The sequence below is a fragment of the Thunnus thynnus genome, chromosome 6 (genome assembly GCF_963924715.1).
Source record: "Thunnus thynnus chromosome 6, fThuThy2.1, whole genome shotgun sequence".
Taxonomy (NCBI): Eukaryota; Metazoa; Chordata; class Actinopteri; order Scombriformes; family Scombridae; genus Thunnus; species Thunnus thynnus.
Window position 1 is genome coordinate 15,076,544 of NC_089522.1, and position 215,251 is coordinate 15,291,794.

Sequence of the window (215,251 nt, forward strand, 5' to 3'; positions counted from 1 at the left end):
CAGTGTTTATACCAGAAATGGTCCCAATAAGGATAGAAAAACATGTAGACACACCCGCACTCAGGAAAGTACCAGACATTACACTCTCACTGTGCCCAGCCCTCCTGATAAGTGTGGTATACAACACTGCAGCACAATAAATGATCATTGTGCTATAAATGTGATCCTCTCTTTAGATACCTTTTTGTCTTCAGCTGCACTTGATGTTGTTATACTGTGAAGTAAGTGAGGCACACACAGGGGCAGTGTTGTTGGCTAGCTGGTTGGTATGGGGATGAGAGGTTCACAGACAGAGTGTGACGGGTCTGCTCAGCCAAGTCGGGACAGAGGGTCACGCTTATAGCAGAGCTCGAGACAAGGTCAGCCATGATGAGACTGACAAGCAACACTGGTGGAGATTACACATGATAAGCCTTTGTTCACCCAGAGGCCTCTCGCCTGGTCTCATTTTCCCCCTTCTACTCCTCCACAGGCTGCCTGCTCATATCTCTCTTTCACAATGTCAAGTGATTTTGACCATTTTAGTTTGTTCAACACTGAAAGCTATTTAGTTTGTTTAAACAACTCTGCCTCCCTGCTGTTTAGCAAGTGCAAGGACATTTTTTCCTTTAATGAGGACAAGCAGGCAAGAGACAGATTTTACTACCTAGTTTTATTCATACACACCTACAGACACACACACGGAGCAGCTTCTTTAATTTAGATTTAGATGGTTTATATTGTACTGTTACGAGCACAGACAGTTTGCAAACCTGCCACACTTCACTCCCACACAGTCACTGAGCTGTTTCTGTCAGCAGTGAGTGGGAGAACATGGCACCGCAGCGTGTTTGCTAACAGTTAGGAAACCCAGCGAAAACACACACACACACACATTGCACAAACACGACCTTATCGCTGTTTACACATACTCCCTGTTGAAGCTCATATATGCACAGAGCAACTGTGCAAACTGCAATAAAACTTACATCAGCCTGTGTGTGTGTCCTTAACAGCTGGTAGTGTAGGAGAAACCAGACTGTGTGAGCCAGATTTATGTTTAGAAAAGTTATATGTACAATCTGTAAGGTTGTTCCATGCACAGGAAATACTGTTTGCAGTAACTTACAGAAGAAGAATAATGGGAGTGAACCTTTACTTCTCATTCTGCTCGGCAAAAACAGTATTGAGTCTGTTGGGAGTGTTGAGGATCACATATTTGCTAGAGTTAATTAGTTTTCAGCTAATCATTTGGTCATATTTGCAGGAACCAGTAGAGCACTTTGCCAAATCAAATAAAAAATGCTCTAGGCAGAAAATTACAATGAGTTCATTCCTCATCTGCCTGACAAAAAAAAAAAAAAAATCAGCTTTTTCTTACTCTCGAAAAAGATGAATCAGAGTGAAACTTTCATTTGTCACTTACTTGATTCCCATGTCAGCCAAGGCCAAAGTGTTCCTGCATTTTGCATAAAATAATATATAAAATTTTCCACATAGATCCATTTATGTATGTCTCCGTTATGTCCACTAGAGGACTCACTGCACCACTTTCTATCTAAACAGCATCATGAAGCACATTGAAAGCAGATGTGTTGGAGAGGTTACAGCTCTCCCTGAAGAGGGCGGCCTTGTCAAGTGCCTTTAAAGAACCCTTTGCAACACACCATCCGCTGCTCTCATTTCATAAGTTAACAGCTTACACACCGACTGTGCAACCTTGAACAGCAAAGAGCAAATAAATGCTGCCTGCAGCCAAATATGTAAAAGCCTAGAATGAAACACTCTTAAGATAGTTTTGTAAGCCAAATGATCAAAAACACCAATAACAGCACACAAAACTCAGAACAGCACATTAACAAAAAGTCAATCAAATAAACTGAATGAACACAAGTTGTAAAACAGTTTAATGGTTGACTGCAGCTCCTGTGGCAGCGCTGCGTTCTGCTCAGGCAGTTTGTAGCTCGTGTGGTGTGCTCGCTGCTCTTTGTTCTAACCAGAGCATATGCCACAAGCCCTCACTGTTTTTCCTCAACAGCTGCTAAGCCCATTAAATCTGCAGCCAGCCACCGGAGTGGAGGGCTTACAGGGAGGGAGGAGGGCTCAACTAAACCATGCACTGTTCCACCATAACCCCAGGGGCTGCTCCAGAGAAATGTTCAACATGAACATAGATAAATCAGAGTGAGCAGTGTGCATCCCGCTTAATGTGTCTGCTCTGTTTGCAATAGTAAACAGTGTTTTTGAAAGAAATGTCTGTTCAGATTAAATCTAAATCTGATTCTTATAAAATAGTTTCTGTCTATATGTTTTGATCATATGATGAGATGTTCAATATAGTGATGTAGTCTAGACTGGTCAGTCTATTCAAAAAGGTGCCTTTAAAGGAGAATTTACGGGCAGTGTGGTGATTATACAGCATCCACTCTGCATCATTTAGTGAACTAACACTGGCTGTTTGCTCTGCAGTTCTGCGCCTCAGGCTCTGGAGCTCAATGGCTCCCAGTGCTTCTATTTGCTGTGCTGCAGGATATCACAACACTATTCATTTCCAGGCTTCACATCACCTCATTAAACAGACCTGTCCCTCTGCACAGTATTAAAGCAGAGCTTTATGGAGGCTTTCCTTTCTTTAAAAAAAAAATACAGTATATACCTCTTCTATTTCGTCTCCGTTTGGCTCATTTCGAGGCTCAGTGATTTGCCTGGATTTGCTTCACACCTCAATCTCAAGAGGGCTTCAGTTTGTCCATAACCTCACTTCTCTCAGCTGGTGAAAAGCTCCACAGCCAGGGGATTAACCACAGCCTCTGATTAGCAGCCCACTATTGCACCCGGAGGAGGGTTTTATACTCAAAATCACAAACACTGCCTCCAAACCTCCAGATCACAATGCTCAAAAGATGCCACACTCATTTGTATTATTATAGAGATATCAAATGTTTCCCGTCATTACACTTTATAATACGTATTTACATGTAGTTTTATCGTACAGCTAGAGTGACAGCTGCAGTGTAAATGTGGCATGCTGGTCCACTAGTGCTTACACAGTGTTGTCAGGTCAGATATGAAGCTCTGAATCTCTCTTTTACAGTACTGTAGGTGTAGTACAGGCCTTTAAATGAAAGAATTATTATCTGTGTCTTGTAGGGGTTTTTTTCTTATTATCTTTATTTAATTTCATGCTTTATACCATGAAGTTTTTCTTACACTCTCTTACTAACCAACATATCTTGATATATAAGATAGTATATACTATCCTAGGATAGTGTCAGACTAACATGAAATATTAATACATTTACACCTCACATTAATTCTCTGTTCTCCACCGGAGTAAAGTCCTTTAAGTCTTTAAGTCATCATAAATATTCCTCCATACCTCATTGAATTGTTTTATTGTTATCCTCAGACAATAACTTTTCTATGGTCAAATAATATCTCAACAACTCTTTCCATGTCTGTAAAGAAGGGGCCTCTAGGATTTTTTCCAGTGTTTTAAAATGAGCTTGTTATAAACAAGGGAGGAAAACATAATCTGCCATCCCACAGGATATCTTATTTTTCAGCACTCTGAAAAATACACAGCTCAGCTGAGAACTGAGTTTTTGTTTTACAAGTAATAGATATCCATTCTTGGATTTCATTCCACATTTTGTTCACTTTAGTACAAAACCAGAAGGAATTCATAAGGGAGTCGTGAGAGCAACACTTCACATACAGATCAGAGGAATCTGGATAAAATTTATGAATTTTAACTCTAGTGTAGGATATCCTTGTCATCAGTTTGTATTGTATTAACTGTAGATTTTCATAAGTGGTAATGCTGTTACTGAGATATAAGCATTTCTTCCGTTTTGTGTTGGCTTCTTTAAAATAGAGATCTTTATTCCATTTATCAGACAACTTCTGCAGTGAGTAATGTTTAGATTCTTCATTCAGCAGCATGTTGTATATTCTGCCAATTAAATGTTTATTTTTTTCTTTCTTTAAACAGAACATCCTCAAAGGTTTCTGGCGCCAAGTCAAAGTGGAAATTGAAATTTTCAGTAATCCAGTTTTTTAGCTGTAAATATCTAAAAACTTCTTGATTTATCAATGTGAATTTATTCTGCAGTTCTGATTGAACCCTATTATGCATCGTTATATCTGATAAATGTTTAATCCCTCTTGTACTCCAAGTGCCCCAGTTGAGCTCCACATTTTGGATTTTTATCGATGGATTATTCCAAATCTATGTATTCCTGGGGATACTAAAGTGCACTCCTAGTATTTTTTAAAAAAATTTCCATGATTTTAATGTGCTATTTATAATGAAGTTAGATACTTTTATATTGTGTTTTGTAAACAGAGATGTAAATAGGTTGTGATGCTTTAATTGTTTGCTTTCAATATTTATCCAGGGTTCCTCAGCTGTGTTATTGATAATTAATGAACTAAAAAGTAGCTTTTCAGTTCATTAATTAGAGAAAGGAAATTATATTTGTATAATTGTATTTTTTCAGAACTTATATTGCAACCTAGGTATCTTATCTGTTTTCCATTGAAAATTCTTAAAGTCTTCTGTTATGCTACAAGATCCTTTATTAATTTGCATCAATTCAGTTTTTTCAATCTTCATCTTATAACTCGATATTTTTGGAGAAATCCTCTATGATCTCCATTGTATTTGGAAGATATGTTTTAATAATATTAGTTAAATATAACATCAAATCATCAGCAAATAAACTAAGTTTATGTTTTTCTTTAGCTACATTTATGCCACTCACTTCTACTGTCTGTCTGATTTTCTGAGCCAAAGGTTTAATTGCCAACGTAAATAAGGAGGGAGATAACAGGCAACCTTGTTTAGTGCCTCTTTTCAATCTAAATATCTCAGATAAAGCATAAACAGCATAAACCCTCAAACATTTCTAACATTTTAAAAAGTTAAGCCCATTCTAATTGGTCTGTATCCACCACCATCAGTGTCAAGTCCAGTTGTCTTGTAGGTTTCTATACAAATAATTATGACTTTCAAAGTGTAGCTATCTATTTAATGATGCAGCTTCAGTAGAAAATGACTTTTAGATGTAAAAATTGTCCTTAAGACCTGGACTACTGCTCAGATAGAGCACAACTGACTAGACACATATTAAAGATTTCTCTCTAAAATTATAATAATACTCCAATTCTTAAATATACAGTTTAATTGCATTATTTGGATTATGTTTTAACTGTGCAGCCTTTGTCCATTTGCAGTTTTCATACTGATATATTCAAGCAAATATTAAAAGTAGCAGTGCAGATATATTCATTTTCTTTAAGCTATTTTAGCTCACAGCCTTATTATTTTGTGAAATGGAGCAGAAAACATGGGGTACAGGTGAGGCAAGGTAGAGAGAAACTAGGCCTCAGTATGAAATATGTGATGGCAGTGGTGCTGGAGAGGCTCTATTACTGCTGAATCTTCCGAGAGATGCTATTTTCATCCAAGATAAATTGTACTCCGGAGCGGGAACAAATATTGTGCTTGCCGCCTCTTCTTTTGATAACCAAGGTGAGCGAGGCAGCCTGGAGCAGCATGCATTTAAACATCTTCTTTTGCCATCTCCTCGGTGGTGCTTGTCCTCGGGGCCTTGAATGCTGCCTCTACCTGCCCGCCGGTGAGTTTATCGGTCAGCAGCCCACAGTCGAGGAACACTCTCTTCCATGGACTCGCACTGAAGATTAATTACACAGCAGAGGTGAGGGAAAAAACAAAGGCCAATCCATCTGCGTCAGAGCAAGTGGACAGCCCCACGGTGCGGTGGGTGAATGCTCTGGCAATGCCATCTATCACAGGCACAGCCATTATACAAACACAAGGTCAGGGTGCTCCTTGTGTCTGCTGGCCCCCGTGCCACAGCGTAATGGCCCCAGTTGCACCTTTAAGCCCCTGGTTGGCCCTTGGACCACCTTTCCCTTTGTTGTCCTGTTCCTTAGAACATCAGGAGGTGAGGCTAACCTGTCACCACACTGCAGGGAATGCTGGGTTACATCAAGGTAGCAGGCGACTGACAGCATGCTATCAGTCCTGGCCCACAGACTGATGATAGCTGAGGAAATTGCTGAGGAGTAGAAGCCATTTACTGACTGTGATTTATTTAGCTTTGGTGCTGTTGCTACCCCGTGACAGGCAGGCTTTATAAAGCTACCACAGCAAGTGTGACAGGCCAGGGTCAGACCTGCATTATCTGCATGATGGGAGACTGTGTGAGACTGCTGACCTACAGCCTGATAGGTCAGCCAGTTGATGACATTGGCCTTCTGTTGTGCTCATCAGTGAAATTAAGTTACCAAATTAATTAAATCTAAGAGAAAACAGCGAACACAGTCATTATTATCAGTGAAATGGAATTAAATGGGTTGATTTGCATAAAGCTAATTAAATATTGAAGTAAGGGATTAAAGAATATATTCACTAGGACCTTATATTATTCAAATATTGTTTGAATAATGATTGTTCATAAATAACCTCACTAATTTAGAGAAAAAACTGTGTTACAGCATCTCACTGGGCCAAAACAGAATATTAATTGACAACAATTTTGTTAATCGTTTAAGTCATTTATCAAGAAAAAATGTTTTAATTTCCTAGTTTCCTAGTTCCAGCTTCTCAATCATGAAGATTTGTTGCTTTGCTCTTTATATCACTTTAAATGGAATATCTTTGGGGTTTGGGTTGGTCCAACAAAATAGGCAATGTGAAGACATCAACTTGGGTTCTTATTCTCTCTACTCTTTCGCTAATATTAGACTAAATGATTAATCAATAATAGAAATAATTGTTAGTTAGAGCCCAAATGAGAATAAGGAGTATATATAAAGATAACATTTGCCATCTAGGCTCTGACATCATCACTTCCAGTAAGTCTACACCAACTCAGCTCAGCAGCTCAGACAATGATACACAATAATGACAATAATAAACTTTCTCTCAGGGGAACTTAGACACAGGTGACAGGTCACTATGTTGCCATTCTCCTGTTGGGCCCTTCAGACCAGAAGGGGAATAAACCATCGGGTAAGCACCTTCTGTGTGTGGGACAAGCACCAGCTGTGTGACAGTTCCCCAAATAAGCACCTCCACCTTGCAGAGAACATCCTACAGTGTCTAGTGAATCATGAGAAATCCACCTCATATACAGCAGCAGGTTAGGACACTGACATAATTATGAATGTTAAACTCACCCTCAAGAATCCATAGTATGGAGCCCTCTGTCTCTTTTATGAAATGTTATGTAGCGTTGATAAACAACACATTACCATCAGCACATGTACTGTATATATGTTTAGCTTTGCAAATAGCACAGCTGTAGCATGCAATGTAGAACAGGAGTTCAGATTTTATGTGTAATTATGAAATGCTTTTCTAATATGCAGGGTTGTGGGGTGAAAATGTATATGTAATTTTGTGTCAGGCAAAAGCCATATTAAGTTTTTTGAAACTTGAGATACAATTGGATGGAATTGAATGGATCATTTGCAAAACAAAAGCCAATATACAACATATGAACCCTCTGAGCTGAGTTTGTAGTGTGACAACAGGTAACCGCCAACCCAACTCAGCTCATAACAGTCATATAGAGCTGAAACTAATGATTATTTTCATTATCGATTAATCTGTAGATTATTTTCTCGATAAATCGATTAGTTGTTTGGTATATAAAATGCCAGAAAATGGTGAACACTGTCAGTCACCGTTTCCCAAAGCCAAAGGTGACATCTTCAAATGTCTCCCTTTGTCCTGACCAACAGTCCATATCCCACAGATACTTGGTTTAATACCACAGAGGACTAAATAAACCAAAAAACATTCATGTTTGAGAAGCTGGAATGAGAGACTAAAAAATAACTGAAATGAAATAATTAATCAATTAGCAAAATAGTTGTCAATTAATTTTCTGTCCATTGACTAATCCACTAATCATTGCAACTCTACACAAATGATGTTTATCCATGTTTCATGACTGTGCAAAAGCATATGTTAGCCTTGTCATGCGAAAGCCAAACAGTGCCAAAAACCAACCAAAGAAAAATTAGTTCTGCTAGAACAATAAATTAATTATTTCACACATCAGTACAAGTTGGCAGCCAGCAAACATCAAGACATTGCACACAAATCTGCAGGAGAGCCAGCATTGTCAGCAGCCACAATGTTAATGTTAGCACAAGCAGCAAATACTTAGGTGAGTTTGATGAAGTTAAACAGAACTAAACTGCCAACAGCAGAACAGGAAACGCCATTAGTGATATGACAAATTGAAAACACAGTCACAGTCATTGTAAACATCTGTCTGATGACTGTCTGTGTTAACTGGCTTGCTCATGAAATGCTTTAGCTAGCCTGTCATTAGCAGTGGTGGCAAAGAGTGGGCAGGCTTTTTTTGTAAGTTAAATAACCCGCCTTACTGCAAAGGGTGCGTTGGATATGTATTACAGCAAGTAATGTATGTGTGGTGTGAATACAGCAGCGTCAGCATATCTCCAGTTGCTGCGGTCTATAAATGTCAATTTCAAAACCAGGAAGTTCACGAGACTGTCAGATATGTCTATGTGTTCTGCTCATAAAAACTGGGTCACTAACCAGCTTTTTTATCAGGTTTAACTGACTTTAATTCTCTGGGCTACGTCCGCTCCGGTAGCAGGAAGCTGAACAAAGTCAATAAACCTGATAGAAATTGTTTGTGACCCATGTTTGACCATGCTGTGAGCTTCCTGTTTCTGAAAATGAGATGTCTCCTGGTTTTAAAACTGGAATAGATGAGTAATCTGATGGACAATATTAATGTTCTTTTAGGGCAAACAAATTATTTTTAGTTTCTCTTCTCAACCTGACTTGTGTGTAATTTTAGAGGAAAATTTGTTGTAACACATTTATATGTCTGTATGCAAGGGGTCAGTTTTTTTAATATGTAAAATAATTGTAGAAAAAGTCCCACATTTTTTGTTGAAACTGAAAAATACCCTTAACAATGATCAATTATTGTATTGTGGCTTAACATTTTGATTTGATTTTCACCCTCATTTCTCTCTAAAACCCCAAATCCACTGAAAAGTACATAAGGCGTGACTTTTTTGCCATGAGTAGTCATGGATAATGTTGAGTTGTGGTGACACAGTGGTAACTCAGAGACATGCACTAATACTAGATGCAATAAATGAGAAAGACAGTGCTCTGTTAACTTGCAGCTCAGATTACTTGGTGTTAAGCTAATGGAGAGAAAAGGATAAAATGCCTGAAAACACATGAAAAATAAGAGCAAACTGAATTCAACAAGTGCTGGATTGTGCAGCTACATGCAACAATTTTTTGTAATGATGTTCATAATGTCAAACAGACTCCTGAATTGTACCATTAGTCCCGTTTTAGTGCAAGTTGGTTTGGAATTTATTATAAAGTTTCTGGTTTAAATAGTAATAGAATTTGTTTGTAAATGCTAGGCTAAAACAAATCTGTTTTTGAGTTACAAAGCTTTATGAAACACACATGACTACACATTAAAGGGTTAGGGGTTGGCCACACTGCAGTATGCAGACTGTTTCTTAAATTCATTCTGGGTTTCTTTCCTCTTTAAGCAGAGGAGAAGTAAATCAGACGACAGCCTGAAGCCTTATTTTCATCTGAAAAATAAATTTGAAGGAGTGTGCTGCCAAAAGAACCAATATCCCTCCACTGTCCCAATATTTTGAGATGACAGCAAAGGACATTTTTGTAGACTGTAGCTCCAGCAACCTCCTTACTTTTTCAGCTTTCCACTGGGTGAACGGTGAATTGAAATGCTTCCCTGTGAAGGAGCTGAAATGTCAGGTCTATGCGACTCTGACAGTGCACAGACGCTGTAATAAGAAACATGTTTGGGGACAGTTGGAAGGGCAGTACCCAGGGCTCAGTGTGCTGCAGCAGCTCAAGAGTCCCACTGAACTTTAAGTCTCTGCCAGCTGCATGTTTTATGACAACACATTAAAGAGGAGCCTGGAAGTCTAGCGTGTGAGCCTTGCATTGTCTATCCTCTGCCAGTGAGGAACCGAACCTGGCACGCTTTATTGAACAAAGAGTTCCTAGGACTCTGGCTACAGGCTGTTCCCTTGAAATTTAACTCAAGACAATAGAAACAGAAGGGAGAGGGAGTGTGGGAGAAAGAGAGTGTGTGAGGTTTGCAGTAGGCGTCAGCAAGAGGCCTCTTGAGGGCGCGCGTGTGTGTGTGTGTGTGTTGGGAGTGGATGAGGAATGCACGGGCCGGGCCAGTGGCCGCACTGGGCTGATCCATTGGTGCAGACAAGGGGGAATCCAGATCGGCTATGACAGGAATGTGAGAGCAGGATATCATTAGAAGCATTAGAGCTGCAGCCCAGGCCCCAAACACACAGCAGGCAGCAATGCAAACAGATACACGGAGACAAACTGATACAGACACACACAGGGAAAGTCATTATAACACACATGCAGGGACTGAACATTACAGTGGGTCAAAATGGCCGCCGACTCTTGGATATAAGACATGAAATACATCACGCTGTGGAAAACAGGGCTGCTGTACGCTCCCCTCTCAAAAATCTTTTTATTGCTGTCCAACCAAGATGTAATGTAGGGTGCCATTATGATGATAGTTTCTTGAAAACACACTGAGAAACTACAAGTTCACACTCAACTCCCAAACAAACTGGCAGTGGTGGAGGAAGTATTCAGATCTTTTACTGAAGTACAAAGTAGCAATATCACAAAGATACTCAAGTCAGGCATTAAATGTTTTACTAGTAAATATACTAGCAGCAAGTAAAAATTATCAAACATAAAAGCATCTATCATTTCAGTCTTATATGTTAACCCATATTATATTTGAGTACATAGGACATGATTTTATGATCCCCTGTGCCTGTAGAAGGCCCTCCACACTAAACTAATGAAACTTGCTGTTGTGTACAAACAGTGATAGGGACTGAGTCAGTCTGTCATTGTGGTTTTCAAGTAGGCATCTTCCATCTTAAACATTTTGTCAATATCCCTCCACCAGTGAATGTTATTTGGGACACATCATCAGTTGTGTACCTCAGCATCATCAGGTGTTTTGGCCTTTTTCTCACAATACACCCTGGCTACAGCGTTCTGCAGTCCCTAGTGCTCCTTGATAGTCTGGCACAGGGCTTGGCCACAGATTCCAGCTCCTCCAGCAGCTTAGTAGTGGATATAACTACAAAGCCCCGACAACCGACCTCCACTGCACAGATAAATTGCTCTCCAGCCTTGCTGTTCTGCATCAGCTGCCATCTCAGAATACCACAGCCTCTTACTCTCATTTGCTTCATCAACAGCATCCTTCCAGGATACTGTCAGTTCTACAAAGTAGACAATGAGCAGAAAGTTGGACCAGAGTACCAAGTCGGGTCTCAAGGTGGTAGTGGCTATTTCTGACAGGACTATAAGAAGTTGGCCTATATCAGCCAGCATTTCGCAGCCCTGGGCTGCTTCCAGTGTCCGATCCTGGTTGGTGGAGGGAGCCTTCACTTTTCCCGTTCCCTTTCTCGGAAAAATTATGTTTTCAGAACTGCTGCCAGGCACTTCAGCACTTGGTTGTGTCTCCAAATGTACCTGCCTTTGGAGAGGCTCACTTTGCACCCAGTGAGGCAGCTGGAGCTGAACACAGGGGACATGACGATTCTTCACCCTGCACTGGTTGAGATTCTTAGGTGAAGGAAGGACGTCATATGTTGCTCTAAGCAAGAAGCTGATTCTGCTCACCTCCATCTCCCACAAGTCCTTCCAGCTGAGCCTCCTTTTCTCAACATACTCGCATCTCATCCACTGTCTCTGCTTGGCTTGTGAGACATCTTGCTGCCTCCTCCTGATGGGGGACTTCCAACACTACCAACGTCCGCTATTCATACAAGGTTGCCTTGTTCCACAAAGGTCTGCCCTGACAGAAACCCAAGCCTCCTGTTCCCTGATGAACATGACCCACAGTGTCACCATGCTGGAGGGCTGACTTTGCCTGTTGCACTGCCTCCTTTAGTTTCCATCTCTGTCCTGTTGCCTGGGATCGTCCAACATCTGTTATGGCTGTGTCCGGAGACTCTGAGAGGGTCATCTCCAGCCCTGTCTTGGTGCATTTAACTCCTCCGCAAAACCTGAGAGAGGCAGCTCGAGTACTCCTTGTCCATACAGGCCTTTGTCACTCAGGCACCTTAGAACTCCTAACCATTTCCTCATGTAGGAGCTGATCATTCTCTCGATCTTCTCAACTCTTGTGAGGGGGATGTCATATATAGTTAGTGGCCACATCAAGTAGGGTAGCAGGCCAATCTGCAGACACCACAGCTTCAGCTTGCCAGGGAGCATGGACTGATTGATTTTTTCAAGGCCCTGACATCCTGCTTCAATTCCTGGACCTCTTAACAGTCCTTGAGACTTGTGTCATACCACCTTCGAAGGCTTTTGAGAGGTTTGCCATAGTGAAAGCTAGGCATCCATGGTGCATCCTGCTATAATGCCTATTTCAAGGCGCTGCCACATGGTGTTAAAATCTAATGTGGTGAAGCAGAATTGCAGGTCTTGAAAGTCAGCCTTGACCAAGTTTGTGATGGGACTGAAAAAGTCGAAGGCAGCCCAGAGGAGGCTATGAGGAACTGAGGCGAATGCACTGGCAAGATTGAGGCAAATGACATGGAGGTCTCTCTTCTCTCTTTTGGCCAACTGGATTTGGTGCCAGATCATGATGGTGTGCTCCAGACATCCTCCCAGGAACCCAGGAATACCAGCTTTTTGAACCATTGTGTCCACTGTCTGTTTCTCTCCAGATAGCTAGTCAACCTTCGGGCTATGATGCTGAAGAAAATCTTTCCTTCAACATTGAAGAGGCTGATAGGCCGGAATTAGCTGATACTGGAGGACTCCTCCTCTTTTGGTATCAATACTCCTCCTGCTCCGCGCCAAGCTTTAGGTATGACTTGCTCTCCCATGCCACTATCATTAACTTCCACAGAAAGCATCAAACATCAGGTGCATTCTTATATACCCTGTACAGGCTGGGGGCCTGGGGCTGATAAAGCCCTGGCCCGTCTTACTACATTCTCCACTTCCTTCCATTTCGGAGGGCTCATATCCATCTAGTGCTCCGGCTGCTCAATGGGTGGAATATCGGGTGGAATCACTGTCTGTTCATGCCTCTTTGGTTTTGAGTGTGTTTTTTTCCAGGTGCTCCTCAAGGGCCTGCTTTGAAGTTTTCAGAGTCCCTTCCTTCTTCTTGGTGAAAAGAGGTTTCACAAATTTGAAGGGGTCCTTAAAGAAATGTGTTCTTGCCTGTTCTGTCCTTTTCCGAGCCTTCCATAGGTTCTCTGCTCACCTCAAAGATGTCGACTGGCTTTTGATGTTCTCCTGGATTTCCCCCTTCTGATGTTCCAAAGCCTTCCTCCACTGTCGTATCAGACGTTCTATCTCCAGCTGCCTTCTGGACTTGCTCTCTGTTGTTGGTGCCTTCTGCTCGCTCTCTCTTACTCCATATTTTCCTGCTCTGTGGTCATGGAGGATGTCCCCCATCTTCTCATGCTTTCACTCAACTGCGCCCCACATCCTTTTGAGGGTACTGCTCAAGTCTGTATTGATTGCCTCCCACTCTGCCTTTTCTGAAGCTCCAGGACATTTCACCTTTGGCTTGCTTTCAAAGGTTTTCTTCTCCCTTGCAGGTTTTCTTGGCTGTATGGACTCTATACCTTCCTCAGCTACTACCTCCGTGATTGAGTTTACTGTCTCAGATACAGGGGGGCTGATATTCTGCGAACTTTGGTTTGGCTCCAGTTGCTGGACTTCACTCAACTGACTTGATTGACTTCTTAAAAAGTAATGATCAATGTGAGGCCCCTGTTCTTGTTCCCTCAAGCACCTTTTCTTTCCTTGGTGTATTTCCAGGCCCTTTGCAGATGTTATTTTCCTTCAGCCACAGGAACATACCTGGAGTTTCTTGTCAGATTCTCTTGTGCTAGTTGCTTGAGAATTGCTTGCCTCCAGTGATCCTTTGATTCTGTTCATAGCTATTAGTGGGTATCTCCAAAAAAACACATCATATTGGATCCTGCCTACATGGCTAGCTAAGCCATGCCAGCGCAAAGTGGGGTCTATCCCCTCCAGTCAGCTGTCTCTCCCCGCCGTCAGAAGGTCTTTCCCTTGTTGTCAGCTATCCTGCTAATAGCAGTCACCGGATACATCCAGATAGAATCATTTGAAAACATAGGACGTGATGTTATGTAATGCTTGTGCCTGTAGAAGGCCCTCTGCAATAAACTAATGAAACTTGTTGTGTACAAATGGTGATAGGGACTGAGTCAGTCTGTCATTGGGGTTTTCAAGAAGGCATCTTCCATCATAAACATTTTGTCGATTTGCCCCCCACCAGCGGATGTTATTTGGGAGACATCATTAGTTGTGTACCTCAGCATCATCGGGTGTTTTGGCCTTTTACTCACATTGCACCCTCTGCTGGGGCATGCCCACCGCAGACTGATCAGACCCAGGTGTGCGTCCCAATCCTCTTGGGGCCCAGCTGGGGTCTTTCCTCCTCAGCCATATCCACTGGCTACAGCGTTCTGCAGTCCCTGATGTTTCCTTGATAGTTGGATGCAGGGCTTGGCCCTGGATTCCCAGTTCTTCCAGCAGCCTAGTAGTGGATATTGCCACAAAGCCCTGACAACCAACCTCCACTGGACGGACAATTGCTCTGCAGCCTTGCTGTTCTGTATCAGTTGCCATCTCAGCATACCGCAGCCTCTTCCTCTTATTTGCTTCATCAACAGCGTCCTTCTAGGGTACTGTTAGTTCTACAAAGTAGACAGTGTGCATAGACTTGGACCAGAGTACCAGGTCTGGTCTCAAGGCGGTAATATAATAATATAATGTTGCAGTTGGTCTAAGTGGACATAAAAATGCATTATATGCTTGTTATATGAGGATTGTATGTTTTGGCTAACATAACTACAGTAAAGCTACAAAAGTACCATATTTCACTCTGAAAGTATAAAGAAGTGGTGGAAGAAATATTCAGATCATTTAGTACTCAAGTAAAAGCTGCAATACCACTCTTTAAAAATACTGCAATACAAGTACAAGTTCTGCATTCAAAATTTTACTTCAGTAAAAGTATAGAAGTATTAACAACAAAATGTACTTCAAGTATCAAAAGTAAAAGTACTTGTTATGCAGAATGGTCAGTGTTACATTATTATATTGTTGGATTATGTGGTAGTCGGTCAAGGTGGAACCAGTTTGAATAGTTTTAATTAACTGTAGGGAAGTTTAATCTGAAACAATGCATAATATTTTATAAACAGATCACATGTGTATGTAAAATCTTCATCTGAAAAGTGACTAATAACTATAAATGATAAATAAATGTAGTGGAGTAAAAAGGTACAATATTTCCCTCTGAAATGTAGCAGAGTAGCATGAGACTAATTCGTGTATGAGAAACAAATCGACAGGAACAGAAAAGTTGTTTCTTGCAGAGTCTTGAGTAAATGAATCTTCTCATATGGTATGAAAAATCTAAAAGTATGCCAAAAGAGATCCCCAGACCATGCATGACTTCCTGCCAGATCCCTCCATCTCTTTCCCCAGCATCTTCTCCTGTTTCCTTTTGTTCTTAAAATCACTTCTGAACTTCCAAACCACAGACTTGAGTAACACTCTTCTCACTGCACAGACTTGAAGGAGAAACCTCAGTTTCAGATAAAGCCATGAGCTGTGTTTGGTGAGAGAGAAGTGATTACAGGAACTGCAGGAGGAGGATGGTGACACTGGACACACTCTGGAGTCAATTATCTGGAGATCTGAAGGATGTTTTGTCTTTCATGAAGCAGCAGGTTTATTTCGAAGACTGCTTTGCAACAGATGCAGTGTTTTCTGTCGGGATTTTACTCTGACTTTACAGGGAAAGTGCTCGATAGCAGACTGGAACATGACAATCTAAGTATTTTACCATCTAGCAGCCTCTAAAAGTTTAACCCTCCCAGGTGTAGTTATCATTCCAGTGTTTTGCAGGAAAACCTTGCTTTAACCTTTCCTTGGAAAATGAAGGTTGTTTTATTGATATACATATTCAAATTGCTGAAATGCAGGGACTAACCTTGTTTTAAATAAAATGCATGTTTGCATATTTGCATTTTAGATGTGTTTAATTACCTGTATTTGCATGCATCAAATTCCTACAGCTGTGCTCAATTTATTGAGTGGAGTTTTTACATAAACACATGTTCCTTGTTCTGTAAATGACTGATCCAGATCTGAACGAGACTCTGCTTAAAAGGATGAAATCCAAAAAAATATTATCAAGAGAAAACATAGAGCCAGTGATTTTATTTCTACACCAAACACCTGCTCGGGAGAGTACCAGACATATGAAATATCTAGTAGGATGAATTAGTGTAATGTGGGACACTGCCAAATGTGGGACACTAAACTCAAATGCATCTTTCTCTTTTTCTACCAAATGTTAATGATTAGGACTGCTGTCAAATTAAACCTGGAGTGTAATTGAAATCACATGACTTCACACATGTGATGCCATATATTGGGGCAATGCAATCTTCCAAAAGTAGTACTTGCTGTGAAGTCCAGTTAAAGGTCAGTGACAAAGGACTTTGAGTAATTTAATATTAAGGATTTAAATCTGTCATGAATGAAGCAATGTTGTTATCAGATTGTGTTTATGACTTATTCAAAATATGCTACAATATGGTGACAACATGCTTTATATTTTTTATTTTAGTCCATTTTTCGTTGTCCCACTTTAGAAAATGTGATTTGAAATTTGGGACAGCTGGTTTTACTAATGTGGGACAGTCATATATGTAAAAGTGGTTGTTAAAGTGGTGAAATATGCATTTAAGTACATTAAATGTGTAATATCAATAGTTATTCAGGGGCCTTACATCTTGTAATGCTTAAGTAATTTTAACTTATAGGCAGGTTGCAAATTCTATTATTCCTAATATTAATACATAATACATACTATAATACATTACTATACTATCTGTAACTACAAAAACATTGTAATTACTGAAATGACCAAACATGGACATGCACTTTGACCTTGAGTGTTACTGACCAGAGAAGTTTTTATTGCATGAATTAAGGTGATTTAGACCTTTCAGTCTCCAATTGAGTGTCCCAGATTTCAGCCTGAACTGTCCCACATTAAGAAAGTCATATAATCAGAGACGATTTGGCACAAGGAACACTTTTATATTTGCCATTTCTTCTCCAAGTGTGATATTTGCATTCTCTTTTCTGATATGATTAGAAAACACCTTGGGGATTTCAGAAAGGTATTGGCTTTCGATATAATGTATTGGCTTCATATCGTAATATATTGCTGAAGTGCCAATTGCAGAAATTGTCCCACATTACTCTAATTCACCCTATCATGTCTCTTGTATGTCTAATCCAGACAGTGGATGAGGAAGACTACAACAGCAGATTCGCTCCCTGTGTCAACACAGCTCATTTCTAGATAAACAGGGGCCTGCTCAGCTACATTGCAGCCACAGAGCTGAAGACCCGCTGAAAGAACACAGCTACCTTCCGCCTGAACGCACTAATAGCATGTAGGCTCCTCTCTGCCACTGAGCATCAAACTCTGCAGCAGGCAGGCCCAGTGGAGCGAAAGGAAAGACAGGAGGATGAGGAAGATGAGGAGGCTCTATGTCCGAGACCTGCTGCAACAGACACAATAACACAGCGAGTACAGCACAAATCATATTGCTATTCAGACAGAAAGAGCAGATTTTCTGAGAGTACGTATCCCCGTGTGCCTGCCGGAGGGGTACATACAGTATTATGAGAAGAATTTGAGTTGACACAAGTCACAGTCGCTCCATCGCCGGTGTGGAGGAGGAAGGGGAGGAGGAGGGGAGATGAATTATTCAACCAGCCACCGCTGCTCGGCTCTGACATCTTGTTGTGTCTTATGTGGAGGTGATATGAGGCGAGCCAGCAACAACAAGCAGCACCTCCTCACAAGGCGGCCGTCACATGACAGCCCCAGGATAGAGCATCCAAGGAACCTCGATTTTCCCGAGGACAGGGCATCATTTCAGAGAGCAGCAGTAGAATAATAGCTCCCTCTCAAAATGACAGCCATCGCTGCGGCAAACCATCACAGATTGCTGGTCTACCACTCCCCACACACAGGATGAAATGACAGCCCTGCCCCGCTGATAGCGAGGCATCTCAGCCTGAGTAGGTGTTCCTTCTGGCTTAGCCCGGCTTTGATGTTATTATACCATAGCAGAGCAATATTCAGCTCTGAGATTCACTACCTGCTGCTGGTGTGATCTCTTAAAGCTCAGTATTTGTGAAGCTGAGAAAATGGAAGGCTGGAAAAAATAAGAAAAAGGAATGTTTGATCTATTCTGCAACACATTTCTCCCGTCAAGCAAAAATTCAATTATTCAAGAGCAAATGTAGGACATGAGTATTATCAAAACAGAGCCAGAGACGGTCCCTCTTCTTCTCAGCTGGAGAATTACATTTCACTAATGTAAAGAAACAGAGGGAATTAAGAGTGTTTTCTGCCGTCTTTCTCTGCTGTTTCGAGCAGTGAGTAATCAAAATTGTTTACCCTTAAAATAGGATTATTGTCTCGCGGCTGCTGGGATTTTGCAGCCTGTTCTACCTCGGCGTACAAATAACTGTTTACCAAGAAGGAAATATAATGCATTGATGTATCAGAAGGCATGAAAAAAAAAAAAAGATCAAGTCATGTCTTGTGGTGTAACTTAGTCGTTTATTTTAATTCCACAAATTTTTCAAAAAAATTACAAAATACTCAAATGGAGAGAACACAGGACTCACAATTTTTCTTATTATTTCTACTTTTTGTTTACATTGTGTCATCCCATGGCGACTACTCATATATACAATAAGCTTCAAGATACCAGTATATATATAAATCTTAGCAGTCAGAATTTACATTCTGCTATTGCCGCTTTGAAACAAGAAGCTAAACCATTGACAACACTTAACATCAAAGGTTTTGGAGACACAAAAAGAGGGAGTAAAAGGCAAGGGAATCGTCAGGAAACGAGGCAAAGGATGATGAGGAGTATGTCAGAAGAGAAACAGGAATTGGTGAAGATGGCAAGACAGAGTGACAGGTTCTTGTCAGGGCTTGAAAGACTTTTTGGATTTTTAAAAAGGGGGCATGAGTTTGATGACGTTTGCAAGCATTAAAATGTAAATTATAGTGCTCTGAGGGACGATATGGTCACTTTTAAATGCAAGTACAGTTTCTTCATTTGGTTGAAAGAAAAGAAAAATAATAGCCACAGTTTTCTAAATGTCCATGATGGTCAAACAGTCTTAGTGCATGGAACAAATGCAGAACTTGTGTCATGGCTGCAGCAAAAAAAAAACAAACAAACTTGGGCTCATGTGCACTGGTAAGACAGGTCAACAATACTTGTAACAGTCAGTGGCACACACAGGCACACCACTCCTGAGGCCCAGGAGGACGCGTGTATCCTTAAGGAACCGAGGCATACGCAAAATTGTGAGGAAAACACACAAACATCCACACGCAATCATGGACCCTCCACCTCCTGGTCGTCACGTGTCGGCAGGCCCCCTCTAGTGTCACAGTGAACATTATTACAGCCTAGTTGGAGGATGACTCAGTCGGATATGAGCCCTGCGACAAACACGGATGACTGGACCAGGTGAAGAAAGGGGACACCTCAAATCATCTGACACCGACTCACAACCTTTCACACATTAAAACAATCCTAAAGTCCTGTTAGGTTTCAGTTACAGTGAACAATGTTAAAATTTAGGTCCCAATAATGAGCGTTTAAAAGAACCCGAAGCAAAGATTTTACTCAGTTCAGCCAAATATGCTTCAGGTGTCAATTTTAAAAAAAATCAGAATAAAAACCATTCCCTTTAAAAAACAAAAGTAATAAAGTGTTTGTTACTGCATTTTGTCAACTTAAATACTGATTTTAAGTAAAAGGATAAAACCAATCAATTGGAGCTCAAGGACTCTCTTTCAGTGCAAACTTTTTCTTTTTCTTTTTAATCCATGGCTTCAGTGTGCACTCAACAAAAGCCTCAGTGACTACTGTGTCGCCTCTTCAACATTAACTCAACATGTTGAGTTTACACATTCTGACAACCTGATGCGTGTCAATGGTGTGTGATGAATGGATGTGGGTGTGACAGGTTTATGGTTTACATAGTGTATGTGGGACTAAATCTAACACAGTGATGTCAGAGGAACGTCACAACTGAACCGCAACTCTCTCAGAAACTGCTCATATAATGCCATGGTGCTCCCCTCTGAAACAAGGGATAATGCTTCAAAAACAATTGGAGGTTGAAACGACTTGGTTTGGAGTCCACACCTAGTAATAATAATAATTATAATAATAATTATATGTTTATATATACTATTTACAGACTCAAAAACGCCATGCTGTAGCTTTTCTTAAAATTATGAAAAACCTCCAACAATGTATTAAAATAAATGTTGAATTTAAGATAGCACTTGTTATTTTTCCATAAATGGCCTGACCGGTCTTGTCTTTTTTTTTGTTGTTGTTGATAAGCACAGTGTCTTGTTCTAGCACCTACAAAAAAACGTCAGGGAAGCTTGTCATGCAGGAGTCTTGAGGACGTTGTCACTACTGGCTATATACCAAAGAAAGTCAATGTCTTGAAAAATAATAATAATAATAAAAAAAAGTCCTTGACAGGAAAAAAAACCCCAATATTGAAGAATTCTTCTCAGACGATCCACTTGGCCTTTTCCGTTCTTCAAAACTGAATGTGTTCAGAGGACCCAGGAGAGCCTCTGCAAGATCGCTCTGTAACAACTTCCCATGTCCTGCACCTGTTAGTCACTGCCTCCCTTGGCTGGTTACAGCTGCTTGTCACTCTCTTTCTTCAGCCGGCTGAAACACAAACAACATCATATATTAATATTTGGCAAATCCAAGACAGATGCACTGTGTATCTAATTGATTTTCCTTAGTCTACTTTCTGTTGACTATGGTCTGACCTATAGTAGTCCTCCTGGCCAGGCAGTGGTCCTCCGTGCACGTGATGGTGCCCGTGGAGCCACTGCTGCTCCATGGCCAGCCTCTGGAGCTCAGCTGACTGGGCATGCATGGCCTGCAGCTGGTGGGCTGCGGACATGGGCGGTGGCAGGCCTCCTGGTAGGTCCCGAGGGTATGGAGTACCTGGATGGGGCACAAACCAAAGATTTGATCAGGCACTCTGGTAGAGCTCAGATTGATAGATTGGATGTGATATTACTCTTAATGAGAGTTGACATTGGCCGAGAGCCTACCGAAGACTGGGTGGCGCAGCATCTCGTGTTCATGCGGTGGCTGGCCAAGGAGAGGGTTGGGGATGGCGCCGGGCGGGTAGGGGAAGCGGGCCAGGTGAGGTCCAGCTGCCAGGGGATCTACTGCCAGTGGATGGGCCCCAGACCCTGGAGGACACACAAGACATTCACCACCACCTTCTGGGCGTCAGAGTCTTAGGTTCAGGGTACACTCATTTCAAGATTGTGTATCACAGAAAGTGCATGCTACAGGCATTAGTGGTACATGGTTCAATACAACATCTCAAGGTTGACTAAAAGAGTGCAGGGACTACTTTACTGCATTTATCCTCAGTACAGCATCTGCTAGCTCTATCACAAACTTAATGAGGATAAAACATGCTTTTATCCAAGCTCATATTTCAGTGCTGTAGACTACTGCAGAAAGTGTAGGCTAGGAGGTAGAGTTTCAATCTATGTATGGTAAATAATTTTAATCTAGAAAAGATGGAAGTCATGAATTCAAAGTCTCTTTTTCTCACTCTTCACTGTGATGAAACAAGTATTATAATTGAGTGTAATTACAGATCACTTGATTCTGTACTACCTCTTAAAATGTTAATTTTCATTTGCTTCTGAGTTATTTACTGCTCATTACGTAACTTGCTCAACAAATTATTTGACTGTAATACTTGTTCATGAATGTCTACTTTCCATTCTACTATCCCTGCTTTTCAATGGTTCTTCAAATAAATTTCTCTACAAATAACATTGTTTGAAAACTACATCCTGTAAGTGCAGATACATTGTTTCTGATAGGCAACATTATCTCAACTACCTTCTATTAAAAATGTGGCCCTTGTATTAGTTTTAGTTGTATCCAAAGTCTTTAATACGGTAAATCACAATATTGTTATTAGAAACATTTTAGATCTGGACTTCAGGATGTTCTTATCACTTGCTATCAGTTAAAATTAACAGATCAATTTGTATCCAAAAATTGCTGCATCTTGAATAGGTAACAATTAATCTGGGGAGTGCCCCAGGGTTCTAATCTTGGTCCTCTCCTGTTTTTTAAAAATATTTTAATGATTAAAGCCATGAATTAAATTAAAATCTTCTGTGCTGATGACAGATCTCCCTTTCCATCTCATAATGTATAATTATATAACATTTCACAATAACACCAATAAAACACAATAAAACACTAAGCTAGAATATGCATGCATCTATTTACACATTTTATAAGAATATTTACATACAAAAGATCAATGTACAATTATAAACATGCAGAATATGTCTGTAAAAGTCTATGTAAAATATATAAGTATTGATAAATTTGAGTTAGATTCATCCTTCTTCCCATTTATAAATTAAAAATTAAATAATCACAATATATCACTTATTAGAAATATAGAAAAACTACTCTCATAAAATGAGACACTGGTACATTTTGGTTCATTTAACTGTTTGTCAAATTATGAGTTATTAACAGCATTAAGTTTCCACAAAATTGATATAATTTAATTATGCCAATGCAACCTTTCAAATGTACCATAATGTAAAAGTTTATAATGTGTAATTTGTGACAGTGGTGACAGTAGTGTGAATACGAGCAGGGCTTTCTTTTACCTTGGTGAAGAGGATCTTGCTGGTGGAGGTGGAGATGGGAGTGAATATGTGAGTGCTGGTGGTGGTGCGGCGTAACATTGAACATCTGTAGACGGGCGATGGGGTCATTGGCTACTGTGGCCATCCTCTCGGCATGGAGTCTCTCTGCAGCCAACCGCTCTGGGTAGCTCATTTCTGGCCTCAGCTGGGGCCCAGCAAGTGCCAGCCGCTCGCGCTCTAATGGGTTCAGGCCTGGATGGAAGGAGGCAAAAGGGTGAGGGCCGGCCATGGGGGGCAACGTGATGGCCCCATGCCGGGCAAAGTGCTCCATGGGGTTTGTGGAAGGGTGGAGTGTGTCCATCTCTGGAGGCTTAACCTCAAAACCGGGTTTCATTCTTTCTCTCAGCTCCCTCTCACGAATCTCCCTCTCACGCATCTCCCGCTCTCGCAGCTCGCGCTCCCGTATTGCCGGGTCAGCATTGTACAGGCCGGGCATATGATAGGCCAGCAGCGGGTCTGCAGGATTGAGGGACACAAAGAAGGGGTGGTTTCGATTGGTGGGGGACATGACATGGGGCCGGGCGTACTCGCTGAGGGTGCGCAGGGCAGGGGTGTCGGGCCCGATGTATGGAGGCACAGCTGCAATCGTGGTGGGAGGGCCGTCAAAGGGTGGACGCATGTGAGCGGGACCGGCCATCTGAGGTTCGCCCATTCTGCTCTCGTGAGAGGAACTGGAGGCTTTCTGTGGGGGGGGGGGGGGATACCACATTTAGTACGATTTAAAAGAAAACATTTATTAACTGCAAAACAAAAGGGAGGCAAAACGAAACACTCACCGCAGCTCGCTCTGCTTCCTTTTCTCGTTCCCGCTCTCGTTCTCGCTCTTTTTCCCTCTCCCTCTCTCTCTCCTTCTCTTCCCTCACTTTCTGTTCTGCTTCTCTCTTGGCTTTCTCCACAGCTTCTTCTCGTTTCTTGGCCAGCTTAGACGAAGCCAGAGGCGTGAAGTAGAAATCTGTCCTAGCACATGAGTTGTAACCCCGGTCCAGGTGCTTGTAGAACCTGTGGTCACGGTAGAGAAAAAAAACCCATAACACATTTAGTTAACATATTCCACATTTACACAGAAAAGCTGAATGTTTAATTCATTAATGAACACTTGTTACAGACAGTATAGAATAGAGCCATGATATTCCTTCTTGATATTTCATGTTGAATGGCAAGATAATGTCCCATTAGATGAAAGATGGCTTGTATTAGCTTACACTACTCTATTATTCAAAAGGAAACAAACTCCCTTGGCACTAATTTTTGCTGCTGTGCGTATGAGTATGTATTAAAATCCTCATTGCTATTCATTGGCAGTCTGAGAGCCACTTAAGCACAAGGCAACTACACATACTCATATTCAGATGCCTCAGTTCACTCGCATCTCACTGTAATTAATCTCCCTGCTCTCCATCCACGATAATTCCTAGCCATCAGCCAGTCAGAGCTCAAGGCTAATTGTGGCCTTGGATGCCAGTTTTGCTGAGGACATTTGATTTGTTGCGTACATGAAAGCCTTAAAACCTGAAAGCAGAGACTCTTTGTTGTTGAATGTGTTTGAGAGCTGATCAGCATCCCAACACAAGACAGTAAGCAGCTCAATATACTACTGATAAATAACAGCTTGTGCATGTCTATGTTTATATATGATTTTGTCTTTTACAGATAGTTTTTGGGTAGAAATCATTGTTAGTAGACATACCGTGCTGACTGGCTGGCATGGCTGGGCGTGTTGACGACAGTAGGTTCGGGGGAGGGACTTCTCTGTGGAGGTGGGGGGCTCTCTGGCTCTTCTGTCTCATCCAGAGGCTCCTCTTTGATGTGGACAGGCGGGAGCACCGGGCCCGGGCCGGCACACGTGACTGAGGCAGGGAGTGGCATGGAGATGGAGGAGGATGGAGCGGAGGAAGATGGAGGCTGTAAGCCTGGCATAGAGTTTGATGAAGATGGGGGAGGGCCAGTTGGAGGTAGAACTGTGTTGAAAGGATGAGATGAGAATGGTGGCTGTGGTGGCCCGTTGGGGTGTGATGCTGCTGCCGAAGGTGGCAGAGGTGGAGCTGGAGGAGGCTGGTGGCTGGCTGATGTTGGGAGGCTTTGGGACTGGGTGAGAACTGGAGGCTGGGCTGGGGGAGGCTGAAGCTGCTGCCCTTGAGGCATGAGCTGGAGGGGAGGTGGGTGCGCTGATGGAGGATGGTGGTTTGATAAAGAGCTGAGGGGCTTGAGGGCAGGAGGTGGAGGCAGGTTTGAAGGCATCTGAGGGAATGGAGGTGCTGACACGTGGGGTGGGTGTTTGTGGGACTGTGGGTTCGGTATCTGAAGGATAGGTGTGGTTGGTGGGGGCTTGATGTGAGGCATGGACATCGGGGCTGGGGGCAGGGGCTGCTCTCTGGGAGGTTGGCCTCCACTCTGAGAAGATGACTGAGACTGAGAAGGAGGCGTATGTGGCCTCTGCTGTGATTGGCCAGAGATTGGCGGTGGCGGGACCTGAGACTGACCCACAGGGAAGCCCTGAGGGGGCATGGAGTGAGGATGAGGCATGTGTGAGGGGCCCGGCTGCAGTGGATGTGGCATGGGAGGCATGGGCCCGTGATGTGAGCTGGGTAATGACTGAGGTGGGACTGGAGGACCAGGAGGTGGTGCCTGAGTCAGAGGTGAATGAGGAGAGGGAAGCCTTTGAGGGTGGAGGGCTGCTCCTGACTGGATAAGAGCCATCGGGCTTGCCTGGGGCAGAGGCTGGGGAGGTAGAGAGGTGGAGGCCGCTGTGGGGGAGACCTGTGGGGGCAGTGAGGGGGCTGAGGTTGTAGGCGGAGGAGGTGCTGAGGAGGCGGCTGAGGTGCCTGGCTGACACTGGATGACTGGAGGGTGCTGGCTCTGCAGCAGCTGCTGCTGCTGGGCAGAGGAGTCTGAGTCGCTCTCATTGTCACGGGGGCTGGGGATGCTTGGGGAGGAGCTTCGGTTGTCCTGGTCAATGTCTTTAGGATCGCTACTGAGCTCCTCGTTGATGCTGCGCCCATCAGAGCTCTCGCCCTCTCCCTCCCCTTCGCCTTCGCATTCTGAGGGCGAGTCTGGCCGACTCAGCTCCTGAGGGACAGAAAAGAGAGAAGCATGAGCATCATAAACACCAAGTCTATGCATTCCATTGTAACACATACGGATAAGCAAAACAAAGACCACAGACTCACTTGTGTCTTGGACTTTTTGGCGCTGGCCCTCTCGGGCTCTTCTGTGTCTGAAGCTCCTTTCTCTCGCTGCCGTTTGGCACTCTTCATAGGTGACGGAGCCTCCTCTTTAATCTTCTGTAGAGCCAAAGCAGCAGAGCCATTAGTTTACATTTCACAGAGATACGTGTGTAGAAAAACAACTTTCGAGAAGTTAAAGCTGTATTTACCTTGCTGGGCTTCTTCATGGAGTCCGTCTTGCTGTCAGTGCTGTCAGTACTTGCCGCACTGGGTGAGGTACGTCCGCTGGAGCGCAAATCCTCGTTGGTAGGCGAGGCTCGGCCATCGGGACTGGCTGTCTGCTTCTTACGACCACTACGTAGCGTCGACATCTGTTAACAGCAAACGTCAATATGAATCACGACCAATATCAGGGCTTCATATTATTGGGATGGAGGAAATTCTGAATCTAACTTCTTCAAATACTTTTATAATACGAAATGTATAAAACAATGCATGTGAAAGCTGGCACTGTGCTACTTGTCTAGAGATGATAAGCTTATCGCATTTGTAGTCTGGCTCTGCATTGCTCCAGGGATATCTCTGAGGCTATGGTTCCTGAAGGTGAAAATAGAGGGATAGATAGGGAGACGAGTGTGTACGCACCGAGCCTCGGTTCCGTCGGGTCCTCATGCTATGCTTCCCGCTGAGTCCATCCTCTTCCTCTTTGACAGGTTTGAACATAAATGGCGGTGGGTCCACAGGCTTCTCAATGGGGGGCAGCTCACCGTACTTCTTGAAGTGAATGCGGCAGTCTGTGCACAGCAAGATGTTCTCGCGGCCCCCGTGGTGCCAGTCCTTGGAGGCTGAGGAAAGCCATTTACAGTTGTGAAATAACACACTTTCACAGGTAGTATGAAGTACAAACACAGAAATGATATCACAACTACAGCAATACTGCAGAATATAGAAAACGTCCTTAACTAACTTTGTAGGTCAACATCTAATGGGGATAAATGTTATTCTTTCATGCAGGAGCTGAATCAAAGATAGCATGTCACTCTGTCTTCCTCTACATTCTGTATTAAATTCTCAGTAATGCAGTAATAAGGTCTGTATGGGTTAACACTAAAAGCCAAAGTTATTAGCCACCCTTGTTGTGATGGTGGTAATGTAAGTGTGATCAGATGGTAGGCTGGCACTGGGAGCCAGCTGGGGGGGAAAGAGGGGAAGGATAATGAGGTGGAGAGAGTGAACGAGCTGTGGGCTCATGTCTGATTTGATCAAATTAGTCCTGACATCCTCTGATGCCCATCTGTCACACAGCGCTGTGTTGTGCGGGCTCACACTGATCCCAATCAGGACAGGAATAGCCAAGCAAGTCCATATGACGAGAATGAGTGTCTGTATATGAAACACAGCATCTTACTGGTAGTGAAACAGTGGCGGCAAGCGTAGCCCTTCAACTCCTGTTCGCTGTCTTCACTGTCAAAGTCATCTTCACTGGCTGAGCTGAGGTCCACTGGAAGAGAGGAAGAAAAAAAACAAAACACTTCACATCATCGCTCTAACACCAGAATATATCAGGTTCCCTCTGTCCTCTCCGACTGCCTTTGAAGGGGTCAAATATACGTACAGAACTCGCTGGAGGGGGGACGTGAGGGAGTGTTGACAGGAGTCGAAGCAGTTCGTGTCTTGATGCGGCGGAAGACGGGTTGGCGGCGGTGTCTGCGGTGGGCTCGACAACTGGCTGCCTCGGGGGTCTTCTTCCAATAGTAGTAGAAGGTAATTAACTCTCCCTGAAAGGAAACACAAAATGAATGCTGTTAAAACAAGCAAACATATCACAAGAAGACAAACAATCTATTTGCGATGAGGAGGCGGCGTCACTATCGACTGCAAAGAGGTGACTGAATTAAAAGGAATTAAGGTTTATTTGCAAAAGTTATTGAAAAATTGGGAAAATGGTCAGAGTGAAATATCTGCAGTTAGGCTGAATAAAATACATTAGCAGTGAGCACAGTATTTCACAGTGAAAGGCCATGGAGTGGGTCACTCCATGCCAGGATTTGTAGCTGGCTGGGCATGTTTGTGCTGCGGCCCTGTCTGTCCCAGGATTAGGCGAGGAGGCTGACTGAATGCAGGGATATTAGGATCAGTGCATTGGTGGCTGCCTGGGTGGCAGGAGCTTGAATGGGAACAAAAGAACATGTCAGGCAGAGCTTTGGCGCTACAAATAGGGAGTGAAATGGCTCCTCGCCCCTTCACTGGAAGAGTCAATTGAACTTTAATCAAACATTCGGAGGGGCGTGCTTGCCAGCGACGAGGCGGATAAATCCAGTGTACAAAAGGCCGCCAGGAAATCAATACCCAACTGAAACATTAACACATGCAATCATGGATCAGAAAGCACTTTGCTGAGGCAGCCTGTGCATATTAACTGCAGCTTTCCGGCCACACTCATAATACACAAGCCTTGAAAATTGGCGACAGGAGTCAGGGACAATTATGTAGTTTCCTGTGGAGCTTTGCCTTTTCTCCCTCGCCATGAACACTCACTTGTTAGTGGTCCTCCACCAGCTCTATAAGAAATTCATGAAGGTGTGGTGTGATTGTTGGGTGAGCAGTAAGTCACCTGTAATCTTTAAAGCCCAGAGGGCACCCATCTACTGTCTAAGGTCTGTTAAACTGCTGTTCAACAAAGCTCCCAGAGTTTAATGGCTATTGATTGTTTTTTTTCTCCACTTCAGCTGAGAAACTTGACAATTAGTCAGCGCATTGCTCTCTAAAATGCATTAACAGCTTTTCAGCAACAGCTTAGCATTTTTTTTAATCAAAACGTACCAAAACAAACAATGGCAGGAAGTGATTTGATGAAAATAGCGGACATTTTTAAACGGCTATAAAAAGCTTCTCACTCAACTCTATTTCAGCCTCAAGAGAAACATAACATCTTAGCAAAGCTGGCCATTTCAAAGTATAATAGACTGGTATTAATCAAAACATAAAGGTAACTGCAGCTTTAATTTCTTATTTCTTATCTTATGAAATGCAAGACTACTTGAGGCTAGTTGATTTCTTGTTGTTTGCTGTGAGAAAACGCAGGTCAGGGATAGGGCAGCGGTTGCTCCTTATCGCTTCGAGAAGTTGTGAGAGTATTTGGCATAAAATAACTTTCTCAATCGCTGCTTTGATTGGCAGAAAACGCTCGACTCAGTGGGCTTAGGCTAGTTTAATAAGATCTCCCTTCATGTGGCTCTTAGGGGAAATTCATGTCTACCAATGCCTGTAGGACTCCATCTTATCAGGCAAAGCAGTGCTGGGAACACTTACTGAGAGTGTCTGAGCTCAATGAAACCTTCTCACATTTCAGGGTAAATTAAGGTGCTGTGCTGTGTTATGGCAAAGCCATTGCTGCAGCGTAAAACTGTCCCAAGCTCCAGAGCTTGGGCTAACTTTTTCAGACCTCAATAGTTTTGCAGATGAGCACATCTGGAGTAGTGGAATGGATACCACATGCTGGAGCTCAGCAAGGACAAATCAGTAAGACTCTTTAAAATACAAAAAACAGTTGGGCAAAGAAGGAAAGATTTCACTTTTACTTATGGACCATTTACAATCCTTTAAATAACCCTGAAAACCTTTTTTCTGTCTCTGCTCATGACAAGAACAGAGCAGCCAATGATTTTTATATCATCATATCAGTTAAAAGCTCTGGCATGTTGCCATGTGTTTGTATGTCTACTTCAGGTAACTGAACTTTCTAGTCTTTTCCTGTGCGCCTCCCTCTTCAGTCTGGCCAGCCAGTTGGGAAGGCGAGGGCGCAGGTGCTGACTGAGGGAAGGCAGGCGTCCTGATGTGAAATCTAATTGAAATGTGCAGATCAAAAGTGTCGAGTGGTGCCGAGCGCTGGCTTTGCTCTGTGCTTAATGACTGTTCTCAGCAGTGCCTCTCTGCCTCCTCGCTGCAGGCTGACAACTACACGGCTTCAACAACAGCTTGGCAGACACAGGGAAAGGTCACCCTGCCTCTCCATCACTTACACTGTGTCAAGTACCATTGCATTAGGCAGGGGCTAATGAAAACATTAACTTGGGCTTTTGAATGGGAATTAACAGGTGCACTGATGAGCTGGTGCAGCTGCAACAAAAGAAGAGCAAATTTAGAGTGAATTTATTAAGTTGAAAAGTTATTTCTGATAAAGACTCCAAGAAAAAAAAGTGCTATGAGCCTCCATGAAAAATAAATACTGCAAAAGACAAAATCCTTTTTGTAATGTTTGGTAAAGATTATGCCTTTACAAACACCAATTTTGAATAGTCATGTTGACAAAAGGAAAGATAGATGTCTGTAAGACTTTCAAAGAGGAGAAGAGTTATATATGATGTCTGTGAGAGCAGTGAAGTCGTAGATGAACATGGCATTCCTGTGGTTGAGAGGCGCTTCGTGCTCTGAATTAGCATCAAAGGGAGACTGACAGATTACCTTTCCTGACCCGCCTGCACGTCAAATTTGGTTCCTCTGAAGCCGCATACGTCCGATCTCTCGCACTGACTGTGTACTTTTCTCTATCAAAGTCACTTTGTCATGCTGCCATATACCCACGGCATCGCTTCAACTTCCATTACCTTCTGTTTCTTCTCCACGACTGGATGTTTAGCCAGAAAAATTTGCGTGCACTCATTGAGGCTTCTGAGTAAAGTTGCCATTTCTTCATAAAATGAAGACGCCAGCATTACGGAAATAATTTGCAAAAAACCTGCATCTAAGACAGTTCGCTGGGATATGGGTACTTAAAAAAATGGAAATACTTGAAATAGAATTCTAGATTGGCCCTGGCCTCCGCACCATAATTTTCCCCAGTCCACTAAATCACTGCAGAGCGGTACAGAGTGTGCTGCCGCTCCGCAGAACATGAGATAGTGACAACATAAGCTCGGTATTATGAGGCCTTTTAGAATGCTTCCATCTGCAGGAGCTTTCTGGCCGGTGGATTATCCGACAAGGAAAGGGCTTACCCTCCTATCACGACACTAGGGACTTCCATTTCAGTTATTGCCACTTAAAATGGTCTTCTACATACAAATATATGTGTGAAATGGATGTGGAGCTCAAGATTATGTACAACAACGTTTCCTTTACATTGAACCATGGCTAAGAAGTGAAATTACACTTCTGTGGTGATGAATTTTTGACAGTAAATATATTGTAATTGACATGACTAAGTAAAATAATTTGTATTAAGTTAAGCATTTGGGGTATTTATATCAATTCATTCAAATAACATTTTATTTGCAATGTTATCTTGGTGTTCTTTGAGGTCAAGTACAGTTAACACATTTCCTAAAACTTTGTTTTAAAGTATAAGACAACAAGTGCTAAAAGTGTGCGGTCAATCTCTGAATACTAGAAAATAAAGTATTTAATATCCACAACATAATTTCTGATTTGGTCATGGTGTTAAATAGTTTAATTCCATCTCATGTTCCTGTTTGTAAGTATTAGATTCGATGAGGTTTACCATGAAGCCACAGTACACTACAGTATAACTGCTGTCTGAGAGTGCAGGTTGAGGCTGAGTGGGAGTACAGGATCCTCCACTGGGCTCGGTGGTCCTGTGTGCGCGGGCAGGGCTGAGGGCGAGGGCTAAACTCATGTATTTACACCCTCATCCCCTCTCAGGCCCAGGCCTGAACAGATGGTTTCTGTTTTTCCTGGCAGATTTGTGACAGAGCCACAAAAGGCCCCTGCTTTGACATGAAGCCAAACGGTTAAGGCCGTTACTGGCAAGAGCAGGGGAAGGAGGAGAGAACAGGGGAGAGCTGAGGAGGGGGAGGGCCAAGTGTGGAGGAGAGCTGAGAGGGAGGAATAAAGAGCCAGCAGAGGATAACAATGGACAATCAGTGTTGAATCCAACCACAGCCCTTCCTAAAAAAAAAAAAAAAAAAAAATCTCTTGGTAAATAAAAATCTCTGCTAAAAACTTAAGGCAGTTTAGCCACAGCTGAGAGCGCAGAGAGCGAGTGATTTCTGGGTTCTGGTGGCTGATAGTGAGCTGTGTAAACATCCATTAGTGCAGCCTGAACCTGTGCTCCTCCTGTTTCTACCACAATCTGCAGCCGGAGGAGGGAGGATTGCTTCCTGATTCATTTAGGTGAGGTGAAGGGGGACATATTTCTCTGAGCTAAATCAAACCAGGGTTTAATTATGTATGTGCTTGACCCCTGGACTTCATATTCTTCATTGCCTGTGACAGGTTGTACAGTGTATCCTATCATCCTCACACTGACTCTTAACTGTATGGAGTAACTTTTGTAAAAGCTTATGTGGTTAAAAGCAGGTCAGATGTGTATCTGTGGTGCCTACAGGGCCATTTAATATGTTCTGAGGTTACTATGTTCTAATATTTCAGTTCCCAAGGCATTTGTCAACTAATATGTAGATAAGTTAAGTTTGCTGCAGGAGCTGATTTTGGATTAATAAAATAATTCCTGATAAATTAACATTACTACAATAATATATGAAAATATGCCTGCAATTGACAACCTGCCAAGTGGATACAAGTTAAAATAAATTTTAAAATTTTAAATATTATGGCGGTGTTCTCTTAAGACTGAGTTTTATAAAATTGTTTTAAGGTCTAAAGCTTTTTCTCCTTACTTCTGAAAAGTGGTAGTTTGACATAAAAATGAATTTAGCTTTTTAATTAATCTTGTATTGGAGAAGCTACACAATTCAACCTTGTGAAGTTTTTCTTAAATAAAATCCAGAGGTCAAATATTCAAGGTATCAGCCACATGTACTGCATGTAGTTGATTCCAAAATAGACCTACAGCATTGATGCCTCGAAGCCCAACGGCAGACGACAGCGTCTGAATAGTCAAAGGACCTTGGCTGGTGGAGCAGGGTGCATGTGAAAGGCGGTTAAATAGACAGCCGTTCCCTGCTGCGCAGAGCCTTTCTGCCGGAGAATGACTGAATAAGCTCTGCTTTCACAGGTCAGGGATGCACATGCTGAAGAATCAGCACTTGTGTTTTTCCTGCTGTAAGCGCTTTTGCCAGTGAAAGCAGATAGGATGGCAACAGTGCCTTTTTGCTGGAGGGTCGATCCTGCGTGTTCTGCTGATAAGCTAGTCCCCCCCAAAAACCACAACATGAAGCCTACCAAAGAACTCAATTACACAGGGAGCTCTGGCTCTCTGTGCTCCATCTATTAGGCTGAAAGAAAGATTTTGCCTACACTCAGCCCCGCTAAATTGCCTGTGGTCTGCTAAAAGAACATCAATACATACTGGTTGAGCTTCCATCACCCGACAGCGATTCCACTGCCTAAACAAGTTATATCATTTACCAAACACGGTAGCTGTTCTGTCACACACTGACAGCTGCTGCCAACTGGACCAGGCCTCCGTAGTTTGTAGCTGGTTTAATTAGTGTTTCAACCAAAGTATTTATAATCACTCATCCCCAAGGTTCTGGCTGCTGAGCTAAGGACATGGCAATGAATTCAATTTGACGTTTGTACAGATTGTACCGGGGCAAACATCTGCTGTGAGGTTGTGTTGAGAACACTGTTCTCCTGTTGTAAATGACAGGGCCTGGGGGGGCAGAGTGCTCTCTTTTCTCCGAGAGAACGAGGATGCTGTGAGAACGGCTCAGAATATCACCTCCTGGTTGATCTGAGTGCCGGCAAAAAACAAGACGTACCGCTCAGGTCACCTATGCCCTCATGTTCTGAAAATTATGACATGCTCTGCACTGTAAATGTCACCTGCCACGATCACATGACAACAATGGACACAAAAATATTAGAGGCTGTTCTAGCGAGACAGAAGTATAACTGAGTCTGTAATGTCAACAAACTCACTGACTTCAGTATTAAATTATATTTTTCAAATTATCGCACAGCTATTTGCCATCTGAGGACACTTGTTTGACTTGTAGCTTCACCTGTGTTAGCTTTTCTAACAGAGTGCCACTGCACCTTTCTGTCTTTTTCACCTTCATGCCAAAATAAAAGAGGACACAGCAGCATAAAAACGCCTCAACGAATCAGTTTAACATTTTACTCTTGTTTTTGCTGTCCAGTAAGTTTACACGCCTTGTAGCTCATGTTTTGCTGTGCTGACTGTGTTACTAAAATATAAATAAACTTGCTTTTAAATTTTTTATATCTACATTTTCTCCACGATTTGTTCCAAAGTAACACTAAAATCCAATTAGTCAGCTATGTCACTGATAATGTTAGTTCTGTGCCAATATATGTACTTAAATATTTAAAAGTGGAGCAAAGCAGAGCAGTCACCAGAAAATAAACAACAGGAAGCAGAAATGGAGCCTTAAGGAGGGAAAAACTGATGAACACACACACACACACACACACACACACACACACACACACGGTTTTTGTTCAATGCTTGTAAATTGTTGAACATTGCTTCATTGATTTTATTAGATTATGGCTGCTGAGTCGTATTGTGAAACATTTTTATGATCTATAAATATATAATACGCAGATATGTGAATATAAAGTATATAAATTACTTATGTCTGAGCGTTAAATAAATACATTTCTTGTATTTTCATGCAATTTATAATCGCTCTCATAAAACACAGAGACAGGAATTGTACTGCGTACAGTTTCAGACATGAGTTAATGATGCATATTTTACTTTGTGCTACAGCACAGTGAAAGGAACGAGCCTTCTCCCTAAAACACCAGATGTGTTGATATGTTCTTATTTGCACATTAGTATCTTAGGTTAACTGTTTGGACACAGTTCTGTATGGAAATAAGTCGAAGCTTAAACGTCCTAATTTGATCTAATTTTCAACTGTCAATTTCTCAGTTCAGCTGTACAGCAAACAGAGCTGTAGCTGATCCAAATCTGTTCAGCAAATACTGTCTGTTGATATCCTCTAAAACCAGATTTTTATGAAAACCCCTCCAGAGAAAATATTAGGCGTGGAGTTATCTGTGATCTGCCATTTCAGCATATTTAGTTGTTTAAACATTGGAAGCAGCGAGCTCATGTTCCATGACGTCCTCTCTGGAGTGAAGGAAATGGTGGCAGCAAAGCCAGTTGCAGACGGTCAGACGACACACCCACTTCCCCCTCTGGGCCTTTATGTGACTTTATATAAAGCATTCCTGAGTGCTAGTCAGGCCTGGTGTGTTTACACAGCGCTGGGTGCTTACCCTTGGCACTGGCTGTTCGAGCCGTGCTGGCGCTTCAGGGGCAGCGCTGCTAATAGGGGCTAGCGGGAGGAACAGTGAGAGGCAGACACACTGTACTGGACCTCTAGAGCCCTGGATATCAGCCCAAGGGCTTTATGCTCTGCAGTATGGCTCAGCAACAGTGGTCCGACCAGAGCTCAGGGCAGGACATGTTGCAGGGAACACCCGTAGTTGTGCCACATGTTTCTTTTTTGATGGCAAGGCATGCAAGTGGAATAACAGAAATATATGTAATGCGATTTTGATACGGTGGGAAAATCAGTCGTTTCCCAGACCTAAAATATATCTCCAGATATTGTTGTGCTCATGTTCCAGAGATAGGATTTGGGAATGAGCAGGTAGAAAATAAATAGAGCCTTCCTCGGGGTATTGACTGGCACTCGCTCAGTCTTACAGCACAAAAGCAAGTTCAATCATAAGCAAAGAGTTTTTTTTTCCCATGCGACAACCCAGGCTTTTCAGTGTCTATATTGAGCTAACGCCCCACCTTCTTACCCTTCTCCTCCAGTCGCTGTTAACCCTCCCCTCGAGCTCCCATTCATTTTCTCCTCTTTTCATATGTTTAAAGGGCAGTTTATTTTCCATTTGCAGGGGGAAAATTAATCTTTCTCTGCTCTGTGGTGGCGGCAGGCCTAGATCCTGGAGGAGGTCTATTACCTCTCCTGCCAAGTAGACTCCCCCTCCAGGTTGAACTGCATTAATACCTCCTTTATAGCCAATCAACTGGACCAGTCATATATTTCAAAAACCAGTAAAAATAATTGAAGAAACCTCTGTGAGGAAACTGTATTCATACACTTTAATCTCTTATTCAAGAGGTTCAAATTGGTTTTGAGGACTGAAAAATGTAGCACAAAGGAGGTGACACTCAAGAGTTGTTGAGTAAAAACATTACATGATATGTAGGTGTGTTACAGACGCAGGGCTGACACATCTTCGGCTCACGGCAGACAAGGAAATGAAGCAGCGAGAAGTATGACAAACACCTTTGATTTCCCTTTGATGTCTGTGTCAGCAGGAGCAGCCTCGCAGAAACAGCAAGGTCTGCACTGCTTTATGAATCAAAATGCATATCTAAGAATAATTTAACAGCCAAGTCAAAGGTGTGGAGGACTTTGAAGCAACATGTAAATGTACAACATGTTCCATTTATTGCCAGTTACAGCCACGAAAAAAAAAAATCTACTATTCCTCAAACTCTTAGATTCAGTTGAGGAAGAGACTGTAGTAAAAATGTAAAAGAGGAACAGTGAAAAGTCTGCGTGTTGGCCGTTTTGTTTTCAATATAATGATGACATTTCATAAGTTAACCGTTGTTAATCATTGCTAGGTCTGGATTTGACCCATTTGTACCGTAAAACAGGTCACACAGTTATTCAGTGATGATTAACACATCGAAGCGTGCACACAATCACCCACACCTTCTGCCAGCGCACATAAATAACACAATAACAAGAGTTCCTTAAAGCTCGACAGATGTTGACTCACTTTGTCTCCATCAATCAATCTTTGTCAGGGACTGGAAAACCATTAAACCGTCAAGAAATAACAATTATAACGCAAGAACGACAAAACGCTGAGCTAGTCCTCAAAATACTTAAAAGCTAAATAATCTGTGTTCCAGATGTAAACAAAAAGGGTGTCTGTCATATTCAAAGCACAGGTTTCATCTTTCAATAGAAAGTCTGAAACTTAGAGCAACTAAATCAAAGTTAAATTTATATTTTTGATGCTGTTAATGGTTTGTTTGCATCACTAACGTTTGTCAACATTGGAGTAAAAAAAATGCTTTTATTTTCAGCTATGATCAGTTGAGAAAGAAACATAAAAAAGATGATTTTACATCTTTAACTCCGACTCTTTATTTGTGAATATATCTCTAATTTATATGATCAAAAATTATTGATGGGGCCTTTAAATTAAGTTATTGTGATCTCAGCTGTGCTTCATAACTGTAGGATTCAACTTAAATATGCCTCTATCACATACTTCATACTATTTTGTTTTCCTCTAAAAACACAACTGATTTGATATGTTATTGTGCCTTTTAATCCTTGCAGAAGCTGTTATGCTGCACTTTGGAGTTAACTACTCTGAAAGTTGGTGTAACAAAAAAAAAATACATCTCAAGTGCTGCTATAAAACACAAACATCAGCAGATATCAGCATGCCTGCCTCTCAGACCTGAGATATGCTATAACCACAGTGGCTCACATCACATCTGCACAACTTGTTTACTACTTGCTAACAGTGGGTGCTAATTCATGTTCAGTGTGTCACTTTGAAGGTTTATGTGGCTGCCTGTAAAGTGCATTTAGTCTTTTCTCTTCTCAGGTATAACAAGTGTTTTTTCAGCAAGCCTGAAGGGAGATCTGATAATACTGCAGCACAGTTGTTGGCCGGCAGCACTTACTTCTTATCAATAAGGCCTCTGGTTAAAAACCAGCCATGCTCAAAATATCACACTGAAACCGTACTGCTCGAGCTTTCCGTTAGTTACAAGCAAACCACATGCTCATGATTTTATATACGTTTTGGTACTGCAAAACAAATGACACGCACACACGCACACACACACAGAAAAAAGTTCAACAGTATAGAGAAAAATAAACCATCTTACCGTTTCTTTGTTGGGCAGCAGCTCTTTCCGGATCCTGAAGAAGTTTTTGCCAAACTGTCTCAACCCTTTAATGAAGCGCTTCTGCAATTTTTCACAGAGGAAGAGAGAGAGAGAGAGAAAAAAAAGACCAGTTAGTATCTCAGAAGTCAGCTAAACTGCGACCGCATAAAGTAACTGGCTAGCACCATGACAAAAAACATTGTTTTCATTTCACTAGTCTGTGGTTGGTGAGGTTTGATGTGTATCTAGAACCCAAAACTCCGGAGCAAACACAGCCATGTCAGGGCAAAAAACGAGAGAGGAAATGACAAGTAAGGTACGGAGAGACGCTGAGATTAAGCTGGTCTTTTCATGTGGAGGGAAAACACAGTCAGACAAACAACAAATCTAAAATAATAAAAAAAAAAACAAACACCACAAAGCCACAGATGAACGTCTTATTAATCACACAAGTGGAAAAGTTCAAAGTCAAAACCTAAACTTGAGAGTTGAAAACCAAGAAAATGCCTCACTGTGCACCGCTGACAGTTTCCTTTTTTGTCTGCACAATTTGGCATTTACAAAAGCATACAACGTGTCAAAACGTAAAATCGACAAATACACCCTGACAAGAGTGAAACGAGATCGACAGCACAGTGACAGAAATTGCTACTTCATCGGATTTAATCATGACATGGAAACATCTCACCTCAATGAGCACAGAAACGAATAAATACTAAAAAAAGCTCAACAACCTACATATATTTCTTCTCCTTTAAGAGCCACAGACTGCGAGCCATAAAAAGCTGAGGCTGAAAACATTCATAACCAGCGAAGCAGACAACCAACAGATTTACTTTCTTGTTCCAGAGGCGAGCCCCGTTCCTCAGTGATCTCAGCCAACCGTTTCCACCAAGTAACTCCAGCAAAAAGCAGGGAAAAGTCCTCAGGGAGCACGGCACAAATCTCTAAGTCCAGCCACAGGTAAAGGAAAAATTAGGGGGCAAATCCACAGTGTCTCCAACGGTACATCGCTTTTTTTTTCTTCTTTTTTTTTACAAGCAAGAAATAGCTTGTCACTCTCTGCTCTTCCACTACAAAGGGGAAGGCTTTACATGTGATCTTTCTGCAAGGGAGCCTCTGGTTCGCAGCAGGCTGGAAAACCCGGAGTGGAGTCCTGCGCTTCATGTTTGCTCTCATTTCAGCCTCGATCCGCTACGTGCAGGCTTCATGTCACTACCCCCACACAGGAAAACCCAGGCCACCGCTTGTTATTGAGAACTAAACCAAAGCTGCCTGTTTCCTTCAGAGGAGACTACAGCAATCTCTGCATTCAGAGCTTGTGGGTGAACACGCACACAAGAGGCACAAACTCAACTAGCTGCCAGCTGAGAAGGGAGGCAGGCTGATACAATTTGTGTGGAGAAAGGTCTTGGACATGGTGGAAGGGAGACAAGTGAGAAGGAAAACCAGACATGGAGTCTCTCCTGTGTGTCAGGAGTTCATTTTCCATGCCATGTACAGTGCGTTACGTAACCACAGATTGTTTACATACCCAGCTTTGGTGGGGAACAAAGGCCAAATTTACAAAGTAACACAGCCAGCTGCAAAACACAACTGTCTTTTAGGAGAAAAAATTACAGGCCAGAAAGCGAGACCTATCTCAACAACAGGGACGAATGACTGTGTTTAACTCCATTACGCAAACAAACTCAAAAGTCTCAAGTTTTAGAGTTTAACTGTATAATTGTGAGGAACAAAATGTAAAAGTATAAGTTAAACCAGACTAAATAATCAAACATAAGAGGCCCGATTAAAGGCCAGAAAAAAAAAGTTGTGTTGTGCTGACAGCTGAACAAAAAGGCCTGTTGTAAGAGCGGCAGGAGACAGCAGTTCATTTGCATTAATCAGTGTGAAGGTGTAGCGCTTGATTAGCCAGTAGATGGAGCCGTCTCCAACACAAGTGCTCCCCCACATGTGACACCCATCACCAGCCACTCCAGGGGTTAAGAGCGGATTACCATTTGGACTGTCAGTCAAACTTTCACAGAGCTACATAAAACCAGTGGAACGCCACTGCAGAGATTCAGATGATCAACATTACACGGCTTGTTTGACAGGCGACGACAAAACCGGGTAAATATTCGACTGAAATATGAGGTTAAAAAATGCGTGGTGGGGAGGAAAATGAGCAGAAATGCCTGAAGTTGCACAAATATTTGAATAATCTTGAAGTAGAGTTAGTCTAAAAGGATGAGTTTGGATACATTTCCATGATTATTTAATGTCTGTTTAGCAGTGGTGAGGTGAGAGAGCTGTTTCATTACCTGAGACTGTGAACCTGCTATGACGAAAAATCAATTAGACCTGCCCATGCAGCCTGTGTGTCTGCCCTAATTATGTCACCTTAATTATGTTCCCCCAACTGTACTATTTACACAGTCTGTCCATCCGGCTCCAAAGAGAGCTATGTGCGTGCTCCCTCCCTCCCTCCTCCCTTCCGTTTTCTTTCTCTCGCTGGCTCCCTCCTCCCTCTCGGCATGTCGGCTCCAGTTTAAGGCTCTATTTCAGCTGCCTAGGCTCACTGCTCTCCAGCCCAGCTAATAAATCATCCGCCAATCTGCTCCCTGAATCGCTCTGCCCCTGCTCCGATTGCTCCAGCCCTCCGTTGCTAGGCAACACAGCGGCAGAGGAGGGGCTGAAAGAGCCAGAGAGCGAGCGAGCGAGAGAGGGAGAGGGAGAGGGAGAGGGAGAGAGAGGAGAGGGATGGTGGAGCGCTACCAAATGGCCATCCGCTGTGCAGAAACAACAGGCTTCTCTCTCTGAGTGTGTTCCAGAGAGCTGGCGCTTTTCACCCGCCCCAAGTTTCCCCTCTCCTTCCCTCAGAGCCTAACAGTGCACTATTGTGAGGCTGGAGAGGAGACAAATAAAAGGAGGAGGAGAATGAGAAAAAATGATTCAATAGGCCATTGTTGTGTGTGCGCACTTCCTGCTTGAGAGCTGATTGTTGGAAGTTGTTAAACTGGTTAAGATAATGCGGACATATGCACAAAGATGGTATCACGATGACAAACAGAGCGCAGGCTCCCTACACGGAACATAATTTTTGCTAAATGTCATTCCTTGAGAACACTGACGCAAGTCGAACCTTCAGAGTGTCCAACAGCAAAACAAAGCCACTTTCACTGAATATGGAGTCATTATACTTGACTTGTTGTTAAAAGCTGACCTTTCTGAGCCTGCTGTGTACAAACCCAAAGGGCCCGAGGATAATCAGTCAGCTATCCAAAACCGAAGAGGGGAAAAAACACTGCTGTCGGGTTATGAAATATCAGCTAGTAATAAGATTGGTCATGGTGTGCAGAGAGGAAATCACGACATGGTAGAAGAAGAAGGGGGAGATGGCAGTGACAGACAGTAGAGTACCCACATCCTCTTCACACTGAAACCATACTTAAAGATACAAATCTATGTTTAGATGTGAAGATGTTAGAGGAGTTTTACGTCAAATCCAGAAAAAGCATTTCAGTAGCTAAAAAAAAATTGCTTTGACAAATCTGAAGACCTGTTTTTATATTTTCCCAAAATATACATGACGATATTCTGCCAACCTCAAGCAGGCAAAGTAACATCCTGTGCTTCCTTTGGCTTGTACTGATACAAAAGGTGACAGGAAATTCCAGCACACACCCATCCTGCCTGCTATTTAGTTACTAAACAACCCTAAAAAGCATTGCTGGCACTGTACCATAATGGTACTAAAATAACCTTCATTGTAGCACACAGAGCTCCCTCTGCAGACGGAAAGCGTCTCATCTAACTTTAAAATAATCTACAGCCTCCAGCGGGGGATGCAGAGCAGCATGTTGTGTTTTATCTGCCTGTGGTGTTTTTGGTCGGGCAGCGTGTCTCAGGTCTGTAGGCTTGTGTTCAACCACTGGGGGGCCGCTACTCTCTCCTCTCCCCTCGCCTTCTTCCTCCCTCCCACCTCGGTGCAGTCGGCGGGCCTGCTTCAGTCATCCATCAGCTGAAGACACAGTCGGAGATAAGCCGCGGCACAGTGCAGCTGGCTGAGGAATAGACCTCCCGCCCCACAGCAGTCATAGATCAGCCTCTCTGTCTCTGACATGGCGACACGCAGCGTGACTGCTGCTGCTGCTGCTGTTTCTGATTGTTTATATGGCACCTCCTGTTGGCCGATGCATTATTAGCACCCCTTATCTACAATCAGGCACCACAGCTGCTTCAGGTGAAGAGACTTTCATTATGTCAGGTTTGCAAAGTGCAAGAACCTTGATGACCTTCACCAAGGCCGAAGGCCGGGCAGGTACGAAGGAGTCAGTTTCATGACAAAATTAAAAACTAAAAATAAACTAAAAATAAATAATAAATAACAGTTTTCATAAAAAGCCTTTGACCAACAAAGTACTTTTACATTACTTTCTATTACTGCAGCAATAGCAATGCCTGTATAGCTTCTAGTTGTTTGTAATGCTGTCTAGTTATCTGTCAACCACAAATCATGAATATTAACTACTAAAAAGGGGATTTACCACTTTAAAAATTCCACAATCTTACTAGCCACAACTTTTTTTTTTAATAACTGGGAATGTTTGCAAACGTTTTAATCAAAACCATGTATCTGTACTTGCCCAGAAAGCGTCAGCAGTGGACAGATACAACTCAGGATTCAGTCATCAGAAACTAGTCATTTAGGAACAATCTGTAACAGGATTTTCCCCCCACTGTCAATAATCACATCCTGTAAACTAATTGTGGTTTCATGCTTTACAACAAGTGGTAAATTTATACAAAGGAGTATTCAGTGTTGCAACGTTATTTCTGTTTCGCAATCAAGCACCCATGGAGAAAACTTCCACAGCAACGAAAAGAAACAACATGTGTGCTTCTAACTTGAAGCTCTTTCTGCTCTTAGTTTAAAACAGTTTTTTTTTTAATTTTTTGCCGTCGAGACTGTCGCAGAATCAAAAGGATGAAGAAGAGAGTTCTGTGTCGGCAGTAAGTATTGATTTGGCATCTGATAAAACACGCACATAAAACAGGGGTGTAAGCGGGATTGCCTCTCTCAGTTAAGTTCAGAAAAAGCAGAAGACTGTTCCATGTCTGACTGTCTGCAACAGCTTCACCCTCCCATAATAACAGATCACATTTTTCCCTTTTCTTGGTGGTTTAAATCCACTCCGGTTGCACCACTCTTCTACACTCACCAGCCCGCTGAGTACACAACAGCTACAAGAAGGTTAGACTGCGCTGTGGAGGTTTCTGGTGAAATATTTATAGTTTTATATTATATTTATTTCACAATGTTTGAGATTCTTCTTTGGTGTAATCTATAGTTGACACCTCACTGATGCATGAAACTGAGTGGTGCTCACATCAAGCTGATGGATTTTCAATTTTTGAAAGTTGTACTAATAATCTCGGGGTGAAAGATTGTTCGGGGGTTGAATGAGCGTCAGGCTGTCAAATCTTTCCGGAGTGAAATAATTTTCTGTGCCTGTGAGAGGACAATAAAAATGAAACAACACTCTTGCTTTGCAACGTTGTCACTTCCTCCACAGCTGTAATGAAACTGCTTTCCAATGATCACGGTGGCCGTCTTATCTTTCTGTGGGATGAGTGTGGGGAGAAATTATAAATATTTTTCCAGAGTTGGAGAGTTGAGAGGAGGGTTAGGATTATGTGGCAGCAGCTGCAGGCGGAAAGAGGAGAGGTGGGGTTGGGGTTGAGGGGGGGCAAGTGAAGTCAAAGGGGGGAGGGGAGGGTGACAAGTGACCCTGCAGACAGGCTGATTCTGTCATTTCAGCGGCCCCCGCTGTCACTTTTATTCACATCTTTAAAAGATCGGAGGGGTGGGTGAAAAAAAGAGCAGGCAGGAATAATGAAGCTAGTCCTGGGGGGGGAGGAGGAGGAGATGGGAGAGGAAGGAGAGGAGAAGGAAGAAGGAGAGGCAGAGTAAGAAATAAATGAAGAGCAGCAGGGATGGTGTCTGTGAGCGCGTCAAGGTTGGGGCTACATTTACACCTGTCCCTCAAGGCTGCAGGGCTGAAAAGGCACAAGTGGTGATCAGATCACTGGGAGCTGTGTCCTTGGCCCGGCCGGAGTCAAACTACTGCTTCTCCAGGCTGTGGACACTGTGGGGCAGGTGTAGCACAGACAACCCGCTGACCACCTCCACACACGCAGACAGAAAACACACTCGGCGCTGAGCATAGTTTACACCGTGTACTAGATTCCCTGACAGCTCCTCTCCTTCAGTTACATAATGCTGTCTGAACATGACGAAACAACTCTCCAAATGAACAAGAAGTTGCACTGACCAGGTTAAGGAATGAATTAAATACGGCTTAATATATATATATATATATATATAAAGGGCTCGGCTGCAGTTCAGTTTGAAAGTCTTTCAGTGGAATTGTATATGTATTGTAATAATATTATTGTGCCACGTTAATAGTAATATTTAACAGTGGATGTATTTTTTTTCATACATTTGATATATTGTGGTAAAAAACATCCTCATAATATTGTGATACTTATTTCAGCCATGTCTCAGAAAAAGACAAATAATAAATAGTCTCTTCATTACTTGCACTGTGTCACTGTTATTTTCTTTACAGATAAATAACACTGTAATGCAGATTCTTGTGTTATTCAAAAAAGCAAAAAATGGAATTACTGTAGAGATCATTTTATTGTCTGAATCAGTTTATTTACAGCTTCTACTGTCGAGTCCCCTCTGTGCTTCTTTGACAAGTGTTTTGTGGTAGACCTGCTGTGGTGGAGTATGGCAATAAAGCCTCCCATCAGCATGCCTGTCCCCCGCTCTGATCATCTTCGCGCAGCATTTTAGCCTGGCGCCAGCAAGCATGCATAAATAAAGGGAACTCATAACTAGTCCACAAAAGGATGGCTGCCTTAATTTGTTGTGATTCGCTGTGGTCCTGCCGTGGGCTTTGGCTTTATTCAAATGTGCCCATCATGTTCAATTACAAGACAAATACACCCCTTCACTTCCACTGGATCCGAGCTACTTGGATTCAAAGCGCAACAAAAGCTGCCAAGCTTTAGCAATACTAAACAATATCAAAGTGCAGAAAGGATGATTCACCCAGGAGGAGGAAAAACACACACACAAAAGAGAGTGAGTGGTGGAGCCTTTCTCTAACATCTACATTCAGATCAGTCAGTAGTGTTATCTTTAAAAGGGAGTGGGTATACAAACATGTAGTGCAGTGTGTCATAAAGCATCAAGGCCAAAGCCGCAGCTCTCAGCCGTTTTGACACGGTGTTATCCAGCGCTTTCATTCTCCTCCTACCCGTTCATGATGTAGTGTTTGATCAGGGAGAAGGGCTGCCATTTTCTGATTCCAGCCCTTCAACAGCTGTGGTGAAAATTCACATCTAAATTCAAATGGAGGCTAACATTACCAGCCCTCAATCTTTTCCCTTTCCAGACTTCCTCGCTAAAGATTTATTCTGTGGGTGATAAACAGGATGCAGCTGCTCTTGAGCCTTGGAGGAGCTGGAAACTGACGAGTGTTTTTACTGATGTCTTGTGAGACCAGGCCTGGAGCCCTGTTTTAACTCTCTCTCAACAGCTCCCTCTAAAGACACAAACCAAACCTGACAGACAGCAGGTATCCATACAATACAAACCAAGCAATGTAAAGAATACGCTAGAATAACAACACCAACCGATGTGAATTTATATCCTTTAAATAATTATTTTCAAAGCACAATATCTGCGTTCATGCACTGTTCTCTTACCACTTCATCCTCGGACCAGCACTTCTCTATCAGTTTGGGTACAGGCTTCTTCACCAGGCGCTGGAGAGCTTTGCCTGCATCATAGCTGCTCTCGTGAAGCTAAGGACGACCACACACACATAAAAAAAATAAGCTACACAAATTATAAAACAGATGGATGTATTCAAAGGAACATTTACTGAGGTGCCAGCTGTCTTCACAGTGACACAAAAGAGGCATTTTGAGCTGTATTGACACGTTTTATTGAGCTTTTTATTGATATGTCAATACAGATAGATTACACATCCAGGAGTGACTGAAGCATTTACTGAAAATCTCAGCTTGAGCCGCAGCATCAGTAAGAAAGCAAAGATACAAGAACCAGCCTGGATATAAACTACAAAGTGACAAAGGCAATCGCTGCGCGGCTTTAAACCTGGTGTCACATTCAATTGGGTGAAACAGGCATTGCCGGAGCTCTCCCTCTGAGAATAAACAGGCATTACTCATTGGAATTGCAAATACAGAGGAAGGTCGAGAGACAATGACCTGCCCGCTATGTTAATTTTCCAGTTTATAGAGTCGGAATATAAATGCCCTGTTTATGATGATTCTAATCTCCATCTTGTGCTTGATTCCTCGGTATTCATTGTCAAAGTGACGGACAAATCTCTCATTATGCCTAATGTATTGTAAGCCGAGCCTGGGTTTACTACAGGGGGCTACTCTACTGCCTCAGGAGCCTTATCATTGCCCATCACTGCTGAGCTGCATCACGGCTCAGCTTACAGTACAAATCGCTGTGATTCAATATTTCATGTGAGTGTTTTTCTACGATGTGCACCTGAGTTTCTGTGTTAGACTTGTTGCACGGCTACTTACAGTGTTAAGTGCGTTTAATGTAGTGTCATCTCGAGAGGCTGCTAGACACCCGTCTTCTGTTGAGCCTCCGTCACACATCCCTGCAAAGGCAGCCATGCTCCTGTAGACACAACACGGATATGGTCAACATTAAAAATGTCACTGATATCTAGCTACAGAACTGTTTCGTTATCACTTGATTGACTTTAGTGTGTCTGTGTAGGCTGAGTAGGACTTTGACAATAAAAGCTCCCCTCCAGACATGTTTTAAGATATATAAGAACACTCTGCTTGGAGAAGTAAGTTGTTTCTTATATGTTTTTTTCATCAAAAATGTACAGTTAACTATTAAAAATTCTTAAAATAACATCTTCTACTTCTTTCTCATTAAAAAAAAAAACCATAATCCATAAATAGGCAAATATTTTCAGTGGACTACGATTGGCTTCAAACTAGTTGTGATGTCACAAATCATGCTCGTAGGGGCACGTCTTAAACTCAGGTTTTGGGAGAACACAGAGAAACTTTCCACCTTCAGCAGACTAATTTTAAAAACATCCTTCTAGTGTCAAACTCTACACATATATATATCATTCTGCACAGTGAAGGTTAAACAAATTTGGGAGTGGAGGCAGACTTCAAGCGTGTTTTCATGCACACATATACAAATGCAGCACGATATGTGTCTGTGTAATTCGGGTGAGCATGTAAACAAATATGAGGGATAAAAACAGACCTCTATAACGCTGTCTGTCACATTGACAGATTGTGATTAATTACACTGCGGCCGCTGCCTACAACATACTGGAGAAGCCTGTTAACACGTATCGCTTTCACTGCAACAACATCTCACTGAACTCTGGTGAATGATTTTATCCCATGACACCACACCTGATGAAGTGTCACATTAATAAGTCGCATTAAAATACCACTTTTAAGTGCTGAAATCATGTAGCTATACTAAGAAGTCCAGTGAGGGCAGGGGAATAACTGGAGTTACATATTTATTTATCTATCTTTAACTTGATTGGTGTTAGTTCTCTCCTGCACTAGATGGTTAGACGTCACAGACCTGCCCGGTCATGATTTCTGTATTTCTCTCAGCTCACCTTGCGGCTCTGAGGTACATGAGAAGGTCACAGTCATTGACCCCTGGCATCCAGACCAGCTCCTCATTCTCGGTCACGGCCTGGCCACCAGGAGAGGGGAAAGGCTGCAGCTCTGGGAGCTTGGCCTAATTAGGTCCAGGGAGAAGGAAAGGGACAGATGGTGTCACACTACAAATAGCATGCAAGCTTGAAGAAAATATCAGCTTTCAACCCCCTGTCATGAACTTTTCACTGTGCGGCTGAGTGGTGGCAGCAGGGAATGAGGACACGTTAAAGTCACAATGATTCAATATGTTAACACAACACAGAACTCTGCTCCTCAGATGACTTTCTGTCTTTGCTGCAGGTCAGATGACCAAGATGTTCAGTGTTTTGTTTGGGTGTGTTCTTTTTTTAAGGTAGAGCATGTAGAGAAACAGCACTCCCTACATTTCAAAGAAACATAACTTAAAACATGTTTTAATGTTGGATGTACTGCATTTTAAACAATTATCTGCCTTGTACAAACAGCATCGCAGCCAAAACTATTTATTTTGTGGGAGAAATGATGGTAAAGCTGAATGGCAACTCATTATTATGCTACTACACATCTGGTCTGGGTTTGATTATCTTAAATGACAAGTGATACCATGAGTTGGACTGAACAGCATATTTGAGCTAAGTGAAGAGTAGTCAAATTTTAAGCTAATTATGTGATGACATATCCAAAGCAATTGTGAAAGAAAGAATCTACATCGTGTTTCCAACGAGGAAAAGAACTTTCACCAACTCTGTAGGAATCTTTCAAGTCATCTGCTGGGTGATGTGCGTGTTATACGATGACTTACTTGGTGACTGGGGCCCACTCGGATTTCCCCTTGTGTGCTGTTTAGTCGCCTGAGAAGAGACAAAGAGAGCAGATTGAAACAAAATATTTACTTGGCAGTGTTTCAAAGTTAGCTGAAAGAAATCTGTCTGCGTCGTGCCTGTTGAATCAGCTAAACAACTACAAAGTCACAACTGGGTATCGTAACTGACTGAAGCTTCAAAGCGGGGAAGAAACTAAAAATTCATGACCAGGATAAGATCATATATACACAGAGGGGACTAGGCCTGTGTTTTCTATTGTGAAAAATCTTTACAGGCAAGTCACATGTGAGAAAAGTATGTTATATTCTGAAAAACAAATAAAGATTTCAGGAGAATATTCCTGGTTGACTGCTCCTGCACGGCGAGCTGAGCAGAGCACATTTGCAGGCCTGAAATTGTGGATGCAGCAATAAAACAGAATCCCCTAAAAGGAGGAGGAGGAGGAGGAGGAGGAGGAGGGATGAGGAAGGGGGGGGGGGCTGGCTCTGGATATGCAGGGAGTAGGACGAGAGCCTCTGAAACGGCTGCTGGTACAAATGTTGGTAGCCATAGCAACTGCAATTTAATAATAGTGTTCCGAATCTCCAGCTGCAGTGGATTAAAGAAAATGACAAGATGTTCCTTTTGAAAAGCCTTTCCCCTCTGTTGCCTAGGTAACAGCGCCGATTTTCATACAGCCGAGTGCGGGGCGGCCCAGAATCTGTCAGCGTGATTTGCACCCGGAGAAGCTCACACTCCATCATGGAGACCTGGCGGAAACCTGAGAGGCCACAGCCCTCTGGTCTCTTTACAGTCGTCCAACCACAAAACCCAAGGAAGGGTACATATTTGACCCAACTCCTCTTTCCCCTTCTTAACAGACCTCCCTCGTCCACACAGGACAGACTGATTAGAGCAGTAATCCATACTGTTATGAACTATGGCTGACAGAAGCATTGGCACGGACGATATCAGCACAGGCCAAAAAAACTGGGTTTCAGCTGCAGTAAATGACCCCGAGCCTGCCAGGACAGTCTGCTGCTCCAGTGCATGTTGAAATACTTCATTTCACTTTATTACAAACATTCTCGGCGCACAAGACAAACTAAAAATGTAAAGCAATCACAGTTTGGCAGACAACGAGAACCCAAAGTGATGAATAGTGCTGATAAAAGTAAAATATGGTAAGTTTCCTGCGTCATCAGCACTTCAGATTAGAATTTAAAGGTTTCAGGGCGCCCTGGTGGCCTAATGGTTGAGGCGCATACCACGTTACCGCAACATCCACGGTTCAACTCCTGGCCGGGGGACCTGTGGTGCATGTCATACCCCCGTCTCTCTCTCTCTCCAGTTTCCTGTCTCTACACTGTCTGTCAGATAAATGCAAATAACCTGAAACAAGTAATCTCGAAAAAAAAAAAGGTTTTAAAGGTTTCATAGTGATTTCATAACATTTGAATCCTACTTAAGGCTGCGTTTCTTGAGACGTTGTTTGGCTCAAACTTTTGACATTGTTATTATAAATGAGTAGCGTAGAACTAGCTGTTAACTCTTTGGATTCATTAGAGATGAATGAAAAACATGATCCTGCCTTTTACTAACAGGCATTCACTCACATACAGCTATATATTATCCACTATACATACAGATATACTTCATATAACTACACTGCTGAATGGTTATAACAAACAAATGTCTGCAGGTAGTCTACTAACACACAGAAATGTTGAATATACAGAGTGAGTGAGGATCTGGTCTGTGTTACTGCTGGGAGAAACTTCTACAAACGTGTTCCTGACAATGTGCAGTCGGCCAGGTCAGTGGTACGTTTGGCAGGAGGCTGTAAGGATGACAAATGAGGACCTGTGCACCAGAATGAGAACAGCGTCTGAAGACAGCCGTGTTTTACTCAGGCAAAATCCTGAGAGCAGACGGTCGACATTCAGATGGAATGCTGCACGGGTCCTGAGAGACGAGGCAGCGTACAGATGTATCGCAGCGGGGAGCTCTCAGGAGTTTCCATAAAGACTGCAGGTATAGTTGAACAGAAGCAGCCTTACTGAACAAGCGAAGCACTTACGAGCATATAGTAAAATTAGGCTTATTTATATTGCAACAACACCCATATTCATAGTTTAGTGTTAGTTGCTGTGTACAAATCTGGAGAAATAAATTACTCAGATGACTGTATTTAAATGTTATGACAGTAAATGTAAACAAGAAAGTCATAAATAAGCTTAGATCTATCTTAGCCAATGTGTTAGCCAATAGAATTAGTCATAATATTGACTTCTTGTGGTAAAGTTTCATTATTTCCTCTAATAAGCTGCACAAAGCCTGTTGCCTAGCATTATAAACAACATTAACCACAACAACTTCAGATGTATCTCAGCATTAGCACTCAATCTTCTCAAGTAATTACAGGCTTATTTATTAAACCCAAACAACAACGTGACAGTCTGGTCAACTTTGTGTGTGTCTGTGTGTGTGTGTGTGCGCAATCAAGGATAACCCCGCCCCCCTCCATCAATTTCAGCCAATCACAGCTTGAGTCTGTGGCACACTGACATAATTGCAGCACAGCGAAAACAGACCCCAACTTGGTCGTGTTTAAATACCATGACAGGCAGCGTGTACACATCACAGCTGGAAACAGAGGTGGCAGAGCCGGGCTCGAGCTTTGTGTTGCAAGCCCCAGCACCGCTCCATGCGCCATGTCATCTCGATTGTAAACAGGAGCTGCAAAATGGAGCCAGGGCAAGCCTCTCCGGCTCTTATAGCCGTCATATAACCATGCTGGGGGCGCACATTTGTCAACAGAATACTCACGGATGCATCGCAAACACTGTGCATATATTAGGACTTTAATGGTAGCATGTTATTTAAGCTGTGATGCTGACGGAATTGCAAACGCATAACGGTATGTGGATCTGCAGTGACAGCCTGCATGTTCAACAGCATTCAATTCTCCTGTTACTGCCACAATGTGCACACTCGCTTTTCGTGCTCTCTCCGACACAAACACAAGCTTTTACACACCGTGACAGTGATGCGGACAGCTCGCAAACATCGCACAGTTTTGTCAGACAGCTGTAATGCGACTCATGAAAATAAAGACGAGCCGACACTCGCGCAGCAACTAATAACGGCACGAGAAAGCACGAGAATATGATCGCAGACCTACCTCCGGGGACTGAACAAATCGTCCATTTCTGACATCGAGACCTAAAGGGTTGGTGGTGACACTGTGTGTATAATGCTCGATGGTATTAACTCCCCTCTCCCACCTATGTCTAGGTGCTCAAAATGGAGAACCACGCACTCGCTCCGGAGAGGTATTCACTGAGCTTGTGCTGTGACCTCAGCCTGCACGTACAGCGTCGCAAGCTCGGCTCGCTTTTATATAGACACTACTGAGCATGTGCTGCGACCTCACACAAGCGCACACACGTACAGACACACACGGAGGCAGGCAGACACGCATGCAGGATACGGAATTCATCTCTCCTCGTATGTCTGCGCCATAATAAACAAGAGTGAAATTGCAAGGCTGCAGACACCCCGCTCAGAATACCAAACGAGCGGAGCAGAGGGAGGGGAGGGGAGGGAGCGGAAGACTGAGACTGAGCGGGGCCCTGAAGGAGGGGGTTCCCAACTGGCAACCCCTCAGTGGCAATAACAAGGACAGCTGTCACTGCAACACGTGAGACACACCAAACACCACCAGTGGATAATAACAATCGGGGTTCATCAATTTAGTTAACTTGTGCTTAGTTAATCATGTGCAATAACCAACCAACATGCCCCACGTGCCCATTTTTTGGCATGTGGCAATATTTGGGTCAAAGTCAAAGGACAACTATATACTATATACATAGAACATCAGTGATACAAAGGTAAATATTGACATGCTGGAAAACACGCATGCCCTGATATTTACCATTATAGCACAATAACAACACACTAAAATGTTATCTAGTGCTACTTTGCATTTGCACACAACTAATATGACCTATCTATAAAATATCTGCTGGCATGTACAATCCCTGTCTGTCCAACTATGTGGGGAGTTCATGACACTCATTACAAAGGCTATTCAACTACTTTATAATGCAGTCAGCTGAGCAGGTATAGAAAAGATAACATATTTAAAACAATTTTAAAATCACCCAGTTTTTAAGCACAACACCACCATCATCATCATCATTACAACTGTGTGGAGAAGTTTTTACCAGTGAATGTGGTTTATGTCTTAAAACTAATTAAAACCTATTGGAGAGCTGACAGTATCAAACTAAAACACTGAACTCTAGTACTACGATCAAGATGCAATGCACTTATACTATGCTGATATATTATTATTATAAGTAGTAGTGGCATAACAATTATAATTTTTTACAAAAATGACCAATAATCAATAATCCCACTATACGTGATGAAACAAATACAGTAGTCATTATTGGTATGAAAGAATACCAGTTTTTCACAGCAGATAATATAACTTGTCATAGCAGGAAATGCACAATTGTTACTCATAACATTAATGATGACTCCGTTATATTGAAGTGTCCCAGTAAGTCATGACAGTGTGACAGTGAGCCAGCATGCACAATAATACCAGGACGCCTTATCTTTTTTTTTCAAGGGTCAGAGCCAATCAGAGGCAGAGTGGGGCAGGTCTTTGTATAATGCGGGTGGGAAAAAAATAAGACTTCCGAGACCCTGAAACTAAAACAGCTAAATGGAATTCAACCATCATTAACTTTATTATTTACACCTGTGCTTTTCCTACTGTGACATAACAAACATCATTTCAATCAAACAAGTGACTTAAAATAGAATTAATGAGCTCCTTGTAGATTTTCCATTCTAATCTAAAGTTCAACATGAAAGAACAGTAATTAAAACTTGACGTGTAATTTGACAAACATCAACAAACGTCCTGACAGTTCTAAAGCCACAGGGGTTTCCTGGCTCTTTCCCTATAATTACACCACATTAAGACTGCTCTTTGTAAACTGATAACATTGATAGTATCATCTTCAGTAAGACATACCACTGTGTAACCAACGCCAAAAAAGGGCAAAGCTCATGTGTAATGAAACAGAGAAAAATATTTCCCTCTTATCTCCTGCGCTTAAAAATGTTCAGCATTCATGCTACAGCTAGGTGATACTAAAAAAGCAAAAAAGCAAAAATAATACAAATTTTCTGCCTTTTGGTGTCATCATACACATGTTAATATCACTTGAGATGTATCATATGGTAATTACTGTGAGATTATTCAAAACTCCAACTTATTATGCTACCTCTATTATATCAATATATTACCCACAGCTCTATCCTATGGGTATAATTTTTATTACCATAAATCAAAAGTATGTCAATGTTGTGGAGAGCTGTTCAAATATATATTTCTGGGCTGGGGGGGTGGGGGGGATTGAAAAGGGAAGTTAATTAGTGGAATTGACTGGACAGAAAGCTCCTCACCTGGTCTCTGGGTTATATCCGAGGATGTAGAAAAAGGAGTCAATGCGGGCTTTGAACTCCCTGGCAGCAAAAATGTCGGAGAAATGGGAAATGTTGCATTTCCCCCTGTGTGAGAGAGAAGACAGGTATTATTAGACAAAACAAGAGCATGACAAAGTGAAACCCTAGCAGGAGAGGTAGTAGTCCTAATTAGAAGCTCCTCTATTGGAGGTGACAAATACAACAGCAGGTATCTTGTGCCTGTCAGTGCCTGCTGACTTTGCTAACTCCGGCTAGTGAACCCGTAAACACCAGCTGAACATGTCAACCCTTCCTCATCTGCTGCAGCTGAGTGTTGGGAGACAGACGCTGCAGAGATCTGAACAGAAGTTCAACCTGTGTGTCTCCCTCCCGACACTATTACCACCCCCCATTGAGCTGAGAAGGCAGAGGCTCTGACCACATCTTGATACCATTTCCTGTTTCCAGCACCCTGATGTCTGGCTCTATCAAAATAACAGACATCACAGGCCTGTGAAGCTAGGCTGCCTGAGAAACAGTATCTTCCTCCCCCTGAAAAGATTAAAGGGTGCTAAGGAGGGCTGTTCTTTGGAGAGCTGCGGCATTACAGCATCCCACTGGAATTCCCTCCCGTTTATCTAAAGCCTGGAGAATAAGTCAAATCAAAGGGTGCTCTGTGTAGGAGAAGTTGCAGCTAATTTGCCCTGAAATCAGTGGTTTCTGGGAGACATGGCTTTGACTGCTCGCCGCTGTGCTGCCCACAGATGGTTCTGGTTAAGGGAAAAGGGGAAGCAGGAGAAGAGGGAGGGGTGGTCAGCCAGGAGTGGATGAAGAGACAGTGGCAGGATTGCAGAATGAACACAGAATATCTGATTACTCTAGAGCAGAGTGCCACTTTTAGCAAGAGAGTGAAAAGATGTTACCATGCGACCTCAGTCTGGGATTTACCCTCACAGGGCCAGAGCAACAGCAAAGGCCACAATGTGCTGTTTCCTGGGAAGTTCTGAGCAACGACAGCATGAAGCCATCTCATTTGCTCACAAAACATGCTCACCTGAAGGACCAATCATCTGATTATTTTAAGAGAAAATAAACAAATTACAGTGAAAGATGACCTCACACTATCAGGGAAACACATTGTTTACCCCTAGCAAAGGAGTCTCGTATTGTGTGAGGCGAGAAGGCTAGTAAACCACTTGATCTAGTCCCCCTGTCCAACAAAAAGTATCTTGCAGAGTTTCAGATATGGCAGAAGATGTCGGATGTAGCTTAGTAGAGCGAATCAAAACAAGTAGAGCTTTTCCATCAAGTTAGATGAGACGACAGATGTGGCCCATAGAGCAAACTTATGAGTTTGAGGAAACATCACACAAAGATTTTTTATTCTGTCAGCCCTTACTGACCAGGACAACTAGAGGGAAAAGTTTTCTGCTCTTAAACACATTTATTGAGGAGAATGGCATTGACTGGACCAAAGGTGTAGGAGTTTGTACTGATGGAGTAAGAGCCATAACTGGGCGAAACAGAGGTGTAATGGCCCAGATATAACAGATAAAAGTCAAATGGAGCCATTGCAGCATACATCACGAAGCCTTGGCCGTGAGGAAGATGCCTGAGGAACTTAAGTCTGTGCTAGACGCTGCTGTCAAAGTTGTCAATTACATCAAACCTCGACCTATGAACTCACGTCTGTTCAGTGTGCTCTGCAATGAAATGGGCGTTGAACACGTCCAACTTCTGTTGCATACAGAAGTTAGATGGCTATCGAAAGGAAAAGTGCTCACAAGGCTCTTCGAACTGTATTCTGAAGGGAGGATTTTTTTTTTAACAAGAGCAACAGTCTACTCTGGCTAACCTGTTCTATGACCCACAGTGGCTGGAAAAATTAACCTATCTAGCAGACATATTTTCACGTCTAAATGAGCTTAACATGGGACCACAGGGAGTCTGTCTGACAGTTTTTGACGTGTATGAAAAAGTCACTGCGATGAAGAAAAAGCTGCAGCTGCTCGCCATCAAGGTCAAGGCTGGAGATGTCTCCGCTTTTCCAACTTTGGAGATCTGTCTGGAACTCTGTGCATCTGACACTTCACTTCAATATGCAATAGCTCAGCACCTCTTATCTATGGCAGACCAGTTCACAGAGTACTTCCCAGTCGAGGCCAGGCCCGACTAGATCAGAGACCCCTTTTCTGTTGACGTGGCAGAAATGCCAGATGATCTGACAGGTGCTGAGCAGGAGAAGCTGCTTGAATTATCGTCCGTGTTGGAACTGAAAAAAACATCACTTCTTAACTTTCGGATCCCATGAAAGCATGAGCACCCAGCGCTCTCATTGAAGGCTGTACCGTTTTTGATGCCGTTTGTCACAACCTATCTTTGTGAGAAAGGCTTTTCTGCTCTCATTCATTCATTTTATTTATTTAAAACCTCAGAAAACGCATTGAGGGAGATTTTTCGATGGTGCCGAGGTACAGACATACAATAAATGCAGACACAACTAAGATCAAATGGCAGTAAGAGTGGCTATATCAATTAAAAACAAGGTAAAAATTCACAATGCTAAAAAGTAAGTATAGGAATTGTTGATGAGACAAATAAATAAATAAAAAATAAGAGTAAGAACAAATCAAAACAATAAAAGCAATGACAGTTACAATCAATAAAATTAGCAATTAAACCTTTGAATTGACTCAAAGGTGTTAATGAAGTCAAATTTTTTGAGCATATTCCAAGTATGTGGGGCACAGTAACAGAAAGCAGATCCTCTTAACTCTGTATGAATTTTTGGCACCTGCAGGGTGAGTCGTGTCTGTGAGCGGGTACAACATTTCGAGAAAGCAGGGTTGAGAGATGGGGGGCTTTTGTAAGATAGCTTTATAAATAAATAAAAACAAATGCTGATCCCTCCTTGTTGACAGAGCAGGCACTCCAGTTTTTTGATATAGTAGGCGATGGTGTGTCCCATAACTATCTCTAGTGATGAATCTTAATGTGGAGTGATATACTGCATCTAAAAGGTTTGAGAGCGGAACTGGCTGCCTGCCCATAAATGTATCCACTATGTGTGAATTAGTTTTCCTCTGTTTCTCAATTCTAATGCAAACAATCGGGCAGCGGGCACTAACACCAAGGTCAAAAACAACACAGGCAGAATATTTCTCTGGTCTGTTTGTTAATATTAAGTCAATTAGGCTTGACTTAGAGGAATCCTTCAGTTCGGGGCGAGTGGGACGTGAAATAAGATGTGTAAAATTAAGATTGTAAAAAAGTCCTTATGATTAATAGGTGCCGAGGTAAGCTGGTCTAAATTGAGATCACCAAGTATAATCACCTCATGATCAATCAATAGTGCAATTAATTCATCCCATTTTTCTAAGGCTTCTGAGGTCTGTAGACACCAACTACTATTACTGAATTATTATGTCCCAGATCAATTATCAAGGAAATAAATTCAAAATATTTAGGAATTGAGACTGAAGTCAGCTCAGGTACAGAGGAGGTGGTGTGGCAATATATGTAAAATCATCTCTCCCTGTACTTGACTTGGTCTGCCATGACGACCAAGTACTGCAACCAAATGGATGCAGAGCCAACCCTACAAGTTATGGTATTATTATTATTATTATTATTATTATTATTATTATTATTAGTATTAGTATTAGTATTAGTAGTAGTAGTAGTAGTAGTAGTAGTAGTAGTAGTAGTAGTAGTAGTCAGGGTGGGCTTATAGAAGAGGTGGCTATTTCATTGTTACATTGTTACGTATCTGCAGTGGTAAGTGGTACTTGGGAAATTTGGTTGGGTGGTACATGTTTTGAAAAGTTTGGGAACCTCTGCTCTAGAGGCTCATGCTCTGACAGGTGTGTGTCAATGCGGAGTCATTTTAATCAGTGTGTTAATGTAAGGCAGCGTGAGTCATGTGCCTCATTCATGGCTTTGCATCTTGACACATTCTGCAACGCCTGCTCGCAGCAATAAAGCATTGTACGTCACATTTTAAGCTTTTGAATGTTATATAAATGCCATTAAAAGTTAGTGCAACAAGAGCTGATAGAAACACAGGAGGAATGTACTACAATTATCATGTTGCCACTGTTCAGGAAAACACGGATACATCAGGATAAATGTAATACATTAAAGTCATTCTTCTGTTTCCTGAGTCTGGATTGCAGCAGGAAAGCATTTTATGATAGAAGGGTGTCCATTAAAACACAGGATGTGTTAGTCACTATGTTGAAGCATGAATAGTTGGTTTAATAGCACAAGATTAACAGTAAAAATATGCTTTTAATGAAACAGAATGACATTTTTGTACAACAATTATCCCTATGGATTTCTTTAGCTTCAGGCTAACCTGACAGCAATTTTCCAAACCTCATTACAGGTACAAAGCACCACAAAAACTGCCAAGTACCTGAATCTTTCATATGGTCATAAAAATTAAATAACTGACAAAAATATCCATGGCCAGCCGTGATGTTACTGGACCTTAAAGGGTGGACACTGAGTGAAAAAGAAACTTGCTCTGTCCCTTCAAACTCCAGCTTCTATCTTATCTTACCACTTATCTTTGTGTGTGTGGATGTACAGAGATTTATGAGTGTTTGTTTACCTGAGAGCAGCAGCATGATACGTGTCCACATAGTCAGAGATGAAGAGTTCTCGACTCCTGACCACTGGGTCTGTGATAACCAGCTCCCGGCCAGAGTCTGCAGAAAGAAAAACACAGTTCGACTGAGTAAATATCTACATGATGTATAAGCTGCCAAAGACAACCAAACTCTTGACATGACAAAGAGGGAACAGAGATTAAGTAACTCAGGTATTTGAAGTCACTAATAAAATCATGTGCACGGTTCTGCATACACCCAAACTAACAAGTACATCTGCGGAGGTCAATATTGTGCCACATAATTCAATAAAGCCAATAAAGTGTGGTCCCCTGAGGAAAGGACATAATGTGCAGTTCTCAAGTGAACTGACCCTTGTGGGGGTTAAGACGCATCAGCAGCACCAAGAATGAGCCAGGACCCGTCGTTGACAAATGACTTGAGTTGTTGCGTGCTGTGGCCACTGCAGTCCGGCCTTGTGACATCAATTCTAATAATCCAGAGTCCCTGCTGCAAGGACAGACTGCAGATAGTGAGCGGAGCGCCGCACTGCACTGAATCGGTTTCTGGAATGAACAGCATGTCTGGTGTTTTGTTGATAACCCCGATGACATACCTGAACTAAAGCCACCAACTCTGACACCAAGTGATACTTGGATTATTACAGAAAGGGAAAACAGCCTAACACCCTGTGTGGTTGTAACTGTGACTGCACACGCATTTGTTCTCTGGTTACAAGGCTGATTTTACATAGCATATATTTAGAGTGGACTGTACTCTGTGAGGCCAACTGAGATGAGCTCAGCCATTAGGGACACGTTAGCTAACAAGAAATGCCAACTGCTGGTGAGTGTGTGTAACCTGACGCGCCAGATGGTTTGTCACACAGAACCATCTGAGAAGTCGTCCTTGGAAACTGTTTGGAAAAGGGCAGGCACTTTCAAAAAATACTTGGCAGGTGATTGGATGAACCATCTGTCTATCACCGTCTTACCTTGCGAGGCAGCTGGATTCACCAGATCACATGAGAATCCTCATAGCACGCTGACTGGTGCACAACTTGAAGCCTGACAAGATGGATTCTCATGTGATCTCATGATCTCGTGAATCCAGCTGCCTCACAAAGTATGTTTGTTGTGAGAATGTGGACACACTGCCACTTTCTCTCACAACTGAGTTTGAACAGAAGCATTCTTAAGAGCAACATCCTCCAGAATCTGTACATTTAAAAACTAAAATCAAATGGCAAGTATCTGAACATTCACAAACAAAAGTTACAAAAGGTCAAAACTGTACTTACAGTATTGTATTAAATACTCAAAGATGGGTTAAGTAAATATTGAAGACGGGAACAAGTAGCAAATCAATTAATTACTCGTTGAATGCATGTTTACTCACTTTTCCTTTTCTCACGAGCTTTACAGTATGTGGTGGTTTATGTGATGGCTTCTTTTATCAAGAATTAAAAAAGATATTTGTTCATTTTAATATGAATAAAAACAAAAAAATAATACAGTATGGTGTGGTGGTATGTGGCTCATTATATATAAACTGTTTCGTAAATACTTTTTAATCAGCTGATTATTCAAACTATTACAAGTCAAGGAGAGATGAGTTTCCTCCATGACATTTTCTTTTTGTCATCAGGACTTCAAATTCAGTTGCCAAAAAGCAGTGACTGTGCTTATGTTCCTGTAGATGTGTATGTGTTAGAGAGTGATGAGTCCATTGGCATTAATGGTGTCGAATGTGTGTGCGTGTGTGTGCTCAAGGGCCACATGGCACTGTGGGTTATTAACACTTGACAGTGCTGCTGTCTGGCCTGAAGGAGTGTTACCCGGGGAACAGCACAGAGCCACGGGATTGGCTCGGCTGCCTGGGACACAGTCTTCTGCTTTGTGTTGTAAATGCAATTCTCACAGCTCCGCTCTTATATCCCTCAACAGTCTGGGCAGCAGAGGCAGGTGTGTTTGTGAAGGAGAGATACTGAGTGTTGTATTAGAAAACAAGTGAGTGTATTTTCTTTCTGCGTGTGAAGGTGTGCATTGTGTATACAGTATATGCACATGCGAGGATGCGTTTTAATGCACACGAGGCGGTCTCACCGTTCTCATTGTTGCGATCCTGCACCAGGTGCTGGTAGACGGAGTCGGGCACCTCTGACTGGCGGTAGTACCATTTCACATTCATCAGCAGATGGTCCCGTTTACTCTGCAACACAGAGAGACACAGAGCGAGTGAGCAGGAGACAGACATCATTTTGTTTTATTACGACGTCACAAACCGCCCCCCTGGCAGACAGTGATGCTGCGCATTGTTTATGACTCACGCAGGCTGATGCCAGAAAGCATGCAGAGAGACCAAGTCAATTAAAAAGGGATTACAGAGCATTTAGAGCCTTAATAAAGTAAACAGTGGGATGGCCGCTGCTGGTGGAAGTGTGGAGAGAGAGGCACCATGAGGGGGATGGATGAGTATCCAATCTCTGCCTTGGTTTCTCTTCACTTAATGACAATGCTCAAATAAGCTATTAAATGATTTTAACATATATTAGGCTTTTTAAGTTGCCTCATGCACAGATACAGTATCATTTTACTATGCTTTGAACTTAATACTCTAAGTGCTGCCACCCACTGGCCTCCTGATAGAGTGCAAGTCAGCAAAGGCCTGTAATTCCTTAAATGACCAGCAAGTGGAAGCACTGAGGCGGGAAGAGAGAGCCTTTCCAGGGCCAGTCCATGAAAAAACAGAGTGGGAAGGGGAAAATAGAGGGGTGGGGGGTGGGAAGAAAATGGTAGAAACTGAGGCCAGCGCAGAGGTGAGGGATGAAAAGGGCAAAATACTGTTTTCATTTCATGTTATAAAATATTTATTGTGCCTTCACATAAGCCCAACTGACCGTCACAGTGGTTTGAAAGAACATTAGAGAAGCTGCTGGGCTGGGCGCTGGACTGCAACGCAATCCTTTTGGCCCCAGCCATCTTTATTAAGGACTCGGTTGCACTGCACTGCATTGCACTACACGGCAGAGACACCTGCACCATTACTTACACCACCCAGGGAGTAAAAGAGAGATGAGTGTATGGAAAAAAAATGGAAGGAGGAGGGAAAAAAAAAGTCTATGGTAATCTAAGACAGGCAGTTTAAACATCCAGGCTCTTAACTGTATCTGTGCGTGTGTACAGGAACATGAGGTCAGAGTAAAGATATTTAAAGCCTTTAGAGTACATTGTTCTGTTATGTCACTGGGGAGGAGGTTTAGCACACACAGCCAAGCAAATTACCTCCCTAAAACCCTCAAGCCTACCTCTGGTTTTCCCATTCTCTCCATTCCTTGCTCCCTCCTCCTCATTCCAATCCTCCACTCCACCACCTCTCCATTTTCCTTCCCTCATTCCTCCCTCTCTCCTACCTTGAGCATGGAGGAGTTGTGAGTGAGTAAGTGAGCTTGGACGTGTTAAACAGCAGCTGGCACGCAGTCAGTCAGCTGCATTAACTGCCCTGGATGATTGTGTCAGTATTCACGCACAACCACACACACACACACACATTTTCCTTGTGATTCAACAGAGAGCCACACTGATGGACTAGACACAGACCCCTTGAGCACGTAGACATACTGTGTGTGAAGAAATGTGAGCAATGACGTCATGTCCCTCCCCTCTCCCTCCCAGCAGTTAGCCCACCCATCCCAACCTCTTGTCTATCCAGTGTACAGACAGTGTTGCCTTCTAGACAAACAGGCTGCCTGCAACAGCAGAACAAGTAGTTATCCAGCGCTTATACATAATTAATACTTCAAGGAGACTAAATGCTGCCAGTGTGTTACCTGAACATTTCATTTTCTGCCTGTAAAAACACAAAATCAAAGGGATTCCAGAGAGCTGGAACACAGAGCCTGATGCAAACAGAAAAGCACAAGCAGGCGGAAAGAAGTGCACACACACACAAACAGGTTTTACACCTTATTTCACAAGCCTTCATTATTTTAAACCGATCAAACAGGCCAAAGAAAAGAGTGAATGTCACTTCAGCAATCATCAGTGTCCTCGTCACTACAGAGTAGCTGCCGCTCTCCAGAGCAGATTGCTGTTTAGAAGCTCACAGCGGCATTAAGTCCTCTCAGGCAAAAGAGGGAGGGAGATGGGAGAGAAAGACTGAGAGTGCAACATATGGAGCACGTAGTGGGAGTGAAGCATAGCTTTCAATTATCACAATTCTATAAACATGCGGGGTGGAAAAATGAGTAGATAACGCAAGGAGAAAATGAAGGGGGATGATAGACAGCTCAGACTCGCCACACCAACTACTAGTTGTATTGTCTGGGTTTTTGCTAAGCCTGCCATAGAAAATAACAGAGAGAGAACATATAACAGGGAACCACAATGCTGAATTGATTAGAGACATTCCTCGCTGCCTGTAGAGAGCCGAGCGGAGCTGAGCCCCGCACAATGTCAGCCATCTTTGTCTGTCCTGCCAGAGGCTAAACATGGCCCTGCCCTCCCTCCTCCTGGGCCCTAAACCCTGGGAATGCTGCTCTCTGTGGAGAGGCCAAAAGACTTACTAACCCACTACTGAGAGAAAGAAATGAAATAGGGAGGAAAGAGAACAGAAAGCGCAAGGAAGCAGAGCAAAGCAGATAGAGGGGGAGAGAGAGGGTGGGGGGGGGGGGATTAAGATGGGAGGAGCAAGACCTTCTCATTTCCTCAGACTTAAAATTACAACTATCCTCCTCCTGCTGCTTTACTGAAACCCCCAAGGGTACAAGGCTACCCCTTTATTCATTGAGGAGATATAAATCTGAGAGTCATGCTTTGGGGCTGAACACAATGGCACGCACCTCCCCTCCCTCCATTGGCTCTGGCCTGGCTTGTGGCATTCTGGGGCACACTCGTTAGACATGGACGGGATTATAAGGGGGCAGGCTATATGTTAGGAAATGTACAAGTATATTCCTTGTAGAATGAATCAACATTTTATCTCTATTAATAGAAAACAAATCAATGCATTTGTCACTGCTCTAAAAGTGGCCAAGACAATCCCGGCATTATGCGAGTCGGTTAATTCTCCCTCTGACTCACTAAAAAGGTGGCTGGCCCCTTGGATCCATAATGGCTGTGCAGTTTTCTTTGTGTGGCTGCATGTGTGTGCAGTCAACTCTGGAGCTGGGGCCCCTGTGTACGAACACACCACTACAAAGAGAGGGGAAAGAGGGAAATACAGAGGGCAGACTTTTTTCTTTTTTTTTTTTTTTAAACAAGGAAAGGCTTTAAAATTGAAAGGAAACCAGCTGTGGAAATCTGTAGAGTTAAACTAATAAGATGGACTGACTGTGGGATTAATTCAATGTTTTCAACTAAGAGAGTGTGAAATCAACACACTGTTTTTCAATACAAAACTAATGACAAGGCTAATATCTATTTCTGTAAGTCTTTCGATGGTTACACTGCGGCGGAGGCCTAACTTTCTCCCACATCTGTTCACAGTGGCCTTTATAATATGGTCGTTGCCTTTCAGCTACGCCGAGCTGAGCTGTGACAATAGTAAGGGAACGTTGTTACAACCTGTAACCCTCAAACCTAATGCCCTATCCCTCCTCCTCCCCACACTGTAACACTAGAGCTCTGCTTTAAACAAAACCAGACCCTCCCGCTCCCACACGACAGGCCCCCAGTGCACCTCGTTAACAGGAAACCTCTGTTTATTTTCTCTGCTTTTCAAACACTCTCTTCTTCCTCTGCTAACCCTGTTAGTGACAACCCCCCACCCCCCTCTTCCCTCGCCAGTGACATCAGCATGCAGGATCTATGACTTCCTTCAGGAGGTGGCGGCCAGGAGTAAGGAAGGAAAGACAGATCCCAAACACACAGACAAAGGAGACGGCAGAGAGCGAGGGGAGGGAGGGAGGGGGGCGGTGGGGGGGCGGTGGGGGGGTCAAACAGACAAGAGCAGCAGCAGCAGCAGCAGCTCAGTGTTAGTAGGGAATGTCAAGCAGTTCAGCTAGGCTAGCAGGCTGCTGAGCTAACAGCTTAGTTAGCTAACGCCCCTGGGGCAGGAGAGTCTCGGGTATAGCAGATCAGGGCTGGTAGCGGTGTGACATTGACAGGCGGAGGCTCAAAGTGGCACAGAGGGCGGATTGGGGGAGTGTTCACCTCGCCTGCCGCAAGGGGAGAGTAAGCACAACCAAAGAACAAAAGGCTGATTGTGGCATTTGGAGGCAGAGATGGGATCTGGGAGGACTAATCTGCTACTCCGACATGATAAGATTAGAGAGGGGAGGCAGGAAGAGCTGGCTGGGAAGATCACACATACACTCGCATAAACACACACACAAAGATGATGGATCTGATTGGAAGGGTTTTCCACTCGGCTTTCTGTCTTCCTCATTTTCCTTCTTTCTCTCCCTTATTTTCTCTCACTCTCTGAGACAGAGAGATCTGCCAGCACACCAGCACTCAATAAGCACTTCCATCTGGACGACAGAACACACACACACACACACACTCAAAAACTGTATGTGTGTGTGTGAACGTACACTGGCGAGGTACAAGAGATCTGCTGTGCTCATGCAATCTTCGACATCTCAGTGACTGACAAAGGAGGTTGTTAAAAAGAAAAGCCAGCATGCTGTGTGAGCAAACACACATATACAAGCAAATGCTTTCTCTCTCTCTCTCTCACACACACACACACACACACACACACACACACACACACACACACACAAATAACAGGCTTTCAGGATAAGCACCACTATTCTTCTCCCAACCCTGCAGTAGAGCGGGGCAGGCTGGGACTCTGTGTCAGAGGTAAGAGAAAGCACCTCTAAATCAGGCTGTCAGAGCCAGCAGCAGAAGGATTCGACTCTGCAATCCTCCTCTCCTTATGGGCTTCACATGGTGCACTTGGCTACTTGGAAGGACGGAAGGATAACCGGCCCCTCAAGCCTTCTTCTTAGGCACATATGATAACACGTAAACAAATGCTGATTACAACGTTTGTGAGGAGGAACTGTGCGCAGCCTGCCTCCCCGCCTGGCAACAAGAACAAATGGAGCGAGTGTGGGAGGAGGGGGGGGGGGGGTGAGGGGGGGGTGAGGTGAGTCCCAGCTGTGGTGGCGGTGCTGGCAGGACCTTTGCGCCGTGCCTACACAGGGGTGTCTCTCTCTCTGCCTCTCTTTGGCTTGACCTGTTTGGATATTAAATCGGCGCCCTCTGCTTTGAACACACTGGGCCCATCTGTCAGCCCGGCTCCATATTGGATTGGATGAGCATTAGCCGTTTCAAAGTGGGCAGATTTGCTCTTGTTGCTCTGGTGTGTGTGTGTGTGTGTGTGTGTATGGGTGCCTTTGAACATGAAGTCCCATGCCTGTCTTAAATTTAAAACCCCCTTTCAAGGAATTGGGCAGACACGCATAAATCACTTTCCGACAGACTCACTAGTCGTGTCATTGTACAAATTGACAGCGTACAGCAACACATCTGAGGATGTTAACAGGTCCTCTTGTCATCCAGGCAAAAGTAGGAGGGATGGTGGCAGAGATTGTGAGACGAAAGAAGAAGAAGGAGAGGGGTTGAGTCACGCGGAACTCACAGATGATACTAATTAAGACGCGAGGGCTCAGGGCAACTACTGGCGGATCATACTGCCAACCACAGGCACACTTTACACACTGGAGAGTCACAAGCACCGCACATGACTGCCACATCTGAGCTTGTCCGGCACTTGGCTTCACTCCATGTTGATAACAAACAGGGCTAATTGCACAAGTCTTTGTTTCGTCTCTCCTTTATTTCAAACGTGTCCCCTGTGGGAATAAGCAAATTAAAGGCAGAAATAATAAGCAAATGGATGATGTTGACCACATTGACCTCCTTCTAGACAGAGAGGGGCGGTGAGAATCGAGCACACTAGCCTTGGCTGCTTGCTCCATAAAATAGCCAGCCAGTGTCCAACTTAAATATTTGTCTTTGCCTCCAAAACACTTCTGCTGCACGGTGGTTTTAGCCAAGAAATTTAAGACGAGTTAAGTGATGGTACAGAGTGCAGTGCAGTGAAAAGGCTAAGGAGAGAGGATTTAAAGAATACACTCGCTAATGATGATCATTATCCGCAGAACACAGACACAGAGCACAGAGGACCTGACAACTCGTGCTCAGTGATTTTAGCCTACACACAAATACAGAGAGCACGTCTTCTTTTTTTTTGAGAACACAGGCAAAAAAGATCCTTGCAGCACTAGTAGGCTATAGACTAGAATGCAGATCCAAGTGAGACTTCATACGAGGGCTGTGCGAGGACAGATGGAGGCGTTTAGGAGAGCTCATATGTGGGTGTTCAGATCATAATACTGACTTTATTGCCCAAGCTCTCCCTCTCAGACAGATATACAGTTAGAGCCTGCCAGAAAACATTGTCATTCCTGCCTTCAGCCTTTCATTTAGCAGCTTCAAAGCCACCTCGCTTTGATACCTGGCTTCCTGTGCTTGTTAGTGTGTTTTCCAGTGAGTGTGTGAACATATAGCCCGGGATGTTCTTTTGAGAGCAGAGACTTGTCTGGTCTCAAGGTAAGACCCATGAGTCAGGATTCGGAATGAGACACAGACACACACACACGCACACACACAAAAGACTGAGGAATGCTGACGTTTTTGGACGACGCAGGCTTTCTTTGTGTTGCGCAGAGTGTTTAAATGGCGTGGTGTTTTGTTTGGAAGGCCATTTTTTGCCTTGTTAGCATAGCCTGGAGAGCTAATGAGACGTCTTACTAATACTGACTGGACTACTGCTGAGGAGGGAGAGAGGGGGACTACTCACAGAGAGGGGCGTGCAGAAAGGATATGAATATCAGGCTTTGTGTATGTGTGGACTTGTCATATTGGACGCCTGCCCAGCCGGCTAATCCGGACCCTGTGTGTGTGTGTGTGTGCGCGCGGGCGCGCGTGTGTGTGTGTGTGTATGACTACCAGTGGGCATGGCATAGAAGGAGCTGTGGGCTGAATGAGTGCTATAATGGAAGACAGGAAATGAGAAGGCTTGCTTAAGCCAATGCTAATCGATCTCCCCCTTGGTTTAATTCGTGCACACACACACACACACACACAAAAAAAATTAGGTTTCAGGCTCAAGTGTAGGTGAATGAAGTAGTAATAAAAGTGCAAAGTAAATAAAATTCGGCCAAGGGTAGCATATTTGTGTGTCGGACAGATTGTGTGTGTGTGCGTCTGTGTGGTATATCTCGTCAACAACTTGCTGGGGAGTCATAAAGGTGTGTCTGTGTGTGTTAGTTGTGTCAGTTTAAAGACTGATGGGGTGTCTGCTTTGAGATGGATGATGGAGAGTTGGTAAAAAAGGAATTGAGTGTGTGTATGTAAGAGCAGCTGTCAGGCCATCAGAAGAGTGTCTGCAGGGAGTATGTGTGTGAGAGTGACATAGATACTGAGAGACCGAGAGGTTTCTTGTGTGTGTGTGTGTGTTGCTCTGTATAGTCGGCACACGTCGATACACACAGCTAATAGGAACATTTATGATCTTGCTAATACACTCTGAAGTTCATTTCCGTATGCATACACAAACATACAACCGCTACTGTGTAAGAACACAAACACATACACGCCCATGAAAGAGAGGAGTGGCGATACATAGCTGGTGAGTGAAGGCAAATAAGCAAGAGAGAGGGAAGCAGAGAATAAGAGCACAAGCATGCAAAAACAGATCTTAACACTGTGCATGAAACCGGACAGACAGCATCACAGACTGCCTCCAAGAGCTCATATCACCATGAGCTCATCGATGGGAATCGAGAACTGGTTCTAGTTCAGAACCAGTTCCAAACTGTTTGATCCGTTGGAATCGTATACCTCTGAGTCTTTTATTGAAGTTGGCATGTTTTTCTGACAGTTGCGCATTGCAAAACAATGATGTCAAAATCATGCATCTACACTGCTGGAAACTTATAACCAAAAAGAGTAATAGCCGTAAGACCAAGACAGCAAATAAAGCACACCCAGAATAACCGAGAAGACCCAGTGCTGACCCGGTACTGTGACCGGGCCGGGCTGCAGGGAGAGCCGCTGTTCTATCAGTCTGCTGCTGGAGCTAACAGAGCTAACTAACTGACAGCAGACTGTCAGCTGTAGTGCAGTACAGTAGTACTAAGGGAACTTGGGGGTGAACAATCACTTCTCTGAGTAGAATCACTTGCTCCAGCCTGTGTGCCTTTTTTCTACACTGTGTTCAGACTCAGAGATAATAAAACAGTTCCGTTGATGCTGAAAACCTACGTAGTCTCACTTTTTTTTCCACACAGAAAAATGTTCAGGAATCAATAAGGAACGATAAGCAGAATCAATAATGGCATTAGTATAAATAAAATCTTATCAATTCCCATCCCAAACAGTTGTGATTGTATTGTTTTATCTGGCCACTGCCTCTGAAGATATCTATCGCGCTGTCTCTCTCCCTCTCTATCTCTGCGTCTGAAGGTGACCTTGGCTGTCTGTCACGTCTCCAGTGATGACATTGGCCCTATCAGTAATACATCATGTAAGCGGTGTATCAGCCGGACGCCACACTAGCTGAGCAGTGGGTGGTCTGTCAAACACGCTTGCTTTGTACAATATGCAAATAATCGCATGCAAATTACCTATCCATGTGTGTAACGATATATCGGTGTGGATGCAAATTCAGTAGGCTATCAGATGTGTGTGTGTGTATAATAGCAAAAGTTACAGGCCTTTCACTGAATACAGTTAGACCTCAAAAAATCAAAAGGCTACTTGCAGCAACTGTAGTCTGAATGCTGGGGAAGAATGTGGTTATAACACATGCACGCACACACATATACACACACACACACACACACACACACCAGAAGCTTTGAGCAGTCTCCTGCTGAGCTGCAACAAGAGATGTATTATAGACAACACAGCTGCAATAACAAGGCTGGCCCAGTGCTAGAAGGAGCTGTACTGCATGATTCTCAGTCTAGACTGGCAATAAAAGCCGCCATATTGTAACACCATTATAGATGGAATTTCTGCAAGTGACAGACAGACACATTTTCAGCCCATCTGAAACATGTTTAATTCGACCTGAAAACTAATTTCACAATTCACAATGAAACAGCATTTTTCTTCCATAAATCAAATTTCACATTAAAAACGGGAAACTGGGGGTTGGACATAAAACTGAAAAATCATTACTAAAGGAGTCCAAAGGCATTTGGACTGTAATAATATTGATTGAAATTTTTATGTATTCCTCCTACGCGTTTAACTCACCACAAAGATTTCACATTTTCTAGATCATAAGAAATGACGGGATGTTTCACCTTCTGTTTATCTTAAATCGCCAAAATGGGTGTATGTTATGGGAGACAGAATGAGCTAATGAGGCAAAAAAATGTAAATTAAGAAAATAATTAGAGTTACAATACAAGAAAAATCATAGTGTTTTTAACTGACTAAAAAAAACAGGTGGTGTAAAAGCAAGAAGAAAGGTGTAAATTATTGAAATTAGCATGGCAGAAACAATGAAAACATGCACACACTGATCTGCATTATTGATAAGATGTGTTATATTTTTGTACGTCATTAACTCTATACAAGAGTAAGGCAGTAGAGTGAAGCTGGGAATGTAAAATGTATTTAAGAAAACAGTATATCTTGTTCACAGCATGGAAATGTGGGAAATGGAAAGTTTTGAATCAAAAGGTGACTGTTCTGCAAGGATTACACATGTTTAAAATGCCCCTTTCAATGTCTCTGCTGCTGACTTCCCAAACTGTAACAATAAAATAAACATGGTTAAGCAAACAATTGTTCGCTAATGCAGAACATGAGAAAAAAAAATGGAAGTCATGATGAGCATAGTGTGTCAAACACTGTGGTTATCGTTTCACACAAACACACACGAAAAACAGAGCACCCACCGAGAGAGAGAGTACGAGACAAAGAGGTTGAACAACACACCAACATCTCTACTCTCTGCAACCGAGGCACATCAAAGCCCTCTCCGCCCATTTATCTGTGTGTGTGCCTGTAAATCAAAAGGCATACTTTGAACATGCACACATACACACACACACAGGCTCACACTGCATTTGCTTTGTGCAGCAGAGTCCAGGGCTGGGTAGGGGAGGTAAAGGATTTTTGCTGTAGACGGGGGAATTACTCGCCTCAGCTCACTCTGTGAGGGAGGAGAGGGGGATGACTGTTTACCCGCAGTGAGAGAGAGAAGGAGAGAAAGGAAAGAAAAGACAGAGAGGTCAGTGCTGTGTCTGAGACGGTGCTTTCTTCTCTGCAAGTCGCCCATCGCTTCACTTTCACCCCTCACTTGCCCCTGCCACCATCATTGAAAGGTGACACACAAACACACACATCTTCCTGTGTCTTAAAAAAAAAAAAAAAAAAAGTCTGTAAGGTGTGTTAGATAAGAGGCCGGGTCAATGTAATTAGTTGTGACAGCATGTTGAGGGCAAGATACACAGAGAACAGAAGAGTGAGCAAATGCACAAAAACACGTTCAGAAACCCACAGAGAGGAAAACCAAAGAATGCACGCACACACACACACGCACACACGGATGATCTGTGCATCTCAGTGTGACCATATGGTTTGGCAGGGACTTCCTAACCACCGCAGAGGAAGTGTCCGTTTACAGTGTTCACTTCAGTTGTCCGCCATCACATCCTGTCTCCCAGCTCTAAACGGCCATGCAAAGTCTGCTCAGTTCAGCCTTTGAAGTTAAATCAAGCAGAAAGGAGACACAGTTCACCATACCATGCAATCAGCGTTAGCATGAGATCTGGTAGGGTGCACGCAACCTCCAACGACAAAACACTGTAGCGGCATGAAGAGAGCTTTATGTATTGTCGCCTGTGTGTGAAGCTAGTCCGCTTTCAGCCTGTTTCGTTGGCACATTCTCGCCATTCCCCCCCCTCCCCGTCTATTGTGATAGTGTGATTGACATCCACCTGTCCTTGGGTGGAGGGTGATTAGGTGTTCTTACAGCTGGCTCTCTGTAACAGAGTGGATGCTTGTAATAGATTGTGTGTAGAGGGAGATATGATAGGCTGATGATGGAATGATCCAGCAGACATTGACTAACAGTCTGTGGAATACAACAGGGCGGGGTTATTGATGACTCTCTTAAACAGCGGGTATCATTGCCATGGCAGCCCATACATTATCGCCGTGCAGCCACGCCCCCATCACCGGCCCGGACCAATGGGCAGGCGCTGCCAAGCAAACAATCCCCAGTAGTGTTGGAATGGTAGAGGGAGAGAGGAGAATGCTAAATGTGCCACTTCATCTGGTGATTGACACAAAGCCTCTTGTTTACCAGCGCCACAGAGATTTGCATCTTTTTACCGTTGCCCCTCCCTCTCTTCTCTCTCATTTCTGTTCTTCTCCTCTGCCCCCCCCCCCCCACCCCTCTTCGCTCCTACAATCCTCCCTGCTTGTGGCAGCCCTGCATGAAGTGGATATTACCCCACCCTGCTGCTATGATATTGATCAGCCTCCTCCCTCCCTCTCCTCCTTTCTCTCTCCTCTCTTCATAGCCCACTGCATTGATTCCACCTCTCCCTCTGAGCCCGCCAGCTAGGAGTGATTACACACGCTGCTCACACACAGTGATGCAAGCACACACGCACACACACACACACATTAGAGTCTTTGGTAGGGATGTGGGGATGTGTAGCCTTGCTTTACTTTAAAGGCTATAAAGCTCAGCGGCTGCTGCACCAGCCCTGTGAAAACACTGCTTCTTTTCATTCAAAGGCAACCAATGACTGCAAACTTAGCATGACATATTACCATAATAAATATCAATGTTATAGCATGTTAGCATAGCACATCAACAGGCTGGCGTAAAGCCGGCTGTGCTCTGTTGGTTTTTGTCAGGCTGGTGCTAAAGATTGCTTTGGTAGGGTTTGACAGGTGGGCTCCAGACACCTTGTGATTCTGTGCAGAACCACAGAGAGCTGATACACACTCCTTATATGGGCCTGCAGCGCTGCACTCTCCAGCAGAAGTCTAGCAACTAGCACGCTAAAGTCAAGGCAGTTAAATGAAACAGCAAAGAGTGGGTGTCAGAGATACATAGACAAAAGACTTTATCAAAGAGCCACAATCAGCTGTTTACAATTGAAGAAGATTTAAGGTGGAGAATATAAAAACAAACACTCCTAGCTGAGTGGAAAGCTACACTGCCTCTGTGAATTTCCACACCAAAAGCTCAGCTTGCCTAAACTGTGCCAGCAGCAAGGCCATTGGCTCATCTATACACACTTGCACATTAATTAGTTAAATACCCACCCTCTTCCCGTTTACCAGATAGCATCTCTGCTAACAATAGCTGGTGGAGTGAGAAAGGTTTTGGATGGGGAGTTGTAGCTGATGAGCTAACAAGGGCAGCGTGGGCTGATGCCGCAAGAACAACCACTTATCTCTTTGTAACCTCTCTCTGGCAGCAGCAACAATCCAGCAGAGAGTCTACAGTAACAGGCCAGAGATCCCACATATTATACACACCCTCGCTGCCATTTGGCATTTAAATGGCATTTTAGCATGGCAGCAAACAGTTTGCACCTAATTATGGCCAGTTGCTGCTGTGTCCTGAGCTGAACAGGAGTCTCAAATAGTCATCCACACAAGAGCAGGGCTATTAACTCGTCTCTCTTAAGGATAACCGATACCTTTGCCTTTAGGCTTAATGCTGAGGTGGACTGGATGTGAGTGTTCAAGCTGAAAAGGGGCTTTATAACATAAAATGTTAAGAGGTAAGGACAGTCCAAACAAAGACAAAGGCAAGGGGGGAGAGCAAGGACGGTGTGAGTGTGATCAATAGGAATAATCAATATTCTGCCTGTGTAGCTTTCGCTGTTGAATTAACACTGCACTGCAATATAACCCCTTATGCAGCGTGCAGACTGGATGCGATGACATACGTCAAGTCGACGGATTTTATTCATTTTCTATGGAGAGCAGGAGATCCGGCCACGGGGTGCATGATGGATACAGTGCAGCGAGTTGACGGACCGTACACCATATCTGTTTTTGCATAAACACAACTCAACCTCAACTTTATGCAAATAAATCCGTTCAGCGCAACGCACCTGGCTCACAAAACTCAGATCAGACTGTCAAACCAGGCAGTGCTGATCAAATCAGGATTCTGTTACTACATCTACTATTTCACACCTTAAATGTTTGCAGAAACATATTTTAGTGTACTGTTTAGCTGTAATATGAGAAAGTTTTTAACCAGGCCATTTTTTCCTGCTTGAAAACAGACGAGCCAAAACCAAACACTGTCCAACTCGCAGTACTTTACCCACCAGCCGGAGCGTTTAGTGGTCCGGGGCATCCAGATGCGTCCGCGCACCACATTAGACAGGCAAGTGACTATATTTCAATTGTGTAATCGGATAAACAAAAAACTTACATTCACCTACATGAAACGCTCAATCAACAGCTTCAAAAAAAAAAAAAAAAAGCTACTGCAGGGCTTTAACAAATAAATAACATTATGTCTCATCATCACTCAAAGTGGTGCCAATCTAACAACCCTCTAATGATCCAGGGAAGCATCTTTAGAGACGGCATTTTGGGCCAAAAAAAGTAATCTTAGAGACAGTCAGCCATCTGTTAACAGCAAGCTCCATCAGTCCCCTACAGGTCCTGTCACAAGTCTACAGCTAGAGGAGTGTAAGCACAAGTTCCACTGCGGCGCACACGCTGAAGAAATGAGGTGTGTGTTTTGTGTTAAAGTGTGTATATCTTGGCTCTGCAGGGAGGAGAGGACGAGAGGTCACACTGTCTATACAAGGAGCACACCTAGACAGACGGGGGTCTCAATCACCTCCAACAATAACCCTCTCTCCACACACGCACACACACACACACACACACCCTCTAGTTGCTGATGGAGAGAGCCTCTCACACTCATCCACCAACTCCATTACCCACTCCGACAGGGCCGCACATTAAATCATTCCATTTCACCTGGAGAGGAGGGTGAAGGTAGGAGGAAGAGGTGGGAGGAAGACGGGAGAGTTTTTGAACTGATTCGGACATGCCCACGTGCTAGGCCACGATCAGTAATGTCTCAAATCAGCCCATCCCCCCCCTCCCTGATCCCACAATGCCTTGAGGCACAAGATTCATCACAAGGACCAGACAGTAGAGGAGAGGAAGAAAGGAGAAGTCGGAAGAAATAATGTGGAATAAGGTGAGGAATGGCATAAGATATGAAAATGATGGGAGCCTATAAAGAGTTATTCACCCTCAAATGGGGAGGGTATTATGGCTTTCTATAAATGGGCTGTTAAGCTCAATAGCCCAAGGTTAGCTTGTCATGATGCTGCAGTGAAAGTCTATATAACTGACTGTATTAGTCCAACCATAAACACACAGCCAGCCCCATCTGGATTAAAAATATATATATAAATGCTCTGATTATTTCAATTAGCTGCAGAGCAAGTAAGAGAAGGAATTAAACAGCACCCCTGACACAGTTGCTATGCAGGGTAGCAGTTTGCTTTAACAACTGTATGAGGGTAGAGGAGAAGCCATTGGATAAAAAAAACATGGGGATTTTACCACTGTACAAAGAAGGGACTTAAGGGTGGTCTGTATTTTCTTAATCATTTCATTATGATAGTGCTTAGGCTAATTTAACAGTAGGCTTAATAACACAGACTTTTCTCCCTCTGCTCTGTACACAAGTGTTAACTGCCTGCTGGAACAAAGGTGGCTCTGTTCACAAACACAACACTGCCAAACTGTTAAGTACATTCCTATAAAGAGAAGAACAAAGAGCGCTTGAGCGTGGCGGGAGCAGAAATGAATACAGCTACTGAGGGGATAGCACCGCTCAGCCCTTTGATGCCAGGAAATGTCTTTACCATCGTTGGATGGTGTTTATGCTGCCTCATAGCGTACTGTTAAAGATCGAGGCAACAATAAAATCAACTGGTAGTTGTGTGACATCTCAGTAGAGATGATGTTTGGGAGAGAACGGGGCTGAGAGGGAGGGAGATGGGGGGGGGAAGGGGGGCAGACGAGTGCTAAAGATGGTAGAGAACTTAGAGGTTTGGACTGGATGTTTTTTAGTAAGCACAACAGAGAGCTGAAGGTTATACAACCCAGGAATAATAAAGTGTGCAATGCTTTGTGTACAGGTCTCAAAAAATGCACAAACATCTATGCGCTGAGTAAATGAAGTGTGTGTGCATGTGTGGTGAAGCGTCTCCAAAGCCTCTCGCAGCTGTGGTTCCCTCATTCCATGTGATCCATCGGCGGTGACAGACAGGCAAACACAATTTAGACTCGCCCATCAAAGCACATGCAACACCAGTCCACAACCTCTGTGGGCGGAAATGTGACGCACTGAACGAGAAATACACAATCCTCCTTCTGTATGCGAGGAAGGAACAGGCTAAATTTGTTGAATCCAATAAATGAGTATCATGTTTGCCCTGCTTTTATAATCTCTTTAGCATTTTAAGCCTATAGTTTTTACTGTATACACTATAAAACAAACATCTTTTTGTGTTACAGAAGGCTAGACATTGAGGATATTGGTGCATTTTATGGTTCAGAGGATATTATTGAATCTACTAAAAGTCCTCATTTGACTGTAAAAGCTTGAGCAGTGAGCCCTTGAAGCCTCCTGTTCGTTGGTTATGGAGCAGCTCCAGTTGTCTAAATCTTGATGACATGACTGATAACTCTTGTGGTTCTTTTGTTTCTAAGTTCACATATACCGACTGGACCGTGTTAGGCTAGAGAAACAGCCTATAAAAGAGTTCTTGAACACAATGATATCCCCCCCCTTTCATGATCAAAGCACAAACATGTGTGAGCCAGTTGCGTTGCATTAGATCAACAAGCATTGAGAGATGGAGAATAGATAAAGCTAGAAGTGAGTCAAGCTGTAGCACATGTACAGAATGTCAGAGGGTCTGTACGAGATTGCAGTGCGGCTGCAGGGGAGCCGCCGGAGATGGCAGCCTGTGGTGGTGTTGCTGTTGTTTTAAGGGCCGTGTGAGGCAGCGGGTTCCAAGGTACAAAGTGTAGACATTCCTCAGACCTCACAGCAATCCCTGAAATTTCCTCTTCTCGTGTCTGCTCCTCTCTCTGACCGATGCCCTTGCCCTTCCTCTTTCTTTCCTTCCTCTCTCTGCTCTCTCCACTGGTGAGAGTTAATTTGCACCATGTGTTCTTAAAAGGAGAGAGAGGGAGGACTGGGGGACGGAGGAGTGGGGGGAAATAGGGCCCTAGTGGAAGCGTGTGAACCCGATACCACTGTAAATCTCCACTTCCACAGCGTTACCCTCCTCCTCCTCCTCCTCTTCTATTCTCTCTCATTCTTTTTTTATTGGCATGTCACACATTGGACAAGCTGGAAATTACACTGAGCTGAGCTGAGAACCAGCGGTGAAGCACGCCAGATACCCACTTATGCTGAGAGAGAGAGAGAGAAGGGAGGGAGGGGGGGGGAGTGGAAGGTGGGAAAGAGAAAAACAGAGAACAGGAGGGAAGAGGAAATGTAAAGTGGGAGAGGACGAGGAGGTGGGGTAAAATTAGCCGTCCATTTTCAGAGCAGAGGCCAATCCAATTAAAGCTTGACCAATCCACGCAAATGTGTTTAGTGTCTGGTTACTACACTCAGCACTGGGTGGCCAGTCAAAGACAACAAGAGATTCTCCTTTGAATACAATACTCACTAGAGCTACTAACAGATATTACTGGAGATACTTGCAGCTGAAAAATAGTGAGTACAGCAATAATAAGGGGACTTATTCTATGGTACCTACTGTTAAAACCATCTAGCCCCAGTGATTATGAGACACTATGACCACTAGCCGACTTCAAAGGATTCTTCACCCTCTAATTTAGCGTGCAATCCTCTATAGAGGAGTTGACTGTTCTCATTTTAACAGGAAGACCTGGTCAGGTAATTAAAAAAAGGCCCTGTCATTATTTTCATATACAACGACCGGGTTTGGGAGTCCTGTAGGTATTGAGAGTGTCAAATCTACCTGCCTTTCTTGGCATCTTTGCTACATTTGTTTTCCCACTTTCTCATCAAAAAAGAAGATTGTGCTGTCTGTTTGCTCTTCTGCTTTAAAGATAAAATGTAGTGCTCCACATCGGAGTGCAGTGAATTTGCTTCAGATGTTAGTGAAGACATCAGAGGAGACATTTTCACTTGTGATGTGCCAAGAAAAAGAGAAAAAAAAAAATAAAATAAGAAAGTGTCTGAGGCACTGCTGAATATTTCAACGACTCAGCAACCAGGGGTGAAATTAGCACTTGTATATATATGCTAAGCCCAAATGACATCTGTCAGTGAAAAAAAAATGACATGACAAATTTGCATTCCAGCCTGGCGAAAGTAAACTCAACTAATGAAACTCAAAGGGGGAGAATGGGCAAAAGGCTTCTTTGCTGAATAATTTAGCAGTGGCGGGTCAAAGAGGTGGGTATTGATTGAGCTTAGAGCCTTATGAAAATGCTATGGCTGCTGGCCGGGCCCTTCAGCTCAACCACCCCCAACCCCCCCCAGTGTCCAGAGGCTGTACCCTCTCCATCTGGGAAGGTAATCACCACTCATAAAAACACACACAAAACCCCATTTTGATTTCATTCCGTTTCTACTTCCCTCCTCTCCCCTCCCGTCTTCTATCCAAGAGAAAGAGATAATCCTATTGGCTGCACAACTAGTTTCCATAGCAGCATTTAGCTAATGCACAGGGAGGGCAGTGAGGGTGAGAAAAGAAAGTGTTATCTGTCCAAAAAGATGAAAAGATGGGACTACGAGGGAGAGAAGAAGAGAGTGGCCAAGGAGAGGGTTGGGTAGGTTTTGGTTTTATACTCAAAAGGAGAGCTGAATACAGCCTCCTCCGCTCGCTGGGTCTGAACTGTATTGTTATCACAACCTTGCCGTTTGTGTTGCTTTATTTATTCATCACTGCGCTCATGTGGACAATCAATCTAACCTGCCTCCTCAAAGAGGCAGAGCTCTGTAGCTGTCTGAGAGATGCGTGCCTGTCTCCATCTGATTTGAGAAATGCATCAAGCTTGCAAACTGACACCGGGGTAGAACCAGCGCTCGTCAGTCTAGCTGACTGTGTCTTGCTTAAGAACATGCTTGCGTAGAAACAGCAGCTGCAGCAGCTAGTGACCCCAACACCTCAGCTAAATGACCTAATGTTATTACAAAGAATGGCATTAATGGCTTCACCTCAATGAAATTTCAAGTGTGCAAAGACAAAGAAGGAGGAGGGAGGGAAATGAGAAGGGAAGGCAGGATTGGTGGGGGAAGCTTACCTCACAGAGGAGCATTAATCAAAACGGTCATAATGGGGAAAGTCACCTGATACTGCCTAAGCAGCAGTAAAAAATCCTTTGCTCACAGGGTCTAGTCACAGCCAACTGTGAGGGGAGGAGAGGGAGGGAGCTATTTGTCAAATAAAGGCAAGTCATCTGAGCAGATTAATTTGTTCAAATTGAGAAAAAAAAAAAAAAATTCCACTTCATGTGTTAACCTGCTCCGGCCTACCACAGTTAAGTATAATGTCAGCAACTATTTCTGGGCTGTTTTCCTTTTGTAGGTAAGTGACAATGAATGGCCATTCAGTGTTTAGTAGCTGTTGTGCCGCGGTTCTATTGCTTTAAGGCTGCTACTCAATGGGGAACAATACAGGCAGAATGCTTCAATCAAACGGCTTGCAGCAGGCTCAGCTGGTCGGCCATGTCTATAGACGGCTAGATGCTCTTGTCAAAGCTGCTTGCTCACAGAGAGCACAGAGACAAGCAGACACTTAAGATAGCCCCACACACACACACACACACAATTGCGAAAAGGCTGCACCTCCACATGTTCGTGCCTGTGAAATGTACCAGCTCGCTTACAGCAGGCTGAGTGGACCGTGGAATGAAAGGAAGAGCTGAGCGGCACTCACTCACACACACACACACACACAGAAAATTGCCCCTAATGACTGTAGTGCCCCTCTCTCAAGAGATGGCAGCGGCTGCCGCTCCACTCGATAAATATTAACAAGAAGTGCGACTGATGGCGGTGCTCACTGATCCATAATTGCATTTCAAAATGTTCGATGGGGGTGGGGTGGAGGGTGGTCGAATTGGAAGATAAAAAGAGGGAATAGGGATGCAATGATTATAGATTTTGATGGTGCGATTAGTCTAAAGAAAAAAAAAATCACAGTTTCACAATTATTATGTATTAATTTATTTCACAGTACTAGAGATGGATAAAATCACATGAGCATGTTTTGTTTTGAAGAGGGAGCATAAGACACAAAAGATTCTGCAACAGTACTAGAGGTAGTTTTAGGCTAAAAGTGAATAAGACAAATGAAATAATCCATCCAAGATGAACTCCAAGTGGACATTGCACTAGTCCAGGGGAAAATATTACTAATGTAGGTAATAAACAGAAGTGTTTTAACCTCAACTGTCATCCATGCCTATTTTTTAAATTCATTTTTAATCACCTATTTTAATAATGAATCTAATCTTACATGTAGCCAGAGAAAATCCTGTCTATTATTGTTGTTTTTGTTGCAGTTTTAGAAAAACTGAAATAAATAAGTTGAGAACATCTCTTATGCAGGTGTTATTAATCACTGAAATGCACTTAATTAGATCCCATGGTATAGTGCTGGAAGTTTACAAGTTCCTAATGTTAAGTTAGTCTTTTACACCTGGCATATTTACCTACCGTACCAGCGTTTATTCAACACAGATGGGAGGAAGCAACAGGATGTAAATGATCACACTGAAGCCCTTGAGGGGATTTCATTCCCTACCAACTCAATGTTTCATTAAGTAACTTGCCACTAAAGTTTTTTTAATTCAGTTATTACTTAGTGTATCAACTTCACTTGAGTATATATAACTGGATGGTGATCTCAAAGATGTTGCATTAAGTTCGAGGTGTTGGATCCTTTAGCAGCGTCTTTTGTTTGGCAAGTTTTACAAATTGGGAGATCCGTCTTCTTGAACAACCCCCCCCGGCGAATGAAACGCACAGGTTGTTCATTACTGTCTGATGTTGTGTCTTTCATTGACTTACTGCTGCATGCATCACAGGGCACTTTGACACTCACTGCAGCTTTACATAAAGGAAGAAATCTGCGGAAGGATCAGAGCGATGGCAGGGGACTCCACTCACCAATGCCACATTGTACATCAAGTGATACCTTTGCATGGATTTGAATATGCGTAGACAAGCTAGCTGCAACCTAATTAGCCAGTGGATCTCATTGTTAAGCTAATTCCCAGCACTTTGGATTCCATTAGGGCTGCACTCAGGGTCCGCAGAAAACCTAATAACTGCTCGTGTTAAGCATGCGTATTTATGCACATATATTTGCATCTTTATCAAACATTTTTAATTATGGGCTTTGAATAGGTGGCATTTTCCAAGGCTGTATGATTGGCTAAGACCATCAGGAAACAGTTCTGTCAGATACAATTCGGTGTATGTAACGTTTGTGTGTGTGCAGCAGAGGTGTGTACATGTTATTTACATGACAACTGGGAACGCTATGCTGTTATATCCATCCAATACAAACATGCATCTGAATACACATGTAACCACACACGGACAGTGCATATGGCTGAGAACTACAGATGCTCAAAAATAATCAATGCTTAACATGTTTATTCTATCATTTGAACTGTATCGGATTTAAAATGTGCAACATCCTTTTAAATTTAAATTTTGCTTAAAACACTTTACTGGAGAGTATGTTGCCAGGTAAATTACTGCAGGGAACATTTTCATTTCGCATAAAAATTTTGATGGTATTTTGTGCGTCATTAAATCATAACTGCAGAAGCCACATGTGCAAATTTTGCCTGTAAGATACAAGAACAATGAATAATGAATAAGAGCTGAGGTTTTCCTTTCTGGACACATCCTTTTCTTTCAACAGATCCCATCAATTAGATTGATACACATCAATAACCTCCAAACACCTACATGTGTAATGTGCATGTGTGGACGGTGCTGGAGGTCTGGACAAACATACTGTATCAGTGTGTTTTTCACTGGACGCCCATTTAAACACACCAGTACGTTGCACATCTCACAGCGCAAACAGCACACTCAACCTTGAGATGGCTTTAACCTTACGCTGTGTTTTTAAACTGATGCCAAGACACAAGTACACACGCACATGTCAGTATACTGTTTTTATGACAAAGAAAATCCCTCATCCTTTTAAGCTGATCAGGTCTGAAACATATGAGCTGGACTCCTGGCAAGATAATTGTATTGTACATGGCATCTAATTAAATGTCCATAAGCAGGGAGATCCAGGAGTAGAGATGAATGCGTGTGTATGTGGCTAACAGTGAGAGAGAAAGACTGTGTGTGGGTGTGTGTGTTGACGTACTGGGCTCCTCAATCCCCCGTTCCCGGAGGGAGAAACGCTGCAATCACTCCATTAGTGAAAAAGAGGGAGGGAGACAAGGATGCTGGGAGAGAGCAGAGAGAAAGGGATGTGGGGAAGGAAGGGAGGGAGGACGGAACACAGCTGACTTGGCCAATAACAGCAAATGAGGTTAGATACAAGCAGAGAGGGAGGTAGGGGGTCAATGAGCGTCGAGGACATGGACACAATGACTAGAACATGGGATGGGCGGAGGGAGGGAGGTGAGTGACAGCAGATAAAGAGGAGAGGGGATGAGCGGGGAATGAAGTGTAGAAACAGACGGATGAGAGAGTGAGAAGGAGAGAGAAATGGAGACAGAGGAGACAATCGAGGTGAGAAAGCAGGATGGATTGTTGAAGCCACGGTCAGCGGGCAGTTATGGCTGCAGATTGTTCAGCGCTCAGTCGTCGTTGTCAGGTGGCTTTTTGTCTCAGGTTCTCCTCTCACACCGACAGGCAACTCACGTAGATCTGTTTGTGTGTAGGTGCATTGTTGAAGCAGATAAATACGTACACAAACCGCATGATGTAAATTACATGACCAGAATATAAACATAATGACACACACACAAACACAAAGTCTATAACGGCAGGCTCACTGCGTTACTCTCATCAAATATAGATTGTTAACACATTACAAGGTCACGGCACCAGCTGTAAACTGAAACTAGTCCTTTTGGGAAAATGCATTTGAGGATTGTTGGCCCTTAATTGACCTAATTGATCACATGAGAAGGTAATCAAAGACAGATTTTTTTTAAAGATACATCTTAATACAGAATTTTATAGTCTGTTTTTGCATTTGCAGTTACTGCACATTTTTTTCCTTTAACTCACATTCTTTGTTGATTTGTTCTACTGTTGTTCTATTGCTTTAAATTTTTCATTTTATTATTTTGTAAACTTATGTTCAGAAAATCATAAATAACATTTTCCCTAATTTTTCTCTAATGATCTATACATGGATCTGGCAAACAATTAATAATAAAGGAGCCACGTTCTGATGTCTTGCTTCCGCTGCCAATTTTGTTTAACACTGCTAACGGTTAAAATGGCCTCCTACTGGTCACCTTTGTATCTGGGCAGACATTTTAGGAGGAAAGCAGGAGACTGAAATCTATACGGCTGGATCAATATGTCACAGAGGTTACAGTGGGCACCGCAGCTGCCGCCGTTGAGTAAACAAACTAGGGAAAATGATTGTCCTCTATGTCCAGAATGACCCCAATAATGCTGCAGAATGGATTTACTTTTGCATGCGTTACTGCCGGATGACTGTGCTCTGTGTGTGTGTGTGTGTGTGTGTGTGTGTGTGTGTGTGTGTGTGTGCGCTCACAGAAGCACACAGACATGTAACGAGACTGGTCTCAGAATCATCGCAACGCAGAAAAGACACACAGTGAGAGAAAGATAAAAAGAGACAGAGAGGCGGGTTTCAATCCTTGTTCTTCCCCACGCAGGAGAGATTGATGGCTGCATTCAGGATTTCTACACACCACTAATTGGATTCACAGGTCATTAGATAAAGTACACGAGTGAGACTGTTACAGCCTAAAGACTGAGGGAGGAGAGAGTGACAGGAAAAAGGAGAAGGGTGCGAGAGGGGCAATATTGATGAGGTTGTTTGGTTCAGGACCAATGAAATTTCCTCCCCCTCTGCTGTGCTTCCAAAGCCCTGTTCCCCCCGCACAGAGGGGGGTCGATCGATAATTTGTGCGGCAAGAAAAAGTGGGGGTCGGAGTTGGAGGCACAGAGGGATGAGAAGATGGGAAATCTAGAGAATGAGTTGACGTCTCATGCGTGGTTCACTTACATAGATCTCAAACTGCCTGTTCTCTCTCCTTTTCAATATATTGTGGCAAGAGAAAGAAATGACTAGATGATTATTTTTTTTCTCCCCTCCCAGAGGCACAATTGTGTGCCCCAGTTTTGAGCGCAGGGTGACGGGTAGATTTGAGATTTGCCAGCTAGATGGTAGTTTATACCAGCATGTGCAATTACAACCTAAATCAGCTATCATCAGATATTATCCTAAAAGAGGATTTTGTGTGGTCTAGTAAATAGAGATTATGAGTTTTCAATGTGCCAGCATAGTGCCAACCTTTTGTGATTTGTAGCCTGGCGACAAAGTGAGCTCATTGAAAAACGTTGTACTTGTTTAGAGAGCCAGCGGGGCTTGTTGTTTTAACATAGGAGGACAAGGGTAACACATACAGGCATGCAGATGGCTGTTCATTAATTACAGATGGATGGGGGGAGGGAGTAACAGAGAGCGAGAGAGAGAGACAGACAGAGAGAGAGAGAGAGAGAGAGAGAGAGAGAGAGAGAGAGAGAGAGAGAGAGAGAGAGAGAGAGAGAGAGGGAGGGAGGGAGGGAGGGAGAGAAAGAGAAAGAGAGAGAAAGAGAGAGAGAGAGAAAGAGAGAGTGGGGTCAACTAATGGAGCCAGTATTCTCTCTCTCTCCCTGGACAATTACCTCTGTCTGCCCCAGACCTCTTCTGGCGCTCTTAATCAAGGTGCAGGTGCGTGGGTTTTTGTGCGAGTGTGCGTATGCCCATGTGCATGCATGAGGAGGGGTTCTTGCCGTCCTCAGCACTCTCTAGCAGCAATCCGATTAAAACCCTGCTGCTGCGGGGCCTGGCTGTCCTCCCCTCTGCATGGCCTGCAGCTCACCTTAAAGCCTCGTCTACACACAACAACTGCCCTTCACACCCGAAAGTATTCACACGTGGAACAAAACTGCCAACATGCTTAACTCAAAATGCATACACACACACATATATACATACATTTACACACAAATACACACACACACACACACATTTACACACACACACACACACAGTATTCCACCTTTTCAAAACGTGGTGTTTGTGGCCTCTGAGCTGACCTCCCATCATCACCCTGGCTGTTGGCAGCCATTACTTTGGCCCCCTGGGGCCTGGCCGCCCCTAACCGGGCCCTCTGCGCTCTGCTTAGACAACCAATCTGTTAAAAGACAGCCGAAGCTCGCTTCAGCAGGCTTAGATGCTGCTTCATTTGGCAACACACAGACCCATCGATTATATATTCCAGTAGTCTTCACCCAATAAATGGCAGTCATGTTACCACAAACCTGCACTGAAGTGTGTTCTGCTCTGCGTTCATGGCAGTTGGAAACAATACAAAGGACCAATTAAAAAACAATCACTTTCAGTTACATAATCCATTTCAGGATTCCCCTGTAAGTTCACATTCGGTGAACCTTGGCCAGCAAATTTCCTCAGCCAATAGAAACACTTGTTTTGGTGCAATGACCTCCGACAAAAATCTCAGAGCTGGAGCCAACTATTATTAATGGAAATGTAAAAACAAGAAGTTCAATGCAGCTCTTACAGATTGTATATTAATTAAAAAAAGAGAGAGATTCTGTACAGTTTGCAGGTAGCTGTGAGGCAGCTTGCCAGTGTAGCAAACTATCTCACCACATATCTTAAAACAATGTTACATCTCTTTTCATCAACATGAACAAAGCCAAATCTGTTGGGTGAAATGAAATGTGACTTCCCCTTTAGCAACATAGGCGATGCAGAGTGGGTAAATCAATTTCATGTGTGTGTGTTGTCTGTGATACATTTTAGGTGTCCTACTGCTGAGAAAAACAAGTACTTTAGCTAAACTGACCGAGCCTTGATGAATCAGCTGTTCTCAGTAGCAAATTAAAAACTAATTTCTTCCTTTATTCAGCAAAAGAGGCAATTTGGCAACATTAGCTTGTAAAAGAAAAAAAAAAATCAATTGAAAACTGGTGAAGGTCTCCTTCATTAAATCAATTAAGTGCATCGACAAACATCTTTATTTCCATTACAAGCATTATTACACTGCCACTGGATTGCAAAGGTGGTTAATATTCAAGACAGATTCTCAGAGGGATTTTTATATTTCCCGTGACCCTTTAAAAAGGATATTCACTGCGAGTTGTATTCAAATCTCATCCGACATCTAAAGTGTGACAAAAACACCGCATTTCTATCTCCTAATTGTTTTGCACAGGTGATCATGGCTCTGATTTCTTCTGACATCTTTGCTCTCTAGAACGAGTGTGGTTTGTTTTCCAGCTTGTGACATGGGATTGGCGGGTTGGATGGTGCTGAACCATCAGGGACATAAACAGGACAGAGAGAAGATGGAAAAACTACTCACCAGCTTGAAATCCTGAATGCTACAAATGAAGTAGGGAGTGTTGGGCCGCCGACTCTCAATGTACACACAATCTGCACATAAGAAAAATAAAGAAAAACACTGAGTTAGAAAGAAGATGTTCACAGTTCTCAAAGCTTTCATGTTTTTTTTTTTTTTTTTTTGCAGCCAGACTCAGTAATATATTATTTTGTGTGCTGTTACCTCTGCTGAAAAGACATTTTTCTCCTTGAGTCAAATTCAATTGGAATGCGAGTAATAGGATTAAGGACTTTTGGAGCGCTACAAGGTTGCCTTTCCAAAGCAAACATTACGCCCAAGGGGAATTATGTTATTGTTCCACTCCATTTATACACCAGTGAGCAATACTGGCTTTAACCCCCCCAACACCCTCCCTTGCCATCACTGTAACCCGTTCCGACAAAATACAAGTTTTGTCATTGCACCATATGGCCTGTTAGCTTTGCTTAGCGGTGAAACAAAAAGAAAAAAAATCCACCCTCTCTGCTCTCATTCATGTTTTAAAATGTCGCCAAATTACATAACCCTCATAAGTGTTAAAAGCATTGTGTGAGAGGAGGTGGCCCTGACCGGCTGTGCTGTTAAATTGAATGTGACTGGTGGTATGGCCGGGTCGTGAACCCTCATCTCCTTAACAAAAACATTCACGCTGCAGCGGACAAAAAACACACAGCCACTTCTGTCGAGAAGAAAGGAGGAGTAGGTGGGGGACACGGCTAATGGTTACTGCTAAGCCTGGCACAGTACGTTGCACAAAAAAAAAAAACAGCCATGGGTTGGATTTTTTTTTAATCTAAAAAGAGATTTGAATTTACAAAAGTCATATTAGCATTTGTCTCATTCACTTTTGGCTCTTAAACTGAGCAATAAATAAATAAATTTTGGTTTAAATAATAACCTGTGAAAGAGATTTCTTGCTAGCTCAACAGGCAAAGCAATCAAAAGGCACTGATGCTTAATTGATTAAAAAAATAGATCACACACACTGAAAATTGACCTTCTATTCAAATGGAAGCAATGTAACAGGCTGTTCGACTGATCTGAGGGCTGGTTCTGCCTACCGTTTGGCACATTAACACATCCACGAAGAGGAAAAGTTACGACGCTACAATATCTAGCAGCTGTTTCGGTTAAAAGACGGTTTGGTTAAAAGAAGAAGCCACTGTAGGTAGGATTTGTGAAGGATACACAACACATTCTGCTGGTGCTCGTTTCTACACATGCTGAGCTGTTCAGTGCAGAAGGACTAAGCCACACTTTCCCTCACAAAAGATGTGCGGCTAGCTTTTTTTTTTTTTTTCAGTGAGTGACACTGCCATCATCTGTTATTTATTTGTTTGTGTCAACAGAGTTATCGATCTGGCTGTAGTTTATCTTACCGCTTGCAAAGGAAAAGAGGGGTGGCAAAGATATTAAATGGCTCTGACATCCGAGATACCATTTGTAGAGGGGCTGGTGTGTATGAGTGTGCCTGTGACATCATGGGCTTTGTTTTTTGAGAGGCTGTGTGTGTGTGTGTAACCCCAGGGTGGGCTTGTTATCTGCTGTGGGCTGAATGAGCTGTTCTAAAGGGAGGAGGAGAGAGAGAGGGGAGGGTGGGGGGGTTTATCGCCCTCGCTGGCTGAGTGACGCATTATATCTCTCTCAGTACTGCCCTCTTCTCGCTTTTCCCCTCTCCTTCTTTTTCTCTCTCCTCTACACCATCCCTGGAAGTCATTTACAAGATAACATGAATGAAAATATCCATCAGTGCTATTGTGTGATCTGTGAGCGACACAGTGTGTGTGTGAGTGTGTGTGTGTGTGTGTGTGTGTGTGTGTTGAGAGAGAGACAGAGAGAAGCGGGTAGCAGAGGAGGGAGGGAGGGAGTGGGGGGAGGGCTGAGAACAAAAGAGACTAATCTGAATGAGATGACATGTTTCGGAGGAGTCAAATCGAGGGAATTAGGGTTTAGTGTCCCTTCACCTCGTTGGCACATTCATTTAGAGAGGCCGGATCTCCTTGTCTGCACCCCAGAGCACATCAACAGGCATAAAGAACAGACAGTGAGAGTGAAAAAGATAGGTGGTGAGAAAAAAAAAAGAAAAAAAAAGACAGGGATCTAGTTTAATCATTCACAGACAGCAAGCGAGTCTATTCTTCGAACGTCAAAAGCACATTTTGAATTCATCCTGGCGCTGGAAGACTACTACCTCAAGGGCATTTCTCTGAAAGCGACTATAACACGAATCTCAATGAATGTGAAAGTTAAAACCAAGTTAATGCTTCAGACTCCGCCGTTTGAACGAAAAGGAGGCAACAGAGCTCTGGGAGGCTCTGTGGGGTAGAGGAGGGGGCCACACGGTTCCCTCTAGGGTCTGCCTGGCTTGTTAAACATTCCTGCCATTTTGTGCATTTGGAAATGGGTCTCCTCACTCAAGTGGAGAAGTGGAAAGGGGAGGGACGAAGGGTTTAGCTGTGGTGGGGGTCTGTGTGGGGGGATGGGCAGTTTTTTTTTTTTTTTTTTTTTTTAAGGGATGAAGTGTGTGCTGGTTGGATGGATGAAGCCTGCGCTGTAGGAGGGAGAACCACAGCAGAGCCTTTGTAGTAGAGTGCTCTCACTCCCTCAGCAGCCATAAGTTTAACTTCTTCTCCTACTCGCCTCCACCCTGCAATCCACAGCCGACAGCCACGCCACTCAAGCAGATAGAGAGCGAGAGAAAGCTCGATACTTCGACACAGGGAGATAATCATGAAGCTACTGAGCGCAGCTCCTCAGACCCGAGTACTACACTGAAACCTGATCCTGACGGTCATCGTTTCTCCAATTACATTGTCACTGCTGAGTTCAAGCAATGGAATAGTCATTGTTATTGCCTTGCGACACACACACACACACATATATATATATATATACACACAGCAATTTTCTCAGCTGTAGCTCATTGTTCAGCCAGCCATTCTCTTATGGCTGCCAAGCATGTCTAATCTAAAACACACCTAGCCTCAGCAAAAGAGCCGTGTCCGACTCTCTGTACCAAGCAAATAAGATGCTGTTTAATTTGCTGCAGCATTCCAGCAGAGGGGAGGAGGAGGAGGAGGAGGAGGAGGGGGGGAGTTCTTAGATAATATCTGCTTGGCTTTCTTTTACGAGCCAGCCAGCAACAATGGAAAAGTCACATTGTGAACACAGTCATATATGCCAATGTTTTGTAAACAGTGATGGGGGGGGGTGGGAGCACCTGCATTGTTAAAAGTGGTGCTTGGCTCAAACTGGCAGCGTGCACATGCACGAACGCACAGGAAAACACACACACACACACATAGCAGAGTTGTGCAAGGCTTTAGGAAAGCTACCCCCCTTGAGTGTACTGATCCCAAAATTAAATAGCACAAGGAATGCAATAATGGAACCACAGGGGTGTGAGGGGACTTGAGGGCCAAGAAAGACAGAGAGAGCTCGGGAGAAAGAGGGAAACTGGTGTTATTACTGATCCACCACCGACCACAGAGCCTCTGCGAGGGAGACCAGCTGATGACCAGAGCTGCCTTGTGCCGTTTCCTGCTGGGTCGGTCCCAGTGGGGTGGTGTAACAGGCAATCAAGGCCCCTGGGGCACACGGACTCTTGATTCTTCCTCAACTTTCCTTCCTCTCTCCTCTAACACCAGCCCAACAGCTCTCCCTTCTTCACACTGGAAAAGCAGTGGGAAATACCTGGCAAGCGATACCATCAGCTCTCTACAATAGGGCAGGCCTACAGCTGACTGAGCTCCTAGGGGAGAACAGAGGCTCTTTGACAACACCCCCCTCCTCCTCCTCTCCTATCCCTCTCGGCTAGCCCACGCTTTCTCATTTAGCAGTCGGCAGGTGGTTGGATTTCACTAAAAAGCCCTTTTCCCAGAGTCTCTAGCGTGGGGAGAGATGGGAGAGCAGAGAGGGCTTTTTAAAAATAGATCCGTTCAGTTAGCGACAGGCTACAGATTCACACTGCTATGTTTCAATATGAGATGACTCCCAGGGCTTGTCCCTCATGTTAACTTGACTGGAAACAGCAAACTGATCGACAACTAGACTTTGCAGCAGAGGGGATGTGCTATGCTAATCGAGCTCTAGCCTACGGTGTCTTGGCTCTAGAATAACTATTCCAGCGTTTTACTGAAGCACGTTATACCGGCTTCCCATGGGGATCCACACTGACAGCAGAATACAGATGTGTTGTGTTCTTACCAAGTATGATTTACTTTGCTCTGAATCAAATATCTTGGCGGTGAAAATTTGATAGATGATGGAATTATATGGCAGGTACCTTAGATTTAAACGACTAACTGTTTAATTCAGGAGATACTGAATAAAGTATGGATTATTTTGTTTGACTCCAAATGACAGAACTGAACAATATCTAAAGGTTTGAGAAAAACTGCAAAAGAGTGCTCAGTGAATCAGCTAAACACTTGGTGAAATGCTATTTTATGCAAAATCCACTTGTATTGTTAAGTTAAAATCTTAAAATATAGTGTTTTAATGTGGCTGATGTGGTTGATCGGTGTCAGCATCTGCACCAATACAGATTCTCTACATTTTTAGCAGTGACAACATACATTTCTAACCCTGCCAACATAAGGAAAATTAAAGCTGATATATATTTGACAAAAAAAACTGAAGCCCTTGGAAACAAAAGGAACATAGCAGGTTTGTGCGACTGCCAACAGTTGGTCCAGAGTTTGAAGAAAGGAGGATGGGGGGGGGCTGGTTATCCAATGCTACATGTGTGCATCAGACATACTCCTGCTGCACAACACATACAGTGACACACACACATACACACATGCTCCCCAGGGTTCTGTGGTGGTTGCGGCAAGGAGTGCCAGCTGTCCACATCAACAACTCCCCCAACACTCATACACACAAGGTGTTTTTCTAAGGCGAGCCTGCAATCTCTCTGTATTATACACTGCGCTCGCTACACGAATCTATCGCTCTCTTAAGAGGAAATTCCTAAATTAAAACAAGTCTTGTCTTTATCTGCTGCCACAGCCAACCCACTGAAACTGTGGCGGCCATGTTGTGTGACATACACCGAAGAAGAAGGGCAGAAGGAGTGGGTGGGTGGGGAGGGGGGGGGGGGGCGGTGGTTTCCATTAGCTCTCTCCATTTTAAACAGACCAGCCAGCCAGTCAGTTAGGAAGGAAGGAGACATACTATGGCAGCCAGCCACCTGCAGCGCCAAGCAGAGCTCTACTGCGGTGGAGAGAGGGGATGAGCTATGTGGATGGTGCTGTGTGTGTGTGTGTGTGTTAGACCGAGCTTGTGTGTAGTGTGCAGCGGGAGTGTGCTTGTCAGAGATAGGGACCATGTCTATGACTGTTAAAAACATGCTTTGTATACAGTAAGTGTTAGTGTGTGCATGTATAGGTGTTACAGTAAGCTTGTGAGTGTGCACAAATACAGGTTATCAGTGTAGTGTGTATATGTGTGTGTACTGAAAAGTTTTTTCGTGTGTCTCCGTGCTCCTAGGGTGTCTCCTATTGATCCCCCCCATGGCAGTGTGTATAATCTCCAGAGAGAGGATCTATAATATGGGGTGGTGGTGGTGGGGGGACGAGTGTAGAGAACAGGCTCTGGAGGTGTCTGACTGGGCCTCAGGAAGTGGTGAGAGCTCAGCCACAGGGCACCGATCGATTCGGCATGTCTGCTTGCGCTGCATCGGGCTGTTCACCCCCAGCAGCCGACCATAAAAATGGCCCGGGACACAGTACCCTGGCCACCACCACAGAACCGCTCCTCCATCCTTTTTAAAACAGCGGCAGCAGAGCTAGAGTTAGCTGCGGGCCCACCTATTGGCCGATTGCACTTCTCCTTCCACCCTTCCCCATCCAATCGATGAGCACTAAGCCGCCTGAACCCATCTTCAAGGGATAGAAGGGCTAAGCAGAGAGATTGGAGGGTGGCTGGAGATTGGGAGTGTGCAGACTGTTTCAATACTAGCTTACCTGTTATTTCTCATGTGATGACATGAGTCTGGGTGCTTGTAAAGCTCCCTATGACAAAAGCAATCAAAACAGTATTTCGGTTTCTGTGCTGCTCTCCATCACAGTCTTCTCCCCTCTCCCCATGTCTGCGGCTGTGCAAATCCCTCACCCAGGGTGGTCAGTTTTACATATTGTGTGTCACTAGACGGCTATAAAGGGATTTAACATTTAGTAAAGCATAATCCATGGCAGGCTTTGTGCCTGCCTAAGCTGCACACATCAAATCTGATTGCAAGAAGGCTGCTACCAATGACCAAGCAGGAGGAGGAAAACACACACACACACACACACACACACAGAGGGCTTATCACTTGAACAATAAGCAGAGGAGACAGCAGGAGGTCAGTTGCTGAGGTGGAGGATCTTCCGTGTTGACAATAGGAGGTAAATTACAAACTAGTGTACCGACACCTGGGCCACCACTACCCAATCCTGGCTCATCCCTAATCTAAACCAGTCTAACAGCCACAATCTGCGTGGTAGGAGCACATTGTGACACTCGGGCCGCTCTAGACCTGTCAAACTAATTGAAGGAGAAGACAGGAAACATAAATATTCCCCATCAACCAGACACTGGCTCTGCTGTTCACTCGGATGTGGAAATATAAATATTCGGCAGGGCTAATCCACTGAGACGCTTGACTTTGTTTATATGCCTTTTGAATGTTTCATTGATGTGACTGACTGCTTCCGTTTTTTTTTTTACCCTCCCTCTCCCCCCACTCCCTCTCTCCCCCTCTCTGCATGGTTGACTGTGAGACAAAGCGCCGGTGCTCTCTCTATTAAACATGAAATGCAGAGCAAAAAAGGCTTCAATGGAGTCCGTAGTGGAGTGTTAGAAAAACAGAAATAGAGATTGAGCAACAACAAGGCTTTGGTTCAGTGCGACTGCTTGCCTGAGGACCACCACTGATACCAGAGATAGATGGCCCGGACGGAGAGTGCAAGGTGGGGAGGTCTGGCTTTTTCACTGCACCTACTTGAAGCAGCTGAAGAGGGAAAAAGGGAAGGCTGAGTGTTTGTGTGGGTGTGTGTAGGGGTGGTTTGTTGGAGAAGATTACCTAACACACTGGCTGTAATTTTCTACATCTTCCCATTAAATATCCAAGCAATGTGGGCTGCCTCCCCTCCCCCCCCCACTACTTGACCTTTTGCTAGCTGCTAGATAAATGAAAAGACATGGCGGCAATGATTTAGGTGCAATGGGGATAGCACTGAGCAGTGGCAGAGAGAGAGAAGACTGCACACACACACGCACGACAAGCTAGCCTGGCTTCCTTCCGACAGTGAATGTTGACATTCCCCCCTCTAGTACAACCAATTTATAAACAGTAGGTGAAAAAGAGGCCATGTTTACAGCTGCGGGAAAGGTTGGTTCTCTTTTTAGCCTCATTCATCTGACATAATAAAGACACTGTACCGCAGCTCAAACGTCTCTCCAGGAAACTAGAGTACCTTTTGGCCCCAGAGGAGATAGCATACTTTCAGTGAGTCAGATGGTGTTGGGATGAAATCATTATCATGGCTGTCGTCACTATCACATCATCTAGTCGAGCACCACTTTGCTTTATTGACTTAGCCCAAGACAAAGCACAGAGTGGGTCAACTTGGAATTGATTATGTGATGCATTGGCCTCTAGCCTGAGGGAGTACTTCTGCTGTTGGAGAGTTGCTACTTTGGAAAATCTGCAATCCCTCAGCAGCTTATTGCAACAGAGATAACGGTTTCTTTAACAACCCAGAAATGAATCATTGATTAATTAAAACTTTTCTCTTAATTCCTAAAAAACGAGCCTATTAAGAGCAAAGTAAGATAAAAGTAAATGAGTGAATGTGGTGTTAATGAGGTGGGTTTAAGATTATTTTTAAACTGGAGAAGTTGATGAAAAGAGATAGTTTTTGACTTTTTTTTTTTTTTTTTTTTACTGTATTAAGAGACCGTGCCAGCGTGTGGCCCTCCTGCTGACAGTTAGATTAGCCATGACTGGGACTTACCTCCGGGTCTGTAAACAACATCGTCCTCTGTGATGAAGGAGGTGATTTCTCCGTTCTCTGTGCGCTCGTAGCGTGACTTCTTCTTAGGCGTCTTCTTCTTGCCCTTCTTTCCGGCCTCCTCAGCCGTGCCGCTGCCTCCGCCTGTGCTGCCGTTATCGTTGTCCTCGTCCTCGCTGTGCTCGCTCTCTGCATAGTTCTTGGCCCCGCCCTCCAGCGTGCAGCTGCGCCTGGGCCTGGAGCTCTCACTCTCGCCCCGGTCCCCGTCCTGCCGACGGGACTTACCGGCTTCTCTCTTGTCCCGGTCCCTATCTCTGTCCCTGTCCCGCTCTTTCTCCCTCTCCTTCTCTTTGTCGGCCGTCATGATCCGCCACGTGCCTTCCTCAGTCCTCTCACGGCTGGGCCTCCGTGAAAGGTAGACTGTGAGCCTGGGCTTCAGTCTTCTGAATTTACCAGTCAAATCCAGGGAAAATTTGGCCACACCAACAACCCCAGTGTTTCAGAAAAGCTGTGGACAAGAGGAGAAAAACAATTAGCATAACCCTATGTCAATAATCGTTATCCTTACTGTACAGAAGCTACAATTTCTAAGTTTAACTGGAGGAGATTTTTTGTGGGTGAGAAATACAAAATTGGTTCCTAGAGAACAGGCAGCTGTGCTGACTCTTCTCAGCATCACAGTAATTGTTGGAACTCCCCTCCACAACCATGAGGACTCTGGAGAGCACTGAGCAGCTTTATCAAAAGAACAGAACCTTCTAGTTTCCTGCTCAAACATATTTCCCTTCTTTCAGAGAGGCAGTAAAAGAGAGTTATAAAGGGTAAAAGGGTGGAAAAAAGAAAGTGAGAAAAGTAGAAAGCCATGAATCATGTAGAGAATTTGTAACACAATAAGCTAAAGGGAAGTCATAACTGAATAAGCACAAAAAGGTGGTGCTGCATTTGAGGATGAGGCTTGCAGCCAATAGAATTCCTCAGAGATAATGTGTCCAGGGGTTTTTCAGCACAAGTAGCTGCTTGTCATTTGTAATACCATGCCAATGTTTGTAGGGACACAGCATAAAGCTCAATGACAGAGTTAACTGGCTAGCTTCTCTGCAGACCATCTGCGATGACACCAGGCTCATCTGTGTGTGTGTATGTGTGTTTGTGTGTGTGTGTGTGTGTGTGTGCGTGTGTACTCTGGCTTAGTGGACTCCACCCCACCCCAGCCCTCTGCCCTGGCTGACAGTCACCACTGTGTTAATGTGAAGTGACAGCCCTGGAGGGAAGAACACAGCAATCCACTGGGTAAGGAAAGGGAGAGGAGAGAGGCTGAGCCAGTCATTTGCCGTGCCCAGTCCACTGCCATTTTCAGCTATCGTCATTCACTCAAAAGAGCCCAGCTACCACTTTCTCATGCCATAATGAAATCCTCCATAAACAGTGAAGTGGGCAAAGCTGAAGCAGCACGCTGTGTGCACTACACTGCCCCTACACACTGCGCCTACAAAGGAGGCTTCTCATTTACTGCCAGTGTTTGCCCCCTCCACCCCCACCGCAACAAATTAACTAGAAATAGTTATTACAGCACCCAGAGGGATAAGACCAGGCAATCAGCACCCGCGTTACCATGGTCGTGATAGCAGGGCGGGAGAGTGAAAAAGGAGGGAGGGATGGAGATCGAGCCAGGTAAAGCAAAACTGGCTTCGAGTGAAAATTACACAGAATGTCTGCAAGTGGACCTGCGTTTATTGAGAGAGCTACAAAGAATGTGAGGTGAAGAATAGAAGGAAAGAAGAAAGTAGAAGAAAGACGTTTGGCAGGCACATACACACACACACACAAACACACAAACACACACACACAAAGAAGCGCGTTTGACAACGGCGCTCCTCAGCAGCGGGTGCTGTCATCTCGTGAGCAGACACCAACTGACAGGGCAGCTGCTCTTGTCGTCGGCTTCAACACAAACACCGGGCCTGATTAAACCGCAGCCTCGTCACAGCCCCATTAATCACCTAATGATGAGTTACCACGGCGACCACTGGGTTGCCAGCATATACACACAGGAACACATTAGTGCACACACAAAAACGCGAGGGCTCAGGAGAGTTCTAACGCGCATGTGCGTGCAAGGACACACACCCGCTGTGGATACACACCTCCAAAATACATACTGTGCCCCCCTCTTGTATCCATTAGGGATGCAACGATTATAGATTTTGATGGTACGATTATAGTGTGAGGAAAAATCACAGTTTCACGATTATTATTAATCTATTTCACAATACTGCAGATGGATAAAATCACATGAGCATGTTTTGTTTTGAAGAGGGAGCATAAGACACACTTTGCCAAAGATTCTGCCACAGTATTAGAGGCAGTCTTAGAATAAAGTGAATAATGAAATAATCCATGCCAAGATGAACTTCAAGTGGACATTGCACTAGTCCAGGGGAAAATATTACTAATGTGGGTAATAAACAGAAGTGTTCTTATCATAAACTGTCATCTATGCCTATTTTTGTAAATTGATATCCTGTCTATTGTTGTTTTTGCTGTTGCAGTTTTAGAAGAACTGAAATAAATTGAGAACATCTCTTATGCAGGTGTTATTAATCACTGAAATGCAATTAATTAGATCCCATGGTATAGTGCTGGAAGTCTACAATATCCTTATGTTAAGTTAGTCTTTTACACCTGGCATATTTACCTACCATACCTACCTGTGTTTACTCAACACAGATGGGACGCAGCAACAGATGTAAATGATTGCACTGAATCCCTTGAGGGGATTACATACCATTTATGTGAGCGTTACTTTATAAACGGTGCAATGTTCCTTTTCCTGCTCACAGTTACTTTGTTGATTGTAAGTGACACTTTTATATTTCAATCCCTTCCAACTCAATGTTTTGTTAAGTAACTTACCACTAAAGTAATGGCTTTTTAACTAAGTGTATTACCTTTACTTGAGCATGTATAGCTGAATAAATGGAGATCTCTCTTCTCGAACAACCCCCTGGTCATTCTTTATGTATCCAAAATACTCCCACACTGATGGTTTCAGGCATTTTAGTGAATAAAACGTTTCAATGTTGGGTCCCTCAGTCATTGCCAGAACACTTCTCATCTCCTTTAGCTAATCTTGCCCACCTCAGACATAAATAAGGGGAGTCACTCTTGTGACAGCATGTGCAACTTTGCGTACCTGAACTTGTTACAGCACGGCATTTTAAGCTGGTGCACCAGGTTTGTTTTGGTTCTGCCTGCAGCCTGCCGGTCGCGCTTATGGACATTTTTTTTAAACACAATTGTCTAGTTTTGTTTAATTTTCCTCACAGTACATCCATTGTTCACAGAAAAATAATGTTTCATAATGTCCCTTTTTTTGAGTGAGAACAGAAACAGTGTAGCTGAGCCTTTACAGTTGTGGCGTTTTAAAGCGCGGTTAATAGTGAAATCGGTTAATTGCCGCATCCCTTGTGTCCACATCCAACAGCATGTCTTCGAGGTGTGAGGAAAATGAAAACATTGATGAAGGTAGCATTTGATAGCACCGCCGCTCTAATCCTGGGGGCTGCCAGAATCTGTGTATGAGCTAAGCACCTCTTCTCTCCTCTAATCAGTAACATAAGCCTCTTCCACTGAAACCAACGAGGGCTCTGAACTGTTGCAAATGGAGGGCTGGCCCATTCTCCTTTGATGTTGTGGGCTGCTTTAAGCCCCTATAAGTATCTTTACAATCAAGGTGCTATTAGTTTGCATCTGGATACGCTTTACACAACTGCCTTCCAAATCCTGTATCTCGAATTACCTTGCTGATGTTAACAGAATTGTATGCATTAAGTCCTAGAGCAACAAAAAAAAAAAATCTACATGTGTAATTGTGTTAAAACTCTTAGTAGTCAATTAGCAATATGTTCAAGTGTCTGTGGTTAATGTGTTGCACATCAGTAGCTGTAGTTTGATGCAGATAAAAGAGCAATTTGAAGTTGAACAAATTGAGTGAGTCACAAGAAGTGAGTCAGTGTGAAGTAGTGGCACTGTGGCAATGAAAAGTCATAATGTATTGACGGCTGAGAGGGAAGAGAAGGAGAAAGAGAAAGTGAGACGGAGAGAGAAAGTGAGGGAGAAGGCTCTCCACCCACAACCCGGGAAACAAAGTGCTCAGTAGAAAGCAGCGCTGGTTGCCTGGCCGATGAATAACGCTGTGAGGGGGCAGGTGAGGCTTGGAGCTATTACACATCAATCACTGGGCCAGGACCCTTTGAAAGATACCAGCTGTCTTAATGGAAAAGAGAAGGAGGGGGCAGCGGCTAGAGAGGAGTTGGAGCGGGGGGGTCCCAGCAAACTGCACCTAATCCACCATTTACATTACTGCAATGGAGTCAAGGGCTAGCAGCCAGCGGGGCCCCGCTCAAATACATTTCTCTTTCCCGAGCCTGTTTAAATGAGACCTCTGGCCTGAAAAACCACACAGTTTGTGGCTCGATTAACACATTATCCCCCACAATGGCCACACAGCAGGTTTCTGTTACTAAACACAGCTTTTTTTCCTCTCTCTCTCTCTCTCTCTCGAACAGCCTTTTAAAAAGCCATGTTTTATTCATTCCAATCACTCTCACATTTACCCAAATCCATGCTCATCTCTGTGGTTTTAATCAAAACCTGTCTAAGGATAAACATCCAAATTATCATGCTTTGCTTGAGCACGTATACAGACTGATACAGCTGGGAGGGTTTCTTTTTTTATCCCGCCAAATTTTGGTAATTGATTTTCTTGGATTATGAATTTGCAAAAGCTGGACATTTATTCAAACAGTATTTTATAGAACAAATAATGGAAAAACCAGAAATTTGTACATTTAAATGCAAAATAGAATCTACCAACAATATAACCAGCACAGTGATCCACTCAGTTTTGGGGAAGTGAGACTGAAAAGTCATTCATGGCATATTCAATTGGAGAATTATGAAGTAGCAAAATGTGATTGGCAAGGATTTAGGGCCGGCTTTGCAAAGGGATTGAATGAAATACTCGCATGAATACAGATTAGAGGAGAACAATGTTAGCATGAATATACACAGGGTTATTAACAATGAGGGCAACTCAAATTGATCCGAATAAACCAGCCAGATCCTCAGCAGTGCACGGATGCTAGCTGTGGTGATGTCGAGCTGCAGCAGGTTTTCGTCAGCTCCAATCCATTACTCAGTGCGATCTAATCTAAGCTGCCATCCAAGCCCTCTAGAAACAACAGCACAATGAAAGGCTCAGCTGGAGGCGAGGGGTAGGCCATTTCATAAGGGATTCTCTGTGGTCTCTGCACCCTGCCTGCTTTGTCTTACCTGGTGCAATCATAGTTTGCTTTATTCTCCGAGGCCCTCTGTTTTAGTTCACATTGGCAGGGCAAAGACACTTGTCTGCTCCACTTATTTTTCAATTCACTGATGAGTAACCACATCTTTTTTCCCTCTGCTAAAGCTGCGCTCACAAAGCCTCTATTTTTAGCCGGCATCCGGGGTTAGTTGAGTAGGTAAAAGCCATGCTCGCGAAAAGATAGCTTGGGGCTTTCCAACATCAACATTTAAACCTGCCTTGAGATTCACACGGTAAAAAAGCAAAGTACTGCTGCACAAGAACAGACTCTTATGCACAATGACACTGTGTGCAACAATGAAATATCACTGTCTAAAAAGATTAACCGAGGCAATTTACAAAATCTCCCTGGGCTAACAATGGCATCCGATACTCTTTTTGTAAAATAAACCAATACCAACTGAGTCAAACATATTCGACGTCCAGCGGTCCACAGGTACTTTCATGCACACAGACATGAGGATCAGACTGTGAGCACCACAGGGTTTAAGCCTCTACTCCATCTCTAAAAGAAGGCTAAATCCTCCTCTAGTCCCTGTTTGTGTGCTCTCCATGAGAGCTCCAAATGGCCCTGAGGGGGCCGCTACACAACCCGAGATGTCCATTAACTACAGGGTCTGTGAGCTGGACTTCATTTCACAGCCTAATACCAGCTACTTCAGGATCACAGTACCTCTCAGTCTGCCACGTTTGTCTGGCTGGAGGAAAGCTGAAGGCCATTTGAGCAGCTCTGACGGCTTCACGAGGCATCATGTTTTGACACGGCTCCTGAGGGAAATGCCAAGGTTGTCCATTGTCACCCTTCCCCTTTCCTCTAAATGAGGCACTCTTGAGAAATGTAATCGTGAGCAGGCCAGTAAAGGACCTCTCCCAACGTGTCATTGATAAGGAAGGCAAGAGAATGTGAGGTATGTGGTGGCAGACAGCACTGTCATGAATGTGGCTCTTAATTGAGTTTTCCTGTAGATCTATGGGGGTTTTTTTGCAATGTGAATAAAGTGAACAATTCTAAAGGATTTCTAGTGTTTTTCTCCTCTGAAGAGGCATTGACAATTCAATTTTTTGGTGAATTATGCTGTTGCAAAGGAAATGTATCCAAAGGTAAAACTGGGGTCAAAAGAGGTATAAGTATACACTGGGGACACATTCAAGTCTGATTTGTACAAAAAAAACATCTCTATCATACATGTATCTTCAAATATTTATCTCTATAAAACGGAAGAGAGCTACAGCAGGGGGAGGAGGAAATGAGTTACATGACATTTTCTCAATCAGATGTATGTCATAAAAAGATTTACTGCAAAAGAAAAGAACACAAAGCTTGATTTTGCTGTCTGTTAGAATGAAAGGACTCTTGAGATATTAATATTTGAGCATTCAATCATGTACCACTTCCACTGATATTCTGCAATCAAATATCCCCACTTCTTCCCAGATCTGCCTATCAGCTTAACAATCCTCTCCGTCAGTTCGACTCTGACTGGTAGTCTAAATGAGTGTGGGAGAGGAGGAAATTTATTCATACGGCTGCCCTACATCCTCCAGCTACTCTAATCACTATGCCACACAGAGTGACGTGCCAACACAGAGGAAAAACTAACATAAATAGATTAGAGTGACAGATAAGACAGCTCTGAGGTTTCAGACTGACAGGCACAGGCCAGCGGGGGCACTGAAGGATGTCTTCAAGAACAGCTCCCAAAAAACAAAGCCATTAGGTCACTACACAAAACCATTTTTCCGCCTAAATTATTTAGCTATGTGGTGGCAAATTCGGCTCTATTCTCGAGCAGATGGTCGGGGAGGGGGGGGACAATCCCTCCATTCAACGTCTTATAATGATCCGAGCCAAAAAACACCTCCACCTCTAGATACCACAGGATGGTATTACCTCTAATTAGGAAGGGCTATTATTTCATATGCAAACGCCTCTCGTATAACTGCCAACCAACCAACCAACCATCACGACTGATTGCCTTTTCAAAATAAATAAAACACAAGACTCATCTTCTAAGCATAACATCCTTTTTTGTTTGTTACCCTCTGTGGTAATTTCAGCAGTGTTGCAACCGCAGCTATAACTTACAAGTCAGTGTGTAAGAACTGCAAACAGACAGTCAGCGAACGTTCTCCAGTTGAAGATGTGTTTGTTCAAGGAAAAGGACGGCTTTAGAAAGCAGTCAGCGGGGGAGGTGACTGGGAGAGTGGAATATTCAGTGTAGCATTCAGCCTTGACATCCACCATCTCAGTCGTGTGGGCCAGCGATCCTAGGCAGAAGGGAAAGCACCCTCTGTAATGCGCATGAGGAGAATAAAATGAATCATGAGTGTGAGGCCTCCGTGCTGCTTTCCACGCTTTTTAAACTATAGCCGTTGACAAGGGTGTGTTGTAAATATTGCCTGCTTCTGGATGCGTTTTCTCTCCCTCGTCAAAAAAAAAAAAAGCTAGAAGGAAGTGGCCAGGAGTGATGAAAACACTGCTGGAACAAGCAGGATCTGAGCTCAGAGCTCCCATATCCTCTGTGGACAGCTCATAAAACATGCAGCGCCTGGGACTGGGCCTCTTACAGCAGTGGCATTTTAGTGCACCCTGCCACAAACACAGAGGCCACACACACACACACACACACACACACAGGTAGGCTACAAATACACACAATTAATTTTAAAGAGTTTGAAGGAGTTAGACCTACATGGTTTACTACCAGGACTACCAGGTCTTCACTTAAAAATACACATAAGCTATAAAAGGGCAGCTATTTTCCAAAAACATTAGCAGCAGGGGCCTAGAATAATCGGCTTTTGGGAAAATATAAGAAGAGGCTGGATTCTAACGCAGTGTACAGTAGTGATCCGCAGATTAACTCTGCCTGTTCATGTGTGAAATGGAGACTTGATCCCTAACTGATAGTGTGCTATGCCTCCAGCAAACACAGGCTGCATATTTTTCATCTTCCCAAACACCTAACAACTGCAAAATATTGGATTACACAACACATCCTTCACTGTGCAACAACAACGGCACATTAAAAAATACTCCCTGACACAACACGGCTCAGGCTGACTATAGGCCCTGTTGTCTCTTTTAAACCAAAAGGTGAACAGAGAGGGCTGCGCGCCTGAGTTGCTGTGAATAAGCCTCAGATATTCTTGGAATGTTAATGTTAGGCTTTGACCATGGCCGTCTCACAGACTTCTTCTCCTCTCGTCACTGGGCCATTAATGACAATGAAAATACTACTTAGCCGTGCCTATGCCAAAAACACAAAAATTTTGACAAACCTCACCTTCCTGCTTTCTTAATATTTAGTTATAGTAGGACAAGAAACATATTCATAGCGCTGGAGTAACCCTAGCAATTAGCACAATGTTGTGAAACACGATTGTTAACTAATCCCATGCTCGCATTGAGTTTAAGCACACCATATGCCGTGCTCATGCATAGGAAATCAGCCTCTAGTGCTTCTGCACGTCGCAGTCTCTTAGTGGAAATCTAGGAGGGCAGGTTTGTAGAACTACAGTCTTGTTAAAATAGCTTCCCACTGCATCTGCAAGCTTATAAAAAGCCACTGAGAGCATATTCACTACAGTAGTGCATTCATCTTTGTGTATACACATGTGTCAATCTAAAATGTGTAGGCCATTGACACACACACACACACATTTACGCGCACACACATACATATATAAACCAAAAAAAAAAAAAAAAAGAAAGCTGCTGCTGAGCAACTGTATTTGCTGTGCAGGTCAGACTATGTGCTCAGCCAATAAATGGCTGGAGTGTAATGTGCCTTGACCTTCTATCTTTCTTTCAGCAGCACCTTACATATATTGCTGTCTCTCCTCATATATCACTCGGGCAAATGGCGCCCTTCACCCTGCTCCCTCCTGTCCCCTCTTTAAAAGGCTAAGGGGACATCTTTGCCTCCTGTACTCAATTGACAGCCCTGGCGGCTTCCTCGCTAAGCATGAAGGGAGGGGAGGGATGAGGCTCTTTGTGGGGGGAAATGCTGCAATGAATAATTATGTTTCATAACATGCCCCACCCCCCACCCCCCTTCCTTTATTAGCATCAAACAATAATTAATGGGGAACAAGGGGCACTGAAGAGTCTGCTTTTCGCTTTCCAGAACAAGAGGGTCAATATGCCCTTCAACCCTTCGTTTCTGCTCACCGTCAGAGCAGGAGACACCTCATCCTTCTAAAAACACGCTCTTAGCTTATTTATGATGCCAGTTGCTCTGCTGGAGAAAAGGCAGCATTCTTGCCACAGTCAGCAAAACTGGCCGGATCACTTTACACAGCAGTTCACTACTTCCATCTCCACACCTCTACTCAGCAGGCCAACCCAATTCAATAATGAATATGAAATGCCTCCTAATTGATGTCTATGGGAGTTGGAGCGGCTGAAAATACGGGCTATTGGACATGGGCTTGACTTGATTAAGTTTTTGTTTCACGTCAAAAAAAAAATAATCTCTGATCAGCAGTAGCAAAGCCAGTCCTGATCGAATTAGCTTTGCACTAAGAGCTCCATTGATCTTGGCACTCATCTGCGCAGATGAGGCCCGGAAAGGCAGCTGGTAATCCAATAGCAGGGATGGGAAGTGCTTCAAGGACTCTGCTGTGTTTACCCACCTATTTCCTACACAGAGAGGCAAGATGTTAGTGCACGCCACTCACTGGACTGATCCAGTGAAATGAATAAGAGCCGCAGTGTGACCAAAAGCGAGGTACTTGAAAGCTGAAAGTAACTGCTTTCTCCACAGCTATCTTGTAATGAGTAAACAAGATGAATCAAGCCGAGTCTAGATCGGTGTTTAAATGAGCTGAGTGGTAACATTCAAATCCTGATACAGGCTTCACTTCATAATCGTAGCCAAAAATCTAAAAGCAGGGCTGATATCAATTTTAAGGCTCTATTCACTTGAGTGTGAAAGCGTAAGGTTAGGAGAATCAATGTGGAGAAATCTGTCTTTTACACTGTGATAACTTCATTGCAGCAAGCATTGATGCAAGCCTTCGCAATCAATTTTGCATGACGTGAATGACATCAAACAAGAACCCAGAGGGCAGGGAGCATATGAAATGAAACAGAGCAAAGCTAAGGTAGTAAAGGGAGGAAAAAAAAAACATACAGCTGTTTCGCTTGTGGAAATAGTTCAAGTGAAGTGTGCCTTAATAGTATCGCTGTCGTGCATTAACTATAGCGCTGCCACAACGGTGCTCTTCTTCTTCTTCACACACATACACGCACCCGTGATCCATCAAGGATTCATGAGGGAATGCTAGGTAACAGACTGAGTGCGTTTCTCTCCCTTCATATTACTGCAGCAAGAAAAGAGTGAGAACTCTTCAGCAGCCCACACCGCAAACACACACTACTCTCATGCCACACTAATAACCTTGGGCTGTCTACCAATGCCATGACTTTATGGAGCAGTATGGGCTGTAAATAGAAGGTCCATTTCTCACCAGCAGTCTATAACAGCTCTATTTCAGCCACCCTGTCATTAAATATTTATCTTAGCAGAGTGGCGGATCATACCAAGGTGATAACCATTTCAAAATCCAAATCTCTGGCTTTTCCTTCCCCTCAACACCCCACCTCACTCCACCTCTGCCACAACAAAGACCTTTTTTTAAAAGGATTATCTACAAGTGTTCCTTTAATCAGCGCATGGCAGAACTGTAGAAATCCCTCAACAACGGTCCCAGAGGAATACCTTTCTCTGAAGCCTTATCAGGCAGAGGATCTCCTTCACTGACAGCAGACTGAGTGAGTGTGTTTGAGGATGAAAAGATGTGCTGCTACCTTGCTATGATGTCCTCTCCAACAATCTCAGAACAAAGGCCTCCATTTTGAAGTGGAGTTATGATGGCACAGGGCTCTTAAGGTCCTCTGTTGCTGTGTGTCCTACTGGTTTCTATCCTCTTTGTTAGCCTGTTGTTTGTTATGCTAGCAAGATAAGCCATTGTTGTGGGTGGCTGGGTGTACTACAGCAACCGGTGTACTGCTTGAGTGCCAAAGCCGGCAGTCTGTGGGAGGGATTGTGGGTGTTATAGATCACTAGGAGACAGCTGTCCAGTCTTGCCCTGACGCTGACTCAAACACTAACCCCAAAAACCATGTGTTTGCAAACTGGACTGCTTCCTGGTGGGTCTTAAGTTGATCTTTATCAGACCAATAGAGTCAGCTCACTTCATCACAGCAACCTTCCCTTTTTCCAAGCGCAGGGATGAGCAGCTTTGTTATTTATGAAACATAAGAGGTGGAAATCTACTCTGCTACAGCCCGATAAACATTACAAGCTGTCTCGTGTAGGCAAACCTGATTCAGAGAGTGCTAAAATGACACCAGGCGTGGGCAAACAAAGAAATGTGAGGTTTTGGATATATGCATAAACATTATATGAATATTGCAAACACCTCTGGAGAACAGATGACTGGCAAGACACAGCATCATTGTCTACCATAAATGCGCTGAGATTCTCCGCCGCACTAAATAAGGTTCATGCTCCAATAAGCAGAATCAAACCCTTTGAGCATCTGTTGTCTTTAACTCTCTCTGTCTTTGTTACATAGTGCGCCGTCACAGTTAATGATTTCCTCAAGATCTCCATTTCCCACATATGATTTACATGTTTGAAACTGCTCAGTCGAGCAGACACAGGTTTGTAAAGCAGCCATTACTGCCAAGCTGAATCCAAAGAATGTTTGGGCAGCGCTTAGAAATTTCATTTCAAAAGCTAGGTTGATCAAGAGGAAACAGACAAGGTATCAGCATACTGCCTTTCAGTTTCTTCCTGTTTACATATCTGGATTGTGCAGTCATCCCTTCCAGAGAGAATCACCGCCAGCAAAAACAATTACCCCCCCTCCTCCTACCCCCACCCGTGTACAAGCCTCTCACTGACTGCCTCGACTCAGCTTGACAATCAAGCCCATTAGATCTTTCTGTGAATTAACGCTAGTTAACTTAAAGCACTGACACACATCAAGAATAGTCATTAGCCTGTCTTTTTAGCATAAAAACCAGGAATGATTTGCCGGTTCAGAGAGATCATCTCCCTACATGCAGCCTGGGGCTGCCCTCACTATCTACCTCATTATTTTTGGAAGAACAAGGCCACTGATGAATCCTGTTGGATTAAATGTAAGGTGCTCTCGTTATGACCTGGCTTACACACAGCAGCAAACTGCTTTAAGCCGCTCTTCTTACAGACAAAAGAAAATGGAGCGACTTACCAAACACTGTAAATATACAGATAAATCTCACTCAACTAAGCTGTAAAATCAAAGTGGAACTGTTGAAGTACATCACTCCCACGCAGCTGCACATTCTACAGTGAGGAAAGCTGTCAAATGTTTGCTGTTTGTGGATACTAGCTGAGCTGACAAGTGCCAATGATACACCGTGAGTGACAAAGACATTCACTCCTGCTTAGAGGTTTTCCAGATGTGATAGTTTGCAATGCTCTAGTGCTTCATTACTGGATAGAGAGAGGCTGTTGCTGTGTTTTCCCCATTTACGTTGCCAGGGTGACAAATGAAAAGCAGAATCACTCGCACAAGTAATCAAATGAGTGAGTGACAACAAGTCAATATTTTCTCATTGTGTGGACAAGCAATATATCTGCACAGTAACGGGCTGTGCTTCAAGGCTTAGGCAATGCTACACTCATAGCATTATACGGATAATGTGCCAATAATCTGGCTCGTGCGGCTGTTAAGACCAGTGCCAATAAAGACGTAGCATCAAAAGACAACCTTTACCAAGTATGGGCTAAATTACCAACTCGCCAGACATTGTCTAGACTCTGTACTTCAAACAAACATACTCTGTCGTGTAATGGCTACAAGCCAACAAAGACAAAACTGTAATTGGACATTGATCTGTTGAGGTCTAAGGATAAATAATTCATCCTAAGAGCAGCCAGGAGGAGAACAGTATGTAAACACACCAACCTTACTGAGATCTTAGTAAAAATAGCAGAATTGAGATCTTTAAGTACTTAGTAGTTTTTGCTCAGAGAATTCAGATTGCACCCATTTTGTTTTAATTCCTAAGGGCTCACTTGTCATTTTTAAAAAGACATCTTATTAAAAAAACCCTGTCAATTAGCATGCTTTTGATTATATCCTTGACAAAAAAACATGCTCCCTAAACACAAAATGGAGCAAACATCATCTCTACAAGCCTGGTTAAACACAAGCAAGATCAATGGGTAAATTTATCAGCAAATATTACCGTTCGCTGCCTGGCAAGTAATCATTAAGGAATGGCACTGATGCATTATTCATTGGCTAATGTATAATTCAGACTTAACAGCAGATTCTATGCATAAATAAAGCTGTGATACATTTAAACACATTAAATGTTTACTCGCTAAAATAGGATATGAATGCACAGCATGCCCGCTTCCCCGCTGCTGTCACTCGATTTTTTTTGCTACCATTCGTGAGGTTGCGGGGCTGGAAGGTGGATACAGGAATATAGACTGTGGCAGCCCACTCATCATAACACATTCACTTAATGGACACAGACTACTGATTTCCTACGACTGATAGAAAAAAAAAAAAAAGCTGTTAGTGTAGTTGATTGCTAAAATCCCATAGGGTGTCTTGCTTCTTTGTTGGATTAAATAAATGAAAATTAAGAATGGGTCAATACAACCACACATTACAGCCATTACAGCACAGGCATTTATTTTTGTGGCACATTTGAGATTTGTGTAGTCGCTTTATCTCCCTCGGACATCAACATCTGTGTTTCAATCATCATGGCTGGATTGCGATTCGTTGAGGTGTCAGAGCTGGTGTCAGAGGGACAGTCAACAGGGAGGACAAGGAGGCAGTGAGGACACGCAGCCTCCATCTGACGGTGTTCAGAGCGGGCGGCCCTGTGGGGACCGCCATTCCACTTTATGACCATGCACTGAATTAACGAGGCCAGATGTCCCCCCACTTAACATGTGTGAAAGTGCCCTCCGACGGGCTCAGCTGCTTTAAGGATGTACAGACAGAGAAGGGGGAGAAAGGAGATAGGGCCTATTTTCAATTATCCCAATTTCTCACTCAACGTCGGCTCCTGAGGTTTTTGTTAATTAAAGATATCGGCCCCTTCCTCTGCGCACACAACAAATTAGATGGAATTTTCTACGAACAATCAAAGCACCTCTTCTCTTCATCGTTCTCTATTTCAGTAGTCACCCACCAGAGGGTACTGCCTCCTTAGCAGTGCTACCACTGTTTCATGTGTACTATGTCAATCTGTGGCTAATGTATTCTAAATGAGTCACTGGTACACCACTATCTGCAAGGACAATAGGTCAGGAAGCGCAGGGCTGGTGCGAACCATTTAGAAAACGAACCCCCGTCTACAGAATCAACAAGAGAGAGAGAGTTTCGTCATCGTTCCTGAAAACCATGAGTCTGCTTCTGTGTAGGGGGATGGAAACGGCACCAACAACAATGGTAATGGAAGCCATGATCTCTCAATGATTTTCCGCCTTGTTTTACGACAAGGCCGCTCTTGCATTTCTGCATTGTTGGGGTCAAAAGTGGGAGGGTAACTGCGAGCGTCACCGTTGATGCAGTTGAGAAATAGGCCACATTCAGACGGTGAAAAAGCCGGGGTTGTAATTTACCCTCGTTTATCTGATCAGCATCTTACAAACAGTTTTTAATGGGTCAAACATCACATCTGTTTTCATTCATGTAGCTTATTATAATAACAACTGGATCATTTCTTTGTAATTACAATGGAATACAGTTGAGTCATTCAGGCTATTACCCAAATGGAAAGATATCCAGACCCCAGCAGACTTTCTCATTAGAAAGAAAATGAGAGGCCCGCCAACATTGCATCAATTACAACTCGCCTTTCTCTGATTCTTTATGCGTTACATCATACGGTTAAAAAACAACACACAGACAACCGCTGCGTGTTTTTCTCAACCAGCCAGAAACTGCCATCACCTGACACAAGGAGGAAAAAAAAAGGGGGGGGGGCAGGGACGCAGCGTGGTGCAATCCCAGTGAGGGCCATCATGAGAGCAGATTAAATAACGTTTTTCCAATGCCCTGTCAAACATTCAGCTGCCTCTGAGCAGCTAGACAGCCGTTACAGCCTCACTCTATGAAGCAGCTCTCTCTCTCTTTCTCTCTCTCTCTCTTTCTCTCCATGGTCAGAAACAGCCTCTTTGATCCAGATATCACCCCTCAGATTCCTCAGAGGTGACACTCATACACGCGCCTGTATGTGAGCTGAATGTTTACTAGCTCTCTGTACCTTGTCAGCGGTGAGACTTGTGTTTGTGAAAGGGGGGTGGGGGGGGGGGGTGGGTGGTGGCTCACACCGCTACTATGCTTCTCTTGGTTTACATGAATCGATGACACAGACAGTGGACTCAGATCAAATTGCACATCAGTTCTAATTTCCCCACAAACATTGGTATGACAAACTACAAATAGAGATGATGTGAAATGATACCGACAGCGGTGCGATAGTGTGTACATAATTAAGGCTGCTATATTTTCATCGGACAGCAGCTCTTACCCTGAGTGCTCTCTCTCCATACAAATCCCAGACTGCAGAACAACTCCGGCTTCTCGTGTACAACTCCATTAAGAGTGCTGACCACTTCCCCTTTCATTCAATCCACAAGTAGTGAAACAAATGGATACCCTAACCTCAGGGGAAGTGAGGAAGATTTCAAAAAGTGTTCAGATAGACAAGCTATGCGAGCTCCCCCCCCCCACATGACAATGCGGGCTGTATGTGAGATTGAGACGGTACGTTAACCCACATATCCAACATGATTCCTGTCACATTACTGGTTACCATTTCAAAAACAGGCCTGTCACTCTTTTAAAAAAAAAGGACAAACCCTCTCCCGGTTCAGTAACTGTCAAACAGTAAAAAAAAAAAACATTCAGGAAAAAAAGCTCCAGCAGTGACACAGTCAGAGTTTCTACAGATCTATGAATCAGTAGTTCTCAAACACTGTCTTGTTTACGCTGCCATATTGTCAAACCAATCTGGTGGCTCAGATAAACTCATAATATGCGACAATACCTGAATACCATCTGTAAAAAAGGAAGTTTGGCTTGTCGTCTGTAAAATTTTCACACTCCATCTGTTAATGATATCTAAATCAAAGATCACTCCATTTTAAGATTAGAGAACACAAACTGGCAGTTAAAGGGAAACTTCAGGATTTTTCAACCTAGACCCTATTTCCCCATCATTATGTGTCTAAGTGACTAATGGGGACAACGATTTTTGAAATTGGTCCAATATTGAGCGAGAGCAGTACAGCTAGCAGCCACAAAAAGGGCTACAATGTAATCCAACAGGGCAATTGCGCCCCGCCAGCGTACGTCCAATAAAAGCGCTTGTTTTTTCCCACTGACAGGCTCAGATTGTTACTGTCAGTGTCTGACAACATTATGGAAAGGACCATACATGTTTTTCTTTACGTTTCACTTGATCCGGTCTGTTTGTTTTTGTGTCTAACAGAGTCTTGCTCAAGGAGAAGTCTTGTTCTGAAATCTCACGAGAGTTGAGTTGTTGCAGGGAGACAACGGTGGAAACGTGAGTGAGAGTTGAAGAGAGGAGTGCCGGGAGGAGATGGTTGTGTTGGGAGTATAGAAAACGTCGCTTAGTGTTATCTAAAAGTTGTGGCCTGTGTCTGAAATTCCATACTAACATGCTATTTAGCTAAAACAGTATGTGAGATTTTTTAATATGTCCAAACCCTTAGTGTGAAACCAATACTATGTGAATTCCACTATTTACAGTAAGTGACGTGATGATTACAGCTCAGTGCATCTGAAAAGATACAAAATACTGTTTATTCAACACCAGTATATGTTGAACGATAGTATACATGTAGTGCATAGTACGCAATTTCGGATGCAGCGATGGCTGAATATCTAAGCTTTCAACGACTCTCATGAGATTTCTGTTGCGAGACTTCTCCTTGAGCAAGACTTTGTTAGACATAACAACAAACAGACCGGATGAAGCGAAAGGTAAAGAAAAACGTTTTATTTGTCTGTATGGTCCTTTCCATAATCTTGTCAGACACTTATAATAACAATCTGAGCCTGTCAGTAGCAAAAACAAGCACTTTTAGTGGATGTACATTAACGGAGCGCTATTGCCCCAAAGGAATACATTACAGTCTGTTTCACGGCTGCCTGCTGAAGTGCTTTCACTCAATACTGGACCGATATCAAAAACTGTTGTCCCCATTAGTCACTTAGACACAAAAACATGGGAAAATAGGGTCCAGGTTGAAAAATCCCTAAGTTTCCCTTTAAGAGTTTATATTGAGTTGAGAGTTACAGTAACAGTAAGACAGACAACCACTGTTTAATTTTTTTCAACCATAATTGCACCTCATGATTTATACGATGCCACATGTTCGCATTCCTGTGTGAGTTTAAGACTGTGTGAGTCTTAAACATTCACACAATTTTGAGGCAGTAAATGCCCTTTATATTCCAACAATCATCCATTATCTGCAGTGCCCTGCGCCATATATTAGCCCGTGCAGTGTCGTCCCACTCAAGTGGATTAATCACATCTGAATCATTAAGCTAGAGGTCACTTCTCAGTTAGCTGGGGGACAAAAAAAAATGCCACAGGAAGCTGGGCATGGTGGAGATTAGCTCCTCACAATTAGCGATGCAACATCTGAGTCTGTGTAATAGCTCAGTGAAAAATGCAGCAGCAGGGGGAGGATTTCAGGAAGGGATTGTTTTTATATGGCAGAGATTGAAGCCAATCACTGCTTCCCCCCTTCCCTGATTTGAATCTTGTTTCAGGGCTGAAGCTTTCTTTGTGCTTATGTGGCCACATACCCTGTGGAGTCAGCTTCTGACTGAAGTCACATGAAGACTTACTATGACCAATTTTACAGTGATTCAAATAAACAAGCCCTCCTCCTCTTTCTACTATAACTGGAAAACATTAGATAAGCTGCCTTTCAGACAAATAACTGTAGTCTGCTTTCAAATCCCTTAGCTGCCCCCTCCTAAACACACACACACACATCCCACCAGCCAGCCTGCCCCCCCTACGCTTTTCAACAACAGGCACAGACCCCCCCAACCCCCCCACAGTGAGAGCTGCATGTGCTTGGGCCAGAGTTCATAGCCTCTGGGGTGCTGAAGGGGGGGAAGTCAAGTTAATTTGGTGGTCCTTCAACAGTTTGCAACTGGTTCAGCCGGTCTCCCGCACACAGTCCCCTACCCTTCTTCCAGAAACACTCAACTATTTCCATTATTACAGTCCAATAATCAATTTATGACACGAGCAAGGCTGTAAATCCAACAGCCAATCCTTTATGTGAAACTTGGGGAAATCCCAATCGTCAAATTTATGTGCCACTGAGTCATTTAAATTCATTTCAACATTTTTCCCTGTCAAAATGCAACTTTTTCCCCCTCTCGAAGTTGACTGATTGCTAGAATACATACACACAAATAGTTTTTACATCTTTGATGTGTGTTTCCTGGGCAGCAACGTTGCCAATGAAGCTCTTCTTTTGTTTACTTCATTATTCTCACTTTAAAAGCATTAGCTGCTGTTACAGGTCATAGAGGTTGCCTGAGGGTTCTGCTACACAGTCCACAGAGAGCCAAGTTTTACAACAATGCAGCCAACTTTCAGCTTGCTGAAGCACTCAAAAACATTTGACTCGAGGTCACGCACGCTTCCTACTCCGGGTATAAACAAAATCAGGACACTTTTAGCTCAAACTATAAGTGCCACCCGGCTTTAGTCATCACTATTGCACAAATTCCCTCTTTTATCACACACACATTGCTCCCCCTGTCTGCGCCCCCCCCCTCCCTCACCTCCTCCTCCTCCTCCAACCACAACCATCCTGCAATCTTTTTTTGTATTCAACTACTCACCCGCCAGTCTGGTGATTCTTGGGAGTCCCAGAGACTGCTGCAAACAAGTTCAAAACGCGATCCTTGCCCGAGATGACCCACCGAACTTAAAACAAGGAGGGCGAGCCAGCTGGGCCAAATCCAAGAACCGGGACAACACGAGGCGAACACGGACACTTTTTTATCCAACGCGCCCCCCCCCCTCCGGTTCTTTTTTAAACCTGCTGCCCGCACGGAGGGGCTGAGGCGAGCACTTGCTTCAACAAAAGACGGTTTCACTTTACTGATAGACTGTTCACGTCCAGAAATCGCCGGAGCAAAGGCACTGTAACGACAGCTAGCACCCCCCCCTCGCAAACTGCTCCTATTCCCTTTGGCCGTGTTGTTGTTGCTGTCGATGATAGTGTCCACATGAAAAGTAACACAGCGCTGTTAGTTGTTTCGAGGGGTAGGAAACCAGTGAGTTCGCCGTTTACAGGCTCCGCTTCCTTTTTCCACACACACACACACGCGCACACACACACACAAACACTCTCCCCCCCTCTTCTCTCTCTCTCTCTCTCTCTCTTTCCTATGCACACACACACTCACACACCACTCCACGCTCTCTCTATCGCTCCCTCCGTCTCTGTAAACCCACCCCTCCTCCTCCTCCTCCTCCTCCTCCCCTCCTCCTCTTCAGCTGTTCAACAGACGCATCCACATGGCTGACCTAGTCTTTCTTTATCCAGACACTAGTGAAGGAGAATTACCCCGACCACACTCAAAAAAAAAAAAGAAAGAAAAAAAAAATCCCGAGCGAAACAAAAACATGGACTGGATTCAAATAATCGTCAGGGACAAAAGGGTGGTGGTGGGTGGTTGGAGAGGGGGGGGGGGGGGTGGAGGGGACGCCAATGGGGCTGTTGATTGATGGCAGCTCCGTGGGGAAACGCCGTTGTGTATGTGATTGTGTGTGTGTGTGTGTGTGTGTTTGCAACTGCACCAGGAAGCGAGATGCACGGCAGCCAAAGTGGCCCGACCGACCATCATCAGCCGATCAATGGTAACGCTTATGGGAATGTGACTGAAACACTACAGCGAGACAATGAAAGCTACAGCTACAGCCTAGTAGTGCCTTTTGTAAATAATGGCTTAATACTACTTTACTTTGTTTTCCTCTGCGCATTGCCCACAGAGCAATGACACGTTTGAGTGGTGCAAAAAAAAAAAAAAAAAAAAAAGATGAGGGTTTTTAAACGCATGTCGCTGATTTATATCTGAAAACATTACATCTGCTGGAAAAAAAAAAAGAAAAAATACACAAGAGGGAGGCGATTGAATGCTGCTCAGGCTCGTGCAGCTCATTTGCATTTTTGGATAATGAATTAATTAGTCACCCCACCCATTAAAAAGGCAGAAACAAGCAGGGATGATAATGTGAATAGTCCATTAGCAACATTTGGGGAGGGGGGGGTTGATTTTAAATGGTTAAGCCTGAGCTTCATATCAAATGTGATACTGGTTATTTTCAAGGTCTCATTTTGGTGTCGTTTTATGCTTGAAAACAGATGATTCAGTTTGTTTTTATCTACCAGTCTTAAAAAAAAAATCTGACATTTTCCCTACCAGTGTAAGCGCAGCGGGACAATGAAAGATAAACTGCATTAAGTTATAAATTAATAGGATGATTTCCATTTCACTGAGCAAGTAGCTTGACACATTTTCATTGTCTTAAACATGATATCGGATCACTGTCAAAATCCAATTAACCAAAGCAAATAGTGTCCGCATTGGGCTCTTTTTGCACTAAAGCCGAACACGGGCAGGAGAGACAGGCAGTAAGGATCAATAGAAATTGAATTGAGGGTGGTGTGCAGGGGGTCCTTCATTGTCCTACAAACCATGTTGGCCATCTTTTTTTCAATAGCAGAGAGAGAGAGAGGGAGTGTGTGTGTGTGTGTGTGTGTGTGTGTGTGGAGGGGGGGGGATCTGCTGTGCAACAAAGTGCTAGCAAACCTCTTCCAGCTCCTGAGGCAACTGTCCTGAGAAGTCTTCCCCCCCCCCCCCCCCCATCCACATAGTAACCCAACACCACAGCAGCAACAGCTCCTCCCTTATCACAGTAGTATATACATTTCACAAGGTCAATGTTTGTGATATTTACACACACACACACACACACACATATACAGTCTGCTTCCTTTCCTGATTACACAACATTCAAAGGATCTAAAGATTGATAAGGAGGCGGAAATGCACCAATAATTCTGACGCACAATCAAAGCCTAAAAGACACGTAATGATGTTTCAGGTTCCAAAAAAAAAAAAAAAAATCACTCCACAAGAGACTCAGTGTGTTACAAATGGAAACTAGTCAACATTTTCAGTACATTTGTGAGACTTAAGTTGGCCAAAGGCAGCAAAGCGAATCCTCTCTGAAGGCAGTGCAGAGCAAAGCTGGATTGGCTGGCGGGGCAGGCTCCCCCTCCCCGGCAGATGAGATCCCATTATCAGGCAGACGAGAACTCCACCTCCAGGATTTCACAGCTCCTCTGTTTATCACATGGCTCTGTCAAGTTGGGCACCATTAACCGATAATGAAAGGAGACAACCGGTGCAGTTACAAGCAAAGCACTCCACATTCTACAGGCCTAAGCATGTATCTGGGAAGCTGACTGTGTCTATTCAATTCTGTTCAGCATTCAAACGGCCCATCACAATACTTTTTCCCCCGAGCAACCACCCCCCCCCCTCCCTCCCTCACCCCCCCATCCCAAACCCCCCCACTTCTTCTACAGCTACAGTGCCTTCAATCCCAACAGAACAAAAACTGGTTACTTGGTGCTTCTTTCTGAATTCAGAGGAAATGAAATCTAACAGAGCTGCGCGCCGCTCAAAAGAGAAAAATTGCACTTTCCTGCGACACTCTTTTTCCTAAAGATTATTAAAGGAGAACAATTTCATGTAAAAGCTAACAAAACCAGAGGGGGTGTGTATGAGAAGAAGAAAAAAAAAAAACGGCACAATAAAGAAACACAAACTATCATTTTGAAACATGTTTTCCTCATCCACATCAAACATAATTAGTACAAGTGTTACTAAACAAAAGAGATTGCAAGACTGCCACTGAATCAAAGGCCAACATGCCCCCTCCTCCTCCTCCTCCTCCTCCTCCTCCTCCTCCTCCTCTCCCTCCCTTCCTCCCCTGTCTGACTACTCCATTTATGGTTTATAGGATTCTGTAGCCACTTACGCTCATTAAAAATGAATACTTAACAAAAGCTGTGGCTGACACACACTGTTTGCTTTAGCCTGATTTCTCCACGCTGGAGAAAAACAAGCCACTCAGAGGCAGCAAACAGAGAGCAGGAAGAATAAGAGAGAGAGAAAGAGCTCAGCAATACAAATAAGTCAGCCAGTAGCTGAAACAACAGAAAAAAAAAAAAATGACATGGATGACTGAGCCAAGCCTGTGAGAGACTTGGCAAGCCTCAGAGGACCTGGCCTCTTAAGCACTCATATCTAGTAACTTCATTTAATACATTCACCAGGGATGAGCAGACAAGTTGAAGGAAAAAGGGATTGAGAGAAGAAAACAGACTTGTAAACCAAGAGGAGGGTTAGGTTGTGGTGGTGGTGGTGGTGGTGGTGGTGGTGGTGCGCTTCAGAAGCTCGACTTTAACACATGACTAAATCTCTACAGTGTAACAGGCTAACTTCCTTGCTGCCAAAACATAATACGAGGAGGAAAAAAAACAAAAAAAAAAACAAAAACGGATGTGCTAGATTGAACCTTGAGACCATTTTACCAGTCGTAGGCAGGTATTATCTACAGATGCTGTTTTTCTCACATTAGAAACTTGAACAGTGCTTTTTCCAGATGGGGTTTTAAAAGCATTGACTCTATCTCCGCCACACGTACTACATCCATAAAGAACAAAAACTGTGTGACTGCTGCTTGAAGTTACTGTTCTTCACACTGACGGCAAGTGCTGATAGCTGCCCCCCCCCCTCCTCCCCTCCTCCCCTCCTCCCTCGTTCTCTGCTGGCAGGCGAGCAAAAAAAAAAAAAAAAAAGCTGACTTCAAATCATTCATTGCCCCTTTTAGCCTTCATGGATTCTTAAGAGAGTACTTTACAAGTTGGGGGAATCCGAAGGGAAAATAGGGTCTTACACGACTAATTAAAACACAGACTCTGCCTGGAGGGGGTTGAGAAAAGGGGAAGCAATAAAACAATCCTCTCCGATCTCCCAACAAAGTAACTCAAGGAAATTACTCGACTAACTATGGTTAACTACACGCTTGTGGATATGAGGATTCAAGGTTTTACGAAAGTACTGCTTTCAAAAAGACTCGACAGAGTAAAATTCCTAAAAGAAAAAAAAAAAGCCTTTGTAACAACAGCAGTTACACTCCTTCTCTATACAAGCAGACAGCACTATCAAGGAGACACAAGACTAACTGGAAATCAAGATGTCCTTTGGAGACAATCCAGACAGATAACTAGTAATTAAGCTGCTACCTTGCAAGCTTTTATTTGTGATCATTAACACTGTTGTAAAAAAGTGAGGAAAGCCAAGGAATGGTATTTCACTTTAGGCAATCAGTGCAAGGTCTAGCCTCACATAGCTATCTTGTTTACATAGCTATTCACAGTCACATTTGGCAGCCTTGCAACACTCTGAAAACCAAGACACTTGTAGGCTACATATGTCTAATCTCTTTGCCAAGCTACACAAGCTACTCAAGAGAGTGAAACTTGCACACAGCAGCCATTTGGTAAAAGTATTGCATATTAAGAAAATGAATGTAAGTAAACCTTATTCCAGATGGAGGTAGCTGCCACCTGGCAAACCAATTGATCAAATGTTAGCGAGAGGAAACAAGCGTTTTCTCTTTGTAAAATGCAGCAAAACCTGACTGTTCATTTCCAGACTTTGATAAAAAAAACAAACAGCTTTTAATAGACGCTCACTCTACGTGTGAATTCACACAGAGAAGACAGAAACAGGGCTAAAAGAAAATCAGGGAGTGAAATACCCATGAATCGACAATTAATCAACCAACTGTGCATGGCCGCAAACTCACATATATAGACTGTGAACACAAACAAATGCACACGTGTGATACCTTAGATGCTATTTCACTAAGCCCCTGATTTTCCACAGACATTCTTCAAGCTCTCACATGGACCGTCTGTGTCTGTCTGATTCTCCAGGCAACACAGGGCCTCATTCATCTGAATAAAAGAGCAGTTCAGCCTGCCGTGGCTGCACAGAGAACAGACTCTGAGGAATGAGACTGTATTTCCAAAAGGGCCACAGAGAAACAGAGTGCAGGCTGTGGCACAAACGAGGAAGTTTACATTTCAGGCAAATCCTTTTCTGAACAAAGACGGCAAGATAAACAAACAGTACGTGTGCCTGATGCTTAGCTCTGGAAAGTCCTATTCCACTAACTGTATTTTAAAAGTGATCTTTGAAGCGAATGGGGGTCCATGATCGTGAAAGCAACAGAGAAAGAGAGAGAGAGAGAGTGGCGGTTGGGGTGTGTGATTCCTGTGTGGCTACTGTCTCCGAGCTAATCTGCTCAGATAGCCAGTGACTGCTCCATTTCACACAGAGCACATGGCTGTCTCACCTCCATACACTGCCACCCTATGGACAGTGAGTGGAGGTGCAGTTTCGTGCTGTTGCTGTGCTGAGAAAAGAGGGGAAAAAAAAGGGGAGGTGGGGGGTGGGGGAAAAAAGAGGCTCATAATGTGTAAACCTAAAAATTAACTCCACACACTATAATTAATGACATGCATATTAATATGCTCAATATGCTGCAATGGCCCACAAAGCTGTATCTCTTTCTTTTTTTTCCTTTTTTTTCTCTTTCCTCCAGTACCGATGCTTATTCAGAAATCAATTATTCTCCTCTGGTCACACTTGACTGCTCTCAGTATGTAAGCTAATGATTCAGCCATCTAGTTTACAGATAGATAGTGATAACTAGAATAAGCACATCCATTACAGGTCAGAGGAACAACATTCTCAAATCATTCAAGCTAATTTTTCACATCTTGGATTTTTCCACCTCACTTTCTTCATATTTCTTTTTCTTTTTTCTTTTTTTTCATTTGGCATGAATAATAGCAGAGAGAAGTAATCTCAAAGGCAAATGTAAGGTCAGCATGTCAGCGCTGGGTGCGGTGAGAAAAGGATGTGTTATTCAAAGAGACAGCACACAGACAGGGTGTTGAGGCTGTGTTATGAGATTAGACTGTTTTTGTGGGAGCGAACGGGTAAAAATATGTCTGTATGCAGTCGGAGCAGACAGTTTGGAGATCAGTGCTGAGGTCAAGAGGAGCCACTTAGCTGTGCTTTGGCCTTCCAACCCCTACAGCGTTCAGAATCAACCGTTCCACTGTGGGAGTAGATAAAAAGCTTGGCAGCAGCCTTGCAACTGAAGACGACTGTATTTACTAATGCACGCAGGCTTTATTTACAGCTTTTTAAAGGTACAAAATGGAAATTAATGGGAATAGGTGGGAAGCTCGCTCATTAGCCAGAATATATATTAGGATAGCCTCGCTACTGCGGATCCCTAAAGGCATTAAATCTAGGGGTTTGCTATAAACAAACAAAGCAATAAATAATCCAGACTAAAAAACATACCTCTCTCTCAATTACAACTAAACCATGAAGGTCATTTTAGATTTTTTTTTCCTCCAACTATTAGCAGAATAATGTAATATGTGAGTTAATGAGATTTACACCAGATGCGATGCTGCTTTTTTTCCCCCCACCACACATTATTACAACAGCAACGACACAAGAAAGCTGTCTCTTTGTCATCTCTGGTGAAGAGAAAATGTGTTGAAATCTGAGAATAATACGTTAAGTGTCATTTATGATTACATGGTAAGCCTGCTACCTTTGTCTTTATTGTTTGGACTTATGAATCAAGTGAGCATGGAAGTGTGTTTCTCATTATGTTGTTCTGGACACACACAGAATTACTACTCAGAAGTGGTGAACTGGAAATTCTGCAAATTGCTTGTTTGGATGCACGTATTCTGCATAATGCATGAAGCATCTAACATATAATAGATATGTGTGTGTGTGTGTGTGTGTGTGTGTGTGTGTGTGTGTGTGGGGTAGGAAGTGAGTGTGCGTGTAAGAGATAGCGACCAAGTGGGAGAGACGCGGGGAATGAGAGATAGAGTAACAGTGTTGATATTCGATATTGAGCAGAGTGGAAAGCGAACAGGCAGCATGCTAACTGTCTATATAATAGGAGCAGCGGGGAATAGACAGAAGAGGCTTGGTGCGGCATGAGCTCCTGAAGTCAGCTCGGAAGAGGGATGGATTGAGGGAAAAGATGGATGGGGTGAGTGAGGAGAGGAAAGAGGGAGGGAGGGGAGGAAGGGAGTGCAAGCTGTAGCTCTCTCTGTTCCTGCACACATCAGCAGCAGGAGGGCAGGGATGCGCGGAGGCCACAGCAAGCCAATTACCAAACTCATTAAGTAACCTGCTAGTCGGCTTTGAACTGCAGCCCCCTCCATATCGTGACTGGATTCTCCGCTGCTGCTGTGGACATTCGGATAGGCACTACATTCACTCTCACACCTCTTTTTTTTTTTTTTTTAAAAAAAAAAGAAGAAATGGCTGGAGAGGGGAGCGGAAATGGCAAAATGGTAATCAAATGCTCACATGCATTAGCGCAAAGTAGAATCACAAGTGAAGCCATAATGAACGTGGTTGGTAGACTGGTGGCTTGAAGGCATGATGTTGCCAAAGACAGCATTGCAAAGGCTGCAAATGAAGGGAGACCTGTACAGCACTGTAGGTAATGCTAAACAAAACAGGAAATAATGCATCCAGACAAGAGTGGGTAAGCACAGGTTAGCAGTGGAGGGATGAATGAGTGCTGACAAGCTTCAGTGTTTATTTCCAGTGGCACTGAAAGCAGCAGGAGAGGTGGCAGGGAGGAGGGGGGGAGAGGGGGGCAAGACAATGAAGAAGACGAAGCACAATGAGGAGTGAGGATGACGACGGAGAGAGGAATATGGCTGAGAGCACTGCGGACAGGTAAAGAAAATGATCAAGGTCCACTGAGTGAAGCAAGAGCGGAAACATTTGGAGGGGGGAGAGGGGACGGGGGTTAGGGCAGAGGAAAACGCTGCGTTAGTCAGCGCTCCAGTGTCACGAAGCGTTGTTGACTAACCTCGACTGCATTCACCTCCTAGCTCACTGCCTCTCAACAAGTATTGACACAACGACAGTCTGCAAGAGAAAAACTGAAGGGAAACAGACACACACACACACGCGCACACACACACAGACACACACACACAGAGGACAGGGGAGAAAAAAAAACCATGAATGATGTGTAAATGGAACAAACGAGGTGATAACAGCTTGACGGTAGAGGTGTATGCATGGGTGAGGAAGGCTGCCATATTTGGCATCATGTTGAACACATGGTGAATGTAGCCACTGAAAGACATGAAGGTGCACAAAAAAATACCATTCACAGTGCAGTTAACATTTTCTATGAGGAGATTGTGAGCATTTATTCTGAGCCAGTATTCATTTCCCTCTACTCAATAAACCTCTCTGGATACACAAAGATCTAGGCACTCATACCTGCTACACACAATGTAAAACTCACACACACACGCACACGCACACACACACACAGACCCCCAACCCTGAACCTCCCCCATTATCCCATGAGCCCTCTCTTCTCTGCCTCGCTCGACAAGAGCTTGGAAATAAAAACATCACAGCTCTGCCTCGCAGCACCTGTTCAATAACATTGACATTTCACATTCAGCATCCGCACATTGAGAGATTCCCTGCATTTACTCTCTTTAACACCCAGAAACACGACACACACACACACACATACACACACAATCAATCTGCTACTTATAATGTACGCATTTGAATACTGCACAGACTGGGAACGTGTACGTGTGTACTTCTGTTCTGCAGTCATGCATTGGGTGTCACGATCCAAATTAATTGTTAGGTAATCATCTTGATTTTAGCTTCTTTTTTTTTTCCCCAACAACTCGCTCATTAAAATATGGTAATTCTTACACAATTGTGTCATTCTCCTCATGAAAACCGTTCTTTGTAGTCAATGATCAATTACTCAAGTCTATACATGTGACTTTTCTGGTTGCTAAAAGTGTTGCAGAACCAACTGAATGATGAGGATAATTAAAGAAAATGTGTCAATATGGTTTACAATAATGTACAGTACAGCCTGTGTTTGTTATCTGTAGCTCATTATGAGGATGAGAACATTAAGGGCATCTCACAAACAACATAAGATGATGAGTAACCGATGAATATGTAAGGCACTGTGGGATGAGAATATATGTCAGATTTTTTTTTTCTTTAAAAAGGAGGGCGTGGTTGCTTTCTTAACCAATTATTTATTGACGGAAAAAGCTTGTACAAAACAAGGCAACATCCCTAGATATTTACCAGATGTACAAAATGGTACTGTTTGTTATTATTCATGCCCTGCTTCTAACACAACACGCCTCCTGAATTCAGCCTGCATTTTGAAGTGAAATGGTGTGTTTGGTTTTGAATTTGAAAATACCACCGGGTGTGCAGGGAATAAAATCGAAGTATTTCTATCATGGGTGTAGGTTTGGGGATGGACGGTAGGGACATGTCCCTACCAATATTTTTACCGATCTCATACAATCTAACCGCTTTAACCGCTTTAACTCCACGTAACGTTAACAGTAAGATCTCTGCAGTGTTGCCAGGTTTGTGTGGTTTCTGCAAAAAAGTGTGCTATTATGAGGAATATGAGGATATGAGGAACACTCAACCCTCAACTTCAAGCTGTACGCATTGTTGACTGGTAGCAGCAGCAGTAGTGGAGTCGGTGAGGTGGAGAATCTGAAGTGATTAGTATTTATAGTTTAAACGTTCCAAACGTCACAGAATTGAAAACAACTTCACTGGACAAAACTAAGATCACTTGATATTGTATTTAATTTCAGACGTTAGTTGTCGTTAGCCAATTTGTGATTGTTGCTCAGACATTCTGTTTAATTAAACAACTTTATTACTGTTGGCGAAAATTCCTCCCAAAAGCAAATTAAGACTTCAGGTCCTTTGTGTGCACACATGTGCCTATGAAAGAGAAGAGAGTGATAGAGAGCAAGTACACGTACACAATTACTTTGGCCGTCTGACAAAAAATGTCACTAGAAAAGTTAAAACCAAACTTGATTTCTATCCACACAGTCTCAGCACTGTTCAGTAGCCCAGCAAGCAGGGTTTACTGTTGTCTTATACTTGATGGAGACACAGTAAAAAACACAAATACACACAACCACCACCGAGATAAATATTTCTATTCACTCTATGATCAAACTTGCCAAAGAAGATTTTGGGTTCATGGAGGTTTGACTTAAACATTCGGCTTCATTTTCCTTTTAGACGCACCATGACACTATAATGCATGTTTTCATACAATAGTTACCACCTGAGGACAAGATGAAATGTGCAGTGGGCCACCTAGTGCCAGGGTTCAATGGTGTCACCAGGTGCAGCCTAACCTGGGTGGCTGAGCAGGGACATCTGTTTGACGGCATTAGAGCCATCAGAGCGCTGCCATAACCACAGATTAAATGGCAGTAAATCTCTGGATTAGAACCATGTATGAATAGCTCACATTGATTTTGCAATCCCTCCAGTAACTCTGGGATTTCCACAGTGACAGACAATGTGACCATCAAGCGTGCACACACACGCAGGGACTCATCTGTTTCACAGTTTTTTAAAAACCCTTTAAAAATCTGTCTGTGACTAACCTATCTTCCATTTTAATCTGCTCATATCTCGGCCTAGAGGTTGTATCCAAATAGCACAAAGCATGCAATGTCGTTCCTTTAGCAAACTACCCTTCCATCCAGTCTCTCCCACTAGTCACAACACGGCAACTAAAACAAGCTCAACAGGCCTAGAAATGTCCGTTCCTATAATCTAGTCTGTGTGTGTTCACATGGGAGCAGGATCTCTTCCGTGCTCTGCGAGTTGAGGGTTATTGTATGTGAGCACCACGGGGTGATTTGGACGATGACAAAGACAAACTGGCCTTTCCCTCTTTGCTGCCTGGTCTCGTTTTTTAGTATCTGAATATGCATGTGCCCCCTCTCTCTCTCTCTCTCTCTCACCCACACAAAAATTCACTCAGCCCCGATGAGACCTTTTTGACACGACAATCCCAAAATCCCGTGCTGAGACCCCAATCCCCTTCGACCACCATAGTCCTTCAGAAGCTGGCTGACATCAAAGACAAGCGCTTCGCTTTCATGACTTTAGTCCGCCTCTCAGTCTGTCAGCGTCTCTGGCTGTCCAACCCATGCTCTTCAGAAGAGCCACTATTTTAACACCAGGCTCATGCTAACCACTTCAAACACCTCCACAGCCCAACATAAAGAACCCAAAGATAGCCTGTTCTGCATTTTCACTATTTCCATAATCAGAGGCGGGTGTCAAGAGTGTTAGGATGTGAGCAATGATTCCAAAAGGGGGCGTCCAAATAGTAGAAAACAAAGTGCTACAAGAAATTTATTCCAGTATTAATAATTACACCTCTTTATGGAAAATGCGCCTACAGGAAACAACTCGGTAAAACCTATAAGATCACGGAACGATATGCACAATCTCGAGTCAGCTTGGCAACCACATTTGGCAACCAGCAGAAATCTGACTCTTCTGTCCAAAATGGCTGTGTGTTGGTCATCACGGCTGACCTTAGCCACCTATCAAGCCAATTGAAAGCGATTACCTGGTGATTAGTCTGCGTTGTGAGGCAGCTCCATTAACCTTTGAGAAACAGAGTGTGGAGGCTGCAGTGTCTAGCCAAGTGGAACGCTCTCCTTACTGCCTCCGAAAAAAGACATGAGTGAGGTGAGTGAGAGAGAGAGAGAAAGGGAGAAACTCGGTGTGACAGTAGAGCAGCTCCTATTAGGTAAGCACATTGAGCCATCAGGCCGGCACATTCATCAACGCACAGAATGCCAGTCAGCAGCACCAGCAGGCTAGCCCACCTCTCTCCCGCACTACTGTTAGTAGTGAGATGGGGAGGGTGGGAGAGTGACAGGGAGGCATTTGCAAAGCAGATTTGGACCACTCTCCCCAGCATTTGGCAGTGCGAATGTTTCTGTGCATGGTTCGGGTGGTTTTTACAAGCAGTTCCCCTGCACTAATAGACCGGCCCATGGGCTGCTAATGATATCATTATCATACATGCACTGTGATTGTTTGGACACAGGGTGTGCCAAGATCAATGGACAGCAAAATCTGGATCAATTGATTAGACTGCTGCTGTTAAGCTGCTAAAACATATTTTGGTGCACAGTCAATGGGATGGGCTGTGAATGAACTGGGTTATGCCTGTTTTCAGAGTGCAGCATTCACACATTGGGTAAGGCAAGCGGATTAACGCCATATGAGAAGTGAGCTAAACTGGCAGGGCTGATGAGCCTCCATCTCTCATCTTCACGTCAACCACAACCACTACCACACAGCAAGCTTCAAATTAAGGGCTAAAACTATATTTTAACATTCCTGACTAAGTCAAAACAAATGAAAATGTGTACAATATTTCTGTTGTCCCTTTGTCACTGTGAATAGTCACGCCACCATCATGTCTAAGCGGTTTTATTTGAAAAACCACCTAACAAGCAGCGAGTGTTTTCACTTACACACTGTGCAAAGCCAGAGCGGTTTTGTTAAATATGCATGATTGAACATTTGACTACAAAACACCAGAGGTTGGAAGAATATCATATCATGGTACATTAGACTCTTCCAGTGGCATTGCATCAATATAGCATTAAGATTGTAGGACAATATAAAGTAGAATGATATACATTTTTTGACACTAATGTTGAAGCATGCGACCAGGTTGTGGACAGACATAAAGACCAAAGTGAACAAGTAGATGTTGTGACAAAGTTTCTGTCTCCTGAGGTGGTGGGGCATTTCAAAAGATTTCTTCTCGTCTTCAGTAGCAAGGGTTGAGATTTGATTTTGAACTATGTGTTCTGATTTATGCTATCAGTGACCAGTACCAGTCAAAAGTTTGGACACATGTTCTCATTCAAGGGAATGGGAAGGTGTGTCCAAACTTTTGACTGGTGCTCTAAAGAGTAGGCTTGATCAGGATCATTAAATTAAAGTGGTAAAAGCACATAAAATTGAAAAAAGTGGTAAAAGCACATAAAATTTGATGCGCAACCTGACTTACAGCTAATTAGATTCCTACATGCGTTGAACTTTGCCTTGTTGCTTTCTTTAATAAAGTGAAGCCACACTTTTGAGTGTTTACCGTGGTCCATCTTTCATTACTGTAGTGACATTAGCCATGCATGCTCATATCTAAACAAATCGACAAGCTGTTGCGTTGATGAATGACATAGACAATCCTGGCAGATAACCATGTCCTTGCAGATGTGTAGCCTTTGTTTGCAATTATAAAGCGTTATCGGGTACTCGGTTCTTGGCATTTGGATCACTATGAATGAATACAATCCAATAAATTAATTAACTGTAAAGCCTAATGTTCAATTTTGGCTGTGTCACGGATGTTTATTGGTTGTGGACAAAACAACAGAAACAGACGACAACATAATACAAATCAATGTAGCAAAACAAGAGAAGACAGCCTCAAAATGACCACAGCATTGAATCAGCATCTCTCTTAAAGTCTCACCAAAAATGCATCTTCCTATCATCACAAAAGGTACCATTTATTGCAGAGCTATTGCATTGGACTGCATTACATTTTATGGATATCAATTTATCGCATCCACCTCCTGTATGGCGTTCATGCTTGAATAATAAGCCTCCTCTCGTCTATTCCTTCCACTGACTTGGTCTCAATCATGACTGTAATTTGAGAGCAGCCTGATTGTGTTAGGAGGTAGCTGATTGCGCTGATGAGCAGAGCGCTGCTGAAGAGAAGAAATTGGGCCATACAGACTGAACAAATAATGACATCAATAACAGCCGGGGTGATGTAAGGTTGTCAGAGAGACTGTACTCGTGTTTAAATGATTGCCCTGTCAGCCACCCTGCGAGATGCCAACTGGCCAAAAAACAATCCTGTATGACTTTATCTCTACTGCAGCCTTTAACTAATAACGTCGCCAACAGTAACACTTTAGCAACGCAGCAGCAGCATCTAAATCACACTTTAGTGAGGCCAATCTATCTACAGGGTTAACTCTATCTGTCGCTTTCCCCTATCAGCATCCTTTAGGCGCCATCATGCAACTTATTCCAGTATACAAAGGCTAATGCAGGTAAATCAAACCTATTGAACTTGAATGCTTGACACTAAGCTTCCCGGCACACTAGCTAGCTCGAGTGGGCGAGAAATGAACCTTGTTATGTGTCCTGACACTGGGCCCTGCTCCCCGGCAAATAAAAACATGCCTCTCACTTACTGGCTGCCTGCGCCCACAGTCCCATACATCAGCATTATAAAGGAGCTCGGCAGCCTCAAGGTCAGCTCAATTTCCTCCTGCCGTTATGAAGTATCAGAATCACAGCGAGAGGGGGCACCCACACACATGTAAAGAAATGATTTAGGGAGAGAGGGAGAAAGGGAGGGAGAGAGAGAGAGAGAGAGAAAGGAAAGGAAAGGGGGTGGGGGGATTTGGAGTGTGAAGGAGAGGCGGTGTGTAATACAATGGGGAACTGTGACAAATCACCAGGAGAGAACCAGCCTCTTCTACAGTAAAGATGTGTGAGTGCGGGCATTTGTGAGAAAATGTAGAGAACATTAAGCCTACTTGCTCATTCCACACTCTAAAAGAATATAGTAGTCGGTGGTATAAGTAATGGGATTGAACATTTTTTTGTTCAACAAGCCGATTCCGCTTGTATAATCGCTCAAGTGTAGTCTGTGAAACTACAAAGCAATTAGACCTACTGAATACTTGTTTCAGAAAATGTGAATACGATGTTTACCATTTACTGTAATTAAATTGTAAGCTGTTACATGGGCATAACAGCGACCTAATGCAACCCTAATGCTTTTTTTTTTTCCTTTTGAGATCTGGGCCCATTCATCACATGCCCAAGCAATTTGATAAATTACACAGAAGCATGAAAGCTGATCATGTGCATGGCAGAAGAGTGTGGTGCGTGTGTGTGTGTGTGTGTGTGTGTCTCTGCCTGAGTCGGCAGTCATCCTTGGCTGCCTCGCTGGCTGAGGTTTGACACCTTCAGCTAAGAGCCTGGGGAAATAACAGCAAATTCACTTAATGGCACCACCTCATCTATTCCTCATACAGGGAGAGGAGGAGGAGGAGGAGGAGGAGGAGGAGGAGAGAGAAAGAGAGAGGGAGAGTTCCTTGAGGTGTTACAAAATGGCTGTGCGCTCTCGGCTGTGCTGCCATCTCTCCCATCCGTGGGGGGTGCAGGTGTGTGGGTAAACACAGAGTGCATTGAGATCCATCACCGGCCTTGGTCGGCCACCAGCTGTAATTTGCCGTCAACTCTGACCCCTTTGTGAAAAGCCCGGCCTGCCTGTGCTCTCTGCTACGAAGCTTTTTGCGGTGACAGCGCAATCTGGTTTGATGTGTGTGTGTGTGTGTGGTCGCATGTGGGTGTGTGTGATGATCTGTACTTGCAAAGACAAACAATATACAGACTTAGATCCGGTGACGGTGTGCACGGCTGCAGGTATGTGCATGCGTGTTTGTGCAGGTGTAAGTAAGCATGCATTGGTATATTAGTGCGTGTCTACAGGGAGTGTTACAGAGCCAGAGGTATAATGGCCTCACTCCATCTTTGTGTGAGGTATTGCAGAACAATCCAAAGCAGAGCACCGCAGCTGGGAGGGAGCATGGGCTGGCTTGCAGTTAGATAACATCTCAGGGTAACAGCAGGTATGCTATCAGTGCAGCCCCAATCCCCTTAGGGCTATTTTCAGAGCCTCTGACCCCAGCGTGACTGGCTGGGTGACGTCTCTGTGCCAGCAACACAGGAAAAGCAAAAACACAAAAACCACGCCGCTGCTTCCTCTCGTCTGCACATCTCATTCCAGCAGCTTGAACAGCTCTGCTATTGTTCTGATGTTTCACTACAAAAAAAAAAAAAAAAAGACACTTCTAGCTGACATAGTTTGGCTGCTCAATGATATGTTTACAAGGACTGCAATTTATTGATAATTTGTCCAATTGAGACAATCCTATTAAATAATAATAAATAAATTGCCATATTTCCCATTGCCATTGCCAAACAGAATATTCCAATTACCATAACCCGTATATAGTCATAGTGTAATCACATTAAGACATGTATCCTGATTGCCTTATTGAACAGAATTCAGATCTATGTGCATCTTAATGGAATGATGAATCACGAGCGGATTGACAGTTTTTTGTAGCTACTGTATCAAACAGCTTGATAAAAACAGGCTCCACCATCTGACTCAGCTTTCATGTCGCTGCAAGATGAACAGCACAAAGCAGTGTGATTGCAGAATCTGTACAAAGGGTATAACACAGTAGCAACAGAGATATGATGGTATATGAGGTTGAATACTGGAAGGAAACCAATGTTGTCACATAATGTGGAGGCGTCTACGGATATGAATTGAGCTCTGTGGTGAAGAATATAAATGGGAATCCATTCAACAAGTAACCCACAGAAACAGCTACTAAAAATACTACAGCTGCAATTCACAATTATTTTCGTTATCGATTAAGCTGATGATTATTTTCTCGATTAATTGTTGGGTCTATAAAATGTCAGTAACACAAATACCGCAGCCCAACAATATTCTGTTTACTATCATAGAAGACTAAAGAAACTATAAATGTACATTTGAGAAGCTGGAATCAACAAATTTAGCATTATTTTTCTTTAAAAAAAAGAATCAAAACAATGAATACATTATCAAAATAGTTACAGATTAATTTTCTGTTGATCAACTCTAAAACAACGTATGCAGAATAAGGCATAATAAGGTAAACTGTGAGATTGTTGCAGTCTATGTAAATGTCAATAACACCATCACTCAATCAATCAAGCTGCAACAGACAGAAAGCTGGAGACCCAGAGGGGATTAGACTTTTAAATGTGTGAGGATGATGTTTTGACCAGCAGATGTTACCTTTAGGAAAGTGTTGGGACATGAATTAAATGGACTAAAGGGAAGCAACACACTAGGAAGTCTCAGAGTCTTGAAATGACAAAAAAATAGGCACAGACTGTCAGCCATAGTGCCAAAAATCTATTGCCGTTGTAAGGCCACACTGTGCTCTTTACATAAATTTCTAGCGGTGGTGTCAGTGTAATAGACCAGCTGATAACGGCTGGGTAATATGTATCAGTAAGTGCATTGGTGCTGGAGCAGAGATGGACGCCTCCTGTGTGTGCTCTCCACTTACATAAAGCTCTCTCCTCTCCCCATCTGAGTGAATGGCTTCCCACTACTTGGCTCCCCACGGTTAGCTTGTCAGCCGCCCGCCCCCCCTTCTCAAATCTCTTTTCTCCGCACCTGCACCTGACACTGCGAGCATTTTGTCACCCACCTCTCCTCATCCCCCTTGGAGTAAATGTTCAGCCCCGCCCAGCTAGCTCCCAGCTAGCCCCTGGGGCACGGGACAATTAAAAACGAGGCAGGAGCTCAGTCGAGTGGTCATGCTGAGTGTCAGATGGGACCTTGTCTGTATCGCTGCAGAGGTAGTGGTGGGGTGGGTGAGTTTGGTATTGATGCCCAAAGAAAATAATATACCATGTCTGTTGTGCTTGAGATCAACGTTCACTCTAGTGCAATGTGATGGCAGCATATCAACACCCTGAAAGCAATGCAATCTGGCTGGAGCGATATATTTGGCCTTACAGAATTCAGACACACACACACACACACACACACAACTCCACCACTACATTCTGGTGTCAGCCAATTACAAGCCTGCCCGGACTGCCCTTGACTACACTCCCTAACCTCCCTCCACAATCCATGTCAAAACCCTCTGCACTGATTTTTTTTTTTTTTTTTTTTGCCTCTCTTGCTCCCCTTTTTTTTTGCTTCTTCTTCTTTTCACTCAGAGTCTCCGTCTTTAGGGTCTGAAATATTTAGCAGCTCCATCTAAATACACCTTCAGGCACCGAGTCAGAGCTGTCTCCCTACTCAGGTAAGAGGTAACGAGACAGAGAGAGAGAGAGAGGGAGAAAGAGGTAGACAGTGGAGGAAGGGTTTGGTGTAATATCTCATCAACATTATTAAATCATTTCTCCCCTTGGCAGTCCCTGGGTGGTCTTGGGTTGTGTTATTTCTCAGTCAGGGTTCAGTGGCCTCGGCTCCTAGGGTTGAGTTTGGACGCTCAGCTAGGCTAGTGCTGTGCTAAGCAGGTGTCAGGGGAGTTTCCCCTCAATTAAGCAAAGGTAAAGTAATGCCTCTCACTGTGGCGGCGCCGTGAATACATTAGTCTTGCTGTCACCATGGGCTACAGCGTCGAGACACGAAGAAGACAGACAGCTGGTTGCTTCAAACGCCGCTGAAGCAGGTTAAGCAAACCAGCATCAGGATTGTATAGTGTTAAAAAAAAGGCTTGTTTCACCTCTTACACTAAGCAGATGAAATGGGCTACGATCTGAAAACCTTAATTTATGTGGATGAATACATCAATATAATCAATTCTAATTAGAGCTGCACGATACTGGAAAAAACTGACATTGCAAATCTGTGACATATATATTGCTATATGAAAAATACAGGAAATTTTACATGCAATGTGTTATTCATGTACAGATATACAATTAACAACCATAATATTCATCATTTGGGTACTTTAAAAGTCTATCATCTCCTAACAAAACAAAACCTAGCCTCCTACTTCCACCACACTTGGTTCAGCCCTCTGCCACCCCTCCAGACATCAGCTTGGACTCCTCCACCTTCGGTTTCACGTATGCGACTCTTGACACTGACATGGACAAGTGGAGAGAGAACAGGTGGAGAGGGATTTGGGATAAACAACACGTTTCTTAATAAACTTTACAGATGGACCTCTGTGTCACAGTTGTGTTATTTACATTTAATCTACCATTTCTAACGATGTTCAAATGTTTGCTAAATCTGCGTGGTGGAAGATAAACAGGCCTCCCGGCGCGGCGGAGGATGGTAAAACTCTCAAACTCAAGCAACAAACAGATTTATCTATATGCCGGCAAGATGCAAGTACAGATAGATCTGGATACTGCAAGTTTTGTGTGTGTGTGTGTGTGTGTGTGTGTGTGTGTGTGTGTGTGTGTGTGTGTGTGTGTGTGTTAAGCGTTTCTTACATTAGGGCACAGGCCAGCCCCCTGACAGTAGCTGTTTAACTTTTAACCAGCACCGGGACTCTGGTGACGGGCTGCACTTGATCAGTTTATCAAACAACCACAACAGGCAGTGTTTATTTTCAGGTTGTGGTAGGCGACTAGTGCTGTCTGCTTTGGTTGTTTGATACATTGATGAAGTGCACCCCTTCACCAGAGCACACTAGGAACTGATCAAACTCTGTGTAACCAAGAACCATTAAATCAGTAAATTATGTAATATCAGCTGTACTTTCATGTAGATTAGTCATGGAAAATGAGAACCTTGCAAGTTTTCCTTTTGTATCAAGCAGCAAAAAAGTTGTAGCACTTCCTGAAATGTGAATATTGCACGTGCTCACATCATGATGTCGATGCTGAAACGATGTATTGTGCAGCCCTAATTCTAACACCAAAACAGTAAACAGTGTAATATAATTTTGTTTTAAAGTTACTGGGAGTTAGGCTAATGAGGTTGTATTAGCTGTCTGAGTGGATGACACTGGAGGACACTGAATCCTTGTGTTAATTAAAGCTCAATGAAATGATGCCGATGAAAAATTAGCATGACCCACAGCCTCAGTGAGGGGACACTGCCAAGAAAATGGATCTCTCTCTTAAGTTGTTTTCACAGCGAGGCTTAAGAGTGGAGACGCTTTTTTTTTTTTTTTTTTTTTTGGAAAAGAGAGAAAATAATTCTAACCAATTATTGGATTAAAAGAGACAAACATCTGAGGAATCAATTACAGCCATAATGAGAACAAAGCAGGTGATAATTGTGTTATTAATGCATGTATTGTGTATACATTAAGTCAAAGCAACATTTAAACCAATCCATTTTGTCTCATAAAAAATAATAAAACTACTTTCTTGACATTTTTGGCCCACACAACCACAATCACCCCACTACTTTACTCTGTCTGACACAGCCAACTGAAAAAGGGGTTTATAAAAATATGTCAACAGCAGCAATAATGCCGTCCTTTGTCAGTCTTTATGTGTGAGTATTACAGTGTGCTGGACAAGCGTATTGAAAAGGGCTGATTGATGGCTTCACTGTAGACTGTCTGTCCACCTCTCTCCCTGATGAGACATGTCAATGTAAAGACACATGAATGCAGCAGCCTGTCCTCCATTTTCTCCTCCTCTCCTCCTCCTCCCTTGTCAGAGGCAGGGAGAATGACGCAGTAAATACAGATGCTGTGTGCACCGTAATTCTGGGGCCTGCTGCCTTTTATCTGCCGTGACAGCTTCTGCTGCTGTCGAAATCAAACGCCTGGGCGCGAGGAAAAAGCTAGTATTCCCTTTAATAAACTGCCAGGGAGAGCAGAGTGAGAGTAGAAAAGGAGGCACTCAGCTCTGCTGTGCACTGGCCGAGCTTGGCTAAGCAGCAGCTGAGGGGAGAGCGCTCCTTCAGGCATTAGCTGGTATTATGCTGCTCACGCAGGCTCAGGCATCCGGCATCATTGTGCCTACCAAGAGCTGTCTGATTGGCCGATGGGGAGTGTTGAATCTAGGGCTGCAATTAATGATTATTTTCATTATCGATTAATCTGTTGAGTGTTTTCTCAATTAATCAATTAGCTGTTTGGTCAATAAAATGTCAGAAAATGATGAAAAATGGCAATCACTGTTTCCCAAAGTCCAAAGTGACAAGATATTCAGTTTACTGTCATAGAAGACTAAAGAAACCAGAAAATATTCACATTTGAGAAGCTGAAATCACAGAATTTGGACATTTTTTTTCTTAAAGAATGACTCCAAATGATTAATCAATTATCAAAATAATTGGCAATTATTTTAATAGTTGACAACTAATCGATTTATCGACAAATCGTTGCAGCTCTAGTTGGATCCTTGGCAGATATATGCAGACTGAGATGAGGACAAGTGTAAGAGATGGTGGGCAGCCCAGTCAGCACCTGCTCTCTGACTCGACCAGCTCCTTTGAGCTGCCAGGGTCAATTAATTACATCCCTCTCTTAACGCTCTCCATTAGGATGAACAGAAATAAATGAAGAGCGGTCTGACAACAAGGGGAGTTCTGAACTGCCCCCCAGCAACATGACTGAGACTCCTCCTTCTGCCTCTCGCTGACTAGGCAGCTGCTGAAACAATGTGTTAAGGACGATAATTCACTAATCAAATAAAAATACTGAACATTTCAGTTACAGCGTCTCAAACGTGAGCATTTGCTGCTTTTCTCCATTGCATATGAATTTAAATCACATTTGTTTGCTTTTACTGTCAATCTGATAAAATAAGATTTTTCAAAACATTATTTTTAACTGTGATACGTTGTGAAGGGAAGACTAGATGAGAAATTATAAAACATAATTGAATTAATACTGAAAATAAGCTTTATTTGCTGCCCTGATGTAGCAAAAACAGACAGGTCCCATCTCCTTAAAGTCTACCACTGACTCATTCAGTGTGTGTGTGTGCGTGTGCGCGCGTGTGTGTTAGGGCTGCTGCTTATAGACAGCTTTTTGTTCTGACCCCACAGCTGTCACTAGCAAAAGAGAGCCAGTCACTGGCAGCTCACATGAGCATTTTTTACACACACACCCGCTGACACTGCAGCAGGGGTGGAACAACAGGGTTGTGCTTTCAGTGCCCCCGAGGATTCTGTTGAGATGCACAACTGCATTAGATAAAGATGCAGGAAGTGTAAATCACTAAATACCTGGTCAGTGTTTAGAATCCCGCTCCGCCATGGCACCCTAACACCATTAACGTCCTTCCTTATAATCCAATTATGAGCCATGTGTGTCCACATCAATCAGCCATTTTCATTTGAGCCTGTGGTCTTCTTTATCACTATTACTGCTGCAGTAATTGAGGCGGCGCTGTGGAGAGGCTATGCAGTTTACCTCCATCTGGGAGGTCAAGAGGAATGCAATTGGTTGACAATGATTATGCTCTGGCTGATTAGGCTATGGGCTACCACTGAATATTTAGCACTGATTAGACTAAGCCCTGCAAAGAGCCATGTGGCTCGCTAACAAAAGGGACAAGCAACAGAGAAAGACTAGCTGAAAGATGCTATCCCAGACTTTAAACGGCTGGATCAATCTGATTTTCACATGTTTATAAACATTGTGTCTGTGGTGATGTTATTTAGCTTTATCATGCGAGGAAAAATGACAGCTGTGAATAAAAATAATCCAATTTCAACAATAACTTACTGTCAAAACAGAACCCTTTGGAAAAAAAAAAAATCATTGCAGGAGAGAAATTAATTGTGTGCAGACATTTATCACTACATGACTATTTTTTCTGCTGAACACTGAAAATTGTGAAACTGAATTGCGGTTGTAAAAATGTGCATGTTTGCCTGTGTGACAGGAAATGATCCATATAGCTCATGGGAAGACAGCGCAAAGACCAGATAGACACATTAATAAGTGATACACAAAATGGCTTCTCTAATCCCCTTGCGGAGATGGCAGCACTTTTTCCTCATCAGTGATTGTGATATTTACACAGAAACTCAAGTGCACTCCTGATTGAAACGAGGGGAGAGGGCGGATGAGGAAACACAGGAGAGATGTCGAGAGAGAAAGAGAGAGAGAGAGAGAGAGAGAAGTGTAGTGAAAGTGAGAAGAGAGGAGAGAGAAGGAGAAATGACAACGAGAAATGACAGCAGGCAGAGCCGAGGAGGGTGGGAGAGAAGGAAAAACCAGATGGAGGAAGGCAGGGAGACGTTCACTTATTTGCAGAGGCGTTAACTGTCTTGATCCTCAATAAAGAGGTGAAACTGATTAGGTTTATATCAAACGGCTGCTTGTAACACTGTGCCTGTCGCTGAGAGCACAAATCACAGTCAAGTCAGGTTTTCCTTGTTTTCCATTTGAAAGAGCCAGCTCTCCCCTCACGTGTCTCTCACTCTCTCCTTTATTCAACGCCGCACAGCCTCCTAAAGCGCCCGGCTTGTCAGAGTGACAGATGCAGACACGACCGCTGACCTACATCACTCTTTTCCAGCACATTAACCCCCGTGTCCCTACACCTTTTACGCAAAAACACAACACAACAACATAGGGAAACACTCCAACACAAACCTGACTGCACAATGAGAACAACCCACAAACCCCACCCTGGTGTATTATCACCCTCCTCCCTGAACGAAAGCTATTCTTAAAATGCCTAAACAGGAGGAGGGGGGGAAAAAAATCACACCGTCAGGCTTTATAAATCACTGTCTGCTCTTCCTAGAGGGACTTTTTCTACCAAGCACACTGACAAAAAAAGATGTTGTGTGAAGTGGAGGGCAAAAAATAAAACAAAACAAAAAAAACACCCATTTTTGTCCACCTTGGAGCCAACATGGAAAGGATCAATATTACTTTAATTACTGTAGCCCATGTTTATGAAATGCAATAATCATTCATTAAAGATGCAGACAGCAGCAAGCAGGCGGCCGGCCGGGCGTCAGGGCTGCGTGCGAGGGTAGGAGAAGGGAGGGGAGGACTGGCGTAAATGATTCATGGTTTGATATCTCTCCTGTATAATGGGCTTCTCCGGGGAGCTGCTGGGGCTCCACTGCAGCGAATGACTGCCTGGCTGGATGACTGCCTGGCTCGCTCTGGCTCTGCCCAGGCTGCTTCTGCCACCGCTGGCTGCTGCCCAAGATTAAAAAGCCTTGCCTACCATGAAAAGCGGCTCAGTGAAAACAGAGAGCGGGGACGTGCACATACACATAAAAGGAAGCGACTTGATTCAATATCGTCTGACAAAGTGTCTGGGGGCATGCAGAGGGGGGGGGGAGAGTGAAGGAGGAGAGACAAGAAAATATCAAAATCCTTCTAGAGAGAAAACATTGGCTGCAGAGATACTGGGGATACTTGTAACATCTAATAGGGAGCATATCTTAAGCCGACCCCCGTCGTCCCCCCTTCACCAGCCTATCACCCCCCCCCCCTCACTCTGTACCTCCTCCTCACCCATGGAAAAGACAGAGGGGGAAAAATGAAGAGATTAAGGTTGTAACGTGTTGGGCTAATCATAACATAGACAGTTTAGTGCCATCTCGCATAATTAAATGCTTTGCACTAACCACCTAATGCATACTAATTTGGAACAATCCACTCCTGGAGTTGGCAGACCATGAAGCTCCCTGCAAAGGAGGTGCTTGTTTCTCTCCCTGCATGTGCATGTGTGCGTTTGTGTGAGGCACATACACACACACTGATTTGCAGAGGAATAAGGTGCTAAAGGTCAGGCCGTGGACTTGAAAGAAAAGGTCAAGCATTATTACAACATGACTAAATAAACAGGCTGCGCACAGCCTCCAGCCCAGCCGCCGTGGATGCTTCAAGTCTCTACCTACACGCCGTACTACCTTCCTGTCTGGCTGGTTGGGATTTCAGGCTTCATCCCTTGTCTTTATCCACATATCCCTCCGGCTCTAAGACAGCTGACATGAGGACTGTCATATCCTGCCTAGATTCTTATCCCCCGCTGGGTTTATTGCTCTCTTCCTCCTGAGTCACAAACACACAAACACGCAGACACACACACACACACACACACAAAGCAAAAGAGAGAGAGAGGGAAGGAGGGCTGCTGGAGCGTGCTTTAAAGCACATTAATATTAATTGCGGCACTAGCTGGAGTGATAACACAGACAAGATGCCCCTGTGAGGGAGCTGGGCGCAGGCAGCCCCTGCTTTTTGTTAGCAGCAACACTCATCTGTTGGATGGCGTGGTGAGACGGCAGAATGATGAGTATTTCATCTTTGAATCGCTTGTTTTATATCAGCAGGGGCCTACCCTCGCCGTTCAGGGGAAATTGTGTTTGTGAGTAGTTACTGTGTGTGTGTGTGTGTGCACTAGGGTTGTTGGAACGAATTTCGGGAGTCAAATATTATTCGAATAGTAAAAAAAAAAGAAATTATACCAATTGATTGCTGAAATTAGTGTTCAAATGTGTATTTTTTTTTTCTCTTTTATAAATGCGTTGGCTTACGTTAGCGAATCTCGACCGTCTGGCCTTGGCCTACTCGCATGCGAAAACAAAATGCTTTTGTCTGATGAACAATAAATTTTCTGAGTCTGACTGAATCACAATCTCACGTTCAATGTGCAAACATTAACCGCTAACGTTACAATATCAGAAATGGCAGAAAGTGAAGCACCCATGGAGATCACCACTCCTGACCATTTAAGAAGCGATGTGTATAAAGTTTTTGGATTTCTGTCAACAAATGGAAAAATGAAAGAAACAGGCCCACATTTAAAGACTTGAGGCTGTGTGACCAGTGCTGCAGTATGACCCAAATAACATACTGATGTAAACAAATGCATACCGACGTGGATTTATTTATATTTCAGTTAAATGTATAGTTTAATTACTACGATCCAGTACGATGAAAGCTTATTTAATATTTATATTTTACTTAACATTCTTCATTTTGTGTTTAAGCTTAATTATTACTTAGCAAGAAAGCTATCACCTCTTTATTGGTAATGCTGTCATGCCCTCTAGTGAACAGAACCACATGCTGATTGGCAATGCGTACGCCTGTGTATACAGTGTGTAGGTACATAGTAAATATTGATAATAGGCTAAATTTGAGCATTAAAAATTCAAACATAATTTGAAAAATAATGAGGAATGAAATTTGAATTGGATTATAGAGGAAGATTGACAGCACAGAGTCCAAATTTAATTTTTGCCAACGGAACTGGTAGATGAAAAAAATCCACCAGTCAAGCATATTTTTTACCGGCCAAAATAATAAATTGCTTTTTTTGTGTCACATATACAGTTTAGCAGAGAGCTGCGATGTCAAGTAGCTGATATTCAGTACGGTAAACAGTGCCGTGAAAGAAGGAGCCTTCGAGACAGTCTGTGTCTGCCGCTCCTTCACCTCAAACCATCTCAAGCGCTCCTACAGTTTGGCGGCACAGTTTAGACCTGCGTAAAAAACATGGAGTGTGTGTCTACACTGTATAGTGACAAACATGAGTAAATTCCTCCGAGCCGTGGTGCCAGATATATGACTATTTTGGTGCAAACATTTATTCGCCAGTGTGGCAAATAGCCCTCCAAGATTTACTCGCCAAACCGAAAATCTACCCGCATTTGGCGCTTGGCAGGTGTTAATATCAGACCCTGTATGTGCATGAGCGTAGGCGTGCACTGACATACACCAGGCACAGATGAGATGCGTCACATAGGCGGGTCAGAGTGGGGTTTTCTGCCTGCAACACAAACTCCGTCTCAGTCATTGTGTGCATATTGAGTTTTGCCAGGTGATAGTGCAGCTGGTTATTCAGGGTTTGAAAGCATAGTTCTATATTAACTTGGTACTGAATTAATTATCTAGATTGTTTTAACTACAGCATCATGGATACACATTGATTTGATTGATTGATTTTAATGTGCAATTAAAAAAAAAAAAAACTCACAGGGTTGCACTGCTGCATCACATCGCCGAGTACAATGAGGTATTTATCTTAATCATTTTTAAACAGTTTGCACTCATTTTTAACACCATTCTATGCAGTTTTGACTTGTTGGAGGGCTGCATAGCCGCATGTAGAGACAAAAAAAAACAAATAGTCCAGTTGCGCAAAAGTACAGATGAGCCATGCGGTTTCCGCAGTCAGTGTAGCAGCTTCAGTTGATTATAATGCACACGCTCTGCTGTGGCCATGCTGCGAAAGACGTGCCACATCAGGTGTATTCTGGCTATGAGTGATAAAAAACTAGGCAAGATGAATTATTAGTCTACTGGCTACATCAACAGCAGTAGAAAAGTGCTTCAAATAACACAGAGTGCTTAAGTGATCCTGCTTTTATCTCCCCTACTACTCCTGGCTTGGCTACCTTTTATGTCCTCTACACTGAACTCAATATTCTGTGAGCAATGAGCTCTGCTACAGATGTAAATAATCTGCTGTCCTGGGGAGAGAAGCAGCTTTTTCAGTGCAGTGGAGTAAAAATACAAATGGAGGTGAAGCCTGGGTGTTGAAGCCAATCTCAACCTCTTGGCTTCTCTCTCCCCCCGTGTAGAAATAGCAGGCAAGCCATAGGCATCCTCCTGACGCTGTCTTTACTGCCGTCTCACCGTAGCAGGTTGCTGTACGGTTTTCTGCTCCTTTTCCGATTTCCCCCAAGACTCATCAGTGCCCCATTACCAAGTCAAATCAGGTGGTGCTGCAGAAATTTGCCAAGAACCAGGTCTGCAAACGCACGCACTCACACACACACACACGTTAGAGGGTTCATTCAAGAAGCCTGGGAGGTTTTCCACCGGCAGCTCCACAGGATCACGAACAGGGCAAGGAGGTGAACAGAGGCGAAATCACTGCTGGCTAAATGCTTGTGAGTGGTTTATGGCTCAGAGGGACAGAGAGGGAGACAGAGATGTGGTAAAGCATCTCTCTGACACTCCTATAAGCGGCCGACCAAATAGTAATCTCCTGGGCCCACTATTCACACATTATTGTTTCTCATTTCACGTGTCACACGCAATTAAAACACGCCTGTCGATTCCTATCCCCCATGAGCTCCCTTACTCTCAATTAGTTTACTAACAAAATGCACTGAAATTTAAGAAAAAAAGAAAAATTCATGATCTCCACCCCTCACACACCCACATACATCCATATTTCCTAAGCTAAATTCCCAGAGAACGCCACACATATTTCTCACTTTCATCGTCTTTATCTCTCTGCGACAGCAAATACAAGGTGGACGAGCCCTGTGTAATGTAAGCAGCTGCGTTAGCAAGGTGGAGTGATAGAGAGAGAGAGAAGGGAAAAAAGAAAAGAGGGGTGGGTGGGTGGGTGTGTGAGTGGGGGGGGGGTAAAGACGACGTGTCCTTTTAGTTTTCTCTGCCTGTTGTCATCCTCTTCACAGCAGCAGCTGCACAGGCAAGACAAAAAACTCTGGGGAAGAGTCAGGCAAAGGGGAAGAGGGAAAAAAAAAGAAATAAAGCAGCATTGTACATTGTTTTATACAGATTTTCATAAGCCTGTCGTTGATTAGAGGAAAAGGCTGAGTGCTAAATACAGAGGGAAACGAGGAGAATAAAAAGCAGGACTGCTGGATCTCCAAAGAGGGGTGTCCTCCAAGGGCTGCCAGAGGTGGTGGTGAATCTGTTCCCTGTGACAAAGCTGTCGCACTGGAGGAGTGAAATCTAAACTCCTGCTGTCACAAGAATTCTTTGGCTTTCATTACACCGAGCTCATGTGTCTACGCGCTTGTGCATGTGCTCGAGCGCGATACGAAGCCAGACGCCGCCTTTTCCCTACTTACATTTGGTGTTTTTGCGGTGAGCGCTGGCTTTGTGCCGAGCAGATCGTTTGCTTTGTGCCAAGAATAAAAAAAAAAAAAAGGAAAAGGAAGAGACTGAAAACTCTGAGAGCTCAATCACAATCGTTAAATCTGTGCGCAAATAAAAACATCCCCAACCTTGATGAGAGATTCATGCAATAGCGTCGGCCAATCTTGCCTGCCAGTCGTGTTGTTTAAAATTAACCACGGCAAATCAAGATGGAACGCCGCTGACTAGACTCATCTAGTTGGAATTATTTGAAATGTGACAAGCACTTAATCAAGTCGTCATCAGTAGGACCCCACTAATGTATAACTGAAGAGGGGAAAAAAGAGGTTTTTGGGGGGGGGGGCAGGCTTGACTGGAATAAGCTCTTCTATACAGAGAACCAGGCCTCAGCAATGTCATGCCAAATAGCATTTTCTTCATCTGAGAAGGCGGTGGAACGGGAAGAGGAGGAGGAGGAGGATTCGGCCTCCTAGTGTGCTGCTATGCCCCAGCTCGGCTAAGTGACAGTGAATCCTACAGTGAGTCGATTTGCTGCTTTTGAGTGCCTGGAAACTTGTCTGGCAGAGTGCTCGCAAGGGAGAAAGATAGATGGGAGAATGGGGGGTGGTGGTAGGAGGGGGGGGGGGCGAGCCTCACCTCTCGCTGTCTTCTATTTGTCTGTTGGTCCCTGGAGGCTTTCGGGCTGCTTGGTACAACAATTGGGGGGGGTGACAGAGAAAGAACTCTGTGGCCATCCACAGACAAAGCAAAAGCAGAGAGGACAAGTTTACAGGTAAATAGAGAGAAGCAGCTGGCTGGGAGCTGAGGCGAGCTCAGGTTTCAAACAAGCAATCATCACTCACTCCTCCACAACAACAAAGACGTGGCTTATAGCACAGCGTTCACCTCACAAAGCATCTTATTTTCTATTAGAGCTACTTTGCAGGCCTATAAATTCTAAGAGCTTTCTAAGAGCTAGGCAGTAATATATAACCAATGTGCTGCTGAATGTCAAGTTCAAAGACTTGCGATGTCACAAGCACAAACAAATATCAAGTGTGCAAATCAAGACTTAACCTGACTTTCAACTCCACAAATGATCACACAATGCTCTGCGAATATGGGCGGCTGATGACAGGAGTAATTTGCCACATCGCCGATTTGAAAAGGAGCACTTGAAGATGACACAGACAACTTTATTGTCATCTTAAAGAGGATCTATGAAATCAATGGGAGAAGATCAATGCTGTCTCTCCCTCTCTCTCTCTCTCTCTCTCTCTCTCACACAGCACTTTACATAAGCAGCAATAACCATCAGAGAGGCCATCATCTAGCTCACCGATTTCCTGTGCAGGACTCCCAGACACCTCCAGGCAACAAAGCTTCTCTCACTCCATCAGTGCAACGGTCACATCCACTACTTCACACACAGGGAAGGAAGAGGAGGAGGTAGAGAGGGAGAGGAGCTGAGGGGGAGAAAATACCTCAGGCAAGCCAAAGCCAGATAGAGAGGGCTGGAAGGAAGGAAGAGAGAGAGAAAAAGGTTGCAGGCGGCTAGCAGAGCGTCTTCATTAGAGTATAGCAGCTAGCTCTGGCACCGAATAGCCAAGCACTGTAGTAAGAGCTGCTCATCCTCTCAGTTAATTAGGATTTCTGCTGCTTCATTTTGGGGCGAGGGACAGGATGTTGGAGGCTTGATTGCCTTTTATTTCCCAGCCTAACGGCTCGGCTGCCTCTGCCGCTTTATTAACGGGAGATCTTGCAGATTTACAGCTCCGCGGCAAACATCAATTTCAATAATTACAAGAAAACTGTTAGCGGGGACACAATGAAACACACGCACACACACTTTTTTTTTCTCCCCCCCCTCTATCGTCAGCACTCCAACGCTCCTCCTTCACAGGATCTAATTTCCATAGATGTGCCCTTTTCATGATTGCATATTATAAACATGTTAAAACGTACACGGATTTGCCTCAGTCACACTTAGCAATTCAAACACTTTAACAAGAAATCCCTGCCCTGAAGGGCACCGCAAATACTGTGAATGTCACATTTACATTCAACACTCAGACCTCAGCATTTGTGTTGTCACAAAACAAAACGGATGAGAGATGTTTTCTCTGTGGAGCAATTACAGCCGGCTAAATGTAGTACTGGTCAGAATCAGAGCGAACAGTTATCACCCTGAAAAATCATCACGTGAGTTAATAGGATAAAAAAAAAAATCTTTGGAGATATATGGGATTACAAGAACAGCTCCTCTTATTAGCTATATCTTTACAGACTGGCACCATGCCTGGAATTAGATTTTATCAGCTGACAAAGAGCATTTGTGAGACCGAACTGAATGCTGGTCTCAGACAATACCAATGACTGGGGCAAAAAAAAAAAAAAAAACAGAAATCAAAGGCAACCGACAACAGATTCAGAGCAGAGAACCAGATTTCATTTGAATAAAATCAATAATTGTGTTGACTTGCAGTGTATTGCCTTCCTGTCTTCTCATCTTGCTTGCTAATGTTTCTTTCATGAGAACAGCCCACTGCTGGTGACATTATAGCTACAGCACTTTCCACAAGTCCCCAATGGGTCGGTGAAAATGGTTGGCGTAAAACACAATTAGTACGGTCCATATGGCTGCTAGTGGAGGAGGAGCGGTGAGGTCCCCGTGTGGTCCCTACAGAGGCCCGTTTCTTTTGTTACCTTAAAAGATCAAACTGTTGTCATAATAATGGGCCCGTTCAGACTCTGCCGCTCGGTTTTCCTAAAGCGGCTACTTCAACAGATCCTTACATTGTGGAACTGACTCTTGGCAAATAAATTGACCAACCTTGGCTGATAGCCTAATCAATAGCTACTTCATCATGATTAATGGCTCATATTGGATAATGGGGGAAATTTAATGTGAGGGGAGCGTTACTTCCTCATTTCAGCGCTCAGCCTTATCGATCGGTTATAACCCCCCTTTTTGACCAATGGAATGTGCTGATAAGAGAGCAATGTGTTCGACCTATGTAAACTGAGCACAGAGAAAATGATTTACTGTGCTTTAGGCGCGTCTCATTCACTGATAGCTCTGTATGCCCAGCCTGACAAGCATTTTCTTGCCTGAGAAACGCAGACACCTTTTACTGAGTAGAGGCGAACAACAACAGCTTGAGGCAACAGATTTATTACAAATTGATCTATTAGATAGCACTGCTGTGCTTCGATGTTTTCTCTCTCTCTCTGACTCTCTTTCTCTCTCTCTCTCTCTCTCTCTCTGACAGCCTTCCCCTGATGGTAGCTAGAGTGTATCAGAGTGGAAGTGCTACAGTGGCAAATCTAAATCCAATCCTCAGAAGTCATTTTCTCAGTGCCGGCTGCTAGAACTGGGGGTACAGAGACAAGATGTCCATCCTTAAACCTAGTCGATCCAGCCGTAAGTCCCGGCACCTAAACTGAAGGCTCAGCAGGCTCAATAGGTGCAAGGGCGAGCAAGGACACAGTAAACCGGAGGCACCTCGTGAACAGGAGAGCGGAGAGTGCCACAATGTCACTGGGGTCATTTCCTTACGGATGCATGAACCCTGAGCTCACCGCTGGCTTGCGTGCCGTCTCCATTAAAACATCAGTCACAGGTCTGGGCTCAGCAGCTCTGCAAACAAACTGTGCTTCATGTGCACAGTCACAACATCGGTGCAATACACACATTAGTCACAGAGGACACAGAGCACAACCAGCGCTTTGTAAAAAAAAGACGCATGTATGATTTGTCTCGTCCACGGCGTTGAAAATCAAAATGTTCTGCAAACTCAATATTGTACAGGAAGAAAACAACGAGCCATTATAGCCCCTTTAATGAATGACAAAGACATTTGTTTGTCTGGACAATAGACAGCTGTTATTGACAAATCTCTCTATGAAACAATCAATTAAATCAACTGCATCATTCAGACTCGCTAATCAAGGTGGTTCCCTGATAATTATAACAAACTGACTGTTTATCTTAATCACTGCGCCAGGAAAACACAGTATTTTACACTTTCCTAACATCTTGTCCAACATACAACACTATGGAGCTCAGCCTGAAGCGGGTCTATTATTAGTCAAGTGAGAACTCTGCTAACATTACCGTTTATCATGGGTCCAATACGTCGATGGAAAAACCTGAACTGTCATAAAAAAGCAGAACAGAATGACAAGTTCCCTCACGCTTCTGTTCAGCTAACAGAGCAGTGTTTGGCAGGTTATGTAGCCTATTTAACAATATACATTTGTGCAAAAAAAAAAAAATACTGCTGTCAATAGTAACAATGAGCGCTGACAGAAAACTGCACAGACTCTATTGTGCTCCTTTCCTTTAATCACCTCCATCTTTCATCTGCGCTACAGAAGAAAAAGAGCACACGGAGAAAAAGGCTATTGGCTTCCGGACGGAGTAAATGTGTGTATCGCTGAGAAAGGGCATCATCTAAAAGACGTTGAAATGTTCTAGGGAGTAGTGTATATGTCTATATAAACATCCTCAGGCAGACAGCTGCAGGGGGTGTGCGCGGTAAAACACTGGTATGCATTGTTTGTGTTTCTGCACCACTAGCGCCATGCCGTGTCATTACATGAGGCAATCTCTTACCTAATCAGCACTGACACACACAGCGGCAAAGCACTCCTCTTCCTCCTCCTCCTCCTCATCCCTCTCCCCCCTTTCTTTCCCTCTCCTCAGGGGCCAGCCAGCTGATCCTACACCATTTCATTTTCCTCTTTCACTGAGATGGCAAATGGCTGACTGTTATTTTTGAAGACTTTCAAATCATGCTATTGGCACTGTAATTGACCAAGTGCTATTATTAGCGTATCTTGCCCAAATACTGAAAAAATAAGCTATCATCTGCATGCTATGATGTGTTTTAACTAATAATTATGAGACGCATCAGAAACGTAACCACGTGTACGACCTACTACTACTGCGACTAATTCATGCATTCATTGACCAATATTTACTGTTGCTTCACAATTCTTACAAATGTTCCCCTGGCCGTCATTTCCAGTTTCCACACACTCGGTTGTACAACCGCTAATGTACATAAACCACAGAAGACACAGATTTGGTGAGTTGCAACACTTTGCAGTCTCAAAGCCGCATACAAAACTGAACAAGGCAAATATGGAAAAAAACTTTTTTTTTTTTTTTTGGGTTGTACCTAGGACCTGCCGCGAGGCTGGCAACAACACAGAACACAATGTGTCTGATTAGTTAAGATGTGAATCCATGCCAAGCCGACCCAATAAGACACAGACGGCATTTGCAGGATGGAGTGAGACAGACTTCACCGAGAAGCTGAGCTCACAGAGAAAGCAGATTTGATCACATCTAGTACATAAAATGCCACCAGCAGTATGTAGCGAGACAGCTCACAATTGTTAACACGGATGGCGTTTGCCGATACCATCTCCTTGGCACAATTGCGGAGCTGCAGAGCTAGGCCTAAATCAAACAAAGATGGGATATGATGCAGCATGCTTAGATCTCCTCTTATGAGAGGTGAAGGGAGGCTGTCAAAGAACACAAAACATATCCAGCATCTTGCCTCCTCTGACTTTTTTCTGGTATAAGCCAGGAGGAGGAAGAGGAGGAGAAAGGTGGGGACGGTGGGGAAGGGGTAGAAGGGGTGGAGGGTGGGGGTGCTAGCCTCATTTCTGCCAGTGTGCCCTGTGCGTGTCAGTCCAATATCTTAAAACAACACATGCAAGGCTTTGCTACAGCCAATTACCCAGCTCTTGGCACGGGAACTGAAAAACATCTTCGGAGAACAATAAAGAGAGCTTGGCTTGTTGTGCGTGCTGTCAGTAAGTGCTGACAGATTGTTATTTTTAATGAATATACAGCACTTGAATGGCCCATCAAGAGGTCTTTGAGCAAACACTGCTCCTTTGTTCAGAGCATTAATTTTCTATGTAACAGCCAGATACCTTGCAACAAAATTGATATCAAGCACTGTAAAAGGAAAAAGCCAAATCCGTTTATCCACTTGCTTCCTTATTGTCCACTATGCATAGTGATTTGAATATAAATACAAGGCAAAACACACTTTTTGATTACAAACTTGATGTCTAAAAGATGCCTGATTACACATCATTTCCTGTGCAGGTTCTGGCAAGCGGACATTTCACTGTTTACCTAGCTGTCCTGCCAGGCTGCCAACAGAATTTCATACTGTATATGAAATCCCTGAGCAGAGCAGTCTCACACAAAAACATTAAATCAGCCTTATCACCTTTCTTTGAAACACAATAGCCTTGCTGAAAGTAAAATGCCTCTTTTAAAATACAAGCCAGCCACACCAATAACAGGTTATAGCACTACCTCGCACTGCTACACACCGCCTCAGTCTACAACCTGAAGTAGCTCTGAGACTAGACCCGGGCATTATACAGGGGAATCATCTTTCATGACAATTCATGGTGAGGGAAAGATCTAGCGAAGGCGTCTAGGTGAAAAACAGCAAGATGCCATTCGAGCGCAGCATGTCAACATTGAATTCCCGAGCATGTGTATTGACAAATCATCCAACAAAGAGGTGTCAGAATGCAGTGAGAAGGGATTTTTTTCCCCCCTTTAACATTGTCTGGCTCTCCTTTTGCTACATATTACTCACAGGGAGCTGCCGTTAGTCAAAAACACATTAGTCATTTAAGGAAAATGGCAGGGTTATTACACTTCTCTTATCATTACTCTGCTGCTACTACAGACACCCAGCTAGATTAACACTCAATGGACGGGGTGTGCCATTTGATATGTGACTCAAAGTAATTTTATCCACTGCTGCTCTGGAGATCCCATTCAAATTGAAACACTATAAAACACACTGACCTACTCTGACCCCTGCACTAACCACATAATGTGGATTAAAAAGGACTCTGCACATTTATACAGAAAAGAAAGATGGGCGCTATTAAAAAATGAAAAAAAATGATCACTACAGTTCAGTCTGTTTTAAGCCAAGTGTACTTCTACAAAAACCATACACCAAACATTAAGGTGCTTTTCTGTCAAGAGCTGTGCTACAGTAGTAATCAACATATAGCCTGTAATGGCAGACCTAACCTAGCAAGGCTTCAGTCTAAGTGGTGGTTAACGAAAATCAAAATCACGACAGCTAAGCAACTGGCAGCAGGAAGAGCCACACAAACATTAGATGTATGGAGCTAAAAGGTTTGATCAGAGGCACAGAAAAACTGCAGGTTTTGGTTTAACAAGTGTATTTTACAGACAGAAATATACGTTACCAGAGTTAATCTTTTAATTGTATTAATAAACTCACTGTCTAAAATATTTTTTGCAGTATTCCTCACAAAATATTCTATGACCATATGGGTGTATGTGTGCGTTTTCTCCCCTAACCCTCTGTTACTAAACCATAGTGTGTAACAGACATTAAAGAAGGAAGTCATGTGTACATGAACTTTGTTTTTCAGTTCAGTGACCTCTCTCTCCACATATCATTATCAGGAGGCCTGAACAGGTGGCAATGGCTGGATAGATAGAAAGAGTATTGGTGTAGCTGAGTGTAAACTTTAATGTGCCAAAACATGTCCATATTAGGTTCTTTACGATCGTTTAACATAATGTGGTGTTGAGCATATCCATGTTTTACAATGCAACGCTGCAAAGATCTCAGATAATTCATTAAAGACTTCTTTATACACAGTCTAATATTGCAGCACTTTGACAAGTAAGAAAATGCAGGCTTTGTTGTTGTCCATTACATTACATTACATTCTTTCAGTGTACTGAAAATAGGTTGGCATTTATGGAGCAAAAAAAATGTTTCTCAGTCCTTTGATCACTGAGCATAGTGTTTATTCATTAGTTATGGTGAAGTCCACAATTGTGCGTGTCTATGTAGCCTGTAAGGCACAAGAAAGTGTACATGTCAGGAGTGAGTCACAGACTCTCAATCAGAATGAATCACTAACTTTTAATGACCTTTGAAATGCCTTTTCAAATTGCAGATATTAAAATGGACAGAAAACATCTTTGGAATCTGATCTAAAGGACAGATTATGTACAATTCCTCTGCTCAAGTATGCCAGTAACTTCTCTTTTACTATTTAAAAAAAAACTTACAACTCACAATAACTTCTTCACAATAAGGTCTAACCACTTCCCCGATGAAAGGAAATGTTACTATCCTTGCACGTTATGTAGTCACTACTGCTCAGATGTTTTGAACTACTCAGCTTTCCAGAGGAGGAAAAGTGTTCATGCCAATTCTGCTACTACTATTTGTTGACAAATTTCTCCAATTAACCTTTTACAAGCCCTGCATCGCTTTCAAGAGTCAACATGAGTGTGCCATTATCTAATGTTTGCTTTGTTTAAAACCAGCCTCGCAAATAATCCCAAACTGTAAGCTAGATAATAATAACAGAGCAGAAGTCAAGCACACAAAGGCAGCAAGTTAGCTTTGGCAGCTAACGTTTCCATGAGCTAATGACAATAGCCGAGTGGGCTCAGACTACTCCCTGGACCAGGTGCACCACACTGGGTTATTCATAATGGAAACACGCTCACTATGAGGTATTGCAACGTTACGTGCACGTTAAAAATGACAAAACCTTTTAATAAAAATGAAGTCATGTTGTTTGTGTTGCATGTGCTCCGAGCTAACCGGTGTCAACGAGCTGCTCGTATCCAGACATTACACTGCTCCTAACTGGCATTCCCAATCAGTGCTAGTCACTGGCGCTAGCAGCTAACGTTAGTTCATGTTTTAACCAGCGACAGCAAGGGGCAAACAAGTCTACCGGCTAACCAGCTAGCTGATGCTAATAGGCAAATTAGCCAAATGGCTAGCAAGCACTGGTTGACGTTAACAGTCCAACGTTTACAAACTATTCCCTCATTATTATTTTTTTGCAATTTTCCTCCTCGTTTGCTGGTGAACGTCAAATGCAAAGAAGACAGCTGGTTGCAGCTCACAGCACTTACCTTAAAGAGCTTGATCTACAACATCTGTGATTTGTTTGATGAGAGACTGCAACAACAAACAATAGCAGCAGCAGTAGGGCCAATTAGCCAACGTTAGTTAGCCAAGTGTCGCCACCACAGAGAGTAGCTGCAGTGCCACCTGTGTATCTTTTCTGGTGTAGCTAACGTATAACGGAGCGGACCACGTTGGATATAATGCTGTCATAAATGATGGACTTGAGGATAAAGAGGGAGTAATCGTTGCCGGGATGCTCAGACTAGTGTGTGTGAGAGGCACTCAGCATGACAGCATCCTTCTTCATCTTGGGGTGAGAACAGTTGGGGGGCTCTCAAAGTTCAACCGGTAAAATATCGTCACCCACTGGCCGAAACTGGGAATATCCACACATACACACACACACACACACACACACACACACACACACACACACACACACACACACACACACACACACACACACAAAATGTTTTACAATGTAAAATATTCAATGAATTAAGGAGCATTTAACAAGTTCAACTCAAAAACTTCAGATTTCAAAGAGCTTAATGATCTCTCAATATTAAAAATACTCCTAGGAGACGGAGACTGAGTATATCTTAACATGCCACAACCCGAGGGACACACACACACACACACACACACACACAAATATAGCCTATACATAGGATATACTGTATATGTATACATAGATATACTATATATAATTAATATATATCAATCTTAATCTTATGTTAATGTTATTTTGTTTCATTGACTCTTGGTGCTTTGGCTATATTGTTGTTGTGACATTCACGCCAGTCGAGCAAATTTGAATTTGAATTTGAATTTGAATTTGACAAAGCGAGAGAGGGGTGGTGGTGTGAGAGTCCTCAAGGTGTATTATTCTGTAGTAACACTTTATCCTTATAAATCTGTGACACTGTCAGTCAATATTTGGACTGTCAGAGAGCTCAGAAAAATAGAAGAGAATAGAAACCCTCAGTAATTTCAGTGAACTGCAGCATTGAATATACAGAACAGTAGGCTAACTACTCGATAATAGTTAACAGAATCGGATGAGACCAATATGTTTTTGTTGTTGTTCTTGTTTTTATTTCTGTCATCATGCCAAACATTTGGCTCATCCCACATGGCATTACAAGACACCACTATTTTACAAAACATGCGTCTCCCAGTAATACACACTGTATACAAAGGATATACAGAAGCATGTGGGAAAAAGAAAAGAAACACAAACAAAAATAAAAGTGAAACAATACGAAACAAAAATCCCAGATGAACTGTTCACAGTCAATATCTATTTTCATCTTACTAAACAAAGCATTTTGCGTCTCCAAATAAAAAGGAAATGAAACTCATCTTCTAGATCATTTAGACACATTGACCAAATCCGCTTTTCTTCTTCTAGATTAACAAACCGTCCAGTTTCTACAGTCAGAGGTAATATACCAGATCTCAGCTGGGCACATAGAGATCTTTGCTTTTTAGACCTATTATATACAACATAATTCTTGGTACCATATTTAGTTTTATCATCGTAAATATATGTAGTTTTGGTTTAGTCCTCCATATATCATCAGCCCACTGTCCTTCTGAGCAAACACAAACTCTCTGAACAAACAAATGTTGAGCTTTTCGTTTATAAAAAAAACCTCACAAAACCCAGAGTAGCAGAATAATGTGCACATGTCTTTTGACCAAGAACCAATCATTTGTTTATCCCAGATGAATATCTGTCCTGTCAACCTGTTATCTTCCATATTAAGTAACTGATTCCATAACTGAGTTAGACATATCTCCCAATAAGCCTCACATGGTTCCCATCCCATGTGACAAAACCATTTCATCACAGAATATAATAGAATAAAATGAAATATAATGTCATTTCTTAATGGCTAATTAAACAGGTTTGTGTACAAATGCAAGAGAAAGATTTTATCATCTGAAGAAACAGAGCACAGCTGAATTTAATGGAATAGAAATTAAGGCCACACCGTAAAAGAATAACAGAATTAGAAGAAAACAATATGACAACGTGTGACACAGTTTCATCACATTTCAGTAAATTGCAGCATTGAATATACAGTAAATAAAAGAGAAACACTGTTACATAATAGGCTCCACAAAAAAAAAGATACAGTCACAGAAAGAATATAACAGAATAGTGTTTTTATGAGAAAGCAGCAGCAGCCTCCTTTCATGACTGATCATAGGCTACAAACATGTTTTATAGCAGTAGAAACTGCTGTTTGCTGTTTGATGACATGTGAATTATGTATTTAGGGGAATCAGAAAGGTCGGCAGTTTGGCTTCAGCTGTGTTTTTCAGTGCTGTTGACAGGGAAGGGCCATACTGGTGTAGTGAAAACACTGGTGTGTGTGTTTTGAATGGTTTGTTTATATAAAAGTGTTCATGTTTGAATAACATCTTGTTATATAGTGTTTTTTTCCTATCTGCATCTTAAATCATTGCTATTAGTAAATGTTGGGTAATCTCATCATCATTGTTCGTGAGGCTGGAAAATCTCTTTTGGTTGAAAATAGGGAGGGAAAATACTGAGGTACGTTATGTTTTTATTTTTGTGTTAGAATTAAATACAGACAGTGTAGTTGAGATGAAATTGTTTAATTTGTCACTTTTTATTTACCTGGTACATTTATTAGAGCTTATTTCAGCACCAGGAGCTGTTCTGATGCTGATTTTTAAGTGGCAAATTCGTGTCAGTTTAATGTGCTGCATGTTTCTATTGTTATATCTACATTAAATTTACAAAACATTCCTAAACGTTTAGATGAAGCACAATAAAACAAACTATGTCCATTGTGGTTGGAGGGAAAACACTGTTTACAGAGCAGAGCCCTTTTCTATAACGTCAGTGAAATGTACTGCATAAATTTGACCACTAGATGGCGCCGGTCTCAAAGACAAGAAATGAAGCACTGTAAATGTTATAAAACCCATGTATATCAGACTATAATCCATTACAAATCACCTCCCCCACCTCTCACTGTATTAACTTTCTGTAAAACAAAGAAAAAAAAAACATTGGAAAGAGGATTTAGTTCACTTTTTGTTGCCTAATGAAATCTGCAGGACGTTTATGGATTCTATCATTTTTGATTGGTGGTGTCTTTGTACCTGTGATTTGTACTACATCTCCTTGGTGACGGCTGAACAATGGAGGCAGGTCTCTCACTAAGTGAATTGGTGTGGCACAGCCCCAGCTGGCAATCCCCCTGTGTGGTACCATACCACTGGTGAATAGACCTCCATTTATCTTGGCAAGGCTCCGTACAAAAAGAGCTCACACAGAGCCTCCGGATTCTTTTACCCAGGGGGACAGAAATGGCGTCCCAGAGCACAGAGCTCATGTTTCCGCCTCTCAGTGACACTCAGATTACATCACACAGCTCACACAGACAGGAGCAGTTACTGAAGAGGAGACTCTTTACTGTGGACACTCACTTTATCTGCAGGAAATCTATGAACTCTGAATGATTTGTGATAATAACCAGGTTGAACTTGCAGGTAATCATTATGAGCTGCAATAAGCAACAAATGATTAAATTAGAGATTTAAAAAGAACTTCTCTCTCTTTGAACTTCTTCAAAATTTCCTCCCCTGGGGATCTGTTAACGATTTAATTTTGAATTTATATGTAAATTGTATTATAAATTCTATAGTAATCCCACAATTCTAGTCAGCATCTGTACATGTGGATAAAAAGAAGAAGTCACAAACATTTCAAACTATATTGTTTATTTCATATTTTTTGCCAACGCTTACAGCAACAAAAGACCTTGTCAGATGCGACACATTGCACATACAGTACTCTTACCACTGCTCGAGGCAGAGTCGTACTAAAGTTACAGTAGCTCTGTTGAGGACCAAGAATCACTACAACTCACAAGAAGCAAAACGTAAATCTCTCACACAGTTACACGGACACAGACATAGGGACCAACACTATTCAGGATCTAAAGCATAGATTGAGGATGAGCTGAACTGTGGTCGTTCTAGGACGTACTGTAGCTTCTCCACGCCACAGACCACAGACTTGGACCTTGGATTTCAGCGTTGTCTTGTTCTCTCCATCTTCTCTCCAGACACAGCAGGCGACCTAGCGTGGCGTATATGTGTGGGGATTATTTATGAGCAATGAACACACAGAGGCCCAGGGAGTAAGGCCAGCTCAGATGGGGTGCCTGAAGTTCTGGCCGGCGAAACGGGCCTTGTCGCCGAGCTCCTCTTCAATCCTGAGTGAGAGAGCGATGACAGTTTGTTAAGATGGGTGGATCTATAGCCTTAAACTCTTAGTGCACCTGAAAAAAATGTATTTAACCATTAAAAGTATGCATATATTTTAGGACTGGACTTACCTGAGCAGCTGGTTGTACTTGGCCAAGCGCTCAGATCGGCAAGGTGCACCTGTCTTGATCTGGAAAACGAATTAAATGACATTAAAAGACCAAATCTGTAATCCGAAGGCGACACTTGAGGTACGGTTTCAAAGTCTCAACAAACTAACTGACACCAAGCTGATGACATAATAATGAAAATGTGCTCTTTATTCATCTGAAAAGCTTTACCTGTCCAGTGCAGAGACCGACCACAAGGTCAGCGATGAAGGTGTCCTCTGTCTCTCCAGAGCGATGGCTGACCATCACACCCCAGCCGCTGCTCTGGGCCATCTTGCAGCTAAAAAAGGAAAGACGCATGAAAGCCCCGTTAGTCAGGCAATACTTTGTTTACTACTTTAGATTTTGGCAACACATGTGATCACACTGCTGTGTTGTGGACACTCACGCCTGCAGGGACTCTGTAACGGAGCCGATCTGGTTGACTTTGAGCAGCAGGCAGTTGCAGGACTTCTCGGCCACACCCTTGGCAATGCGTTTGGGGTTGGTGACAGTGAGGTCATCGCCGACCACCTGGATGCTGGTGCTGGCTGTGAATTTGCTCCATGCCTCCCAGTCATCCTGGTCAAAGGGATCTTCAATGGACACCACTGTGGATAAAAAGAGGAGAGAGCATGTTAGGGCCATTCATAAAACCAACACATCAGTACTGTTAAGAAGAAAATTTATAAGAAATTACTATTTGCCCATTTCTACAGAAAACATACAATAACTGATTTTTTTAACCACTTGAGGGCAGTGGAAACAAGCTGCTGAAAGAAAACTCATTGGAAACAGTAAGATGTAAGTAAGATTCAATAACTTACAGATTCTCAATTATTTGCCTTTTTCCTGTTGTACGAAATTAATCTCTATAATATCTTAAAAACTTATTGGGGATCAGTAAGCATTGGACTAAAAGAGAGTATTGTGCAGTTAAAAAGAGGGATAGTGAGTGTTAAAAAACACACCTGGGTAATCTTTGACGAAGCCCTTGTAGAGGTCAGCCAGCTTGTCAGAGGAGATGTAGCGGCTAGGGTCGTCAGGTGACTTGAAGTCCAGGTCGTACTTTCCACCCTTGTAGAACTCAGAGGCGGCCACATCCATGCCGATGACAATCTTGTCGGTGTAGCCGGCCTTGCCGATGGCATTCTTCAGCAGCTCCAGAGCTGAGACAAAAACAAAACGCTACAGTAAGAATCGTGACCAGGGATGTTGTTAATAAAAACAAAACATTCACTTTTCAAGAATGAGGCACCACTTAGTACTCTACTCCACTGGGGCACCATCCATATCAGCACCTGACAATGGTATCAGTGGCTGGCAGTCAAAGCATTCGGTACTGAGATGAGGCCCTAATTTAGAAACCATATGTCAGCCTGAGAGTGACATGATAAGTGAGGTCCTTCCCTGGGAGGTCTAAGAACGTAATGCTTTCAACACACTCTCTTTTAAATGGTCAAGGCACATTAACAACTTTCACTCCCTTAACGTTTACTAGAATAACAAGTAATATATTCAGCTAGATCCCAGCTCTGTTGACTTGTAATGAAACTCATAAACAGTCGTATGAGTAAATAGTGGTTATGGTTTTTCCGACTGTTTCCTCTCACCTTCCTTGTTCTCCAGGATGTTGGGTGCGAAGCCTCCCTCATCTCCGACGTTGGTGGCATCCTTGCCATATTTCTCCTTGATGACATTCTTCAGGTTGTGGTAAACCTCAGCACCAATACGCATGGCGTCCTTGAAGCTGCTGGCTCCCACAGGCAGGATCATGAACTCCTGCATGGCCAGCTTGTTGCCTGCATGTGAGCCACCGTTGATGACATTGAAAGCCTGAAGGGAAGCAGAGAGGATCCATTAATGGAATCATGACTGAATATAATGATTGTTTGGATCAAACATTAATGGTACATGTCTGTTGCATTAAAGGTCTATTTTTGGCAAAGGCCTGTGGTACATGGCTTAGGTAATAGCACTATTATGCTTACAGGCACAGGGAGGATGACTTCAGGGTTGCCAGCGAGGTCAGCAATGTGGCGGTAGAGGGGTACGCCCTTCTCTGCTGCACCAGCCTTGCACACAGCCAGGGAGACGCCCAGGATGGCATTAGCACCAAACTTAGCTGAGGACAGATACAAATATGTCAATATATTGTGTATATTGCATCTAATTCTCTCAAGACTACATTTAAGAAACATTTTTGAAACATTTTGCTCTGTATTCTGTATTTTCCAAGCTAATTAGGCCAAAATCAATAATGCATGTCCTTCAAACTTAGTTAACTCAGGTAGTTTCTACCTGACTTTTTGTCACCTGCACACTGCATGAGTATACACTGATATTGTATGTGTGATATTATTTTTCTAAAGAATAGTTTTTGTCATTATCTTAAATAAAATAACAAGCCTCATCTTTATCTAATTCAATTAATTTTGAAAATACAAATCACAAAACAATCCTGGACGAATACAGAACTTTACAGATTTAAGCTCACAAACTGCACTGATACTGCAGAGCGAGTTTTAGTACATAAAGTAGCATCTTACACTTGTTTTCTGTGCCATCCATGTCCAGCATCAGCTTGTCGATCTTCTCCTGCTCGATGACGGTCACGTCCTGGATTTGACAGAACAAGATCATTTATACTGTACATTTGAAAGTAAGAGATTAACTTGGTTTAATTCTTACTAGTTAGTTCAGAAAAACACACTCCAATGATGTTAAAGTAATAAAAGCATCCCAGAATTATACCATCAAAGCCCTGCTAATGCAACAGTTTATGGATACTGTAATATATATATTTTTTATAAATGCAATATTAACATACAATACTCAGAGAGGAACAACAACAGCTCGTGTCAATGTTTTATATTACTCTTAAAACTGCATACAGAATAAATACAAGAAATTGACAAGTTAATTTGTCAATGCAAATATGGGCTCATTTTTGAGGCTTCTGACACTTTTATTAGTCACATATTAGTCAAACAGTAAATGGTCCTACCTTGCTAACCAGTGCAGGTGCAATTGTTTTATTGATATGCTCAACAGCTTTTGAGACACCTGCAAAGGACAAGCAGACTATAACTGACCCAGGCAGAGGAAGACCATGCAGAGCAGGCAAGGCAGATGACCACAGAGTAACTTATCCAATCTTATGTGGAAGTAAAGTAAAATATCATTCAACAATCATGACGAAGACTGTGTTAAATGAGGGGATCTGGTCCGATCTATTATTGCGTCCTTTATTGGGTTTTTCTTCTGAGATCTGTGAACATCTGTTAGTGCCTGCCAAGGTTAGTTTCCAAAGGCAAACCCATTCTTCATGCTGCTGTGTACAGCAATATGTCAGAGAGTCATCCTGTTATTCCACACTTTATTTACCTGGTTACACAATGCAGGGGCCAAGAATTCATTTATATATTTAACTGCTCTTTTGACTCCTAACAGGAGGAAGACAGACGGAGGAAACGGAAAAGAAGAAGTAAGAGATGAAGACAGACAGCTGAATGTAAAGTTGTGTTGACATGAGAATAACAGCAGAAAAGTGACAACCAGGGAGTTTAGAGAGAGAATCAATTAACATGTCTTACCTTTGCCCATGTAGCGTGTCTTGTCATTGTCACGGAGCTCAAGAGCCTCATAGATACCTGTGGAAGCACCGCTGGGCACTGCAGCTCTGAAAAGACCTTGAAGACAGAGAGGAGGATTGTGAATGTCATTTCCTAAAGTGCTGTGTCATGTCCAAGAAAGACTGCAAGGACTGAATGCAGTTTGAGTAATGTTTTAATGTAATTTTATGTCATCAACTGACTTTTCTGACTTCAAATGTCATCATTTGGATCATGTCATATATGATTATGAAGTGATATTTTTTCCAGCACAGAATCTGCATATATATATCTGATCTGTATGTGTGCAGGAGGAACTGTTTAGCAGTAAAGGAGCAACAGCCAATAAAAAGGCACTATGAGATGCCATCCAATCAGCTAAAGCCTCCCTCGTCACAGGACTGTTGTCCATCGGTTTTCTGTCCACAGAGAGAAATAAAGCATGTGGGAGGAAGTTGTACTGGCTGCGCTGCAGAAGGTTGTGATGTAACAGTCTGCCAACTGAGCATGTGCAGTGTATCTGTGGAAAGATGCCAAGCCACACCCATAAATAAGAGAATGGCCATTTTGGATTCACCCAAGGGAAGAGAAATTGGGGATGAGCAAAAATCTATTAGGTTTGCTCAGTGGACCGGCAGTGATGGGGAAGAGTCTGAGGGGATTTAGGGCTTAGGACAGGAGGACACAGCCGCTGTCTGGGACGTGCTTTCAAGCTTAGCAAATCATCTGCATCAAGACATCATCTGGCTGCAGCTGGGGGATGCTGGCAACAATCCATCAGGCTATAAACTGAGATGTAGAGCTATCACATCATATCAGCCTTAATCATACATACTTGACAAGAAATCTAGAGCCCAAATACAATCCAAAGTAGTCTGAATTCACTAGCTTTACTGTGATGGTCTTTACAGAGAGATTTATGAGTATATAGTTCAGTTTTTATTTTGTGCTAATAACCCCACCATGAGGATATAACAGTATCAGTGACTATAAATGTCTCACTACATTACCAGAGGTACTGAAAGGTTTTCTAGTATATCTGTGACTGAGAGGCAAGCCGGTTATGTAACAGAGCAAAACACGTTACAGTAACTATGACAGACGCGCTCTGGGTGCAGCACTCTGGCTCTGGTCTTTGCTGTAATGATGCCAAAATAAGCCTGACTGACTTAAAAGGGAATCTTGTCAAAAAAAAGAATAAAGGTGCTATTTACAGTAAAGTGGAGCACTAAGCAACCATCCCAAATTAATGAAGAGACAGCAGGGCTGCAGAACAGAGCAGTCGATTTCCAGCCAATGTATTCAAGGCCATGTAGCCTATTCGACTCACTTCCATGTCATTGGTCATTCAGGTTGCTTCATTAACATTCTCAGGACATTTCATCGGGTTGAACTAGTCCTTTGTTTTAGCTCTCAGAACTGAACAAGCCAACAAAAACTTTCAAAGTCTGGCCATTAGTTAATTGAATAACTTGATCTCAAGCTTTGGCAAAAGTGTCAAACAGTGAAGCGTTTAGATGTTTTATGTCCAGCAGCTTTATTTTGTAATGTTGCATGCAATTAGGTAAACATAGATTAAATTTACCTGACACCTCTGCCTTGCATGGAACAGCAAAGATTCAGCTCATATGTTTGCTAGAAGTACTGTACTTGGTATCTGTGCCCTCTTACAGGAATCATTACAGTAACACAGTGCTGTAGAGGCCGTGTGATATTACAGGAGCTATTTTCTCTCATTCATCATCTGACCTGATCCAGCCTGCAGCTGGCAGCGGTGCAGCCACACTGGCTTCACCATCCTGATCCACAACTTAGCTGGTTTTCACAAGCTGATTAACTGGGCAAGACCCAAGAAAAAGTATGAAACTTTGCTTTCAATGTAATAAAGCAGCATTACACATGCTGGTAATATAACTACATGTTTTAAGTTGTACAGGTTTTGTAAGCAGTGAAGTTTGATTTGTAACTAGAGCTGAAATAATTAGTTGATCAATTAGTCAATCGACTATAAAACTAACCGGTAATTATTTTGATAATTGATTATCTTGTTTCCCCGTCTGTCTGTGCTGTGTTTTTTTTATTAGTAATGCTTTGTTTATATAATCGTCCATTGCTATATGTGTGTGTGTAAAATTAATAATTAGATTTTTTTTATTCATCATTTAAGTTATTTTTCAAGCAAAAATTGCCAAAAAGGTCTTTATTCCAGCTTCGAAATTGTAAGGATTTGCTTTTTATTTGTCTTGTGTGATATGTTACCAATACAACAGAATAATAATAATAATCAAAATAATCATTAGTTACACCCCTATTTGTAACTAAGTAATAGTATGTAGTTGGTTAGCATAAGTTGAGCCAAATGTTCTTCCCAAATTCCTAAATTCCTCCTAAATTCTTGACCGTCATTTCTAAACTTCTAAATATGAAATAATTGATCTCATCCATACTGTACCTTTCTTGGTGTACAGGTCGACCTCCACGGTGGGGTTGCCACGGGAGTCAAAAATCTCACGAGCGTGGATCTTCAGGATGGACATGGTTCTAGATCTGAAACGACACAGACGAGACGTCAGTACGGTGTTGTCCCACAGGCCGAGCGCACAGACGCCGGTCCTCCTGCACTGTCACTTACTGAATTAAAGCAGCAGTGAGTTGGCAAAAACTGCAATGTCCAATGACACACTCAGGAAAAAAGCAATAAAATGTGATTTATAGATGGAGTTAGAGAGCAATAAACCGCCTCTTCTCTAATTAAACATATACTAGCTGTGCACACCAACCGACTGAACCAACTGTTGAAGGCTGGTCAGGAAGGCAGAGGTATTAGTCACAGTAAGGCGTGGCTTCTGCAGCAAAAAAAAAATCTCTGCAGGTCCACTGAGTTTACTTAATATATCAGATTACAAAACAGCATTTCAAAATGCTTGCAAAACGGAGCTGCTACGGTCAAACAGTGAAGTAAGAACTCTTGATAACAATAGTGAAAAGTCACCATAAGAAAAAATGAGGGAGTGGCTTCACACAATACATGTTTGGCTACTTTTTTGTCAAAGTATGACTTTACTGATACGTTAAAGGCCTGAGTAGTGGTCTAATCTCACGAATCCTTCGTTATCTCTCCAAATTCCATCAGCAGAGGTCAGACAAGGTTTTAAAGCAGACTGTCTGGCCCTGACGCCTGCTGCTGTATTGATTTTCATTCATTTTATCTAACCTGCCCCGAATACATGCACTAACTTGTTCATCTACCCACTCTGAATGCATGAGTGAACTCTGAGTGCTATGCTAGAGTGTGACTACAGCAACCCCTACAGAACCAATGGAAAATGCTCTGTCCTTAAAACAATGTGGAAACTTGGCACCAGTTACACCAAAACACTCATATACACTGGTTTTTAGCTCTCAACAATCTTTCACTGTTTACTGAGGCTGGTATCGAACCTCAATACCTTTCTTTTAATGACTAAAATGTGTCTGTGGAATATTGAAAGATGTCAAGTTGGCAAAGCTGACACTGAATGTCTGCTCAGAGCGGTTATCTTGTTTAGTTTTCAGACTATTTTTAGGCAAAGCTCTTGTAAGGCTGCAAGTGTTTAGAGAACAGTTAAGATGGCTTCTTTTGTTAAAAGAAAAAAAGGGTTTTGCAGAAAAACATGTTTAAATTTCTCTGAGTAAGGTATCATGTTTGGTCTTGTGTGAGTATCAAAAAAAAAAATCCAAACAATGTTCAATCCTGCTGTTTTCAGTTCAGCACAGTCATAAAAATGGTGGCAGACAAAACATAAGCTTACAATAAACTATATTTTCTGTTTTCTGTCATGAATTTATGCACACTCCATTCAATTTCTAATCCTTTTTTGCTTTTCCTGACAGGTTACTGCACTACCACTGGAGAGCAGGAAGTTAAGATGGCAGCACAAAATGGCACCCACATATAAATAAATAAATAAGGATGGATACCTGATATGTTTTTATGCAGCATGCTTGTACATTTGAACTAATCTTCTGCACAAGAGTTTACCAGTAAGCCACATCTGTGTTGATAATTAGTTCATTCATTATTCATGAAAACAATACCTTTAAAACTGCAGTAATATACTGAAAATCTAACATTTGAATGACTTATTTGAAGTACAGGTGTCTTCTGGAGGTCTTTATGGCAGAGAAATGACAGACAATCAATGAAAGAGCCACATTGAAGCCTGTGTGGCTTTACTACCTACAGTAATTTTCCTATGGTTCGTCGACACACCCCCATGTCTGCTGCAAGCAACTGGTAGCTCACTCCCAGTCTGAACCAGCGTGTGACAGTGCTGGACTTGTCACACCCTTCAAGACTTTGAATGAACAAAATGGACACTGATAGTGGTTCTTTAACAAATTGAAGAGACCGCTGGAAGTTGGGTTTGCAACTTGACGCCCTTTTCTCTCTCTCACACACACACACTGCAGTTCTTAAATGGAGTGACTTCTCGCCAGCTGACGGCCTGGTTTAAAAATAGACGGAGGGCTACAAACTACTCCATCCTGCAAGCCTCAAAACCATCAACGGAGGGATTAGCTGACGTGTGTAAAAAAAAAAAAATCAGGAAATGAACAATCAAAGTCTGCGCCAACACAAGGACAAGACTTTGAGGTTGTGGTCGAGGATGAAGAACACCATGTACACATTTATAAAAAGAAGAAAAGTAGTTTGAATGAAAGCACACTGTCTTATAATCACCTCTTCTAATATTAATACTTCTTATTCAATCCAGAAACTGAAGATAAAAAGCAGAAAACAGGAGTTGAAGTTACCTTTCCGGCCTAACTGTGTGCAAGGACGGTGCTGTCTCTCTCTCGTGCAGGCAGGCAGAGAAGGCGCTCGTGACGCTCCGGGCTCGATGATAAAGTGGACGCAACCAGGAAGGTGCAACGCTATTGGCTGGGACCGTCTCACGAGGCAGAGGAGCGAGTGCGAGGAGGGACGCACGTTCACACCATCACCATGAGTCGAAACAGACTTTACATCTTATATGATGATGAGGAGGAGGAGGAGGAGGAGGATGCAGGGGTTTATCTCTCAGCAGGAGCGCCGCTGTGTTTAAAGACACTTTAAAAGTCTAAAGAGAGCAGAAATGTTGTGTTTCAGCTGAATTATGGGAAATGTGGTCTTCTCTTTTTTTTAATTGGTATGAGGAGGAAAAGAGACTCAGTATGCGGAAAGATGACGCAGAATGTGTACGTGCAGAGAAGCAGGCAGGAAAATCCGTCGCAGTGGTGCGTTGTGGTCACATGGCTCCTGTGGTCACGTTTTCTGGCACTGACATTTCTTTTCCCATCATGAATTAAATAATGGCTGTGGACTAGAGTGTGATGTCTTACAGGATCAACCCCAGTAAAAGCATTAATGCGGTTATTTGCAGGCTAGACGTCTGAAAACTGGCAGAAGAATTTGTTTTAGACGTCTGGGTGCATAACTGTTTCTCAGCATTTATATACTTATATTTAAATATGTAGTTAGGACCGGCTTCAGGAAACATATAGCCATCTGAAACTATGATTATATGTATGGAGACCTTACAGTTTTCAACCAGTTTATCTTAAATCTGGAAGTCTTTTGACAAGCGATGTCAGTGCTTAATGGGAGGCTTCTGTTTAAAAATGCTATGATCCAGATGTTTTGCATTATTAGTGTTTTATCCTCCATATTTGTTTTTTCCTGTCGGAGTAAGAAAATGTCGAACAACTTGTGTTTTAATGAATTGGTGCACACACATGCATTCAAAATGGATACTGCCACGGTTATACCATGTGAAGAGTGCGGTGATGAATCACGGCGTGAGTGTATAGTGGATTTCCCCTCAGACATTTGACGTTTCATCATGACAGGACATGGATCTCGTGCAGCTGCGCGCTGCAGTGAGTGCAGCATCCACGACGGATCAGAGCTGAGATGACAGCCTGCTGCAGTGACCTTGACTCTCTCAGTGTTGGACTCATGTAGATCCAACTGCGCCATCTGCTGCTCAGATACTCTACAAACTGTCTCAGCAACAAGCAGACATTTCCATGTGTGGAGGGAGTTCATTAGTGTATGGATAAAGGAATTTAAAATTATCCAAATTCTCAAACACAAGAAATATCCTCAAAGACTCATCTCTAGTATTTTGCTGAGGTGATGACACACATGATTAATCCTGCAGTACTCAACAGTAAATATATTTTCTGAATGAGCTGGTTAATGAAAGCACAGATACTATATACTGGCAGAAAATAAACATCAAGTAGTCTATTCTGAGCTCAGAAGATTTAGGACAAAGTATTCAAATCATTTACTTACGTAAAAGTAGAAATGCCACACTATAAAAATACTCCTTTACCAGTAAAAGTTCACATTACTGTAGTATTTACAACGAAATGCACATAAAGTATCAAAAATAAAAGTACTCATGCAGAATACTCCCTGTCAGCGGTATTTCACTATACATTTGAATCATCATTAATAATAATAACTTAATTTGTATAGCACCTTTTATACAAGAAATACAACTGAAAATACTTTACAACAAAAGAAATTACATGCACCAAGTGCTCCACATGAAAATGATATAAAAGCATGTAAAAAACAAACAAACAAACAATGTAACATAAGATGGAAAATAAAACACACTTGATAATATTAATAAAAAGATAAAGTGAAAATACAATACATAGAATGTGTACTTCATTGGTGGTAATTTGATACTTAATAAGTGAAAACTCAAAGTATTTTGCCGTGTAAATTGACACTAAGGTCTCTGAAGCTGTAAACAAACACAATCTCCCTTATTGTTGACGTATCACATGTAAGCAATACTTAATGCTGTTGTTGGTTGAGGTGGAGCTAATCTTAACTACTTCATATACTGTAGTTTAATCTATAGCAACGCATCATGTTTTGTAAACTGTTTTTATATTTTGTTTGTAAAATCAAAATCTGTTAAATAACCAGTAACTAATGCGGCTGGCGGAATTGAAGTATAAAGTAACACAAAATGGAAACAATCAAACAAAGCACAAGTATAGCTCAGTACAGTACTTGAGCAAATGTACTAATTACTTTTTAATTAAACAATTAAACAACAATTAAACAATAAGTTAACTGTCAGAACTGTTAGTTAACTGTCAGCCCTAGACAATAGGCCTTTTTTACAGGTGTTACTCATAACATTAACAACGCCTCGGTTATATTTAAGTGTCCCAGTAAGTGTGACAGTGTGACAGTGAGCCAGCATGTATAATACCAGTACACTGAAACTGAAGCAGCTAAATGGAATTCAACCGTAATTAGTTTTATTATTTACACTTGTGGTTTTCATATGTGACAAGTCAAAATATCTCCTGTGAAAAAGGCCTAAATGCTTGAATGGGAAGCCAGCAGTCATGTACATGCAGCACTTGAGGGCAACAATTGCGGGCTATAATCATTAGTCTGAGGGAACAATTACTAATTGATAACATGAAATACTGACAGTAATTCATGTGTACAAATTTCTTTTCAAAAATTACCTCCAGTACCTGCTACGCTCTATACAAACCTTCGATGGACTGAGGATTTTGAAGGCTCAGCTCTTATTCAGCAGCTTTCAAGACCATAAATTGAACCTCTCATAGCTGCATATTTTTGCCTCTTGGAGCAGGAAACAGGCTTCTGTGGAACATTTACAACTACAGTGTGAGTACCTACATCCATCAGGAAGTGGCAGTACTGAGTAATATGAAAATGGACAGAAATCTAACATGCATCTGATACCCAGATCAAGCTCTGGTCCCACCACTGTATAATAATGGTTGTAATGATTGATAAATCATCTATTAACACTTTATTGATCAGTTTAAGCAATTAATATGTTGAAAGCTCCACTAAAAGTGGCCGAGACAAACTCCACTCAAACCTACTTCTAACATTATCTAACATGATTTAATTATAATTGGTGATAAATGAATACATGAAAACATGTCTCATATTGTTTGTGCTGAACTAAAGTTCAACTTTCATGCAAACCGTCACCATGGAAACAGACGAACTGGTAGAGAGTCTGTGGCCCAAGAAGAAGCTGTGGTTTCCTGCACCTCGCTGGCACCTCTATACGCTTAACCTCAACTGTTAAGGGTTTGGAAAATGTAGAAGTATCTTACATACTAGAGTTCTATGTATTGTGTCGTGACTGACAAACAAGTATCATTGTATTGTGTAACGAAAGCAAATGTTAGCCAATAGCTTGTTGATGTTCTGGCAGATGACCATATATAGGTATTGAAATGTAATAAGTCAGAAATGGATCGTCATAAAAGTGAAGGCCAGGACGGCCTTGTGAGCACCGGTCTACGGTCCTTTACATCCTAGAGAGGGTTTTTCTACTTTTCAACTTTTGTATTCAAATTTTTGTATGTTACTTTTTTCATTTTGTAATACTCATTTTTGTAAAAACCAAATAAAATTGGTCTGTATTTTTATACACTTCAACCAAAGTTCCTAACTTGTGCTCATCTCTGAGGTCTTCTGGTTTGATCTTTAAGGTAACCAAAGATATAGCTGACATGATCTAAATGTACTCATATTGAAAATTTATAATGGAAATAGCTAAGAATAAACATACAATGTTTATAAATTAACAGTTTTGGACAGGTTGAGATCTGTTGATTGAAATTAATGTGATGCACCTGGGTTTGTGATTTGTGGTACTGGGCTGTACAAATAAAACTGACTTGACTTATTAATATCTAACATTTAGACCATAACTGTAAACATGAAGACTTATTATAACGTGACCCTTTATTAATGACTTTGTTGGGGATTGGTTACGGAAAGTTTTAAACCCATTGACCTTTATCATTGAGAAGGAAAGTCAGCAGCAAGCACTCAATAAATGTTTTATTAATCATGAATAAAGCTATTAGATACAACTTATTACGGTATTGTTTTATTTAACTGTGGCCATTAGTCAGTTTACGTCTTCTAATCAGATTTTAAGTCACACATTAACTTTTCTGAATCAGCCTGGTGGCAGCTGAAGTGTCCACCACCTGTGTGTCTGGGCCTAAACTCCTGTCATCCACCTGTGAAACGGTTGTTGGCAGCTCCACTGGCACTCTGCTGATCCGTTGGTCACCATTAGAAAGCTGCACCAGAACGTGAAGAATCGTGACAGGAGAGATGATATGTATCACGTTGTTGTTGTCTGACAATTAAAACTATTTTCCCATAACCAAGGAGCCAACCTTCTCTGACGCAGTTTTAATGTGACCTCAGAGATTCTTCTTCGTCACAGTGAAAGCTGGTTTGCTGATTTTTGAGAAATTGGCTAAATATGAGCTCCTCCCTCTATGCCCTCTGGCTCCAGCAGTCTACACCTGCAGCGATGATTTCAGAAAGTGCAAGTCAAGCATATAAATCCTCTCCATGTACAGTATTCAGACCATACACATCAGCTGACAATCTTAATCCTTCAGTGAAAGCCTTTTTCATGCAGTATGCCCTTATAAAAAATGTCTGCCACACTGCCTAAAATGTGAGATTAATTTGCACCAGTGGAGCTGCTCAGTGACTCAGACTGTGGTTATACTGGGCAGCTTCCAGGTGTGAACGTGTGCAGCTGTGTGAGGAAGGCATTCCGGGAAAAGAGTATTCATACGCAGTGGACCCTGGTTAAAAAAAAAGGTAAATAAAGACTTAAAACCCATCGATTCTTTCTATACTGCGGTCTTTCCTGCATCCAACCGGCACGACCACCAACCAGGATGCTTTCATGCATACAGAATAACGTGGGTCATTGTGAATAACCAGACACATTTACATGGTTCAAAGTAACTTCTCCAATTATGAGTTTGCATGATTTGTACGATAGTCAGGTTAATGCCTGAAAGGATGTGTGGCAGTCTGCAGGAAACGTCTTATTATCGCCACAAAGAAGAGGAAATTGGATGGACTTACAGCGTTTATTGTTTTTCACACTGACTAATATATCAAACTATTCTACTCACAGTTTCAATTGTAAGATTAAAGCCATTTGACTGTCACACACATAAGTTTGTGGTTTGTTTTCTCACATTTTGAATGCAGAATACAGAAAGAGACACTGACATGCACAGACACATCAAACGTAATTTAAAAAGATTAACAAATACTTAAGCTCTGTCAGTTCATTGATGTTTATTCCTATTATCACTTTAATGTGAGTTAAAGAACCTGGTTCAGTTCTTTACATAACATTTTGATAACATTTGGATAAGATTTATTAATCAAATTTTGAAATAAAAGAGAAATTCAAAAAAGTTGGCAAGAGGTTGAATAGTAAAAAACATATACAAAGTGAAGCAGTAGACAGAGGTAACATTAATCCTTTATACTTAATATATTTATACTATATACACATAGTAAACACAAACAGCTCACACAAAAGAGTATCATGAGATAAAGTGTCATGGCAGCTGGTAACTAAAAAATAACAAAACCGAATTCACAGCTGATCGTGAAAGATAATGATGTGTTGCAATTGAAAGAAATGTCTGATGTCTACATGAATATCTACACTATGAGTATCTACAAGTGTTGTGTGCATGCAAACATTTATATGTGCATGCATGTAAGTTTGAACACTTTTCTTGTTTTTTTATTATTGTAACATGTGTTTTTTGCTTCTCTTGATTTGATGTTTTCTGTTATTTTCTACACAGAAAAACAGACTTCCTGATTTTATTACCACAACTGGCAGTCAAAGATGAAAAGTCAAGGTTACAGCAGTTATGTGGTTTAAGTTGGCCTGTTAACTGTTCTGCCGTCATACATCATCTAAACTAAGTTAAGCAGATTCTTGTGCTTTTATCCTAATGGTGCACTTATGGAAACTGGAAAAAGAGATCCTCAGTGAAGTAAATCCTCATCTGTCTCATTAAAACAAGGAAGAAGCCAGTTAAAGGTCAAATCCAGCATCCCTGTGATGATGGTGGCACCCATGAAACATCAGGTTTTCATAACTTACCAATCACAGAATCCAGCTTTTGTTTGGTTTATTTGTTAAACTGTCTCATCTTCACAGGACTCTGTACATACAGTCTGCAGCTGAATCATATATGTCATGCTCACAATGTGCAGGCTTTAAATTACCAGGCTTACTCTTGTCTGGCACAGTTACACCATTAAAGTCCCCAAGACCTTAAAAACTATGATTGTCCTCGAGGCAAAGACAAACCTAGTGATTTACTGAGGAAGAAGACATTTCTAAGTGCTGGTGTATGCAAGATGAGCGCCGAGAGGCATCAAATCTGTGGCCTCTTAATGATCTCAACTGTAGAAAACACTTGCCTGTCACTTCACCCATTAAGGTAAATACTGTTTTCTCCACCTGTGCTTGTTTAAAAGTGTTTTTATCAGCTTGTAAGTGTTGATCGCCAAACAGGAAAACAACTGGTATCAATCAAATGCAGGCCATAGAAAGGCCGTAAACTTCAGTCCAGAGAGGAAGGATGTTAGTGGAACAATGAAAGTCTTAAATCAAGGTAAGTGTCTTAAATCAAGTCCTTTGATCACTTTGTAATTGAATCAGTTCTTTGCACACAGAGACACACAAAAACTCACACAGAGGTTTGTATTACGATATTTTTGAGGACTCTCTTTGACTTAATGTATTCTCTAATTCCACATTTACTCCTTCATACTTAATCTTCACCTTATTGCTGAGAGTTAGATAAAAAAGATTGATACCACTCTCATGTCTGTACGTTAAATATGAAGCTGGAGCCAGCAGCTGATTAGCTTAGCTAAGTAATCTGTGTATGTAAAACAAAAAAAGTTGTAGTTTTCAGGGGGGCTATGTGCCAGACTATTTCTTGGCTGGGTGCAGAAACTTCCTGGAGTTTCACAAGTCCAGGAAGCCACACCAAGAACATAACCAATAGTAAAACTGTAACTGTGTCATTTTTACACTCCAGTGTAGGCAGCTAAAGATAAAAGAAAATACATATAATGTGCTAATTAGTAAGCTCTTTTTCAGTCTTCATGCTAAGCTAAGCTAACTGGCTGCTAGCTGCTTCATATTTAGGCCACGTTACACACATGAGAGTGGTGTCAATCTTCTCATCTAGCTCTCTGCAAGAAAGCAAATGAGCATATTGCCCAAAATGTCGAATTATTCCTTTAAAATATGAACCAAGATTTTGTCCTGACCCTAAAATAACCTCCTGATGACCAACAAAATGTCGTCACTTTCTGTCATTGTTACGTCCTTGTGAGGACATTTGTTCCTCTCAGGCACACTCACACTCACACACCCCAGAGGTTGACAGCTCCAGCATTTCAAGTTGAGATGTTGGACATGTTGCGACTAGTGAGCACCAACAGGTGATACACGTCGTCCTATTATTTATCACCACTGACTCTCATGTTTTTATTCCATCTTCCTTTTTTTCAGAATGACTGACAGCTTTACCAATAAAGTGACAGTGGCATGATTGTGCTTGCACCGGTTTTCTGTGAACACTGATTTACTTGAAATTCCCAAATGACAAGTTAGTCAGCAATTCCTTTTAAGGCTGTGAGGAAGTGCTTGAGTACAGGTTACCACAAGTAAAGCGGAAGAATTAGAAGATGTGAGATAAAGAAGAGTAACTGTGATGAAGGGCAACTTAAAGATAAACCTACAACGAAACCTAGAAGTTTTAGTCGTCTAGTGTCAAAAATTAGACTCTAACTTTTATCCTCGAAGAGGAAACGAATGATTTCTTTTGGGTTATTACCTGACATGTTTACCTGTAGCCTTAATTTGGAAATAAGAATACAATAACCTGCACACAATAATCTTTTTTTTTTTTCTTCCTGAGATTCAATTTCAACACAAGCCTGATTTAAAAACACACTTCAGACAGTGGGAAAGTCGGTGTGAGCTGCTGTCCTGTCACTCTGGGGTTTCTAAGAAGAGCTGTGGGCGTTGTCAGCAGAAGTTTCAGCGCCTCCCTTTCACTCTCACTTCAACTCCAGGGACAGAAATCCTCAGTGTCCTGCAGCGAAGCAACAGAGACGCAACGATGGAGTTTCTCTCAGTGTTTGTCTCCGCTGTTCTGGTTTGTGTTGTCAGTGCTGGGATCCCTCATGACGGAATACACTGGACATACACAGGTAGGCCTTCTGATTTCAGAAGTTCATGTAATGTTTAAAAAAGCCTTTTTTCTAGTGATGAAAATTGTTGTGCCAAAAATGACCAAATTGAATTGAAGCGAAAGGTGTTTGGTGCGTAAAACTTGCGCGGCAACTTATCCAATGCGTATTTGTTTTGGTATAAGACAAATAAACATTAAATAAAACTGCTCTTTTTCCGAGTTGTTTAAAATATTATCAGGCTATTATAATTATAATTCAGTCGAGTCAATTGGCTGCTGGGTTTTTTTCTGCCTTGACCAAACACTTCGGATGACACAAAATATTGGATGTATACAGTGCAGTAAATAAGATGTGTATATATGTAGTAAATAACTAAAACGTGAGTACTTTGGGGGAAATAATGAACAGCAGCGACAATATAGCTACAGCTGGGTGAGTCCTGCGCGTACCTGTGACCTAATCCTCCACTAAACATCTCAGTTCAGTGGCATTTTAATTGGCTTTAAAAGGTTGAGATCTGACTCACTGGTTGAATTTACCGTATGATGATCGCTTTGTTCCTTGATTCTCTTAATACAGAGGGAGCTTTGGACCAGATGCACTGGCCAACCAAGTACCCTTCATGTGGCGGTAAGAAGCAGTCTCCAATCGACATCCAGCGGCGCAGTGTGAGACACAATCCCGACATACTGCAGCTGGAGCTCAACGGATATGATGCTCAGAAAGGGAATTTCCTCATGTCCAACAACGGGCACTCCGGTGAGAAAAGCCAGCAAGATGATGAAAATTTATAAATCACTCAACAACAGCGTAAAGTTGCCATTGAATTAAAGGACTATGACAAAGTTTTGCCAGACTTTGTTACTGCTGATTCCAAGTGAAGAATCTTTGAAAGTACTGCTTCTGCTTTTCATGCAGCCATTAGTTTATATTGATTTCTGTTTGGTGGAAAATTCAATTAGCAGATTCCTTGAACTTTCTTGAGTTGTGTAATTCATCACAGTGAACATCTGGTCAGCTCAGTTTTTCTTTAAAGTTCATTACTGCTGCATGATAATGATCTGCTTTGAAAAGTCTGAACTACATCACTTCACAACAGATGATACAAATCTGACCGAAATTAATGCAGACTTTATGTTTACTGTGGTAATACACAAATTAAAACAAGTTTCCAGACTCTGATATTTGATGTTAATGTTATAAGGAAATAAATGGAAGCTAGCAACCGTTTGGAAGATAGGAAAATGTATTTAAAAAAATCTGAAACACTACACTAGTTCTGCATAGTGTTTGAAATTTGTGGGAAATGGGCTAAAGCAGCAAAATAACCTCTTTATGTGTTATTTTTGAACATAAAATATATGAATCTTTTTATGTTTTTATGTTTTCATCAGTTCAAATCGACCTGCCTCCTACTATGATCATCAGCAAGGGACTCCCAGGAAAATACACAGCTGTCCAGATGCACCTACACTGGGGCGGCTGGGACCTGGAGACCAGCGGAGCAGAACACACCATTGATGGCATCCGCTACATGGCAGAGGTTGACTTAAAAAAGAAAAGACTGAATTCGATCAATTTGAAACAAAAGTTTGCCTTGAGAACGAAAGAAAGGATAGAAAACAACTAGGTTACACACGCAGACGCATCACTGTTGTGATGACACGCCTTTAATATGAAATGCAAACATCCTCTTTACATTGAAAACCACATTCACACAGTTTCAATATACAGATCTGTGCAGCTATCAGATACTACAGTGAACATGACTTGCAAGAAAACTCTGCAATTATTGAAGTGATCACACTAATTCAGTTCCCTCTCACGATGTAGCACAACAGATTATCATAACAGATCATGAAAATATGTATTGCTTGGGTTGCTATGTTAATAGGGATACCAGAACTATGTTTCTAATTTGAAAACCACTCCGCATCCCCCTCTGTGACTGAAGACACATAAATGCAAATGAATATGCCAGAAGTGTTTATTTTCTTCTGTATGTTTTCCTGCTCATAAATGTCTTCGCTACTGTTGAACCGGCCTTAATTTTCTTGTTCTTTGAGTTAAGATGTGAACAGAATTTAAATTCAATCTACATTTGTTTTGATGCTAAATGATCTGCCTCTTAATAAAGACTTTTCCATTTGAAAAGCAGGTCTTTAGGTAAATTTTGGCATAACCTGTTCTGTATTTCTACTCTGTCTTTCAGCTCCATGTTGTCCACTACAATTCTGACAAGTACGAGAGCTTCACTGAAGCCAGAGATAAGCCAGACGGGCTGGCAGTACTTGCCTTTTTCTATGATGTAAGTAAGCCACACTAACACTTTTGTTCCCTGTCCTCTATGCTGTGCTTTGTCCAAGTTATTCATAACAGGACGGCAGCACTATTTCAAATATATGACCCTCAGTTCTGCTGTAGGAAGTTTACAATGTAAAACAAAAATCTTTGATGTGAAAAACTGCAGAACGGCCAAATGCCCTTTGAAGTGCATGATACTTTGTTTCGGTCATCCTGGGGAGTAAAAGTCTCTATTGAGTGTTGAACTGCCTGCTGACATGTTGAATGAGTGCTTGTTTCCAGAGGAATGCTCTGGACCTCAGACAGTCAGCGGCTCTCAGCTGTGAGAGGTCATCGCTGCAGCAACGCCACGGCTGGCATCCGCCGTGATAACAACTCAGTGGCTCAGGCTGAGAGTCAGTGGTGATTCAGACAAACCCATTAAGAAACAAAGAATTCCTTGACGTAGTTTGAAGGATAATTCTGGTTATTACAACATTTCATGGTTTTGGTTATCAGTCCTGGTGGTAAAATTAACATTTGAGGGCAGTGGTGGCCTTAAAGGTTAGAGAAGCAAGCTTATGACCCGACAGTGGTCGGTTCAATCCCCCAGACCATCAGGGTAAATCTGGCCCCTCCCTCATTACCACCACTGAGGTGCTCTTGAGCAAAGCCCTTAACCCCAGCTGCTCCAGTGGAGCAGACTGTGGTTGTACTGGGCAGCTTCCAGGTGTGAATGTGTAACTGTGTGGATGTGATCAGGGCGTTCCTGAAAAAGAGAGCATTGCTCCCAGTGAAACTTCCCCCTGAATAAATAAAAGTGAAAAAAAAACATAGTATTCATTAAGCTAAGCTCTGAGATCCGGTAGTCAGACGGGGCACGAAACACGAACAGTCAGATACAGGATCGTACAAGTTTTAAATAAACCTCCAGGTTAGCCCAATTTATTTGGAAGAGAAAATAAACATGTCAACTGTCATTTCTTTTGAAATGAGGAATTATTACGTTTTCCCGTGCATGCTCACTTTTGGTTTCACTTCCAAACAAAGTGGTTTAGACAATCTGGCTAAACTTTTGGCCCATTTATAACCTGTTTGGTCAACATGTCAACATGTTCCCAGATCATGAGTGTGTTATGGTAACTGATAAAACAAACTTAAAACCCAAGTTGTAAAAAACAGAATTAATTATTTAAAGTTAAAAGCTGAGCTTCTCTGTTTTGGCTAAACATTTAAACCTCTTGAATATTGTAACTCTCTTTTCAGCAAAACATCCCTGGATCATTTACAAGTGGTCCCAAATGCTGCAACTAAACTCTTGACCAGATCCTCCAAAAGGTCTTGTGAGACTGGCCCCCCATAAAATTCAGAATCCAAGTCAAAGTTCAAAGTTCATGATCAGATACCTGCTGCATTAGAGATCTGCTGCAGTCCTACTGTATGTCACCAGCAGGTCTCTATAAGTCTTCTGATCAGGGTTTGCTGGTTGTTCCTCGATTTAGGCTCAAAACTAAAGAAGATGGTGCTTTTGAGGTTGTGGCTCCTAAACTTTGGAACTTTATCCCTTTGGATTTAAGATCTGTGGACTCTGTGGACGCCTTTAAAAAGCAGCTCAAGACCCATTTGTTCAGACTTGCCTTTGTGTAATTTTTCTATTTTCTGTTTATTTCTGTTCTTTATTGTGTTTCATGTCTGTATGTATGTCTATGCTTTATTTCCTCTGTGAAGCACTTTGTGACGTCTCTGCTCTCAAAAGGTGCTACATAAATAAAGTTATTTACTCAATCAGGTTTGACACAGTTTTGGTGTATTTTCAGGACGGGCATTTTGAGAACACCTACTACAGTGATTTCATCTCCAACCTGGACAAAATCAAGTATGCGGGTGAGTTACTGCTGGACAACGGTGGAAATAACTGTCCTTGAATTGATTGTTTGAGTCTCTTGTGATTTTGACCCCGACAGGTCAGTCCATGTACGTATCGAACCTCGACGTGCGCTCCATGCTCCCCGAGAACCTCAACCATTTCTTCAGGTACCAGGGCTCCCTCACCACCCCACCCTGCTACGAGAGCATCCTCTGGACTGTGTTTGATACGCCCATCACTCTCTCACATAACCAGGTACAGCAGACAGGAAGGCCTTTACTCCAAAATGAAGAACATTTGAAATAAAAAAGCATTTGTTTGTCAAATTACAACAATTAAAAGGGGAAACCTTAAACTTTTTTATTAATATACGGACAATCAGATGGGAAACAGGCTAATTTTGAATTTATGTGGCGATGTGTCATTACTTTCTCCTCGTCTCTGTCGTGTTCAGATCAGGAAACTGGAGAGTACTCTGATGGACATTTACAACAAGACACTGTGGAATGACTACCGCATCGCCCAGCCTCTCAATGACCGTGTGGTAGAATCTTCTTTCCTGCCGCGCCTTGGGAAAGGAAGTGTGTGGCTTTCTGTGACTTTATGATTACACAACATAGCAACATCATTTATTTCTTGAATTGACGTAGGGACAGAAAAAAGGCCTGAGTCTTAATTCATGTTGTTTTCTTTCACCTTTTGTTTTTCCAGCGTTTTGTCGGCAAGATGAAATTGAATCCAAACTCTTGAAGATCGAGGGTCTGATAACTTCTCTTGGAAAGAACATGCATTCAGGTGAGTGAGCTCTTAGTCATAAAAAACTGCTGTGGATGGCGAGAATGTGCTCATATTTACTCTGCTATGTTTGTCTATGTCTCACTCTCTTAAGGTGGACTTCTCAACGCAAGGCCCAGATATGGTGAGTGCTTTATTTCCAATCTGATTGAATCTGTGATTTGTGACTGTGGATGATGATAAAAGTAGATGGATATTTATTGTTCTGCTTTTCTGTCATCCTCAGAGCCTCGTGGTTTGTTTCCTCTGGTGCTCGACTTCCAGGAGAAGAATTCTGGTAGCTATGCCTTAGCCCGCCTCAGCCACCCTATGGACCTCGACTCCTTCACCGTCTGCATGCATGTCCTGCCTCAGGCTGAGGGGGTCCACACCGTCGTCTCCTACTCCAGCAGTGGCAACGACAACGAGCTGATGATCACCATCGGTGAGGACAGAGAGGGCAGAGAAGTGGGGCTCTGGATTGGCAACGAGTTCGTCAACTTGCCGCACAACTTCAGGTCCATGGACTGGGCCAACTACTGCATCACCTGGTCGTCCCACACCGGCGGCGCGGAGCTGTGGATCAACGGCATGGTGGGCGAGCAGCGGTACCTGAAAAGCGGCTACACAATCAGCCCCAGTGGTGTGTTCATCCTGGGCAAAGACCAGGACGGATTACTGGGCATCTCCAACGCAGACGCCTTCGTGGGTAAGATGACTGATGTCAACTTGTGGGACTACGTCCTGAGCACGGCAGATATCCGAGACCAGATGTCATGTGAGAGGAACGGCACCACAGTGGGAAATGTGCTCAGCTGGGGATCCACCAAACTCAGCCTGTATGGAGGGGTGCAGCTGGACAGTCAGTACAGATGCTCCTGAAAAGGCACAGCTGCTTCTGTTTGTATGAGCTTTAATATGCTACAATAAACCAAAAATATCAATGCCTGATTGTGGGGATGTGAAAAGTGTATTGCTATGTAATGAAGGATAAAAATGTCTATCAGGCACCTGTAAATCAATATCAAAGGCAAACTATATCTCAAAGCTTAAGCCATATATTGTATTCATATCTTTGCATCATCAATAAAGGCTTACAAGTGACTTGTTGGTTTGTTTGATGACTCGTTCACACCTCTATAAAGCTGTATGTTCACAGTAAGATATTAGATTTTTTTTCTTGCAGGCACAAACAAACTATAAAAAAGTGATTGCACAAAGATTCATTGTAAAATAAAAGATAGAGGCAAATTCAAATAAATTCCAGTCCATTAAAACTACCCCCGGAGTGAAGACTTCCTCTCTGAATGCTCTCACTTGTCTTCAGAAGGCCGTGACCCTCACTGCATCCTCCAGGCTTTCTTTGCTCTCTTTCAGTGGCTGATCCCCATCACCCAGCTTGATTTCCACTTTGTTCCTCTTGGCGAACATCTGGCTGATCTCCAGGAATGTCTTGCTCTTGGTCTCAGGGACCACCAGCCAGATGTACAACAGCGTTGCCAGGCAGATGAAGGAAAAAATGATAAAACTGTAGGAGCCCAGGCCTCTCTGGGGGGAGATGAAGAGGAAAGAAATGCGATCAACATGTCCTCAAGATGACATGTTGTGAATATAGTTACACAAAAACAGACTGGGGACATAAACAGCAGCAAAGGTGAGTTGAAATGTCCTTTGAGTTGGATGCTCTTTTTTGGTTTCTGTTACACAAACACATTCCTCCCTTGTTTGCTTTTTGGTTCAAAGATAAAAAATGCACGAGAGAGGAAGTAAACATGAGAAGTGCATCATGTTTATGTTTATCAATAAGATGATGTCACTTTGTCCATTGGAATAGACAAAATGACAAAACAGGGCTCCTAACTAACAGGGACTAACAACACTTCTGCTATAGGAGAAAAAGTTAAAATGAAAGAATATAAGATTCTCACATCAGAAAACTGGAGAGTAAATCACAATCTTTATGACGTGTTTACAAAGATAATAACACTGAAAATGTGGAATCAAAAAATATTATTGTATGTTAAGTGTTGTCACAGCGTGCAACCTGCATTAAATGATGTTTTTTAACCACTTGGGGGCAGCGTGATGAGCTGTAAACACAATCTGACATAAATTGATATGAGGAGTCAGAAAACAATTGCTTATATATACATCTGGCACACACAGACCAACATTAGCATTAATTTGGAGTTTCTGGTGTATGTAAGTCCAATATTCATTCTTATTGTAGCTTTGTTTTGGTCTCCACCAACTCCAGAGGAAAACATCTGGCTATAATAGTTGCTAAGTGGTCTGTCTAGTGTTTGGTACTGAACAGGTAGTGTACAGTGGGCTGAAAACAGCCACCTGCTTCAGCTGGAAACAACCTGGAGATGAGAGACGGACCCAAAACAGTGAAGTTTGGTTATGAAGATTATTTCCAGTTCAGATATGAAACTTGGACTGGTTGCTGGCCAGTTTGCATTGCCTAATTAGTATTTTCCATTTCCATTTTCTATTGTGTTCTATGAGTCTTAAGATACATTGTTTTTAACATGTTTTTAAAAAATTTTTTTTTATCAGTTATTGATGGTTTAGTTGTCTCAGGTGATTGTGATTTGATTTTTTATTGGTTGTTCCAGCTGTAGCACTCTGGTATGAAGAAGTTGTATCATATTGTGAGTTTGACGCCTGGCAAAGATGACAAAGATGCTGCATTTTACATTAAAAGTTTGTCTGTAAATAGAAAGAAAGACACACAGCACATATTGAAATAAAATGATTAAAGGCAGGATGTGGAGTGATTTGCCTTCCTGTTTAATCTAAAAAAAAAAAATCTGTAATCAATTACAAAACTAATAAACTTTCGCTTCCCCATTGTAGGATTACTTGGAAATCTTGCAACTGACCTCTAGAAAAGGGAAGACCAGGCCAACAGTGAAGTTGGACAGCCAGTGCACGGAGCCTGCGACCATGAAGGCAGCGGGTCTGGCTGACTGCCTGAACATCTCAGTGGTCACCACGTACGGAATGGGACCTGCAGAGCACACATGTGGTCAACCTCAACCGCAACCAAAACATGTGAGACGTATCATCATTCTTCATGGTCACAATGAAGCTGCTCATGTCTCAAACAACTAAGTGCAGTTTACAACATATACCATTACATGTCTGGCCACATCCAAACAACACTTCAGTTAATGGAGCACCCTGTTGTAATCAGTGGATGTCAGACTCACTTGGTCCTATTGCATGTCCGATGACGTAGATGATGACACAGGTGATGCTGACGTAGGGCATCCACGTCACGCTCTCCTGTCGACACAAACCAGCAGCTGCTGTTATGATTAGCTGATGTTTTGAAACAAGAATAAACATGTAACTACCACTCCGTAATGGCTGCCTTGTGGCCTTGTGGATTATTTATGTGTCTATTCTCTATTCTTGTCTTTAAATTGTGCCTTTGCTCCTTAAATTTGCAACCACTGAAAGCCACTGTGCTGTTTAAAGTGATGTCTGTCTGAAAATCCAGGTGAGATTACAGGGTTGCAGGAGTGCTGCACTCGCTTTGTGGTCCTGTCTATAGTAGTGTTTCTCTAATAGTCAGTGTTTCTCATAGTGGATGACTCTGTTTCTAGGTGAAACATGAACTCGACAAACAGAAATGTCAAGTCATCATTTTATCTTCCAGACCATGATAGGAACTCCAAATGTACAGTAAACTGACAGTTTTAGTAGGAAATTGCAGCACAGTGATGCTTTTTGTGATGTTTTTGGTTTTGTTGTCCAGTCTACTGAAAGTGAATGAAACAGTGACCACAATGTTAAAGTGCAGCTTTAAAGGGTTGGTTCTTTCATGGCAAATTTAAAACATTTTTTCCAGCATTTTTTTTCCTGCCAGTTGCTGATCTCAGTGACATTTCACAGCGTGCCATTCCCTCCTTGCCCAGTAGCAGTCCTCAGTATGTTCCCGCCTTTCACCATCACCTGATCTCCACCTTTTTTTCCCCCTCTTTTCTGCCTTTTTGGCCTGTTGTGCCTTCCTGCCTGGTGCAGACTTCTGCCTCAATACAACAAACTTTGGTTCGATTTTTCTGCCTCTGAGTTGTGCTTTTCAGTCCATACTATGTGTTACTGAGCTTTTACACACCCAAAACATGTAAAAAGTAATCAGATCATAGAAGAATACCAGTTATAAAAAGTGATTTGACATCTCAGGCCCTGGCCAAATCAAACTAAAACTATCAGCATGGCTTGAAAACACTGGGGGCAAATGAGAGAATGTTTTTGTAGTTTGGGTGGGCCGAACCTTTAATGGTGCTTGAGATGATTCATGTCCATATTGGGTGAACACTTTAGGACTCATGTGGGTCTTGTAACTGGACAATTATCCAAAACAGAGAAAGCAGTCAAGGATATTTATGGTCTAATAGTAAAAAGTTGTTAACTGGCTGAATCAGTCAGCTGAACAGGTTGGTTTGAAAACCAGACTGAAGGCAAAAATCAGCAGAAAGCAGCAAGATGGCTGCAGTCTAGGTGTTGAAGAGCATCACCAGAGAAAATATAACTGGACTGCTGATTAAATATGATTACTCCAACACTGTTCACCAGATGTGGATGTAATTATCCTCAAATACATTAGAGATAAAAGTCAGCACTTTGACCTCATAGTCATAGTTTAATTTCCAACCTATTTACTGTATTGAACAATATTCTATTATTAAAAATAAAGAAACAGGTAATAAATCTGTCTCTCAAATCCCCTGTGATTCAGTCCTCACAAAAAAATTTCATGACCTCAACATTGAGAAACTTTGACATACAGCAGCAAACTATTTTTGCATGATGAACCACTAGAGGGCAGCAGAACAACATGCTGAGAGTTTGAGTTACACTGAAGCTTTCATACTGTACCTGGAAGGTGAGAGCAACGGTGAGCAGCACACAGGCTCCACAGCAGATCCCAAAACCACAGAGGAGGAGCAGCCGTCGTCCTGAGGCCTCCACAATGAAGACCTGGAGTAAAAAAAAAATCCCTGTTAATAACTGTTCCTTCCTTGAGATGTGATCAAACAATATCCTTCAGACTTCAGCTCCTCTCCTCAAATGTTTCACCCATAGAGGTTTTTTAAAAAATATTTTTAATGAGGGCACCTACAGCAGCTATGGTCATGAAGACATTCACTGCACCTGTTCCCACAGTCACATACTGGATGTCATTCTCCTTGACTCCTGCACTGGCATAAATGCTGTCTGCATAGTAGTAAATCTAGAAGAGAGAAATACATTATTGGTTAAGAATTAGACACAAGTTGGAGGAATGAAGTAAAAGGAATACAGGATCTGCTGTTTGAACAGGACAAGTTACTGTTTAAATGACGAAATCTGATCTGCTGTTATATGTGAAACAGTCTTTTGGTGGGTCAGAGACAAGGACAACTGGACGGGCACGACTCACCGCGTTGACCCCCGACAGCTGTTGGCCCATGTTCATGATGATGATGGAGATCAGCTGCCAGCGAAGGGAGCGCTGGGACAGCAGGGAGAGCACAGACAGGCGGCCCTCGGCCTTCTCCGACTGGTCCTCCAGATGCATCTCTGATATCTCTCCATCCACATCGTCCCAGCCACGCAGACGCTGTAGCGCTGAGGGAGGCAGAACATAAAGTCTTACATACCATAATATACAATTTATATTGCTACTGTAACTGTAATTAGCCTTTCCCTTTGTCTCTTGGCAATGTAAGGCCATTTTTGTGTTTTCTTACCTTTCTTTGCTGTCTTCTCATCTCCCTTCTGGATGAGCGTGTACCTGGGACTCTCTGGGAAGAAGGGCAGCAGCAGGAGCTCTATCACGGCAGGGATACCGGTCAAACCCAGCATGAGGGTCCAGCCTGAACATACAGGGAACAGAGACACCTCTTAAAATCAATGGATCAAATGAAAAACTCTCTCATCTAACCAATAAAGTGTGTCAAACATTTGCCAGAATCCAGTATGTCAATCAGAACCTGTGCTGTTCCCCAGTATGTGTCTGATACCCAGCACTTGAGCGCTGAGGATGCCAATGGTGATGAAGAGCTGAGGTACGATGCCAATCGCTCCTCTCAGGTTCTTAGGAGAGAGTTCGCCCAGATACATGGGCACCACGTTGGATGAGAGCCCTGCGGGAAAGGGACAGAAAACTTAAGATACATTTAAATCACATCTTATCAATCTTGATTACTTGAATAGTTGAACATATCTGACCTGCACAGATTCCCACTATAAACCTGGCCACTATAATAATCTCATAGGATTTGGCAATCTCACTGACTCCCATCATGACAGCTGGGACGATGGAGAAGATGTTGTTGAAGAGGAGGGTGCCCTTCCTGTCGTAGGTGTCGACACATTTAAAAGCAAACAAACACAAAGTACACAGTTTTTACGGAGCGTGGTAAATGTGACATATCCATTCATAGAAGGGGCATAACAGGCAGTATTACCTCCCTAGTTTGTTGACCAGCGGGGCCACCATCAGAGAGCCGAAGAAGCCTCCCAGAGGATACATGGACACAGACAGAGACCACAGCAGAGTCTGGAAGTTCTCCTCCATCGGTCTTCCGTAACGCTCCAGGTAGGTGGCATTATAAAACTGCTGCATGAACTGAAGAGAGCAGGACAATACTGATAGAAACACATCATCATATCAATGAACCAGCCTTAGTGTCACTGTGTGTTACTGTAAAGATTTTGTTTGTTTGCTTGTGTTACCGTTGATGGAGAATTGACCACAGCCACATTATATCCATACTGGAAGGATGAACCAAATGCAGATATGAGTGTTGCCAATGCCAGGACCGCAGTTAGTCTCTGCCGGGAACAACAGCGCACTGTGTGAATCCTCCTTTTATAACTCAAAGACCATCCATAATGATTACACTATTTGTACACAGATGAAACAAGACTTGAAATGTGACTATGGTGATAATTACACCGGGTGTACAACTCACCCCTCTCCTCTCCACAAGCTTTTCCTTATACTCCGCCATGGCTGTGTTTGGACCTGTCACTTTCAGCAATGATAATCGTGCACTTTGTTATTACTGCACCAGTGGATTCTTCTTGCCCTTTGGACATGAGATCAGAGAACGTAGCGGTAGTTTACGGCTCGGCTTTGTTTATCTTTTTCATGTTGCTGACTGTGCTCTTGGATTCAGGAAGTTTTGTATGCAATGCACAAGAGATATTAAATGTGGCCCTGGGCTGATTGTTGATATCTGGTTCTTTTATTGCACTGCACCTAAATTGACTCAATTGATGAGATGTACAGCTGTCAATAAATGTTGTAAAGTTAACTTATCATCAAATAATGAAGCCAGGTGAGCGTGTGTATTGCTTATCAACCTGCAGGCTGGATTACATAAAGGTTTTATGACAGAATGACGACAGAATGATGCCAAAGTCAGCAGAGAGCTCAGTGTTGATCCTTGTACAATTTCAAGGATTTATCTGTTTTCACATTGAAGACAATTAATCTCACGCTGATTACTGAACAGGCTCATTGTCTGCTTCAACACCACAGATACAAATCTTTTTTTAATGTTTGCTTTGTCTTCAATTTGTCATGTGCTGCAATGCCGCTAATCTTGACTAAAGCTTTGTCAATACGACGGCACTGATTGCTCTTAAAGCTGGATGTTATTTGCTTCAGGGATACTTCACCGCAAAAACAAGGCCATATATATACAGTATATCTGAGAACAGAAAATGCTGAAGGGAAAAATGAATAGCCTAGTTAGTATTCAGAACTAAACTCGGATTAAAATATCATGAGATATAGCATTAAGTAAAGCAGGGTAAGCTGTAAGAATTTCATCAAAAGTAAAGTTTTTGTTTTGTTTGTTTTTAAAGTTATGTTACATTGAGTGAACTTAACACAAGTTTTGATTTGTTTTTTTAAAGTTAAGACCCTATAGATGTTTTCTGTGTATAGGTTGTGCTTATATAAGCTTGCTACAAATAAATATCTCCATCGACACAAAAAATATGCAGTGACATCTGAAATATGCAAAAAAAGACGTCTTTAATCCAGTTGAATACACAGAGCGGGGTGATAGTAAAGTCACAGCTGGCAGTGTTGGCTCAGGCTGGATTTGGCTGAAATGAACCTCAACTGCTCAGAGGAGTGAAACTTTGTGACATTTGGTCCAAATGATGGAGCCAGTTTGCAGGATCCCTCATTAGGACAATGCACCTAAGGTCACATTAACATAGAGAGACATTTTTTCCCTTTTTGCACATCCTGTCACACCCACAATTTGTTTTGGAAATGTGTGCCTAGAAAATAAGAAAAAATAAGAGTGATTGGTTTAATAAGACTGGGCCATAAAACATTATGCATATATATAATAACATTACATCTCATAGGAAAGCATCAAAAAATGATCTCAGACTTTAACCATCAATAGGATGCCATAAATTCAGAGACAGACATCATTACAGTGTTTTAAATCTTCTTAATTACAGCAAAAGATGACATTTTTTCCCTTTTTTATCCTACATAATGGGATCTACAAATAAAATTTGAGGAAGTAACAGTCGATAAAGCTGATGTTGTTGACAGTAGCATCTCACCATTCCAAGAATAAGAAAAAAAGATGTTACATGTAAACTGTGGTTCACTACTTACTGTTACTGCTGAATTATTCAACAAGACCAAGAGTCTACAGCCACACTAGCGCCTCTGTGAGGCTGAACTTGCATGCTGATGAGAGCTAAATGCTCTCATTTGCATGGAGGTACAATGTTGATCATGTTCACCATCTTAGTTTGGCACTATACACAAAGTACGACTGAGACTAATGGGAAAGTCATTAATTGTGAAGGTATGTGGTCAATTAAAAGTTTTACTTGATGATGGCGCTAGAGGAAAAATAAGGGATCGTGGAAATCCATCCAATAGTTTTTGAAAGATCAAAAACTTCAAATGTGAACCTCATGGTGGTGCCAGAGGAAAAGTCAGGGGATCACAAAGGTCATTAGCATTAGTCATCATGAAGCCATAAATGTCTGTACAAAATGTTGGGCCAATCCATCTTTTAGATTTTGAAATATTTAAGGGAAGTGAAAAATTTGACCTGCTGGTGACGCTAGATGAAAGGTCAGGGATCACCAAGTCATGAGGATTCATCCTCTGGCCATCATCTGCACCATATTTCAGGGCAACAGTTGTTGAGATATTTCAGTCTGGACCAAAGTGATGGTCTGACTGTCCGACCTACATCGCCATATCGAGATCTATATCAATAACATTGCTAAAAATTCATTTACCAGGTTAAATTAAGGAAACGGAAGAAAAAAAAAAGAAAACGCTCTCCTCCTTTTTTTTTAGCTAATGATAAAAAATCTAAGGAAGTAAACAGTTAGAAGAGCTGACGTTTTGCTTGGTAATGTGTCACCATACCGAGAAAAGAAGAAGAAAAATGTCACATGTAAAGTGCGAAAACAAAGTGTATTTTCAGTGCGACTTTAACAGCTTTAATGTCTAATTATTCACATACTGAACAACTCTGTAACCAACAAGTAACCGCTCTCTTAATGTAGTGTCTCTGATGTCTTCTAATACACATGTAAACTAGAAATATACCGCCTTGCAGTTGTATTTCTCCACCGCTCAGTCAACTTGCAGTTTACATTAATGTCTGTCCAGACTTATATAATATCTGTAGTGAAGGACTTTGAAGGAATTTAATAAAATCACTGCAGTTTTAAAGTGGGCACTGAGATTAGTATTACCAAGTATCTGCCCAAATGTGAAATATGGCGAGAGTTATGGCGTTGAATAATGGCCAGAAAAGTGTTTTTGCAGAACATTATGATGTCACAGTGAAGTCGACCTTTGACCTTTTGGATATAAAATGTCATCATTTCATCTTTTTATCCTATTAGACATTTATGTGAAACTTTGTCATAATTAGAATATGAATTCTTGAGTTACGGCCAAAATTGTGTTTTGTGAGGTCACAGTGACCTTTGACCTTTGACCACCAAATTCTAATCAGTTTATCCTTGAGTCCAAGTGGACGTTTGTGCCAAATTTGAAGAAATTCCCTCAAGGCATTCCTGAGATATCACGTTCATGAGAATAGGACGGACAGACAACCTGAGAACATAATGCCTCTGGCCACGGCTGTCGCTGGCGTGGAGGCATAAAAATGGTTCTGTCACCTCTAATTTCAACATCCCGCTGCAGCTTTGACCTACTGCCCATTACCTTTGGTGGACAATGTGTTTGAGAATTGGCTCCGAGAACTACTGACACAGCCAAATGAACAGCCCGTGTTGTGAAATAATGGCCTCCATTAACTTGACTGGTGAATGGTCAGATCATGCTGCGTAGTGCAGCCCTGCGCTGCTCTTCAACTTAATGAATTAAGTGGGCAGGGAGCCAGCAGAGGAGAGAGCAGAAACCCCCTTCCTTAAGTGTTTCCACACGCTCGAGTCGCATCAATGTCAGCCAAATCTCAAAACTAATACAGTGAATTAATTCCTGCAGGAAATACAGTGTCGGTCATCTGTGTGCTGGTCCTCAAGGACAAAAAACTGTTAACTGGCCGTTTTGGATTTCATCAGCATAAACAGTCGTCACTTCCTCTATTTTCCCAGACATGGTTTCCAGTGTTACTGATGGTCCTGGGAGAACAACCTCTACACTGTGTCCCATTACTTTAGGCTGCAGATAAAATTAGATTTAAGGAAAACTCTTTACCTCATAAAACTGTGTATTTATGTGTTTAATATTTTCAGTCTAAACAGTATAAAGTCCCTCATGTTCTGTAAATAATGTATGAGAACTAACTCCTCTCATAAGACTACAGTGTTGTTGCAGTGTAACGAAAAGCCTGTCTGACCTGATATTACAACATTTTACACGTTTGCATTGCCTAATTCATCATCCAGACCAACAGAGACCATTCAAGATCCATAAATTCAACATAATACCACCTGAACAAGACTTCCTAAATAAGCACTTGCCCTCTGTGAGAGTCAAACTAACAATAATCACTTATGGATAAGAGAAAATTGACTGTCAGCGTAGTGAAATTTCTCCTTCCTCACCTTTCCCACCACAACCACAGTAATTAATCTTATTTGGACATAGCTCATCATTCTGAGGCAAGCGCATTAAGACTCAATGGATCTTGCAACAATATTGTAAACAACTAAATGACCTAAGTAGTGGCAATGTAAGGCAGCTTGTCCCAGGAGCCTCACGGGGTTCAGTGGGTTCATACCCTTTGTTGGTATGCATTCAGCCGGTAGCTAAGTCGGGCAAATGGGAGCCAAAAACAGCAGGGGTCAAAGGAGAAGTGAGGCTCGGGTTTCAAGGAGGAAGGATGACATGTGATGATGCTTCATGCATCCTGACCACGATGACAGAGATGATGTCGAGTAAATTAGAGTGACTAACGATACTAACTGAAAAATGTTGCAACTGTGAGGTTCGGCAAGAAATAGAAGGCTTTGAGAAATACAAGACAAAGATATCAAGGAGAATGAATACCTGATATGAGGATTATATGGTGGTGTAAGTATTCAAGTGAATCGAACACTGACAGAAAACTGTGTCAAGACTGTCATTTTATTTACTATATTTAAAATAGATGGTCCCATGTAAACAAGTTTCTTTCACACAAAAGGTTTTGAATACATCCAAACTCATACTGGATATAGTATGTTCAGTATATTTCAAACAACAAACATGTTTAAATTCACCGTTGTGCTACAACCCTCGTCGGGGTGCTGTGTCTCTGTCAGCAGCGGTGTATGCAGCGGTATTTTAGCAGAACAATGAGCACGCAGATGGGCTGCAGAGTGCAAGTACAGTGTTAAAGATCATTGTGAAGGAGAAGTTTGAGGCTTGACAAGTTTCACTGTAACATCACAACTCACAGTGACCACAACTGTTTTACGTGAGACAAAGAGCAGACATTTTACCACCTTTCAACCCTTCAGATCGTGAGTCTGAACAGAACAATGACTAAAAAAAGTTCAAACAGATTTACAGTACATTTATTACCCAAAGTGGGTTTTTAACTTTCTAGAACGCATAAAGAACTAATATGTACATGGAGGTATTTTTCCCCATAAACACAATACTTGCATAGTGGAACAAGATGAATACTGAATACTCATTTCAAAGCGATGAACTCAGAATGTGAATGAGTGCACACAGTACATGATAAATAAAGCTGCTTATCTGCAATTAGCGGAGTGTACCAGAGGACATATTTAAAGTATAAAGTCATTTGGCATTTGAAGTTTGATATATAGCATATCAGGGAATCCACAAAATGCTTCACTTAATGCTGGTGTACAATCAGGCAGCATCATCCTTATCACCCAGAGTGCAGGCGTGTGACACAGATGTGCCCCCACCTGCAGAATCTCCGACCCTCTCCGCAGGCACTTGCTGTGATGAGGTTCAATGTGAAGCGGAGGCCAACCACCACTCCCCCTCCTGTCAACTTCTGTTTTCTTATCCACAGAATCGAGCATCGTCATCTATCAGTCCGGGTGCTGATTTCCTCTCTCAGGGTGGAGGGGTCATGTCCCGGCAGCAGCCCATGAGGGGCGTCAGGTGAGCGCTGCGCCTCTTCTCGACACTTGGAGCAGCAGCAGAGCGTGGTGCAGAGGCGTGTGCGGATTGGCTGAGTAAACAATACAAACATGATGCAGTTGGCAGCTCCCTGCGACGTGTTGCCAATTCCCTGTTGGATCAAAACAAAAGCCTTTAAGGGAAAAGTAGCGACGGATACAGTAATAAGTAACAGATAATGAAACAGATTATTATGCTGGATTAAAATGCCTCTTAGTGTGTTCAGAATGTAGGAAGTAGTGATAGGAACCAGCTGACATTCAATATTTTTATTTAAAATTTTACTTTTTTATGAATTGTTGCATTATTCTATCATCAAATAGAAAAATAAACACACTCTCAGTAAAAATGGAGAATACTCTCCAAAATACAGTTTAATACAGGAACTTTCCATGATGAATGAGTGATGTTTCACATACTTAACAGCATGCATCACAAGTTTAACATGAACTAATGATAGCACACATATACAACCAAACCTATGTGCTGTCACACATGCACACACATGCAAAATCTAAAGGATAAAGGCTGTGTTTATAAAAAGAGGTAAATTGTGGATTACAGTGGATGGACATCCTAAATAAAATAAACTTAATCTACACTCACATGTAGAGTCATCAGCACCGGGTTCAGTCTGGCTGGAGAGTTGACTAGCAGCAATATGAAGCGCACTGTGCTCCAAATGCGCAGAGTGATGAAGATAACAGGGATGAGTGTCATCTTTATATCAGCCATGGAGGAGAAGGAGTGTGTTGGAGGCCTGTTGGCCAAGATGGGACGGTACTCCGACAGGGCGGCATGCTGCGTCAGGCAGAGGACATAAATATTTTATTCATCAAAACATGAAGCACTAAAGCAAAATCTCTGAATAAAGAGAGTGAGGTGTGTCAGCTATGATAGCAGACCGGACTAGAGCTGCAATGCTTAGTCAATTCATGATAATCAAATAATTGTTTTAGTCTTTTTTTTAAGGAAAAATGCCAAATATTTACTGGCTGCAGCTCCACAAACGTGAGGATTTGAGTCATTATGAGTCATTCATGATAGTAGACTGAATATCTTTGGATTTTAGACTATTGATCAAACAAAACAAGACGTTTTAATACATCACCTTGAGCTCTAACACATTATAACAGGCACTTTTCTGTCATTTTATAGACAAAACAATTAATCAATTGAGCAAATAATCTGCAGATGAATCAATAATGCAAATAATCGTTAGTCGCATCCCTAAACCAGACATGATACTGGAGGATGACAAATGTCATAAAAATAAATAATTACCCCTGCCAAAAAGGTTGTTTTCAGGGTCCCTTTTGTTTTAACACACTATTTGTTAGCTGGATGTCTTAAAAATGTTCAGAAACTTCTATATGAATTTGATCAGATTTGGAGGCTGTGGGCCAACAAACAACTTTTTGATGCAGATTCAGGACTTTTTTTTTTTTTTTTAGAGGATTTCTTAATATGAGATTTTTTTTTCCTGAGGGGCAATAACTACTTGAATGAACATATGCATACACACGTGCGTATCCCAATATTATCTATCAGTTTGTGTATTTTGATGGAGATCCAAACCCAGATGGGGATTTAAAAATTCTAAACATTTTATATTTCTGTCTCTTAGAACAACAAATGTGGAGAGTTGTCTGAGTGTTTTCTAGTTCAAACCGTGTTTAATATATTAATGTATTGTCTATGTGTTAAATAATGTTGTGAATAATGTTTTTGGGGAGAGGAAATCTTTTTTATACATGTTTCCCCTATTGATGCCTTTGCCAGTGGTGTCAAAGGAGGCAGCATGTGGCTGCTAGAAAACCTGGTTCGGTCCTCACCGCTGTGTGGATGTGCCTCTTAATCAGGATGTAGAGGATGGGGAGGGTGAGGTAAGCCAGGAACTCCCAGATCTTTCCTGTCAGGAGCATCCACAGGACTCGGTCATCAGCATCGATGCTGACCCAGCACCAGCCCACCGACACCTCTGATGCATCGTAGCCAATCTTGTTGAGGCACACGGCTGCAATAGTGATAGCCAGAGGAACACCCCAGCTAGAACAGAGGGTTTAGAGGAATTAATATAACTTCCCCAAAAGGTCAACATCTTATCTTTAAAATATCTCCACCAACTGTGTATGTTTGGTGGGTTCAACACTCACAACTATTGCAAAGACATGTGACACCATGTGATCCGTGATTATCTTGTGCTTAGGGCTTGTGTGGGTTACGTAGTACACACTGCAGAGTCACACTTGTGTTGCTTTAGCTCTGCAAATCATAAAACCACAAAACGGTTTCAGCACTTTGAGCAACAACGTTCACCATGTTTCCCCCCTGAAGCAACACCTCTCAATTCATGGCTGGTCATTATAAATAACACTAAGCTTAAGGCCTAGTTGTGTGTATGTTATGTATACAAGCTTCGATGAATGGCTCTGTTGTGCCATCTTCAACTCAATGGAGCTATTTAAGAATTCAGAGAAGTGAAATTAGAAGGACAACCGCAGACACTGCAGTGAGGCGCACCCAGGGGTGAGAATGTTCTTGTGTCCAAAAATAGCTCAATTATACAGCGCTACACCAGAGGGAACTGACTCCCTCTTTACATCTTCACAATCAACACGCACAGCTCATTAATGTAATGAAGGAAAACTGACACAAAGGGTGAAACGTGTGTCGATTCAGAGCTTTCAAGGTAAAGTCTAGAGTTAATAAAACAAGATGCTCAGATACTCATTAAACTATAATGTAACCGCATTTAATGAACTCTAAAATGGTTTTGTAGTTGTGATTTTTAACAGCTTTTTGTAGTTGGGCTACCTTAACAAAATTGTAGCTAAAAGACATATGTGATATAATTGTTCAGCTCATCAGTATTGAATGATAAATACTAAAAAAATAATATATTACGTAATTGTTTCGAGACTAGTATCAAAATTCTGTGATCAAACAATGATCAAATCTAAAACTTTTTGGATGATTTTTGGATAATCTAAACTAAAATTGAGTTGATATTGTTACAGTTTAAATGTCTGCACATTGAAAAACATTTGTGATAACTGAGGGGAATTGATCTACCCCATTTTGATGTTAAAAACCTTCTCTGAAGCCAACAGTGTCACAGTCAGCATCTTACAGAGATGCTTTCAAGAATCCACCTGCTGCGGAACAAACATGTTTGAATATGTGATGCCAAAAATAAATGTTACATGTTCTCTCTGCATGAGTTGGGTAATGTGTGCTCATCTCCAGTCCCCCCAAGATGAACATCAGAAGAACAGACGAGTGATGATTATGTTTTCTAGACACAAATCCTGTAGATGGAGGTTCCCCTCCAGACTGGAACAGCTCAGAGGACACTGACAGCAGCCCAGTGCTGAGTGATTGATGTGGTAATATGATGTGATTCACAGCTATACAATCAAATATGACTCATTAGGATGAATATAGTGTCTCAAACTAAACTCTGTGGACCAATGAACATCAGTTGACCCTCTGAGAGTTGTAGTCCAGAAGCTGGTCTGGGACCAGAGGTTATAAGGTCACCTGCCATGCTGGAGGTTTTTTTTTTCTTCCTTTTTTATTATTGTTTGTTTTTCTCCTTAAATTGAGGAGAGGTCTGTTGTATAAGCTTGTGGCTTCTTGACATCTTCTGTCATATCTTTTATTTTTATTATCTGGATTTTATGCAGTCTTATGTGTGCAAATAAAATAAAATAAATAAAATGAAATAAAAAAAAATTAAAAAGAAATCTGAGGCATCAGTTGCTTTATAAAAACATACTGAAGTTCAGGAGTTTCTTTTCTGTAAATAAATAAATGCCAGGATTTCCCTGAATATCAGTTGGACAGACCAATAACTGGCTTATCTGGAAAAATCCCTGATGACTTGTTGCCATGGAAACACAGCTGTTAGCGCTGTTGATTGCCTGCCCTGGAGTAGCTAGTGAGGCTAACTTAAGACTTAAGATTAGTCTTTGTGTTTTTCTATGAAGCAAACTAGACCAACATAACATAAGCGGAAAATAACCTGTTTTACAGTTTGAGGCAGGTGTCAGATGATAACAACACAATTTAAATTCAGTCAACAGTTGGCAGCAGAGCAGGCAGTTCTGTGCCAGGCAAACAAAGTTCTGATACACAAAGCTGTTTTCAGTTTGTGAAATATTGGATCATTTAAACATTTATTGAGATGTAACCATGTGAGAAGTTTAGATGGAAAAATCACTATTTGGTGAAGCTGTTCATAAGTCATGGACATCTGAAATGTGACCCTGACTACACACTGCTTTTTGTAAGACGGCAAAAGCCAAAAAGGTTGGAAACCACTGGTTTCATCTTTAAAGGTTCAACGTGTAAGACTTGGCCAGAATTTTAGTTTAAAACATTCAAAAATTAACTAAAATTATCAACAGAATGTGAAGAAATAACAGTTTTGAAGTTATGTCAAAAACGTATATGTATTGTATTGCAGAGATATCTACTAAAGTTAGCATGCTAACCAGCTAGCTCCGGCCCCATCCGGCCCACCCTGTCTCATAATACCACTTTGTACCTGAGGGGTGATAGTGAGTCACTGTAGCATCCAGTCTGCCCTCAGTCCAACATCAGAGGAAGAAGAAGTAGCCCCGGCAGTAATGGTGGAGCCGGGCTGAATGCTGCTGAATTTTTTTCTGTAGGACTATTAATATGTCACTTTATTGAGTTTTAATATTCTCTCAGGTGAGAAAGTGAGCATGTAGATTCCCAATATGTGGGCAGTTTATCAAAATAACGCCTATTTGGAAAGTTGCACCAACGTTGTCGGAGCAGCCGGCTGCTGCAGATGCTGCTGGGGAGACATCAGCTGGTCATGTCAGCTGATCTGATGAACTGCACTGGGTTGAACCAGCTATGTGAAAGCTGGCATGAGCCATTTGGCATCATAGCACATGGTAGTAAGCTGGATTGACATTGAAATATCATATCTATAAATTAGGTCTCTACTGGATTACTGTGTTGCAAAATGGCAGCAATAAATGAAAAAATGATGCTGTGTGGCAGAAATCATTCAGTCATTTCATGACTTACACCTACCCTCGGGGCATGTGTGTAACTATTTAGTTGTTACTTAGTTATGTTGTAATTTATCTCTGTGGCGCAATTGCTTTCTGATCTGTGAAGCTCTCTTGCAATATACCACTGGTTCTAATGTCTGTAGCATTTTGATAACACCATAGTCCTAATTCACTGTAAACAGTAAGCTTTCTGCTATATTCGGTGAGTGATAATGATGGTGGGATGATACATGTCGGGGGGGGGAGGATGGGGGGGTAGATATGCTGCCCCCTATTTGTTTGGATCATGTGACCAATTCTTACACATTGAACCTTTAACAATGTGTTGTATTTTAAAAGCTTGTTATATTGTCCATTGTGTCAAATCTGCATCTGAAAAGTAACTAAAGCTGTTAAATAAACATAGTCAGGGCGGGAAATTAGCACCAGCCACATGTTGATAAAATATTACAGTAGCTGGTAGATTTCATACATAAAATAATGATTTACTATTGAGTAGCTGGTGAATTTTAACATTTATCTGTCAGTGGCTGGTAGATGTTCACATTTCAAAGAGTTAAGTTCCCACCCTGAATGTAGTGGAGTAGAAAGTACAATATTTCCCTCTGAAATGTAGTGGAGTGTAAGTATAAAGTAGCATAAAATGGAAATACTCAAGTAAAGTATAAGTATCTCAAAATTGTACTTAAGTACAGTACTTGAGTAAATGTACGTAATTACTTTCCACCACTGATCCCAAGATACTTTTGGCGGTACTTAAAAGCTAATCTACATAAACTTGACTTGTTTAACTGCTGGTGCAGAATTCACACCAATAGGTTTAAAGGTTCAACATGTAAGAATTGGATTTTAGTTTAAAACATTCCAAAATTAACTAAAATTATTAAAAGAATGTGAAGAATTAACAGTTTTGACGTTATGTCAAAGACGTATTTGTATTGTATTGCAGAGATATGTACTGAAATTATCATGCTAAACCAGCTAGCTCTGGTCCACCCTGTCTCATTATACCACTTTGTACCTGAGGGGCGATAGTGAGTCACTGTAGCATCCAGTCTGCCCTCAGTCCAATATCAGAGGAAGAAGAAGCACCCCCCGCAGTAATGGTGGAGCCGGGCTGAATGCTGCTGAATTTTTTTCTGTAGGACTATTAATATGTCACTTTATTGAGGTTTAATATTTTCTCAGGCGAGAAAGTAAACATGTAGATTCCCAATATGTGGGCAGTTTATCAAAATAATGTCTATTTGGAAAGTTTCACTGATGCCGTCAGAGCAGCCGGTTGCTGCAGATGCTGGCCGGGGAGACATCAGCTGGTCATGTCAGCTGATCTGATGAACTGCACTGGGTTGAACCAGCTATGTGTAAACTGGCCATATGGCAATGTAGCAACGTAGTGGCAACGTAGCATATCAGCACATCAGGTAGCCAATATTTACACATTGAACTTTTAAAGGACCAGTGTGTTAGAGTTAGGGGGATCCAAATATTGGCAGAAATGGAATATAATATCCATAATTATGTTTTAATTAGTGTATAATCACCTGAAAATAAGAATGATTGTGTTTGATTATCTTAGAATGAGCACTTTACATCTACACAGGGAGCCGGTCCTCTTCCATGGAGGTCGCCATGTTTCTACAGCCAAACCAAAAACTCCAGAGAAGGACTTTCGCGTTTTTCGCGAGTTTCGCGGCCACCGTAGGGTGGGATGTATTCAGTTGTTGCAATCTGCAACCTCACCGCTAGATGCGGTCCTATCACAATCCTACACACTGTACCTTTAACATTATAGTCAGCATCCAAAAACAGAAGTGCAACCACAGAGTACAACTCACCTGACGAGGTGGAAAAACAACACTAAGCTGTCAGCGACTCTCTGGCTGGACCTCACTATGAAGACGTACAGGTAAACAGCGATGGCCACAGTCCAGAAGAAAGAGCTGGTGTTGGCGAAAGTGGATATCGCTCCTTGAACGATGCAGTCCACTGAATTTGTGTGAAAAACTCTCCAGACTCCGAAAGCGTAGGAGACGGCGGAGAGCCAGTCAGACATCGAGAGGAACACCAGCAGTTTCCGCGGAGTTGTCCTCAGATCTGACCAACAAATGTAGGTGAGGATGATGAGCGAGGAGCCCACGAACGACAGCGCGCACGAGCACAAAACGATCACCTGCTCAGACAGGTACACAACTGTCTCATTTCCAGTTGCCATCGTTCACTGTGAGTAGACACGAGACACTACAGTATCACTCCAGAGATACGACTATGTTTCAAACACTTCGAGCGGGCTTGTCTGCCAAATTTTAGACATAATTGAAGTCTCTGCGCGTTATTTTCTTCTCCAGTCGAGCGACATTTAGCGCAGAGTCGTCTGGAGAAGTTTGACCTAACAAACTGCGTCCTATGAAGCCTCTGAAAACTTTTCCTCCAGTGTTTAACCCCTCCCTCCCCGCCTCCTCACTTCTCTCTGTCGTTGCACCAACCGGAACCTAAAGCTGCAGTCAGAGTCAGCTGCTGCTATGGGGCAGACTCTATTTTTGGCTCTAATGGTCTTAACTGGTGCTGTGACCCTCGCTATGTCCCCAGAGATTGTCATACATGAACAAACAATCTTTTATTACTGTTTTCCTGTGAGAAAATATTACATCTGATTTCAATTTAATTTGATTCTCACGTAAAAAATGTAAACCATTATAACAGCTTTCCCAATCCTTGTTAAAAGTTTGGTAATATATCAATATTAGCTTAACATCAATATTGTGTTTAAGGCGCTTTCTTTAAAAAAAAAAATCATTATAGTGATCATAATAATAAGCTTAACAGTACCAGTCAAACACACTTTCTCATTCAAGTGAATGGGAAGGTGTATCCAAACTGTATGTAGCACTTTTTAAAAACAATTTTACCAAGTGCTTTACAAAACACAATGTAATAACAGGCCAAAAATAATAAGAAGGTAATAATAATAATAATAATAATAATAATAATAATAATGACAATAAATGAATAATAGGAGAATAAAGGGGTACATAAAAACCTCGCCAGATGAGGTAAAATCAGCTGAATGATAGCAGCAATGCACATTTGCCCCATTAGAGCCCATTAGAGCTTGAAGTTATCAATAAAGCTTTAGAAATAATTCATAAAGACAAGTGGAACACAGTGCAGGGATGCAAGGACCAGTGAAACGATGTGATGTTCCAGTTAAAATCCTAGCTGCAAAATTTAGAAGAAGGAGAAAGAAATGGTTTACTAATGTCAGTGAACAGGGCATCCCCAAAATATTATCATTGTGTAAAAATAGTGAAAATGTCCATCACAACTGCTCCCGAGGTAAAGTCTTTAAATTTCTTTGTCAGATACTCCTAAAACCTCAAAAGCATTTTTAAAAATCAGCAAATTGTCACATTTGAGATGTGATTTTGATACTCACATCAAATGATTTATCAGATGATAATGATCAAAATCTTTGTAGATTAATTGTTTTGTTGATCGATAAATTGTTCCAACGCTATATCAAAGTCTTCAAGCAAACACTGTGTAAATATTCTCCAGCCGTGCGTTGTATTGCTACCCAGTGAACATACTGGTGAGACGTCTGATTTAAATAGTCGGGGGAAACACTGCAGATCAAGAGTATATATATTTAATTTTTAAAACACAGTTCACACACGTTTAAATTTTACACATCGAACATGTATTGAAGCTTTCCCATGTTGGAAAACCTGAGACACCTTCAGTGAGCCGGCAGCGTCTCGGCATTCTGGAGCAAATGAAAATATAAATTTAATTAAAATTGGCTTCTGATGGCCAGCTTTTACCACAAAGTAAATTCCCTTATTGGGCTCACAGGCTGCCATTAATAACGTAAACGTTTGTGACAATTTGGAGTAAGAAATAAAATCCCATTAATTCTTTGCTGGTCTTGTAATTGCGGTTCACCAGAGAGTTTTAAGAGCAGGAAGATATGAAGCCATAAAGCAGTGACCTTGTGTGAGAGCAGGATTTTACTGCTCCTGCATTGCTGCAGCCAAGAAAATCTGCAACCTCTTTTTTGTGTTTGCAGCAATGCAGTGGCACGTTGCTTTTTCCCTGCAGTCCGCAGTAAAAACACATCTGCATCGCAATCACAGATGACCAGCGATCAGTTTTACGACACACAATATTTTCCACTCAGTCATCACAATAAATCAGCTAAAGATTCTGTTATTCTGTCAAACAAAAGCCGTTTTTTTTTTTTTTTAAGCTCTTAAATCAGGAGCTCACCATACATGCAGCTGCATCGTGTTTGTTTGTGTCTGTGAAAACCTAAATTAGTGTGCAGCTGCCATCCAGGATATTGTGGCTCATCTGCACTCATTAGGTCTGCTGTGTTCGCACGGCATCGTCACTTTTTCAACGGTCTCAAACTGCTTTTACACACTGCAAAGTGGTTCATATAACACAAGTAATGTGAAAACAAAGAAGGCAAATGAATGAATCAGTCTTCCATTAACTTTTAGTTACTTCTTTTTTTTTTATTTATGATTATAATTTATGACATGAAGAAATTATTAAACCGCAAAAAATTACCATATTCACTGTTAATGAAATGGAAAAAGGATTCTTGGCTGTCTTAATGAAGAAAAAAAATTACAATGTAAGTTGCAAATTGCTGCAATGTTTGATGAACAAAAAGCATCCTGGGAGGTTGTTTTCAGTCACAAGATGGCAGCAGAGGATCACAAAAGTACAAAACACACTGCTTAAGTTTGATGCTTTGATCCAACTACAACATTATAGAGGCTGTCAACACACAGGCAATGCTCTCAGTTGATCTATCTCCAATTAATTGTGTATCAAGTCCTCAGCTCTTGTTAACCTGACATTAATTTCTATTGTGTCAGCACACGTGTTAAAAAAAAAAAAAAAACTTACAGAAGCAGCAGGATCCATGTTTGCTACAATGCTGATAAGCGTTTTCTCCTCCTCATCTCGTTTTTCTCCCTGTGACGGCTGTGATCCCGTGGGGCCTCTTATTGCGAAGAATTTCTGCGGCAGTATACTTGCTGATTGCTTCGTTCTCACTCCTCACAACAACCAGCTAAGACACTGCCAGAGAAACACCCACAGCAGCCGTATGCATCCGCCCGTCCCTGACAGGATCCCGACCGGGTCTTTGCCGGGCACCTCCACCTGTGAGTCTGGCACTACGGATGCTCTCACTTCTCACAGCCAGGTTTGCGGTGGTGGTTGCTTGGAAGCAGACGGCCTCACACTAAAAGCCCCCCGGGGGGGCGTTGGTGTGGTCCTGCGCCAGCAGCCGGAAGCTCTATAAGAGAAGCAGGAAATAATGGTTGAATAAACTGTATTTGGCCTAAATTTCCTCCTAGAATTAAAAATGAATATCTGGATGGATTCACTTTCTTTTTAGAAATCTTGAATTAATAATAAAAGACACATCCTCCTCTGCCCACCTCGCTTTTATATAACTGCGATGCATTGATGAGTCCAAAAGTGACCCAAAGCTTGCTCCCGAACACATTCTTGATACTCTCCTAGCCTTTTGTGCAGCATCACTTTAAGTGCACACAACTTGGGCAAACACAAACACCCCCGAACTAAGAATAGACTTGCCATGACTCATGATTTTGCAACAAAAAGCTCAGTTTGATTTACCTCTCATCTACTTCTATGTGTGTGTGTGTGTCTATCTGTTCACATGAGTGCCATATAATGCAAATGCCTGTGTGTGCGTGTGTTTACCTAGGGGAGATCAAGTAAAATCCCCTTGCTATCAGTCGCGTTTGCTCGCTGCAGTGCTATTTTGGGCCAGCTGACCATTCCATACTGTCCTCTCCCCGTGGACTCTGCCTTGCTGACAGGACAACATGGATACTAGTGAGCGATCTGCACTCGCGAGCAAATGAGCGAAGACGGAGGGAATTATGAAGGAGAAAGAGAGGTCTCGGTGGGATGGAAAATATACAGTTGGATGAATGTCCTCTGTTGAAATCCGCAAGGCTATTTGTAGCTCTTCATGTCTGCTTTTGGTGTATTTTATGACGCATTTCTGGTTGTATAACTGGAAATTCCTTGCTGATTGGTGGTTAGGGCATTTTGACCTTATCTGATGTCAAAGAAAGAATTTAGATTCTTCTAAGAAAGATGTTTGTGATGCTCTGATGCAACTTTTGTCACAACATGCCCGCTGATACTAACACTTCCTATTTATTTGTCTGACCCGTCCTCATCTTACACACAGATACAAGTGATGTCCGCAGACAAACATAGAGACACTTTGTGACCTACTGTCAGTTGCCAAAACGGCTGCATCCGTGTCTCATTGTGGCGAGCCAGACGCTGCCTTCACCGAGCACATGATGACAGGAATTCCTTCCTGCCCATGGCTTGATGTAATCCCTAATACAGGATTGAGGAATGCCAGTGAAAACAACACCCTGCTCGCTAAATGAATGACTGGCTGCCTCGCTGCTTCACACTGCAAACAGCAGCGGCAGCAGGAGCAGTAACGAGCCTCGACTCATAAACCTGTCCGCAAATATGTGTCAGGCCTCAGGCTGGGTTTTAGCTTCCCTGACAGATTTTTTGTCTTCCTGTTTCTCTGCTGTTGGACAAACAAACAAAGGTTGTGGGAAACTGTTCTTCAAATATTATTGTGATTATCATAGTAGGTGACTGACAAGATTATTTAGATTGACTCGAAGTTAAATGACTTTCAGGTTCATGTTAAACATTTCTTAATTCAGAATATTTTTGACCAGCTATACTGATATGACATGGATATAGGCTTAAGTTATAAATATTAATGTAAAAGTAGCTCGCCTTCTATTATTTATACGTCCTATAGGTCATATAAAGGGTGCTGACGCAGGAGCAGGATGGCACAAAGATGAATGAGAGCTAGAGAGATGTCCAGATGAAGCTACATCATCAAAAAGCTCAGGAACATTTTGTCACGCAACATTATCAGAGCTATATTTGATTTTTCGGAGTTACGTTTTACAGATTCTGAATGAATAATAGAAGGTGATAAACCTTGTTTACTTTGTCAAAAGTGGTACCAAATATTTAATTCATAATACTTAAGTTATTCAGATGTTTATTTAAGTAAGTTTTGCTTATATTTCCAGATTATAGATAAATATTGGCACCAGTATTAAACATTGAACCAAACTTTATGCCTTGTCAAATCGGGTATTAAGTGTCCAAATCTTGATTGAAAAAATTAAAAAATCAGTATTTTTTCATGTATTGGAGTATCATAAGTGTACAGTGTCAAATGTGCACACAGTGTTTGTCTCTGAGTAACCATGCGACCTTAATAAGTCTGCAGTTCATGACATGTTCAACCTACAGGCAACAATTCTCCTTAGCAGCACTGTAAGATTTCCCATCACATCTCCCCAAACACACGCACACACACATATACACTCCAACCTCGGGCCCACCTACGCTTTCTGGATCTGCAGGATCCCTTTGCTGTCAAGGCCTCGGCTTCTAAAAACTCACACACTCAGCTAACGAATCACCTCCAACCCTGCGCACTTCACTTCACATCTCTGCTCTCTGCTCGCTTCTCTGTGCTGTGCATTTCTCGGTTGCTCCGGTGTCAGCTAACCACGCTTTAACAGTCATGCTTCCCTGCTCTGGTCCCATTCCACAAACCTAATCACCTTATGGCTAACAATGACATTAGTATTTTACTGTAGAGCCATGTTTCTGAACAATGCTACACATGACACGCGTACTGACGGCATGCCTGGCGAGCTTAGCCTCTCGTGAGGGTTTTTGTGGCACAAGCAGGTAGATTGATTCAGCTTATATTGAAGATTTAATGTTCAAATTAACAATTCAAACCCAGCATTTGAAGCAAGTCGATATAAAAATGATCAGAGGTGATAAAAGCCTGATCGTAAAATTTAGTCTCGACCTTTCTTATTAGTTTTTGAACTTTTCTATGAGCTGAAATCTTTTTTTAATGGGTGTGAATTGGTTTCATCAGTATTCTCTCCTATCAGCCTTGTATGTCAAACTGCAGTGTGTTAATAATTCAATGGTTTTGAGTCTTTCTCACAGCGCGCACCACCCCTGGTTACCAGAAAACAAGAGTTGCCCCAGTTACTATCTGTGTGCCGGACCACACACACACAGGTAAAATACACAGATCATAGTACACACGACACTAAATGATTATCATTTGAGTCACTTGAGTGATTAGTGTATTTGAGTTTTGACAGACCCATGTGACCACAAGTTTTTTTTTTTTACTGTGGAGCTAATCGGTAACATATTCCGATTATATCTTGACAACGTGGACAGTCTGGGTGTCTTTTCCTGCTTTTCTGTGTGCGGTATATTTACTCTTGTGACGCTTCCTGACTCACACACTGATCCTGCTTCTCCTCTGAAATAAGAAGCCTATTCGAATCAGAACGTGATTGTCATTGTGTGAGCAGCTAACGAGAAAAACGAGGAACTCTGAACTCTTTATCTCATTGTTCTTGGCTTTTCAGGAATGAGAGGTGGCCTGCTGGGTCTCCTGATGGAAACCGGCTGTCATTCTGAACGGAGGAGAAAACAACAACAAACAAACAGCTGGACCCAAAATCTGGTTAGACGATGACCAGTCGAGTCCTTGTGGACTTGTGAAAGGGTGGCGGTGCTCTCTCTGTGTGTGTGGAGGTTACTGTGCCGCTGTGTGGTCGTGCGTCTGGGTGTATCACAGTTATCTGCATTCAGTAACCTTTTGTATAGTTACCATGGCGTCATCTTAGCATCAGGACTCGGCTTGGATGCTTTCACAACACTCAGAGCTTCTCTCATTTCTACATCAATCAACTTACAGGCCCGGTTAAGCAGATATGAGGGCCTCGATGTGACGTGTTTCAATTCCCCCCCACACACTAATTACTCTGAAGTTTTATTCAAAGTAGATGTGTGCTGAGTTCCTCTTTGCAATAAAAATGAACCGTCATTCACAGGAGGGCTCAGCTATAATATTATATGTCAGAGGCTTTTATTCACACACGCACACACACACACACACAGTTTTGACACTCACCAGGCAATGTGGCAGTAGTGGAGCTCCTCCATCCATGCTCGTCTCCAGCGAGTGCACACTGGTGTTGACATCAACAGGATCTTGTCCATTGTGTGGGTCACTTCACACTGGCAAACTGTTGACCACAAGCCTCTTCTCTCTCTCTCTCTCTCTCTCTCTCTCCCTCTCGCTTTCACTGGCTGTCTCTCTCTGCTTCAGTCAGGCAGCACAACAAGTCAAGGCATGTTCCAACACACCACCAACAGCCGGACGGGTGTATGAGCCTGCTCCTAGACCAGAGGGGGAGGAGCAGAGGATCAGAGAGGGGGGGAAACCCAGAAAGGACCCAGCATGACTCAGCCTGCTGCTTCAATCGGTTAGCATACACAGCCTTCAGTTGGAGCACTTTTACACATGAGTGAGTTATTGTTTAAAGGTACATTAAGATCGATTTATCTGTATGAAAAGGCTACATCGATTTCCTCACTAAAGCAGAGATGATGTGATGGATGACGGCAAACTGACTGAAGCAGTGTTAAAGAGAAGATTTTTTTGAATTGGACTGACATGTCAGATCATAAAACTGGAGTCCAGTTTGCCTGCAGGCGGCGACCCACAGTAGCTTTAGTATGAATTATAAGACTGTGGAAACCTGAGGGAATGCATGTGCAAAGATATGAAACACTGAAATATTAACATTTTCCTGGAGCAGTGATGTTTAATGTCGAATATGAATTTAAAAGCTATTTATTCATACAGCAAAAAAAGAATCTTTTTTTCAGATCAGAGAGATGCTCATATACAAATGTGCCTTGCACGCTATTTAGCTACTGACACATTAAACCGCATTAAATGTGCAGATTCATCACCATCCGTGAGCTGCTAATTATGCAGAGCTGCTCTGATGCTAGCTGGGATTTTTTTTTTTTTTTTTTTTTTTACTAGAGGAGGGGTGACGCCAGTTCATCACTGCTGTAGTGGAAGTTGATCACTAGGCAGATTCTGGGTGCAGCGGCAGGAACCAGCTCAGCAAAACTCACCTGCTACAATATGGTTTCTGTCTGGCTGCCTGAGCATCTATCTCTAAAACGCCGTACTGTACTGTACATCACTGGTGCCGCTCTCCACTGCATCAGTCAACACACTGATGACCTTATCAGTGAAAGAGCAAAGTCACTATGATGTTACGCCTAGAAAGAACTCAAAGCACTCGTAGCTCTGCTTGGAGGTTTGTCTTTCCCCCCGCTGACAGAAAACAGACAAGCAGAGCAACTTTGTAAAAGAGCAGAACAGACGTATTTGCCTGCAGATTTAATTTATTGGAAGTAGTGATGCGGCACTGCACTGCACAGCAGCGTTTTGACAAAGTGCCAGGAGTAGTTTCACCAACTGAGTAGCTTCTTAATTTATGGAAGCATGAGCTATCTGTTTGCACAAGAGTGAAATATGGACAACCATTGAGCCGGCCCGCTCACAGGAAATTCTCCTTTGCACCTCAGTTAAATCACCACAGAAAAACTGTTAATTTATTCGTCTTCCTACCTTGGACACAAATTGCAGCTGAGGCCTCACACTTGCATCTGTGTCAATCTGGGGGGAGCGGAGGAGGGGGGGGGAGAGGAACCCCTAGCCCAGCAAGTTCAAAGCTTGCTGCATTGATTACATCATCGAAACTGGAGTGCTGGAATGGGACAATGCACCATCAGAGGTGGGGGGAGGGGGAGGGTGGGGGGGGGACAACCGGCTAATCTCACCATTGCTTCCCTGTGGAGCTCCATGAGCTGTGTGTGTGTCTCTGTGTGTGTGTGTGTGTGTGTGTGTGTGTGTGTGTGTGTGTCTCTTTCTCTTTCTCTTCTGTCTCTAAACTCAGCTTAGTCCAGTCCACAGCAAGACGGCCTGCTCTCCCTCACATTCACCACTGCTGTGTCACGTGACTGAAGGACTGTCTGTGTCTGAGGGAGAATGATAGTCTTGATGTGCATCGCTGTGTTTCTGTGTGTGTGTGTGTGTGTGTGTGTGTGTGTGTGTGTGCTGTGAGAGGCCAGCACTGCAGGAACTCAGCTGCTGCAGGACACTGCAGGATTGCTGCTCTGCTGCTGGCTCACTGGCTCTTGCTTTCTCTCTCTCTCTCTCTCCTCTCTCTATTCACTCAGGCAAATTGCTCAAGGAGGATGGTAAGAGCATGTGCTGCATACTTTTTCAGCAGGGGAAGGGGGGGAGGGGGGGGGGGGGGGGTGGAGGAGAGAAAGGAGGAGGAGGAGGGGGGGAATCATAGAGGTGCAAAGCATGCCGGTGAGGCGCTGTGCTGGGCAACTGTACCTCTGAGAGAGACTACAGTAGAGAAATTGGAGACGAGGAAGGAGGAGGAGGAGGAGGGGAGAGATGGGAGGCGGGGGGGAGGGCAGAAGTGAGGTGCAAGGAACATCAGGTGAGTGCGGCAATTTCCTTTGCTGGCAGTGCAGCACCCACCCTCAGGGAAAGTGTGAGCAGAACTGCAGATGTTCCAAGATGATGTCAGGCTCCGGATGTGGCGCGGACCTTTAGTACAGTTTGCTATCACTCTGTTCCCTCTCGCTTCGCCTTCCTGCGGTAGGGAGAAATCCAAAGGCCAGAGCGACGCTCTGGATGTCTGCCTCACAAAGCGCCAGCTGACGACGCAGGGCTGGCTTTTTCAAGGTCTTAGCACAGTTACCTGAGGTGAACTCAGAGCTGACCTCACACAGGCGAACTGACCCGGCTGGATTCATCATCCAGACCTCCCAGAGAAGTTTCAGAGTAAATTTTGAATACTGACTCACCTTCATATGAAGCTCCCAGCCCCCCACCCCCATAAACTATTTTTACATGGCCTTTGAAAAGGCTTGGAGTTGAACATAGACAATGCAATATGGAACAAAAGTAGCAACATTGACTTTTAGAGCAAGAGAGTTGCTGAGATAGTGCTGCCGCAGGGATATTACCAAATGTAAAAGCGATTCTGCTCTGAGAGACCTTTTCTTCTTTCTTGAGACAAATGAAAACATATCTAAATGCATACACAGACTTCTTTTTCTACATATTTCTTTCACACAGTTTGTGCCAAAGTCTCCAAAAAAGAATCTTGCAAGCTGCACTCTGTCCTGGTATCCTCTTTAAAGAGGGCAGAAAAGTCCCAGAAGCTAGTGCACAACTTCATGACTGCACCAAAGCTCCCCTGTCCCATGCAGGCCACTGTAGCCTCATTCTCATTTCCCAGTTTCAGCACTCAGACACTGACAACCCAAAACCACCGATACAATAGATTCTCCTTACCTTGTCCTGCATCCTCTGCAACTAACACATGCTGTTAAATATAAACCCACAACTAACAGAAAAGTAGAGAGCTGGGACTATATATACTCTCCTAAAAAAGCAAAGTCAGCAAAGATAAAAGTCTCCTCCGGTGGAGGGAACTCTGTGCATCCTCCTTAGCTTTTTTGTCCTTGTGTCAAATGGCGAGTCCTCTCAACCGGCCGCTATCTGACACGCCGGCTGCTATTTCCAGCCTGTACCATTTGTTAAACATGGATGAGGGAGCAGTGGAGCCTGACTGTTAACTGACTGACTGTCTGGCTGGCTGCTGCCTGGTTATTACTGGTGCAGAGGAGGCTGAAACTGATGAGACAGAAGCAGCCAGGAGCTTCAACACTGCAGGCATGCATACCGACATACATATATCAACTACTGAAAGGCTGATTTAAAGAAGTATACTAGTCTTTGCAAAGAAGAAGACATGTAAGTAGACAATATTAAAAGGTAAAGAAGACGAGAGAGGAAAGAAAGGTATACCTACAGACGAGTCTTGGACCGCATCACACGCAGGGAGGTGAGGAGGAAAACTTCTCTGCACTCACTCTGAGCCTCTTGCTTGCTGGTGATGTGCTTTCATGGCGCGGCAAAGTTGACTGCAGCATTGCCTCCTGAACAGAATGACATTGTTTGCACTCTCTCTCTCCCTCACTCCTCCTCCTCCTCCTGTACGCGCTCGCTCCCCCTCCTCTTCTTTGCACGCTTGCTGGCAGCACAAACTGCACAGCTCAGCAGTGTTCCCCCACTGCCGCAGCAGATCCTGCATGAGCTCTGCGTATCTGAGTGGGATGGGACTTTTAAAGGGGAACGCAACCTCCAGGGTCAGTGTGTGTGCACATCCTCAGTCCGCCCTCCTCTCCTCCCTGTCCTCCTCAGCACCTCCCCCCCCCCCCCCCCCCCCCTTGCTCTGCTAACACCCCCGAGAATCATCAGTGTAAAGGACTCCTCACAAGAGAGACCCCCACCACGCACACGACTCTCCATCCCCCCCTTTTTTATTCATTTTCACACTACAGCAAAAGCTGCTTTGAGATATGAGTGTGCTCAAACCTCAATGAGGAACAGTTTGCTCCACTGAGAGGCCATCACCTCTGGAGTGCTTTGAAACTCGTCATAATAGTAATTTTCATCTGATAGTGCTTCATAGGAAGTCTCCAGGTATGAGGAGGTGCAGAAAGACATATTTAAGACAATTTAAATAAAAAAATTTACACGCAAGACCAGGAATTGTAACACCGTGTCGAGCTAAATTAAGAAAATCACAAAATTTGTCACCACTTTAAAATCAAAGTGATCATTTGTCACCTGGTGATACAGTAAAAAAGTGGTTGATTTATTATACCGTTAAGCAATTGTTAGAAGATTTCAACCAAGTACATCAATAAAGCAAAAAACACAAGGCACACCACAGGATTATTGCACACAGTGTCACCACATAGCGTGACAAATGAGCAATAATCATGCAATCAGGAAGTGAATGTCACTGTCAAAGAGCTGCCAGCTTCAAAACTCCCTCAAAGTTCAACAGTTCCTGTAGGTGCAAAATCCCCTTCAGTAAAGTAGGATGTCCTTAATCTGCAAACCCTGTTACCTGCCTTTCATTACCCAAGATGCATTGCTGTACTGGTGCTATTCTGCAGTGCGCTAAAAGATAGAAATATCTTGACCAACCAAATTTGTCTTTTACGCGTTGCACAACTCTGTAAGAGTGAGATCATCCATCATTTAGTCAGCCAATAAGGTTGAACTCTGCAATATCTTTACAAGAACGCACTTGGTGGTCCCAGCATTCTTTGTTGACGTTCGCAGTGCGCTGCATGGGCTTTGCATGGATAATGGTGCCTCCATTATAAATTCTGTGTGTTTCAGGCATCAGCGTCTTGGCTGTTATCTGCAGCAGTGCAGCGCTCTCTGCTTTTCACTGCAGGAGCAAGGCGTTTGTTTTTCTGTTTTTTTTTTTTTTTTGTACATGACTTTGTTCTGCCCTGGCCCCCAGTTGAACCCTGTGAACCTCCATCCCTTGTAGCAAAACTAGGAGCTGCATGCATCTCATATTAACCCTGCATCCTTCAAGTCAAGGTCTACACTCACCTGCATTGGTATTTTATTATGATATGAAGGCTTTTCTCTCTAATAAGCTCATACCGCTGCCCTTATAAGATACGACGCTGCTGGTACAGATTGCTGAATCAGCGAAACCTGCATAATGGAGCATCTCGGACTATTTGGGGATCAGCTATGTGAGGTTGTCCATATCAATCAGTGTCAGCATGAATCATAGGTACGCATCATGCAAAAAACTGTGCCTCTCATCAGCTGAGAGCGAAGCATCCTTCCCTGCATGCAGTGCTGCTACTGCATCAGTCTGCCGAGCCTCCTCGCAGCATCTGTCCTCTCCTCTGTACTCTGTGACACCAGGGAAAATGCCCCCGCCAGCATATCCCTCACATAGCCCATGCCATTCTCAGTAATGGCATCCCCAGTGATGAATAAGCCATGAAGAGGGGCCCTTTTACATGTCCTATTAGATTACCTCGCTCTGCTTTACCTGGCTACTGTCATCTTGTCGACTCTGGCTCTCCACACTCCTTAATATTCTCTCTTGTTAGCCCAGTCAAGGGCAGAATGTGTAAATGTGTGTAAAGGCTCGTAGATCATATGAGCGTAAAGATTTAGAATTGAGTCATCTCTGCAGTTCAGTGAATGTGTGCATACGTGGCTCTCGCTCATGTTTATGATTCGCATTAATGTCTGGAAGGACTGCGTCACTATTTGCGTTTTTGCTGTTGACAGGAAATGTTTAACCAAGTAGGAGTTTGTTTTTTCGGCCTGGTGTCACAGCAGGCCATCGTCATTGACTTATTTCTTATCAAGCATGAGATGTAACAAAACTAAGGCAATGTTCATCTGGGGGTGGGGGGTTATCTGTCAAGTATGGACAGTCTTGACACGCAGATAATGGAGTCCAGTCTAACCATCAGCTGGTGAGTTTGCGTGTGTCTTTTTTTTTTTTTCTTTTACTTTTTGCCATTCACAGCCCATTCCTCTCCTACATCGATTTGTCTGGAAAAGATAATAGACACATTGATTCACAAGCTCAGCAGCTTGCTTGGTTTACACATCAATTCAGACTAATTCTCAATAGTCCTCAGTCAAGGAGGAGAATTGCCTTGACTGACGACTGACTCCTGGGTCTTTGAAACTGTAGATTTAAAAGCCATGCTGTGAAGATTTTCTGTCTCTTTTGGGCGAACATAGCACCATTTATTTTTTGAGAATCTGACAGATGTAAAACAAAAACAGTTTTCAGCGAGCATAACCTGACATTTCATGTGAAAAATAGAGTCAGAAGGGAGATAATTGAGGCTAGCCAGCAATAAATTAACTTCACAAAAATCTGTCTTCCCCTCCTCAGTTCAGTCAGTATGGCAAAGAGATAGACTGAGTGATGGGATCCTGACTTTGAAGAAGAAGGTGCGTGGTGTATTTCACTGCACCAGTGCTTCCTTGCTGACCTCATTTTTGTAAAGCTAAGCAGATTTCTCCTAAGGCCAAGTGGAGTGAAAAAGACCCACTGTCAATGACAAAACAGGTCAAATGTGGCTGTGCTGGAGAACACAGAAACACTGTTTTCCATTTTATTTAAGAATCTTTTATGACATTATTAACCGTGATATTAAAGATGCTGCTTTGAAAGGCAGGGCTCGATATGTGAAACATATGAAGCGCGAGCAGTCATCAGTTTCTCCCTCAGTAGGAGAGAGATCATAGTAAATGGATTATGATGCATTGACATTACGGTGAATGGCTGAACTTCTGACACCTGGCTGCTCGGTTGTGGTGAATGAGCAGCAGCTCTGTCAGCTGTCAGTGTCAGCAGCGGCGGTGTTGTAGCAAAGCATAACGTAATGCACACATCAGCCTGAACGTGAGGAGACTGCAGCCTTAATTAGGCCTTCACAAACCTATAATATCAGTTTCAAGCATTTGTATGTAATATACGAATATAAACAGTAAAATATAGATCTATACATTATGTTTTTGTCTGGATTTCTCTTCAGCATTTTGTGTATTTAAAATATCTGCATTAAATGTGTATAGTCTATAGCCAGTAAAGTACATATTTCCTTGTATAAAGAAAAAACGACTTTAGACTATGTGTTTTATCTTATCTGTGGCTGTAGTGTATGTAGATGTCCATTAAAATGTAAACCAGCCAGATGAAAATAGTAGGCTTCACAGTTAAATTGCACTTCTTTACTCTTTACAAATTGAAGGCAGCGGGCAGTTTACACTGAGAAAAATACAAATGATCATCTTGAAAACACTCAAGGACCTCACTTGGATGAAAAATATGCTTTACAGAGAGCTACCACAGTCCATCACTGTAATGCTGCTCTGTTTTTTTATGAAAACTAACTAATCAAATATTAATATTTGTGTGGTAGAAGGGCAGGTTGAATAGAATATCTGTTTAAAAGGGATTCTAGTCCAGTGAATATAGTCTCCGGTGTTGTTTGTGTGCCATTTTCATCTGCAGAGACGGCAAGCTGCTTGTTATTTTGGTCTTTTTCCCTGTTGCATTGTGTTCTGCATTCCAGGTTCTTGGAGGAGTGTTGCATATCCTCCACAACAACTGGTGTCATCTGGAGATGTGTGTTGACTCCTGGCCTACATTCAGCACTGCCATTTGTTACCGTCAAAACCAGGTATAGCACACAGGGGCATGGATAACTTATAGGCTTCTCTCCAGCGTGTCCTGTTGATGTCTGTGTCTGCCTGTGAAGCATTTCAGCAGCAGCAGCAGCAGCAGCAGCAGCAGCAGCAGCTCGGGGGTGATTCCTGACATGTGCACTGTCTTTACCAGGAACCCGGAAACTCTGAGATGTCTGCAGGTTGATGAGAGAGTCGTAAACTGGAGGAAGGGACTCATATTCAGAGGTGACTTCCTTTTCTTAACAGATGTATTAGAGTATTTGTTCAGATGCACCATGCAGATATTTGACCAGTAATGTGTTGCCTATAATTTCTGATTTTCTCATATTTTTTTCTTTCTTTCTTTTTTTTTTTTTTTTTTTTTTTTTTTTACAGTGCATGTCTAGTTATATGTCTATTTCTATGAATGTAACTGCCAAGTATCATTTATTATTAGTGCCTGATTATAAGTATTTGGAAATTTAACATCTTTCATTCACTGAAGCGATGAGCAAAATACTTGAACTAAAATGTGGAAAATACTGAATTCTTATATTTAATCATGCATTTTCCAGACATATTTGAGCTTGCTAATGATAGATGTATCGTCACTTATAAAAAACGTCCACGTGCAGACATTTTTTCTAGTCTGTCTCTCCAATAATGGCTTAATTTACTGTATGCGTCAAGTGAATGTAACACATTAGGCATAGTTTTAATATCAGTGCCAATACAATGATATATTCTAAGCAATTATTGTCTACTATAAGTCTTGCACTTGCACTTTTAAGCAACTACAGGATGTCATTTTTGCTATTCAGGCAGTTCTGTAATATGTCATTTTGTTTGCTAATGAAATGTTGCTTTTGTGTCTCTGCAAGGTGTACCAGGCTCACACTGTCATGTCATTAAAGAACTCGCCTCTCTCAGTGGACTCGAATATCAAGGAATATGGGGGTTATAATACCTTCATCCACCACAGCCCAAAAATGTGGACTGGCATCAGTGAGTTTCTGAAATATATTCACAACTTCAAACCGAAGCAGTTACATTGTTTTTTTTTTTGCAACGTATTAGTCTGATTAGAAATATAATTTATATTTCATTGATTTATGTTCATAATTGCTGTTCACATTTTCTCTGCTGACCAGGAAGCTGTTACAGCTGCCAATTTCCACTCTGGATGAGTCCCATGCTGAGCTCGTGGACAGACACTTGGCTTACGGAGGAAGCCAGGAGAGCCTCATCCACGTGAGAGCCTGTATCCGCCATCTGCCAAACCACTGTGTGACGGATGAGAAGGGCCGGCCCGTGTCCTGGATGCTGTCTGACGAGCTGTGTGAGCTGAGGATGGCTTACACCCTCCCGGAGTACAGACGGACCGGTCACCTCCTGGCTCTATCGCTGGCTCTGATGCGCAGGATGAGCTCCGCGGGTCTGCCCGTCTACTGTCACGTCAACCGTCAGAACCAGACCACCATCAACTCTGTGACCGCACTCGGCTTCCTTGCTTGTCCCAGTATGGAGAAGATGTCAGTGCTGCTCATATGCAAGGACAAAGTCTGAGTAAGCGAAACTAATGACAATAAAGTATGTTGGATGATTGAAACCACACTGGAAAAATTAAGTTTTATTGTAAAAGTGGAAAATATAACAATTTGTCTCCTCTTTCTATCATTTCTGTTACCTTACATAACTCAGAGGATGCAGCGCTTTAGACGGTTTAGTCCATTTCTGACAGCAAACTGCAAGTAGAACAAACTTAAAAATAACATTTTCTTTGGCTTCAGGGTGGATTTGATGAATATGCTAGTTGGGCTGCTTTGTTTTATTCACAGTGAAAATTGTACAAATGTCCCTCGATGTGAAATAATTATGTAAAGACAACACAAATCTGTCTTCAGTTTAACCCTCTGGCATGTCCTCTTTCTTGAGGAAAAGACCCCTTAATCTGCGGATCACCCAAATAGGCTCTCATCCACCTGGGACCCCTCCCTGGAGGTGTGCTGTTCCACTGCTGATTGCCTCTCTGTGTTTTAGCAGCAATGCACCATTCAAGTCTGCAGGCAACTTGACAAATGAGCAGCGATCTGAGCGGAGGGGATGCTGCACCACACATCCTGTCCCATCCACATCCCCTGTCCCGCAGTGGTGCACCTCTCTTAACTGATGCCCTTTCCTCACTCTAAACCAGCGAGAGCTCTTCCCAAGGTCACACGAGTACAGTACACGCTAAATACACACCTGCTGACACATGTACATACAAAGACAAAAGAGTAAGTGAACTCAACACAAGCCTGTACAATTCTAGTGCAGCTTCTTTTACAGAAACGATGATCTTTATTGTAACTTTAGACCAAGTTGTATAAATTACAGTATTATGGCATTTTAAGGCTTAAAATAATATCTGATTTTATGGGGTTTCATTTAGGGATATTATAAGTTATCACAACTGCATTCCCATAAACTTAGCGGTAATGGTTTCTTAAAAAATACCATCCTGGCAAAAACCCCCAGAAACATTACAAAAATGAAACAGAAATTGAAAACATGGTGTAAAATATTTTCTCACTGGGCCCTGCCAACACTGTGCAGTGCTGTTTTATTATAAATAACTAGCCAGAGGTCCCAGAGTCAATGATTTTCAAAACCAGTGTCCATGCTCTCTACTCTAATAACTGGTAAAGATTATTGTTATCACTCTGAAGGATTACTGCTGTACAAAGCTGGGCTGTATGGGTCTTATATTGCAAGCCATCTACTGAAATATGAGCTGTCTTCTCACCTACAGCGTGAATCTATTTGAGTGCTCAACCTCCGATACAAAGAGGTGTAGGACGATTCAAAAAAAGGCAGGGAGGAGAGTTTTATGGAAGCTGCATCGGTTGCAGATCTTTACTCATCTGCAGGCATGTTTGTGAGTCAGCTGAGAGATGTGAAAACTCAGAACATGAAGTACCTCACGGCTGAACTAGTTCAGTGGATTTTATCAGTGTGTTGCCTGCAACTGCAACCGCCACTTGAGGACAGCATCCACCCACCAGTCCTCCCCAGAAACTGCATCTCGGAGCAAGCGAAGAGCCGGGTGTCTGACGCAGCATGCGATCATTCACCTTGGCTGCGCGTGCTGCTTGGACTTGCCTTGGTGCAGCTGTCCACACATGCCCCCCTTCACCCCCATCTCCCCCACCCCACCCCACCATCCCCCATCCATAGAGGCAGTGCACTCTGCCAGCCATGGAGTGGGACGTACTATCGATCCTGCTGAAATGATGGTTTCTA

General features: G+C 42.6%; 6 protein-coding genes across 15 annotated transcripts; 2 read left to right on the forward strand and 4 right to left on the reverse strand.

Annotated features, from left to right (window-relative positions):
• Nucleotides 1–18,750: 18,750 nt before the first annotated feature.
• Nucleotides 18,751–151,484, reverse strand: rerea (arginine-glutamic acid dipeptide (RE) repeats a). Of its 8 annotated transcripts, none has more exons than XM_067591998.1 (24): nucleotides 151,173–151,484; nucleotides 132,455–132,544; nucleotides 121,780–121,852; nucleotides 94,310–94,814; nucleotides 86,289–86,359; nucleotides 60,735–60,840; nucleotides 58,632–58,728; nucleotides 54,017–54,121; nucleotides 48,526–48,574; nucleotides 47,699–47,823; nucleotides 46,611–46,710; nucleotides 45,750–45,848; nucleotides 37,980–38,060; nucleotides 27,759–27,921; nucleotides 27,552–27,644; nucleotides 26,789–26,988; nucleotides 26,353–26,514; nucleotides 26,147–26,260; nucleotides 24,667–26,045; nucleotides 23,756–23,978; nucleotides 22,941–23,661; nucleotides 21,333–21,476; nucleotides 21,042–21,222; nucleotides 18,751–20,934 (listed from the first exon to the last, which is right to left on the reverse strand). In XM_067591998.1, the coding sequence occupies exons 4-24, from the start codon at nucleotides 94,668–94,670 to the stop codon at nucleotides 20,901–20,903; spliced, it is 4,608 nt and encodes a 1,535-aa protein (XP_067448099.1). In that variant the 5' UTR covers nucleotides 94,671–94,814; nucleotides 121,780–121,852; nucleotides 132,455–132,544; nucleotides 151,173–151,484; the 3' UTR covers nucleotides 18,751–20,900. The 8 variants fall into 8 exon arrangements, with proteins under 8 accessions (XP_067448099.1, XP_067448093.1, XP_067448094.1 ...); XM_067591992.1 differs by having other exon boundaries at nucleotides 21,333–21,506; nucleotides 151,173–151,483; XM_067591993.1 differs by lacking the exon at nucleotides 132,455–132,544 and having other exon boundaries at nucleotides 21,333–21,506; nucleotides 151,173–151,483.
• Nucleotides 151,485–154,915: 3,431 nt separating this feature from the next.
• Nucleotides 154,916–164,139, reverse strand: eno1a (enolase 1a, (alpha)). Of its 3 annotated transcripts, none has more exons than XM_067592001.1 (12): nucleotides 163,982–164,139; nucleotides 161,637–161,731; nucleotides 159,167–159,262; nucleotides 158,578–158,636; nucleotides 158,120–158,189; nucleotides 157,562–157,695; nucleotides 157,184–157,406; nucleotides 156,542–156,739; nucleotides 155,980–156,181; nucleotides 155,763–155,871; nucleotides 155,553–155,611; nucleotides 154,916–155,429 (listed from the first exon to the last, which is right to left on the reverse strand). In XM_067592001.1, exons 2-12 carry the CDS (start codon nucleotides 161,719–161,721, stop codon nucleotides 155,366–155,368), a joined length of 1,299 nt encoding a protein of 432 aa, XP_067448102.1. In that variant the 5' UTR covers nucleotides 161,722–161,731; nucleotides 163,982–164,139; the 3' UTR covers nucleotides 154,916–155,365. The 3 variants fall into 3 exon arrangements, with proteins under 3 accessions (XP_067448102.1, XP_067448103.1, XP_067448104.1); XM_067592002.1 differs by lacking the exon at nucleotides 158,578–158,636 and adding an exon at nucleotides 158,958–159,016; XM_067592003.1 differs by lacking the exon at nucleotides 163,982–164,139 and adding an exon at nucleotides 161,817–161,967.
• Nucleotides 164,140–170,670: 6,531 nt separating this feature from the next.
• On the forward strand, nucleotides 170,671–178,329 carry ca6 (carbonic anhydrase VI). Its single transcript, XM_067592004.1, has 11 exons — nucleotides 170,671–170,704; nucleotides 172,182–172,319; nucleotides 172,881–173,060; nucleotides 173,696–173,844; nucleotides 174,514–174,609; nucleotides 176,402–176,468; nucleotides 176,549–176,706; nucleotides 176,906–177,032; nucleotides 177,163–177,246; nucleotides 177,341–177,370; nucleotides 177,473–178,329. The coding sequence occupies exons 1-11, from the start codon at nucleotides 170,686–170,688 to the stop codon at nucleotides 178,105–178,107; spliced, it is 1,683 nt and encodes a 560-aa protein (XP_067448105.1). The 5' UTR covers nucleotides 170,671–170,685; the 3' UTR covers nucleotides 178,108–178,329.
• Nucleotides 178,266–184,445, reverse strand: slc2a1a (solute carrier family 2 member 1a). The gene is made up of 12 exons (XM_067592005.1): nucleotides 184,200–184,445; nucleotides 183,961–184,059; nucleotides 183,693–183,853; nucleotides 183,454–183,578; nucleotides 183,216–183,368; nucleotides 182,973–183,098; nucleotides 182,663–182,850; nucleotides 182,363–182,473; nucleotides 182,119–182,220; nucleotides 180,444–180,519; nucleotides 180,114–180,241; nucleotides 178,266–178,773 (listed from the first exon to the last, which is right to left on the reverse strand). The coding sequence occupies exons 1-12, from the start codon at nucleotides 184,236–184,238 to the stop codon at nucleotides 178,549–178,551; spliced, it is 1,533 nt and encodes a 510-aa protein (XP_067448106.1). The 5' UTR covers nucleotides 184,239–184,445; the 3' UTR covers nucleotides 178,266–178,548.
• Nucleotides 184,446–188,811: 4,366 nt separating this feature from the next.
• On the reverse strand, nucleotides 188,812–198,637 carry gpr157 (G protein-coupled receptor 157). Its single transcript, XM_067592007.1, has 4 exons — nucleotides 196,740–198,637; nucleotides 191,683–191,896; nucleotides 190,454–190,648; nucleotides 188,812–189,959 (listed from the first exon to the last, which is right to left on the reverse strand). Exons 1-4 carry the CDS (start codon nucleotides 197,114–197,116, stop codon nucleotides 189,750–189,752), a joined length of 996 nt encoding a protein of 331 aa, XP_067448108.1. The 5' UTR covers nucleotides 197,117–198,637; the 3' UTR covers nucleotides 188,812–189,749.
• An 11,571-nt stretch (nucleotides 198,638–210,208) lies between these two features.
• Nucleotides 210,209–214,764, forward strand: LOC137185260 (glycine N-acyltransferase-like protein 2). Its single transcript, XM_067593607.1, has 2 exons — nucleotides 210,209–210,258; nucleotides 213,121–214,764. Exons 1-2 carry the CDS (start codon nucleotides 210,209–210,211, stop codon nucleotides 213,533–213,535), a joined length of 465 nt encoding a protein of 154 aa, XP_067449708.1. The 3' UTR covers nucleotides 213,536–214,764.
• The last annotated feature ends 487 nt before the right edge of the window (nucleotides 214,765–215,251 follow it).

What these genes read in the sequence shown, in the direction of transcription:
- rerea (XM_067591997.1), bottom strand. Translation starts at nt 94,670, where the DNA reads ATGACGGCCGACAAAGAGAAGGAGAGGGAGAAAGAGCGGGACAGGGAC. An exon ending in GCATTCAGGATTTCAAGCTG is followed by an intron (nt 60,841 to 86,288) that starts GTGAGTAGTTTT and finishes TCTGTGTTGCAG; the next exon opens with AGTAAACGGGACCATCTGCT. An exon ending in CCAAAAAGTCCAAGACACAA is followed by an intron (nt 26,046 to 26,146) that starts GTGAGTCTGTGG and finishes TCTGTCCCTCAG; the next exon opens with GAGCTGAGTCGGCCAGACTC.
- eno1a (XM_067592001.1), bottom strand. Translation starts at nt 161,721, where the DNA reads ATGTCCATCCTGAAGATCCACGCTCGTGAGATTTTTGACTCCCGTGGC. An exon ending in CACCTGCACTGGTTAGCAAG is followed by an intron (nt 158,190 to 158,577) that starts GTAGGACCATTT and finishes TGTCAAATCCAG; the next exon opens with GACGTGACCGTCATCGAGCA. An exon ending in GGATGGCACAGAAAACAAGT is followed by an intron (nt 157,696 to 158,119) that starts GTAAGATGCTAC and finishes ATCTGTCCTCAG; the next exon opens with CTAAGTTTGGTGCTAATGCC.
- ca6 (XM_067592004.1), top strand. An exon ending in GCCGCGCCTTGGGAAAGGAA is followed by an intron (nt 177,033 to 177,162) that starts GTGTGTGGCTTT and finishes TTGTTTTTCCAG; the next exon opens with CGTTTTGTCGGCAAGATGAA. An exon ending in CAACGCAAGGCCCAGATATG is followed by an intron (nt 177,371 to 177,472) that starts GTGAGTGCTTTA and finishes TGTCATCCTCAG; the next exon opens with AGCCTCGTGGTTTGTTTCCT.
- slc2a1a (XM_067592005.1), bottom strand. Translation starts at nt 184,238, where the DNA reads ATGGCGGAGTATAAGGAAAAGCTTGTGGAGAGGAGAGGG. An exon ending in TCTTCATGACCATAGCTGCT is followed by an intron (nt 182,221 to 182,362) that starts GTAGGTGCCCTC and finishes TTTTTACTCCAG; the next exon opens with GTCTTCATTGTGGAGGCCTC. An exon ending in TGGTCTTCCCTTTTCTAGAG is followed by an intron (nt 178,774 to 180,113) that starts GTCAGTTGCAAG and finishes ATCTCCCCCCAG; the next exon opens with AGAGGCCTGGGCTCCTACAG.
- gpr157 (XM_067592007.1), bottom strand. Translation starts at nt 197,116, where the DNA reads ATGGCAACTGGAAATGAGACAGTTGTGTACCTGTCTGAGCAGGTGATC. An exon ending in TTGTTTTTCCACCTCGTCAG is followed by an intron (nt 191,897 to 196,739) that starts GTGAGTTGTACT and finishes CCTCTGTTCTAG; the next exon opens with CTGGGGTGTTCCTCTGGCTA. An exon ending in AGAGGCACATCCACACAGCG is followed by an intron (nt 190,649 to 191,682) that starts GTGAGGACCGAA and finishes TGCCTGACGCAG; the next exon opens with CATGCCGCCCTGTCGGAGTA.
- LOC137185260 (XM_067593607.1), top strand. Translation starts at nt 210,209, where the DNA reads ATGGACAGTCTTGACACGCAGATAATGGAGTCCAGTCTAACCATCAGC. An exon ending in TCCAGTCTAACCATCAGCTG is followed by an intron (nt 210,259 to 213,120) that starts GTGAGTTTGCGT and finishes TCTGCTGACCAG; the next exon opens with GAAGCTGTTACAGCTGCCAA.